At 40.6% G+C, this 288358-nt stretch overlaps 1 protein-coding gene across 1 annotated transcript; it reads right to left on the reverse strand.

Moving 5' to 3' along the window:
* Positions 1-215436: 215436 nt before the first annotated feature.
* Positions 215437-221672, reverse strand: LOC142150806 (uncharacterized). The gene is made up of 4 exons (XM_075205990.1): positions 220832-221672; positions 220398-220481; positions 219571-219920; positions 215437-215445 (listed from the first exon to the last, which is right to left on the reverse strand). Exons 1-4 carry the CDS (start codon positions 221334-221336, stop codon positions 215437-215439), a joined length of 948 nt encoding a protein of 315 aa, XP_075062091.1. The 5' UTR covers positions 221337-221672.
* Between the last annotated feature and the right edge of the window lie 66686 nt (positions 221673-288358).

Genomic DNA, 288358 nt, shown 5'->3' on the forward strand with positions numbered 1-288358 from the left:
GTTGTCCTGCGTTAATGACTGTCTTTCTGTCATTTCATCTTGTATGTCCTGTCGCCAACTCAATCTTTCAAAAATAAAGTTACTAATATTCCCACTCACCAAAAGAAGTTTCCTACCTGACATTTCTATTGCTGTTGACAACATGACAACATAACTATAAATGTCACCCCGCAAGCTTGCTGGCTAGGTGTGATCCTTGACTCAAAACTATCCTTTGTTCCACACATCAACTCTATATTTGAAGCATGTTGCATACATTTACAAAAACATTTTCATAATATGAACATATCTTACACAAGTCGCTGCAAAAATTCATGCATTTTTCATCTCCGGCGTCGACTATTGCAACTACCCCCTTGCTGGTCTTCCCCAAAACAGACTTGCACCCCTACAATCTATTTTGTGCGTAGCAGCTAGATTGATTTTCCTTGCAAACTATTTGTCACACTCCGCTCCCCGGTTATCTCCACCTGTGATTACTTCACCTGTGTTTTTAGTCAGTTCTGCCATTGGTCAGTCCTCCTTTTATAAGGCTCCTCCTTTCACCTATTCATTGCTGGTTCTTTAAGTCTACACCTGGCCTAGTTCAGCTGCCTCTTCCCGTTACTATCCATGCCACTATCTGCTCTCCATGCACCGCTGATTACTGCTGTCTCGTTCTACATCCCCGTGGTAAGCTGTGGCTCATCGTTTGCTCCATATCTGGACTCCGCTGATCTCAGCTCACCTGTTCCCCTTATCCATGGTAATCACTGTGATCAACGCCGGCTAGCTACTCTGCGTGCACCGCTGACTACTGCTGACTCATTTCACATCCCCGTAGTAAGCTGTGGCTCATCGTTGCTGCATATCTGGACTCTGTTGACCTCTGTACTTTGTTCCATTCATTCGTGGTAATCGTTGTGACTAATGTCCGCTACCTACTCTGCATGTACCGCTGACTTCTGCTATTCGTTCTACATCCTTGTGGTAAGCTGTGGCTCATCGTTGCTGCATACCTGGATACCATTGATCTCTGCTGATCTAGCCCATTCGTTACTGGTAGTTGCTGTAATCATCATTTACTATTTACTCTGCCTACATTGCAGTCCTCTGTTAATCTGTTCCACAGCCATGTGGGGAAGTTGTGGCTTATCATCTGCAGTATATTCTGTACTCCATTGAACTTTGCATTAATGTTCCACTCCTTAGCGGTACTTGCAGTTATCAATGTTCACTATGTATTCTGTTGGCGCTGCTGAACTTCGCTGACTATTTCTACTTTCCTGTATACAGCCGTCATCCATTATCTGCAGTCTACTCTATAATCCATTGAACTTTGAATTTATGTTCCACTCCTAAGTGGTAATTGCTATTTCATCATGAGATATCAGAACTGTATGCTGCCTAATTCCATTCTCCCACCTGTCTCACTGGGAACTTCCCTGGAGGGCCGCGACCTACAGAGGGGAAGCCGCCGAAGTCCAAATTCCCTTGCGGAAATCCGTGGTGAATATATTCCATCCTGTTAGACTCCGTGCCTCTGGGGAAGTCTAGCCAATACAAGCTGAGACAGCAGGATCTCACTCATATCTTCTTGTGCAAACCTGACACTATTCTTCCTCTGCTGAACCACTCTGTCAGTCTCTACACTGGCTGCCTGTTTTTTACTGAAAACAATATAAGAAACTTCTACTAACCTACAAGGCCATCAACAAAACTGCACCAACATACATTTTGTCACTCACCGGACCGTGAGTGCCTCTTCCCGGACATTTAGGAACCGTGGCCGTCCTCCATCCTGAGGGTCTGCGCATGCGCAGCCCTCTCCTATACTTCAGGGTATGTCCCTTTAACTCAATTGGCAGATCAGGCAACACTCCCTATATTAAGCACCTGTGGTCAACACCACGTTGCCTGATCTTGGAGTCTCATTCCCCATGAGCCTCTGAAGGTGTTCCTGTGTTTCCTCGTGTATTCAGCGCTGCTGATTCCTGTGGTTTCCAAACCACTTCTACCTCTGTGGTTTCCTAACCACTTCTCCTACTGTGGTTCCCATACCACTTCTACCATCAACTGTATCATCGTCACTGTTTGCTGATTCCTATCCGCTGCCTCCGTGCACTACAGTCTCCTATACCACTTCAACGCTATTATATTCCATAGTGACTGTTTGCTGATTCCTATCCGCTGCCTCCGTGCACTACAGGCTCCTATACCACTTCAACGCTATTATATTCCATAGTGACTGTTTGCTGATTCCTATCCGCTGCCTCCGTGCACTACAGTCTCCTATACCACTTCAACGCTATTATATTCCATAGTGACTGTTTGCTGATTCCTATCCGCTGCCTCCGTGCACTACAGCCTTCTCTCCTTATCCACTCACCTGTTCATCATCAAGTCTGTGAGCTGATTCCTAGCTGCTGCCTCCGTGCACTACAGCCTCCAGCTGGCAACTCGCCTGTGTTCATCATCAAGTCTGTGAGCTGATTCCTAGCTGCTGCCTCCGTGCACTACAGCCTCCAGCTGGCAACTCGCCTGTGTTCATCATCAAGTCTGTGAGCTGATTCCTAGCCGCTGCCTCCGTGCACTACAGCCTCCAGCCGGCAACTCGCCTGTGTTCATCATCGTGACCGTGAGCTGATTCCTATCCGCTGCCTCCGTGCACTACAGCCTCCAGCTGGCAACTCGCCTGTGTTCATCATCGTGACTGCTAGCTGATTTCTATCCGCTGCTCCTGTGCACCTCAGCGTCATCTCATCTCTCCCGTGGGTTCGCAGAGTCCTGCTGCCGCTGCCAGTCCTATCGTCCATCTACTGCTGATCCGCTCTCCACGTCTTCCTGGTTCCCCTGGTCGCTACCCTCCTGTCAGCATTGGATTTGTGTCCCTGTGGGTCTACTTACCTGTGCGCTGCACCTACTAGACTCCTGCTTCTTACATCCAGGGACTTCTCATCCTGTCGGCCTCCTGCCGCCCAGGTATCACTGCACTCCTGTCTGACTGCCTTCTGAACCACGGTATGCATACTTCTCATTGACTGTGCTGGTGTATTGCATATCTTGCTGGACTGTGTTGGTTCTCCTCTGGAGTTTGCAATCCGCTGAGTCTTTTGCCATCATTGACTGTGTTACCTTGTGCTGGATTACTTCAGAGACTTTCTACATTTGCAGACCTGTTCAGTCATTTATATATATTGTGCATATTACTGTGGATCGTGTTTAATGTGCCCGTGTACATCCTGTGTTGCAGTCTCTCCCCGTACACCTCCTCACATATATTTTCAGTGGTACAACTTGCTGAAGGCAGACCACTGATTCCTGTTCCAGTATCACCTGTTCCATTCCTCTCACATAGCAGTGGTACAACTTGCTACCGCAGACCACTGACTTCCCGGATACCTCCACTTGGATTCCATTCCTTCACTCAGACAGCGGTACCACTGGCTATCCGCAGACCGCTGACTCTCATCACCTCCTCGTTTCTGTTGGACATTCCTCCTCACTATAGCAGTGGTACAACTTGCTAACGCAGACCACTGACTACCTCCACTTGCCCTTGTCCATACAGTTCCTCGTGTATTATCACCTCCATATTACCAGTGCTGCTAGTCATAGACTTTCCTGAGCATCTCATCATCTACTATTGCCTGTTCCGTGATCACCCTGCTACCAGAGTACACTATTACCATCTATATTGCTCTGGTAAGCTTACCACCTGGTGATCCCTGGGTAAAGACTCCTAGTGCCCGTGACACATTTCCTCACTTGTCTCAAAATATTTCCCAACTCAACAACTCCAATCTGCACAAGATCTGTGTCTCTCATTCACACTCATTACCTGCTCCCATTCCCATTTACAGGACTTTCTTCGAGCTGCACCCACTCTATGGAATTCCCTCCCTCGCACAATAAGACATTCCTATAGTCTACAAACCTTAAAGCGTTCTCTGAAACCCCACCTCTTCAGGCAAACTTGCTGCAAAATTCCCGAACCACCCTCTTAACCTCACTAGGTAACCCTATTACCTCATTTTGCAAAATTTACTCAAGACAACAACCCTCTGACCCCCTGACCAACAGTGCTGTGTGACTGGATCAAAAAGCATATGAATCACTTTTTAAATGTAATATGTAGAAATAACCTCAAGTATCCAACTCCCATTGTCCCATAGATTGTAAGCTTGCAAGCAATTCTTACCTCTATGTCTGTATTACCAATTATCGTTTATTACTGTGTTTTTCCCAATTGTAAAGTGCTATGGAATTTGCTGGCACTACATAAATAAATGTTGATGATGATAATGATGTTCCAAAGTAGCATCCTTAATTTCTATGTCTAAAACATTATCATTACTACTCATCTTCACATTTCCAAATGGTTGAGAAATTTTGGAAGGAGGCTGCTCTACAATGACAGTGTCAGAATCTAAAATGTCAGTCTCACATATAGCACTCATGGATTCCCGTGGACTCTGCTCAAGATTTTGTGATGCCCAAGTTGTTTTGCAGTTTTTTTTCATGCACTAATGTTGCTGCTTTGAAGGTGACAGATCTATGCTTTGAGAGAGAAGAGTGCATGGCAATTAAGGAAGATGCGTGACCGTGTTGGGTACTTTTGCAATAGGCATTCTAGTATGTTTAATAATAGTATCAGGATCCCTGCTAGCAAAAAGTGGGCATGATCTAAGCCTTGTCTTTCCACCTTGGGTTGTGTATGGAATGTCAGCTATTTTCATCTTTTGGGCAAATCACCACATTCATCAGAAACATTTCCTTTAATCCATACATCAAAAGATTATGTATTTTTTGAGATTGACAAACAGTGTTTGGATTTGAGCATGCTTTATTACACTTACTTCCCACATGACCTTTTTTATTAGCAGAGGTTGAAAAAGAAGTACTACTGACAGTACTGGTACTGGGATCCTCCTGCTCTGAAGACTGATCTATGTTTGACAAGAGGAGTAAAGCTACTTGAAATTGGAGCTAATTATGGCTATCACCGCACCAGGTGAATACCCAATGAGACAGGAGGGAATGTTATCTTACAATTCTTCTGACTCCACAAAATAAATCAAATTTATACAATTTGTTCTTGAAAACAAAAGTTATTTCTTTTTTGTAATGTGCTGCTCCCAGTCAAACACCGCCTTGTTTTTTGGTCACTAGGTAGTAAAGATGTAACTGATACTGCCCCTCACACAATTGCATTCAGGTTGAAAAACTTGGAATTTTAAAAGAAATAAATATATATATATTGGTTGGTGTGCAGTTCAGTCATACAGCACCTGCTTTTTCTCCACTAAATAGTTTAGATGTCACTGATACTGATCCTAGCACTACTGCCTTCCGACTGAAAAAATAAAATTAAAATAATAAAATTTTTATTATTACCAGAAGCCACTGCTTGTCAACTCTCTCACACCCAATTTATCAGCACACTATTCCAGCAGACTGATCTGTAAATAAAGACTTGAGATTTGTGCCTTAACGCTATTTCAATATACATTTCCTCTTTTATCTGGTCCAACGCTCTACAAGCGACATTCTGAGCACAAAATTGCAGAATATGTCCACATGCCATCACTTTTAAAATGGCAGATGAGAACAGGAGGGAGTGCTATATATGGAAGATATCAATCCAAAACTTGCAAGATTCAATATCTTGCAAGAATTTACATTTTGCATCTTTTACATATCCAAATTTGGAGCGAGAAACCAAGTCATGACTCGGTTCGACACTGTACCCCAAACTTAGGATCTTTCCGAATCTGAACCGCTTATCTCTAGTTTTAAGCAGAGTACTATGCAGTATGTGATTACAACTTACTGGGGTGCTGAAGGAAATTGGGGATGACAGTAAGGATTCTTACATGCTCCCATTTAACCACCTGTATCTACCTTCATATATAGAGTTGCAGGGACTTTAGACAATTCATTTTTTTAATGTCTTTGACTTTTTTTAATGGTGTCATTCAAAATTTTATTATTTGCTTTTCATGCATAATCGTGACAGCAAAACATCAGTCATGAACAATATTTTTTCCAATAGTAAAGTATAGATAGAAGTGAGAAGTCCAATTTTATTGCAAAATCTTATATTCTGTAATATCACCTGTGAAAAAACTAAAATGTTTTGTCAGGTTAAAAGTTTAAAAGCATTATCAATTTTCATCAGGAAAGATCACAGAACATATAACAAAGCATCAGATAAGCAACTCATCTATAATATTTTAATATACACTGTATCCAGAATCATATCCAAAATAGCAATAAAGATATTACTACTATTTTTATCAACGCCTTGTTACATTACACTGTATACAAATGCAGCAACTCATCACAAAATAATTTGTATTGCACAAACAACACACAATCTGTATTGTTAAGCCTTGAATGAAAATGTGTATTAGACATGTGTTTCCTCATTTCCCACTATTTTTATAAAAATAGAGCCATTTACTGGCATTGTGTGAATTTTCTGCTGTTTGGAACATAATTGTAGGTTGCTCTGTTTTGTGCAAGATTCATATTGAAAATCATTTTCAAGTTAAAGTAGATCATGTTACCTTCAGGGATCTTTCTCCTGCTGTAACAGATAGCAATGATATTTTTGTTGTAGTAAAATGAACAACCACTATATGGCCTATAAACTGTAACTGAGGGCTGAACTAAACTCGAGAGAAATTAAAAGCTGAGGTGTGTGTTTGTAACTTTATGTGTCTATCTAAGGGGTTAAAGTGAACATGCAAAGTGAGCCTTGGCTATGCCCATTGCTGTGTCACTGGGGTCGGTCACTTGGGCCACACTATAAATTGAACTGGCTGCTGGTGTTCTGCCTCTAGTCTGCAGAACAATTTGTAGAGATAAGTGTGCCTCCTCTCTCCCTACTGTTTCTATAGTAATTTTCTAGCTCTCTGTTTCCCATCTGCTCCTTGTTCCTGTATTATCCTGTCTTATCATTTCTTCCTTTCCCTGTGTCTTTAGTCTGCTTCCTTTCTTTGTGGTGCCCGTTCTTTTCTTCCACCATCTTTCCAGCCAAATTTCGCCTCACCCTTCTCGCACTTACCTGATCCTGCAACGTGCGACTGCATCTCGCAGCTGACTGTGCGTACTGAGATGGAAGGTTACCTTTCTGCCCAGCACACAAGTCGCACTATCACTGATGTCGACACGTCCCAGGAAGACGGGAAATCCCGGCCAGTGCTGTTTTTTCTCTGGTGGGGTAGGTTTCCCCCACCACCATTAGTGCTGAAACTGGTCACTTGGTTCCTCCAGCACTTGCAGCTGGGGGTCATATGGTAGCTCCCACTGCTCCCCCAGTTGTTTTAATGTGGGGATCCAGTGTTGGGTCCCATTGTGTGGCCGGTGGGCATGTTGCTGCCAACTCTGCTTTCCCCACTTGGGCCACTCTCTATAAGGGTTCACGTGTTCAGTGCCGAGCTGTTGTTGGGGGACATATAATGGTCCACTTGACTCCTACCACTCCACAGCTCGCTGCTGCGGGTCATCCAAGGTGGTCTCATAAATGAGCCAAATTGTCCAAGTCTGCCACCTCCTCTCCATCTGGCCCACATAATGTTAGGATGGAACAGGTGGTGCAATCACACCCAGTGACTGGGGACCCTTATGTCATCTCTCCTGTTCACCCTGCTGTGATGGTTGGCCATGCCTCTGTGATCAACACTGGCCGTTGTGCTGGGTCCTCAGTGCCACATGTTCCTGCTGCTCTCCCCCACCTTTTGAATGTGGTTTTTGGGTGGGGCAGTCCTGAGAGGTTCCTACTTGACTCTTCCGGTGGTCCTCTGGTGGAATGGGTCTGACATCTGCTTCCGGTTCCGAAGATGATTCAGTCCAGTTGGGTAAGGATTATGTACTTTCTGTCAAATATGTTTTATCTGCAATCCCTGATTGCCGCAGTTCTAGTGCGGACTTGTCGGGGGCCGGCACATGCCCCAGTAAGTTGGTTAAGAGTTTGCACAATCATTTTGTCACAAGGCAAGGCTCGGGCATGCAGCAGAGGAATTTGGCAGGTTGTATGGGCCACAGGATTGCTGGATGTGAAATGGTAAACTGTGCTATTAGAGCCATTTTAGCAGGGTTGGTCTTAGAACACTGTTCAAAGTAGATTGCTAGTCAGGTTATGCCCCATATTTTAGTGATCTTAGTGATCTATCTTTGGGGAAATTATGTTGACCATGATAAGTCCATCTATTTAATTTTGCAAATACAATTTGACCTGGGGTGGAAACATTCCTCATAGCTTGACTTGCTCCTTCGTTGGTCTGATATAGTCCCCCGGAAAATATGGAGGGTGGTTGTATAAAATGTAATTCTGTTGTGGTCAGGTTCATAGGATTGTTCATCGGGCAGATTTATAGGAGTTTAGCGAGTGTAGTTTTAGTTCGGTGGTAATCGGTATCCCGATGCTTGGGATACCTACACCGAATACACCTACAAAACAAACCCGAAACCTTAAATCAACGACCTCTTAAAATCTACACTTACCTTCTCACCGACGGATGACATTACCGGAACAACTGGTATGTGACTGCTGCAAAATCCGACCATGCTGGTTGCCGGTGCTTCATTGTGACATCACTGAAGACAGCGACCTCTACATTTAAACAGGTATGTTAATATTAAGGTTTAGGGTTAGGGGTTAGGGTTAGGCTGCATGAAACGTTGGTGACGTCATAATGAAGCGCCAGACTCCAGCATCTTCACATTTTCCACCAGTCGCATAGTCGTTGTTTCGCACATTTCTTCGGTCGATGATAAGGCAAGTGTAGATTTTAATAGGTCGCTGATTTAAGGCTTCGGATTTCTTTTGGAGTAGTATTGGGTGTCGGTATCCCAAGCATCGGGGTACCATACCCAATCCATTTTAGTTATGGTGGAGGGCCTTGGTTTTTGAATGAACCAGAAGTGGACGAAAAACATTGAGTAGTCAGCAGCCTATGCTTGGTGGATGCACATTAGTTTTATTTAGGTAATTACTGAACCTGCCTCCCTTCCACAAGTCTGCTTTGGTTTCAGTACAGGCACCACCCTGGGGGATGGGCTCGTAGGTTGCTTTCTGTGAGCCCAGAATGGATGGTGGTTCTCTGATGCTTTGGATAAGGGATAACCAAGTTTAAGGATAAGGGTGCGCCATGTATTAATATCGAGAGGGTAAATTTCCCTCACTGTAATATTAGGTGTATTGGTCCTAGCAGAACTGCTTATTGATTTCTCCTCCACTATATATATATATATATATATATATATATATATATCTATATATATATATATATATATATATATATATATATATAGATATATATATATATATATATATATATTAAATGTGAGTTGTAACAGTGGTCACATTTAGGAAGAGGGTAATGGTGGGAGCACAGAGATGATGTGTGATACAGAGTGTATAGTGAGTGTGATGAGCTGCAAAGTGTTTGAAGAGAGTATAATGAGATGTAATTTGCATGGAGAGAATGTCATATGATGGAGAGTGTATGGAAAGCTCTGTGGTGTGCTGCATAGTGTATGGAGTATGCAGAAGATGGATGATGAGCTGTAAGTGCATGGTGAGTGTAATGTGATTCATGGGAAGCAGTAATTTTTCACTATCAGCATTCAAAAATTCCATACATATGTTTCATCTCTTTCAATGTATAATGATCTGCATATGGTAAGATCTGCATATGGACATAGGTGTATGATTTTTTTTGTAGAGATGCTCGGGTTCGGTTTTCCGAAAACCAAGCCCACCCGAACATCGCTGAACCGAGTATCAAATCGGCCCGGCTCGGTACTTGCACACACCCTTGGAGCTGAAAACGAGGAAAAAAATTATTGTTGCGTCGTTGGATCTAGTGAGTTTTGGATTCTATAAGTAGCGCCCTCCACGGAGATCCGGCACTATTTCAATGACAGACACAGAAGTGGTAGCAGCGTACTTGGCAGTCTCCAGTCCAGTTGACCAGCATCATAGCTAAAATAGAAACAGGAGGGGAGGCAGTGTTCTTGGAAGTCTCCAGTGACATTGCTCTGTCTCATTGCTCATAAAGAAACAGGAGGGGTGGCAGTGTTTTCTTATACGTCTACAGTGACATTGCTGTGGGCTATTGCTCATACAGAAACAGGTGGGGTGTCAGTGTTCTTGTCACTCTCCAGACACATTGTTCTTGTCACTCTCCAGTCTCAGTGTCATTGGTCACACAGAAACAGGGTTAGCAGTAATCTTGTCATTCTCCAGTACCCAGTGACATTGCTCAGTACTATTGCTCAGTGCCATTGCTCACACAGTGTCAGGATCTGCCTGTAGCTTATGCATTACATGCTGCTTTGCCTGGCAGCTCCTGCCTTTTGTCATTATTATTATTGCAGCAGTACCTCTGATTACCAGAGGTGCTGCTATTGTGCCTTTCTTGTTTGCTTTAGGGGTTAACCTGTTCACCTATTATCCAATGCACCTGAGTGTGTTCTCATTTCCCCTATATATACCTGTCTCTCCCAGCATTCATGGCTGATTATTGATATTACACCCTGTGATTTCTTCTTCCTGCTTTGCTCCTGTGTTTATGTTACATTGGGATCTCAACATACATTCTGCTAACCTGTTTCATCTGTGAACCTGGTAATTTCCTGTGCATTTCCCTGTACTTGCTGCCTGGAATCTTTCCACACCTCCCGTTTACCTGCAACTGCTGTATACCTGGTAATTTCTGCAAGACCATTATTACATCATCTGTTCTGACTCTTCAGCAATAAACTTGTATGTTTTTTCACCTAATTCATGGCTCCTTAGCTGTATTTCTACATTGATCGTGACACACAGAAACAGAAGGGATAGCAGTGTTCCTGTCAGTCTCCAGTGCCATAGCTCAGCAGTATTGATATGGCAACCAGCTGCTGGCACCAGTCATGATGATACTAGTCCTTGTACGTCATCTACTAAAGCCTATGCTCGAGGACATAGTGAGTTTAAGTCAGGTAAACTGAAATCTGAAAAAAAAGCTTTTACATTGGTAAAAAAAAACAACCCCTCTCTAATAAAGGGAAGGTTTACTGTACAAAAATATAAAATTGACAACATGCCATTCTACCTAAAATAATAATAAGCATTCCAGCATCAGCTAGCTCCCTTCTGTCAGCTAGATCCCACCACCTGCAATCTACACCGTCATCATCCTCACACAATATTAGTTCATCCCCGCTGGAATCCACCATTACAGACGTCTCTGTACTTTGATAAATTTGCCTGTAAAGGCCTTCCTTGTTGAATTTGTAGTTCATATTAGAGCTGTTCTGATTTTTGGGCAATTCTTTTAGACCAGACCAGAGGTCAAAATGTTGTGTTGACTCATCTGCATCCTCACTGGGTCTCTTGGGAAAGCTAAGTTTTTCCTATCAGAAGTTACCTGAGAAACTGAATGAGGAGATGTCGTCGTGTCATTTGATCTGTCAACTTGCTGGCCAGGAGCTCATTGCATCTCTTGATATCTGGGTCAGTTGGAAAGAAAGAGAAGACATAGCTCTTAAACCTAAGCTCAAGAACAGTCGCAAAAATGTAGTGATCCAATTTCAAGATTTTGATAACTTGGATCTTGGCGAAGTGAATAAAGTACTTGATCTACAAGTCCGACATACTTAGCATAATTTCTTTGTTTCATCTCTTCCTTCAATTTCTCGAGGTGCTTTTCCAAAACTTTAATTAGAGGAATCACTTGACTCAAGCTAGCAGTGTCTGAACTCACTTCACATGTGACTGCTTCAAGTCATTTCAGCACCTTGCACAACACAGAAAGTATTCTCCACTGCGCTGGACTAAAGTACATTCTTCCTAAAATTCTATTCTTCTTGCAGCTACTGCAATCTCCTATATGCTGTTGCAGAATGTCTAAAATAACACTAAATATTTTGAGACACAGACAGCATCTCCTGCATGTCACTGTCATTTTTTAAAAAGCTCTGTACCACCAAGCAAAACAGGGGGAATGTGATGGAATTCTCCCCGCAGTAATGCTCTAACAATATTGGTGGCGTTATTAGAAATCAAATATCCTCAGGAGAGTCTAAGCGGGATAAGCCATGTTGCAATGACATTCCAGTTTGTCAGCGGTATGCCTTTTAGTGAAGTAGGTAAAACACAGAGTAGCCTCTGAAATATCTGGCGTTGTTTGTTAGATGCTGCTGCTGTTCCTGCTGCTGAAGGCGATTCACAAACCCAGTGGGCTGTCACAGTTATATAATCTTTAGTTTGCCCAGTTCCACTTATCCACATATCTGTGGTTAAGTGTACAGTAGGTAGAATGGCATTTTGTAGCCCAATAATTTTATTTTTTGTAACCTCCTGGTAGAGGTGAGGAATTGCCTGTCTAGTAAAATGATGTTGAGATGGAGTTTGGTAACGGGGACATAGGACCTCAATTAACTGTCTAAAACCTGCTGCATTAATGGTGCTTGTGTTTGTGCTACTGCTCTAACCAGCCTCTTGCAGCAGTCTTACAGTTCATTGACAGCACTTTGCTTAGCTGCCTTAAGCCCATTGTTAGCTTGTTTTGTGGGGGCCCAAACAAGCCAAGCACTTCAAACACAAAAGTGGCACTCTTTGTCGCTGAAGTGCTTGCTTTGCTAAACTGTACCTGCTATCCCTCCTGTTTCTGTGTGAGTTTGTAGAACCTTTTTAATATATGGGTGGGTGGGAGGTCCCAAGGACAATTCCATCTTGCACCACTTTTCTTTTTTTTTGCCACTGCTGTGTGGCAATATTTGCTAGATGTGATATGAAATGCCATGTGTTTGCTCTGTCGCTTATCATCCAGCCAGCTCACTGCAGTGTTTGGCCAAAACTGTATGAAAATCAAGTTATGATATGTGAGGTGGTCAATATTGAAATTATTGAAAATTAGTGTTATTCAGGTTAATAATAATGTAGGGATAAACAAAATTATGTGATTTTAGCAATTTTTAAGAAAAATAAATATCCAAAGCCAAAAACAAAGCCAAAACATGAAGTTAATACGGATCCAAAACCAAAACACTGGGGTCAGTGAACATCTCTAGTTTTTTTTGGTGTGTATGAGCATTTAAAATATGCCTACATTACGCTAAGCAAATGGTTATACACCCATATCAGCATCAGCTTGTGTGTGTGTGTGTGTGTGTGTGTGTGTGTGTGTATGTGTCAACCCTGACATATTTAAAGATTCAATCATTTTTAGTATAGATTTGTTTCCTCTCTTTGACAGTAGGCAGGACATTTGGACCAGAGGATGCTTCAAGCAATATTACTGCAGTGCTTAGGAACTTGACAAACACTGTACATAAGTATAGTAACCAGTATCACTTTTACTACCATGAATCTTTTGCATGTCTACTGCTCTTTTTGTATATTCTCCTCATGGCCACCTCTTGGTGTATGTCAATCTCACACCTTTATATTATTAGCTGCATCATTAAACCCATACATGTGTTTCTTTTCTTTGACTGTATGCAGGATACATGGATAAGAGGAAGCTTCATGCACCATCAATGCAGTAAAAACAACCAGTCTTCTAGTGCAAAGATAGATCATTAGTAAATATAGATAACATTTACAATCTGCCTCATTGTCAATACAGCCCTGTCTGTGCTCTAACTAAAGTGTGTGTCAGTATACGGATTGTAAATGTAATAATGAATGTGTGTTGTGCATTTGTATGTTCTTCTCGTGTTTGCGTGGGTTTCCTCCGGGTGCTCCGGTTTCCTCCCACACTCCAAAAACATACTGATAGGTTAATTGGCCGCTATTAAATTGTACTTAGTCTCTCTCGGTCTATGTATGTTAGGGGATTTAGATTGTAAGCTCCAATGGGGCAGGGACTGATGTGAATGAGTTCTCTGTACAGTGCTGCGGATTAGTGGCACTATAGAAATAAATAGATGATGATGATGTCGATGTAGAGTCAGTACGTAATATAAATAGAGAGTGTGCTGAAAACAATCAATAGATCTTATAAAGTATATGCTTTCTGTGTCAGTAAACAGTCAATATATGTTAGAAATAGAGTGTGTGTTGTGTGTCAGTAAATAAAGTATATGTTGTTTGTCAGTAAAGATTCAGGAAGTGTTATAAATAAAATATTTACTGTGTGTCAGTAAACAATAAGTATTGTGTGTCAGTATTAAAAGTAGAGTATTTTATATGTCAGTAAATATTCAGTGAGTCTTTATTTCATTTCAACATACTGTTTAACATAAAGTAGCCAAACCATACAAATTATTGCTATGGCTACAGCTAGCCAACCTTACACTTAATCAACATGTATAACTGTATGTCATTAGCAGAGCTAATGCAATTAGCACTGCATTCAAGCTAATCTTCACAGCTACAGTGAATCTACATTGCATTGCATATGCAAATATGCACTAATAAGCAATTGTGTATTCATTGTGAAATTGCTTATTGGACATTGAATTGATTAGAATATAAAAGTAAATTTTGATTTATTGTGACATTGATTATGAGGGTTGTTAATATGGAGACATTTATATTTATTCATGCATTTATTTTATTATTTACTTTGCTTCCATATTACTGTGTCTTGCACCAAGCTCTGATAATATGAAATATTAAAAGAATGTGGTATTTATTATTCCATAAACTGTTCTAGGGTGACAGTTTTTCATCCTTAAAAATCCACGCTATTCACATTCCCCTGGATCACACTAAAATAGGTGAAAGATGTTCATAGTGAAACTAGACAAAAGGATGGGGCAGTGGAAGAGGCCAGGGGCAGCAATAATTCTGAAGGCAGTATTACACCTAGGGGCTTATGTAGAGTTTGACGCATAGGTACTGAGAATATACTTAAGGAAAAGTTGCACGTATAAAATTAATTAAATACAAACATCTATTGTTTTTCCCTTTAAAAATTCAATGGGAATCTTCTTTTTTGCAGTTGCCCGAATGGAAATGTCAATTCAGTAATACCAATAGACTGCCATGACTTTATATAATATAACTGCTACTGAATTAATGATTATCAGTTGGAGGGATCAATATGCAATCAGCCAATCAGAAGTGGCTAGATAGTTCCTGGCCTACACATGCATGCTCCTACACGCCTTGTTCTGTCTCTCCAGAGGGTAAATATATTAAGCTGCTGGTCTGAAAAAGTAGACATGTTGCCTATAGCAAACAATCACATTCTAGCTATCCTTTATTGAGTACATTCTAAAAATGACAGATAGACCAGATTCCACTGCCATGAACGGTCTGTATGGGTGAAAAAGGCCGACGTTGCTGGCCAGGAGGTAAATGATGTCGATCCTAGTCCTCCAGATTTCCAAGATTTTTCTGGCTTCAAACAATAAGTGATATTCATCATATATTCTGCAAAGGGTAATGGGTCAGTAAAGGGCAAAGGGGCAGCAGAAGGTGGTGGGGTAGGAAAGGGCAGTGGGGCAGCAGGGTAAACTCAGGGCTGAAAATAAGGGTAAACTTTGGGCAGATAAAAAGAAGAAAGCTTGGGGAGTATAAACAGAGAAACATTGGGACTGATAATTGGGAAAACCTTAGAAACATAGAAACAGAATTTGACAGCAGATAAGAACCATATGGCCCATCTAGTCTGCCTATTTTTTAACCTATTGCTCTACTGTAATAGTCTCTATACGTCTGATGTAGGCTATTCCACTTATCTACTAACCTTTCTGTGAAGTAATTTTTCCTCAAATTTCCGCTGCGTCTACTTCCTTCCTTCCAGTTTCAGTGCATGTCCTCGTGTTCTAATATTTCTTTTCTTTTGAAGAATGTTTTTCCTCCTGTACCTTAATAAAACCCTTGATATATTTGAAAATTTCTATCATATCCCCCGTTTCTCTTCTTGGATCCAAACTACACATATTAAGATCTTTTAGTCTTGCAGTGTCATGGGCACTAGGAGTCTTTGCCCAGGATATCACCAGATGATGTTCTAACCAGAGTAATATAGCTGGTACTATGGTCCTCTGGTAGCAGGGTGACAACGGAACAGGAGAATCAGCAGATGGTGAGAGGATGCTCAAGGAAAGTCTATGACTAGCAGCAACTGGTAATGACTTAGATGTATGTACACGAGGAACCAGATGGACAAGTAAACGTGAGGAGAGTCAGTGGTCTGCGTACAGCAAGTTGTACCACTGCTATAGTGAGGAGGAATGTCCAGGAGTAGAGAGGAGGTAGTGAAAGTCAGTGGTCTGCGTATAGCAAGTTGTACCACTGTCTATAGTGAAGGAATGGATTCCAGGTGCAAGTAGGTAACGGGGAAGTCAGTGGTCTGCGTACAGCAAGTTGTACCACTGCTTATGTGAGAGGATACTTGAAACTGGTGCCAATGGGAAATAGGAGTCAGTGGTCTACGTTCAGCAAGTTGTACCACTGCTATATATATGTGAGGAGGGGCACGAGGAGATGAATGGAATACTGAGGATACACGGGGCACACGGAACTTGATCCCACGATGATAACCACAATACAATAATAACTGACAAGCGCTGCTTGAAGTATACAAAGTCACTATAGAGATCCAGGTAATAGGAAACAAAGTCAATAGTCACAATAGCCTCAGTAGATGGAAGACTCCGGAGATGAACACAACACAGTCCAGACGAATATGCGATACAATAGCAAAGTCAATGGAAAGTATGCATACCGCGGTTCAGGAGAGCAGACTGTCAAGGAGACGTGCAGGGATACCTGAACGGCTGAACGCCGGCAGGAGGAGAGACCACTGGAGGATGGAAGCGGCAATCAGGTTGGTGCAGCGCACGGAAGGTAACCGGTAATCAACGGAGCAATACTCAGGAAGCAGTAGTAAGTAAAACTGGAAACATGATGAACACAGGAGAATTTAGACGGTCTGGAATCCGGCAGCAGTAGCAGATAGGAATCAGCTGAGTGCAGACACGATGAACACAGGAGAGTTGAAGTGGTCTGGAAACCACAATCGAAGTAGACAGGAATCAGCTGGAGCTGAATACACGAGGAAACACAGGAACACCTTCAGAGGCTCATCGGGAATGAGACTCCAAGATCAGGCAACTAGGTAATGATCACAGGTGGTTTAAATAGGGAGGGTTGCCTGATCATCCAATCAATTAAAAGCAACAGGTACTGAAGGTTTCATAAGGGCTGCACATGCGCAGACCCTCAGGATGGCGGACGGCCACGGTTCCTGAACACAGGAGAAATGGCACTCACAGTCCGGTGAGTGACAGTACCCCCCCTTTTGTAGGTGGGCACAGAACACATGGAACCGGGTTTGTCCGGAAACTTGGAATAAAACTTCTTAAGAAGAGCTGGAGCGTTGAGATCTTCTGCTTTAATCCATGAACGCTCTTCAGGACCAAAGACCTTCCAATGAACGAGGAAACGAAGCACTCCTCGCGAAATTTTTGCATCCAATATGTGAGTAATCTCAAAGTCCTCCTCTTGATGAGCTTGAACTGGCCGAGGTGCTGAAGGAGGGACCGAGAAACGGTTGAGGATAAGAGGTTTCAGCAAAGACGCATGGAAGGCATTGGAAATATGAAGGTTCTTAGGAAGTAGAAGTTTGAAACAAACTGGATTTATCACTTGAATGAACCTATATGGACCAATAAAACGAGGAGCGAACTTCATAGATGGGACCTTCAAATGAATATCTTTGGTTGATAACCATACACGATCTCCGATTTTAAGTGGTGGAATAGCCCGTATCTTTTTATCTGCAAAAGACTTATATCTGGTAGATGTCTTCTTTAAACAGGTTTTGACCTGAGACCAAATCTTTTTGAAGGTCTGACAAACAGTCTCTACAGCAGGAACTTGGGTGGGCGGGAGGGCAGGAAATTCCGGAAAAGACGGATGGTGACCGTAAACCACAAAGAATGGAGTTTTAGAAGATGATTCATGATACATGTTGTTATGAGCGAATTCAGCCCATGGAAGCAAATCTACCCAGTTGTCTTGGTTGGCTGAAGAGAACATCCTTATAAAAGTCTCAAGATCTTGATTGACCCTTTCGGTTTGTCCGTTTGATTGAGGATGGTAGGAGGATGAGAGTGATAATCGAATACCCAAGGTCTTACAAAGGGCCCGCCAGAATCTGGAAACGAATTGCACTCCTCTATCTGAAACAATCTCGGAAGGACATCCATGAATACGGAAGATTTATTTGATGAAATAATCAGCCAGAGTAGATGATGAAGGTAAACCGGTCAAAGAAACGAAATGTGCCATCTTCGAAAATCTATCCACCACTACCCAAATAGTATTGCACTTTTTACTAGGAGGAAGATCAGTAACAAAGTCCATACTAATATGGGTCCACGGCTTGGAAGGAATGGGTAGTGGTTGAAGCAAACCCGCTGGAGTTCTGCGGGGAGTCTTAAACTGGGAACCCAATTCACAAGCAGCCACAAAATCTTTGACATCTCTCCTCATAGAAGGCCACCAGTAACTTCGAGAAAGAATTTCAAAAGTCTTGCGTTCACCAGAATGTCCAGAAAAACGAGAAGAGTGAAACCACGAAAGGATTTTCTTCCTAAGAGCAGGAGGCACGAGGGTTCTCCCAAATGGTAGCACCTTAGAGGAAGAAGCAGCCAGAGAAACACATTTGGGGTCTAATATAGAGTGGGGACGTCACAAAAGCTTGAGATAGGGCGTCTGCTTTTTTGTTTTTCGCAGCTGGTTTGAAGGTTATGATTAGTTCAAAACGAGAAAAGAAAAGAGACCATCTTGCTTGACAAGGATTCAAACATTGAGCAGACTGTAAATATGACAAATTTTTATGATCAGTAAAAATTGTCACAGGATGACGAGCTCCTTCCAACAAATATCTCCATACCTCTAACGCTACTTTTATAGCTAGCAACTCCTTGTCCCCGATGGTATAATTCTTCTCTGCAGGCAGAAGACCCCGAGAGTAAAAGGCACAAGGATGGAATTTTTGTTGCTCCGATCTTTGGGAGAGAATGGCTCCTCAGCCAACATTAGAGGCATCTACCTCTAGGAAGAAGGGAAACGTCACATCAGGCTGTCGAAGAACAGAAGCGGAGGAGAAGGACTCTTTGAGAAACTGGAAGGCTTGAAGGGCCTCAGAGGACCATTATTTAGTATTGGCCCCTTTACGAGTTAGGGCCACAAAAGGAGATGCAATCGAGGAAAAATCTTGAACGAAGCGTCTATAGTAATTGGCAAAACCCAAAAAACGCTGAATTGCACGAAGAGTAGTTGGCTGAGGCCAATGTAATACAGCATTCACCTTTTCTGGATCCATCTGAAGACCAACTCCGGAGACAATATATCCCAGAAATGGAATCTGGGGCAACTCGAATGAACATTTTTCTAACTTGCAGAATAATGAATTTTTCCGGAGTCTGGAAAGGACCTCTGCCACATGTTGATGATGAGAAGGCAGGTCCTGAGAAAAGATTAATATGTCGTCCAGATAGACGACGACACAAACATATAACAAGTCCCGGAAGATCTCATTAATGAAACCCTGGAAAACAGCGGGGGCGTTACATAACCCAAAGGGCATTACTAAATATTCATAATGCCCCTCTCTGGTGTTGAAAGCTGTCTTCCATTCGTCACCGGACCTGATTCAAATTAAATTATAGGCACCACGAAGATCCAACTTGGTAAAGATCCGGGCTCCCTTGATACGATCAAATAACTCAGTAATTAATGGAATGGGATACCGATTTTTGATAGTTATGGCGTTAAGTCAACGGAAATCTATGCAAGGACGTAATGACCCATCCTTCTTTTTTACGAAGAAAAACCCTGCTCCAGCGGGAGAGGTAGAAGGTCGAATAAATCCTCGCTGGAGATTCTCTTTGATGTACTCAGATGTAGCTTGAGTTTCAGGTAACGAAAGTGGATACACACGACCCCTGGGAGGAGTCTTGCCAGGTTGAAGATCAATCGGACAGTCCCACGAACGATGAGGAGGAAGACGTTCAGACTGAATTTTATCAAATACATCGGCAAAAGAAGCATACTGAGGAGGAAGTCCCGGTGAACAAGGTGAAATGGAGGATTGCTGTATTTTGAGAGGAACGACTTGAGAGAGGCAACGATGATGACATTCAGGCCCCCAAGATGTAACTTGAGGAGTGTGCCAGTCAATCTGGGGAGAATGACGTTAAAGCCATGGAAGGCCTAATACAATCGGACTGGTAGTAACAGGAAGAATTAAAAATGAAATTTCTTCCTGGTGTAATACACCAATTTGAAGGGTTACTGGAGACGTACTCTGGGTGATGAGACCATTAATAATGCGTGATCCATCGATAGCAGTCACGGTAATAGGTATTTTCAAAGTAATCACTGGTAGGGACCATTGATTCACGAGGGATTTAGAAATAAAATTTCCTGCAGCTCCAGAGTCAATAAGTGCTTGGGAAATGAAGGATTTGGTAGCAAAGGAAACCGTAACATCAAAAACACAAACTTTTAATTTCGTAGAACATGGAGAGGACTCCAGGGACCCTAACTTCACCTCTCCAGAACTGGTTAGGGCCTGGCATTTCCCGATTTTTTAGGGCATGAATTGAGCATATGAGTAGAATCAGCACAATAGATACAAAGTCTATTTTTTACTCTTCGGTCCCTCTCCTCTGAAGTTAATTTGGAGCGACCTATCTCCATAGGTATCACCGGAGATGAAACTGGGCAAACTTGAGGACTTGAACGAAGAGGTGCTTTAAATGAAGTTGTTTTTTCAGACTCTCTTTCACGAAATCTCATGTCTACACGATGGCAAAGAGAAATCAAATCTTCTAGAGAAGTAGGTAATTCTTGAGTAGTCAGTGCATCTTTAATTTTATCAGAAAGCCCTGCCAAAAGGCGGCAATTAAAGCTTCAGTATTCCACTGAAGTTCAGAAGCTAATATCCGAAATTGAATGACGTACTGGGCTACAGTACGAGAACCCTGACGTACACGGAGGATGCTGGATGCAGCGGAAATAACACGACCAAGTTCATCAAATACACTTTGAAACGTGGAAATAAATTTGGCACTATCTTGTTATAATGGATCATTTCTTTCCCACAGAGGGGAAGCCCATGCGAGAGCTTGTCCGGAAAACAAGGAAATGAGATAGGCCACTCTGGAACGATGAGTAGAGAAATTGTGAGGTTGAAGCTCAAAATGAACTGAGCATTGATTTAGAAAACCCCTGCATGTTTTGGGGTCTCCATCATATTTTGAAGGAGTAGGCAGGTGAAGCGTGGAAGCAGTAGACACCTGGGATGGCACTGGGGAAACGGAGGAAGGCACAGGAGCATCAACAGTAGCTGTGATATTTTGCGCAGACGTTCTTTGGGAGGCTAACGCCTGGCAACATTGCAGCAATTGTTGTTGGCGAACATCCTGTTGTTCAATACGGGTAACCAGATACTGCAGCATCTCTTTAGCTGTAGGTTCCGCTCCTGGGTCTGTCAGTGCCTGATCTTACTGTCACGGGCACTAGGAGTCTTTGCCCAGGATATCACCAGATGATGTTCTTACCAGAGTAATATAGCTGGTACTATGGTCCTCTGGTAGCAGGGTGACAACGGAACAGGAGAATCAGCAGATGGTGAGAGGATGCTCAAGGAAAGTCTATGACTAGCAGCAACTGGTAATGACTTAGATGTATGTACACGAGGAACCAGATGGACAAGTAAACGTGAGTAGAGTCAGTGGTCTGCGTACAGCAAGTTGTACCACTGCTATAGTGAGGAGGAATGTCCAGGAGTAGAGAGGAGGTAGTGAAAGTCAGTGGTCTGCGTATAGCAAGTTGTACCACTGTCTATAGTGAAGGAATGGATTCCAGGTGCAAGTAGGTAACGGGGAAGTCAGTGGTCTGCGTACAGCAAGTTGTACCACTGCTTATGTGAGAGGATACTTGGAACTGGTGCCAATGGGAAATAGGAGTCAGTGGTCTGCATTCAGCAAGTTGTACCACTGCTATATATATGTGAGGAGGGGCACGAGGAGATGAATGGAATACTGAGGATACACGGGGCACACGGAACTTGATCCCTCGATGATAACCACAATACAATAATAACTGACAAGCGCTGCTTGAAGTATACAAAGTCACTATAGAGATCCAGGTAATAGGAAACAAAGTCAATAGTCACAATAGCCTCAGTAGATGGAAGACTCCGGAGATGAACACAATACAGTCCAGACGGATATGCGATACAATAGCAAAGTCAATGGAAAGTATGCATACCGCGGTTCAGGAGAGCAGGCTGTCAAGGAGACGTGCAGGGATACCTGAACGGCTGAACGCCGGCAGGAGGAGAGACCACTGGAGGATGGAAGCGGCAATCAGGTTGGTGCAGCGCACGGAAGGTAACCGGTAATCAACGGAGCAATACTCAGGAAGCAGTAGTAAGTAAAACTGGAAACATGATGAACACGGGAGAGTTGAGGCTGTCTGGTATCCGGCAGTAGAAGCGGAGGCAGCGGAGGGAAGGCACGCTGAACACGGGAGGGTAGAGGCGGTCTGGAATCCGGCAGTAGTAGCGAAGGCAGCGGAGGGGAGACACGCTGAACACAGGAGAATTGAGACGGTCTGGAATCCGGCAGCAGTAGCAGATAGGAATCAGTTGAGTGCAGACACGATGAACACAGGAGAGTTGAAGTGGTCTGGAAACCACAATCGAAGTAGACAGGAATCAGCTGGAGCTGAATACACGAGGAAACACAGGAACACCTTCAGAGGCTCATCGGGAATGAGACTCCAAGATCAGGCAACTAGGTAATGATCACAGGTGGTTTAAATAGGGAGGGTTGCCTGATCATCCAATCAATTAAAAGCAACAGGTACTGAAGGTTTCATAAGGGCTGCACATGCGCAGACCCTCAGGATGGCGGACGGCCACGGTTCCTGAACACAGGAGAAATGGCACTGAGTGACATGCAGTAAGTTTTGTGATGTAGGCTATGCACAATTTTAATTACTCTTCTTTGTACAGTCTCTAATGTATTTATATCTTCTGGATATATGATCTCCAGAACTGAACAGAGTATTCTAGATGAGACCGTACCAATGACCTATACAGTAGCAATATCACTTATTTCTTTTGCTACTGATTCCTCTCTCTATGCAATCAAGCATCTGACTTGCCTTTCTCATTTCTTTCGTACATTACTTACCTTTCCTCCTCAGTAATTCCCACTAATGTGCCATTAATACTTTATTAATCCAATCCCAAACTCTTGAGTTTATATAACAGTCTACGATGTAGGACAGTGTCAAAAGCCTTACTAAAATCTAGATAAACTACATCTACAGACCCCCTAGAAACCTTTGAGTGGATAATTAGGGTAACCTAATTATCAACTCAAAGGACCTAAGAGGAGAAATGTGGCATAGGGGAAGGAATAGAAACAAGTGGCAGAGGGGAAGGAGTGGAATCATGTAGCAGAAGGGAAGTAGTGGAAACATGTGGCATAGCAGCAGGAGGTGTATTGGGCACATACTGGGCAACAAGGTTGGTGAGGCAGCCGAAGATAGAGTATATGTTTTGGAAAGTGGAAAGATTAAAGGTGGGGGTTCTGTTGGTTTGCTTAATGTTTGTTTCCAATTTTTGATTACTCGCATACATGTGATTCAAAAACTGTCGCAGACTTGAAGACTCCCCACTTCACCCTGCTTCATCATCCTCGGTTTGAGCAGCAGCACCCTTGTGGGTATCCTCCACTGTGGCATCCTTTCCTTTTTCTGTATCTGCATCTTCAGTTAACATAGTAAATGAAAAAAAAAACCATCATAACATATATGTCTGTGACCATAACAACCACGTATCTGCATCATTTTAGTTGATTTCATCACACTTATTTGTCATTTCACCTTTTTTTGTTTGTTTGGTTTTTTTGGATTTATGTGCGTATATGTGGGATGATGTATAACAAATATAACACCAAATGATTGGACATTCTTAAAAACTTAAATCTGCAAATCTTTGGCTTGATGGGAATTTTTGCTAGACATCCAATTAAAATCTGTAAGGGATCTTCACTGAAAATACACAGTAATCTTGAAGAACATGCCTAGATTATTCAATAGTCTGGCAGGTTCCATTATAAAGCAAAAGGTTTTGGGTGTTGTATTTGATTTACAATTGTCAATTTAATTTGTAAGAAAACAAGTGTATTTTTCTTAAAGCCTTCCATATTTAGATTGTTATTGGGTGTGTTTATATTTATTTAGAGAAAACATTAGTCATTTGAATAGTTTATTGATGTATCGTGGTCTGAAAATTACATTTGGGGGATAGTGGTGTGGTTAAGAGAGGGTTCTCAATAGTATCAATGTGGCCCATACCTTGCACAAACTGATCATCAATCCATGCTAATGCTGTGGTCTCCAGGGAACTGAGTTCCAAGGATGTCATTGGAAATCCACCCATTCCCCCAGCCAGGGGCGGATCTAGAAAACTACTGTACCTGGGGCGATTTAGGGGGGAAGGGGCGATTTAGGCCCCGCCCGTTTCTAACAGTTTAGGCTGCCGACAGCTGCACAGTATGTGCAGGTCCGTCCAGCCGTGACAGGCAGGGACAGTGTGTTGCCCGGCTGCTCTGATTGTGTTCACAATCAGAGCAGCAGGGCAGAACACTGTCCCTGCCTGTTACGGCTGGACGGACCTGCACATACTGTGCAGCCATCGGTAGCAAGTGTCTGCTAGGGGGGGGGCGATCGCCCCGATCGCCCCCCCCTGGATCCGCCACTGCCCCCAGCTTGTCTGGTCATGGCTTTCAGTTTTTCCTTGAGGCGATGCTTAAAATCTTGCTACCTGTGTGAAATGATCAAAGTTAAGAATGTTACAATGTATACTATCCAAAATACATGTGCATATTAGAGATCTCGGTTTTCTGAAAACCGAGCCCACCCAAACTTAGGGGATCCGAATAGGCTCGCGAGCCGGGTCAGTACTTTTGGGCGTCCTAAGATCTGAATCAAGGCAAAACGTAATTATTGTGTTGTTGCATCTCGCAGGTTTGGATTCCATAAGTACCTCCCTCCCCAGGAGATCCAGCGCCCATTGCACACACAGATAGAGGGGTAGCAGTGTTCTTGTCACTCTCCATTCTCCAGTGTCATTGCTCAGTGCCATTGCTCACACAGAAACAGGATGGGTAGCAGTGTTCTTGTCACTTGACAAAAAAATGACTGGAAATTAATGTTTTTGAGGTTAATAATAATGTAGGAACAAAAAAAGAGACACATTATATGATTTTAGGAAAAAATACGGATTTTAGAAAAAAAATAGGGATCCAAAACCAAAACACACAAGGGCAGTTTTGTCAAAACCAAAACATGGAGCTAATAGTTAATCCAGAGCCAAAACCAAAGCACAGAGGTCAGTGATCATCTCTAGTGCACAATATATATATATATTTTATATAGAAGTGTATCGGCCCTAAAGGTCACATACTAATAACAGAAAGCTACCCATCCATAAACCTTTTTTTAAGACTTAAAAGAGGTTGCAGTGTTGGATAGATAATGTAAAAGTGTTTACATTTTTGAAGGATGCAGGTCTTCCATGCCTTGGACAGTGTTTCTTAAAAAATTTTTTAGAAGTGTGCTAAGTTTGCAGAGCACATTATAATAATTTACAAAAAAACAAAACTGTGCTTGCCTACTGGTTCTTGACCTCAATTACTGATCTTCAAATTGGAGCCACTGCTTTTACTGCACCATGCTATCCTCCCAAATTTACTGTTTAGCTGGGGTGGAGTGTTCCTGGCTGGTGGTATGTAGCTTCTTCACCACCTGCTCTACCAGCACTCCTAGCTCTCACTAAGAGAAATTGGGTTGCCTACGCTTAGTTGCGGTGGTGCCAGAAGTTTGGTTTGTTCCAGGTGTTTCTTCCTCAACCATACTAGCAATAAATCCTAAACAACACATTGATTATTAAAAGGCCATTCACTGTATATTAATGTTGTACTATATGCTCAACATATGTCTTTGTACTCACTACTTGAAGCAAATCAAGGTCAATAGTGATAAGACACATTACACAAAAAGCTGGAGCTCTAGTATCCAGAATATCCAGTATAAGCCAACAAACTATTTGGACTAGTGGTAGGGCTCAATGATTGCCTCTACAGCTGTTATATAGTGTATGCAGCGGTGGTCTCTCCTGCTATTTCTTGTGGTGAATGCCACAAGTGTAGGCACTGTGCATCAGTGAAATGGATTTCCCTGGATAAATACTTTGAGACAACCGGTTGCTAGTGAGTTAATTAGACCAATAAACTAAATGCTGATGCTGCAGATTATCTAGACAAATGAATTACAATAGACTTTTAGTGCAATTATACCAATTATACTTATAATACAAAAATCAGTAGAGATGCAACAAGGAATAATCCAGCTTGTTCAGGTTAGATGCTTTAGAAGAAATGACAGTGGACTAGGGTCACTTTATCATAGACAAAGCCCAAAGGGGTAAATAGTAATCCACAGATTTAAGGGAAGTTTCAGGTGACACATGAAGCTTACTTACTTGTACAAGATGAAATCAGTAATCAACTTGATGCTTGTGTGACTCCCGAGCTCAGTGTAAACAGCAACTTTGCTCAATAAATGATTTCCAGTGTGAAAAACTGTGTCCACTTAGCAATCCGTCTAATGGACTAAGCAGATCTCTCCCAGCAACCCAGTACAGTTATACAGCTTGCAACTCTCTCTTTAGCAACCATTTTAGGCAGTTTCACATTAGAGTCAAACTTATGGTGCAATATAGGCAATCTCCAGAGCCATAACGAGGCATGTGCGGGTGGTGCCGTCGCCCAGGGTGCAAGGCCAAGGGGGCGCAGCAGCCATCCGCTACCTGCCTCTGTATCTTGGAACACAAACTTGTGTTCCAAATGCCGAACTTCCTGTTAGTGGAACGCACATATATTCCACTGCAGAACTGAAGGGATGAAGAATCAAACTCTCCCGTAAGTTAATCTCTCCTTCTCTCTCTCTCTCTTTCTCATTTTCAGGTTATTCTTTAATATATGATAAAATATTTGGTATCAGCATGGAAACAGTCAGAAGATATTTTAATAGCTCAGTAAGTGTGCTGTTTATTGAAATTCTTCTTGCCCTCACTGAATAGAAGCCATTTTTCTAGCACTCAATGTTAGGTTTAATAGAGACTTTAAGGCTATGAGGGGGAAGGTGTACCATGTAAATAAGTTGTTAAGATACTTTGGAAGTCAAATAGTAAACATTTTTACACTTTTCATAGCTAGAGCCTGAGATTACTTCATCTTATCCATAAGAAGCATTTGTTAATCTTCACTGTTGCACATGGAATATATAGGAACATTTTTCTTCAAGCATTCTTACAAGGTAAAAAATGATTGTTGATGAAGGTCAGTTTGCCCTTCCATACAGTCATCAATACAGTTATTTTATTTGAATCCCACCAATATATATATATATATATATATATATATATATATATATATATATTGTGGCAAGAGCCTGCTACTGCAGAAGCACACGCGAACAACAACTTCCTTTTTATGGTGCTTTATTGTCAGGATGGTAAATGTTTGACACCATATACTTGTACAGCAATCATGGAGACCCTAAACACTAGCTATACATAGTCCAGCTCTCTCTCAGGACCAGCCAGCTCACCCAGCATTGGTCTCCCAGAACAAATGAAACAAACAAGCTTTTATACATGATGCTCCTCCCCCAGCCTTAGCTTGATGGACAGGTGACACACCCACCTTCTCTTTAAAAGAGAACACCCATCACTGCCTCTGTTTGCACAACCAGACACACCCTGTCTGTTTGCTGAGAGGAAGGATTTCAGATCATGTAAGTTTAACCAAATTTAAACTATTGCTTTTCATACATAAGTCTTCACTCTAGGTGCATTACTGCACAAATGTTTTACTCTACTTCCCTGCTTTCTCTGTATATTGCCAGCTAAATGCCTCCTTTTGTTACAATATATATATATATATATATATATATTTACATATATATACATATACATATATATATATACGTATATATACGTATATACGTATATACATATATAAATATATATATATATATATATATATATATATATATACATATACGAGATATATAATCATGCATTTACAAATATGTGTGTTAAAGGACCTGTGGTCGCGCCTTACATGCGCACGCTATCCTCTTATTCTGTTCTTAGATACACTCACTATAAAACTCGCACTTTTATGCACTTTTCCTTACACAGTGTTGCCTTACTCAGTCTTTTGACCACAATAAATAACACAAGCTTTACAGAACTATTTATCCAATAATCACTGTATCTCATCAGTACTTCACAGTATATATTCGTTATAAATAACCAATACTCACAACATATGTATGTATTTAAATCAAAGTATTTTACTGTTAACACAGAAAAGCTTGTATTCACAGTTCACACATATATCATAACGTTGTTCAACATAACATTGTATATCAGTATAAAATTAACCCTAGGTTCACCACCTTTTTCCTTTCCTTACACTATCCTTGATTTACATATGCATATTTTATAAGAATCAGTATTTATAATATTGATTTAACTATTGCAGATATCAGACAATAGCTACACAGTTATATGTATATAAATAGTTAAATCCACATTACAAATACACATATAGCTTTATGGATATATAAATTAATGATTCTTATCAAGTCCTTGTAATCCTATAGAATAGTATAGTGTAATATACATATTTTCTGTAGTGTAGTGTGTCCCTATTAATGTAGTGTTCCTATTAACCCTTTCCTGTAGTGTAGTGTATTTTCTGTAGTGTAGTGTATTTTCTGTAGTGTAGTGTAGTGCTCGTTGTCAAGGGGCAGCAGGCAGCAAGAGAGAGAGGGGAGTCCCCAGCCTGGACTTTTATAGTTCAGACCTGTAAACTCCCAGCCTGCCCAGCATCCGTGTGTGTGCAGTGATTCATCATACACACGTGGAGCTTCCTGTGTGTCCAGGGGTGATGACATCATCTCCCCTGGTGATTCTCCCCACTCTGTATGTGCCGATTTGAGTCGCACACACAGTGGGGATTCTACTATGCAATTGCGCAAGCGCGACCTGCGCATGCGCAGTTGTACTTGGTACGTGCACGCGCACGCCCACACACGTACCCCATACATGCACGTGCACGTAACCCGCGGTTCCCCTTCACAATGTGTAACAGAATACTTTCAGTAAAGCGCTAGCCACACCCCCACATTAGGTTGACCACACCCATTTGTCAAATGTCACTCCTACTTAGATGTGGGGCGCCGGTTACCTGTCTCGCCCAGTGCACTAAAGTGTCTAGTTACAGCACTGGCAAACTCTTGTGGTAAATTATTGCTTTCTAGCTTTTAAATAACTTTAAATACAGCAGATTGGCTTCTCCCTTTTCCCCCAAGAATCTCCCAAAGCCTTCTAGTACATTCTTTGGCTCTAGAGAGCAGACTGGGTGGTAGTTTGAAGTTTGTCCACCCCAAAATGTCAGATGCAATTTGCATTTAACTTCCCAGAGGCACTCTGGGAAACTATAGTTTTCTGAATGAGTGCAAGCAGCAATATACCTGTGATTTGCAGGGTATTACAGAGAAGGCCCAAAAGGAGGAGCCACAGCTTTCCCCAATAAATAGACTGATCCCTTTCCCCAGCCCACCACTAATACCTTTTTCTGGCCCAGGAGGTCATTTCCTCATGCCAAAATGAGTCCTGGGAGGGACCAGTAAATGTCGAGGAGCAGGAGGCAGGGAGTCCACCCCAGGCCCCTGCAGAAGCATGTAAGTATTTTGATACAACAATCTAGTATTCTATTAATAAGTTTGTTATAAATGTAGGCCTCAAAAGCCTTTCTTTTATAAATGTGACTTTGCCTATATCTAGGCAAAGATTGCTATTCTACAGGTGTATGACTCCATGGGCCTAATAAGTTTGTGTTGCTAAGCAACTCAGTCCCCAACATATGTGCATGTGCTTTCAAAATGCAGTCAATAGATTAACCTTGCATAGAATTTCTCTTAATGTAGCACCTCTGAACTCTGCTGAGCTAGAACAATGTGGAAACAAACTACTGTGAGAAAAGAAGCATAAGGTAAAAAAACTAATTCATAGTATTCCCCCGTCCCAAAGATTACTGACCAAAATTGAAAAACAAACCAAAAAAATTAAATATATTGAAAAGTAATAAAGACTTATTTAATTTATTTTTTTATGATTGTGAAAGTTCTCTTTATGTTTGTTATTGATAAAAATCAATTTGTTTAAAAGAAAATATGTGTGTGGTTTATGTGTTATAAACAAATGTTTATTAATCTGATAGAAGGAGATATATGTTCTATATGGGTGTTGGCTGTCATTCAATTCAGGGCCGGACTGGCCATCTGGCACTTCTGGCAAATGCCAGAAGGGCCGGGTGCTAGATGGGCCGGCTGACACTTCCCCTGCTTTCTGATGGCTAGCTCCTCCCCAGGAACCAGCCACCTCCATTGCGCTGGATCACTCTGCACTGTGGCTGTGCCCTGTAATGTGGACACAGTTTTCAGATTTTTATTTTTCTCAATGAGGGAGGAGATCGCGCTGGGTGGGGGGGGTCGCGGGGGTGCCGCGATTTTCACGGGGGGGGGGGTCGCGGGGGTGCCACGATTTTCACGGGGGGGGGGTCGCGGGGGTGCCGCGATTTTCACGGGGGGTCGCGGGGGTGCCCCGATTTTCATGAGGGGGTCGCGGGGGTGCCGCGATTTTCACGGGGGGTCGCAGGGGTGCCGCGATTTTCGGGGGGTTGCGGGGGTGCCGATTTTTGCAAGGGGGGGGGGAGTGTCAGGAGTGTGAGAGAGCCAGGATGGAATGAGTGCAGGTAGAGGACAGAGAGCCAGGGGGAAAAAGGGTGCTGGAAGTGGGGTGACAGAGCCAGGGGGAAAAGGGGGTGCTGGAAGAGGGGTGAGAGCCAGGGGGAAAAAGGGGTGCTGGAAGAGGGGTGAGAGCCAGGGGGAAAAGGGGGTGCTGGAAGAGGGGTGAGAGCCAGGGGGAAAAGGGGGTGCTGGAAGAGGGGTGAGAGCCAGGGGGAAAAGGGGGTGCTGGAAGAGGGGTGAGAGCCAAGGGGAAAAGGGGGTGCTGGAAGAGGGGTGAGAGCCAGGGGGAAAAGGGGGTGCTGGAAGTGGGGTGAGAGAGCCAGGGGGAAAAGGGATGCTGGAAGAGGGGTGAGAGAGCCAGGGGGAAAAGGGATGCTGGAAGAGGGGTGAGAGAGCCAGGGGGAAAAGGGATGCTGGAAGAGGGGTGAGAGAGCCAGGGGGAAAAGGGATGCTAGAAGAGGGGTGAGAGCCAGGGGGAAAACGGGGTGCTGGAAGTGGGGTGAGAGCCAGGGGGAAAAGCGGGTGCTGGAATAGGGGTGAGAGCCAGGGGGAAAAGGGATGCTGGAAGAGGGGTGAGAGAGCCAGGGGGAAAAGGGATGCTGGAAGAGGGGTGAGAGAGCCAGGGGGAAAAGGGATGCTGGAAGAGGGGTGAGAGAGCCAGGGGGAAAAGGGATGCTGGAAGAGGGGTGAGAGAGCCAGGGGGAAAAGGGATGCTGGAAGAGGGGTGAGAGAGCCAGGGGGAAAAGGGATGCTGGATGAGGGGTGACAGCCAGGGAGAAAAGGGGGTGCTGGATGAGGGGTGACAGAGCCAGGGGGAAAAGGGGGTGCTGGATGAGGGGTGACAGCCAGGGGGAAAGGGGTGCAGGAAGAGGGGTGACAGAGCCAGGGGGAAAAGATGGTGCAGGAAGAGGGGTGACAGAGCCAGGGGGAAAAGGTGGTGCAGGAAGAGGGGTGAGAGCAGGGCCTGATCAACCACTAGGCTGACCAGGCTGCAGCCTGGGGCGCTGGGTCCCGGGGGGCGCTGCCCTGTGGGTATTTTTTTTTAAAAAAAAAAAATATATTTTTTTTTTTCTTCATTCATTTTTTTTTTCAGGGTGGGGGAGGGGGGGTCGCCGCGGGGGTGTAGAGGGCTCGACAATCAAAAGCAATGGTGGTCAGTGGTTAGCAACACACAGCCAATCGCCAGACTGCCTGTTGCTGTGCAGCAGACAGGAAGCAGGACGTCTTCACTTCCTATCTGCTGATCTGAGGAGAGGAGCGATGCTGGCACAACTACAGGTAATTGAAGGGGGGAACTGCCCTGCATATCTATAGGGAGGGGGGGAACTGCCCTGCATATCTATAGGGAGGGGGGGAACTGCCCTGCATATCTATAGGGAGGGAGGGGGGAACTGCCCTGCATATCTATAGGGAGGAGGGGGGGAACTGCCCTGCATATCTATTGGGAGGGGGGAACTGCCCTGCATATCTATAGGGAGGGGGGGGAACTGCCCTGCATATCTATAGGGAGGGGGGGTTACTGCCCTGCATATCTATAGGGAGGGGGGGAACTGCCCTGCATATCTATAGGGAGGGGGGGAACTGCCCTGCATATCTATAGGGAGGGGGAGAACTGCCCTGCATATCTATAGGGAGGGGTAACTGCCCTGCATATCTATAGGAAGGGGGGGAACTACCCTGCATATCTATATGGAGGGGGGAACTACCCTGCATATCTATAGGGAGGGGGGGAACTACACTGCATATCTATAGAGAGGGGGGGGAACTACCCTGCATATCTATAGGGAGGGGGGGGACTACCCTGCATATCTATAGGGAGGGAGAGGGGGGACTGTCATGCATATGTATAGGGAGGGAGAGGGGGACTGTCATACAAATCTATAGGGTGGGAGGGGGGGGCTGCCATGAAAATCTATAGGGAGGGAGAGAGGTTGATATGTATGAAGGAGGGCAGAGGAGGGGGGCTGATATATGTGACTGGGGGAGTTTTGATGTGACGGGGGGATAGCTAGCTAGCAGAGTGGAGGTAAGGAAAATAGCTGCAAGGGGGATGGATGCAGGGTGGGAGGTAAAGAAAATGGCTGCAGCAGGGGTTAAGGAAAATGGCTGTGGGGGGGGTTGTGGTTAAGGAAAATGGCTGCAGGGGGCAGAATCTCATGATTGTGTGGTGGTCACATGGGTGGTCTCAGCAATCACTAGAATACTAAATATTAGTGAGATGGGGCTGGTAGAGGTTTGTATTTGATTGACAACAAATATTCCGATATTGCTTATATATGCCTGTCCAATGGGGTACTTTTAACTGGCCATAATGGAGTGTTTTGTTTTAACTAAAGGGCCTAATCATTCAGGGTTTGCATTATAATACATTTTTGCATTTTCAAAACAGGACGCCAACTTTCCAGAAGCCAGCGAGAGGATAACAAAGTTGCAAGAGAGAAGAGCAAGAACAGGTAAGAGACAATGGCACAATCTGTCTAAATTTGAATGCTGGAGAATACACCTGAACATTCATATTCAGGAGTGTTTCTATACACCTATATATTCGGAGGAGGGGGGAGGGGCGCTGCGGCCGTATTAGCCTAGGGCGGCCAGAACCCTTAATCAGGCCCTGGGTGAGAGCCAGGCGGAAGGGGGTGCAGGAATAGGGGTGAGAGGGACAAAGGATAAGATGGTGCAGGGGCATAGCTAAAAGAAAGTGTAAAGGGAGAGACATCTTAAGAATGGGAATGTCAGGGATGCAGCTACCATAAAACACAAGTAGTAATGAAGAATGGGAATGCACAGAGGGGACAAGTGTTAAAAAAAAAAAAAAAAATCAATCCTTCATACTCCATTCAGGTATATTTTCTATACCCCCACTTCTAAATTTCCACTTCGACCACTGCCCTCTGTCCCTGCTCCCGACTTCCTGTGTGAGCTGACAGCTGCTGATCCCTCCTCGTCCAGCGCGCCCAGTAGGAGAACAGAACACAGGATGCCATAATCAGGTAAGTTCATATATTTTCTCGTGTCCAATGTGTTTTTAACCATCCTTTCTTGAACTGCGGGCACTACTGTGTATCCAATGATGTTTAACACTATGTATTGCTCATTATTGCGCTGTAATGTTTCTTGCATATTTATCTGTACAGAGATTTTTAATTAAGAGGAAAAAACATTGCTTGTCATAAATTTTATCTGTGATTGTGTCAATATATCTATTTTTCTTTGCATTGTAAATGGTGTATTAAGCTGCTCCTGTGACTCTCACTCTCAGTATCTGATATGCTGTATCAATTTTTATTTGTGAATGAGTTTTCGTCTGGTCACTACTATTGATTTGGGGCACTACTGTATGGCATACTGTTATTTGGGGGCACTACTGTATGGCATACTGTTATTTGGGGGCACTACTGTATGGCATAATGTAATTTGTGGGCACTATTGTGGCATAATATGATTTGTGGGCACAATTGTGGTATAATATGATTTGGGGTCACTACTGTATAGTATATGATTTGGGGGCACTACTATGCCAGAATATGATTTGTGGGCACTACTGCATGACCAAATATGAATTGAGGGTAATATTATGTGACATAATATGACCTTAGGGCACTGCGATGTGACATATTATGAGCTGGAGGCACTACGGTGTGGCATAATATGAACTTCTGCCAAAGGCAAGTCTCTCATTGTTGAATATGACGGGAGCCCAAAGAAGTTGCTGTACCGGGGCCCAAAATTCCTCTTGTCGGCCCTGCCTGTGAGTCAAGGGGGTAGACGTCTCCAGGTAAATAATCTAAATGTTTCCTATCTAATAAAACTGATGGATCACATCCAATTATCTGTCACCCACCTCCTTTACCCCCCTTAATTTATATACTGTTATTTAAAATGAATAGAAAAGATGCATATCCAGTTACTGTAGTAAAAAAAATATTTTTCTCTGACATTTTGCTGTATATGGAAATACTTTTAATGTGGCCGTGTGGGTTCCAATGATCGTTCAATAGTTATGTTTTTTCTGATATATATTTGTTAGAGTTTTATTTCATGTGGAATGATTCATGAAAATTCTGCCATTACTATTTAATTGAGAGAAAAGGGTACCTGTTAACTATATGTGTGTAAGCATTCTGTTGTTGCTATTTTGTGGGAGATTTGAAAATAGCAAAACATTGGTTTCCTACAGTGGCGTCTGTATAATTGGTGGCATTGCTGTAGTATGGGGTGGCGTGGTGGTGGCAATGTTGTAGTGTGTTTAGGGCTTAGTATTACTAATAAGTAGGAGAGGGTATTGCTATAATGTGGGGGGTGACGACGGTTGCTGTAATGTGGGGGTGATGCTGGTTGCTGTAATGTGGGGGGGATAATGCTGGTTGCTGTAATGTGGGGGTGATGCTGGTTGCTGTAATGTGGGGGTGATGCTGGTTGCTGTAATGTGGGGAATGGGGGGTAATGCTGGTTGCTGTAATGTGGGTGGGTATTGATGTAGTATTAGTGTGTGTGGGGGGCTTTTTACTGCTGTAATTTGGTACAAGTAATGTATTGTCATGGTATTTATTGATGTAATATGGGTGCTAACAATGTAATGTTGAGGGTCATTAGGAGAAATAAATACCCCCCCCCCACACATACACTCATACTACATCATGTTGTACTGCACCAGCAACGCACACTACCCCAGCATCAGTGTGCAACAATATAGTGCATGAAGCCCACAACACGTGGGCCTGTGTGCTTTAAATGCCAGGGCTGATTTTTAGTCCCAGTCCGGCCCTGATTCAATTACACCTTTTATGTGCACAGGTTGTTGTGATAATGCATGATACAATATGCAAGGTTAGTATGACATTGAAAAATACAAGTCATGTAATGTGTGCATAGTAAGGTGATTTAGAATAAGGAAGAAATTGCGTGCTTGTGTGTTCCTCTGTCAATAGGTGATACAAATGCAGTACACAAAGGTACATGTGCTGAAAAATCAGCTAAAGGAGCACATAAAAGCGTACTGCTACACACGCCGGGTTTTATTTTTATTATTATTATCAGTTGTTTATATAGCGCCACTAATTACGCAGCGCTGTGCAGAGAACACATTCACATCAGTCCCTGCCCCATTGGGGGTTACAGTCTAAATTCCATAACAAACACATATACATAGACAGAGAGACTAGGGTCAATTTTGATTGCAGCCAATTACCCTACCAGTATGTTTTTGGAGTGTGGGAGGAAACCGCAGAACCCGGAGGAAACCCACGCACACACAGGGAGAACATACAAACTCCACACAGATAAGGCCATGGTGGGGAATCTAACTCATGACCCCAGTGCTGTGAGGCAGAAGTTTTACATCACGTAAGTGACTTACTCCAATATTTATCAAGGAACATTTTGCCTACATGAGCTCGAACTTGAATACGGACGTGTGTATGTCTGATGTACATTTGTTTTTTTTAAAAAAAAACTCACATTGGGCCTGATTCATTAAGGAAAGTAAAGCTAGAAAATGAGTAACTCTGCACCTTGCCAAAACCATGTTGCTTTGGAGGGGGAGCTAAATTTAAAATGTGGGTAAAGATTTATAGTTGTGTAGGGCACGTCCTAGATCACCTTTACTTTTCAGTGTAAAAATAAAGCTATCATGTATTTATGTGCTACATTAAAAAACAGTCAGTATAACTTCTGTGCAAAATAATAATCTAATTTGCACCCCTTGCATTATAACATGGTTTTGCCCAGGAGAAAATGTATTCATTTGTTTACCTTACTTTCCTTAATGATTCAGGCCCATGTGCCAATTGCATTCTTTCATGAATCAGGCCATTTATCTTTATTTGTGTTAGGAACCCCTCCAACCGGCACAACACAACCCGGAATCTACTCTGCCAGTCAGGTGTTCACTGGAGCCCCTGATGGTGGGGACAGACTGGGCCGCAGACTGGCAGAGGGTCGTTAAGTGCGTACCGGCTGGGGAGAACCCAGGCAAGAAGAGTCAGGTCCACGCAGAGGTCAAGGCCGGCAGCAGACAACAGTATCGATGGAAAGGCTGAGGTCAGGGGTCACAGGCAGATAGCAGAACGGGTAAACAGGTCCGGGATCAGGGTCACAGGAAACACGAGCGAAGTCCAATTCAAGCCAAGGATCATACACGGGGAGTCAAATAGAGATATCAGGATACAGGAACAGGAACTAGCAGGTCAGCAGACTGGAGCACAGAAGCTATAACCGGCAATGAGGCAGCAGACCTCATTGCCCTAAATACAGACAAGGACCAATCAGCAGTGGAAGACACTCCTGCAGAGTAATTACAAGTATCCAGCAGGGCCAATCAGGGCTTGTCCCTGAGCTACCCAGTTGCAGGCTAATGCCTGATAATCAGCCCTATAGACTGACTATTAATGCGCATTCGCCTGGCTACCAGCACCGCCGGGACACAGCGCTAATGAACTAGCGTCCGGCCGTTGCCCTGGTGACGGCCGGACAGGAGGAGGAAATGACGTCCCGGTCGTCAAGGTGACGGCCCGGGACGCAGGGGCGCATGGGAAGCAAGCCACGGCGGCTGTGAGTACCGCCGCGGCTCGTGACAATTTGATAAGAGAGATTATCTCAAGATGTGAATGATTTTTTTCATGAGTGATAAAAAATAACAACACTTAAAAAACTTTGCTGTTATGAAGCTGTTGTTCATTTTTTCAGTTCCTTGATAGAACCCATTTAATGACTTGAGCATGGGAGTATATTAAATAGGGTTTTGTTTGTATTAGTTTTAAACACTGACCTAGCAAAAAGAGACTGTAAAGATTTACAATTGGTAAACATCACAGCAGCGCTGAGGATTGACTTCATACCTAAAACAAGGCTGTTTTTAGGATCTTCTGAACTACCATCTCTGTTCAGCTGTGGAACACACAGAACTCAACTGTCATTGCTGTTTCAACATCTGTTCAGCTGCCCACTGATCTTCATTGTGATTGCTGTTACCATCTCTGTTTGGCTGCTGGACCCTTTGCACCCAACTGTCGAAATACTGGACTTTGCTCTATCAGAGCTACAGAAACTGCCTACTCCATTAACCCCTGTCAGGGGGTGGTAAAGTATCCTTCCATTGCCCTCCACCATTTGGATCAATTGTTCCTTTCCACTCTCTCATTACCTACCCCAGCTAATACACATTCATTCACATCTCTTCATCATGCACCTACGTAATTTACACTCTCCCCTATTTACTATCACTACACTTCTCTTTAAACTCCACTTCTTTCTCCATCATCATATTTCTCCCTCCCCTATTATGATTTCCCCTTAATTACTTCCCGTCTGCACACATGAACTGTTTTGTCTCCTGAACCCACTACACTGGCCAGCCTACATAAACAGAAATAAACTTCACACCCACAAATTCTCATTGCATGTCCTGTTTCTCATCTGGCTCCTTTTCATGGCTGCTAGTAACATCTTGCCTAACCCTGGGGCCCATACAGTCCCCACTATCTGCTCACGCTCCTATTTCCAACCCAAACGTTTCCGTCCACCCCGTACTTGCAATCCTGCCAATCTTATCTACATATCTCCACTACACTCTCTTCGTATCTTCTGTGCACTATGGAAAGCCAGATCTGTTTGTAACAAGCTTGCATCCATTCATGATCTATTCATTTCTAAATCTCTCAACCTTCTGGCCAATGCAGAAAGTTGTCTCTCCTCCTCTGGCACTACATTCCATGCAGCTCTCTCCTATGGGGGACTCTCTCTCAACCATACCCCCAGATCTGAAAACAGACAAGGTGGTGGAGTAGGAGTCTCCAAGTTGCACCTTCTAAGTCATACCCTGTGAACCGTTGCTCTCATTCTCTTCCTTTGAAGTCCACACTATCAAACTATTTTATCCTCCCCTCGTTCATGTTGCTGTCATTTATCGTCCACCATGTCCAGTTTCCCAATTGCTTGACAACTTTACAGCCTGACTCGCTCGTTTATTTTGACCTGCCTACTCTTATACTAGGTGATTTCAACATTCCGATTGATAATCCCACTGTCTCTTCTACCACTAAACTTCTTTAACTTACTTCTTCCTTTGGACTCTCCCAGTGGAACTCATCTCCCACCCATTGAGATGTACACTCCTTTGACCTTGTCTTCTCCCGCTACTGCTCCATATCTAGTTTCACCAATTTAGCATTCCCACTCTTCGACCACAATCTCCTTTCCTTCAGTCTTACCTCATGCCCTCCCCCTGAACCCAAATCCACACGTACACAGCGACATACTCTTAACCCAATCCACTTCTCATTTTCACTAAAACAATTATTTTCTCCTATGTCTGCATTGTCTAGCCCTAACCAGGCCACCTCTTTCTACAAGTCACTCACTTCAGCCCTAGACAATACAGTTCCAGCTAGTACATACAGTCTCCTAGGAAATAAACCTCAAACATGGCACAACAAACAGACCCGCTACCTGCAAAAGTGCTCTGCAGAGCGCCACTGGAGGAAATCTTTCTTATCCTGATTTCCTCCACTATATATTCATTCTTTCTTCTTACAGTACTGCCCTCTGAATTGCCAAACAAACATTCTGCAAATCTCTAATATCCACCCAGTCTTCTAAACCACGTTGCCTCTTTTTCACCTGCAACTCACTTCTCTGCCTACCTGCATATCCTCCCCATTTCTCCCTCACAGCCCATGATTTTTCCACCTACGTCAAAGAAAAAATCGACACCATTTGACAAGATGTATCCTCCTGCCACCACCTTTACCTACATTCCCCAATCCACCCATAATTCATTCTTTCCAGTAAGTGAAAACAAAGTCTCTACACTCATCTCATCATCTCATCCTACAACCTGTCCCCTCAAACCATTCCCTCCCATCTTCTCCACTCCCACTCCTCCACTGCATGCCCATCTCAAACTCACCTGTTCAATCCGTCTCTCTCCACTGGCACATTTCCATTCTTCTTTAAACATGCGTTCATCTGTTCTAAATAAACCATCTCTTGATCCAGCCTTTCTCTCCAACTACCGCCTTATTTCTCTCCTCCCCTTTGCCTCCAATCAGACTACCATCCCCAATATTCTACGGAAACTGTTCTAACAAAAGTGATTGATGATCTATTTCCTGCAAAGTCAAAGGGTCATTTCTCTATTCTCATTCTCTCTGCTGCTTTTGACACTGTTTATCACCCTCTTCTCCTACAAACCCTTCAATCCATTGGCCTTCATGACACAGTTCTTTCCTGTTTCAATTCCCACCTATCAAACACTCCTTTAGTGTTCCTACCTCTGTCATATCATGCCCTTTACTCCCACTATCTGTTGGGGTCCCACAAGGCTCTGTTCTTGGCTCTTTACTTTTTTCATTGTACACCTCTTGGGGCACTAATTCACTCATTCGGCCTCCAGTACCACCTCTACCCTGAAGACACCCAAATCTATATCTCTTACCCTGACCTCTCCCCTTTTGTACTATCTTGTGTAACCAACTGTCTTTCTGCTAGCTCCACATAGATGTCCCAACACTACCTAAAGCTCAACATGTCCAAAACAGAGCTTATTATTTTCCATCCTGCCAGAATCACCAACTGCCCTCAAATTACCCTCACTGCTAATAACACCACAATTTCCTCAGTCTCTCAAGCCCGCTGCCTTGGTGTCACACTTGATTCCACCTTCTGCTTGTCACACTCCGCTCCCCGGGTATCTCCACCCGAGCCTCTGAACACTGACTGCCACTTTAAACTTCTCTTCCTAGTGCAAACTATCAGTCACGATCTGCACCTGTGATTACTTCACCTGTGTGTTGGTCAGTTATGCCATTGGTCAGCCTCCCTTTATAAGGTCCCTCCTTTCACCTTCTCATTGCTGGTTCTTCAAGTCATACCTGATTTGATTGTGATGCCTCTTCTGTGATGCATATCCCGTGGAATCTGTGCTTCATCGCTGCTGTATGATCAAACTCCGCATACCTGTTCCACTGCCTGTGGTAAACGCTATGAGCCACACCTGTTACCTACTCGGTCTACACTGCTGACTATTGCTATCGTGTTCCACAATTCGTGGTAATATGTGTTTCATCATGGCTGTCTGGACTTTGCTGATCTCTGTGCATCAATTCTACTTGTGATAATTGCTGTGATTATCGCTCGCTATCTATGTTATTGCATCGTGCTCAACTGCTGGCTAGTGTTACATCTCAGTGGTGAGTTGGGGGTCATCTTCTGCATATCAAGATTCTGCAGATCTGCTCATCTTCAGTGATCTTCATTGAACTGTGTATTGTGTTCCACTCTTTAGTGGTACTTGTTGTGACTCTGATCATTCCATATGCAGTCTGTACTATTGAACGTTGCTGACTGTTGTAGAAGTCAGCAAATTGGATAAAGTCATTTCAATTAAAGTCGAGCAAACTTGGTTGTCTTTGTCTGAAAAGATGCGTATGGTACGCATCAACGTACAAGGGCACGCTACGGCGTGAAAGGGCGTACGCATCCACTACACGTGGCAGCAACAGTAATAAGTCTTTTACCATACATTCGCACAAACACGCATACTTATAAAATAGTACACATTAATGGTAGTTGCAACACATAGTCAGTTATGTCGAAATATAGTAGTATTTATATGTTCTATTAAAGTTACATGCATATTAGTGAAATATACGGAACAGGTTGAAGGAATCATAATAAACCTCTTTACATTTTCTACTGTTTGGTTAACTCTGCGAAGGAATCGCAGAGTGCATACACAAGTTATGAATGATAGGGAATTATGAACTACTTAAGACTAAGGAATCTTGGCGGGAAGAGCCGAGCATACCCCCTGGAGAGGTGACCCCCTCCTTTGGATTCCTTAGGATGAACTAGCCAATGATTGACAACCCCTTGGACCTTCCTGAGACCTGGACCAATAGATGCAAGCTATACCATCTTCATTGTATTTCTGTGTGTATATAAGCAGCAGCTTCACATCTAGTGTTCAGACATCTTGTCCCCAGACTTCAGGATTGAATGACTGCACACTGGATCCAGAGCGCCTGCGATAAGTAACGGCTGTATTTATTATCAATTTGCTTGAACATATTATTCTACTATTTGCGAATAAATCTTTGTGCGTTGGAAACACAAATCGAGGTTCGACAATCGTTATTGGTTAGCGACAATACGCACATAACAATTTGGGGGCTCGTGAGCTTTGGAGGTTTCGTTGCCAACGATACGCAAGACCAACGGATTTGGGTTCCGCAACAAAGGGTGGAGACGCGTCATATACGGGTAAGAACGTAATGTGTTCAAAACCTGAATTTTACTCTGTGTTGTGAAACCGAATGTCCGTTTTGCATTATCTAGGGCACGCTAACTAGAACCTATGGACAAAAGAGAAAACTGTTTCTTTTTACTGTCATTGTGCGTTTTAACTGTATTGCATTGCTTAGCGTATGTGTATTTCCTGCTGTGCGTACGCAAACTTCTGATAGATTTGCCACGTGGTTAAACAATCGTTTTGATAGTTATTATATGTATATAGTATAATTACTTGTGAAAACCTCTGAGACATTATTACTGTTGTTGGGAACTTTTGATTTTCTGTGCAGAAAAGGTGTACAGTGTGTGATTTTGTAATGTAGATACACTGTTTACTATTCATTGTGCTCAGTTGCTGTCTGCCCAACTGAAGGACGGTATACAGGGCAGGTATACCGAATGCCAAAACCGGGTTTTCGCAAAGTGCTACCAATAGATCACAAGGTTTGCTAATAATTAGTATTGGTAGGCAGTGCGATCTAACCGCACCGTTAGTGCAAATTGATGAAGCAGCTAGGAGGAATTATACTGGAAAGGCAGGCTGATTTTATCAACTTGTGCTCCCAGCAATAATAAACTCAGCAGATTTTGTGGTGAGCCAGGGTATCGAGGAGCTGATAGCCCTTGGGGCCCACAGTGATATTTCTGTGTTAGGAAATTCTTGTTCGGAACAAGAGAAAGCGAGTGGACGCGGCTATCTGGAAATACGTTCACAAGGGCATTAGAGATCTCTAACAGTGATTGTAGCAACAGGGTTGAAATTTTTGGGTTTAAAGAACAGAGCATTGCGGTGTGTCTGTGTTCCGTGTAGATTGGAGTTGTTCAACATGGGCGCTAAGCATACGCTAGAGAAGGTCAGTGTACTGCCTAAGGAAGGTCCTATTGGTTCAGCGAGGTTTCTCATGTGTAAGAAATATGGTGCATACGCAACTGTGTATTGTGACACGTGGGTCAAGATGACCAAAGATTGTGATAGGCCTTTCCCAACAATAGGAAGTTTTAATGCAGAGGTACTAAATACTGTAAAAGATAAAGTATGGTTGATCAACTCAATGAAAAAGAGAAATAGAAATAATGATTGTTTAAAATTGTGGCAAATGGAAGGTAACACGTGGCAGAGCAGCGAATGCACAGCGGAAGTATGCGTGGCTAAAAGCGCGCGCACAACGGACGTGGCCGTTGAGAAGCGTGGTGAACGCAGCGCAAGCGCGCCCCCGCCACCTTCTGTGGCGGGAGCGGTAAGTACAGCCGTTATTAAAACTGAAAAAAGAAAAATTGCTAAGTTGTATCCTGTTTTAAGCCAGTTTAAATCAAGTGTATCTGAAAATGAAGATGAACCCACTGTGATTTCGGCCATTGCCCATGCTGTTAGTGTACTAGAGGCTCAGCGCAAGTATGAGAAAATGGCTGAGATAGGTGAGAGTAGCGAGTTCACTAGGAGTGAAAGCGTTCTAAATCTAGAAACAGCAAATCCTGTAGTGTCCCCTGAAGTCAGTGAACCAGTGGGTGCGTATCCAGTCCGCACAATATCAGTTCCCAATGGGAAACCGGATAAGGATGGTGTAGTTCCTTTAAGAAATGTTGAAATGCATTGTCCCTGGACTAGATCAGAATTGCGTTCCATTATGACTGAATTCCCAGATCCTAGAAAGTTGGCAAAGTGTCAGAAGTTTGTTAAAGACTTAGAAAATGAACACGACCCAACCGATAAGGATTGGCGTGTAGTGTTGAGGGCATGTCTTCCTCCCAATACTGACATACAAAAATTTATTAAAGATTGTTTGTTGGAGGAAGATGACACCTTGACTGATGAGATTAACCAAAAAAATATAGAACAAATTGTCAAACACTTAGCCATCTATTTTCCAGTAGTAGTAAATTGGAGTAAGATTTTCACCATAAAACAAAAGGATAGTGAAACAGCCTCAGATTACTTTGCTAGAGCTATAGCAGCGATAACACGGTTTACTGGGATATCCAACAAAGGGGAGGACCCACATCATAGGGAATTAGCTGTAGGAGTATTAATGGATGGCCTTAGAGAAAATTTAAAAACCAGAGTACAAACCACATTACCTAATTGGAGAGGCATCACAGTAGATTCTCTTAGGGAGTCTGCTGTGGAGCATGACAAAAACCTTTTTAGACAGAAGGAGGAGAAAAGTGATAGGTTAATGACGGTGAGTATACAGGCTCTAGAGGGGATGCATACACGACCACCAGCATACATCCCATATAACAAGAAAAGTAAAGTGATCAGATGTTTCAGGTGTAACGAAGAAGGCCATATTGCAAGAGACTGTAAAAAATCAAGACAGGATACACATATGGATAGGAAATCATATAGGTATCCTCCACGGAGAAACACACATAGGCAAGAGAACACACCGTTACCTGCGCATGTTATAGCAGCAAATGCTGCGCGGGAAATCAATAGTCAGCGCTAGGGGTCAGGTCATACCTCTAGTCTACAGCCAGTGAGGTTAACTGAGAGTCAGAGAGAAGAACCAACAATGATAGTTGACATAGCTGGTAGGAAAGAAATCTTTCTTGTAGATACAGGGGCGGCCCGATCTGTGATAACCTCTCCTTTCAATCTACAGGTGACCAGTAAAACAATTCCAGCCATCGGGGTAACGGGAAAAGTGTTGCATTATTCACTAACTAAACCAGCTGAGGTTACTATCGGGCCCCTGCATACCAAGCATTCGTTTCTCTTAGCTGCGGCGGCTCCTACTAACTTGCTAGGGAGGGACTTGTTATGTAAAATGGGATGTGTCATATACTGAACTTCTGATGGTGTGTTCTTAGAGATACCGGAGAAGGTCGCACATGAGGTACAGGATATATTGGACACCCCTCAAAGGTTAATGTTACACACTCCTGTTATAGAACAAAGTCCATCTCAAGAAAAGGGGATGTTGCTGGAAATACCAGGTTCACTATGGACCAGAGATGGACAGGACACTGGACTAATGGCAAACGTAGACCCTGTCATGGTCAATCTAAAAAGTGGTAGGATAGCTCCAAAAATCCCACAGTATCCATTAAAACCGGAGGTGGAACTATGGGTATATCCTGTTATTGAGAGGCTGTTACAACAAGGGATTTTAATTCGTACAGCCAGTACAGCAAATAGTCCCATTTTCCCTGTGAAGAAGAATAAGGGGAGGGGCTATAGATTAGTCAAGGACTTAAGGGGAATTAATAAAGTTGTTGAGAGCCAATTCCCCGTAGTGCCGAATCCAGCTGTCATCCTCATGCAGATTCCACCGTCTGTCAGTCATTTTACTGTCATTGATCTATGTTCTGCTTTCTTCTCAGTCCCTCTTCACCCTGACTGCCAATACCTTTTTGCATTCTCCTACAGGGGAGTGCAATACACATGGACCAGACTACCCCAGGGGTTCATTAACAGCCCTAGTATTTTCTCCCAAGCCTTACATGACTGTTTGCAATCCTTTCAACCCCACAATGGGTCTGTTCTAATTCAATATGTGGACGATTTGTTGTTGTGCTCTGATTCTTTTATGTCATGTTTACATGATACTTAATTGTTGTTGCTTTATCTTTCACAAACAGGGCACAAGGTGGCAAAGGATAAATTACAGCCATGTCAGACTAAGGTCAAATACTTAGGACACTGCCTCACTAAGGGGCTAAGACACCTGACAACCGACAGGATTGAGGCCATACAACACATGACTCTGCCGCAGAGCCAGAAGCAGATTCGTACTTTCCTGGGGATGTGTGGATACTGTAGATCCTGGATCCCAGGTTTTTCTATTCTGGCATTACCATTACAGGAGCTAGTCTCTTCCTCAAAACCAGAACGTGTTGTACACACAGAAGAGTCAGAGCAAGCGTTCTTTAATCTTAAAGATAGTCTGACTGGAGCACCTGCATTGGGAATACCTGATTATGAAAAGCCATTTGAGCTATTTGGTACAGAAGCTGATGGTTGTGCAGCAGGTGTCCGCGCACAGAAACATGGTGACGCTAGCAGACCAGTAGCATACTACAGTGCACAATAAGACAATGTGGCAAGATCACTCCCAACATGTCTCAGAAGTGTAGCAGCAACGGCTCTTCTGGTAAGTAAGTGCGAGGACGTAGTATTAGGACATAATTCAACTGTCTATACACCCCATGCTGTATCAGCTCTGTTAAATTCAGCCCAAACCAGACATGTTTCTTCAGCTAGATTTACAAAGTGGGAACTAGCCCTGATGGCACCCTCAAACATCACCATCAAACGATGTAGCACCTTAAATCCAGCTACATACTTTCGATATGTGTCTCAAGAGACACAAAGGGTGGGAGGTGAGGAGACCCTGGTTGATGATGAGTTAGGCAAGAATACTGACACGCATGACTGTATGGAACACCTGAATCAGACCTTTACTGCAAGGCCCGACATACGTAACACCGCCTTAGAAAATGTAGATTTTACGTTTTATACAGATGGAAGTTGTCATAGACAGACAGAGACGGGAGAGCTATGTACTGATTACGCTGTTGTAGACGATCAGGACGTGGTAGAAGCTGAACCCCTTTGCCCACCTCACTCAGCCCAGGTGGCGGAACTAGTAGCACTAAGGAGAGCGTGTGAATTGGCAGAGGGTAAATCAGCCAATATATATACTGACTCTAGGTACGCCTTTGGGGTAGTGCATGATTTTGGGGCCCTTTGGCGTCTTAGAAACTTTACGACAGCAGCAGGTACACCAGTGGCACACTCACAACACATAAAAGGACTTCTGACAGTGATACAGTTACCTAGAACAGTAGCCATCATAAAGTGCAAAGCCCATACCTTTGAAGAAGACCCAGTGTCATTGGGCAACAACAGGGCAGACGAAGCTGCTAAATGGGCAGCAGGGCAACCTATGACTGTATCGACCGAGACTATGATGGTTTTTCAGACATTAGACATGCAGAAATTAATTGAAATGCAAGATTTGTGTTCCCTGCAGGAAAAGGCGGTCTGGAAAGCGAAGGGATGTGGTCAAGAGTCCTCAGAACTCTGGAGGGATGGACAAGGTAAGCCTGTAGCTCCCCGAACATACTATCCAAGCCTGGCTGAAGCAGCACACAGTCTGACTCACCTGGGTAAAGAAGGTATGTGCAAACTGGTGAGAGCATACTGGTGTGCTCCCGGATTTTCCTCTCAGGCTGGTAAGAAAGCAATGTCATGTCTTACTTGTTTGAGGAAAAATGTTGGGAAAACTATTTCAACTGAGCCATCCCACATCCCTCCTACAGACGGACCTTTTCAAGTAATAAAAATTGACTATATCCAATTACCACCGTGCAGGAATCTAAAGTATGTGTTAGTGTGTATTGATGTGTTTTCCGGTTGGGTAGAAGCATATCCGGCAGCCACTAATACTGCTGTGTTCACTGCAAAGAAAATTGTACAAGACTTTGTGTGTAGGTTCGGTATCCCTAGAATCATTGAAAGTGATAGGGGTACCCATTTTACTGGTGATATCTTCCAAAATATGTGTAAACTCATTGGAATCGGTAGCAGACTTCACACCCCTTACCGACCACAAGCCAGTGGTAATGTGGAGAGAGTAAACGGTACTATAAAGAACAAGTTTGGTAAGATAATGGCTGAAACTGGGTTGGCATGGCCAGAGGCTTTGCCATTGGTTCTCCATAGCATTCGGACCACTCCTAGACCTCCTCTTAATCTGTCCCCCTTTGAGATACTGTTCGGACGACAGCCTCATTTGATCGTGAGTCCACAAGACGACTTGAAGTGTAATAATGAAGTGACTGTACAATATCTTATAAGAATGAGTAGACAGCTAAAGCAACAACAACAAAAACTAAAAATGCTGTCACCTGGTATGCCAGAAACAAACTGTCATGATGTTGAACCTGGAGACTATGTTATGATCCACAATTTCTTACGTTCAGGTTGTTTAACAGACCGTTGGGAAGGCCCGTACCAAGTGCTGCTGACCAGTACTACATCACTGAAGGTTGCAGCGAGAGACACTTGGGTCCATTCCACCCACTGCAGGAGAGTCCATAATCCGGAGAAAGTGCAAGATAAAACTAAGACCGACGACATAGATCTGTCACTTGTGAGTCTGTTCCGGGAGACCTAAAGCCTGCAGTCGAGACACCTGAACCAGAGACGTTGCCCCAGAACTATCTTTCCAGCGATGGAGTGGCAGTTTTTGTTTTTCTTTTGTTCCAGGATTTTCCTTGTTTTTACTCTTTCTAGGACATTCTATTTTTGTAAAGGAGAATGGAGGACGGAGGAGAGTTCTGGTAGTGATACGGATGAGATGGAGGCAGAGGAAAAGTTATTAGGATACTCAGAGCAGCCCATTATCAAACTTGGTCCGGGGCTTATGAAAAGGTCTGCTAGCTCAGGAACTCGGAGGCAGTGTGAGGGGCTATTGTCTGATGAGTATTGTATCTGCAAGTTCTGCAACTCCCTAGTTGAAGAGAGATGCATCCAACGATGCCAGTACTCTGAATATAGGCGGGCATCCTTTGGAGGATTATCACTCCCTGGTGGGTAAGGTGCTAAAGCAGACCGAGTGTTGGGTGTGCTCTCACGTGCCGCAAGGGCAGCATAATATAGGACTAGTGCCATTCCCTCTTAACATATCCGAAGTACTCGAAATGAGGGGTGGGAGGCCCATAGATGGGAGGTGCAATAACACTAGGTCCCCAAGTCTGACGCTTCGACAATACTCAATAGGCAGATCTTTGCTGTGCCTAAATATATCTCATGCAAAGCGCCTGGAGAATTGGGAGGCTGACCTATCAGATCAGACAATGGCTCGCCACACTTATTTTAGAGGGAGACTCACAAGGTCACTACTAGGCAGGAATGTTGATGGAAGTCACAAGTTAGGGCGTATAACCAAACATAAGAAGGTATCCATTGGAAAAGTCTCTACAGATAAATGTGAAAATGTCATTAATGCCGACACGTGTCTAGAGCAAATGTAGACACTAGGCATGGGTAGTTTTATCAAAACTCTGTGTGATATAATTCATGGGCATACTGTTCCTTATGTTCTCCCTGATGATGTGTATTTTGTTTGTGGAGGGAAAGCTTATTCCTGGGTGACTCCGAGTTCCAAGGGCTTGTGTTCCTTAGCTAAACTGGTTCCTGAAATCATGACTATTACTCATGAAGAAATGGTTGGTATTCACAAGACTACATCACCACCATACATACACACACAGTATGAACACCGTGGCAAGAGAAATATGATTCCTGGTGAGGAACTCATAGCTACAAAATTGATTAGTGAAACTGCTGGTTTCCAAGTTATGGTTGCTCTAGATCTCACCAGGACCGCTCGAAAAACATTAAACTTTAAATATATCCAAGACCTAGCTAAATTAATAGATAATATCACCGAGATGTATGAGGACACTTTCAGGTATACTGGAAGGGAGCTACAAGCGTACAAGAAGGAGTTGGTGCAACATAGACTGGTACTAAATTATCTCACCTCTATTACTGGTGGGTACTGTGTAACACTGGCCACCCAATTCGGTGTCAAATGTTGCACGTACATCACTAATAATACGGATGACCCTAAAAAGGTTATAGACCGGAAAATGGATGAAATTTTGCAGCTGAAATGGGAATTTCGAAAGGGTCACAATTCTTCATTATATGAGGTCGGGGAGAAGGTGGCGGGTTGGTTCTCATGGTTGAATCCTGTGAAATGGTTCTCCGGTCTGGGGGAGTGGGTACAGGAAATGGTTACTAGTGTAGGTACGCTCCTTCTCCTTATACTGGGTGTCATCGTAGCAATTGGTTTAGTTGTCAAATGTGTTCCTACTGTGTTGAAGTGTGTTAAACGGTCTCATAGGAGTAACACTGAGAAAGAGACTGAAAGGGTGGTACCAGATACCGAGATCATGGTCTGTGAAGAAGTATTGTATAATCCTGAACTTGAAACGGTGATTGGGTGATAGTTTATTACACTATCAAAGGGTGGAGCTGTCGAAGTCAGCAAATTGGATAAAGTCATTTCAATTAAAATCGAGCAAACTTGGTTGTCTTTGTCTGAAAAGATGCGTACGGTACGCTACGGCGTGAAAGGGCACGCTACGGCGTGAAAGGGCGTACGCATCCACTACACGTGGCAGCAACAGTAATAAGTCTTTTACCATAAATTCGCACAAACACGCATACTTATAAAATAGTACACATTAATGGTAGTTGCAACACATAGTCAGTTATGTCGAAATATAGTAGTATTTATATGTTATATCAGAGTTACATGCATATTAGTGAAATATACGGAACAGGTTGAAGGAATCATATCATGAGTGGTATCAAAATAAACCTCTGTACATTTCCTACTGTTTGGTTCACTCTGCGAAGGAATCGCAGAGCGCATACACAAGTTATGAATGATAGGGAATTATGAACTACTTAAGACTAAGGAATTTTGGCGGGAATAGTCGAGCATACCCCCTGGAGAGGTGACCCCCTCCTTTGGATTCCTTAGGATGAACTAGCCAATAATTAACAACCCCTTGGACCTTCCTGAGACCTGGACCAATAGATGCAAGCTATACCATCTTCATTGTATTACTGTATTTCTGTGTGTATATAAGCAGTAGCTTCACATCTAGTGTTCAGACATCTTGTCCCCAGACTTCAGGATTGAATGACTGCACACTGGATCCAGAGTGCCTGCGATAAGTAACGGCTGTATTTATTATCAATTCTCTTGAACATATTATTCTACTATTTGCGAATAAATCTTTGTGCGTTGGAAACACAAATCGAGGTTCGACAATCGTTATTGATTAGCAACAATACGCACATAACACTGTTACTACTCTTGCATATCTTCGTGATCATCAGTTGCAATTATTCAAGTCTTCATTGAACTCTTCTATTTATGTTTTATAATAAAATGGTAATCTTCGTTATCACTATTTGATGTCTGAATTGAATCATTCTTCAGCTGTGTAACCTGTTCTCTATCTGTCTCTCTGGGATCTTTCCTGGAGGGCCGCAACCTGCAGGGTAGAAGTCGCGGAAGCCCAAATTCCATTTCGGGAATCCCTGGTGAACACGTTCCATCTTGTTAGACTCCACGCCTTCAGGAAAGTTTAGTCAATACCCATTGAGACCGCACAATCTCACTCAATCATTTGTGAGCTAACCTGACACTGCTTTATACATCATAACCACACACTTTCCCAGTCCAGCCATTTCTACCTTCAAAACATTGCCAAAATACACCCTTTTCTTACTCAACATGCTACCAAAACTCTTATCCTTTCTCTCATTAACTTGACTTCTGCAACCCCTTGCTTTCTGGCATTCCCGACACCCATATACCCACACTTCAATCCATCCTAAATGCTGCTGCAAAAAAATCTCCCTTTCTCACAGCTCCACATCTGCTGCACCACTTTGCAAATCCCTACACTGGCTACTTGTGTCCTCCAGAATCCAAGTCAAATTACTCACCCTTACCTGTAAAGCCCTCAACAATACCACCCCTTCATGCATCTCAAATCATAGATCAAAATATTCTCCCTCCCACCAACGTAGTAGTAGGTTAATTGGCTGCTTTCGAATTGACTCTAGTCTGTCTGTGTGTGTGTGTTAGCGAATTTAGACTGTAAGAAGGGGGCAGGGACTGATATGAGTGCGGTCTCTGTACAGCGCTGTGGAATTAGTGGTGTTATATAAATAGATGATAATAATAATTTTACTTCCTTTTTGTTGAAGCAGTTACTGTGTAATAATCAGTAGGTAACAATGTATAATATTTTTGGCCAGTAATGCATGTAGTGGTTCCTAAAATAGAATAATGTGCTTAATATCTCTTCAGTTTTCTGCTAAATGGGCAACATAGACAACTTGGACAGAGAATTTGGCAGTGAGTGAGGTTTAAACTTACAGGATCTCTTTGGTAGTCAAATAGAATTGACAATGCAGTTTGCAGCTTTTCATTAATTTCTTCTTTCATGATGGTTACAACCTCATAGCCAGCAGCAACAGTTTGTTGAGGAAAGGGTATGCCTTAGTGGAGTGAATATAAATACAGATGGTGGCTAGAAAAACCATAGGAGAACCGTCACACATAACCAAGATGACAAATAAAAATACGAAAAAATATTAGAAAATAGTGTAGCAGTGTTATAACTCTGAGCATAGTAAACATTTTAAAACCACTATGATGACCTAACCTTGTTTCTCCCTTATGGCTTTGTTGAGCTAAAATTTGATGTGATCTAATTCAGTATTTGATATGAAGGAGCCAAGGAGCTTCATTGCCAAAAAATATTTATAGTGCAGTTTTAATCACCCAAACCTAGTGTTGGTTACAGCAATGAAACCTGTCAATTTTTACTAACATTAATATCCTAAATAAGACTATGACAGTTGAAATTGATTATTAGCTCTTGTTTTTATGATCAGGACATCTCATCAATAGAGAAGAAGTATCAAGGAAAATGGAACTGTACAATGCTAGCAGACTATTGCTAGACTGTTACAAGGATGCTCCAGATGAACATTTCTTAAAAAATGTAAGTCAAATAGTATTTGTCTAACAAATATTGTTATAATATACTGTTTTTTTTTTTCTTTTTTCAAAATGTAAATTCTATTATGAAAAGTATGTTTGGATAGACTTTATTTTCTCCTTTTCAGGTTTATGTACCCTAACTTATACAGTATAACATAGAGTGGGTATTATTAGTACTTTAGCGAATCAATTTTTAATGGTTATTTTTTAACACCCCACATGTAGGTCAATAAGAAAAAACAAATTCATCAAGGAAACAGAAAAATAATACTTGAAAAATCAAATTTTTAATTAGTTTAATTTTTATATTAAAAAAATAATACAACTAGACACCAAAAGAAATAATAAAATTAACTAATGGGCCATCATGCTCATTTATTAATTATCAATTATTAAGTTTTCAGTTAATTGGTCACAACTTAATTACTGCAGAGAAGATATTACCTAAATAAAATAACAGGTAAATAGAACATTGCCAGAATACACCCTTTTCTTACTCAACATGCTTCCAAACCTCTCAAACCTCTTATCCATTCTCTCATCATCTCCCGTCTTGACTATTACAACCTCCTGTTATCTGGCTTTCCTGACACCCATATATCCACACTTCAATTCATCTTAAATGCTGCTGCAAGATTGATCTTCCTTTCTCACCACTCCACATCGGCTTCACCATTTTGCAAATCCCTACACTGGCTCCCTGTGTCCTCCAGAATCCAATTCAAATTACTCACCCTTGGCTACAAAGCCCTCAACAACAACACCCCTGCATACATCTCAAATCTCATATAAAAATACTCTCCCTCCCGCCCTCTTAGATCTATCTCTGACCTGCACCTTGTCTCGTCTCTGATAACCACCTCTCACTCCCGCTTACAAGACTTCTCCCGTGCTGGTCCCCACTTATGGAATTCCCTACCATGCTCAATCAGACTTTCCCACAGCCTTCAAATCTTTAGATGCTCTTTGAAAACCCATCTCTTTTTTAGAGGTGACCTTTCCTCGATAACAGTATTCACACTAATGCACCCTCACAACTATCCCAAACTCTGAGCCACTCTCGCTCCTCTTGTTTCAGCTGTGCCCTCTTCCCTTTAGAATGTAAGCTCACTAAAGAGCAGGGCTCTCCATACCCTTTGCATTCAGGTCTCCATTCATTTTGACTGCCTTGTCTGTTCTTGTTTTACGTACGTCCTGTTTTATGTCCTTGTCTTCCCTACTGTACGGCGCTGCGGTGCACTGTGGTGCCTTCCAAATCTATGAAAATAATAATAATTTTAACAGGTGGAGTTTCTCAAAAATGAACCATCATTACAAATAATAAACTTATTCACATGAAATATATTTAAATATATATTATATATTTAATTGTACCATAATTATAATATAATAAGTATTTATAAAAGACAACCATAATAAAATCCACAATTTGGTTAACCTGGTTAACAAAATTTGGCTCAGACATTTTGAGGCTATATTATAGGTGTTACTTTAGAACCATCTCTAGCACACAATTATGATATTATTACTTGATGACTCTGATCATTCTCAATTATAATTATAGCCAAAATACACAACCTTTATTTAGCCCTAACTAACTAAGCTTCCTTCCCTTACCCCCTCACTCCCCGATTATAATTCTAGCTGCTATAATTGATGGTTGGGCTGTTGTATAACTTTCTTTCTCATATAAGTACTTTGAAATTGTTTATTCTGTCTATCTGTCTGTCTCTTCTCTGCTTGTAAAAGAAGATGTTTGTTTGTTGGTGAATATCTTCCACAACTCTCAAGATAAAGCTGCCATATCTTACAGAGTTTTTTAGTATCGAAAGAGTAACCTAATTAGATCACATAGTGACAATGCGAGAAAGCGACAGAGTGACAAATATTGAAAACAACATTTTTTGGTAGTAAACAACTGTTTGACTGCTGGAAGGAAACCTCGCCACAACACGACAAAACGACAATGTGACAAAGCAACAAATCTTTTTTGGTCTACTTACCAAATAATTTGCAAAAATAGCAAAACTGACACACATTACAAATTGGACCTGTGCAACGCCTGGTGACCGCTCAGCCACAACATTGTAACCACTGACAAGTGAAGTGAATAATGTTGATTCTCTTCTCACAATGGTACCTGTCATGTGGTGGGATATATTAGGCAGTAGGTGAACAGTCAATTCTTGAAGTTGATGTGTTGCAAGCAGGAAAAATTTGGCAAGCGATAGGATCTGAGCAACTTTGATAAGGACCAAATTGTGATGGCTAGACAACTGGGTTAGAGCATTTTCAAAACAGCAGGTCTGGTGGAGTGTTGCCGGTATTCAGTGGTTAGTACCTGCCAAAAGTGGTCCAAAGAAGGACAATCAGTAAACCGGGAACAGGGTCATGAGCGCCAAAGGCTCAATGATGCACTCTGGGAGAGAAGGCTAGTCTGGCTGGTCCAATACCACAGTAAAGCTACTGTAGCACAAGTTGCTGAAAAAGTTAATGCTGACTATGATAGAAAGGTGTCAGAACACACAATGCATTGCAACTTGCTGCACATGGGAAAGATCTGTCAGAATTCCCATGCTGACCCCTGTCCACCACCAAAGCAATTTCAAAAGGCACGTGAGTGCCAGTGCTGGACCATGGAAAAATGGAAACAGATGGCCTGGTCTGATGAATCACATTTTTTTTTACTTTGTGTGTGTGTGTGTGTGTGTGTGTGTGTGTGTGTAGTTTACCTGGGGAAGAGATGGCACCAGGATGCACTATGGGAAGAAGGCAAGCCAGTGGTGGCAGTGTGATGCTCCGGGCACTGTTCTGTTTGGAAATCATGGGTTATGGCATTCATGTGGATATTACTTTGACACGTACCACCTACTTAAACATTGCTGCAGACCAAACACACCCCTTCATGACAACGATATAACCTGATGGCATTGGCCTCTTTCAGTCGGAAAATGCGCTCTTCCACACTGCAAAAATTGTTGGAATGGGATGAGGTACAAGACAAAGAGTTCAAGTTGTTGACTTGACCTCCATATTCCCCAGATCTGAATCAAGAGCATCTGCGGGATGTGCGGGAAAAAGAAGTGTGAGTCATGGAACCCCACCTCGCAACTTACAGGACTTAAAGGATCTCAAAGGATCTGCTGCTAATGTCTTCGTGCCAGGTATCATAGGACACCTTCAGAGGTCTTGTGAAGTGCATGCCTTGATGGGTCAGAGCAGTTTTGGTAACACGAGGGTTTTAATGTTGTGTATGTGTGTATGTATATAGTAACAAAGGAAGGCATTTAGCTGGCAATATGCAGAGAAAGCAGGGAAGTAGAGTAAAACATTTGTGCAGTAATGCACCTAGATTGAATGTAAAGACCTATGTATGAAAAGCAATAGTTTAAGTTTGGTTTAACTTACATGACTTGAAATCCTTCCTCTCAGCAAACAGACAGGCTGTGTCTGAATTACAGAGCCAGTGATGGGCGTTTCCTTTTAAAGAGAAGGTGGGTGTGTCACCTGTCCATCAAGCTAAGGCTGGGGGAGGAGTATCAGGTATAAAAGCTTGTTTATATCATTTGTGCACGGAGACCAATGCTGGGTGAGCTGGCTGGTCCTGAGAGAGAGCTGGACTATGTATAGCTAGTGTTTAGGGTCTCCATGATTGCTGTACAAGTATACGGTGTCAAACATTTACCATCCTGACAATAAAGCACCATAAAAAGAAAGTTGTTGTTCGCGTGTGCTTCTGCAGTAGCGGGCTCTTGCCACAATATATATCACAAAAGCACACCAAACAAATGCTGATGACACAGATTTGCTGAACCACTTTGTTGTTTTATTTAGGCTTGTCAGGATGGAATGAACAGCTACTGTAGTAGTTTCAGCAATCACACCAAAAATATTTAGAAAGTCATACAACCTTAATGCTAACTAGACAGATAGGGCCTGATTCATTAAGGAAAGTAAAATGAAAAAAAGAAGAAACTTTGCACCTTAACAAAACCATTTTGCATTGGAAGTAGAATTTTGTAAATTCAAAATGTGATGGCAGATTTATAGTTGGGGTAGGGCATATCCTAGATCAACTTTAAATTTCAGTGTAAACATAAAGCTATTGTCACAAACAGAATTCAATTACTAGTTTTTAATACATACATAAAAAAGCATAATATAGAAGGGGGCAGATGGGTATGGATTCACAGATATGTTGTACAGCTTTTGAACTTTATGTTATAAAATGTCAATCTGTTTTCCATTGCTCAAGTAAAATGGTTTTGTGCTCAAGCATGCACACAAAAATAGACTATATTAATAAAATATCTGCTTAAACAGGTACCATGGTGGACACCTGCAGTTCTCCACTGATGTGAAGGTTTTAAGAAACATATATAATTGTAGTCATTACATGGCTTTAGATGCTTTATGTGAATTTTTTATACAAACATAGGCTATTATTTACTTGGTTTATGGAATGGTTGTGCTTGGTTAAACTGCTTCATTCCAGAACCAAAGGGATATTGTCTTGGATTAAATAATTAATATATGTTCCTGCAGGTTGGCTCTGCAGCAACTACTCTAAAGTTAATCTAATAAAATGAAAATCAGGAACAGTGGATCCGTACTTACACTATAAAAGATGCTTTGCTAAGAAAAATAAAGTTGGGTACCTTTGTTGATATTTATGAATGTCAGTTATGTCTTTCCATAATAACCTTGACATGTCAGCAGTCAACTCCATTGCATGAAATCTCAGCTTTTTACTGTATGTATGTGAGATGGATGGAAAACTATTTTATTTTTTTGCATTCAATATTTAAACATCCAGTTACTCAGTGTACTTCTATTTAGCTTGTCAAATTATTGTAAACCACAAGAATGTTAACGGTCATGAAGGCGTTCCTTCACCATATCAAAGCACAAGGCAACGAGAGAGAGAAAGAAGAAGAGAAATGGAGAGAAATATGAAGAACTTCCCTTCTAATATAATGGAGTTGAACATTAGGAAAAAATATGCTGTAATTTATCATTGATTAATGTGCACACATTTTTAGGATACAGTCATTTAAGTTATACGATTTATTGTAGCACAAAGCGTCAAGAATAGAGGAATGATATAATGTTGTTCCTTCATTCCCTGTGTTTTTCACTTTTAAATCGTATTTTTTTGGCTTGCTTAACCAACCGATAGATTACTGTTTCCTTGAAGCAGTGGGTGTGATAGGGATAATTAATCTGCTGCTCTGTGGCTTGGCTTTCAGTCAAACTGAAGACGTTCGTTGTCACTCAATCCCGGATCTGTAGATTAAGTCACCCAATCACAATTACACATTGGACAACTCCATAGTACTCACAGCTATATCTCCAACAAAAGTTACTGCTTCTAGTTTTAAAGCTTAATTTATAAGTAAATACTATGCACCTGCACATGTATCTTTTTTTTTTAGTCTACCAGTGTTATATTGTTTGTTTGTGTTATCGGAATAGGTAAGGCTTTGTTTCAATAGCACATTTGAATAAATATATTTTTTTAGTTTAGGGCATTATATAAGGAAAAGTGAGCTATAATAGGAAAAAAACCTTTTCATGATTCTTCAAAAAGTTATGTTCACACAATTAGAATAGCCACATATATTTACCCTAAAATATACTCAACTACCTTCCCCCGACCCCCCTCATACCATGCCACGTTCGTTCACTGCAAATTCTCACTTTTGGATGAAGCATAACCTTGACATTCATGCAAACTGAATGTTACATACACTTTGTCACACGGTCAAGATATGATAGGGAAAGTTTACTTTTTTTAAAAAAAAGAAAACCCTTTATTGTGGAATCCATGTAGTTGGGAGAGACACTGACTAGAATCTAGAATAATAGCAGCTTTATATGTAGGCTGCAATTAGATCCTGTTACAATGCATATGATAGTATTCGTGTCAGAGAAGATTTAATGCATTGATGATCTATTGCCTTTTCCCACAACTAAGGTCATTGTGATGCCATTGTGATGACTTTCAACTTTATCCAGATCCTTTTAAATTTAACGCATGGCATTCACTTTGAACACCTCAAGGTGGAATTGGAGGGGCAGGAACCTTAAGTGGGGCAGAAACCTTCAGGAGATTTTTGGGATGTCACTGACAGTTATTACGAGCTACCATTTATATGTGGTGGGGTTTAGTTATATATATATTGTGATTGCTGAGGGGCCTAGCTAAACTCAAACCAGAAACAAAATGTTAGAGCACCACAATTCCCTCAGCTGAAAGAACTTCAAGGGTGCTGCATTTGTGACTCAATTCTCAATTCTGAGATACACCTGTCACCACCCATTTCCTCAACACCTGTTTAAAAGTCAATTCTTCTTTGTAAGAGGTAGTAAACATTTGAAACTAAAGAATTTAGTGTCAGTAGTGCTAATTAGATGTCTTCCCATCCATGCACTCAGCACTCACAAAACAAGGTATAGATGAACATAAATTCAAACCCCCTTGGAGGAATAATGACCACTAATAAGGTACCAGCAGCAAGTACAGATGAAGTGCCATACTCTTGGAAAATTATGCTCCCGAGCTCTTGTGTAAATGATGAGTGGTCTATTCATCAGCAACAGACACCATCCTGCACCAGGTTCCCCAGGGTATTATGCATAATTTTTATTTTACAAATGAAATTTTATTAGCAGACACCAGGGAAGCTAAACTCTGCTAGTGATAAGAAAGAGCTAGTACAAATGTATTTCTGGGGGCTCTTTAATTTTCAACGCTTAACATAGTATTATTTTTCAGGCCATCAAGACCAGCATTTAGAGCACTGGATGCTTACTTCCATATGGCTGCTCCACATTCACGTACACTTGTATGTGACTGAGTGGAGCTAACATGCCACTCTTGGTGCATTCTCCTCATAGTTGCATAAAAGTTGGTTTCAATTAGTCAAAACAAATTAGCTCCATCTGTAATACATAGCACATCTCTAAAGAGAACTGCATTATAACAATTACTATTAGAGATTATGGGCCTGATTCATTAAGGAACTTAGGCAAGAATTTGAGTAAGTTTTCTTGCTTAAGTTTTCTGGACAAAACCTTTTTGCAATGCAAGGGGTGTAAGTTAATTTATTATTTTGCACATAAGTTAAATACTGGCTGTTTTTTTATGTAGCACACAAATATCAACTTTAAATTTCAGGGTACAAATAAACTAGCAAGTACTTGTGTGCTACATTAAAAAACAACCAGTATTTAACTTATGTGCAAAATAATAATTTAACTTACACCCCTTGCATTGCAAAAAGGTTTTGTCCAGAAAACTTAAGCAAGAAAACTTACTCAAATTCTTACCTAAGTTCCTTAATGAATCAGGCCCTATGTCCTTCGCTTACTTTGTTATATTTGCCATATCTTCTCTCATCTGTCCCTTGCTGCCAGAGAAATTAATGTAATTTTTATAACACTGCATAATTTCTACAATCATGTGAATGATTTTTATTAGGGTCATTTTTTATAAAGCATGTTTCAATTTACCACTTGTTATTTACCTTTTGATAATTTTTTACCTTTATATATTTTTTTTTATAATTTTTTATTTTCAGTGGTCAAACAAGAAAATACAGACAGCAAAACGATAACACTGTGTAGCATACACAGTAAAATCACAACAGTTATTGTGGTGTATCGCATATTAGGAAACCTTTAGACAAAAATGACCGGTTACCTTTATATATTTTTATACTTATATACTATACTTGTATATTTATATTTTATACAAGAAACACATTTGCTATTAGGGGCCTACTTTTCATTTGAAATCATACAAACTTCTCTTTTTTGTTGGATTTCCTTCTCTAGGGGAAGCTGTGATCCTTTCCAACCTCATGATAATCAAACTGATGGTCTGTGATGTGTAATATTCTTTGATGTGCTGTGCAGCAGTAGGATTATATTTAGTTCTAATCCTATATCTATTCATTATCAGAGAAACCATGTAGTATACCCGTTCAGAATTTCAAGCAATTTTTTTTATGTAGCATCTTTGCCTTTAAATGAATGCATTATGTACTTTATCTGTTTATAGTTTTAAGAGTAATCAAGCAGACAGCAATAATCTACTATATCTACTATATATAGTAGTAAACTAATTAAAATGTTATTTTCACAATATATATCGGTCAGAAAATAAAAATATATTTTAAATGATTGTTATATAATAATTTTATGCTGTGAATTAAATTTAAATGTATCTACTTTATGCAAGTTGACAAACAAGACATTATGACTATATAGATACATAGTAATTATAGTTAAAAAAGACAATCCAAGTACAAGTTCAACATTTTAAGTATTCTAATTGTGTTGACTAATAACAAGTCCAAACAAAATCATTTTTGAAACAGTTGACAATTTAGCCTCACAGTGTGGAAATAAATATTTCCTAATCTTAAAGATGGCAATAAATAAATTCACTAAATCAATCTCCACCATAGTATGCTCTTCTATTTATAGCTACAGTTACCATTACTTGTAAAAAGGCATGCAATCCATTTTATTAAATTAATTGTTAGTGCATATGCCATAACCACTTTATGTGTTAAATAATTCCACAGCTTCATCATCATCATCATCATCATCATCATTACCATTTATTTATATAGCACCACTAATTCCCTTGCCCTGTACAGAGAACTCACTCACATCAGTACCTACCCCATTGGGGCTTGCAGTCTAAATTCTCTAACACACACACAAACACACACACACACACACACACACACACACACACACACACACACACACAGACTAGAGTCAATTTGTTAGCAGCCAATTAACCTACCTACCTCTGTATGGTCCATGGTTAGAAAAAAAGTTAATTAGGCAAATCTTTGTATTGATCTCTGACATCATATACATAATAATTCTGTCACCTCTAAGGCACCTTAGTAAGCAAACCTAGTTTTTCTGACCTCTCTTTATAATTGAACTCTTCCATTCCCTATATTAATGAGGTTTCCCACTTCTGATCCTTCTGAGTTCTTCTATGCCCTTGTTACAGTGATCTGGTCTAACTAGTGCCTTATACAATACATGTATTCCTCTTTTTATGCATCTCAGGTCTTATCTTCTCTGCTGGTTATAACATTTGTGCTCTGCATTAGCTAACCCTCGCCTTGTGCTATGGAAGTTCTAACTTCCTCTGATTGATTCATGGTGTGACCTTTGGCTTGTTTCTGAACCTTGCTTGCCTGTTGATTGCCCCTGACCTTTTGGTTCGTTCTACTGGATTATCTGTGTTTATTGCCAGCCCCAACCTTTTGGCCTGTTTCTGTCACTCCATGCTTGCTACGGACCCAAACACTCTGGCCTGACCTTGGTTATCCGTGTTCTGAGTTGCCGGAATCCCTGCCTCCTATCACCATGCTAACAGTTCTGGCTCAAAAGCTTTTACTATATTGAGTTAAGTCCTAGGGGCATCCAAGTACCTGTGAGTGCATCAAACTCTACAGCAAAGGTGGCTGCCTAGTTCTAAAAGCTTATGACAGTTACTAGGAAGCCGTAAAATGTAACTGTACAAATGGTTTTGTTTAGCAAAATGTTAAAAAATGAATTAGACTCTCCGCTATCATTGTGGCAGAACAGACACAAGTAAGAATGTCAGAACTTTGGAAATTAATTACACTAGTAATTGGTGTTAAAGCCTGTAGTATACTGGGCATAGCTAAGGTTTTAAAAATGCATTACCTATAAAGTGAATTACATAAAAACTGTTTTCTAAAATATTAGCCTGATTTCATGACTTAGGAAAGTTCTGATGACTGTGTCGTAGAAATAGAGTGAATATCTGATCCATTTATGAATTGAAAATAAATATATTTACTATACACTGACCTACAATATAAGTGTCTGTATGTCATAATTATTATTTTTTATATGCACCTCTGTTAACATATACAGTATATTGTTTTACTTTATACAACTTGTGAGGATATGAGGTTCTTAGATCACACAAGCAAACGACAGATGAAGATACAACACTGTTAATATTAAGTAACAGTGTATGACAATGGAATGACAACAGTCTTTAACAGGCAATGCTCTCTTTGCTAGGGGGTAACAATAGTCCAACAAGTGACAAGACAAAGTCTCAGGATGGTAGCATGATGACAAAGTCCAAATATAATAACAAGATAGCCAAATCCCACCACTGATCCCAGACATTAATATTCCTCAGATTAGAGTATGACTTCTTCAATCCATCACGCCAAACTGAATTTGTAATCTTTGGAGACAAAGCCTCAGACTTTCAATCTCACCAACAGATCACATACACTGACTGACTCACCCTGCACATTTTTATAGGCACATAAATTGCCATCTCCTATCTAAGTAATCCTCCACTCCTTTACATATATCTACTATTTAGATGTGTATTTGGATAAAAGGATTACATTTGTGCAACTATAATTCCTCTTCAATGCACAGCACAATGCGATAGTCTCTTGGCTTTCAATACAGTTTGTTATTCAATCCCTATCAGCACTAGCAGGACCTCCTGTGGTTCTGTACACTTTGCAAACAATAGCCAGACTGCTGACTATACAATAGAATGTTGATTAAGGCTGAATAATCATATTAGGACATAAGGCTGCTGCAAACACAATATAATAATATTATCCTAATTATAACAGTATGCATAACCTCGCTACTAATTATGCACATTTTACCATCTAGGTTATGACATTACCCAACTAATAGCTATATTCAAAGTCTTCCATTTAACTTACACAGAACAGTTTGAATACATTTTGCCAATTAGATACGGATCCACCTGGAAAAATGTAACATATGAAATCTGACAGACACAGGATGCATAATACTAAAGTGTCAACCTTGCAACCGCACCGTCCGCGTACGTTAATGGTTACATATATATTGGTGCACCATAAACAGCATAATGTTCATAGCATATGATCTCCAATGTTGTTTCCTTAGCATCTTGCTTTCCTCATGCTACTTTATGTTGCTAGATGTAAGTTAACATATATAAAATGTGTCAGTATTGTGATACTGACGGCGCTATCTAAGTATAGACAGTGTGGGAAAAAGTAAAAAGAAAATTTACAGTAGTTTATTTATAACCATGAACAGATATGTGAACTGCTGATAGCTCAATACCTTTTATTATATAAACTCATGACAAAACACACCATAGACAATAATACTGCACTTAGCTAACAAATCACATAGATATTTAATCAAATATGCAAAATGTATCTTCAAACTATGTTATACCAATATAGGATTCAGAAGTAAAGACAGGTTTATTGGTGCACAGACTCGCCATCACATTTTCTATCTCACTGATAGGTATATAGTCAATGGATATCCACTTGAAATTCCTATAGTGATCCGAGAGATTATAACTGTGCACTTTGCATATTTGATGAAATATCTATGTGATTTGTTTTTTAATGAATTTATATAATAAAAGTTTTTGAACTATCCTTAGTTCACATTTCTGTTCATGGTTATAAATACACTACTGCAAATTTACTTTTTAATATTTGTTTACTTTTGAGGATTGCAGACCCCCCGCATCTAGTGATTTTTAACTATGACCATATTAAGTGCCAGAAGGTAAATCTTTCTTCTTTCTAATGTGGGAAAAAAGCTGCTGATTACACCACAAGTGTTTCAAATTACGATTTCGCTCATTCTTTGAGTGTTCTTAATATCTCTTTTTTATGTGCATTGCAGTATTTGAAATTTGAAAATCAAAATAAAGTTTCTAAAAAAAAGGTGTTTAGAACAAAATAATAATAATAAATAATGTTCAGGGCGGTGGCCATCTGTGGATGCACCGGTGGTTTTCAGTTGTTAAATCTACAAATAAACATAAAAAGGAGGGGGGCCTAGAAAGATATATATGCTTACCTTAAATAGCGGAACATGATCAGAAGCATTGGAATGTAATTTTTACAGTATATGCTATGTTTATCCTTTCTTTTCTGGGTCCATCTGCTCTGGGGTGTCCAACTACCATGAGTTATAAAAGGCATATAGTGAGATCATAAATGGTTTTTACAGGTAAAATATAAGAAATTTCAATAACAGTAAAAATATGTAAAATATAAATATAAAAAAAATATATACCTGTGCTATTGCTGAAATGAAAGGAACATAAATTAACTAATCTATGGTTCCTTATTTTGTTTGGTACTACTCCTTTAGAGAATTGTGACAATATGGGCTCCCACTGGACTGAGGATTGTTTATTCTTCACACATTTCTCACAGTTTAATGTACTTTTCAATCCTTGGCCCAGTCTAAGTATATACACCAGTTTATTGGTGTATTATGTGTATTGTTATTTCATGTTATTAGGTACATTTTGCCCTTGCTATTACCTGCAATATTGCTTGTAGTGGAAATATAAAGACTGAAAATAGTGTCCACTAATAGACCCTGCTGAATGGGGGAGGATTAGGACATCTCAACCCTACTCCTTGAGTAGACAGTTAGCAATATAAAGAGAGCAGTATGTTAATGGAGTCATTCTATCTTGGAGGATCCTGGTGTACAAGAAATCAGCGCAACGGGCTCCGGGTCAGGCATCGCAGTGTTGCCAGAGGAAACCCTACCAGGGCACGTTCTGTATGAGCCAGGAGCCCAGGCTGGGGGACACAGGCCTGTCTAGCAAACAGTAGCAGAAATATTGCGGGAGGATAAGACTCTAAAGGATACTGAGATTGTTACTTTGGGGTGCTGGAGGGTAGACGTTACTACTTACCTTGTACCTTTTGAACATCTGATGGTGTTGTGCTGTTGTAATTAAGATTATTTTGGATATTTTCTGGTATGCATGAGTGATCCGATGGAAGGTAACCACAACCCCAGCTAAGGGTGGTTTCCTCATAAGAACTTAAAAATATTCAAACAGATTAGCCCTGTTCTCTGTTGTACTTGGTGCACATCTATTAATGCAATTATTTTATTAATTCTGTGTTTAAATGTACTTTCTGCACTAAATGGTGTCTATCATTTTTTATTATTATTATTATTATTATTATTATTATTATTATTATTATTATTATTATTATTATCATAAATTTGTAAGGTACCTCAAGTGTTCCGCAGCGCCGTACAGTAGGGAAAACAGTACATACATAAAACAAGGACATACAAGGCAGACAAAATAAATGCAGACATGTAAGCAAAGGGTATGAAGGACCCTGCTCATTAGAGAGATTACATTCTAAGTGGGAGAGGGCACAGCTCAAACAATAGGAGCAAATGTGGCTTAGAATGGAGATTTGAACCGCTGTGAGGGTGTATTGGTGTAAATATTATTGTCAGGGATATGGAAAGCTTAAAAAAAAGGATGTGTCTTTAGAGAACTTCTAAATATTTGAAGGCTCTGGGAAAGAATGACTGAGTGTGGTAGAAAATGCCAAAAGTGGGAAGCAGCATGGGAAAAGTTTTGTAGTTGCGAGTGAGAAGTGGTTTCCAGTGACGAGACAAGGCGCAGGTCAGAGGTGGATCTAAGAGGGCAGGCAGGAGAGTATTTTGATATGAGATTTGAGATATATAAATGGAATGCATTGTTGAGGACTTTGTAGGTAAGGGTGAGTAATTTGAAATTTATTTTGGAGGATACAGGGAGCCAGTGTAGGGATTTGCAAAGTGGTGAAGCCTATGTGAAGCTGTAAGAGAAGAAGATCAGTCTTGCAGCAGCAATAAGTATGGATTGAAGTGTAGATGATATATGGGTGTCGGGAATGTTAGATAGTAGGAGGTTAAAATAGTTAAGACGGGAGATGATGAGAGAATGGATAAGGGTTTTGGTGGCCTGTTGAGTAAGAAAAGGGTGTATTCTGGCAATGTTTTTAAGTTACAATTGACAGGACTGGGAGAGAATCTGGATGTGAGGAATAAAGCAGAGGGTGGAGTCATGTGTGACACCAAGGCAGCGGACTTGGGAGACTGAGGAAATTGTGATGTTATTGACAGTGTTGGAGATTTGAGGGGAGGTGGTGATTCTGGCAAAAGGCAAGATAATAAGCTCTGTTTTGGATATGGGACATCCATGTGGAGATAGCTGAAAGACAGTTGGTTACTTGAGAAGGGGAGGGAAGAGCTATAGATCTTGGTGTCATCAGCATAGAGGTGGTACTGAAGGCCTAATGAGTGAATTGGTGCTCTAAGTGTACAATGAAAAAAGTAAAGGGCCAAAAACAGAGCTTTGTGGGACCTCAACAGATAGTGGAGGGCAGGATGTACCACAGGTAGAAACACTAAAGGAGTTGTTCGATGGGTAGGAAGAGAACCAAGAAAAAGCAATGTCACAAAGGTCTTTGTGAGGTCTAAGGTCTACTACCCTTAGGTCTTTAAATAATCTTGGGTGTATGCCATCTAGACCCATTAACTTATCTGTTTACCCTCTACAGTAGGTGACCCCTAAGAATGCTCAAGAGTAAATACAGAGCAAAACCATTATTTAAATCTGCATTCTGTTTTCTCCTTCAGCATATCCACCCATTCATTTTTAGCATTCATATTCCTTCATTATTTACCTGCCTAGACTGTATGAATTCTGATCCATAAAAAACTTCAGCTTTAACATGAGATAGAGGAAGCTGAAACTTTTGATTATGATGATTATGACGTTCATGTTAATTAGTAGCTAATAACGGACCAATCATAGCTAAACAGCGGGGTACTAAGTCCTCTTTGTTAGATTAAAACAATATATGCAAGTTCTTAGCAGCAATGACAAAGAAGTTAAATATATAAAGTACAACATTAAGACATTAATTTATGTGCCAAGTAATGCCCAGTGCTTTGTTACAGAGTGTCTAACCTTTCTATACAGATGTCACAGTTGTAAGGGAATTATAATGTTGTAAGAGGAAAGTGGAATTAAATTGCAAATACTAATGAATTATTACCTAAACTGTCGGTTTACTGGGTTTGATGTTGTTCCTGGTTTAAATAATGACACCATAACCGTTTTTCCCCAGCTTTGTGGTTTTGCTTCCATTACATAGGCGTTCATAAATACAATAAAAATAATAAATAAAACAGAATATAGTAAACTAAATGTGCCAGCACATGTGGCTGGATGCTTTTGAAACAGATACTTTATCAATCTTAATGTTGTTTAGATATATCTATACTTTCTACTGTGCTAGACGTTAGACAAGTTTTTAATGATGTGCTTCATTTATTATGATTAAATGTTTTTTCTTCCTTTGTAAACACTGATGAAACAAGCTTATTTTAAAAGGTCATCTTTCTCTTTATCTTCCCAGTACTAATGGATTACTAACCAGAGACAATAATTATTTATAATAGGAGCAACACTTATTTTACAATGGGGACATCATTTATATAACAGACATGTGGCACTATAAGTGCTAGCATATACTTGAGCCCACCACTGAAATATCTTTTACCAGACTCCAAAAGTTCAGCTGAGTGTTTAGACAAATTCATAGCTTTTAGATGAGTGGGCCAGAAGTGGAGAACTGGACTGTGAGAGTTTCACCCATTATTACGTATATTTAAAATAAAGCTCAGACTTCATTTTAAAATGACTTATTCAAAAATGCTAAGAACGGAGCCTAATTTAATGTTATACATTTTTGTTGCGATATGGCTATTATTGTGACACACAGTATGTCAGTGTATCCTTTCATAAATATATATAATGATAGTCTGCAGTAAAGCCACACTAAAATTTTAGGATTTAGTCACAATGTTCACATTCATAATGTCGACAATCAAAATGTTTACACCATAATGTTGACAGTGATAATGTCTACACATGATAATGCCGACCAATAAAATGTCTACCGGTTCATAATATCTACACATTTAAAATAACAATATACATAATGTCTACACATGCAAAATGTCAACATCTAAAATGTTAACACACTGTCATAATTCCATTCAAAATGTCGACATAAACAAATGTACAAAAAAAAATAATAAATGTAAAAATAAAAAATGACCTGTCCCCCCTTAGCAGCTTAAGCAGCTCTGGTGCTGCAAGTCTAGGCTGTAGGCTGGTACTAGCATAGTCAGGGGGACAAAAAGCATGGAGTCCCACTGACTTTACCATTAGAAAAACTAGGCTTTGCCAGCCTGGGCTTGTGGAACTATAGCAGGGAAAGCTGCAGAGTGGGGTCCCCCTTCCATAATAACAAACCAGTCCTAGGACTTGCACGCTGCAGCGTGGAAGGGCATATTTAACCACAACACGTGCGAACACTTCTACCCACATTTACACTTACGCATTCACTTGTAAATAGTTCACCTTAAAATAGTTCCAGCACACAGTTGTTTATAATCAAATTTAATAGAGCTAATAGTTAAATAAAATAATGTTAAAACCACTTTGTTGATATCGAAGGTTTGGGATTTAGGAAACATATCATGTTTAGTGTCAATCTAATCCACTTTTTCCCATCAGGCATCCGCTACTATCAGCTAAGTGTTCGTATCTTGCGTATGCAAGTTATGGATGATAGAAGAATAATGATCAGAATGATATTGAGTGTGTAATGCAAATAGACCAGTTTAAACTAGCTTTTCATCAGGAAGTCAGGTATACAGCTGTTGGAGAGTTTACCCCCACCTTTGCAGGGCATTGTTTGAACCGACCTATGACCTGCATTATACTGGACTGTCCTGATTCCTGAAACTATGGAAACACGGCAAGACTTCACTACTGTTTTTTTATGTATCACAAACTGTATATAAACCAATCTCTGAGTCCACTATACAGTCTACTTGACCACAGACTTCAGGATTGAATGACTGAATGCTGGATTCAGAGCACCTGTGTATGTATTTGCTGTATTTTGTTATTGAATTGTTATCTTTTCCATTTTGCTTTTAAATCACTTTGTGTGTTGGAACCACACCAAATAGCAGCGCACAATTTTCATTGATAGCGTCTAAACGAACATAACAATTTGGGGGTTCTTTGAAGGAGATCACGCTACCGAAAGATTTGGAAAGCCTATGGATTTCGGTTCCTCAACAAAGGGTTGAGACGCATCATAATCGGGTAAAAACACAATGTGTTCAAGGCTTGTTTATCATTCTGTGTTTTGAAACCGAATATCCGTTTTGTGTAATACGCTGGTTAGAACCTAGGAACAAGAAAGAAAAAAAACCTGCTTCTTTTAATTCTCAGTGTGCAATGTAATGTGATTTATTTTGCATAGCGTATGCCTAAATTTCCTGTATTGTTGCCATGTGTTTAATCAGTTGTTTTGATAGATAGTCCTGTTGTATTTACAGTGTAATCAATTGTTAAAGCCTCTGAAAAGTTATTACAATCATTTTGGAAAGTATTTTTCTGTGCAGAAAGCAAAGGTGTATATTTATGTTAATTGTGTGATTGTGATTGTGAGGATTGCCAGGTTACTGTAGAAATAGACAGGATATAAAGATAACCTGAGAGACATAGGTTCTGTTGAAAGAAACAGGATATAAAGAGACTTTTGTGGCGTTCTGTTTGAAAGAAAACAGGATATAAAGAGACGCCGGAGTATACGTGGTATACAGTGAAACGAAAAGGAGGGTTTTTCGTGACAATCCCAATAGTAATTGTAAAGTTTATTGATAGTTAGTATCTGTAAGCGGTGCGATTGGACCGCAAGTGTTGTAAACGCAACTGTGATTGTGACTTGGGAGTTGTCAGATGAAATACGCTGGCAAGGCTGGTATTAGTAAATACTTAGTGCTACCAGTGGTTTAGCACTTAGCAGGAACCTCTCTGAAAAGGCGGGATATTGTTTTATGTTGTAAAGTGTTAATATTTCCGCCTGTTCAGTAGGAAGGGCCTGTGTTAGGGGTCCTCGCTGGGTATGCTGACAATCGCGTGTATTGTTTAGTGGTACACAGTGGAGAAGAAGTGAGTGGACGCAGCATGTGTAATTTGTCCACGGGCAATAAAAAAATTCTTTAACAGGAGTTTTGTGCTGCGAAGCATTGGAAAGTTCCGCTTCCACATGGGTGCTAAGCAAACGTTAGAGATGGTCGTTGAAGTACTGGTTAAGGAAGGGCCGATTGGTTCATCAAGGAATATTATACATGTTAAATATGGTGCGTATGCAAAGCCATACTGTGATAAATGGGTCAACATGACCAATGAGTGTTTGAAACCTTTTCCCAATGTTGGTAGTTTCGATTCAGAGGTATTAAATACTGTTTGAGATAAAATATATATGATTACATCACTAAAAAAATTAATTAAGAACTTTGAATGTTTAAAACTGTGGAAACAGAAAGGGAACACGTGGCAGGGAAGCGTGTGCGTACCGGAAGGAAGCATTGTAAAGCAAGGAGACATGAGCATGACCGCAAGCACGCCCCCGCCATCATATGCGGTTGGGGGGAAAAGTATAGCCGATACCAAAAACGATAAAAATGGAACAAGTAATTTATATCCCGTTATTAAGTAATTTCAAAGGTAATATTTCTGGAGAAGATGATGAACCCACTGTTATTTCAGCCATTGCCCATTCTATTAACATACTAGTAGTACAGCGCAGACTAGGAAATGGAGCGGTCAAACCAGCAGGGGCAGCGGCTGAAATTGGTGAGATTAGTGGAGAAATCAATAAAAGGGGGAACATTCATTGTACTGAAACAATAATTCCAGCAATAAATCCAGAATGTAGCGATTTGGTAGGTTTATATCCTGTCCGCACAATAGCAGTTCCCAATGGGAAAGCGGACAAAGATGGTGTAGTACCTATTAAACATGTAGCAATGCATTGTCCATGGACCAGATCCGAGCTGCATTCAATTATGTCTGATTTTTCAGATTCTAGGAGTTGGCCAAATGTCAGAAATTCATTAAAGACTTTGGACTTGCACATGAGCCAGCTAATAAAGATTGGCGAGTGGTGTTGAAGGACTGTCTTCCTCCCAATATTGATATACAAAAGTTTATTAAGGATTGTATATTGGAGGAACATAATTTCTTAACAGATGATGATAATCAGGAAAATATTAAACATATAATCTCACAGGCCATATACTTTCCAGTGGTAGTGAACTGGAGCAAAATTTTTTAGAATGCTTCAGATTATTTTGCCAGAGCACTGTTAGCAATGACCCAGTACACAGGTATATTAGACATAAAGGATGATGTGCATCACAGGCAGGTGGCTGTTACAGTATTAATGGATGGTCTCAAGGAAAATCTATAGATGCACTTAGGGAGTCTGCTGTGGAGCATGACAAAAACATAGGTAAGAGGAAAGAGGCACAAAGTAACAGACTAATGACGGTAAGTAAAGTATCCGGGCGTTAGAAGGAATATATACACAACCACAGACTCACAAACACATATTATAAGGAAAGAAAGAGACCTACGTCAGTGAAATGTTTTCACTACCATAAAGAGGGACACATAATAAAGTACTGTAGAGAGACAAGATCGGGGGCACCTAGGAGGGAATCACATAGATACCCACTATTAAAGTTATTCTATCGTTTTCCAATAAGCATTGTCTAAGCGATTTGTGTTTCCAAAGCACAAAATGGTTTATTTAGCAGGTGCAAAAATTAGCAGTTCAATACATAATTATAATACAGTACAGCCGATACCAAAGATACATACATACCGCTGTGCTTGCTTGCGCTAGCTGCGCTCCACTGGTACCAGCTTACAGTACTTCACTTCAGAATACTGTGGTCAGAGAATGACTGAAGCCAGTGCCAGCAAAGCTCTATTATATACACTCAGTGTTACAGAGAAAACAATACAGATGATGTGGCTTGCTTCTATTGGTCCAGGCTTCAGGAAGATCTAGTGTACTACAGGTAATAGGCCAGTTCAAACCAAAATATCCAGGGGATGTGCTCCGACTTTCCCGCCAAGAATCCAATTTCAACTAGTCTATTTGCATTTTACAGTCTGTATCACTTTAAACATTTATTCCCTAACATCGCTAACTAGAGTATGCAATGTGCGATTTCTTCGGCGAATGAACCGGACAACTGCTGATGAAAAGGGGATTAAAATGATACTAAACATGACATAGTTCCTGCAACCTGAACCTTAAATATCACTAAAGTGTACATATAACCTTAAAATATATATATATAACTATAACTTAAATACATCTGCTCATAAATCACTGAGGAATGGAACCATTATAATATGAAATATATAAATAACTAAATGTGAGAGTGCGAGTGTGTGCGTGCGTATTTTACCGTGTGATCGCGCCATGCCACATGTTACGTGGCATACTGATCGCAATCACACGGTAAAACAATATTAACCAATATACTTTCGTTCATCCAATTATACGACTTCATCACCACAAAGGAGACATACACAAGTTTCAGGAAAATCCTAAACAGTTACCAGCAGACATCATAACAGCAAATGCTTTGCGGGAGAATGATAGCCAGCGCTGGGGGTCAGGTCATACCTGTATTCACCAGCCAGTTAGGTTAACTGAGAATCTTAGGGTAGAACCTACAATGACAGTTGATATATCACCCCTGTTTCTCAACTTTGCTGCCTCGGCGTCACCCTGGACTCCTCTCTCTCCTTTGCCCCTCATATCCTCTCTCGCTAAATCCTGCCGCTTCCAGCTGCGCAACATAGCACGCATTCGGCCCTTCCTCTTCCAAGATGCCACTAAAGCTCTTGTCCACTCTCTTATTATCTCCCACTTGGACTACTGTAACCTCCTCCTTACTGGCCTTCCCCGCTCTCATCTCGCTCCCCTTCGCTCCGTACTCAATGCTGCCGCTCGGCTCATTTTCCTTTCTCGCCGCTCCTCTTCTGTCTCCCCCTCTACCAATCCCTCCACTGGCTCCCCATCCCCTACAGAATCGTGTTCAAGCTCCTCACTCTTACTTTCAAGGCCCTCTCCAACTCCACTGCTCCCTACATCTCCAACCTAATCTCCATGCACGCTCCATCCCGCCCTCTGCGTTCGGCTAACGACTGCCACTTCTCTTCCCCCCTGGTTACCTCCTCCCATGCTCGCATCTAAGACTTCTCCCGCGCTGCCCCTCTCCACTGGAACCAGCTCCCCCGCTCCATCAGAACTTCCCCGAACTTGTCCAGCTTCAAATGGACCTTAAAAACCCACCTTTTCCTTAAAGCCCTCCAGTCCCCCACCTAATTGAGCTTCTCCCAGTCTCCCCCTACCCCCCTCCCACTCCTGCCCTCTGTCCTGTCCCCCTCTTACCTCCCTCCTTTTCATTCTCCTCTCCCCCCTCTCCGTCTCAGCCTCCGTTCTCCCCATTCCCTCCTCCTACCATTGCGTCTCTGTCCGTCCTACCCTCCCTTTAGATTGTACGCTCCTTGGATCAGGGCCTCCACTCCTTCTGTTCTCCACCACCTTAACTCTGCTCTCCAGCTCCTTCTCTCTTCCTTTAGGTCCTCCTGCCCTTCTACCCCTCTCTCTACCCCGCTGGGGGCTCTCACCTCTCATCTAGCTGTACATTGAGCTTCTGAGTTACTGTGCTTTTTGTTAACTGTACCGTGCTGTCTCACCCTGTATCGTGTTTCTGTCTGTCCCTGTACAGTACTACGGATACCTAGTGGCGCCCTATAAATACAAATTAATAATAATAATTATAATAATAATAATTTCTGATACAAAACAAACTTTTCTTGTAGATACAGGGGCGGCCAGATCAGTGATATCTTCTTCTTTAAATCTACAGGATACTCACAAAACTGTTCCAGCTATGGGAGTAACGGGGAGAGTACTACATTACCCTTTGACTAAACTAAACTAAACTATTGAGTGTGTAATGCAAATATACCAGTTTAAACTAGCTTTTTGGCGGGAAGACACTTATACAGATGTTGGGAGTTTACCCCCACCCTTGGAGGGCATTGTTTGAACCGACCTATGACCTGCATTATACTGGACTTTCCTGAATCCTGAACCTATGGAAACGCGCTAAGACATCACTACTGTTCTTTTATGTATCACAAACTGTATATAAAGCAGGCTCTGGGTCCAATATACAGTGTACTTGCCACAGACTTCAGGATTGAATGACTTTATGCTGGATTCAGAGTGCCTGTATATGTATCAGCTGTAATTTGTTATTGAATTGTTATCTTTTGCATTTTGCTCTTAAATCGCTTTGTGCGTTGGAACCACATCAAATCGTAGTGGACAATTTTCATTGATAGCGTCTAAACTAACAGTTTCAAAATTCTGCAAACAAAATTTTCTGTTTTTTTATACAAATATGTGATTGTCTATATTGATTATATTTTGATTTAATTATTTTCTTGGGTTATATACTTGGGCACAAGGATATGAAATTAATCATGCCAAGATATCTGCAGTTCTGAATTGGATGTAACAAGTGGGCCTCATAATGTCATTTTATTTTTAGTTACATTAAGTCTTAATATTTTAAGACTAAAATTTTCTATCAATGGTACCACAATTACTGCCTTGACTCATCATCATTAATGATGATAAGATAAGGTCATTGCTGATTTCAGTTTTCTTAAAAAAAAGCTTTTTTTTTTCCTGTCTCAATCTTACAAAATCTTGTTCCCTCTTTACCATCTTTTTCCAGGATGTTCAGTATCAATGCAATAATCTTTCAATGAAACAAATTTATCCCATCCATACAGGGTTTTTCTCATTCAGACATGGCTTCTCACAGGAACAAGCCGGATCTGAAAAGTGATAGTGTTTAATCAATTTAAGCAAATCCGAGCTGATGCCCATATCAGGAGTTACCACTATTATTCAAGACCTGGAGATCACCTGTCTGTTCACATTATCTTTAACTAAAATTAAATATCTGGGAATTTACGTTCTGGCCAAATTGCACAATCTCTATGACTTTAACTACCCACCCATTATTAAGAAAGTGACATTGCTTCTCACTAATTGACACAGACTTCCTTTATCCCTGCTAGACTGCAATGCAGCCATTAAAGTGTATTTTTCCCTAAGTTATTCTACCCCCTTCAGATGCTCCCGATTGACCTTACTAAATTTGATTCACATTCTTGCACCACATTATTCTCCCATTTTGTGTTGCAATCCATAAAATCTTGTATTGCTAGAAATAAATTGATTCTTGGAAAATATCAAGGAGGCTTAAGCCTGTCCGCTATACTCTTGTTTACGCGTGCTCCCTTATTCTGCTACATCTCAGATAATACACCAGGAACACTTCACAAACCAGACACTGGAGGCCACATTATTTTACCCATACTCAGCAGCTGCCCTCCTCTATCTACCCAGATCTCTCAAATCCGACACAATAGTTTGTTTAAAGATACTTATAAATCTTGGGGATATAATTACTAAATTGAGGGATTGAAAAAGTGGAGATGTCAGATTTTAGCTGTCATTTTGTAGAATGTACTAAATAAATGCTAACTAGAATCTGATTGGATGCAATAGGCAACATTCTACACTTTTTCAAAAACGCAGTTTAGCAAATATACCCCTTGGACTCAAATGAGCATAGAATATGACAGGGACTTTAGCTATTCTAGATTCCTTCTTATTTGTGGAAAACCTGCATTTCCTCCAACTAGGGCAGCCATCAGGGGGGTACAGGGAGTACAGCAGTATGGGGCCTCACAAACCCCGGGCCCAAACAGATTTATAAGGAGAGGGGACCTCTGCAGTGAATTAAGGGAGGTAGAAGGCTCCTGAATTGTGAGGGGTGGGGTGCGGGGTAGACCTCAGCACTAAATTAAGGGATGCAGCAAAGGACCCTCTTGTAGGCAGTGCATAAGTTTCCACTCCCAAGATGCCCGGCACCTGGACAGAGAGCTACGACAAAACAGAGAAGCTCCCTGCAGTGTCACTGATGTCATGTAATAAATGATGTCACAATGCTGTCAATGGAGAGGAGTCAACAGGAGATAGCAGTGAGAAGCAGAGAGGTCAGCAAACCACAGCAAGGGTTAGATAGAACCAGGGATGGAGGGTTAATGGAGAGAATGGGGGGGAAGGCAAATGTTGGGTAGAGGATAATTTAAAATTGGGGGTGGGGTGAGAGAAGAAAAGATGTGGGTCCTGCCTGTTACATCTGTACAGGGCCCTGCAATTCCTGATGGCAGCCCTGCCTCCAAGCATAAAAATGCAAACTTTTTGTTTGAGATGAATTGTAGCGATTACAGACGTATTTGCCCCAGGAGGCACACTACATCTAACTTTTAACCGCTGCAGGAAAAAAACTGCTGTCCCCAATGCCCAATTTTATATATTACTACAACTCCATCATTACATAACCTCATTGCGGGCAACAGAGATTATACCGGAGGCCCCTAATAGTTTAGATGCTTGAATCACTTTTCTCAAATCAAATACTGTGAGGAATCAGGGTGTTACTGGACTGAGAACTTTTTATTCATCACCCCTGTTTCTCACAGTTTAATGTACTTTTTAATCCTTGGCCCAATCTAAGTATATACACCAGACCATCGGTGTATTATGTGTATTATTATTTCATGTTATTAGGTACATTTTGTCCCTGCTATTACCTGCAGTATTGTATGTATTAGAAATAGAAAAATATTGCCATATTGTGTGAAAATAACAGGACAGCAGAAGTAATTTTGCTTGTGTTAGCTAAGGTAATTGTCTTAAATGTCCATTGTCATGAGGTGTGGCTTAGATCTAGTTTGTAATCAGAACAATGTTTGAGTGATTTGACATAGCTAGCTGGCAACCCACGTTAATTAGATAGGTCAACAGGTAATCTGAGAGGTAATTAGGTTTTAACTGCTAGATGATATGCAGTGTGCCTCCACAATAATATACTGGCTGAAATAGCATTGGGAAATGAATTAATATGTATCAATATAAATTTTATTGTATCAAAATGTATCACAGACTCAGATGTGTAATTTTGCAGATACAATGTGTCAAATGTCTTGTTGTTTTACGCAAGTGTAAAGTGTCATTCCCTGATGTAATATTGTAACTCTTTGTTTAGTGTATCCAGCCACATATCTAATTGAATCAAGCAATTCAATTGTATAATCAAGGTAACAGGCACAGTATGTCTAACAGTTAAGGTATTCACTGATAGACCCCTGCTGTAAGTGGAAAGATTGGGACATTTGACCCTACTCCCTGTGTATACAGCTAAGGATATAGGAAGAGCAGAATGCCAAGAGAGCTATTCTAGCTTGGAGGATCCTGGTGTATAAAACATCAGTGAAAAGGATTTTGGGCAGGCATTGTAGTGCCGCTGGAGGAAACCCTACCAGGACAGGCTCTGTGTGATCCAGTATCTCAAGCTGGGCGACATAGTAACTGTCTATCTAAACGGTAGTGGTAATATTGCTGGAGGATAAGACTCTGAAAGAGACTGAGATTATAACTTTGGAGTGCTGACTGCAAGAGGCTGCTGGAGGAATTTACCCTGTACCTTGTGAACGTCTTGTGGTGTTGTGCTGTCATAATAAAGCTTTATTTTGGATATACTCTGCTCTACCCGAGTGAGTTGAATCCCACAGAGGGTAACTGCCAGCCCAACTAAGGGTTGTATCCTCACAAATACCTATAAGATTAGATATTTATATGCTGACATCATCCATGCTGACCCTGCAATCACCTGGAGAAAAATGCCCTGAAGCCTGGCAAAAAAATATTCCAAGTATGGTTAGTCCAGATTCCCTGCTACAACCTTTTGAATCCACATGGAAATTATTAGCTTCAGAGTGGCTCCAGGGGGTTCTTTTTAAGAGAATTAACAGAGCCTTTATCTCGCAGTCTACGTGCAGACTCATGGTTGAGATGGAGACAAGGATGTACCCAAAAGGTAAAATGCAAAGATCAGATTTGTTAAACAATTTCTGAGAAAAATCAATAATTTCTGGTACAAGGATGTAAACTTTATTAATACCAGCTTTAACACGCATGTGACTAAGACTATGGAACCCCTTCTTCTTGCCAATTTTGATGATTGGAAGGATGTGTTGCCCTCTTCCCCTCTTCTGTGCTATTCTCTGTCTTAATGGTTATAGTTACTGTTGATAACAGCTAATCCTATGACAATGAGCATCCCCACTCCCACTTCTTCTAGGGGAATTAAAAGCTGCCCTATTTGATATTATCTACATAAACAGAAGAGCCATCCCCCTAATACTGAAAACGAGACAATACAATTTCACAAAATAGCGCAAAATAGAATTTTAAAACTCTTTGAGTCCACTGAGTGGTATCTTCTCAGACAACTAGATTGAGATTTGTCATGTCCTTCTCCTTTGTCTGTCAACCCCTTCCCTTTGATCTGCCTTAATACTCCTTCTCTATTGTCCTTTCACCCCCCCTGCCCCCTTCCCCCCTCAAGGAATTCTTATTATTTCAATGCTCTGGCTTATGCCCCCAACACAGAAAAATAAACTACCTCTGCAATTTATTTTTCGCTTGAATCCTTTTGTATTACTATCCTTTGTAATCTTTTTGTATTTGTTCCACCTTCGCCTTTATATTATTCTCGTGTCTTTTCTTGATTTTATAAACAATATAAAGATTTATATAAAAAAAAGTGAGAGTGTTTATTGGCTTAGTTTGCTCTTATAAGAGTTGCTATTTTAAGTGTATTCAGATACATGAAAAGGAGAACCATTAGAACAAAACATTAAGTATAACAAAAAGTATTTAAATTATAATCATCATCATCAGCTAGGATAAGCACATAAATTGCATCATTCAATTATGCTTTCACTTGTACAATCTATTAAATACATTATTTTTATAATACAATGTACAAGTAATATAATTTGACAGTTGCCCTTTAAGCTCATGTAATCGGGGAAGGTCACTTACGATGAACACCAATATGGATGGGTGATGCTTTCACTTGATTCTACCTTGGTGGCTCCCCCAGCATACCTCAAGGTTCCAGACACCTGTATTAGAGAGCTGCCTCTGTAAAGTAAAAGTGTGTCACGATGGGCAGAGAGGTGAATAAAGTTTCTAGAAGTGCCCTGGGAGACAGAGTAAACTTCACATGAAAATTGAACCTTCTATCCCTTTAGTAATACCCCTTTCAATCAAGTAAATATTAACCTTTTCTCCTGAAGTAATGCTTGGACTAGCCTTATATATAATGTATATTAATCATGATAGTGTGGTGATATACGCAATGCCATTACTAAAGGTGTGTGCGTGTGTGTAGTGTTTTCTCACATTGCCCAGACTTAGCTTCTAAATGCACTTCTCCATCAGTGTAATTTGAGGTGCTATTGAAAGTTTCTGACAAGAGCTAATCTCCTCCAGCTCAGAGCAAAGTTCAAGTCTACAGCAAGCAGCGCTCCTGAAAACTCGTTCTCTCTACAACCTTCTGTCATTCCGAAAATCTTGCTCAGTGAACTGAAATCTAATATTTGGAAGGTCCTGTAAAACAAGGAGCACTACTGCAACTGCTCCATAGTTTCATACAGACGCCATCACACTACCCAACTCTTCCCCTCAATATGTGCAAATTGCTGCTCCTCTGCAAACTGTCCCATCTTGCTCTATATACCTATGCTCCCTGGCAGAAAGCTAAGCACATTGGCAAAAACTGTGATGCATAGCAGTAGCTTTTGCGCTCAGAGTTGCCATTTTGCGCTTCATAAAATACCTTCGTCGTCACTAAAATGTGAGTGTGAATTTTCATTATTGGAGACCATTGCAGTTTTGTAAATCAGTACAATCCTGATTGTGTGGGGGAATGAAAGTATTTTATGTAGTTTTCCTGTGCGTTTTCTGATTAGAAGGCACCATGCTACTTATGCAAAATTTACACTGTGAAAATGATTTGCCACTTATCTCTGCTTATTCACTGAGTGTTTGGTTAATCTTGTCTAGGTATTCCATCAAGCCAATCTTAAATTAGACCTATACAGAAATTACAAAAATATTACAGCAATGATTTTGCCAATCAATGAGTTTTCTTCACTGCAATGAATGTCTAAAATATAAGAATAAAAGTGTCTCAGACTTGTTTACACACCTATATCTTTTGTAACGGGAAGAAATTAGCTTCCAGAGACAAGAAAATGTCAGCATTGTTTGAAGTAGTTTTTCACTTTGTTTTTTTTTTTAAATAGATGCTGGAGGAACACGTAATCACAGCAGGATTCAATTACTGCTCCGTACTCATTAGTACCACTATTATATCATCCTATACAAAATGGTTCATTCGGTTGTCATTAGTTGTAAAATTAGATAGTCTGTACAATTTTATTGCAATTTCTAATTATGTATTGGTTCCTTACTGCTATAGAAAGAGACTCACAGGTGACTGCTTTTATGTGCTTGCGGTCACACATTAGAGCTTCCTTTGCAGTGGAGTTCACCATGTAGTCTTAGAAACATTTAATCTGTCTATTGCAGCTTTACAGAGATTCTTAGTTTTACATGAGTGCACCTTTCTCAAGAGCTGAGCAAAGAATCTTCTATTCGTACAGCAGAACTGAAAGATAAGAACAGAGAATGGTGAAAAAAATAAATCTGCTGTCAAGCTATTATCAGTCACTTTACATGGTATGAAACAAATATAGCTGTCACTTTCAAGAAGTCACTATAGATAAATTGAAAATGTATATCATCCTCACTAAAGCATAGAAAGCCTACCTATTACTCAGTGATCCACACTGTTCATGCAATATATATTACCAAAGGACAAATTAATTAGCTTGCTGGATGGCTGAGGGGGCTGCTGAGCTTATCGAGTCCCTAAATCAAAAAAAAGGGAACAAATGCAAAAAGACACAAGAAAGGAAGTGAGCTAATCAGAATGAGAACAGCAAAGGCAATTGTTTCAATCTTGAGCATGGCACACTACACACCGCTAAATCTATTTTGTTGCTTAAATGATGAAAAAATATATATTCACATGAATAACACTGCTCCAGAATATATGTCCTTGTTACAAACATTGCAATTTGGATATCTTTTCTTTGTGAAATTATTTTTCAGTTTATACCTCCTCAACATTTTGCAGTATGCAAAATGTTATTTTCCTCTCTCACAGCTCCACATCTGCTGTACCACGTTACAAATCCCTACACTGACTCCCTGTGTCCTCATGAATCAAATTCAAATTACTCACCCTTACCTACAAAGCCCTCAATAACACTACCCCTGCATACATCTCAAACCTCATATCAAAATTCTCTCCCTCCCGCCCTCTTAAATTAACCCCTGGTCTGCGCCTTGTCTCATCTCTGGTAACCACCTCTCACTCCTGCCTACAAGACTGCTCCAGTGCTGCTTCCCACTTATGGAATTCCCTAACATGCTCAATCAGACTTTCCCACAGCCTTCAAATCTTTAGAAGCTGTTTGAAAACCCATAAACTAATAAACAAACTGGGTAAAACAGACAAAGAGGTGAGAAGGCCCTGCTCGCAAGCTTACAATCTATGGGACAATGGGAGATTGACACATGAGGTTAAGTCTACATTTTGCATTTTGGCCCAGCCAGACTGCAAAGGTAAAAGTGACTCATAAGCTAAATGAACCCGTCACACAACAATGTTGGTCAGGGGGCAGCCGCGTGAAACTGTGTAACAGGCTAACGGTAGCGAGGTTAAGAGAGTGGCAGAGGAATATTATAAGCTTGTCTGAAGAGGTAGGTTTTCAGAGAACGATTGAAAGTTTGTAGACCAGAGGAGAGTCTTACTGTGCGAGGGAGAGAATTCCATAGAGTGGGTGCAGCCCGAAAAAAGTCCTGTAACCGGGAATGGGAGGATGTAATGAGGGTGGATGAGAGACGCAGATCTTGTGCAGAATGGAGTTGCAGAGTTGGGAGATATTTTGAGACAAGAGAGGAGATGTATGTTGGTGCAGCTTTGTTGATGGCCTTGTAGGTTAGTAAAAGTATTTTATATTGGATTCGGTACAAAACAGGCAGCCAGTGTAGAGACTTACAGAGTGATTCAACAGAGGAAGAACGATTTGCAAGGAAAATCAGTCTTGCCGCAGCGTGAAAAATAGATTGTAGAGGTTTAAGTCTGTTTTTGGGAAGACCAGTAAGGAGGGAATTGCAATAGTCAATGCGGGAGATGATGAGTGCATGAATTAAGGTTTTTGCAGTGTCTTGCGTGAGATAAGTGCGAATTCTGGAAATGTTCTTTAGATGCATGTAGCAGGATTTAGATATAGAGTCAATGTGGGGAACAAAGGATAGGTGTGAGTCAAGGATTACACCTAGGCAGCGAGCTTGTGGGGTGGGATTTATGGTCATGTTATCAACAGAGATAGAAATGTCAGGTATGCTCTTGTTGGCGGGTGGGAATATTATTAAAACTGTTTTAGAAAGATTAAGTTTGAGTTGGCGAGAGGACATCCAAGATGAAATGGCAGAAAGACAGTCAGTTACACGGGACAACACAGATGTCAAGAGATCAGGAGAGGATAGATAGATTTGAGTATCATCCGCATAGAGATGATACTGAAAGCCAAAGGAACTTATTAGATTTCCAAGAGAAGCGGTATAGATAGAGAACAGCAGAGGACCTAGCACTGAGCCTTAAGGTACTCCAACTGATAGGGGAAGCGGAGCAGAGGTGGCTCCAGAGAAATTAACAGTGAAAGAGCGATTAGAAAGGTAGGATGAGAACCAGGATAGAACAGTGTCTTAAAGCCCTAGGGATTGCAGCGTTTGCAGGAGAAGAGAGTGGTCAACGGTGTCAAATGCAGCCGAGAGATCCAGGAGAACTAGGAGAGAGTAATGGCGTTCAGTTTTAGCAGTGATCAGATCATTGACAACCTTGGTCGACGCAGTCTCTGTGGAGTGTTGAGAACGAAAGCCAGACTGAAGAGGATCCAACAGGTTGCTAGCGGAAAGAAAACGTGTAAGGCGAGTGTAGGCAAGTCTCTCTAGAAGCTTGGAGGGGCACGGCAGCTGAGAGATGGGACGGTAATTTGATAGAGAGTTTGGGTCGGAATCTTGTTTTTTAAGAATAGGAGTAATCACTGCATGCTTGTATAGTGATGGAAAGATGCCTGTAGAGAGCGAGAGATTACAGATTTGAGTTAGAGGTGAAATGAGCACAGAAGACAGGGATCTACCAATTTGCGAGGGAATAGGATCAAGAGGACAGGAGGTATAGTAGGAAGATGAGAAGAGCGTAGAAATTTCCTCTTCATTTGTAGGGTCAAATGAAGAGAGGGTGTCAGAGGGTAGTGGGAAGGAATTGAGCTGATTGCTTGTCAAGGAAGAGGATACCATTTCTAGTCTGATCTTGTCAATCTTGTCCTTGAAGTAGGAAGCAAGATCCTGAGCACTGATAGTAAATGGAGGGTTCGGGGTGGGAGGATTGAGAAGATATTTAAATGTATTGAAAAGGCGTTTGGGGTTAGAAGCCTGAGCATAGATAAGAGATTGGAAGTATGTTTGTTTTGCCGTGTCCAAAGCATTTCGATAGGAGTGGTAGACAGAAGTATATGTGAAGAAGTCATTAGCAGTGCGAGATTTATGCCAGTGACGTTCTGCTTCACGGGACAGTTTTTGAAGATTTCGTGTTGCTTTAGTGTGCCACGGTTGACATCGAAGTCGACGTGTAGTATGTAGTGTGGCTGGAGCCACTTGATCAAGGGCCGTTTCTAAGGTTTTGGTGAAAATGGAGTACTGCCATCTCAGGGGATGAGAATGTAGAGATAGGGGAGAGAAGGTGTTGGAGAGAGGTGGAAAATTGTTGAAGATTAATAGAATTTAGATTTCTGCGGGTATGAGGAGGCTTGGTAGAGTTAGACAGTAGAGAGGTTAGAGCAGTGGGGGTGAGTGAGTAGCTGATAAGGTGATCATCCGAGAGGGGGAAGGGTGTGTTTAGAAACTGAGCATAGTCTAGAGAAAACAAGATCAAGGCAGTGGCCATCCTTATGAGTAGATGATTCAATCCACTGGGAGAGATCAAGTGAGGAGGTTAGAGAGAGTAGTTTGGAAGCAGCTTTGGAAGGTGGGTTATCAATGGGGATGTTGAAATCACCCATGATGATGGTGGGGATGTCTGAAGATAAGAAGTGAGGGAGCCATGCAGAGAAATCCTCAATAAATTGTTGGTGTGCTCCAGGTGGACGATAGATCACCACAACACGTAGAGAGAGTGGATTAAAAATGTGAATAGCATGTACTTCAAAAGATGTGAACGTGAGTGATGGGACATTTGGTAGAACTGTAAACGTGCACTGTGGGGAGAGAAGAAGTCCAACCCTACCTCCTTGTCTGCCTTCAGGTCTGGAGGTGTGGGTGAGATGGAGGCCACCATGGGAAAGTGCTGCAGGTGAGGCAGTGTCTGATTGCATGAGCCATGTTTCTGTTATTGCCAGAAGGTTTCTTGAGAGGAAGAGATCATGAATGGAGGTAAGTTTGTTACAAACAGATCGTGCATTTCAAAGGGCACATTTAAAGGACTTTGGAAGAGAGGGGAGACAGGTGATGTGTTTGAGGTTTGCTATAGAACGGTAGTGCTCTGATGTATGTGTGTGTGAGGAGTGTGGGGGACCTGGATTAGGTGATATATCACCAGCTAATAGAAGCAGAGTAAGAGAAAGATAGGTAAGGGGATTGTAAGATGTGTGACTTTTTATTTTCTGGCGACAGGTGGAGGTTGTACTTGTTAGAGATAATAAATAGGACAGCAGTTCATGGGTGTTGACTAGAGGTGAGTGGAGTAATGCAGGTGCAATGTGGAAAAATGTTTGTGTTGGTGGAGGGGTGAAAGATGACACAGTTTTAAAGATCATGCCATGAAAAGAGACCAAGAAAAGCAATTTGTTCCACATTGTGATAAAAGGAGTTCAAGCCAAAAAGTTAGGGCATTTTAAAGAATTAACTCTTTGCAGTGTTCCATATAGAAAAACAAGTAATGCAGAAATAGGCTGTGGCAGATGTAGCTTATTGCTGGAAGTAAAATCCAGTCAAATGTAGTCCAATGTTTGTCCAGCTATGTTGTCTAACTGTGCATTTTTGTCCACTTTGTGAGAAAATCTCACTTCGTGAAGAAATCACACACGTCTACCCCCCACATACGTCTCCCCATAGACTGAGGCTAAGATGTAGTCAGGCTAATTTAGCAATACTCTACAGATGTGCTAATTGGTCAGCTAATCAAAGGAACAGAAAACATTTGTTTCATTGGCTAGAGGAGGCCAGATACCTATTATAAATTAGGCATCAATAAAAGACTGGGCCAACCTAAGTTTAAACAGATAACAATTTCCTAGAACATACTTTAAACACAGATTGCAGGGATGAATTTCACAGATTAATGATCAGAGTAGTAGTAGTATGGATGAACATACTTTAAACACAGATTGCAGGGATGAATTTCCCAGATTAATGATCAGAGTAGTAGTAGTATGGATGAACATACCTGGAGATGAAAAGAGAAGAGAAGGATGAGGGTTAGTTGCTGTGTTGTCTAACTGTGCATTTTCGTCCACTTTGTGAGAAAATCCCACTTCGTGAAAAAAATCACACACGTCTACCCCCCACATACGTCTCCCCATAGACCATAATCATGGTCAATGTTTGAAAAGTACATGGTGCAAAATGTGGGGAAACAAACCTTTGGTATTTGATAAACAAACCTCTTACTGTTAGTAATATTGGTGCTGATTTTCTCAGTTGAAGAAGTGAAGGAGTAGGCAGCCAGGCAGAAGACTAGAAAGAGGGATGTCATATCAGAGAACAGAGCTCGGATGAGATAGTTTGCAGACTTGGACATTCTCTTTGGCATCCTTAAAGGTAAATGAATCTCTCCTTGATTATAGTAGAGGTGTGAAGGTAAAAAGAAACAAGTAGTGTTACTGCTTATCACAAAGACAAAATTGAAGAAGAACCAGAGCACTCTCAAGTTTCAATACAAGCTATACTTAGCCTATACTTAGCTGTGTTTATTCATATATAACAGAAGAAGATATAGCTCAGTGTTTCCCAACTCCAGTCCTCATGTACCGCCAACAGCTCATGTTTTGAGGATTTCTGTTGGTTGAAACAGGTGGGATAATTACTAGAGATGGGCGGGTCCGGTTCCCCGAGAACCGAACCCACCCGAAGTTTGGGCTCGGCTCGGTACTCTCCCGCCCGTTCGGAATCCAAATCGAGGCCGAAACGTCATCGTGACGTCGTCGGATCTCGGGGCTCGGTTCTCGCGATACTTGAAGATTATAAATACACGCCTCCACAGCAATCCATCACCATTTGACAAAGGGAGAGAGCAGGGTGTAGTCACAGGCTGATTAGAGCAGGGACAGAGAATACAATATTCTGATTCCAATTGTGCTAACAAAAATCGCTAGAGAAGAGAGGAGGATAGAGGGTTTTTTTATTTTTCCAATATTTGGCACTCAAAGTGCTTTTTGGGTGTTCCCCATTATTTTGCATAAATATTTCTGGCTGTCAAAATTACTATCTGTCAGCAGTATCTACCAACTAATTTTTAGCACCCCCCTGTGCTTTTGGGGTGTCCCCCATAATTGTGCATAAATATTTCTGGCTGTCAAAATTACTATCTGTCAGCAGTATCTTACCAAATAATTTTTAGCACTACAAGTGCTTTAGGCTCAGAATGGATTCAAAGCAGTCCACATATGATCAGAATGAGCAACCAGGTTCTGTCACCAGTTCTGATGTTAGTGTTCCCAGTACATCATCTGGGCAAGGCGATGTCAAACTACACAGTGTTTAGAAATCAGTCCAAAAAACCAAAACAATATTTTTTTTTACTGTGTTGAAGCGAAAAAGAAGTGTTACTGAGCAAAAGTTAAGTGCCGATAAAAAAAAAATTGCCAACATGCCATTCTACACACACACAGTGGCAAAGAGAGAATGAGGCCTTCACCTTTGACTATTAGTGGCAGATCCCAAAAAGATACAGAGCCTACAATTGGTGCACAACTACTGTTACGTGTCAAAGCCGAGCTGCAATATAACAGTAAGGCATTAGAAGATAATGTTTGCTCTGATTCACAATTGACACCAATCCCTGTGGAGAGTCCATCCAACATTGGTATGTCTAATCGTGAGCATTCTGTTAGTGTACCCATAAAGAAGGGCCCTTTCAGAAGTTCTGCTGATGTGTGCCTAAACAGTCCGAGTGTAGCCGGTGATACACAAATTGAGGATGCCACTTTTGAAATAGAAGAGGATGAGGGAGAGATTTGTGGAGGTGACGAGGGCGCTAATGAGGATGTTGATGATTATGATGCAGACAGATACCAAATTGCCTTTCTCAATTTCTATTTATATTCAAGATTATATAACGGCTGAATAGTTTTCTATTTTACTCCTAGTGGAGAGGGGATCTGATGCAGACAGATACCAAACTGCCTTTGTCCATTTCTTTGTATATTCGAATTTCCACAGTCTGTGCAGGCTGCTTTTTTTATATTCAACTACAAGTGGAGGGTGTAATATACACCCAAAGACGCTGGCTACATTGCCAATAATCAAAGATGGAGGAGGTAGACAACCAGGTTTGTCTGTATAATTTGCAGACAAGTGTTCGAATTAAGGACGGCCTACCAGGGATTAAACTGTTTTTTTCATAATTTATTAGCTTTAGAATTACTATCTAAGAAACTGGTGGAGCACTAAATTCGGTTATTTGAGACCAAAAAAATGGTATTTTTTTCAAAAATAGCAAAACAAAACCAAACAAAACCAAAACCAAAACACGCAAGGGCGGTTTTGCAAAACCAAAACCAAAACCAAAACACGAAGGTAATCCAGATCCAAAACTAAAAACAAAAGCAAAACACGGGGGTCAGTGACCATCTCTAATAATTACTGATCCAGCCAAGTAGACTAAGTAACCTGTGCATGATTAACGAAATCCTGAAAACATCAGCTGTTGGGGGTGCATGAGGACTGGAGTTGAGAAACACTGATATAGCTGAAAGTAACAGAGAGGCAGCACCGTTTCGGTGTAACCTTCTATTTCAGGCACAAACACTATGGATTTGCATCTTTGTTCTAGATTAACTTTAAAGAGCACACGAATATTATATGAGTCACCATGTCCTTCCATTTGTACATGTTCTTTCTTACCAGAAATTGGCAATATAGTAGTAGTACACTAACACTAATCAAATATTCAAAGGTACCCTAGAAAACAAGCATCGATTATTTTCATTATTATCATTCTAAAAGGAAAACTTTTAGAATATTTCTTATCCTTTTAATGTGACTACCACTTCACATTTTTATTAGATGGAATTATGATTACTGCTACATAAATTTTTGATTTACTTTGTTATGGGTTCTATCTCCATTTTGTGTAATAAGTAGATTTAGGCATATTCATTTTCAAGTTGGTATGTCAGTAATTTGGGTCAGATAATCATCTCTTAGCACGCTGAGACTTCAGTTTCCTTTAGCTGTTCAGCCAGTCTCATTATTTAATTAAAATGAGCAAGCTTCGCACATATTTCTTAACAATTTTTTTTTAATTTATTCATTCAAACTCACAGTTTAAAACATTTCATTGTCTGCACATTTTGTATTCTTATATTCAGTGTAGTTTAGCAGTAATAAATCAACAAGAGTGCTGCAGGTTCAAACTAATGTAGTCAGTTACAGTATCCTCCATCACAAGGAAAACAATTACTTTAAGGGGGGAAGTCATTTCTCCCCGAAGTAGCGCAGCGTTAAACCTTTTACCCTTAATACGGTAAATTTAACCTGGCTTTCTGCTTGCAGCTCAGGGAGGTGCAAACAAAAAGCCAGCGTTGAATCTACCATAATAACGGTATTTAAGCACACTATTACTGTGATAACAGTAATAGTGCGCAGGCCGCGTTACTTTTTACAGTAACAAATTGAATTCCCCCCTACGTTTTTGGAAAGAAATGTTTGATAGCTACCAATCCTTAGAAATACATTTTTTTTTGCTTTGGATTTAAAGTCACTATGCATTTGTCATAATTTCTATATTGCAGTAATGCAAGACTTCTGAGAGGGGGGATCTAAATGATAAAGATACAACATTTTACAAGATATTTTGCTTTATTGATAATGGGCTTGATTCATTAAGGAAGGCAAAACTAATGTAATATGTGTTTTAAAACCACACTTGAAATGAGTATACCCACGTCCATATTCAACAAGGAATGGATGAGATGATATGTGTGGTGTTGACTACGGTTGTAGGTCTGCTTTATTCTACTAGACAGTACACTGCAGGATACGTCCAATACATATGAGGAATATAAACTCACAAAAGAATGTACAGGAAAAAAAAGATTCACTTATAGCACCTTTGGTCTGCAAGTTACTGCTCACTTGAGTTCTCTATTCATGAAGCCCATGGAACTCTGGAATCCAAACAGTAGCAAACAAATCGTATTACAAGTAGTAAAAAAATGATAGAGACTGCAAACAACAGATGTGGTGAAACATGGTATGAAATCAGAATCTAGTATCATAGAGAGGAACAACCAACTGGCCATTTTGTCAAAGGTTAAGCAAGTAAACAGGTCAGCAGATTAAAAAATGCTTTGTCAGCCACTCCCATTCTAACATTGGTCAGCAGCAATCGTAAAAATTGTGTCAGTATTGGGCCGAATGTTTTAAATTATCATACATTTTTCTAAGTAAAGGAACTGGAGGAGGCGGGCTTTCTTTCAGTTCTTACATTTTTAACTTCACTTTTTTTTAACTAGAGGAAACACTGTCTTCCATTTCAAGACTGTTATATTATGTGAAGTTTGACTGCTTTAAATCAAGACTAAGCTTAGTGAGCCTGATTTTGGTAAGGTCAAGAAAACCCAAAACAGCATGAAGTATTCCAAATGTAGAAGCATATGTACAGTGTTTCTACAATTTTATGAGTTGTACTATGTATCTAATTTTTACTAAAGTTGCTTTGGTTCAATATCTGTCCATTTGTTTATCACATGGAAATTGTAATTGGAGCAATAAAGCAGCACACTTTTGTGTGAGTGCTCAGACATATGTTCTTTCCATTGGACTTCAAAGGCAGGAGGATATTTTTCAACAAACATAAAACTCTTCTACTAACATACAAGGCCATTGACAAAATTGTACCAAAATACATTTCCTCACTTGTCTCAAAATATCTGCCAACTGAACACTTTTCATCACATCCTTCTATTCCCGGTTCCAGGAATTTATTTTGGTCTGCACCCACTTTGTGGAATTTCCTCCCTGGCACAATAAGACTTTACTTTAGTCTACTAATCTTCACGCATTCTCTGAAAATCCATCTCTTAAGACAAACTTATACTGCCAGGCAACCAGAGGCAAGACTTCCGTCCGGACCACCGGTTCATCCTCGCATGCGCGTCCTGTTGCTAGGCAAGGGGACGCTGTTCTAACATCGGCCACCGCCGCCTCTCTTTCTCATTGGCTGTGTCACGGGCACTAGGAGTTGCTACCCGAGTTTCACCAGATGGTACTCTGCTGGAGAGGCGGGGATATAGCACGCACCTCAAAGCAGGCAGGTGAATGATTGGAGCGACACAACAGCAGGAGAGTAGAGATAGTCTGAGGCAATCACCGACTTGGAGCTGTAAAATGGAGACTGAAGATAATGTAGACACGAGGAGTGGACGTGGATAGGTGATGGTAAGTAGAGGAGGAGTCAGTGGTCTGCGTACAGCAAGTTGTACCACTGCTCTGATGGGAAGAATAGGATTGGTGCAGGTAGGTAGCAGGGTAGTCGGTGGTCTGCGTGCAGCAAGTTGTACCACCGCTATGGTGAGAAAACGGATCCAGGTGTAGGTAGCAGGGTAGTCAGTGGTCTGCGAGTAGCAAGTTGTACCACTGCTGTGATAGGAGGACTTGCCCAGGTGCAGGTATGTAGCAGGGAAGTCAGTGGTCTGCGTGCAGCAAGTTGTACCACTGCTGTGGAGGGAGTGAGGACTTGTCCAGGTGCAGGATAGTGGAGTTGAAAGACAAACTGTGGCTGTATGGAAACAGTGCGAGTATAGCAATGTCTTGGAAGGCACAATGAATAGTCTGTATATATAGCTGGTGCCTTGCAGTGAGGAGAAGCTGAACACAGCAGTTTATGCACAATGACGCCAAGTAGTAGCGTGAGTAGGTAACGAGCTTGAGTGACAGCAGTCCTAACTGGAGCAAAGCGGAAACACAGTCTATATGGGTACCTGTACCCTGCGCAATAAACAATAATGGATGCAACTGGTATGTGAGTAGCATAGATAATAGTCAATAGTAGTAACGCATACCCAGTTGTGTAGATCCGGAATCAGCTGGGAGATGAAGCGTTGTAGCGGTATGGGAACCGCCGCTGAGTTGAGCAGCGTGGAAGCTGTAACACGATCAGCAGGATGTCAGCATTGGAACGTTCAGAGGACCGCTGCTGAATGGAGCCAGGAGCAGCGTGGAAGCTGTGACATGATCAGCGGGATGATAGTGTTGTAGCGTGTGGGAACCGCCGCCGAGTTGAACCAGGGAGCAGCATGGAAGCTGTAGTAAGAACAATCTGCACACAGTTTGAAAACTGTATAACGAGTAAAGCTGGAAGCAGTTTGGGATCTGCACACACCTATAGAAGTTCACTGGGAATGAGACTTCAAGAGCAGCCCCCTACCTAGAGTTGCAGATGCCTCAAATAGGGTGAGGTGATTGATCTGTCAATCACCTCCATGGACAGGTGAAGCTACTAGCGAGACCTGCGCATGCGCAGATGGCAGGATAGCGAGCGGCCATGATTCCCCACAGGTGTAGCGAGAAAAGATGGAGGACCTCGCACCAGAGTAGAGGCACTCACGGTCCGGTGAGTGACAGGCTGTCTGCACTATTTAAGGCAGTCCCTGTCCCCTTACCTGTGCCAAAGTATCAGGTCTTTTACTGCTCCAGCTTTCAAGTGTGATTTTGGCTTGTCTGTCTACCCTCTGATTTCCAGTGCTCTTACTACTCAGATTATTTGACTTCTCCTTTGGATTTTCCCTGTGCATTGTTCGCTCCCGATAGTTACCAACCCGGCATTGTTTGACCTCTCTCCTGGATTCTCCTTTGTACCTCGTTGCCAGCATGTTAGCAGATCGGCTCACTTGACTACTCTCATTCTGTGCCTCGCTATACGACTCAGTGAAGGACCTCGACCTGTGTGTCTCCTGCATCAGAGCCCATACCTCCCTGCAGGGGTTCTTGGTGAAAACCAGGGTCACGTTAGATTCCGCAATTGAGTTGCGTCAATGTTAGCAGGTACTCTACGCCTAAGTTGTGACAGGTTTATATGGCCCACACAATACTTTTTACCTTTACATTCTAGCTGAACTAATATACAAAATGATATAGCACTTAACCTCATGTATCAAACTCCCATTGTCAAATAGATTGTAAGCTTGTGGGCAGGGTCCTCTTACTTCTCTGTCAGTGTGTATTACTGTCACAAACCTCCCTACTCACACACCTGTGCTTCTGATTCCTTCTGTCTCTGTGTTAGATCAGCACTTCCTGGTTTAGGTGGTCACATGATTGTGGCTGGAAGGTGGCATATTCTGCAGTGTATTTAAAGCTCACACTGACACTCTAACAGTGTCAGAGCAACAGGTTTCTATACCCAGACTGACTCCCTGTTATGCTGTATTGCTGCTGTCCTTGGATTTCCTTGTGAATCCTTCTTGGAAAGTTTGTCTGCCTGTTAACCACTCGTGTACTAGTCCTTGCTTGTTTTGACCCCTCTTCCTCTGATCTTGATTCTGTACTGCGCTATTGCCAGATTCCGGTCTGTTGCTAGACTTTCCTTCTGCATACTGATTTTGTACCTCGCTACCGCCAGTGTACCAGTCCTCGGCTAGCAGACCTGTATTCAAATTTTCAATTCTCTCCACTGTGTTAAGCCTAGTTCAGAGGGCCGCGTCCTGTGTGTTCCCGACCGCTAAAGTCCATCCTGCCTGGCGGCGGTTCTTTACGAAGACCAGGCACTCCATTAGACTCCGCGCCTCTGTTCGGCCAGTGCTAAACCAGACTGGCTAAAACGTGTATCCATCTCCCCAGGGATCTCTGCGTTCAGACAATGAGACAATCATCATAATCATCACCATTTATTTATATAGCGCCACTAATTCCGCAGTGCTGTACAGAGAACTCACATCAGTCCCTGCCAATTGGGGCTTACAGTCTAAATTCCCTAACACCCACACACATACACATACACACACACACACACACACACAGACAAACAGACACAGACTAGGGTCAATTTGTTATCAGTCAGTTAACCTACCAGTATGTTTTTGGAGTGTGAGAGGGAACCGGAGCACCCGGAGGAAACCCACGCAAACACGGGGAGAACATACAAACTCCTCACAGATAAGGCCATGGACTTTTAGTAGCGCACTGTGTTCCAATGCATGCAATACAATGCATGCCCACTATTAACTCACCACTTTCCCTTCTGACTTCAAACATGAACTAGTCTTTTCTATCCTCAAGAAACCAACAATTGCCCTCTCTCTCCAACTACTGACCTGTTAGTCTCCTCCCCTTAGCTTCCAAACTATTTGAGCAGCTTGTGTACAATTGCCTAACCAACTTTCTCTCCTCTTAGTCTCTCCTTGACCCTTTACAATCTGGCTTCCTTCTAATTTTCTGACCAGTGATCTGCTAATTCAACAGGTCACTTTTCCCTACTCATCTTCCTTAACCTCTCTGCCAATTTTAAAACAGTTGACCATTCTCTTCTCCTGCGCTCATTTACTCCCTTGACCTTTGCAGCTGCCAGGCTGGTCTTCCTCTCTCTCACTGCACCACATCCTCTGCATCTTGCTGCAGATCTCTACACTGACTCTTGTTATCTCCAGAACTCAATCCACTGTCAAAGCTCTGACCAACACCTAATATTTGTCAACCCTTGGCAAAGCAGATGGCAAAACACACGTTTGGGACATTTTGACGTCAGGAATGACGTCTCAGACCCGGAAGTAACAGCCACGGCTATTGACACTGTCTGTTTATAGCTGCATATGACTGATAACTATCATCAGTGTATGTGATAATCTAAGAATATTCTAACCGCTTTGAGTGGAATACGATATGGCTATTAAGGAATTTTGTATGAATTAGATTGGTACTATATAACATCTTGGAGACATTAAAATCCAATTTAGATAACGGGGTTTACCAGTGTGTATGAATGCCATTCAAGTGAATGAATGTATGAAATCTTTTTAGAGGCAACAACGCATCATTCTTCTTTGAGAGATTGAGAATCTCAGAGACTATATAAAAATATGGATAGGTTACAAATTAAACCATCCTTATCATGTCAGTAATGGGACTAAGCCACAGTAAGATGATGCTGTATCTCTAAGTTGTAACATATGCTCAAACATACCAACCTTCGTTATGAATACAATCCTATTTACAATTATTCTATTTTTTAAGAGCCTCCCAATAAGTCTGATATTAGATTGATGATATGACAACCCACTTACATTTGATTCAATACACTATAATAAGGGAGTTTTCCGCACACATTTGTGGTATTAGATAATAGTCATCAGATGATGTCAAGATTCATAGTATATGATAATCATAATTGGTAACAAGGGAGGTGAACAGCTTTCTTTATTAGCCATTGCAGTTTACATTAAGCAGTATAAGCACTTTTCAGACAGTTAATGTATCAATGGGCAATGATTTTGCACAGGAATTATATGAAATTATGAAAGTGCTGTAATACTCGGGTTCCTAACACCACCTAATGTGTAGGATGGCAGAGACGGATTAATCTTGATATCTACTAAACAGGATGATACAATCTGATACTGTGTACTGTGTACTGTGCGGCACTTACTGAAGAGTTCTGTTGTTTTTATTTCACACTTTTCTATGCTATTTTGGTTACATCTTTCTTCTCCTATTTTTTTATATTTCGCCAACATTGGTTTCCAAATAAATGCTTCGGCCAATCTTTGACTAAATAAAACTTGATTTTAGCTAATTAAATGTGAATATATATTATCATGTACTAGTGGAGTGGAGTGCCTCTTTTTGTTGTTTTCCAACTCTGGTCTTTTAGATATAAAACTTTTGTTTTACACTAATATCCTGGTATCCACCAACCATGGGTGCTAGGCGGGACTCAGTGCTACATATCATTGGTTCATGCATCTCTAGATGTGGGAGTCCAGACAGTTAAAAAAAAATCTATGTATAATTATTTATTTTTTAATGTACTGAAAGTCATCTGTACATGAACAAAATTCATCTGGAGGTGTTGCAATAAATGACAATATAAACCACCTGCCATTGTAACTACTTAAAAAAGAACCTAAAGATGTAACTGATCCAGAGAATTTGATTATCAATATTTATTTTTGCTCACTTTCCGAATTAGTCTTTAGTTTCATGTCCCATTGAAACATTATTTTAGTACAATATTTCTACCTTGATGATACAGTATATGCATTGTTTTCAATTGTTTGATGAAAGTTTTCATATACATTTCTTTAATGATTTAATAAATTATATATTTCCAAGGTTATATATGATATCAATGATTTACATAGATGGGTTGAATTTAAAAATGTTTAAAGTTTTTCAATGAATTTAGAACAGACTGAATTTCATGCTTTGAAAATGTTGATTTAGAGGAAATAGTTTTTAATAAAACGAGCAGATAAGGGGAATGCCATAGTCGTTATGGATAAATCTTTTTTCATTAGTGAGATTCATTCTCAATTCATGAATATTAATATATACCATCCTCTAACCATGTACCTCCTTCCTGCCATACAAAATCAAGTCTTGACTGTTCTAAAAAGAGCAGTAAAATAAGATTCTGTAAAGCCTGGTAAATTCTGTATGTTGCAATTCGGACGAATTTCAGCTTGTAATTTGAATATTGCAGCAAAATTCCTTTCTTTTCCAGTTATTCTGGCAAATAGCTATTCATTACAATTCACTCTGATTCGTAAGATCCAATCTCTAATTTATCCCAACCACTTTCTATCAGCATCTATAATCTATGTTGGAGTAGCAGACTGCACAACACAGCGAGTAATAGATGTTTAAAAGTTTAGTGGACTTATTTTTTAAGGATGTATTTTTACTTAGACTTCAGCTGTGTTTGTAGTGTGTTTTGTATTTGAATAAGTTATTAAATCAATTTGTTGCTTTCCCTTAAATTTATTTAAATTTCATGTAGTTTTATATTTTTATTTTGTTTATTTATTAATAGTAATGAAGAGAAGGCTGGATAGGTACCACTATTGCATTTGGTGTGATGCTCCCCCATCCCTTTAATGGTGACTGATTAGAAGCAGATTAGGTAACTGAAGAGCCAGCACTTTCTGCTAACACCTTCAGCAGCAGCTCTAGTACATCATCTGCTATTCTGCCTCACATCAGTAAATGGGTTTACGATGTGGGGATCAATGTTTGCTTTCCAGATCTCGCAGGTTGTACCAGTTTAGAGGATGCTGGTTTCTTCCACTGTTTTCCATAGACTGCCAATATTTCACACTACTAAGAGGAGGCCCATGCAAGCGATTCCTGATTAGGGTCATCTCATCCATCCACACTGCCTCAAACAACATCTTGCCAGCAGTATATAATTGTGGGCGCAGGATAAATTAACAGACAGATTAGGTCCCTGTTCTAGTGACATGGCAGCCACAGATCAATGTACCTGACTATGTGCCATGTCTGTTATAAAAGGGTCTTTTCTGATAAGCAGAATTCAAATATACTACTTCACACTCAGGCAGAACACATGCACATCACTCACCCTGAATGTTTCAGGCTGTGGTACATGAGACTGAGCAGTGAAGTGTCCTGAATTGTTATTATTATTATTTTTTTTTATTATTATTATCATAGATTTTTATGGTGTCACTGTACTGCCAAGGACACACATAAAACGTGTTGGGTACGATTTGCCGATGTTGAATCTGTCAACAGTCATACGAAAATGCAGACAGTCAAACTGTGGACAGACTCAGCGTGTCAACATGGTTAAAATGTCGACATTCGGACTGTCAAAATGTAGTAATGCTGATACTTAAACAGCAATGATAAAACAAAGCAAAATCAGGGGGACAAAGGGCATGGGGTCCGCCAGATTCTACTATTACCAGGACTAGGCTTTGCCAGCCTGTGTGGTTGGCACTATAGCAGGGTAACTTTACTTTGTTCTAGGGAAATAGGGAATTGCCGGCCAGCAAAAGTGGTCCTCCCTATCTCCCATTATAGTTCTAAGAGCTGTTTGCATCTATAGAGATTTCTTCTAACACTGATTCTGTGTTCTTGGATTTTCAAAGGTTCCTAAAAAAAGTTGTGATATTGACTAAATGATCTACTGGCATATTTTGCAGGAAGATCTACTTCTTCATGCTCTTTAAGTTTCAGCAATCATCCCCAAGTTTTAAAAAGTGTCCATGAGCATGTTAATAAATTCAATTAATGTTTATTTACTAGTTTTGACTGTTCTATGATCATTTATTGCACAGTAACCAACAGCAAAAATTCCAGATCTACCCTTGTTTACTCTTGGGTTGGTTGCGTCCTCATTTTCCACATACTGGAGCAGAATGGCAGGTGAACAAGCTTTCTGAGAAAATGTGAAGTAGTTGGGTGCATGCGCCCCATTATGAGAGCCAGCAACTATTTAACATTAGGTGAGAAGAAATAGGAGAAAAGCATTTTTTCCTTCTCAGCCCCAAGGTGCTGATTTGAGAGGCTTCCCACCTGCCCACTAGTTATTGCTGCAAATTTTTAATATGCCATGTTAATCTGGCATCATCAACATGATTAAGACAGTGTGGGTGTATGTATTATAATACCCACTAATAATTACATTCCAAAGAAGAATCACAGAATGCAGGTCAGCGTACAAGTGATCATGTGATCATAAGGAATGAAATGCAGTGCCCCATGAAAAATAAAAGAGGAAATCACATGACTGCAAGCTCTTTCATAGTGATTAACAAGATAATAACCACAGATAAATATGGGAAAGGATCATAAATGATTGAAGCACAATAGTAAGCTCATGGAGAACCAGTAATTCAAGATATACGGTATATATAAATGATAATGTTACCAAACACAATATAAGCCTCAAAAATTTGAAAAAATATGTAAATAATCAATTAAATACGGGGGCCCATAAAGTGGCAAAATTCCAAACAAGAGATGGGGCTGATTCAACTCAATATATTAAAGACTACACAGTGCAAGTAAGAAAGCAAAACAGTCATGCTTCCCCCCAGAAAACTAGGTAACAACAACCCTGTGTTTAACATAAACCAGGGTAACACTATTAAGTTTGTAAATTCATCTAGATACCTACCACAGAAGTCTTTAACTGATGTCACTATCAAATAAATGCAAATTGACCTTAAGAAGTACAACCAGTCATAGATTATCTTGGTAACAATAATGGAAATGTAAAAAATGAGTTACAGTGGTCAAGGATTTATTGGTTAAATAGAGCATAGGAGCAAAAATGATCATAGAAATATGTTTTGTATCTCTTTATTCCATTCTGAATATTTTTTGGGGAAGGACATATAATTACATAGATCACCCCTTGAGATTCTCAATAAATTTACATTGTTTAAGAAACTGTTCATCATTCAGGGGGTTTATAAGACATAACGTATTGACAATTAACATATCTAGCTGCCTTTCATCTTAAAATCAGTGCCGGACTTAGTTGTTTGAGTGTAGAGCCTTCTTATTAAGAAATCCTTGAGGGTCCATTCAAGACTGACCTCGAGTGAGGGTTTAAGTGGCAAATATTTTTGAAGAGCTATGTAGAATTTGCAAATGTTTGAAAAGAATATTTTAAATATCTGACCACTAATTTTTAAATATTGTAATCATATGAATTTTACTACCCCCCAATCTGTTTTGTGGATTGAGCAATGCCCCTTGAAAATACTGGGTTTATCTGGCCTAATTAAACCCACTTTGCGCTGGCCAGCCATCCAGGGATGCCTTACTATACCAGGGAAGTATGCCCAAAACCTTCTAGCAGTTCAATCATTTTGGCAAAACAGTTATCAAGTACAGTGGTACTTTTATTATTATGCAAACACCAGCATAAAAATACACTGTAAAAAAATTCCAGGCAGATTTAATCACACCCTGTTCCTTACCTCTCATGACTGCAGTCATCTTTGCTCCTGGATCCTTGAGTCCTGGCTATTTGGCCCAATTTTTTACCCCTCTACTAGTGTGGTAGGAATTTGATACAAAGTTCTCTGCTCCAGCAGGCACACCCAGCTATAGGATTCATGGAGTAATCCTCTGAGAAAGCATGAGTGAGCACTAGTCCAGCAGAAGCTAAAAACTCTGTACAAAGAAGGGCAACTAAAATGGTGCATCGCCTACAGCACAAAACTTACCTGGAAAGACTAAAAGATCTTAATATGTATAGTTTGGAGCAGAGAAGGGAATGGGGGACATGATAGAAACTTTTAAATATATCAAGGGTTTTAACAAGGTATAGGAGGGAAAGATTCTTCAACGGAAGGGAAATATTAGAACACAAGGACATGCACTGAAACTGGAAGGAAGTTCAGAGGAATTTTGAGGAAAAACTACTTCACAGAAAGGGTAGTGGATAATTGGAATAGCCTACATCAGAGGTGGTAGAGGCTAATACAGTACAGCAATTTAAACATGCTTGGGATAGACATAAGGATATCCTTACAAAGATTAAAGGACTAAATAGGATTTGGTTTGAGGTTGCCATAGTTTAATAAAAAAAAAAAGGGACAGACTAGATGGGCTAAGCGGTTCTTTTCTGCCATCAAATTCTATGTTTCTATGTTTCTACGTAACTCCAACACATGGGCTCTCCAACACAACAGCTTCTGCACTCTATTTCTCCTATTCACCTACTATTTTAGAATACGACAAAGCTGCAAGAACAAGCAAGAAAGAACAGCAGGTAGTCAATGGTGCAGCAACTGGTAAGAGAGAATGGCACAATCTGTCTAAATTTGAATTCTCCTGAATATTCCTTTAATAAGTTGTTGTTGGTGGTGGTGGGAGTTATTGGTGTATTAGCCTGGGGCAGGTGGAAGTCTAAATCAGATGCTGACTGAATTCCAGGTCACATAGTGCAAAAATAAGTACATTTATAAATAAATATAAAGGGACATTTTGCTAATCAAAATGACATTGCCAAGAAGTGCATCTGCCAAAAAAGGGAGCCTAAAACAGAAAGGGTCTATATTCTAAAAAACGCAAAAGTAGTTGGGTACCGTCAAATATACTATCTGAGGTGCACAAAAGAGCCAAAGCTAAGAAAAGGAACATAAGAAGAAAATGTACTGTTTTTCTATACATTACTTACTTTTAATTGTTTTATGTGTTTCTTGATGTAATTTCTGCAATTTAAAACAGTTCAATACATTTGGTATTTTCTAATAACTTAGTGATATTAATATCTTGTTTGGGTGCACACTACATATTCAACACTATTCTCCTTTTGTTCTAAGTCTACACTATATATAATATTTATATATATATATATATATATATATATATTCACACACAGTATGTGTGCTCTTTTAGTGTGTGTGTATATAAGTACAGATGCTCTTTTAGTGTGTATATATATATATATATATATCTATATATATATATATATATATATATATATATATATATATATATATATATAGATATATATATAGATATATATATATATATATATAGATATCTATATATATATATATATATATATATATATATATATATATATATATATATACACACACAGTGTGTTCGTATGTATTTACGTTTTACTAGAGGTCCAGGGAGAGGGCTTTTAAGTGCACCAGCCATTGTGGCCGTCTCCTGGAGCTGTCAATCTGTAAAAGCATGTAAACCTATTTGTTCCAATGACCCTATATCCACTTGCACTTGCTTGCGGTTGGTATCAGTGGCAATGCAACATTTTTGGAAACTACCTTCTGTATATACTTATGTTCAAGTGCATACATTGTGGTCAATGGAGTGTCCTCCACTGAATCCCTCTGACCGCAAGTGTAAGCGCTGGTTATAGCCAATTGTCAAACATGAACATGTTTGACAAGCAGTGTCGCTGGTGCTTTCTGCCAGTTAGTATCAGAAACAAATGGAAATTTAACCTGTTTCTTGTTATTTACTGAAAGTGTAAAAAAAAAAAAAAAAGAAAATAATATATCCTTAAATAAAGCGTTCAAGAGATTGTCAGGTGTATGCTTGGTTTGGAATATATTGCAAAACAACTAAGCAAAAGAGAAATAAAACTGAAAAAAAATCAGACATAAAAAATGGTGAAAATAAATTGTATTGCACATATTCACAAGGGGCAATATAAATAAAGTGTTTAAAGACAATGTTTGATACGGTGGCTAAGTGGTCAGCACTTCTGCCTCACAGCACTGGGGTCATGAGTTCAATTACCGACCATGCCCTTATCTGTGTGGAGTTTGTATGTTCTCCCCGTGTTTGCGTGGGTTTCCTCCAGGTGCTCCGGTTTCCTCCCACACTCCAAAAACATACTGGTAGGTTAATTTGCTGCTATCAAAATTGACCCTAGTCTGTGTGTCTCTCTGTCTGTCTGTCTGTGTGTGTATGTTAGGGAATTAAGACTGTAAGCTCCAATGGGGCAGGGACTGATGTGAGTGAGTTTTCTATACAGCGCTGTGGAATCAGTGGCGCTATATAAATAAATGGTGATGATGATGATGATACTAAACCTGAGTGAATGGTAACTGGGTTTCTCTGTGCTGTCAACTTCAGAAAATAATAAAGCCTGCATCAACATGATAAAGAAGAACATGTATTAACACTTGTTGAAGCCCTGCTTCTATATTACATATGCAGAGCATGTGAATTTATTTTCGTCTGTATTGCCCAAAAACAGGGTGCTCATGTTTATTTTCTGCCCCGAGCCCTTTATTTTTCATAAGTCTGACTTTTCAACTTGCAGGTCCTTCAATGTTGGTAATAAATTGGTCTATTAGAAATATTACTTTTTTTTTTAATGTTCTTATAACACCTCAGCATTCACTTAAAAAATAAAAGTGCTTGTAAATTCATATGAGCTGTTTTTTTGCTTTGTATTTGTGTTTCTTTGTGTTTGCTAGATAATAGCAGCTACTGGCGTGGAGTGTCTCGCTTTCCACACTCATGATTGTGGCAACATAAAAAGACTAAAAGAAAAAAACACCCATCGTCATATAGCCTTAACAATTTCTTTTATAGTCTCCTTGGTATTTTCTTTAGTAGCTTCGTGATTTTCAGAAGGAAACTAAGAATTACAATAACATTTCCATGGGAAATGTGAAAAAGCAGCAAATTGTGTCCAATCTGAAGTGGGGGATGTTGGACTTTTTTTCTACATTTGGTACTTTTGTTTTTAAGTTTGTATAACCTGCAGGTAAGTTACTCTTTATACAGCTTTAGATAAGATGGCTTAACCTATGGCTAAAAGCTCTGCTCAACACAGCAAAAACTGTATTTTGTTTTAATCAGAACAAAACAATAAATATAAACAGATCTATTTTAGATATTTTATTTATTGTGTTTAATTGTCTTTACTGTAACAAACAATCAGCCTCATGCTGAGCAATTTATGCTCAAAAATGCCGGTGGTAAAAATACCATATTTACACCTGCATGCTTAGTCGGAGGCATCTCAAGATGCATCTAGCTCTGCACCTACATTGTATACTTTCAGGCATACATACTCCAACATACAAATACACACAACCAGATTATAAGCACATCAAATGTTTCTTAACTTTTGTTTTCATAACAAAAAAAACATCTGTGCTATTAGGCTTGATATAATACAGCTGATATAACACACCTGGTGACCATCATCATTAGGGTACATTTGCAATTGTCCTCTAGCAGATGCAAAAGATACATCTACTGACAGGCATAAATGCATCTCCATGCTGATCTGTCTCAGCTAAATTTGCAGGATACACACTGATGCAATTAATGTGCAGATCACACCTTAAACCACTGTTTGGTCAGATTTTGCAAGAGTGTGTACGCTCCCACGATCATGTTTTATCTTACCTTGCAGAGTCACGGTCTTTCAGCAGATGATTATCACAGATGAAGAGCACAGATCTGAAGGTAAATCATGTAGGTGTGTACACATGAATCTGCATGCTCATCAGGACTTTTAGTCGTTAAAATCATTGCAGAAATCGCATCTGGAGATAATTGTGTGTACCTAGCTTTACTGTACTCTGCCTATGTTAGATATGTTTTGTAATTTACCCTACGCAAACAGGAATAAGTTTAACTCACCATCAGGCCCATGGTGTATAAATACTACTTTTCCTTTAACAGGAATAATATATTAAGTATAAATAATTTTTATGACTTAACTGAATTGCATAAAAAAAACAGTTGTACAAGTGTACAGGGACATAGTGGCACATTAAAATTAGGCGCTGGCTTTAGACATAAGCGCGTATTGTTATTCTGGAATTATTCTTTTTCTCAGTAGTGCACTACAATATTTGTTTCCCCAGAAGTGTGGAATTAATTTAATTAGTAAGTCTGTTGTACAATATTATATAACAATACATGTAATAAACATAAATATAGAGACATCCAATAATAGGTTGTAAGCTTGCGAGCAGGGCCTTCTCACCTCTTTGTCTGTTTTACCCAGTTTGTTTATTAGTTTATTATGTTTGTCCCCAATTGTAAAGCGCTACGGAATATGTTGGCGCTATATAAATAAATGATGATGATGATGATGATGATGATGATAATAATAATGGAATGCATACAATCAGGTTTAAACTAGCAGATCAAAGACCCAAAATATTTAGCTAGTGGGAACTCAACAGATATACACTAAAAGCCAGCTTCAGGCTCTGCAGTAGTCATTCTATTACCCGTGCTGCTCTGGCTTTTTTAACGCGTAATTACATTTTAATAGACAGAAACCTTTGAAGAAAAGGTTAGAGGTTTGTACAAAATTAAAAATGTATTGGCTTATGTATATTGCAGAGTTTTGCAGCAAGCAGCTTCTGTGTTCTGTCTCAATACTGGAAGAGTCAACAGCAGATCTAAGCTTTGTCCTAACAGCAAATGCTATATCTCAAAGATGATCATTTCAGGCGCTTCCAATACATTTAATCACTTGTACTTCGTCAAGGGACCGACCTTATGTGTAAGATGTATAGTTTCTGTAATCAACTGCCCAGAGCAAGGAACTAGTGTTGTATCGGTAATTAGCAACTGCCTACAGTAGAGCCAGGAGCTACCAAGTGCCTGTGGTCAATAACTCTACAGACCTAGGAACTAGCACTGTGCTGGTTGTTACCAACCAGAGAGAGAAACCAGTGCAATGTCTGTAGTCACCAGCTGCCCAGAGCCAGCAATTAGTTATGTGCCTGAGGTTATTGGCTGCTTGGATCAGGAAACTGGTGCTGTAGCTGTAATTATCAACTGCCTTTTGCTAGAAACTGAGGCAGTGGCTATGTCCATGAACATGTATCCCCACCAACAGCTTCAATTGCTATTCCACTACCGTATGTATCAAGTTATCCCATGACTCTTAGATTGTAAGCTTGTTTGGGCAGGGCCATTTTTACCTTTTACTTCTCATGATTGTATATCATTTGTTTGTATCATTGTTCTCTCAAGAGCGGCATAATATGTTGGTGCTTTATAAATTAAAGAATATAATAATAATTCCTATAGCCCGGAATCACCAATCACAACTCTCCAGTTCAAGTGATTGGTGTCCATGGCCACAATTCAAATCTATAAGACAAATGAAGTTTCCTTTTTGGCAACACACATCAGTTTGCAATTCTAGTATATTGTTTATAATCATAATCACATATGTATATTCACATATATTGAATAAATTAAAATAAAAGACTAAATACTTTACAAAAGCAGTGCAAGTTATGTTACAATAAATTACACTAGGTGATGTACCCAGCGTTGCCCGGGTTTAAATCTTCAAGTTAACTGTCAATGAGTTGAATGTAACTGTCAACATTTTAAAAATAATTAGTAGCTTATCAGCTCTTCCAACACACTCATGAGGTGGCTGCCCAGTGTCGTTTTTGTTTTTATATTCAATATTTTTATACATAATATTATCATATCATGTATTCTGGGATTTAATGTTACCAGTCTGTGAAGTTTTGTCCAAATCCATCCAGTGGATAGCTCAGAACAGGCTCCCTGGGTCAAAGTTTAGCCAAGTGTACATCAATGGGAGGTCTGACCGAGTTCCTAACTCCCCCTAAAACCTGTCCAGGATCCAACTGAATCAACTAGCGTTGGTTTCATCCCAATCGATGTAGGGGTGTCGAAGATATTCACCTACAAACAAACAAACGTCTTCTTTTATTTATATACAAGATAAAACATATTTTGTATGCCTTCTGACCCTATATTGTACATATGCTTGTGCGTATACTGCTTGCTGTTCTGTCTACGTAAGGCAAGAATCATTTAGGCAGAGCATATTAACACCCAGATTCAAATCAAAATGCATCATGAGATCAGATGTCTTAACTGGACAAATCCAATTTATTATCATGCCTCATTTGTACATGCAAGGGTTTCAGTTGAGGCATAATGCACCTATATGATGTGTATTGCATATCTGTCAGCTTTAAAAGAGCAACTTCACTTTGGCGATAAATTAAATATTCTCACCCACACATAAAACAAATAGGGCGGGTCCACCTGGACTCATCTCCCTGTTAAGAGAAGCTTAAAGACAGCTCACCCATCAGTTCTCAGCACTGGAGCACAATCCATAGCTCTGTAACTTCTGCAGGGAACAGACTGTAGCACACAAAGTTCCTACCTTGTCCATGAGTGGTCCACCTAGCATTCTTCTGGACCCCGCAGTATGGCTCCCCAAAACAGTTCGATCTAGGGGAAAAACCAGGCAGATTAACAACTGGCAGGAATACAGGATGGCATGAGAGGGGGTGTCCGAAATGACGGCCAGGAGCAGAGACACACTTCACTCTACTCCTATTGCTGACTCTTCATTTTGATTTAGCCCGGGGGAATATTCAAAGTATCCCGCCAGACTATCCTACTCGCCAATGTACTGGTGAGGGTCCCTACCAAAGGTAAGAAATGAAATGGATAATTGCCACCTCCACTTGATGGTCATCTGCACTCCCGGAATCTACGTCTAGAAATGGAGGGTGACACAAGACAGCCCACCTACAATGCTGTCTTCTGGACTGCTATGTACCTTCCATGTTAGTACTAGCTGCAATAATAAGAAAACAGCGCCCTGGTCCTAATCAACAAACTATGTGACCAGATGCTGTGCAACTATAAACTCCTAACACTAGGTGTCTCGTGTACTACTATAACAGACCCCACAGTTCACATACACAAATCACAAAAATGCAACAGGAGATACAGATACCAAATGCCTACTTTAATGGAGGCCTGACTTCTGTATCCTGGAAGTAACACACAATACAGTACAATGCAACACCATAAAGTAGAATGAAAGGTACACCTCACAATGTAAACCTAAATATACTACAGTGCGGACAGACCGGGCACAGTCTTATTATGGAAGAGTACCTCCTACTTGTACTCACAGGCTACTCCTGACAGCGACTGGGGTCCACAGGCTAATCCTGTAATGTGTCTACAGGCTAAACATAACTTTAATTGCTCCACATGCTAATTCTGACATTTGCTTAGTGGCACAGGCTAATTCAGACATTTAATTGATGGCACAGGCTAATCCTGAAATCTAATAATTGCACTCACAAGAACAGTTACAGTGTTCCTAACATTCCTAATTGCCCAGGGCCTTCTACCCACTGTTGCCGAATGGACCTGGTGCCCATTATTTGCCCAGAGCCTTAGGGGCTTATGTCCAATTTGTGAGAGGGTGAAAGAGATAGAGTGCAAGCGTCGGCCTGAAAGAGGTTTGCCTGAAGGCCTTAGATGTTTTCAGCAACCTCTACTGTTCTCCTCACAGCCTGAATACTGACTCAGTCCTTCCTAATCTGCTGCTGTATTCTGGCTTGACCCTGCAGTCTTCTTTTCTTATGTCAGCCTTCCTTCTTCTTTCTTCTGTCTGTTTACTTTCTCTTCTCACCTAAGCTCTTATCAGCTTACCTTGCAAAACTCAATTGTGTACGGGACGGCTATATAATGATGATATTTTCTTTATATGGGACGGACCACAATGCCAATTGATGCAATTTTTTGAGTATCTTAATTCCAATACATCTAATGTTGAATTAACATTTCATCACAGTGATCAGACCGTGAATTTTCTAGATATTTCAGTTTATATAAAGGATAATGTTATACATACCAAAACTTACAAAAAGCCCACAGATAGATCGAGCTATGTCCATTTTGATAGCCATCACAAAAATTGGCTCTCTAATATTCCAGTAGGACAGATGAAACGCTTGAGAAGGAACTGTACCGAGGAGGAGGTACTGAATGATCAACTTAATGACCTTAAAAACAATTTTAGAAAGAGAGGCTATAAAGAAGAATTATTTGTCAAATCTGAAAGTACAGTTTGTAAATGGGACAAGAAAGTGATGAAAACTCAAGAAAAAGGGACATCACAAAAGAATAGATATGAATGGTATTTTATTTCTCAGTATAATGCAGCATATAAACAGGTGGAACATATATTTCACAAACATTGGTCTATTTTGAAAAAAGATCCTGTTATAGGCGGGAATCTTCCTGATGCACCATCCTTTGTATACAGAAAGGCACCAAATATTAAGGATAAGATCGTTAGAAGCGTTACCTTTGATGTGGGCCAATCGAATGTTAAAAGTGTTGGTTTTTATAGGTGTGGTATGTGTAGCATGTGTAAAAATACACCTTCCAACTGTATGAAACTAGACACCTTTTCAAGAAATAACCATACTTACCGTCCATCAGTTCATAACATGCAATATGATCAATGTTGTATATGTCATTGAATGTACCTGCAATCTTGTGTATGTGGGTAGAACCACGAGACCCTTAAAAATTCGATTAAGGGAGCATGTGAATAACATCAAGAAGGGTCTAGAAACCCACACTTTATCTGAACATTTTAAAATGGTGCATCAATGCAACCCCAAATATATAGTCATCTTTTGGGGGATAGAACGTATCTTACCACATTGGAGATATAAGAACACACTCCTAAGACTAGCAAAGGCAGAAATGAGGTGGATCTTCCAATTGAAGACTCTGACACCTAGGGGACTTACAAACACAAGAAATGTCACCGCACTAGATAGTAGGATAATCTCCTCCAAAAAATAGATAAATATTATAAACCCGGGATAAATTACCCAGGGGGTGCACCCTACACTAATTGCATAATGAACAAGAAGAAAAAATGCTGTGTGGATGGGGCACTCCAATAAGAGGATAAAAAGTAATAAATTTTATTGGTATGCATTAAAAAAGGGTAGAACTTGCAAGCGAAATTTAAAATCAAACATATAACACACAGTGATACAAAATATAAAATGCAATCTGTATTGCAAGGACTCCGAAACTTAACTGTTTGCACTCGTATAGACGGCAGTGAGCTATAATATGCTATGGCTGTCTAAAGGGATAAGCATGCTAATATATGCCCATTTAATTCACATTGTGCGGCCGCGTAGGACTGGCTGTAGAGGGCGCACAGTGGATTGCTGGAGGCTGCTGAGGTAAGTGTATTTTTTACTTTGTCATGGAAAATGGTGCTGTGGGGGAGAGGAAGAGGCCCCAAAACTGTGTTGGGGGGGAGGGGGGAAAGAAGTTGACCCAAAACTGTGTGCAGGGGGGGGAGAAGAGGACCCAAAACTGTGTGCGGGCGGGGGGGGGGGGAGAAGAGGACCCAAAACCGTGTGCAGTGGGGGGGGGGAAGAAGAGGACCCAAAACTGTGTGCAGGGGGGGAGGAAGAGGACCCAAAACTGTGTTCAGGGGGGGAGGAGAAGACCCAAAACTGTGTTCAGGGGGGGAGGAGAGGACCCAAAACTGTGTGCAGGGGGGGAGAAGAGGACCCAAAACTGTGTGCAGGGGGGGGAGAAAAGGACCCAAAACTGTGTGCAGGGGGGGGAGAAGAGGACCCAAAACTGTGTGCAGGGGTCGGGGGAGAAAAGGACCCAAAACTGTGTGCAGGAAGGGGGGGAGAAAAGGACCCAAAACTGTGTGCAGGGGGGGGAGAAGAGGACCCAAAACTGTGTGCAGGGGAGGGGGGAGAAGAGGACCCAAAACTGTGTGCAGGGGAGGGGGGAGAAGAGGCCCCAAAACTGTGTTGGGGGGGAGGGGGGAAAGAAGTTGACCCAAAACTGTGTGCAGGGGGGGGGGAGAGGACCCAAAACTGTGTCCGGGCGGGAGGGGGGAGTAGAGGACCCAAAACCGTATGCAGTGGGGGGGGGGGGAGGGGACCCAAAACTGTGTGCAGGGGGGAGGAAGAGGACCCAAAACTGTGTTCAGGGGGGAGAAGAGGACCCAAAACTATGTGCAGGGGGGGGGGAGAAAAGGACCCAAAACTGTGTGCGGGGGAGGAGAAAAGGACCCAAAACTGTGTGCAGGGGGGGGAGAAGAGGACCCAAAACTGTGTGCAGGGGAGGGGGGGAGAAGAGGACCCAAAACTGTGTGCAGGGGAGGGGGGGAGAAGAGGACCCAAAACTGTGTGCAGGGGAGGGGGGGAGAAGAGGACCCAAAAATGTGTGCAGGTGTGGGGAAAAGGACCCAAAAATGAGTGCAGGTGTGTGGAAAAGGACCCACAAATGAGTGCATGTGTGTGGGAAAAGGACCCAAAAATGAGTGCATGTGTGTGGGAAAAGGACCCAAAAATGAGTGCAGGTGTGTGGGAAAAGGACCCAAAAATGAGTGCAGATGTGTGGAAAAGGACCCAAAAATGTGTGCAGGTGTGGGGAAAAGGACCCAAATATGAGTGCAGGTGTGTGGAAAAGGACCCAAAATGAGTGCTGGAGGACCCAAAAATGTGTGCAGGTGTGGGGAAAAGTACCCAAAAATGTGTGCAGGGGGGAAAGAGGAACCAAAAATGTGTGCGGGGGGGGGGGGGAAGGGACCCAAAAATGTGTGCATGGGTTGTTATGTGCGTTTTATCGCTAACCAATAACGATTGTCGAACCTCGATTTGTGTTTCCAAAGCACAAAGATTTATTCGCAATAAGTAGAATAAAATGCTCAAGCAAAGTAATAGTAAATACAGCCGTTACTTATCGCAGGCGCTCTGGATCCAGTGCAGTCATTCAATCCTGAAGTCTGGGGACAAGATGTCTGCACTCTGGATCACAAGCTGCTGCTTATATACACAATCAAATACAGTAATACAATGAAGATGGTATAGCTTGCATCTATTGGTCCGGGTCTAAGGAATGTGCAAGGGGTTGTCAATCATTGGCTGGTTCATCCAAAGGAATCCAAAGGAGGGGGTCATCTCTGCAGGGGGTATGCTCTGCTCTTCCCGCCAGGATTCCTTAGTCTTAAGTAGATCTTAATTCCCTATCATTCATAACTTGCGTATGCACTCTACGATTCCCTCGCAGAGGGAACCAAACAGTAGGATATGTAACAAGGTTCATTATGATACCACTCATGATGTTATTCCTTCAACCCGTTCCGTGTATTTCACTAATATGCATGTAACTCTGATATAACATATAAATACTACTATATTTCGACATAACTGACTATGTGTTGCAAATACCATTAATGTGTACTATTTTATAAGTATGCGTGTTTGTGCGAATGTATGGTAAAAGACCAATTACTGTTGCTGCCACGTGTAGTGGATGCGTACGCCCTTTCACGCCGTAGCGTGCCCTTGTACGTCGATGCGTACCGTACGCATCTTTTCAGACAAAGACAACCAAGTTTGCTAGACTTTAATTGAAATGACTTTATCCAATTTGCTGACTTCGACAGGGTGTGGGAAAAGGACCCAAAAATGTGTGCATGTGTGGGGAAAAGGACCCAAATATGAGTGCAGATGTATGGAAAAGGACCCAAAAATGTGTGCAGGTGTGGGGAAAAGGACCCAAAAATGAGTGCAGGTGTGTGGAAAAGGACCCACAAATGAGTGCATGTGTGTGGGAAAAGGACCCAAAAATGAGTGCAGGTGTGTGGGAAAAGGACCCAAAAATGAGTACAGGTGTGTGGGAAAAGGACCCAAAAATGTGTGCAGGTGTGGGGAAAAGGACCCAAATATGAGTGCAGATCAGTGGAAAAGGACCCAAAAATGTGTGCAGGTGTGGGGAAAAGGACCCAAATATGAGTGCAGGTGTGTGGAAAAGGACCCAAAATGAGTGCTGGAGGACCCAAAAATGTGTGCAGGTGTGGGGAAAAGTACCCAAAAATGTGTGCAGGGGGGAAAGAGGAACCAAAAATGTGTGCGAGGGGGGGGGAAAGGGACCCAAAAATGTGTGCATGGGTTGTTATGTGCGTTTTATCGCTAACCAATAACGATTGTCGAACCTCGATTTGTGTTTCCAAAGCACAAAGATTTATTCGCAATAAGTAGAATAAAATGCTCAAGCGAAGTAATAGTAAATACAGCCGTTACTTATCGCAGGCGCTCTGGATCCAGTGCAGTCATTCAATCCTGAAGTCTGGGGACAAGATGTCTGCACTCTGGATCACAAGCTGCTGCTTATATACACAATCAAATACAGTAATACAATGAAGATGGTATAGCTTGCATCTATTGGTCCGGGTCTAAGGAATGTGCAAGGGGTTGTCAATCATTGGCTGGTTCATCCAAAGGAATCCAAAGGAGGGGGTCATCTCTGCAGGGGGTATGCTCTGCTCTTCCCGCCAGGATTCCTTAGTCTTAAATAGTTCATAATTCCCTATCATTCATAACTTGCGTATGCACTCTGCGATTCCCTCGCAGAGTGAACCAAACAGTAGGATATGTAACAAGGTTCATTATGATACCACTCATGATGTTATTCCTTCAACCCGTTCCGTGTATTTCACTAATATGCATGTAACTCTGATATAACATATAAATACTACTATATTTCGACATAACTGACTATGTGTTGCAAATACTATTAATGTGTACTATTTTATAAGTATGCGTGTTTGTGCGAATGTATGGTAAAAGACCAATTACTGTTGCTGCCACGTGTAGTGGATGCGTACGCCCTTTCACGCCGTAGCGTGCCCTTGTACGTCGATGCGTACCGTACGCATCTTTTCAGACAAAGACAACCAAGTTTGCTAGACTTTAATTGAAATGACTTTATCCAATTTGCTGACTTCGACAGGGTGTGGGAAAAGGACCCAAAAATGTGTGCAGGTGTGGGGAAAAGGACCCAAATATGAGTGCAGATGTATGGAAAAGGACCCAAAAATGTGTGCAGGTGTGGGGAAAAGGACCCAAAAATGAGTGCAGGTGTGTGGAAAAGGACCCACAAATGAGTGCATGTGTGTTGGAAAAGGACCCAAAAATGAGTGCAGGTGTGTGGGAAAAGGACCCAAAAATGAGTACAGGTGTGTGGGAAAAGGACCCAAAAATGTGTGCAGGTGTGGGGAAAAGGACCCAAATATGAGTGCAGATCAGTGGAAAAGGACCCAAAAATGTGTGCAGGTGTGGGGAAAAGGACCCAAATATGAGTGCAGGTGTGTGGAAAAGGACCCAAAATGAGTGCTGGAGGACCCAAAAATGTGTGCAGGTGTGGGGAAAAGTACCCAAAAATGTGTGCAGGGGGGAAAGAGGAACCAAAAATGTGTGCGAGGGGGGGGAAAGGGACCCAAAAATGTGTGCATGGGTTGTTATGTGCGTTTTATCGCTAACCAATAACGATTGTCGAACCTCGATTTGTGTTTCCAAAGCACAAAGATTTATTCGCAATAAGTAGAATAAAATGCTCAAGCGAAGTAATAGTAAATACAGCCGTTACTTATCGCAGGCGCTCTGGATCCAGTGCAGTCATTCAATCCTGAAGTCTGGGGACAAGATGTCTGCACTCTGGATCACAAGCTGCTGCTTATATACACAATCAAATACAGTAATACAATGAAGATGGTATAGCTTGCATCTATTGGTCCGGGTCTAAGGAATGTGCAAGGGGTTGTCAATCATTGGCTGGTTCATCCAAAGGAATCCAAAGGAGGGGGTCATCTCTGCAGGGGGTATGCTCTGCTCTTCCCGCCAGGATTCCTTAGTCTTAAATAGTTCATAATTCCCTATCATTCATAACTTGCGTATGCACTCTGCGATTCCCTCGCAGAGTGAACCAAACAGTAGGATATGTAACAAGGTTCATTATGATACCACTCATGATGTTATTCCTTCAACCCGTTCCGTGTATTTCACTAATATGCATGTAACTCTGATATAACATATAAATACTACTATATTTCGACATAACTGACTATGTGTTGCAAATACCATTAATGTGTACTGTTTTATAAGTATGCTTGTTTGTGCGAATGTATGATAAAAGACCAATTACTGTTGCTGCCACGTGTAGTGGATGCATACGCCCTTTCACGCCGTAACGTGCCCTTGTACGTCGATGCGTACCGTACGCATCTTTTCAGACAAAGACAACCAAGTTTGCTAGACTTTAATTGAAATGACTTTATCCAATTTGCTGACTTCGACAGGGTGTGGGAAAAGGACCCAAAAATGAGTGCAGGTGTTTGGGAAAAGGACCCAAAAATGAGTGCAGGTGTGTGGGAAAAGGACCCAAAAATGTGTGCTGGTGTGGGAAAAAGGACCCAAATATGAGTGCAGATGTATGGAAAAGGACCCAAAAATGTGTGCAGGTGTGGGGAAAAGGACCCAAATATGAGTGCAGGTGTGTGGAAAAGGACCCAAACTAAGAGCTGGAGGACCCAAAAATGTGTGCAGGTGTGGGGAAAAGTACCCAAAAATGTGTGCAGGGGGGGAAGAGGAACCAAAAATGTGTGCAGGGGGTAGGGAAAAGGACCCAAAAATGTGTGCATGGGGGAAGAGGACCCGATAATGTCTGCAGGGGGGGAAGAGGGACTGAAAATGTCTGCAGGGGGTGAAGAGGGGCTGAAAATGTCTGCAGGGGGGGGAAAGAGGGGCTGAATATGTCTGCAGGGGGGGGAAAGAGGGGCTGAAAATGCCTACAGGGTTAATGAAATGTCTTGCGTGGTATTTAACAAATAGAGCAGCTTTGGGGGGCATGATATCTTTTTTGTGTGTCAGTTACATGGCTGCTCTCTGGTCTTAGCTATCACTAGAATATTAAATACCAGTGAGATGGGGCTGGTAGAGGTAAATATTTTATTGACTACAAATGTTCAGATATTACTTATATATGCCTGTACAATGGGGTAGTGTTATCTGTCCATAATGGAGTGTGTTTTTTTTAACTAAAGAGCCTAATCATTCAGGGTTTGTTAACATTTTGCAATATAGTAACATTTTTGCATTTTTAATACAGGACTCCAAATTTCCAGAAGCCAGCGAGAAGACAACAAAGCAGCAAGAGAGAAGAGCAAGATCAGGTAAGAGACAAATCTAAATTTGAATGTTGGAGAATATTTCAAAGTATTCCTATACATTTATACATAAGGGTGGTGGGGGTAGGGAGGCGCTGTTGGTGTATTTGCCTACGGTGACCGAAACCCTTAATCAGGCCCTGGGTTTTCTGTAGTCGTTTTATGTTTTCGCACACAGTAGGAACAGTATGCTTTTGTAATTCAAGCAAACTGATTTGCACAACAAGGGAATTGATCAGGGTGGGCAGAAGACAAAGTGTGATACACAAGTTTGTGCTGCTGCTTAACATGTTAGACTGCACCAGCAACGCCACTTCAGCGTGCAACAATATCGCGTATGGAGCCCACAGTAGGTGGGCCTGTGTGTTTTAAATGCCAGGGCTGATTTTTAGTCCCAGTCCGGCCCTGCATCAATGTGTGTGTTTTTTACATGCTATCAATGTGATTTATGTATATGTTTGAATATGCATTGGTATGGTCCCCTGTGTTCTTTTCAGTCCGTTTATAGAACTTTATTGAATTTCTTCTCTTTATTTTGATTGAAAGAGTTGATATACGATTTCTCAATACTTATGCACAAATGTTGATTTTATCCATTTTTTATTATTATCTATGTACCAGGAGCATGAAAGAATTATGACATGTATAAACTCTGATGAGATGGTTCAGGCGCTTGTGCGGTATAGAGAGAATCCTTACCTGCGCATGTGCGATACTAAAATAAATCCAAGCCTCGTTATGGTACATTTATTTGTTTCCGGAGAACTTTCACGTGACTGCCATCTGTCAGCAGAACAGGCGTGATTTGCAGAGCACATCACGCGACCGGATTATAAGAGTTTATAAGGACAGTTTATTGCCATGCCTGTTACCTTGAAAAATAATCTGCCGGATTCGAAACGCGTTAGTTGAATGGAGAGGCATCTTCTTAGGACTACCTGGGGATCCATTCCAGCCGTTTGGGAGTTTACTGTCATCGGGTAACCCACTCTGCCTCCCACTCGTTATGCTGTTTGAATCTTTTATTGCGGTACGCTCCTAGAAGCAGATCAACCTTTGTTTCTAATTTTATTTGTTTTAATAAATGATATTATGCTATGATCTTTATCTTTGTGCATATGTCTTCATCGCTGGAGTGTTTTGTGGAGGATGTATCATCTTCACCACCAGGAGGTAAATGTATGAATCTCCGGATTCTTCATCTCCGGCGAGTTCAGCCTCTTCAGCGCTTAAATTTAAAGCGGCGCTGCCTTGTAAAGGGAAGTTTCCCTTTACAAGGCAGCGCCGCTTTAAATTTAAGCGCTGAAGAGGCTGAACTCGCCGGAGATGAAGAATCCGGAGATTCATACATTTACCCCCAGATGTGATTTGATGTGCTGTTTTTCAAGAATTCATCTTGTAAGCTCATTCCCTATGGGGACCCCCTCACATGGTTATATTCATCAGCTGGCCACTTAGAACACACTTGGAAGAGGGATTAAGCACTCAAGGATATTTTAGATATCCTTTATCACTCTGTTGGGACAATATTGCTCTATGTGTATTTTTTATGTGTTACAGCTATTCTATCTCATGATGCTGGCATTCTTGTATATGTGATCCATCTAGCGCCGTGAGTAACACTTTTATATGGCTATATAATAGCGTTGCGTAGGTGTCGATTGGTGACGCGGAAATAACTTATTGGATCACCGCGGTGCCAAGAATTCAAATGGCCGGGGGGAGGCCCTGATTGGCTCACTGTCCCAACCCCTGATTTGTTGACAGCAAATCACCTCCGATTTGCTGTCACCAGTGCTGGGGGGAACCTGGGAAGAAAAGAAGAGGACTTACTTGTCTCTCACCACTCAGGTAAGTCCCTCGCCGAGGCTCTCCTCACTGCTCTCCAATAGAACTCTATGGACCCTGTTGAGAGTTTTATATGACTTTGCAGTGTGCTCATTTAGCCTGTAAAGTCACTGTAGGTCAACTATCATGATTTCAAGTGATCCGCCTCTTAGTTTCAGGTAAAGAGGGTTAGTAACCCCTTATTTCTGCATGTGGGGGGCATATTTAATTAAGATACTTCCACTAACGGTGTTGTTGTCCTTTACATAGCTGACCTAACAACTCTTGATGTCATATGTAAATTTTCCAGGTATTACATTTTACAGTTAAAAGAAGAAACTGATTTCTTATGGAAGGATTTCTGCTTCCAAACTTCTGCTGCAGATTGATTATCCTGTTTCAATTTGGGGAGTAGCTACTTTCCACTTCAGATCTTCCAAGTGCAGCTGCTGCTGCTTATCACAAACTCTGCAGCATTTAACTGTTATCTCTTAGTGTCTACACTGAGCTCAATAAATCTAAACTGCTTTTCTACAACAACTGAGCATTTTATTTAGTACTTAAAGAAACAAGTACATATTTTTTTCTGAATTAGAAAAGAATGAAAACCAGTTACCTCAGCTCCATTTTAACAACTTTACTACTGTTACTTGAGTTTAGCGATCATAATTTTTTCGTACCAAGCCATAGATTCTATGCTCATAGCCATAGAACATTTTACAACCGATCATTAACTTTACTAGAAGCACCAATAATAGTGAGTGCAAGCAGATGTGACCATTGTGGGTCCCATAAAAATTTATGTGAAACACTAACAAAATTTATAAGTGAAAACTAAAGAGCAAAAACAACTACTTATGTGTCATATCGATGCAAAAATTCACCGTTGCAATAGCGTTTATTACTAGTATAAGTTATTGATATAGCACCAACATATTACATTGTGCTGTGCTACCAGAGAGAAAAAATATCTATGGGTGTAAAAGAAAACACAATGTTAGAGGGCCTTGTTCAGTAGAATTAACAGTGGTGGGGAAATGCAGAAACTGAAACACAAGGCTCAATATTTCTGTATAGACAAGCTACTTTCTTAGCAAATTCAGATACAAAATGTGTTGCGTAAATTGCTGAAGTATATAAAAAGGACATAATGGTGTAATATAGTAGAGAGCACAGGTGATAAAAAGTGCATGTTTTAAACTGAAGTCGAGGAACTAATACTGTGGTAATTACGGTAATTTTCCTAAATGAAAGATGTCACATCCTGTATGCATCTGAACCTACATGACATGTGTGACAAAGGGCAATCATGGCAAAACCACCTGGTCTGTCTAAAATGATTAAAATCCTCCCCTTAATTAAGGAAACCAAACAAAGTATTCAGTCGCTAAACAATGTGATTGTACCACAAATAAAAAACAGTTGGTAATCACAATCTTTAAGCAGCTTTAGGATTTTGCTTACTAAGCATAAAACGTTATAAAATCAATTAGAAAAAGAGAGCGCTGGATATAGATATACTATACTGACTATATTACAAAAAAGGCTTTATGTAAAAAAAATGATACATTTTTAATACACTATATAAAAATTAAATATTTAAAAGACATAAAAACAATTAAACATAAGAGTACTCAAACATATGGAAGCAGGGTGGTGTAGTACAATTAATATAGAGAGTTTAAAATAGCATTCTGAGCATAACACTGAGACCTGTATCTACCATTGCTTTGCATTACCAAAGATTTTCTATTTGCACTTATCACAGCGATAGTACAGTTATATATATAATATGGGGATTTCCTATGTCCTGAACTAATTTCCATTGTGGCCCCCAATTCTGCAAATGAGCACATAGGCTGTTTGGATGGAGGCACTGGGTGGACAATGGCTTATTTTCTGCAAAACTAGATGCATTTAGGCATTTTTTGTGCTCAATTACTAACCTTTTCTGTGTAACAGATCAGTTCTCCCACAGTGTCCCTAATTGTAGAGCCTGTGTGACCATAGCTTAGATGTCAAGTAATATTAGATGTGAGTAAATTTAACAAAAACATTGTTTATTCATTACTTTATAATATAAAGTGCTTCATTTTGTTGTTATTTTAGAAACTAACATTTTAGCAATTCCACTTATCAGATAATGTATATATATATATATATATATATATATATATATATATATATATATATATATATATATATATATGTTGATTCCAGACCCACAAATGAAACTAAATCAATTTTAATTAAATTTCATTTTAATGTCCAATTGTTTATGTGAACCTTGATTTACCATTTGCCTTCAGGGCTGAAATAAATTATTTTAGCAATTTTTGCTATTGGTGCTTTTAAAGGGAAAAAGTAGACCTTAGTTTTGTGAAAGGTTTAATTAGAATTTATTTTTAACACAAGTAGTCAAGATAAAATTATATATCTATAAAGAAATTCAAAGCAAAAGTGTTCATAGTGGTCACTTTATCATGGATATCTAATAATATTTGCTTGCATTTATCTAGACGTAGAGATGGTCAGGCTCGGTTCCCCAAGAACCGAACATACCCGAACTTAGCAGAATTGAGATCCGGCTCAGTACTTTCACGCTTTTTCGTATTTGAAAACGAGGCAAAACTTCATTGTTACGTCGTCGGATCTTGGATCTCACTAGTTTTTGATTCTATAAGTACTGCCCTCCACGGCGATCCAGCGCCATTTCACAGAGGGAAACAGAAGGGTAGCACAATACAAGCACGCAGCACTAGGGTTATTAAGGCTGGGGAAGGGGGCACGTTTTTTAATTTACATATTTATTATTAAAACTGTTTATTGCTAAAGTCTCCAGCAGCTATATAGCCGCTGGACCAGCAAGAATTGCTGTTTTAATGTCGGCATTGTTACTGTCGGCAATCACAAGGCCGGTATTTTATCAATGTCGGGCAAATTGAAATATCAGTATTTAGCCTGTCGGCACTTTCATGTTAGCAGGATATGGGTCAGTATTTCTTCCATTGCAGATATTACTACCACCTCTCTCTAACTACCCTCACAAGTACAGAGTTATTTGATTTTTGTCAAACATAATGTTTGGGTGTCTCATATATTCTCTTATATTTACATGGGATGGATTCACTTTATCAACTGATCTTCTGCCACAGCTTTGCAAACGATTGCGGAAAAACATATCTGCTATCCTGAAGTTGAAAACAGACCCAGATAAATATGAAAATGATTGGCTCATCAATGTTTTATATAAAGAGTTCCATACTAGAGTGAGTTATATTTTATCCACTCTAGTGATTACAGAACAAGCTGGCTTCATGAAGATAGACAAGCGGCACATAACTTTAATAAATGCTTAAATTGACATGTGCAAATCATCATTGCAAACCTGCATCAATTTTATTAACCCTACACATAGGTATATCTTCAAAAGTCAGTTTTGTTTGAAGTTTCACAAGTATTTGGTGCTGAATGTTTTTTCCCCTCTATACACAATGTCTGTCAAGCACCCCAACTCCATGTTTAAAATTAGGGACCCTGATTTATTCACCTTTCTATTTGTTATCAGCTTTTGTCGAGGATGCTTATTATCTACATTATACCTTTATATATGTATAGAATTATTTTTTGCCACGGTCTACACATTTTCCTTTATCCATTGCATTCTTGCTAATTGTAGGAAATAAAACATATCACCGTATGCATACATTGAGCTTTTGAGTTTATTGCTGTATCTAGCTTCACTATTCTAAACACTGTGACAGCCCAGTTTTCTACTTTTCCTAACATATCACTTAATATTATCTTAATAATATCAAGTTTAAAGGAGAATATGGCTAACAGTGAGGCAATCAATGTTTCTGTAACAAAACATACAAAAATGTTCCTCTAACTTCCATATTATCCCTTCTGTGATGTAGAAGTGTGTGATATGGAGATTGTGAACAATGACCTTTTTAAAAGGAGGAAGGCACGGAGACTGGAGTGTGTCCTATGTTTTGAGTTAGGAAAGTTCCGAGTTCGATTTTAATTTCGGATCTGTGTCAGGTTGTGTTGGGAGTTCTGAGTAGAGTGTAATACTCTAAAATACGGACCATCCAGTAAAGCAGAGTTCTGTAATTCGAGTTATGGGGAAACAGAGATCAGTGCCTAAAAGATACAGTACATAATGAGAGAAGCAAAGTAGAGAATGACAAACCCACCATGAGTGAGTGTTAGCTTTTGTATCTAATTGTTATTGTGGAATTGTTATCATCTGATAAAACCAATGATGTTTGGGATGATAAAGCACTATACTGCAACATACAGACTGAACAATTCATTTATGCCACTGTAAATAAATAAATACATATACTCAGTGGTAGAAGTTGGCTGGTATACGGTATATGCATACTGCCACTTCTAGTATTGCCTTCATTGCAATACTATAAATATTCATTCACTCACATTTTTCAAACCGCCACTTCTAAATTTTCACTTCAACCACTGCATATATGTAATTTTTCCAAGATGATATCCCGGCACCCATTATTTTAATCAGATATTTCAATTGCACGCATGTGAGGGAACCTCTGTTTGCACTCACTGACTTATACACCCTGGGATGGAAGCTAGAAAGAGACTGAACTACCACTATATGGTTTGTTGATAGAAATTATGTTTATTTGGGGGGGGGGGAATACAGTCTGCTGCATTAAAACCTGTGCTGCTAACAATTTGTCAGCTGAGTAATGTATAAAGATCTTAAAATCAAATTCAAAACAATTGACTACATTTGTAAAGATAATTAAATGTACTTAAAGGATAGTTCCATGATTAAATTCTGTATGTGATAAAGATAATATTTGCACAAAACAAATGTGTTTATGTTTTTGTTTTAGTAGCATGACTCCCAGTGGTTGAAGTGGACGTTTAGAAGTGGCAGTATGGAAATCTAGAAGCGACAGTATGAAAAATATAATGGGAATGCAAGTGAATGGAATTCGATAGTTTTACAATCAGGGCAGTAGTAGAAGTGGCGGTAAGGCATACCACCTGTATACACTCCCACTTTGACTACTGATGACTCCAGAAATAACTTTTGTTCTCTAATTGGCTTTCTAACTTTCCAATATGCTGTCCTTGTGAAGAAAGGCGACCCTGCAGTTACACCCCAGATCTTTGTCCACCTCCCATTATGCATTGGAAATTTGCAAGCATTGTAAAAGTACTAAACAGCATATGTCTCTCCTGTGTGATATCATGAGGATGCTGTCTGTAGCATGGTTGGAAAAAACTAGTGTTTGAATCCTTTGCTAAGAGATGAAAGTTGAGGAGAAGATAATACGAAATGGAATTTGACATTGGAGGCTGTAGACTAGACTGTCCTAAGGCTCCATAGCAGTGTCTGTTACTCAGAGTAGCCCAACTAAACAATAGTATGTCACAGGAGGCTTAAAGGTTGTGTTGGCCGATATGTATGTTTTATGCCTCATTGATTTAATGGAAACAACTTGCTTGAAAGTGGAAATGCCATTTAAACCCAATCCCTGAAGTTGTAATGAATTTTAGTGCAAATTGAGTTTCGAAGTCAAGCAGTTTTCACAGATGTGTCTAGTTCCAGCAAAACAATCTTCAAATTCCACTTTTTCTTTTCCATTTCACACTGCATTTATAGATTCACATTTCACTGAATTTAGAGTTTATGAATATAGCTGGGATGACTATAGTCAATTCATTTTGCTGGTTGGGGTAGGTCTGTGAACATTTAATTCTGCCTGCAAAACTGGAAAAATTTGACTAATTTCTACCCTGGGCTTATTTACTCTTGTTATCCAATCTCGTACTCTAATTATATTGGTAATAAATACTAATTACTTTCATAGTATCATCATCATCACCATTTATTTATAACGCGCCACTGATTCCGTAGCGCTGTACAGAGAACTCATTCACATCAGTCACTGCCCCATTGGGGCTTACAGTCTAAATTTCCTAACATGTACACACAGACAGAGAGAGAGCCTCTAGGGTCAATTTTGATAGCAGCCAATTAACCTACTATAATGTTTTTGGACTGTGGGAGGAAACCGGAGCACCCGGAGGAAACCCACGCAAACACAAAAACTCCACACAGATAAGGCCATGGTTGGGAATTGAACCCATGACCCCAGCGTTGTAAGGCAGAAGTGCTAACCACTTCGCCACCGTGCTGCCCTTGTCTTCTATCTCTCCATCTCCACTCAGTATATAATGTGTAAAATTACTAAATGAGATATTAAGAAAAATTGTAACTGGAAAGTGAAGAGGAAACACATATTTAAATAATAATGAAAATGAAACATTCAATAAAAATATTTAAGTATAATGTCATTTAAAGGACCGTTGAAGTCAAAGCTGCCACAGTTCACTGAACATGCCAATCAGGTAACTAAGGTTCAGTTTTCACTTCAGTTTACACTAAACAGAAAGTTCTCTTGAGTTACTGCATTGACCATTGCCTGGTATTTTCCTAGTAACCTGGCTGTACACAATGTTTTTTCTGTGCTTCCCAAATAACAAAAGTTCAATCGCAAATTGCAAAGTTTCTGCCACTCATTCATGATTTGCTCTTCAAAGGCAACAGCTCAACATCCCAAATTTATCTCAAATGAAACAGTATGTGCTCCAAGATATTTTGAGTAAAACTGGTTCAATTAGAGAATGGGATAATTAGTCATGGGGAAAATATGTAAATATTTTTTTTAGCATTTTTACAAAGCTGCTGTATACGTGTGATGTTCTTGATGTTGCATTTGCCTAGTTACTTAACCTTTAAAGGAAAAGTGCAAAAGTAAAGTAATACTTTTTTACAGTTATATAGATAAAATAGAATAGGAGGATAAAGGGGAGCATGTTATTCACAGTGCAGTAAACATTTATTCATAAGACACAATCTAAAATCATAACAAATAAAATTAAAGACATCACTAACGTCTCTGCTTTACAGTACGTGGTGTAAACTGCTGGTATTACCGTGCAGGGACTGGAATAAACAGTCCACAAATAGTGTGAGGATCCGCCACAATGCCAGCTATGAACAGAAGGCAGTGTACCATTAACACTGGCAACTACAACACTGTTATATAACACTGCAGACGGCACTACTGCTAGAGGTCAAGATAATCAGGACTAAGAGAAACCTACAGCGTTACACAAAATAATCATACTGGATGATGCAATATACTTTTGTAACACTTACTTTGCTCAGCCCTTCTGCTAAAGACCATGTTAATCAAGACTAGAGACACCACCTGCATGCAGCTCTTATAAGGCCCTTAGTCCTACCATTTGTGTCTCTCTGTTGCAGCTTCAAAGAATCTTCTTTTGTATGCCTGTTCATCAACTTCAGCATTGTCCCTCCTTATTCTACCTTTTCCAGCCCACTGACTTAAGCTTCCTACCTCACGAATATAACTTCTCCAACCTGTCAACTTTAGGTTTGTCCCTCACAACCTCTCAGAACTTGGCCAGACGTGGGGTGCATCTCTGATAGCTATCCCAGGCCAGGTGATTCTCTCCTAGGTCCGTGACACTAAGCCGTGATCCAACACATTTCTCACAGAAGGACTTTGGGTTTTATTATATAAAATTAAAAAAACACTTTTTTTTCTGCAGATTTCCTTTTAAAGTTGTTTTTCTTAAATGTTTGAAAATATTTTTAATAGTGAAAGTGGATTAGTACAATATATGAATTCTCTCAGACACAAAAAGATTTTTTGTCCTTTTGTATCTACCTGTCTGTTGTATTTTGTTATTTGATGTTCCTGAATATTAAAGTTATTAAGTTTCAATATATAAAATAAACGAAAAACACTGTCGCAAAGTATGACCTGGATAGTGGCAGAAGATAGGGTTGGGATTGTGTGGAAGGAGATATGACAAGAAAAAGAATGATAATAAAGGTAGATAAAAATTGTAATTTATATGACAAATAAAAAATACAACAACCAGTGCACTGGTATAATCACATAATATAACAAAATGACCAGACATATGTCATAACATGATCATATAGGTTGACTGACTGAACAGCTGCAGCCGTAATGTGACATGCAGTCCTATATAATCGGAGTGCATGCAAATATAAGACAATATCTCAATGTAAAATGTGAATCATATAAATGGTAGATTAGAGGACAAAACCTCTATCAACATATAAAATCTGGCTGCAACCGGGAAAGTCACTCATTGGATATGTGCAAAAAGTTCCAGAGGGTTACTTGTGTAGACCAAGTAAAGATGAAGAATAAACACTCCTTTCAAATAGGCTTTTCATCATAAGTAGCGCATCAGCGCAGTAGTTTCTTGATTGATTGTAACCGGGCTAACATGAGACAAATCAGATCCAGAAATATATGGATGTGGAACGGAATATCACTCACCCACGCGATCTGTAGATAGTATGTTGCAAGAGGGTCTTACCAGTGCTGTGCTGGCGTCCGATGGCGATTTTCCGCCTAGCTAGTAGCTGTCCGGTATAGTGTAGCCTCTCTCTGGGCTCCCCAGCGAGTGGATAGACGTCACGCTCATCTGAGTAATCGCGCATGCGCGGATGGTTCCTGTTCCATATGAGTGTAGAAAAACAAACTCGTTGATGCAATGCTGGTATGATTGAAATCGATATAAATGTTGAATTGAAGTAGGGGCCTATAGCCAACGCGTTTCACCCGTCATGCGGGCTTCCTCAGGGCAGTATAGTAATGTTCACTGATAGAGTTCCGTTATAAACCCTCTTAAATTTGGAGGCGTGGTTTAGAGTCATATGAACTTAACAGCTGAATTGAGTTGTTTGATAACAGCTGATTCTTGTTCTATGGAAGAACTAAGAAGCTAGTAAAAAATAGTGAATTGCTAATAAGGTCATGATTGGTCATATAAGTGAAACCAGAAATAAAATTGAAAATAAAATAAAATAAAATAAAAAACATAAAACTAAAAATAAATATAAATAATGATAAAAATAAAAATAAAACTAAAAAGAAAGTTATTTATGGTAGAATTGTAAATAGAAATGAAAGTAAAATGGGAATACATATGAAGCAAAGAAAAAGAAGATATGAAAATGTGTATTATTCAAATATGTAAAAATGAACCTAAATCTAGATCTAAATTCAAGCCTTATGGAGTCAGTGTGTTCAAATTATATATCCAACGGGTTTCTTCTTTTGCTATTTCCGCTATAAAGTTTCCTCCCCTCCAGGATTTTTCCACCTTTTTTATTCCAATGAATCTCAGTCCTGTGGGGTCTTTATCATGTACATTAAGGAAGTGATCTGGTACGCTGTGAGTGGTTAATCCTTTTTTTACATTTCTGATGTGTTCTGCTATCCTACATTTTAAATTTCGAATAGTCCTTTAAACGTACTGAGCGCCACAAGGGCATTCGAGTAGATATATCACTCCTTTACTATTGCACGTAATTTTTTCTTTAATTGCATATACTTTGTTATTATAGTTTGATTTAAATTGTGTTACCGGTTTCGTACATGCAGATTTGCTCAGTCTGCATGCTTGACAGTTCATACAGTAGTAAAGCCCAGAATTGTTTTCACCCATCCAAGTTCCTGTTGTGATGTCTTTTTCTGTTGATTGGAGGGCACTTTTTACTAGTTTATTCTTCAGATTGTTTGCTTTTTTGAAAATAATTTTAGGTTTCTTCGTCAGACATATTGCTAATTTTTCATCTTGCAATAATATGGGCCAGAATATAAAATAGTGTTTGTTCTTAAAAACTCTTATGGTCATTTATGCTACTTTTTGAGTGGTGCTTGGTAGACAATTAGTTTGATATTTTCAGAACAAACTTCTGACCCTTTAAAATATTGTGATTAGTTTTGAGAAAGCTTGTTTTACCTTTTTGCTTCTTATTGTGGTGGTAACAGACCAGGTAGGGCTAATTGGCCACCTGTTTAGGCCTTGGAGATTAGGATCCTCTCGTAGAGGATTGCAAAGGTGTGCGACCACACCTATCTTCAGTCTAGTACAAACATGCTGGTGGCAGGAAATAAGGAAGGACAGTCAGTCATACATTTAGTAGTGACAGAGCAAGATTTAGGCCTCCTGGGCCTCCCTAGGCAAGATACTGGTGCAGGGCCCCCGTCCCTGAAACAATGAATAGCACTGTATAATTTTAGCATAGCATATATCTCTATAGTCAAACAGCGGGTTATGCTATGTTTCACTGCACAACATCAAAGGGGACATGACTATATAATTGGGGGTGTGGCTTGCCTAGTGCCTAGCAGGTGAAAAAAAACCCTGCATTGCTGCATACACCATTGGAAGCGCCCTTTTGCTGGAGTGTGACATATGTCCCAGTAGTTCTGATTTTCAGGACAGTGGAACAGTGACCTAAAAGCAGCATTTTTAGTGGAAGAGTGTAATTTCAATTATTTTATGATTTTGCTAATATTTGTTTTGTGCTGTAACTGAATCTTTTAGAATAGCCTGTTGTTTTATTACTATTATCTGTATTTGTGAGTAAATTATATTTCCAAGTTAAATTATAATACTACTGTCTTGGATCTTGCATAAATTATCTAAAGGAGAGCTCCACACCCCCCGAAAGAAGTTCCTACCCAGACCATATGTTTCAAATAACGTATATCACGCTATTTCCCCTTCATCACTGCGGCCCCTGCATCACTTTGTGCCCTCCTTTATCATTATATTGTACTCCTTCATAATCATACTGTGCTCTCCTTCATCATTACACTGTGACTTTTCATAATCACACTGTGCCCTCCATAATTCTGTTCCCTTTCTATTGTTTGTTACCCCTTATACTGTGTGTGTAGGCGAGTAGGCGATTGAGCTCTATACCTTTGTAGGAATAAATTCAGATTATAAGATAATATCTGAATTACATGTCCGTCTCATGACACGGAAACTGACTTAATCCTGAGTATAATCCAAATAAGGAGGATATAGCTATTTCCCCTCGTCTTTCTATTCATATCTTATTGATATTTGGAGACCATATTAAGGACAAGCAGATTGTATAAGTATATAGATAATAATGGGATTACTTCATGGTAACAGCAAGGCTATGCAATTTATGTTGCATTTTTAATTTCACAGCACACTTGTTTTTTATTTATTTTTTTCACTTTTGGTTTTAGTTATTTCACTTTCAATCCAACCAATTGTAGATTTTTAATGCATACCCAATACAATTTATATATATGTATTGGCTACCCTGGAGTGCCCCTGAAAAGCTACATGGAATAAATATCTTTCCTTCCAGGGCCTTGGGATCCTTGTTGAGTGTTGCTTTTGCAATCTGGATCCTGTCCAGCAATTATGAAGAAATGGGCACTGCCAGAAGTAAGCCTGGAGAGCTAATGGTTAAATCATCCATGATCGATCATTCGGAGAGAATTGCCGGGAGAGTGCATCAGCCTTAATTTTGCTGTACCCAGACCAGTATGTAATAATGAAGTCAAAGTGGTTTAGGAATAGCTGTCGCCATGCCTGTCTAGAGTTCAACTTCTTGGCCCTATGAATATGCTGCAGCTTCATGTGATCGCTGAGCTTCTGCCTCTGTGGACTGCTGCTCTATTGACTGAGCTATTTTGGCTGCTGGACAGTTCTTTCCCTTTATCCTGTGCTCCAGATCAGTCCCAGTGATCTCCTGATGTTCTAGCATGCCTTAGCTCTACCCCCTGACTTCCTATACAAGCCTGGCCAGTTCCTGTCTCCAGTGCCTGATTATTGTGCTCCTTGTCTGTAATCTAGCTCCTGTTCCTGTTGCTGTTGCTTTTCCTACTTGCAGACATCTACTACTCATGTACCGACCTCGGTTTGCCCTCGACTTCGCTTCTTCCTTAATGATTGGACCTCATTGCATCTCTGTGTACCATATCCAGCTACGTTTGACCATTCTTTTCATCTAATCTCCTTATGGCCAGTCTTCCTCCCTGCCACAGGGCTCCTATCCAGTCTCTGGACCATGACATTCACACTCCACTCTGAGATAGAGATACCAGAGGATAGCTGTTCAGGTGAAAAGGATTTTTAAGGTGTAAAAAGCCTGTTGTGTCTGGGGAGCCAATGTTTGGCAGGGGAAAATGTAATGGTGCTGCCAGCTCTCAGTAAAGAACCACTTGGCTTGGGTACATATCAGAGACACACCACCTTCTGGCCAAGCTGCTTAGTCTTGAGATGATTGGTCGCGAGGTACAAGCTGAAGACAAAGGATTGTAGTAGATTAGATAGTGATAGATGAAGCCAAAGTCAAGGGATTGAAGTAAATAGAATTGTATGTGGGGGGGGAGTTAAAGTTTAAAGTCAACGTTGTAGGATAGAAGAAGGTTGAATCATAATTTACAGTCAAACAAAATAAGTCTTCTTCAAAGCACAAGCAGAGATATCCAAAAGAAAAGTTTGCACCTGCAGAGGTTTGGTAAAATTAAAAGACTTTATAAGGCTATAAACAGGTGAAGTAAATTGTTCTGATGTACTTGCATTTTCATTGAAGGGCTGATTGCAGAGTAAAGACATCTGTGCCATAGTCCAGATAAAGTGACTATATTGTTGTTCTTAGCAGAGTGCTGATTACAGGAATTGAGAGAAGGTGTGTGTTTGTGGCTTTCATTGTGAAAAGTTTTCTTAGAGCTGTCAAATGGAGCTAGTGTTGTGAATCCTCCCAATGTACTGACATATTATGAGAAAGTGTTGCTACTGGAATTATGTCAATTTATACAGTCGATTTTAGCAGTTCACTAACTAACTCATTTGGAAATCCATGCTATTAATCCTACGCAAACTGGAGGATGCAATTTAAAGGCATAGTCCTTTTTTGTGGAGATACATTTTACGGCACATAACTTTTATAGTTTGACTTTTATGGAAACTTGATATTAAAGACTTTATCCATCTAAAACTCACCATTTACTAAGGATTATTTCAATCAGAGGTGGAACTAGCAAGGGAAGCCTGGAGGAGTGGACTGAGGACCACAGCTTGCTAGTTTCCCATGCAGTGGGCCCCATTATCTCCATGGGCCCAAGTGTACTGCACCAATGATAGTTACACCACTGAATGCAATTGTGATTATCATCTGAATTTCATGAATTGAAGTTTTATTTTCCACAATAAAGGGTATTTCTGTTGCATCCATCTTTTTTTATTATATTAATTTATATGAAGTGTCTGGGACTTGGACAGTTTAGATATGTATTTTATAAACATTGGTGTATGTTTCTTTTTTGTATACAAAAGACATTTTTTTTGGTGTGTATTTAGTAAAATGTGTTCATTTTACATATTTCACAAGGATTTTAGACCATTATTGTTTTTAGAACACTCATTGTTCATTGATTATGTTTCTGAAATCATATTATTACATTTACAGTTGATTCATTTTACTGACAGCTTCTTAATGACAGATTTGTGCTTTCAGACCCTCCCATTGAGTACAGCGTAACACAAAGAAATATATGAAACACATATGCATATAGACTTATACATAATAATGTATTTACATTATTTATATATTTTAAAATAAAAACACAATTTTTATTACATTAATACTATATATTAAGGTCCTTATACAATAAATATACATACTTTTCACTCACTGCAACCAGCTCAGGAATGCTTGCAGCCTGCCAAAAATTCAACTGACACTAGTCTGTGTCCCCTTGTTATGTTTTTTCTGTTTCTGCTCTCTGATCCCAGCAACTCCCCAAGTGGTTGCTTATCCGGACACCAAGAAAATGTTTTAATAAAAAATAACATGACCGTAGCTTAACACTCATTCTTCATATCAAAGGAGAAATATCTTGACTCATACACAGCTCTGCCTACTAAATTGCAAAAATATATTGATAGTAGACAAGAACTAAACAATACTGATGATTTGTTTTCAAGTTTGCCCAAGCTTTAAAATTTCTTTGTTCACTCAAATAAATAGCAAAGGTGTACAGATGTTCAAATGATCAAAACACAGTTTATAACAAATACCCCCTAAAAAAGCATATCATAACAACCTTTTGTATATTAAAATGAATACAGTTGTTGATGTGCTTCAAAATCTTTAAACATACAGGACTTGAAGTAGAGTTGGAATCAATTCGAAGTTGGAAACGCCAAAAACATAGGTGTGAAAATATGCAATTTGCATAGTATGCAGAGTGGCATGTAGCTTAAGATTAGAGATGCTCAGGCTCGGTTCCCCGAGAACCGAACACATCCGAACTTAGCAGATCCGAGTACCGAGCCCGCTCGGCTCTGTACTTTCGCGCACCCTCGGAATTTAAAGTGAGGCAAAACGTCATTGTTACATTGTCGGATCACGTGAGTTTTGGATTCTATAAGTACCGCTCACCATTGCGATCCAACCTTATTTCACAGAGGGACACAGAATGGGTAGCACAGTTTTTGGTAGTCTCTAGAGAAGTTGGACAGCGTCATATGTAGAAAAGAAAGAGGAGGGGTAGCAGTGTTCTTCAAAGTCTCCAGCAACATTCAGGAGAGCTCCATTGCTAATTGTCATTGCTAAAATAGATTTAATAGGTCTGCAGTCATATAATGTACTGTGTTATATAGGTAACACAGAAAGAGGAGAGCTCCATTGCTCCATTGCTAATGGTCATTGCTGAAATGCAAATAATAGGGCTGGCAGTCTTGGTGTAAATCTGCAGTCACATATTACTGTGTTATATAGGTAACACACAAGAAGAGAGCTCCATTACTCCATTGCTAATTGTCATTGCTGAAATAGAATACTAGAAATGCTAGGGCTGTACCACCTTTATGCTGATGACACTCAACTCTACCTTTCCTCTCCTGATCTCTCTCCCTCCCTTCTTTCCAGGGTATCCGCATGCCTCTCTGCCATCTCCTCCTGGATGTCCTCTAGATTTCTTAAACTCAATCTTGCTAAAACTGAACTCATTGTCTTTCCTCCCTCTCGTACCTCCTTCCCCTCTGACCTCTCCATCACTGTTGACAACTCATCTATCTTCCCTGTTCCCCAACTCCGCTGCCTAGGTGTCATCCTCGACTCCTCTCTCTCCTTTGCCCCTCACATTCACTCTCTCGCCAAATCCTGCCGTTTCCAGCTGTTGCAACATTGCCCGCATTCGGCCCTTCCTCTCCCAGGATGCCACCAAATCTCTCGTCCACTCTCTGATTATCTCCCGCTTGGACTACTGCAACCTTCTCCTTATTGGCCTCCCCTCTCTCATCTCGCTCCCCTTAGATCTGTACTTAACGCCGCTGCTAGGCTTATTTTCCTCTCTCGCCGTTCCACCTCTGTATCCCCACTCTACCGAGCCCTTCACTGGCTCCCCTTCCCCTACAGAATCCTTTTCAAGCTCCTCACTCTGACTTACAAGGCCCTCGCCAACTCCACTGCTCCCTACATCTCTAACCTTATCTCTATTCACACTCCCTCCCGCTCACTGCGATTGTCCAACGATCGTCGCCTCTCTTCCCCTCTGATTACCTCCTCTCATGCACGTATCCAAGACTTCTCCCGCGCCGCTCCCCTCCATTGGAACAAGCTCCCCCGCTCCATCAGAACTTCCCCTAATCTGTCCTCTTTCAAACGAACATTAAAAACCCACCTTTTCCTTAAAGCCTTCCAGTCTCATGCCTAAACTCCCACCGGTCGGCTACCTCTCTTTCTCATCCCTTCTTCCCTTCTCCCCATTCCTCGACTCCATCTCCGTTTCTCCCTTCTCTCCATCTCATCCATGTGTCTGTCTGTCTTCCCCTCTCTTTAGATTGTTCGCTCCTTTGAGCAGGGCTCTCCTACCTTCTGTTTCCATCACTTTTAACTGCGCTCTCCAGCTACTCAGCTCACCTCCTCTCAGTCCCTCTGCCCTCTGTCTCCTCTCGTTTCTCTCCGCTCCCCTCAGTGACTCTCAACCTGTCTTCCGTGCCCACCCTCTTGGGCCATAGTTACCTGCCTGTACTCACTTTTCCCCTCCCTCCCTCTCTTTCATGCTGTGCCTGAGCCCCCAGAGTTATAGTGCTTACTGTTACTTGTACTGTGCTGTTTCACCTTGTACTGTGCCATTGTTTGTCCTTGTACGGCGCTACGGATACTTTGTGGCGCCCTATAAATAAAAATGAATAATAATAATAATAAAAAAAAGGCACCCTTCAAATCTGGGAGGACTGGAGCAGTTTGCACAAGAAGTTCAAATTGCCAGTAAGCTCATCCATAGCTACAGGAAGCAGTTTATTGTAGTTGTTTTGACCAAAGGTTGCCACCAAGTATTAAGTCTAGAGTGTCAATAATTTTGTCACTGACATTTCTTTGGACTTTCCCATTTAAAAGGATATAGTATTAAATTCAGGATAAAAAAAACAAAGGCTTTATATATTAACAGAGAAAAGGGCACAACATCTAAGAGATGTTACATCAAGCAATTTGTGCAGGGGGGGGAATACATCATAAAGATAAGCTAAAGTAATAAAAAATTTAATTTTAGCTGGGATGTTTTGAATTGGTTGCAAATCAAATTTCATGGCTAAACTAGAGTAGGAATTCTTATCAACTTTCACAATGAAACCTCTAGCATACTTCCATTATATTGATGATTAGCTACTAATCTGGACTGACTCTGAATATGAGCTGCTGACTTTCCATAAAAACTTTAACAAGTTTCACCCAACCACTAGACTTACTCTTAACTACTCACGATCTCAGATACATATATATAAAAACAATACTATACAAACATCAGTCTATCATAAACCTACAGGCCGCCCAGCATATCTGAGATGGAACAGCTTTTAACCAGGACACATAAAAAAGTCCATCATTTACAGTCAAACTCTGAGATACATTCGGATTTGTTCAGACAGTGAACACAGAAAACAACACCTGCTATCACTGAGGAGTACATTCCTACAACAAGGATACCATCCAATAGTTATAGATGAACAGATCCACAGAGCCACAAGAATACCAAGGAGTAGCCTCCTGGATTACAAACAGAAGGAGGATAACAGCAGGGTGCCCCTAGTGGTCACTTACAATCCCTACATGAACATCTTGGGGAAAATTGCTGCTGATCCTCAGCTCATATTTCAGAAGGACAATAGACTGAAGGAAATATTCCCAGATTTACCTCTCCTTTCATACAACCTCGAACCTAAGAAATATCTTTGTTAGAAGTGCCCTCTCATCACCATCAGAGACTGGCACCTTCCCAGTATCCCATATGGGTAAAAAAGAGGTGGAGTGGAGGTAATAGTGTAGGTGCAAGTAGGTTTAAGTAGAACCAGTTATGGGACTTACACCTGCCTTGGAGCTGGTGCAAATGATACACTAAGGAACATACACTTCAGAGACACCCAGGACTTGAATCGGCATGGCCTGAAAATGCTCTTACTGTACTTGGCCTACATTCATCCATGCTTCCCTACTCCGTTTCCCCCTTCTAGACTTAGGCAGACATAAGTGTCATTTGCGTTCAGACTTGATTTGCATGCAATTGCTTTCTTTGGCATCGTCGCTTTCTGAGCATATGCAGAGCTATTTCATTCAGGATACGGCACACAAAGGGACTTACGGCCAAGGATAAATCAGACTCTCGTTGTCTAACAAGTGCAAGTGGTCATTTAACATTAAACAAAACATATAACTTGAATTTGTTCACTCCATGATTAGCAGCCATAGCAAGTTCATTCCAAGCCAAACATGTATAGCTTGCCTAATCGATACTGTACCTTGCAAGGACAGCATTCTCATTCCGTGTACATAACTGTGCTGCATGATCTTTCCATATCAAGCACATGCATTACATAGTTATTTGATGTTTAAAACAAATAACATGTTCATTCTATATTTAAAAGATATGTATTCCTTGTTAATGACAAGTGAGGCTTCATAGGACGAACGCACTTAAAGGGTGACAGGGTTTGTAATAAGCTGAACACTAACCTGAAGGAGTTAACATTGAGTTGGGCCCGACCAATGGGAGATCCAGGGGGAGGGACCTTGATTGATATAGTAGGCTGCACTTCCTGGGCTGTCTCATTCCACAGCACGAGATCCCACCCACCCACTCCTCAATGTGTCCATTTCTGGGTTAATGTTGCGGTAGGAAGGCACTGCGTTCAGCGGCTGATTTGTGGGCGCACAGGTAGTTGGTCGTAGGTCACTGTCCCCTAGGTGGCACCAGTAACTCCTTTTTTGGTCCTTCGGTGAGGAGGGTCCCTGTCCGGCTCGGTGAGGGAGGGCAGCGTGAGTTTTAAAGGGGCAGTCACTCTGACGCCAACTCAGTGCAAGTTATGACGGGATTTGTGCCCCTGTAGTTGTGGACGTACGGCGGTTTGCGCCAGTCCACTTGTGATATAGTGTTACCAGCTTGAGAGCTGTTTTGCAGTGCCCTTTCTCCGCCACCATAGGTTTAGTTAAATTTAAACTCATAATAAAGATTCTGGCATTTTTTAATAACTTATCCAAGTCTCCGTGTGTTTATTTGCATGCAAATTTTAAAGGGTGATGTGAGGTTTATGGGGACATACACCGTGAGCCCTTTATTTCATGTGAGGTATGTGCAAAACATTAATTTCATGTTAGGCAATACTTATAGTATTTGTATCTTATGTTTAAGAACACATGCAGTTTGTTAAGTCAACATATAACATATATAATATGTTCATTCTGTGTCTTGCAATACTAATAGTATGTTCATTCAATGTTTACCAAATTTGTGCAATCAGTGTGAGAATGTTCTATTATAAGAAAATATTATTTTATTATAGTATTATATTACACCATTGGAAACATTTTCAGTATAGGTATTATGTGCATTTCTTTGTGTAATGTGTATTGCTTTTTGTACTCTCCACCAATTTTTTTACACTATATATGTGTGTACACTGTGGGGTAAATTTATCAAGCTGCGGGTTTTGAAAAATGGAGATGTTGGCTATAGCAACCAATCAGATTTTAGTTATCATTTATTTAGTACATTCTAAAGAATGATAGCTAGAATCTGCTATAGGCAACATCTTTTCAACCCCGACGGAAACTCGCTGCTTGATAAATTTACCCCCATGTTTTATTTACAAATGGTGGAAATTGTCAATAGAATGTGCACGTAATTGATATTTGAATTTTTTTTTATTTATTTTCTTAGAATTAATAAGTTGGATCTTTGATAGTGCCGCAATGCCATTTTTTTTATTTTGCACTGAAGACACAAATCATGGGCAATTTTTTTCTATAGAATTCATTGTGTGTGAAGCAAAGTAACTGCTGTGCAGCTAGCTGACAATGTAATTCTCTATATTATTGTCAAACAACAGCCCACTGACTGAATTTAACAAGACACGTCACTAGACAACATCTTACTGTGGATATAAATTGATAGGAAGGCAGAAAGTTGACTCTTCTAGAAACAAAATGAAACCCTACAGGCAGAAATTTCAGATCAATAATATGCTTAAAAATAATAAGCCCTACTTCTTTTATTTTCTGTAACTACAAATTGTTGTTCCCGTTACTGGTACAACCTTAATCCTCTCCTCCATCCACCCCCAAATAAAAACAGCAAAAAAACAAAACATACACTTTTTTCTTTACAGACTCACTTCAACTTTTACAATTTCAGAATTTGTCCAGTTATAACTAATTCTAAGTCTATTTTTCTTTTCTACTTTTCTACAAATAATAGTTGTTTTTTTAGAACAATATATTGAGCATTGCAAAGCCTTAAGACCCTGGAGAGTTTTCTTCATTCAGATATACATCTTATATTAAAAAAAGAAAAATCTATTTTTGTGTAGGTTTTGGTTTGAATCTTAGTAAAACAAATCTCATTAAAGTACATAACTAGTGCTCTCCAAGGCACATGGGAAATAGCAGAGGTGACCAGAGCTATTGTTATAGCACTGGGAATAAAGAAAAGGTAAATAACATTACAGTAAACAAATTTACTGTGAACCGTCTGCCAAACTCCAAAGCCAAAGTAAATGGTTTCAGAAATGAAATTTTTCTTTGTGTTATTTATTGCGTATATGTGCTATTCTCTGTATAGCACTACATAATATATTGCCTTTATATATAAATGAAGAGCAATAACAATAGTTGTATGCCACAAATGCTGCTGGTCCCTTATCATGTAGAATCAATAAGCATAATGCATGGCTAGGACACAAGATCAGAGGTCACTAGTCATTTCAGGCTGCAAGTTAGTGAAGGTTGCAAGAGATTCCCATAGAAAGTACAGTAACAGAAATTTTGATATAAAAGAATGTTCTAGCATTAATAAAATTATATTTACTATTCAGGGGCAGGCTGGTCTGGGGGCAGGGGGGCATCTGCCCAATGGGCTGGTACCATAGTGGGTTACTTTGGGCTGGGTCACCTGATTTTTTTTTCCTTTAATAATAAAATACATGTATGTATGCACACTTAGGGGTTGATGTACGTCAGTTTACATAGCATTTCTTATGTAAAATTGCTCTGTGCATGCCCACATGGTGGGCACATGCATATGCTCCTATGCAGATTTGTGTGATCCTGCCAATTACGTCCGCCTGTACCTGGAGAGGCGGAATGAGGAGGGAAGGGGCGCGCAAATGCAGGCCGAATACACTAAAGACGTGTTCATGCATATGAGGCTAATTCAGACCTGCAGAAACAAGCATATACGCCAAGAACCACCACCAGGGGGGTATAGGCAGTACTGATGTATGAGGCCTGGACTCATCAGGGGGCTTCCCTTCATCCTGGTTAAGGGGAGCCACATGACCCAGGCCCCCCTCTCCAGTGGGCCCCCGGCACAGGGCCATACCGAAGGCGGCACCTGTCTCCAGCTCCCACCTTATTCCATCTGTCCTGAAGTGTTGCGTGTGCCATAATACCGTCACAATGAACAGCAGAGGAGCCAACAGGTACTGCCAAGACAAGAAGAGAAGATGAAGAATTCGTAGAGAAGCAGGGGAAAGAATCAGCAGTAAGGAGAGGAGCCTGTAAGTAAAGTACTAAGGGAGGGGTCTTAGAAAGCAGAGTGCCAGATCTATAAAAAAAATGTAAGGGCGGGCCGATTGACACTTATGCATCTAAAGCAAGCGTGCAGTTTCTGAAGCAGCCATCATATTTTAATCAAGGGTCATGCTGGTTATACCATTAATCAGATAAAAGAGGTTAGTTTTCAAGGAACTATTCAAAAGAAAAAATCACAGAGGGATTATTGTTGGGAGAATGATCTGTGAGACTGTCTTTTTATTGACTAGCATTATAAATATGTCTTGCCTATGGCCTAGCAGAACTTTCACTGCACATAAGACAAGCCAAAAACTTATCAGTTTCACAAATAAGAATTTGTCATTCAAATACTGAAGATTCTATTATGCTTAGAAAGTAAATTTCCTCTTACTGATATTGCTTAAGTGCCTAATCTGTAAAAAGTATGGGGCTGGTTGGAGGAAATATGCTGTGGAAGGAATTTCCAGCATTTTGTCATCAAACAATGTTTAGAGTCAATTTCCACCCCGCATGCTCGCTGCCTAGGTGTAATCCTTGACTCACAACTATTGTTTATTCCCCACATCGGCTCTATATCTAAATCATGTTACATACATCTAAAGAACATTTCCAGAATACACACATATCTCACACAAGACACTGCAAAAACCTTAATTCAAGCACTCATCATCTCCCGCATCAACTATTGCAATTCCCTTAAGTTATAGAAGGCTTTATGGTTTCAAGCAGCTAATCAAATATAAATGAGACTGCAGCCAAGTTTCAGGTTATTTTTTAGGCTATTGGCACTGGGGTGCTCTGAGCCCCAAATGTTAAACTAGCACACTCTATTTGCCTGTATATAGCAGGCAGTGTGGACTCTGAGTTTGATTTATTTTTTTAATTTGCTTTGCTAGATTGGTTTGAGCTTTAATAAAGATATTAGGACATGCATGACTTCTAGTCTGTTTAGAGACTATAGTTTATTACTTCAGGCTTTTAGCTTTAGGTAGTAAATGAATGTGTATTTTCCTTTTGCAAGCTTTTAAGTATTTATTTATTTATTTATTTATTTATTTATTTTCCCTTTCCCATTTAAAGAGAAGCTAAGCATTACCTCTCTGTAGAAGTTTAGCCTTGCTTTTGAAAGATATTTATATCAGAGCTTTGATAGGTAAGAGGGCGTTCATTGCTCTCAAATGATTGGTATTGTTTTAGTGTTTATAAAAACATTTCAGGATTATTTTCATCACTCTTTCAGATGTAATGTTGGCATTCTTAAAGGCACAAATACTTTAAAAAATATTTTTAGAGGAGATGGTGAAGACAGAATCGTTTGCCATGAAAATGTAAACAGGGCATATTAAAGTAAATTGTGGAGAAGTGAGGGTTGGGTTTAGAATAGGTAATAAGGTACTTAAAATGAAAAATGGAAGAAATAACATAACATATATTGCATATATACTATAAGCAAGGGTGTTGTAACAGATAGGTATGAAACATCATAATAATAATTCCTAAAATCATAATTACTACTAAATGGGATACTGAGTGGGATTCATCCTTACCACTTTAGAGGATCATATAGAAGACATGTCCCACTTGTCCTTAGCATTCAAGTATGACTCAATACTGTATCTGTACATTCTAGAGACTCTAATATAGAAACTCACAGTAACAGTGCAGATACATATGTATAAAATAATAACATTGGGCCCGATTCATTAAGGAGAGCAAAGCAAAAAGAAGGAGTAGCTTTGCACTTTGGCAAAACCATGTTTCATTGGAGGGGAGGTAAATTTAAAATGTGGGGCCAGATTTATAGCTGGGGTAGGGCATGTCCTAGATCAACTTTAAATTTCAGTGCAAAAATAAAGTTATCAAGCATTTGTGTGCTACATGACAAAATAGGCAATATTTTCTTTGTGTGCAAAATAATAATAAACTAATTTGTACCCCTTGCATTGTAACATGGTTTGTCCAGGATCAAATTTACTCCTTTTTATACCTTGCCCTCCTTAATGACTCAGGCCCTCTGACTTTTACAATAATGCTTCCGCAGACATATTCAATAACATAAACTTACACATAGCATATATATATATATATATATATATATATATATATATATATATACATAATGTAACACAATTAAAAGTAAATGATACAATAGTATACTAGTTTATTAGTTCCCATTATTTTAATTTCTGCCTGTGATATATAAATATATGGTCATCTGTGTATAGGTAGTTTTGCCTTCTTTACTAACTCTGCTCTCTATGGGCCTGATCCAAGTATGACCGTTTGCATGGCGTATAGCGTGATTTCTTACTGTGCCTGCCCAGAAACTAGACTTATGCATCTGGAGATAAGTGCACATTGGACGTAATTTATATCCGCACGCATCTGACACTTACAACCCCTTCTGACTTGAGAGGCAGAACAGGGGAGGGATGGCGTGAACTGGCACAGGCCACGTACAGTAAGGTCGTGTTCAGGCAGATGCATGTAATTAAACCCTGTATTTATTGTAATTATGCTTCTTGTCAGCTGCATCTTCTACACTTACTACAGGACAGTTGTAAATGTAGGATGATAGTGATGACTGTGCACAAAATTCTCCTACTTATGTATATGCTGACACATAGTGATTTATATATTATTTGTCGAACTATATTTTCGTTCATTACATTAATATATTGTGTACAAATAGGTTTATGCGTCTTTCACTTTTACAACTAACACTGTTAAACCACATCTCTGCGCTATCTCTACACTTTCTCTACACTTTCTCTACACTTTCTCTGTGCTATCATGAGTTCTACGAATATACACTCGTTGCTTCTGCTGCACACTTGTTGAGAATGTTAGTGTTGTAGAGCTGGAAGCATCTTGAGATACCTCTGACTGATAATATTCATGTTAATGTGCCTTTTCTTTCAAGTGTGCATGTTTTCATGTGTATCTTTGGGCTAAAATGCGTCCATCTCCAGGATACAAGAATATTAGTAGACAGCTGAGTATCAACACTTAGCACCAATCTAGAAGTAAGAAAATTCTGCAATGCATAAAAAGGTATGTATCTGCACAGTCTAAGTCAATAGTTAGATGAAATCTTGAATACGAGACACAGTTTTGGGCAACTGTCTACAAGGATACAGGAAAACATGAACATTTTTAGAGGAAGGCTACGTTATTACTTAAGGTATTTTGGAAGTAACGGGTTGAGTCCGACTAGAGTCCTATCTATGTGGAGTTTGTATGTTCTCCCTGTGTTTGCATGTTTTTTCTCTAGGTGCTCCAGTTTCCTCCCACACTCCAAAGACATACAAGAAGGTTAATTGGCTCCCGACAAAATTATCCCTAGTGTGTATGAGTCCATGTGATAGGGGATATAGATTGTCAGCTCAACGGGGCGTGGACCGATATGCATCTATGTGCTTCTTAAAAAAAAAACAAGTTTCATTAAACAATCACATATACATAAACATTACAGAAGCTTGTTTGTATTTGAAAAAGGGTACCATAGAAGTGACCTAATTAGTATGTTTAAATAGTTCCAAGGCTAATACAAATTATTGTGTAATGGTTTGTTCATATCCAGGAATATGAAGTTGACAAGAGAACTATTTACTCTCAGGTAGCTATTCAGACTTTGGAGAGGTAATGGTAATTTTTTTAAACAGGACTTAAAAGTAAATTTGATGCCATTCAGGGCATGGAATTAATCCAATTACTATTTATTGGGTCAAAAAGTATATTGTTCCCATTGAAAGGATAAACATATGTAGCTATGTAGATTAGGGAAATCTTATGGTAGACTATATATGTTGTCTTTCTAGAATCTCTGAGCAAACTTGAAGCACTAAATGGAGTGTAGCTGCCCTTTGCATGCTTGCTGTCACACATCTTCAGAAATGGGAATAGTTCCAGTTATGCCATACCGCAGCCACAGTGCTGTCACATGTTGACCTTGCTACATTACCAAGAGGTTGCATGATATTCTATGATGATCACACAACAAGAGTGAAGACATAGGAGATAACGGAAAAAGGAGATTAGTTAAAATCTGCAAAATGGATTATATATTGATACACACATTCACCTACTATAATGTTACATTTTTATATGTTTAATAAAAGTGCTAAACATACAGTGAGTGTGTATATATTACAACATACATATAACAGCACACAGGGGGAGGTTTAACAGGTTCAAAGCACACTGAGCGAGAAGGTAATAGTTGCACACAGAGGGTATGAAATAGCCATCCATCATCTGTATCAATAACCAAAATCTTACATTTCAGATTAAATAGCTAAAATAATAACATTGTATTAGGTTAGTTAATGTATTCTTATTTGTTTACTACACACATTTGTTTCTTCATTCCATTTGGACTTAGATGGTACGAAGTGTTTTTTTATGCCACATTCTATACAAAATTTCAAAACAAGCAAAGTAATTATTTCTTTATCCAATGTTCAGGTGACATTAAATGCATTCATTCTTTGTTCTGTCTCTGGTTCTTTGCAAGTTATGTGAATTTCCTTGAATTTACATTACAAGAGCCTTCAATGAGGGTAATTGGAAATCAAGCTAGGACTATTTTATTATAAAGCATTAAACATGTATTTAATCTATGTATGTAGTTATTTAAAATAATAGGATTGCCTTGATATATTTTGTGATGACTTATTATTAATCATCATCATTTAAAATACATCAAGCATGCCTATTTAAGAGGCACACAATCAACTGATTGCATATAACATATTCCCTTGGATTTTCAGAATTTTTCTCATTCAGTATATTCAAACCTTATTGTATTTATTGCTTGATTTATTGTGCATCCATATACAAACTACACAAGCATACAAGATTTAGTTAGAAATCAAGAAACCAGATAGCAGACAAATTAGCATAGAAATACAGTATACAAAACAGAACATTTCAACACATTTAGAACAGAAAATAAAAAATGAAAACATTAATTATGAATGGTTGATTAAAGATGTTCTAATCATACATTTTTGTAGCATTGGAACCTAGCTTTGGTTATCTGCACTTAGTGACCATAAAAGTTTGTATTCATTATTTCACACTATTTTTTTCTCCCTCTAACTCCTTTTATTGTTTTTTTTTAGTTCATAGATATAATTCTGAAAAAAACCTTAAACATGAACTTTCGCCTCTGTCAAAATGATGAGTTGTCTCTTTTCAGGTACGATGATATGTTAATATTATGCAATATGTGTTTTTCTTTTTCTTTTGATTTAACTTATTTGATTTTTATTTCCTTCAAAATAAAAAAGAAGAAAGAAATGCATGTCTTTTAGTATTTGTTTATATGGTAATTACTTTTCCAGTTTTTTGAAGGGTGAAGTTCAGTTGACTGATGAGGACCTTCCATAAATTAGTATTTTTATTCCTTAAAACACCAGGGAGGAGAGGAGAGGGACTAGTCTAATTTAATGATTCCTCTTCTATCAATGCATCAGTGGTGACTAGGTAATAAAATATATGGGCATAAAAGGGAGCTATTTCTATTATTTCAACATCACCCAATACAAAGACAGGGAAAGGCAAGAAAGGACGTCCCCACACGTGGGACACCCAGCCATTAAAGGGGTCTCCGGATGATGATGCACAGATTGGCATGGAGTGGGATATTCGCTATGCATGAAAATATATAACCAAATCACATGTAGGAGATTTTCTTAAGGGGTTGAGATATTTAAATGAGATACAGGGGGTTTTCCCAACTAACATGTTTTTTGCAGTGCACAAAGGGTTTAGTTTTAAGAGCTTCCAATTCACTGGGGTGCAGCTAGCACATTTTAGACACAAAAAAGTAATCTGCGTGCAAAATTTAGTGGAAATGAAAAAAAATTATGGGATGTAAAATGCAAAATCCACAAACATTGTATATTAAATCTACATAAAGCTAGTCTCAATGTTTCCTTACTTTCCCAAGACAAATAATATTATAATCTTAGTTGAGGAGCAGTTCACTGGGAAATCAACAAAAGTTTAATTTCATAAATGGAAAACTAAACAGGCAAGTAAATGGAGTTTTTTTAACCTTACACTTTTACCTTTGCAACCCGTGAGCAAGGAAGCAGCAGCATGTCAGGCATAATGGGCACTCAAAGTCATCTGAGTAGATATTGCACACTGATGTGTGAAGATATGTACAGACAGCAATACCATGTGCATTGGTGCTTACTAAGATGTATAACTGAACTGCTCTGCTTGGTTGTAAGTGACACACTCCTTGTACTTTATGTCATACAATACTCAGCATTTATTTATCTGATTTTATAGACACATTATGATGCACCAATTTCAGGAAACATTGTGCTACACTTTTATACAATATATCTCCCTTAAGTACTTTAAACATAGTTTTCTTCTGGTCAATATGTCTGCAAATTACCAGGCCATCAACAGCCTTTGTCCTGTGTTATGTTACGGAGTTACAGTTCTTTCTATGATTTGTACCGTATAGAACCAATTAAGTAGAATGATGGTTCTCCATTTATTATTTGTCATGCCTATCTATTTCTGTTCTACCTCAAAAGACCTACTATACATTTCCTTGTAGACAAAGCTGCACATCCAAATTACTTTCGACACAGTGATGAAAAGTACTGTTGCACAGCTTGCCAGACAGTGCAAGAGAATTCTTTGGAGAGTTCATTACCATTGCAGCTTCCCTGGAGCAGTTTTCGATTATTTCTTCCAGTTCTGACAGGACTCTGATCCTACCCCTCCTGACCCAGAGTTTAAGCTGCCTATAATATCCAGCATTTCCTATGTCTTGCAGCTCTTATGCTGGCCTATATTCCCTATAGATTTGTAATCAAGATTTCAAATGCTCTGACATTAATGAATGTAATGCCTTTTCCAAATGTAGTATGTCAGCAGTAAGTACTATACTTTTAGCATTTAGCAGAATAGTTTTTCTTTTTATTGATTTACAGATACCATGAGGTAATGTACACAGGCAACCTGGTCTAAGTGACCTTTAATTAACAGTAATTTAATGGACTCTACTAAAATGGCTCCTAAGTGTAATGTCTATGATGGTAAGTTGATTCCAATGGCTCTTTTTATTATTGGATTGTGAACAGATGAGAGTCAAAATTGATCTACTAATGATTTACAGTATTAAAGCTAAAGAATCTTAAAAAAATCAGTATTTGAAAATGCACATAGTGCAAACAGTAAAAATCTCACTTAAACTGTAGGACTATGTCTTTCATTAATTTAACATATTCAGTTTTTCTCCTAAAAATACAGTTTGGTTCTGCATCAGTAATGTATTAATAAAGTCATGAGGGTGAGTGGACAACGGTTTTTTCTTTATTAAATGTGTCAATATTTGTATGTTTTTATTAAGTTGATAGAAATGTATCTAGATATGTGCTTTTTGGTCTAAAGGTGTACAATTGTCCAATTCATAGTATAGCATACGCAAAGCTTAGTTTTCACCACTTCCGAGAGATGTAAATAACAATTCCTTGAGCGGAAATAATGACTATTACGACCTCTGCTGCTTATACACCAATTATTTTGAGAGGTGATGCTCCTCTTTTTGCACAGTTGCAAATACACTCAGTGATCATTTTATTAGGTTCATCTTTTTTGTACTTGGTAGGACTCCCCGTTGTCCCAGAACAGCTTGGATTCTAGTGCCATGGATTCAACAAGGTGCTGGAATTTTCCTTTTTAATTCTGGTTTATGCTGACATATAGCATCATGCAGTTGCTGAAGATATGTTGGCTGCACATTCATGCTGCGAATCTCCAGTTCCGCCACATTATAAAGTTTTTATATTTCATTGATATTTGGTGGCTGTGGAGGCTATTTGACTATATTGAGTACAATGAACTCATTGTCATGTTTGTGGAACCAAAGTCATCATCATCAGCAGCTAATTATAGTGCTACTAATTCCGCAGCCCTGTACAGAGAACTCACTAACATCAGTCCCTGCCCCATTGGACCTTACAGACTATATTCCCTAACACACACACACACACACACACACATAGACAGACTAGAGTCAATTTGATAGCAGCCATTTAACCTACTGGTACGTTTTTAGAATGTGGGAGGAAACCGGAAAAACCACTCAAACACAGAGAGAACATATAAACTCCCCACAGATAAGGCTATAGTCGGGAATAGAACTCACAACCCCAGTGTTGTGAGGCAGAAGTGCTAGCCACTACGCCAACATCCGCCAATTTGCACACCACTGTGTCGGCATCATACTTCTGTGTACTTGAGCTTGCACCTGAGGCTTAAACTATTTATCAGTTGTCGGATCCAAAGTAGGCTTCCAATGGACTGATGCTTGATCCATACACAAACATATCTTTTTTTACACCAGGAAAACGAGAATTACACAATGCAGTCAGGGGTTGTCTGAATATTCTGCTCTGTTTAATGCATGCCATGTTACACATTTTTATAGTACTTCTGAAGAATATGTTGATGTGCAAAAACAGTTGATGAGTCACAGGATCAGTTTCCTGACAAGCCTGTCGGTTGTACTTGTTCTAGCCTTATGGTGGAGTTTTCCAAGAAGCTTAAAGGTAGCACGTTATTTGTACTCACCTACTTCTGCAAGTGCCTCACAGCACTGGGGTCATGAGTTCGATTCCTGACCATGGCCTTATCTGTGTGGAGTTTGTATGTTCTCCCTGTGTTTGCGTGGGTTTCCTCCGGGTGCTCCGGTTTCCTCCCACACTCCAAAAACATACTGGTAGGTTAATTTGCTGCAATCAAAAATTGACCCTAGTCTCTCCCTCTCTGTCTGTCTGTGTGTGTGTGTGTGTGTGTGTGTGTGTGTGTGTGTGTGTGTTAGGGAATTTAGACTGTAGGCTCCAATGGGGCAGGGACTGATGTGAATGAGTTCTCTGTACAGCGCTGCGGAATTAGTGGCGCTATATAAATAAATGATGATGATGAAATGCCATCTTTACTTCTGCTCCTAACATCGTCTGCAAAACTTCTTTCAAATTCCATACTATATATACATATATACAATGTGAAGCATTTTTAAAGGTACACTACATTTCATATAAACTAAATTGTCATTCCCTTTTTTTGATTCACCTTTTAATGTAGCACCTCTAAACTATACCCTGCCTGAAGTCCTATTTGACTCCTGTGTAGACCCTACTTCACAATGTAATTCCTTAAAAGTTTTATTCAATGGAATCTTATAGATTCATTCAAGCCTAGTGGCTGTACCAAATAGAATCTCACCCTCAATAGATTTCATGGGAAAGGAAAAAGGAAAGGGATGAAGAAAATACACAGTTTTTGGTCAGTTCCATTATCAAACGACTTGGAAAATCTGTCTATGTTATGGGCATTTTGAACTGATCCTCCAAATATTGACACGAATATTCCCATTTGATTGTAGAAAGATTGAAGGTTGAAATATTAGGTCATGTGCTCACTCTTTATTTACTTTTACTGACCGTCTGACTCTAGTGTGGGTTGGGCTATAAGTAAGATCTATGGTATTTTGCACCCATGTAGCTGTTGTAAGTCTGGCCAGTGTACAGGTGCTACATGCCATTGTAATTCCCGGCAAAAAGTCAGTTCATCAGTGAACTTTGAATCAGCCCTAATTCCCACAAAATTATAATCTAGGTACCTTTGTTGTAAAGTGTAGATTACAAACACTTGATGAAACAGCAGCAAAGTGGAAGGTTTACATTTACACGTCTATTTAGACATCCATGCTTACATTACTGTGGCTTAACAAACGCTACAAATGGCTAGACAACTGCTGTCAGGATTTGGGTAAAAATAATTCCACACATAAGAAGTGGATTTTTTGGTCTTATGTTCAGGCATGACAATGGCCTTCTTCTTGTCACGTGCCAGAACTGCTTCCGCCGGTGCAGGACATACGCAAACAACATCATCCTCATCAACATCCTCATTAGCGCCCTTGTCGGCTACACAAATATCCCCCTCACCCTGTTTCAATTCCAAAGTGGCATCCTCATTTGGTGTATCACCTGCTACACTCAGGCTGTTCAGCACACATCTGCAGACTGGGTACACTATCTGAATGGTCACGATTACACATAGCACTCATGGATGGACTCTCCTCAGGGATTGGTGTCATTTCTGAATCTGAACATACATTTTCCTCTAATGCCTTACTGTTTTCTTCCAGCTCGGCTTTTACACGTAAAAATATTTGGGCACCACTTTTGGAGTCAATGACAAGGACTTGCTTGGTCACGACTGACCTTACAAGAAGATGCCTCAGCAACAGTTTCAGATCTCGCACTCATAGAGAAAGGCAAAGGCCTCATTCTTTCTTTGCCACTGCCGTGTAGAATGACATGTTGGCAATTTTAGTTTTTTAGGCAGATAACTTTGCCTGGCTTACAACTCTTTTTTTCTTGACCAAGGTAATAGGTGTTTTTTTACATTTTTGTTTCCCTGACTTAAATACATTATATACTTTTACAAAGGCTTTACCAGATGACGTACAGGGATTACTATCATCATGACTGGTGGCAGCAGCTGCTTGGTGCTCTTGTTCTTCTGTGTACTGCTGTGAATCCATTTTGATTACACCGTACACTTTTTGGTGAAAATTCAGAAGAAAAGCCTGTAAGGATTAGTATTTGTATTTCAGCAATGACAATTAGCAATGCAGTTCTCCTTTCTGTTTTAAATATATAACACTAGAATTTTTATCTCACGAGAAGAATTATGGAATTGGTGACAAAGAGTTACTAGCAATCAAAGCTGCCCTAGAGGAGTGGCGACACCTACTTGAAGGCTCACGTCATGGAGTAACAGTTCTTACCGATCATAAGAACCTGCTCTATATCAGCGAGGCTCGATGACTCAATCCACGTCAAGCTCGATGGGCATCGTTCTTCGCACGCTTTAACATCATCCTGACTTACCATCCAGGATCCAAGAACATCCGAGCAGATGCTCTATCTCGATCCTTTGACAACACGGATCTCTGTACTCCCCTGGAACCTCTACCCATTCTAACTCTGACCAGGGTTATCGCCCTTACCAAAACCACGGCCAAAACACCCCCTAGGGGTTGTTCCTTCTTGAAGCCTAATTTACGAATCAAAGCTCTCCGGTGGGCACATTCCTCCAAATTGGCAGGACACGCCGGTGTTAAGAAAACTTACGAATTCCTTCATCAAAGATATTGGTGGCCGGCTCTACATTCGGATGTACGAAGTTTTGTGGCTTCCTGTGATACACGTGCCCGTTGTAAGAACCCCAGGTTGGCCCCTTCTGGGCTCCTTCAACCACTTCCCATTCCAGATTTTCTTTGGCAAAGCATATCCATGGATTTCATCACTGATCTTCCCTCCAGCAATGGATGCATCACTATTTGGGTTGTTGTGAACAGATTTTCTAAAATGGCCCACTTTCTACCATTGTCCGCTCTACCATCTGCTTCTCAGTTGGCTCCTATCTTCATTAAAGAAATATTTAGACTCCATGGATGCCCTCGTGAAATCATCTCAGACCGTGGAGTGCAATTCGTTTCCAAATTCTGGAGGGCCTTTTGTAAAATACTTGGTTATGACCTCAAGTACTCATCCGGTTATCATCCGCAAACCAATGGCCAAACGGAGTGGGTTAACCAAAATCTCGAAGTCTTTTTACGATGTTTTTCTTCAGACAACCAAGCAGAATGGGCTAATCTCTTACCTTGGGCAGAGTTTTCTCACAATGTCCATCATCACGAGTCTACTGGTGCCTCTCCATTTTTTATTGCTTATGGATCCCAACACACCCTCCCAGATTTCTCCAGTCAAGGTTCCTCGCCAGTTCCCGCAGTGGAGGATTTCATGCGGAACCTTTCCCAGATTTGGTCTAATACTAAAACTAAACTCCAAGAGACTTCTCAACGCTATAAGCAAGCAGCAGATCGCCATCGGAGACTGGTCCCTCTTTTACAGGTTCACGACAAAGTATGGTTAGCCACACGTAACCTCAAGTTAAGAGTACCTTCTCAAAAATTGGCTCCCCGTTATATTGGCCCCTTTTCCATAACACATGTGATCAATGCAGTAACCTACAGACTCCGGTTACCTCCTTCCCTAAAGATCCACAATGTCTTTCATGTCTCTCTTCTCAAACCACTTGTACTCAATAAGTTTCATCAGTCGCCTCATCGTCCAGCTCCTGTACGTACCACGGAAGGTGAAGAATTTGAAGTGAGTCGCATCCTGGATTCCCGTATCCTCCATGGACGACACCAATTCTTAGTACATTGGAAGGGATTTGGGCCAGAAGAGAGATCCTGGGTGCAAAAAGAAGATCTCCACGCCCCACGGCTATTAAAACAGTTCCTCGAACAAAGATCTATCCAACAAAGTAGGGGAGGAGGTATTGTCAGACGCCGTCCCTGTGCTATGTCTGCCGCACAGAGACGGACGTCTGCTTCTGTTGCAGAGCGCCCGGTTGCCAGGCAACCGGGCGTACTTTCGGGTCGGCGGTCACGTGTTCTGTTACTAGGCAACGGAACGCTTCCCAGTAATTCCGGCGGTGGTGTTTAGCGTTACAGGTGTATAAAAGCCTCACTCTGGCACATGGTGAGTGCCAGAGTATTAGGTCCCATCCTAGCTCCAGCGTTCCTGTGTACCGTTCTCCAGCGCTTCCTGTGTATTACCCGGCTTGTTACTGACTACTCCTGTTCTGTGCTCCCTGTGAACTTGACCTTGGCTTGATTGAATACTTCCTCCTGTGCTTCTGACCCCGACCCGGCTACCCTGACTACGGCTTTGGATTTCCCCTGTGGCATCTCCTGATTTCTCGGTTTGGACCCGGCCTGTACGACACCGCTTTCATCTACTGCTTCACTGGTTACTCCCTCTGAGGACCGCAACCTGCGTGTCCCCCGCAGCTAAGACCACACTCCCTTGCGGGGGTCCCTGGTGAAGACCAGGAACACGTTAGACTCCGCGCCTCTTTGGTGAGTAGTGCAAAAACCAGTAAGCAAATACCCTAATCTGTGACATTAATGCATGCCAGGTTACACATTTTTATAGTACTTCTGAAGTACTTGTTGATGTGCAAAAACAGTTGATGAGTCACAAGATCAGTTTCTTGACAAACCTGGTTGCACTTGTTCTAGCCTTATGTTGCAATTTCTCAAGAAACTTAAAGGTGGCACGTTATTTGTACTCAGCTACTTCTGCAAATGCCATCTTTACTTCTGCTTCTAACAACCTCTGTAGAACTTCTTACAAATTCTAGAAAATATACATATATCCCTGAGCATATTAAAATGTGAAGCATTCTTAAAGGTACACTACATTTCATATAAATGACATTGTCACAATGGAATAAAAGTACACTGCCAAACTATTTCTTATCAAGACACCATTGATGGAATGCCGGTTTTCTGTACTATGCTGTATCCTTTCCACTTTGTGTATTCAACTGGGATCACTGCTGACTGCTGAATAGGCGGCTACAAAACTGAATTTACGTACTACTCTGTTCCTGCATTTACTCCTGCTGAGTTCATTGTCTGCAGATCATTGTCTGCAGAACTTTGGGATCAATGACTTTTATGAGATGTGAGTGCCTGGACCTGCATCTACTGCACATTTTTGGTTGTGCACTTTTGTTGTTGGCACTATAGTTTTTCTCTGACCTTTCACATTAATATGGCATTTTTTAGCCACAGAACTGCTGCTCACTGGATGGTTTTTGCCTTGCATACTATTCTCTGTACCTTTAGAGACTATTGTTCCAGGAGATCAGCAGTTTCTAAGAAACTCAAACCAACCCATCTGGCACCAACAATCATTTCATGGTCAAAGTTCCTTAGTTCACATTTCTTCCCCATTCTGGTGTTTGGTCTGAACAACAACTGAACTTAGAAACATAGAAACATAGATTTTGGCAGCAGATAAGAATCATTTGGCCCATCTAGTCTGCCCATTCTTTAGCCTATGGTAAATTCCAACCTTATTTAATCCTTTTTTTTAAGGTAACCTCTTGGCCATTACTGTATGCTTGTATGCATTGAAGACCACACCAGGCTCCACTCCAGTCAGTTAAAATCTTTTATACATGAAGTGCTTTTTTATATACATAAAAGGATTATCTGAAATTATTTTTTATGCATCAGCCCCAGTATAGTGAGATATAGTATTCTGTTGGAGTTGCTTGCTATGGCTACAGCAGCCACATACATAACTACCATTGGATTTAGGTGGTATCTAGGTTATTAGAGACAATAAAGGTCATTTGCAAAGCTGAAAATTTGCAGACCCATAGAACAAATGTCATTTGATGATATCATGCAATTTTTATGCAGCTGCATCTGTTTACATTGGTGCATCAAGATAGCGACAACAGTAGAGGTGAACACTTTTCTCCTGCTGATGGGAGGAGCTGGTTGGATTATTGTGTTCCTTGCTGATTGTGACCTCATATTGTGCCCACTTTTCAAAAATCGATTTTGTGCTGCAAGATGAGATATTTAAATGAGCTTCAAACGATGCATATTGTTTATTTAGGGGGGTATGCCTCAGAGGTAAATCAAGTATTGGTCTATAGTGTCAATGGGACACCATTTGCATAATGCTGGAGCAGATTATACTGGAAAATATATTCATTCACAAAACTATCAATCTAAAAAAAACATTACAATGTTCAACTATGGTGTGAGATAGCGATTGTTATGATATCCCCTTACTGTCATTGGCTGTATGTAATTTCCAGGTCTCTGATCTACGTGTTTTGAACTCCAGGGAGAATTGTTGGTGTTGAAAAGATAGTTTTCCAAAAGGTTCTTGAATTAGTTAACAGAGCATTTCATTGGTCTATATTAAGAGAGGAAAAATAAAAATCAAGATAAATTGACCTTATTTTGATGGATAAAGACATAGGGGTATATTTACTAAGCTGCGGGTTTGAAAAAGTGGAGATGTTGCCTATGGCAACCAGTCAGATTCTAGCTATCATTTTGTAGACTGCACTAAATAAATGACAGCTAGAATCTGATTGGTTGCCATAGGCAACATCTCCACTTTTTCAAACCCGCAGTTTAGTAAATCTAGCCCATAGTTTCTCGTGACCTCCCCAAATTGCCAGGCACCATCAAAATATCTTGTGTAAAGCTTGTTGCATATTTGTTGATGATGATATTTTTTTTTTATAAATGGTAGATCTATTCAGCAACCATTTAAATACGTTTAAAAAAGTCATTGATAGAATCCCGGAAGGACCCTTGTATTGTATCTACTTATATAGTGTAATCACTTAGTAATCAGTTTAAAATATGTTTACTTATGGTCACAATAAATGTCTTAATATAAAATAGATCTGAATATGCTAGCAAAAAAGATAATATAACTGTAAAATAATCTAAAAGTATAGGTGGCACAGTTACTTAAATGTTAAATTAATGAAAATCAATAGCATGGGAGCATACATATCCCACCATTCACATTCATTTCAGTCAATATAATTCTGCATTCTCTCCATGAATCTCAGGGTTACTATTCTCAGATTAAACAACAGGAATGTGTACTGTATATGTATAAATCCTGTTACAGCCTTTGCTAAGATCTTGATAAGTTCAATGACATCTGCTTGTTTTGAATGCATCTGCTGTTATTTCTATGGACATGTGCCACATGGAATCCATTACACACTACCTAAATTACTGTCTGCCATTAATTAAATGCAGCCCTATTAAAACATGATTTTCCAACTACCACATACTGTTCTGGCAATTATGGAATATTATTTAAATCAATTTTTCATTACAAATTTGTAAATTAAAAATTGGATGTACTTTTTGTAAAATTTGAGCATTTTACTGGATTTGTTTTGTATTGTTTGCATGATTTACATTTTATTAGAATTAATATTAATATTGACTCTTGTTAAATAAATTACTTTTAAACCTATTTGTTTTCCAAGAAGATCTCACACTTTCAGTCATTAACAAGTATAGCATCTTTTATTCAGTAAATAAGAAGCATTAAAGCTGCCTGAACTTTTGGATAAGGAGTAAGGAGCTTTACACACAGGCTAACATTGATTAAGTAGGTTTATTACAGACATAAAATAAATTTTAATTTTCAAAACATAACCCTTTAAGCATAACTTGCCATTTTCATGAACAAGCATTCCAAGACATGGATTGAATCTCAAACAGTGTGGCATTTGCCTTGGAAACCCTTGAAATAAATTGCATCCACTAATCTGCAATATTTTCTGAATGACATCAAGCATTTTGAACCCTTTAGGCTTACTTTTCATCTCACAAATTGGTCATGACAAAGGCCTTTGAAACCAAGCATTGCTTTGACTATAGTCTTCTATACATTAACCTATCCAAATAAAATCCTGATGGCTGTATATATTCGTTCATATGGAAAAACCACAGGTTTTTAAAAGCTCAATAATAATGAGTTATTGTTAACAATGTGAGGTCATATTGGTAATTTAGACCAAAGTATCCTTTCATCCATTACTAAAGATATTCAAATTGCTCTCCCTGATTGCATATTGCTTTGGAAAATGTTGGTGGTATATAACAGATAATAAAAATAATAATTATTGTACTTCAGCTGCTACTACTACTGAAGCCATGCAGGTGATTATGTAGGTGACCACGTAGGTGAGATGTAGGTGACTATTTAGGTGAGATAATTATGGAAGAGAGGATATTTTAAACCATATTATAACAGATAGATGTTACGATCTTGATGCCTTAGTCAGTATTAGCACAGGCTTACCTAGGGCGCGGAGTCTAACGGCCTTCCGGTCTTCACCAAGAACCACCGCAAGGTAGTGTGGGCTTAGCTGCCGAAGAACCGCAGGTCGCGGCCCCCAGATTAGCCTACTGACGTAAGGGAGAAAGTTCTAAGTGATGGCAGGCAGACAAGAAAATAGACAATGCGGTGCAAGTACAGGCACTAACCGTGAATTCCAGGCGTAGTAGGTCTGGAACAGTAACCGGTAGATGCACGGAGGCAATGGGTGCGTGGCAGGATCCAGAGAATAGTCGATAACACAGCCGGGTCGGTACACAGAAGGTATCAGGTATACGGTGCCAGAGGGAGATCCAGAGAATAGTCGGTAACACAGCCGGGTCGGTACACAGAAGGTATCAGGTATACGGTGCCAGAGGGAGATCCAGAGAATAGTCGATAACACAGCCGGGTCGGTACACAGAAGGTATCAGGTATACGGTGCCAGAGGGAGATCCAGATAATAGTCGGTCACAGCCAGGTAGGTACACAGGAGTAGGAGGAATAGAGGGGTAAACAGGGAGCAGGATCACAGGTGTCAGGACACAGGAACTGTAGCCAGGAACAGGAAACACATTGCTCTGACACAGGCAGCGTGTCAGAGCAGGGAAGATATAGTAGTTTGAATTCCCCGCCCAGGAGTCACATGATCAGCAGCAGAGAGAAGCAGGAAGTGCGGCAGCGCTAACAGAAGCAGCGCTGAAGATATGGACACCGCTGTCAGCTCCCGCTGACAGCGCAGCGGAACGGGGACAAGGTAAGTTCCTAACAGTACCCCCCCCTTCAGGGGTGGCCTCCGGACAACCTATAAGGCTTTAGAGGGAACTTGGTATGGAATTTCTTCAACAAACTCGGAGCATGAAGGTCTCGTGCAGGAATCCAAGAACGCTCTTCAGGACCGTAACCTTTCCAGTCAACCAGGAACTGCAAGGAACCTCTGGAAATCCGAGAATCTAGAATCTCCTTCACCTCAAATTCCTGATCTGGTGCAGAAATAGCAGCAGGAGGTCTTTTTGAAGAGAAGAATTTGTTAACAACAAGTGGTTTGAGAAGGGAAATGTGGAAGACATTGGGAACCCTCAAGGTAGGGGGTAATTTTAATCTAAAGGCCACCGGATTAATGACCTCAATGATCTTGAAGGGACCGATAAATCGGGGAGCGAATTTCCTAGAAGGAACCAACAGGCGAAGATTCTTTGTAGACAACCACACTTTGTCACCAGGAGTGAGTAGTGGAGACGGTCTTCTTCTTTTGTCAAATGCTTTTTTACTGATGGCAGAGGTGTGAAGTAGTTTGCGTTTGATAAGATCCCACCTAGACGAGAAGTCCGATAGAAGGGAATCCACTGCAGGAACCCCAGAAGCGGTTAACTCTTTGAAGGGTGGAACTTTAGGATGAAATCCCTGAAGGGCAAAAAAGGGAGAAATGGAGGTAGAGTCATGTGAATTATTATTGTGGGCGAATTCTGCCCAAGGTAATAAATCAACCCAATCATCATGTTTAGCTGAAATGAAACATCTGAGGAATTTCTCCAATTCTTGATTCGTCCTTTCCGTGAGACCATTACTTTGCGGATGATATGCAGAAGAGAAATTTAACTTAATTCCACAAAGACGAGAAAAGGCCCTCCAAAATCTTGCCACAAACTGAGTTCCTCGATCAGAAACGATAATATCTGGACAGCCGTGTAGGCGGAAAATTTCTTTAATGAAGAGTTGAGCCAGAACAGGAGCAGAAGGGAGACCTTTTAATGCCACAAAATGAGCGGCTCGGGAAAGGCGATCGGTGAACACCCACACTACTGAGAACCCTCTGGAGGAGGGTAAATCTGTGATAAAATCCATGGAGAGATGACTCCAAGGTCGATCCGGAATTGGCAGAGGCTGCAGCAGACCGTATGGAGCTTGACGAGGAACTTTATTCTGAGCGCAAGTGGAACACGCCGTCACAAACTGTCGAACGTCCGAACGGATAGCCGGCCACCAATAACTACGGGAGATAAATTCCAAGGTCTTCTTTATACCGGCATGACCAGAAAAACGGGAGGCATGAGCCCATTTAAGGAGTTTAGTTTGGAGATGTGGAGGAACCAAAGTCTTCCCGTGAGGAATGATCACCCGAGTAGGAGTAGTAGCCAAAATACATTCTAGATCTAGAATAGACCTAACACTCTCTTCTTCGGTATCCATAGAATCAAAGGAACGAGAGAGGGCATCAACCTTCTTGTTCTTGGACCCTGGTCTGAAGGTAATGATCATATTGAATCGTGAAAAAAATAACGACCATCTGGCCTGACGGGGATTGAGGCAGGATGCAGTTTGTAGATAAAGCAGGTTCTTGTGATCCGTAAAAATAGTAACAGGAAATCTGGCTCCCTCCAAATGATGTCTCCAGGCCTCCAAGGCTAATTTGATAGCAAGTAGTTCTCTGTCTCCAATGCCGTAGTTTTTTTCGGTGGATGAGAATTTACGAGAAAAGAAGCCACAGGGAGAAAACTTTCCAGTAGAATTCTTCTGAGACAAAATAGCTCCTACTCCAGTGGAGGATGCGTCAACTTCGAGAAAAAAGGGGAAGGAAGAATCTGGCTGTTGAAGAATAGGTGCCGATATGAAGGCTTCTTTAAGATACTTGAAGGCCTCTATCGCCTCTGGTGGCCAGGTCTTAGCGTTGGCAGATTTCTTGGTCAGGGAAGTGATGGGTGCAATAACAGACGAAAACCCTTTGATAAAGTGGCGGTAATAATTAGAGAACCCAATAAAACGCTGGATGGCCTTAAGTCCAACCGGTTGGGGCCAATCAGAAATCGCCTTTAATTTCTCAGGGTCCATACGTAATCCGGAGCCAGAAACCACGTGACCAAGAAAAGGAAGATGCGTTTTTTCAAAGACACACTTGTCCACATTACAGTACAGATGATGCGACCGAAGGCGTTGAAGAATCAAGGAGACATGATGGCGATGAGTAATAATATCAGGTGAAAAAATAAGAATATCGTCAAGGTAGATGACAACAAATTGATACAGGAAATCCTGAAAGACTTCGTTAATAAAATTTTGAAAAACCGCAGGAGCGTTACAAAGTCCAAATGGCATGACAAGATACTCAAAATGCCCATCGTGCGTATTGAACGCCGTCTTCCATTCATCCCCTTGTTTAATACGGATAAGGTTGTAGGCCCCTTTCAAATCCAGTTTAGAAAAAATTGAAGCTCCCTTGATCCTATCAAAGAGTTCAGAGATTAATGGTAAGGGGTACCTATTCTTTTTCGTTATGGCGTTGAGGCCACGGTAGTCTATGCAAGGACGCAATCCGCCGTCCTTCTTTTTTACGAAAAAGAAACCTGCTCCTGCTGGTGACGAGGATTTCCGAATAAAACCCCTGTTTAAATTCTCCTTAATATATAGGGACATGGCCTCTGATTCGGGTAGAGATAATGGAAATACCCGTCCTCTAGGTGGTATCTTATCCGGCAACAATTCAATGGAGCAATCCCAAGGTCTATGAGGGGGTAACTTGGAAGCCTCCTTTTCAGAAAAGACATCAGAAAACGAATGATATTGAGGAGGAATACCGGAGGGTGTTGGGAGACAGCCCATAGCGGGTCTATGAATCCTGGGAAGACATCGGGAATGACACTCTGAACCCCATGCAAGAACTTCCGGTTTCTGCCAATCTAAAATGGGGGAGTGAAGTCTGAGCCAAGGTAGGCCTAAGATCAACGGGTTGATAGCCTTTGGAATGACTAAGAAGGAGATTTCCTCAGTGTGCAAGGCTCCAATGCGTAGAGACATGTTAACAGTTCTGTTCTTAATGGATCCTCCAATGATACGACTGCCATCTATAGCTGTAATGGCAATAGGTGGATCTAAGGGTTGCCTAGGCAATGATAACCGCTCTACAATGTCAGCTCGTAAAAAGTTCCCCGCTGCACCGGAGTCAATAAGCGCTGGAAGAGACAATTGTTTATCAGTATATTGCAGAATAACTTGGATAGAAAAACTAGAATCCATAGGAGAGAGAATGTTCATACCTAACTTAGTCTCTCCGTCATCAGTTAGGACCGATCGTTTCCCGGGCGCTTCCCACATTGACTCAGGACATGACCGGGTTCCCCGCAATAAAGGCATAAACGATTCTTGAACCGCCTCTCTCTTTCCTCCTGGGATAAACGTGCTCTTCCCAACTGCATAGGCTCTTCCTCCGGTGTAATAGGACTTTGGAAGCGAGGAGCCAAACGGAAAGTAGATCGACGGGAACTCTCTCTCTCCTGAGTGCGTTCACGGAAACGTATATCAATCTGGTTACAGAGAGAGATCAAAGCATCCAGGGTAGTGGGTAACTCTCGGGCTGCTAGCTCGTCCTTAATACGATCGGACAAGCCTTGCCAAAATGTGGCCACTAAAGCTTCATTGTTCCAACGAAGTTCGGCCGCCATAGTGCGAAATTGAAGGGCATACTGGCCCAGAGTAAGGGTACCCTGGCGCAGACGGAGGAGTCCAGAAGCTGCACTGGAGACTCGTCCGGGTTCATCAAAGATGCGTCTGAAGGTTTCCAAGAAAGTGGCACAATTATGGAGAATGGGGTCATCATGTTCCCAGAGAGGAGAAGCCCAGGCAAGCGCTTGACCAGACAATAAAGAAATAATATAGGCGACTTTAGTTTTCTGTGTGGGAAAGTTCCCGGGCAAAAGTTCGAATTGAATAGCACACTGGTTCAAGAAGCCTCGGCATTCCTTAGGATCCCCATTGAACTTGGGTGGGTTAGGTATGCGGAGTTGAGAGGTGGTGGGAGCAGATACAGCTGAACCGCTTGGAGCGGGGGCAGGCTGTGGGGCCGGAGCAGGTGGAGGATTAGGAGCTGCCACCTGAGCTGCTTGGAGCGTATCCAACCTGTTAGACAGAGTCTGCAAAATCTGTAATAACTGTTCTTGATTTTTCCCCTGTTCCTCAACCTGAGCCGCTAAGTTATCCAGTAGTACTCTCGCAGTGGGATTCCCTGTCGCTTCCATCAGTTAGATAAGGGGTCAGAGCAAACTGTTACGATCTTGATGCCTTAGTCAGTATTAGCACAGGCTTACCTAGGGCGCGGAGTCTAACGGCCTTCCGGTCTTCACCAAGAACCACCGCAAGGTAGTGTGGGCTTAGCTGCCGAAGAACCGCAGGTCGCGGCCCCCAGATTAGCCTACTGACGTAAGGGAGAAAGTTCTAAGTGATGGCAGGCAGACAAGAAAATAGACAATGCGGTGCAAGTACAGGCACTAACCGTGAATTCCAGGCGTAGTAGGTCTGGAACAGTAACCGGTAGATGCACGGAGGCAATGGGTGCGTGGCAGGATCCAGAGAATAGTCGATAACACAGCCGGGTCGGTACACAGAAGGTATCAGGTATACGGTGCCAGAGGGAGATCCAGAGAATAGTCGGTAACACAGCCGGGTCGGTACACAGAAGGTATCAGGTATACGGTGCCAGAGGGAGATCCAGAGAATAGTCGATAACACAGCCGGGTCGGTACACAGAAGGTATCAGGTATACGGTGCCAGAGGGAGATCCAGATAATAGTCGGTCACAGCCAGGTAGGTACACAGGAGTAGGAGGAATAGAGGGGTAAACAGGGAGCAGGATCACAGGTGTCAGGACACAGGAACTGTAGCCAGGAACAGGAAACACATTGCTCTGACACAGGCAGCGTGTCAGAGCAGGGAAGATATAGTAGTTTGAATTCCCCGCCCAGGAGTCACATGATCAGCAGCAGAGAGAAGCAGGAAGTGCGGCAGCGCTAACAGAAGCAGCGCTGAAGATATGGACACCGCTGTCAGCTCCCGCTGACAGCGCAGCGGAACGGGGACAAGGTAAGTTCCTAACAATAGAATAGCAAGATAGAGTTGATTTCTTAATAATGAAGACACTTTTGTCATGTTCATAAGCTCATTTCATTAAGTCCATTGAAATACAGTGCCAATTTCTGTACAGTTCTCTAGATTCTGATCTCAGCTATGCTCCAGAAACTATCGTTAATTGTGCCTGTATTTTTCCTCCTACTTCAGCTTCTATCAATAAGCTGTTGGCGAGATAGGGGGTGAACCATGTAAGGACAGTTTCAGTAGAGAAGCCAATGGTGTGTTGGGTGTGCAGTAGGAGAGAATGACGTCAAAGGCCACAGAGAGGTCTAGCAGGATAAGCAGGGAGAAGTGGCTCCTTGATTTGACTGAGAGAAGATCATTGGTGACTTTGGTCAGAGTAGTTTCTGTGTAGTGGTGGTGGGGGTAGAAGCCAGATTGGAGAGGATCCAGGAGGGATTAGCCAGAGAGGTAGCAGGTGAGGCGGCTGTAGACAAGCCGCTCAAGTATTTTGAAGGCTAAGTGGCGAAAATAAATGGGGCGGTTGTTAGAGAGTGAGGTGGGGTCAAAAGTAGGTTTTTAAAAATGGATGACCATTGTTGTTTTTTAAGTGCTTTTGTCTAAAAAAAAATGTGTTAAATATATTTATTGGGCAGAGATTTTGCAGGTCTAAATTGTAAAGCATTTTACACATTTGTGTAGGCTGCTGTACAAGTGCAGATGCAGGAATAGCATAGAGTGTTAGTGTTAATTGTTTATAATTAAACAGTGGAAAACCCTGGTTTTAAAAGTTGGATAAAGAGAAAACAACAAGACAAGATCAAGTGTAAGACTACTTTGATGAGTGAGAGTTGTAGATAATTTTATGAGGCCAAAGGAGGATCAGACCCTTAATAATGGTAGGGATATTAGCATAGAGGACTAAAAGAATTGAGAGCCAGGTCCAGGAGGACAGTAGCTTACTCCATTTTGCAAAGGAGTAGAAGAATAATTCTGAACACAATGAAACTGATTAATAGCAAAGGACAATAAGTAGACAGGAAAGTGCATACCCTACTTTGTTTGTTGACAGGTATTGGAATATGGCTGAAATTAAGGAGAATGCAGCAGAAAAGGTAATGTCAGTTGAAGTGAGAAATTGATCCATGATCCATGAAATTGATCCATGATCCATGAAATTGAAGGCATTAGATTAAGCAGACGATGGATAGGGTTCAGTTTATTACTCACTAAGGGCCTCATTTGGAAATATGTCAGTTTCTGTGGTCTGAATATACACATTTCCATACTACCCATGATCTCCAAAATGTGTTTGTATCTAGATTTGTGCGTGTTGTAGACTTACGTACCCTTATGCTTGGAGAAAAAGGAACAAGGGCATGCAATTGTAAGTTGAGTAGAGTGAGTACAGTGAGAGCATGTGCACATACGTGCAGTCCAGGAGTTAATAAGATGTGAATGCAAATACGCCTCTTTGGAGTTGTATCTCTTCAAGGTACTAGAGGGCTGGGGCCAAGATTAGTGATGATGCTCATCAGCAGCTCTATTTGTGTATTGAACTCTTCAGCTGATTACTTTGAGGCTATAATATAGTCACAGACATCTATTCACATTTTTTATTTGTCAAGTCCATTTGGACTACTGCAGGAAAGACAATTATGAATAAGGTTTTAAAGGGGTAAAACAATGGAAGCAGAGATGTTTGCATTTAATTTCATTTTATTTGGAAAATACAACTTTCACATTTATTAAAAACACACACAGTGAAGTTACTATTTCTTCGCTTTCTGTATATGACAATACATTACATTATTATATTGTGTACAAATAGGCTAATGTGTCTTTAGCACTTACTGTTAAAAATGTCAAGCCACATCTCCACATTATCATTATGTATACATATATACCTGACATATTTCCAACTCAACACATAAACATATATTTGTTGCCTATATCTTTTTCTACACACGTACCGGGAGCAAATGTGTCTGACTCTAAATGAGACCCATACTGCATACTGACTAAGGCAGTTAGAAATGTTCTACAATAGCACTGTAACATTATACTTTGAAATATGCACTTATAAATAGGTTTAAACTGATCTAGGTGATTTACTGATCAGCTACTCTAAAGTACTCTAATCTACTCTAAAGATATAGGACCCAATTTAGGGTTAAATGTAAAAATGCACCGTTTCTGTTGCATCTAAATATGGACACAAGTTGTAAACATACATCACTTTTACATCAAGAAGCATCTTTACATTACTTAGTGCAACTCTAAATGATGCCCATTGTGCATGAAATCTCTCCACTCTTTGTTCCAGTTCTTTTGTTTTGCCACTGGTAGAATAATCTATTTGTTGTTTGGTTTGATTACAAATCTCACACATCACATCTCTCATTCTGTTCTAGGACACTGAAAAATAACACATTTCCAATGACTGGTTATATAATAATAAGGAGAGACGGTTCCACATGTTTCTCTTTTGTGAAAGGATAACTATTCTGAAGGAAAACATTTTTTATTAAACCAGGATACATCAATATGCCTTCTAGAGTTTGGGTACTACACACAATATTATACATGATCTCAAACATGGCCTAACAAAAAACACTCTTGAAGTTTGACGTTCTCACATTGTACAGAAATCTTGGTTAAAGGTTAATCTAGTTCTAGGTATTTGCTAGAGTTTGTGAAAATACATGGGGCAACAGCACAATTTGGTTTGTACAAGCCATTGTCCTTGGGCGAATTGAAAAAGTTGATCACCATCATCATAGATATGAAAACCTCCTTCTTGAAAAGGGGGCCTCAGCTGTAGAAACCTTACGCTAAATATAGGGATATACCATAGCTATCATGGCACTGTAAAAGGTTTGGAGTTGTAGGCATATAGTGTGAATTAAATGAGCACCAGTTACTTTAACTTATTTATATACTTTATTGAAGTTCATTACTGATAAATAGGTTAGATAATGGAACAATTCTCTTTATGTTCCACTAGGCAGTCATGGAACAACTTGAAATGAAGATGAAGACAGATGCTAACTGTGTAGCAACTTGGTTTTAGGAATCTGTTCTTTCTAACATGTAGGTGTGGATGAAATTAGACACTCACATAATTCTTCAACACTAACAACCCTTGAAATGTTTCTGTCAATTTAACACTAGCAACCACGAAATGTGCTCCTTAAAATAAAAATATAGTACACATTAATCAGACCTCCATCTTATATATACAGAAAAAGGCAATAATTTGCATAATAAATATAATTTCTTGATTATCTGCAGATTGTAATTTTGTTGCCATGGCTTTTTTTTAATTTCTCAACATGATTTACAGCTGATAAAATATATCCAGTTTTCATATCGCAGTTGCACTTCAAATATGCACACAATTTTGGCAACCAGGTGTTTCAAACATTCCCGCTGTGCCCCGTGAATATTTTTATCTATTTGTTCTGCTAAAATAAACTGAAATTCATTATATCTTCTGCTTACAAATTGCCCTATAAAATTTCTAGATTGAAAATTTTCATTTATATATCCATTTTTTTCCTAAGTTACTATAAACCTATTAAGAAATTTAAATTCCCTTACAGTATCTGTTATTTAATGTTTGAATTGAAAAAGATAAATTAAATGGAAACATGAGTTAAAGTTACTGTGAAAAGTGCAGTCCCGCAGTGCAAATTATATTATATGGAGTCATGTGCCTTCTTTTGTTGAAATACATCAGTTTCTATGAGTAAATGCATTTATATGCATGTCAAGATGGTCACATATGCTGAAGTGCAATCATTTTTACTAACCAATGGTAGAGGCTTTGCTGTTAGAGTACAGATTAAGTGCAGATAGATTTTACAGCATACTTACCAACTTTTGCAGCCAGCTGTCCGGGAGAGGGCTCCATCATGGGAGCGTGGCCGCAAGTATTGCATTATTAGGCCATGCCCTCTGCTAATCTTTGACAATCAGTGGGTGGAGGCAGGCCAGGATGATGTGTTTAGCCCCAATCCACCCACTTCATCAATGAGGTGAGCTGGACCCAGGAGGTTGCCCTGCTCTCGTGGGAGTCTGGGAAAAATCTAAAAAATTCTTTGGTCCTGGTGACCTCTAACTTTCATGATCCATCTAAGACATAAATATGCAGCATGTACTAAACTAAAATTTAACACGACATGAGTTCATTCATGCATCAAACTCTGCCTTCTTAAAGAACCATCTCACAACATGTTAGTGAGGTTTCAATTACCTTTCTAAATGCTTTATCCCTTTTCAACTACAACTCAAAATGTTCATGCATGAACATTTTTATCTATTGGCATATGTGACAGTATGGACCGCCTATGCCACCCTGTCTGCTGTTGCTGGCAATCGGCTGGGCTTACTTTGCCATTGTTCCCTATTGTTATCCGAATTGCGCCCTCTTGCCGCAGTAGGAGGGGTTTACAAAGGCTGCCACCACTGGACTCCAGACCAGGTTTCTTCTGGGTAACCAATGCTGCTAGCGTACCTCGTTGCTAGTGTATTTGGGCTGGTACTCCTGACCTCTCACTATAGATCAGGGTTGCTGTGGATGGATCTCCCCCTGGCCTATCACACTGACCAGGGCTGCATGGGTAGCAGATAGAGTGGTGATACTGGAAAGCTTGGGTTCAAACCTCAGAAACAGCCGGAGAACGGATTAGAGTTTGGGTCTAATCTATAGATCACAGGAATACAGCAAAATTTAAGAGGTTTTCAAGCAGGTCTTGAAGCAAGATGTTTATTTGCTCTAACACTGGTGGAAGGTACCAGTGTGATCAAGTCAGATGAAAATCAGAAGAACAAATTTTAAATATAAGCTAGTGCCTTTTATACATTTCAGACACAGGCTATTTTTAGCATCCGAATGTACCCTATTTACACAAACATGGATCTACATGCATTGCAAAGTTAATAAAATTTGTGCTTATCTATGAAATTCACTCTGGACAAAAGGCCACACAGTAACAACTCCCTGCTGGGCCTTTGGCCAGAGCAGGCATGACACTTCATCACAAAACTTTGTTAGCAATTCCTGCTATCAGACTCCGTTCCACATATGCCTAATTGGAGGTTTCCACTAGCAACTTTACAAATCCCACACAATGACACTTCCATACAAAATACATTCCAATACACACAAGACCTCCATCTACAAAGGCCTATTGTATCAGATATATGCACCAGAAATAAGGCATATCCTTTAGTAAGGTGGAAACAGGAAAAAAACAGTCTCTACCCTGGTCTCAGAAATAACGATTTCCTATTTTAGAATATATACAATACAAAAAATAAGTGCATATGCAATTATATAAATGTGCGTCCTGCGCAAGTTCCTTTAAATAAATTCATACATAAGTTATTTATCAGCAATCCAGTCACAGCATATATTGACAATGTTTTGTAAAGTTGAACATGTATCACCCATAAAAAAAAAAAAAACACAATTGGCTTTAACAAGAGGGTGGATCACCCCCAGCTCTGAGCCCCATAGCAGCTGTTCCTCCGCTACTATGGTAGCAGGCAGGGCCTGATCAACCAATAGGCAGATCAGACTGAAGCCTGGGGCACTGGGACATGGGGGGGGGGGGGGCGCAATGCCGGCACTATTTAACCATTTAAGATTTCTTTTTAAAAAATTTTTTTGCTATTATGTGTACATGGAGCCACCCCTCCTCCACACTGTCGCTCCCTCCTCCCCTCTCCTCCTACCTACTTCTTCCCTCTCCTCCCCCCTCTCCCCCGCTCCTTTCACTGACTGTCAGATGTGATGTCATCACGTCTGACAGCTGTCGGGTGACGTTATGCCATCATGTCTTACAGCTGGCTGTCGGGTGACATCATCATGATGTCACCCGACAGCAAGTGAGGAGAGAGGTAAGTAGATGTGTGTTATGCAGGGGGAAAGAGTGTGTGTGTGTGTGTGTGTGTTTTGAAGGGAGACAGAGTGTGTGTGTGTGTGTGTGTGTGTGTGTGTGTGTTTTGAAGGGGGGCAGAGTGTGTGTGTGTGTGTGTGTGTGTGTGTGTTTTGAAGGGGGACAGAGTGTGTGTGTTTTGAAGGGGGACAGAGTGTGTGTGTTTTGAAGAGGGACAGAGTGTGTGTGTGTTTCGGAGGGGAACAGAATGTGTTTCTATGTGTGTTTTGAAGGGGGAGAGAGTACGTTTGTTGAAGGGGACAGAGTGCAGAAGGGGGGCAGAGTGTGTTCTGAGTGGGGCAGTGTGCAGGGAAGTCATGAATTGGTGTGATGAATTGGCTGGAGGGTCATGAATTGGTCGCTTGTGGGAGGTACGATCTCTGTATTGTGTGGCGTTTATGAGGATGCTCTCTAAAGCGCCTAATCATCAAGGGTTTGTAATGTTTGCACATTTTCAAAACAGGACCACAATTTTCCAGAAGACAACAAAGCTGCAACAACAAGCAACAAGCAAGAAAGAACAGCAAGAAGAGGAAAGAGAATCTGTCTAAAAAAAAATTCTGGAAAATACTCCTGTATTTTCCTTTAATTATTTGGGGGGGGGCGCTATGGTTGTATTAGTCTAGGGCGGCCAGAACCCTTCATCAGGCCCTGATAGCAGGGTGTGTTGTACATGTCCATGCTATTTTTGTTTAGTTGCTGAAAAACAGTATTTACTCATTTTACTAATCTGTTTATCTTTCACACATTTCCACTGTCTGCAGAAATTGTAATCTTGAATAATATAATGTCCATTTAGATGATTTAATATGTAACACAATTCAGCAATTTCACAGCTACAGTACATGACAAAATAAAAGATGTATGCAATATACTTCTATAAAGGAAAGTTTAAAGTTTTCATTTAGGAGAAAGAACAGTTGGCAACTAGTAAAACTTAAAATGGCTACTATTAAAAATTCTAGCTAAAAATTAAATTAAAATGTTTTCTCAATCCACCATGAGCACTTTCTGCCATGAGTATGTAAGTTGTATAATGTACAGTACATTTAACACAAAAATTTGACAAAGGAAATGGCAAAAGAGGGCCATCCTGTACAAGTCATTCATAAATGGCTACAAAACTCAGGTGTTAACATGGACAGACTATGGGGGGAATTTAATTGGCCGCGTTTCTGTTAAAAGTTACGGTAATAGTGAGCATAATTACCATTATCTTGGTAGTTTTAACGCAGGCTTTTTGCTTGCAGCTCCCTGAGCTACGAGCTACTTCATACATAAAAATTCTGTTTGTTACTACATACGTATATATAGTAGAATACATAGGCAAGACTTTTAAAAACTTACGCAAAAACTTAAAACACACAATGCAAGCAGGGGATAAACTATAAAACAGGCACATAACATTTTAAAACAGAAAAGCATTGGTAATGTGGCACATTACTATTGTATAAATGTATGAACACATATTTTACAACAATTACAATTTAAACAATATGCATTCATATGCAGTGCATTAAAAAAAAAAAACATACCTCTTTAGAAGAATCTCTTTTTCAACTAACAATCTCAAATATCCAACGTACAGATGAAATGGCACCATAGTAATCTCCCTGCATGGGTCTTATATAGCGGTGTATAATGAGATAAGTGTATGCAGGTGTGTGCAGGAGAATAGTTCAAACTTCCATTAGATAACACAGATGTGAAGCTATGTTTGTTCATGGTTGTCACCGGTGACTAGACCCCGAGGAGGCGCAGTCTTTTTGTCTGAAAAACAGCGTACTCCACTGCATGTGCCAGAGTTTGAATCGGAATTATGTGCAAGGGAACGCCTTTACTGTACATTGCCTATGTGCATCCACCCCTTACCCACCTCATTCTTCCCCTCAAAAATGTAAGCTGACCTAAGTGTCATTTGCACTTGAAGATAAATCGGACTTTGCTGTGTTCTCTGGCGTATGGCCTGTTTCTGGTCATGTGCAGACTGACTTTGCATACGAAATCAGATTTTGCACGAAATCGTCAGATAGGTGCCTTGATGAGTCAGCACTCTGAGTGTATATTTCGCTGTGGAATTTACTTCAATTATGCCAAATGCACTACTGTATAGTATACAGTTGATAATTGTATACTATATTGCAACATTGTAATTTACACATATTGTGAAAAATCACGCATCTGTAGCAGCCTTTGTTTCTTTTGTGTTCATGTACAAACAGGTAAGGAACCTGGTGGTGAAAATGATTTGGCTGGTCAAAATATAAAAGTTTTTTGAAGTTTAGCATTGTTTTACAAAGCAAACTATTAAATGTTTGCTGCATGTTACAATATGCTTATGCAAGGAGAAATTGTAGCCTATTTATGACTTGATATGATTAAACCACTTTGCATTAAGTCTTAGTTTAATGCTTGCTTCATCTGTAAGTGATGTTTATATTAGCAGTATTTTAGGAGACAGAGGAGTTTGAATGGATGAAGGGATTGGTCCTAACATGGTAGTATGATTGATTTTGAAGAGATGGTTTTACTCTTTCCACCATGAGCATTTCCAGACGGCCCTGCTAACCCACAAAAGGTTGTTTGTAAGTTTTACTGATACTTAGGTGCTTTTGCACAAAATGAAATAAGCTGCACACCCATTATATTACAATTTATAAATGATCCTTAGATCAGAATCCATTATTAAGAGCCATTGAAATCAGTTTACAGTCAAGAGTTATTTTAGTGGATTCCATTTAAATAATGTTAATTAAACTGTGTACATGACCTCAGGGTGGCTGTAGGTCAATACAAATTATAAATACAAGACTTCAACAAGCATATTTTAAGTGTGTTACACAAAAATAGTCTTTTAACACAAACTGTATGAGAGTGTACTCAATAAGTAAATTCTCAAATAAATTACATGTGCACTTATAGTAAGAGTTATGGTGTAGCCTTGCAAGGCTTGTCAAAATAGGTCACTTACTTGTGCTTGTCCTGTGGCTACAACTTAAACCTCTCCACTGGACAATACTTATATTATCAGCTGTGGTCCTGGCAACAGTACAGGTTACATGTCATCTTTTCATAAGCACAGTTAGATAACTCATCTACTCAGCAATTAAACCAGGTAAGTACAGTTATACCCCATTCATACTGCACCAAAATCCTGGGTTTTTCCCGGGGCGAGCTCAAACGACCCGGGTCTTGGTGCAGTATGAATGGTACAAGTGAAAAATCCCGGGTCTAAAAATCCGGGTCTTCAACCCGGGATTTATCAAGGGGTAATTCCCGGGTCGGACCCGGGTCGCTTGCACTATGAATGGTGCAACCCGGGTTTTTCAACCCGGGTTGCACAGAAAACATGCTGATTGGCTGTCTGCCTGTCTCTGGAGGATGATGTCATCGTTGGAAGCCCGTGGAACATTGTAGAAGCTTTTTAGGAGAGATGGTGGATGGTGTTCTCAACATAAAGCTGAAGCAGAAGCGTTTTTTTAGGGAGAAAATTGCTTTTAATAGTTTACAAAAACAGTGTTTATTTACAGCAATTATGACACACTGGATGGAGGAAGAGGTGCGTGAGCTGCTGAATGTCAGAGGGGAGTAAGAAATTAGCAGGCAAGTGACTGGGACTGTGAAGGATGCCACAGTGTACTACAACATCGCCAAAATACTCACATAACGTGGCATAAAGAGGACACAGCAACAAGTCCTGAACAAATTGAAGTCCCTGAAGAAGCAGTACACTAAAGTCCAACAGGCGCAAAAGTGGCGCTGAAAGAATGGACTGGCCCTTTTATGACCAGTGCAATATGGTCTTTGAACATTCTCCTCTGACAAATCCAATTGCACTGTCATCTTCTAGCAATGTGGATGCGGCTATACCAACACCACCAGAGAGCACACAGACAAGCGAGACCGCAACGATAATAATAGAAGATTCTATTGAAGACACCCCAGAACTGGAGTGCTCTGCCACAACAGATGACACCAACATGTCTTGGGAGGAATTGAACGATTCACAGCCATTCCCTGCTGCGCAAGTCGTTACAGAGACTTCGCAAGAAACGCAGCCAGAACCAGTGCCGGTGTCAAAGTCTACGCCAGGTCCCAGTTTACGCTCCAACAGTAAGTATCTTTAATAATCTCACATAATAACCAACTATATATACATACATATATATCTACATAATTGAAAAAAAAAAAATGAACTGTATAAACAAAAGTCCCAAAAACAGAGAACTATATCAACCGAAATGCAAGCCAAATACCAATAAATATATCTACATAACTTTAAAAATAAAAAAAATGTTTGAACATAACTGTCAAAAAAAGAGAAGTATATCAACATAAATGCAAACCAAACACCAATGTTTCTACATAACTTAAAAAAGAGAACTATATCAACAAAAAGCCCAAAAGACAAATATAATACACTCTAAAGTATTAAAACATTAACACGCATATGTTGCAGTGCAAAACTACTGAGCAAGAGGGAGGAGGCCTCAAGCACATATCAGCTTACAACACTGCTTTTTTGTTCTGCCACATTATATATTCTAATGTATGTTTTACTGTGTTTTTTCTACGTACAGTTTACAACGTTCCAAAAAAACGCAAAACGCCCAACAAAATGGCGCAAGCAATTAAAACAATGACAACTGTCATGATGGATCAACTGCGGGAGGGAACACGAGAATACACAACTGCAGCGTTTCATGGACAATGAGCAGGAACTGCAGGACTCTTTCCTCATGCAAATCATGAACATGCAGGAACGCGTGTTACGCGGAAATCGTGAGTGTATTATGGGATTCATGGACAGACTCCTCTCACGGATGCAGGCACCTCCTCCAAGTCCTTACTATTATGACGGACATTATCCTATGTACCAGCGGGGGCAACCCATGTTAGGCAACAATAACCCTCCAAACCTGGTACAGAATACACAACATGCTCAACCTATGGGTAACCCCAACATAGAATACCCACCGGGTTTTCCACTCCAAACCACTCCACCACCAGAAATGCCACAATATAGGCAATTGTAATAATCATGTTTTATGGTCAAATGTTTCACAGTTAATTGTTATCATGTATGTTAAGTGTGATCTGGAATCACACCGTTAGCTTCACATATAACGTGAAAAGCAAATTTGCACTTACTGTTTGGGCACATTTGTGTCTTCGGTTTACTACTTATGTATATATTTTATTTTTTTCTACATGCAAGTAAGCACTTTTATATTGTGTCATTTTATATTTTTTTGTGAAGAGACACATGAGGAAATATGTACAAAACAAAATACAATATGTGAAATAAACATATATTTTTTACTTTTACATTTGTGTGGTACATTCAAACAAGTGAGGTCAAATTGGCAGTGAGGGTGGTCCTAATAAGTTCAGCAGAGGTATTGGTGCGCTCTCCTTCAAAAGTACTGGAGTCCACTGACAGCACTGGCATTTCAGATTCCTGCACATTCCACTCAGGTAGAAATTGCTCTTTTTGAATTTCACAAATGTTATGTAAAATACAGCAAGCAGCAACCACGTGGGGCACAAGCTTGGTGTCAATGTCAATGCGCTTCAATAGACAGCGCCAACGTCCTTTCAAGCGCCCAAAAGCATTTTCCACCACCATCCGAGCCGAGCTGAGGGTATGTGTAAACCGGATCTGTTCCTGAGACAGGTGATGTTGCTGAGTGAACCCCTTCATCAGCCAGCGCCTCAAAGGGTAAGCAGCATCCCCAATGATGTGTACCGGTATCTCCACACCATAACAAACGTAGATTTCTGTAAATAAAAACATGCAGTTTCATGTCACCATGTTAAAAATATTGGTCAAATAACGCAGTACACTTGGTACTATATGGTGAAAATGCATTTTGCAAGTGGTACATCTATATATAAAAAGGGGCAGTAAATACATACAATATTGATAGCAAACAATAGTATATAAGCTTCAATTACAAAAACATCATACAACATTACACCTATATTTACCTCTCTAGGGAACAGCCAGCCATCTTGTCTTTCCTCAGCAATTTGGTAAATGTCTGAATTTGCTAGAACTCTGGCGTCATGGGAACGTCCAGGCCACCCGATGAAAACATCTGTGAAACTGACATAAAAAAATACATATAGCAATGTTTTACAATACGCATTACACATGGCACAGTCACATAAAAAAACCCATAAAAAATGCTTACCAATAGTTGTGGTCAACCACAGCCTGCAGAATGATGGAATGCCAGCCTTTGCGGTTGTAGTAATCCGCATGGTTGTCTGTGGGGGCAATGATGGGGATGTGTGTCCCGTCTATGGCTCCAGCACACTGTGGAAACCCACGCTTCAGGAATCCTGCAATTGTATCATCCAGGCGCTGACCTTGCGGTAAGAAGATGAAGTGATGATACAGGGCTTCCAGCAATGCCGTGGTGACTTCATGCACTAGAGTGCACACCGTGGATATCCCCACTCCAAACAAGCAGGAGATTGTCCGGTATTCTCCACAGGTAGCATACCACCACAACACAATAGAAAGGCGCCTACATGGTGGAATAGGTTTCCCAAAGTTAGTGGCCTTCCTGGAAAGTGCTGGGGTAATAAGGTCCAGCACATAGTTAAATGTCCCACGTGACATTCTAAAGTGTTGCATCCACTGCTGTTCCTCAAAAGCTTCCACAGTAGACCAGAAAGCTTCTCCGTGGCTACGCTCTCTGGCACGCATCGTTCAGTTACTGGCAGCACTGAATCTCAAAATTGAGGCAATGCTGGCCCTGAGAAACACTCTCCTCCTGCGCATATACAGACACCGAGTTTTCTTCTGTTGTGCCATAAACTTCGCCTTCCTCCTCCTGAACTGGGACTGTGCAAGAGTACATAGTGTCAGCAGCTACAGCAAACTCTCATTTGCTGCATAAAACAGCAAAAAATTACTAGTAAACATGAACTCTGGGCTACACAAAAGTGAGTCGTCGGCCATAATGAAAAGTAATGTGCTAAACAATCACCACCCACTTTTGCATCATCTTTCTGCATCAACAAACCAGTCACCTTTCAATGACATCACCTTTTTTCAGCCAATGAAAAGTGCTCTGGTGATGACTCCCACAAATTGCCAGGGCACAGACTTGTGCAGTATGAATGGGGTCAACCCGGGAAATTCCCGGGTCGGAGGTGCAGTATGAATGGTGTTTCTGAGCTGGGACGCTCCGAGACCCTGCAAAAACCCGGCTTCAAAAACCCGGGATATTGCAGGGGCGGCAGTATGAAAGTGGTATAAGTTTGCTTATTCATGGCTAGGATTCCCAGAGTAGTGAACTTGTTAAAATATGTTCTAATAGAATAGAGTAAAAAGGGATCTGATTTAACTGCACGAATCTTAACCGTTTATTTACAGTGTGAGGACTCATATTCTGATACCGATAGTGGCAAGTAAACTTTTGGTACGCAAGTTAACTTTTCGTACGCATAATTAAATATCACCTTGTTGTTTATAGGTCTTTGGTTCCTATAATACTACACTATGAGGTGCCCTGCCTTTCTATCTTGATAATAATAATATATTAGTAAATTATGACAAGAGAGGCTCTAAATCGAAATCGAACGTGCTTAAACTCATGCAGTGTGTGCCCACATACATAAACATTTACCTTACAAGGGTTAAAAATTCTCCGTAGGCCCATTATAGCCAATGGTATCCATTTGGGGCAGGTTCTGGGATTTTTAGATAAAAACCCTATCTGGCTGCAGATCTACCGCATTCTTTGCACAAAACCCTGATGATCTTTAATGAAAATCAGGCTCAGTATCAGTCTCTTGACTTTTATCTCTTTACGTTCAGTTTGTCTTCTCTTATAACTTACCTATCCCTCTCTTTTTCAGTTCCTTTAGTGTCCATCCTTCTCATCTTCATTCCTGCTCTCTTCTCTTTATTCATCCAGTTTCTCTCCTCTTCTTTTCTTCTTATGCTTTGCAGCTGGCCAGATCCCCCGAAATCTGTTCTGAAGATTCATTAATTTAGTTCAATGCTGCCATGTGTACTTCTGTTATGGTCTGATGCTTTTGCTTTTGTCTTTACAGGTGCAGTTTTGCATTTTCCCCACCAGTGGCCGCTATGGGAATTATGTGTCCTGGAAGCAGCTGAGCGAGGCAGCTCAGCTGTTATTTATTATTATTATTATTATTATCTTTGACTTATAAGGCGCCACAAAGGGTCCGCAGCGCCGTACATTACATATACAGAAAACAGAACCAAGACACAACATGATACACAAATATATACAAACACAGGTGACAGGGTAAAGCAAGCTGTAAATTGATATGCTGATTACTAGACTATAAATACTCACCCTTGGCCATAAAACCTTGCTGCATCATTGTGTTTTGCAGCTCTGGATCATTGTGTTTTCAGCTCATGTTTGCAGCTCTGGATTATTGCTATTCCTGGTTCCTGCTTTACCTGGCTTTTTGACTTTGACTATTCCTGACCTCACTCCTGATTTTCTGGTACCCTGACTCAACAGCTAGTTTGACTTTGCTACATTTCTGGAACCCTGATTCTGCCAAGTTTAAAGGACTATGTTTATGAATATTATTTCTGGACTTTTGTTTCATGCCTTGTCTGGCCCTTGAGCCAATGAGACCCTAACCTGCTTGTAGTAACAATAAACATTTCTTAAGTTCATCATCACCATTGTTTTAGTGTGATAATATTGTGTGATATTCAAGAGAGCTGTGACAACATCCTTTTGCCCCCCACCTGTCTTGAAAGTTGTGTCTGATGCCCAAGCACTAATGGGCACTTTTAACAACTAGCGGTGGAATGGCCAATGCTGTCTGCCGGGCTGGTTTGCCTCCCCCTCATGCACTTACACCGGGCCAAGAATATCAGATCCCCTATGGTGAGTAGGATGCACCCACTACATATTCTCACTGGTCAGATTTTACTACTATTTAATAACACCTCTGATTCTGCTGGAATCCTAGTACACGGGGTAGGTTATGACACACTCAGATGTTAGGCTGCATAACAGCAAGCCTGACTAATGCGCTCAGCCATAAAGCTGTAAGTACAGGGTGGGGATGGGGTTTAAATAGGCTCTGATGTCCCTAAGAGAGATATCGGTGTGGTGGTTTTTGAGTCCTGCCAGGGTGGCTGCCAATTTTTAAAACTTTTCATAGCAGCCTCCATAAAACTAGGACCCAAGAAAGGCTAGAACATGTATCGTTATCTCCATAGGAAGAGCAGTGTTTTATCAATGAGGAGGAATTAGTAGGGTATCCATATGATGGCCGATTTTTAGTAAGCTTGGTGGCCAACCCAACTTATCGCCATGTTTGACGGATATAGAAATAAGGTTAGCATTGGTGAGTCCGAACAGAGTCATCGTGCTTACTGGCATTGGGACAGTGTATCCCACACAGGGGGGACTTGGAATGCCTCGCCATGGGCTAAATGGGATTTCACTCTTAATACATCTAAATATAGCCTTATACCTTTATCACATCATCACCAAAGGGTTTGATTTTGTAGCTTAATATTTTCATATACAGACAAATGGCATTTAATTTTTTGATCTGTTGTCAGTTAATATATTCTTCCTTTCTGCATATTTTATAGCTGACACGTACATAGATATGTACATTCAGACAATTTTATATGTGCACTTAAATATCATTCTAGTGCAAGGAATGGAAATTCTAGGAATACCAGGGTCAGGCACAAATTTAGACAGGGCACAATTATCAATTTAGCTGTTGATTGGTTGATACAAGTTTATTTGTCCTGCTCTGTCAGCATTCAGTTTGCCCTGACAAAGTATATAACACAATCCACGAGTCACTGTGTCTGCTGGGCATTTAGGGTCCTCTAGTTATGTCTCCTTATGGATTGTGTGCTTAATTATGGGTTACAATTGTCTGAATTTAGATATTAATGAGTTGGGTTTACAACGCAGAGGCAGTTCTTGAATGATGGTGAGGAGCTACCCTTGTAATACTTGGAGATCAGATCTCCATGTCCAAAGGTTCATCCATGGTACATTTGCAGTGTTTCTGTCATTGTATGTGACTACTCTGATAGAGTTATATAATTTTAAGATTGCGTTGATATACGGCACGGCATGCGAAGGATGGCTGGTTTATCATGACTATCCGCAGCTCCTTGTCTCGCCTTTTACAGGGCAAATCTAGTTTACAAGGCTGAGACTATTCTGGGTGCTGTTATAAGTAGCCTCAGATTTATCATTAACTCTAAAAGCCAGTGAGCATAATATATAGCTCCGTTATTGGGCTCTACATTTCATGTCCCTTATTGGCTCAGTCTAATTTAACTTAGTTTGTCCAGTTTTAAATTTGTGTCACTCAATCTCAGTACTCACGGTTCCAATGGTTTTGTGCATTATGTCTGTTCTTTATTCAGTAAATACTGAGGGACTTATCTCAGCTATAAGTAGGCTATAGTCATTTCTAGTCTGAGGGCATATTATGCCGTACTATTTAGACAAAGCTATAACAACGTGATCATGCTCAAGTACAGTTCTTAACTTAGTACACTTTAACATTGTTAATAATTTAGCTGAAACACTAGCTTCAGGGGGATGCCATGTGTCCATATTTTACTGAGCGGAATAACTGATGCTTTCAATTGATCTAAATAACATCTCTCAGACGCTTTTGTGTTTCTGCACCATTATATACCACTAGTTGCTGACACTAATTTCTACTAATTTTTTTCCCCCTGATTAAAGTGCAAGTGGGAGCAACTTTTTCCCCATCCATCGACTTATCAGCTTAGCTCAAAGGAATTCAGCACCAATTTAATTTGGATAGGGACAGTTAGCACTGCAACTTTAGGTGGGCCTGCCATTGAGGCTATAATGCATTTTGGTGAAGGGAAGTCCGATAGCTACAAGGCCTCACAGCTGAAGCACATTGTTAGGCACAGGTTGATCGCTAGGCTCATGTTACTCGAAGGCACACATATGATCCGTAACATTTTGTAGTTCCTAACACACCATGTAGGTAAAGGACTTTGGGACTACATCCATCCTTCAGCTGATCTGACCATATTGTCTGCACCCTTCTGTACTGTGGGTAGCTAGCAGTCTGCAGGGGGCTGACACATGTTTTTTCCATGGAGATTAATCACCTTGCATGAAGCATCACCTTTCATTTTTCCTTGGACAAAGACCTGATTAGCTATATGCCTCTGAGTTTTTTTTACCTTCATATGGGTTACTGCATTCTACCCATTTCCACCCCTGCTTTGTTTCTTTTTCCATTGACTTTTTGCTGGTGTATGTTGTTTATTTGTCCATCCAGGTAACACTTAAAATGAATTTTGTTTGCAAGTGTGTTCATGGACGACACAGATAAGGCTGTTTGGTCATTCATTTGTGTGATAGGCATCCAGGCACTATACAACCTATGTGCGGTCATCCTTTCCCCGCCCTGTAGGGATTCTTTGTTTGGTTTACAAAGGGTGTGCTGGCGGATCTATGACCATGTTAGTCTCAAAGCTTTTATCTCAAGGTTCTCCTGACATACTTGTGGTATTTCTTGGACGGAATGATTTGATTCCCTGTAGGCTCCTTCTAGAGAAATAGTATTCAATGGGGGGTAGTTCTGAGCTTTCTTTAGATAAAAACCCTCTCCGGCTGTTTTTCTGCCTCATTCTCTGCATTAAATCTCTCCCTCCCACCGTTTTGATCATGTATTATAATCTGATTGTTTTCTTTTTATTTTCTGTGTCATTAACCTTTTCCCTCCCTCATACAGAGCAGGCACAGTTGGCAGGAAAGCACTGCGATCTGCGAGTGATAATACAATGCTTTTGCTGATTGGTCTCGGGTTACTGTCCCATTCGAGGTAAAGGTAGCTTTTGGTCCTTTTGTGTGAAGGACTCCTTGATATGTTATGTGAGGGCACGTCATTGTGTGTCTTGAAGGGGTGTAGTCATTCTGGTGCCAGATTTAGTGCCAGCCATACAGTAAGGAGTTTTTATTTGGTTTAGTGGATTCAGGCCAATTTGGCCATCCACTCATTTGATTCTGTTTTCAGTTGTGATGAAACGAGTTTGATATCTCCTAAACCTGCCTGTTCCTTGCTTCTCACAAAATGTAGAGCTGCAAGTATCTGTGTTGCTCATAAGATGCCCGTAGACAGGCCTTTCCTGGCACCTGTGTGTGGATCAAATTGTCAAATTATTGGACAGTGTGAGATATCATTAACATAATCAAATGATGACTACACAGACAACCATCCAACTGGATGGACGTTGGGTACTGCCAGTATTTTTAGACCTATACACTCTCTGATTTTGAACAAGTAAGTCCACAATGGGTCAGTGGCTATAAAAATCACAGTATTTAAGGGCACCATTACTCCCATCCTGCCAACACTAAATCTAATGGGGGAGAGGGTTTAGGTAGATGTATTAAGCTTCCTTGCAACATTCCAGAGAAAATAAAATGTTAATTGAAAGACCAAATACGTTTTTTTTTTAAAAAACAGTGCACAAAGTGCTGTCACTGAAACATGAAGTAGTGTTGTATGCTCCTTGGGTGAAACCAAAGCACATTGATTGCTAGTAGAATATAAGCTGTGGGTTCACAATTAACTGAAAATTGAAGTTTCCGGTTGGCATGCCAAAGAGTTCTGTAAAATTAACTAGAGAAGAGTCACACAATAATATAATAAAACAATAATAATATACAACTATAAGTCTACATTTTAAATAAAACAAGAGAATATAATTTAAAAATTGGTAACCAAATAAATAAAAGTTTAGTATGGCAGGTTATTATGAAGATCACAGCAGCATTGGAGGTTCACAAATTAACTTAGATTGTTCCATGTACCTCTAATATAACATGTCTGGTTTAGAGTGTGACTGTAATATTGCATATTAAATGGTAGTAATTATTGCCACTGTATTCGGAACTTGAAAGTTAGGCCATGGAAGAACTATTGTCACTCACCGGAGTGTGAGTGCCTCCACTCTGGTACGTGGTTCTCCATCTTTCCCGCTTACACCTGTGTTGAACCGCGGCCGTCCGCCATCCTGTCGCACTGCGCATGCGCAGGTCCCTTTAACAACTACACCTGACCACTAATGTGATTGATGGATCAATCACCTTACCCTACTTAAGGCACCTGCAGCCTTAGGTAGTTGCCTGATCTTGGAGTCTCATTCCCAGTGATTCTCTATAGGTGTTCCTGTGAGCTACTCGTGTCTGCAGTTTCCAAGCTGCTTCCAGCTCTACTCGTGTCTGCAGTTTCCAAGCTGCTTCCAGCTCTACTCGTGTCTGCAGTTTCCAAGCTGCTTCCAGATCTACTCATCGGCGGTTCCCATACCCGCTACAGCATTACTACTCAGCTGATCGTCTGCAGTTTCCAAGCTGCTTCCTGCTCTACTCACCGGCGGTTCCCATACCCACTACAGCGTGTCTACTCCGCTGATCGCTTCTTCAGCTTCCCAGCTGATTCCTGCTCTACTTGGTATGCATAACCACTATTGACTATTATTGTTTACTTGCATACCTATTGAACTATATGTGACTACTGCACTAAGGTACAGTTACCTATGATAGACTGTCTATGCTACATTGCCTGTTTACCCGGACAAGCTTCTCACTCAGCTGCGGTATGCTCTCATCATATTGACTTTGTTGTTACTTGCATATCCGCGCTGACCCGCTTCTCCACGCTGCAGAGCCAGCTACTATATTGACAGACTATTCATTGTACTTACCTACTTGTGTTGTACAAAACTCCTTTCTACTCGCGCTGTTTCCACACAGCTACAGTTTGCCATTTCCACACCACTCTCCTGCACCTGGACAAGTCCTCATTCCTCCTCACAGCAGTGGTACAACTTGCTACACGCAGACCACTGACTTCCCTGCTACCTACCAGCACCTGGACAAGTCCTCCTATCACAGCGGTGGTACAACTTGCTATACGCAGACCACTGACTCTCCTGCTACCTACCTACACCTGGACATTCCTCATCACAGCGGTGGTACAACTTGCTATACACAGACCACCGACTACCCTACCTACCTGCACCAGGACAACCTCCTCACCACTACAGTGGTACAACTTGCTGTACGCAGACCACTGACTCCTCCACGAGCTACCTTCACCTACTCACGTCCTCTCATCTAGTCTAAAGCTATATCACTTCTTCTCTACAGTTCCAAGTCGCTGACCTTCCACCATTAACAGCTGCAAGTCATTGACTTCATAAGACATTCTCTACTTTCCTGTTGTTATCTTCATTCCAATCATTCACCTAACTGCCCTGAGGTCAGTGGTCAACACCGCCCCTCTGTCAGTTATAACATCAGGTGAAACTCGGGTATAAACTCCTAGTTGCCGTGACAACTATACAGTAATTATGTGCTTCTTAAGTTATGATTGATCCTATTAAAGCCACCTTTGCTTTGAAGGCTTAAAGCAATGTCTATTATAGTATTATAAACATACATTTTTTGCTGTTTATTACTGAAAGCTAGCATAATATTAAAGATTGGTCACCTCTATGTGTGATAAAGAACAACAATATGAATTTTCATTTTTCTGAATTCCTTTATCTTAGGTGGATTTTTTTTCCCTCAGGCACCATATTATGTGAATCGATTCAATTTATCTTTGCGTTAGATTATATAGGGATTGTATAGACACCATGGAATAAAAAAGAATAAGTAAGGTAGATGTGAGAAAGATCTCAACACAAGATTCATGTATTAATGTTAATGACAACACAAATCCTTCTGAAACACTCATAAACTCACAAGCGATTCAACAAAACAGACAAAAAACCACATATAACAAACATTTTTTTATAAAAGCAAAAAGCAAAAAAGCAGATAAAATGTTTATAAATTGTACAAAACTGCCAAAGCAACATATGTAACAAAGGTTTTAATTTATTATTATTATTATTATTATTATTATTATTATTATTATTATTATTATTATTATTATCATAGATTTGTAAGGTGCCATAGTCAGGGGCGGATTGGGAACTTTAACTGGCTCTGGAATAAATTCCTGACATGGCCTCATGTGGGCGGGACCAAATCAATTGTAGGTGGGTTCAACACAAAAGTAGGCGGGGTTTAGAACTACTGGAATTTGGCTGTAGTAACATTTAGAAAAACCTAGATGTGATGACTTAAGACACAGTGGGTTATTTCTAAAGAATGCAGGGAAAAAGCTGCCAGTCCTGTGTTAGAAAAATACATGAATCCTTTTGCATTACCTGCGCCTGGTTTATGCCTCTGTGCTCAAACTTGTTTAGTTGTCTATTAACACATCTTTCCAACATTCCCTTAATAGAAACATATCTGAATTTGTTTAATAAATTTAACTATTATGAAACATGTTGGCACAATCGTATTTGATCAGTCTGCCACAGAGCAGCATATGAGCACCTCACCCCACTGTTGTATCTTTTGCTGACATCATGGGATGTACACAAACAGCCAAATCTCTCTCTTTAATATATAAAAATGTGTACTGTGTTTTTCAAAATATGCATTAAAAATATACCTTATAATAAATGGCTATCCAGTGCGATCACCACAAAGGTGAAATGCTTCAAGCATCTGCAAGAAAACACTTCTTTTGTAACAATTTTGTATGAGCCCTAAATGTGCCCAGTGATTGGCAGCGGTTTGAATTAATAACAGTGTAGGGAGAGTTGGCAGACAATAGCATAAGTGAAGGGGAGAGCTATTTCAAGGGTTTGCTCTAGACATAGTAAGTGCAAAAATTGAAGGATTAATTATATTGTCAGTGCAATGGGGGCTGGCCACATGTTTAACAAAGTGATCTGAGAATGGGACCAGTGCAAGGTAGAAGACAGGTAATTGAATCAATGCAAGAACCACTAAAGTATTAACAAAGCTGGAATAAGGCTCCGGGGGTCTTGGGGCACTTAAGACAGAGGGCTTATCATTTTAGTTACATTTTAGACAAATAAACAAGTTAAACAGTAACCCAAACTCCCCCCGCCACAGATTCAGGACAGGTGACAGACTGTCCTGTTCTCTCCTACCTGTTCTTCTCGCTTCTATCACCTGTGGTTGCTGGTTTCCTTAGATCAGTTGCAGCTTGTCTGGATCCTGGAACGTTGAGGGGCCTATTTGTAAACAAATGCGTAAGTGAAATTTAGAAAACACCAAACGTCACTGACATTAAATCAATAGCACCCACATTTAATAATTAGGCCTCCCTCCAGCCCCAAAATTCAAATAATAGTACTCACATTTGATAAATAGATCTATTTCCCTCTAACCAGCACTAACATTAAATTAATAGTATTCCCATTTAATAAATAAACCTATTTCACTCCCTTCAAACAGCCCCAGCAATAAATTAATAGCATTTACATTTAATATAACCATTTCCCACAACCATCCCTGGCATTAAATAATTAATATTCACATTTAATAACCCCACATTCAATTAATAGCCCTGAACCACCCCACCATCCCAGCATTAAATTAAATGTCCCATCAACCCATCTTAATTTAATAGGCCCCAGTACTAAATTAAATAGCCTCAACTATAAATTAAATTGCCCCATCACCCCACAAATAAAATAGCACCCATTAAATAATTACCCCCCACCTAAACTGCAACATTAAATTAATAGCTTACCTCTCAACCATGTACTATTAAGACGAACCCTCTCCCTGTCCTCATATTACACAATATATTAAGATTCCCCCATTCCCTCACACACTATAACAACATACCCCCTCTTTCCTCACACATTACAGCAGCATATCCCCCATTCCTCACACATTACAGCAGCATACAACCCACTTTCCTCACAGATTAGAGCAGCATACACCTATATTTCCTCACACATTATAGCAACATACATCCACCCTTCCTCACACATTATAGCAGCTCCCCTCCCATCTGTTACACATTTTAGCTGCCCCTCTCCTTCATGCACTTTAGCATAACACACTTTAGCACCCTCCTCCTTCACACACTTTAGCATAACACACTTTAGCACCGCCCCCTCCTTCATACACTTTAGCATAACACACTTTAGCAGCCCACCCACTTATCCCTGCTGGAGACTCCTCCCTCTGCACACATGGTCAGCACCTGTCATGTGGTGCAGGTCCCATGTGACCTCTTACTGGATGGAGACTGCAGGCAGCCGCAAGGTAAGTATTGTCTTTTTTTTTCTCCAGGTTTTTGTTTTTTTGTGCTGCCTCCGATGGGCCCCCCTGGGCTGCAGGGCCCCCGGGCACCTGCCCATTGTGTCCAATGGCCCTGCTCCTCCCTCCTGGCAGGGCACTCGGGCTGGGGAAGGGGGGTGGCACTACACACAAGTATTTTTTTTACATTTATTCTTTTAAAAAACTCAAAAAGTACAGGTGGACTCTTGAGTCCACCAGCCTACTGGGAAAGGTAGGTTTTATGAATCTGCATTTGGCCACAGTGCTCCGCAGTGACATACAGTAGGGAAAACAGGACATACTTAACAAGGACATACAAAAAACAATGATATACAAGCAGACAAAGTAAATGCAGACATGAAAACAAAGGGTATGGAGGACCCTGCTCATTAGAAATAAGAGGAGTGAGTGTGGCTTAGAGTGGAGATTAGGACAGCTGTGAGGGTGTATTAGTGTAAATAGTATCATTAGGTATAAGGTAAGCTTTACAAATGATACAGGTTTTTGGAATACGTATAAAAATTTGAAGGCTGTGGGTAAAACTGATTGGGCGTCAGGGGAGGGCTGGCAAACTTTAGCCCGGGGGGCAAAGCTCGACTCAGTAGCCTAATAGGAACATTTTAAAAGAAAAAAAAGCAGTTGGCCCAGTGGCCAAGCCCTTGGTAGAACACAATGGGATTGGCCCAGGGGGCATACTCAGGGCAGGATTTACCGCTAGGCAACCTAGGCACCTGCCTAGGGCCCAGCTGGGGGGGACAAGAAGAAATAAAAAAAAAAGAAAGGGGCACGAGTCGGGGGAGTGGGGGTCGGGTGCCGCGAGATGGGGAAGTGGCTAGTGTGTTGGCTGGTCATCTCCCTCCCTCCTGTATGTGGCCTGCTCAGTGTCACATGGGACGTGCACCACGTGACAGGTGCCGTCCCATGTGTGAAGGTGATGAAGACTGCACAGCTCCTAGGTGGAAAAAGGTAAGTTGGGGGAGGTGTTGGGTAGTATATTAAGTGTGTGTGTGTGTGTGTGTGTGTGGGTGGCCATTGTGTGTGTGTGGATATTGTATGTGTATATTATGTGTGTGTGTGAGGGGCCACTGTCTGTGCGTATTATGTGTGTGTGAGGGGCCACTGTCTGTGTGTATTATGTGTGTGAGGGGCCACTGTCTGTGTGTATTATGTGTGTGTGAGGGGCCACTGTCTGTGTGTATTATGTGTGTGTGAGGGGCCACTGTCTGTGTGTATTATGTGTGTGTGAGGGGACACTGTCTGTGTGTATTATGTGTGTGTGTGAGGGGACACTGTCTGTGTGTATTATGTGTATGTGTGTGTGTTTGAGGGGCCAATGTCTGTGTATTATGTGTGTGTGTGTGTGTGTGTGTGTGTGAGGGGCCAATGTCTGTGTGTATTATGTGTGTGTGTGTGTGTGTGTGTGTGTGAGGGGCCAATGTCTGTGTGTATTGTGTGTGTGTGTGAGGGGCCACTGTCTGTGTGTATTATGTGTGTGTGAGGGGCCACTGTCTGTGTGTACTATGTGTGTGTGTGTGTGAGGGGCCACTGTCTGTGTGTATTATGTGTGTGAGGGGCCACTGTCTGTGTGTATTATGTGTGTGTGAGGGGCCACTGTCTGTGTGTATTATGTGTGTGTGAGGGGTCACTGTCTATGTGTATTATGTGTGTGTGTGAGAGGTCACTGTCTGTGTGTATTATGTGTGTGTGTGAGGGGTCAATGTCTATGTGTATTATGTGTGTGTGTGTGTGAGGGGCCACTGTCTGTGTGTATTATGTGTGTGTGTGTGTGTGTGAGGCGCCACTGTGTGTGTGTATTGTGTGTGTGTGTGTGTGTCTGTGTGAGGGGCCAGTGTATTTATATTATGTGTGTGTGAGGGGCTGTTTGTGGGAGGGAAATAGGTCTATTTTTTAAATGGTAACACTATTAATTTAATGTTTTGGTTGGAGGGAGGCTTACTTATAAAATGTGGGTGCTATATTGATTTAACACTGGGGCTGGTTGGAGTTCACTAAATTTCATGTCCCCATTTTTTTTCCAAATAGGGTCTCCAACATTCCAGGATCCAGACAAGCAGCAACTGATCTAAAGACACAGCAGCCACAAGTGATGAAAGTGACGAGAACAGGTAGGAGAGAGCAGCACAGTCTGCCAACTATCCTGCATCTGGTGGGATTTATATTATGAGGAGGTCTGACTTGTTTAAATGTTGCACTATGGGATTCATGCAGAAGGCTGACATATTAACATGATTATTACATTCCAGCACTTTTTCATGTTTCTGTAGGTAGAGGGCTGCAGTCAGTAATGTAGTAGCGGACTGTCTGTGACGTGGTAGTGATAGGAGATTGCTGTTTTTTTTATTACTGGGCTTGCTAACCATGAACTGCAGTTTCTTGGCATGTCAATTATGATTAATACCTAAGTTTAGTTAAAGATAAAGCACAATTTGTGTGAATTGAAAGGTAAGCTGTAGTGGAAGTGAGGTGTATATGGTAGTAGGCCATACCGTTAATTCTCATACTGCCTTCATTGTAACATATTACATTTCCATTCACTTGTTTACATTCCCATTACATTTTTCATACCGCCACTTCTAAATTTTCACTTCGACCACTGAGCTTAATATTCATCGTATGGAGTATATGATTAGTATAATTCAAAATTCTGCTAGATCCTTTGACAAAATATGGGGTCCATGGACATTTTTCTTTAACTGCTGGGACCACAGTGTGATGTAGTGTAATGATAAAGGAAGGAGGGCACAGTGTGATGAGAGGGACAGCAATGAGGGGCCACAGTGTGATGCAGGAGGAGCAGCGTGATGTGCGGCGGACATAGCTTACCTTCTACTTAACTATAGGGGTATATGCTATGCTAAAAAAATATAGTGGTATGGATTGTTTCAGGGAACCAATATCTTGCCTAGGGCCCCATGAGGTCTAAATCCGGCTCTGGGCATACTCCCACCTGTTGGGCATGGTAGAATATTTCATAAGCTGTGAACAGCACGGGAGAAGTCTTGTAGACGTGAGTGAGTGGTGGTTACCAGAGACAAGACAAGGTACAGGTCAAAGGTAGATCTAAGAGAGCGAGAGAGAGAGTATTTTGATGTGAGATTTGAGATGTATGAAGGTGTGGTGTTGTTAAGGACTTTGTAGCTAAGGGTGAATAATTGAATTGTATTCTGGAGGACACACAGAGCCAGTGTAGGGATTTCCAAAGTATTAAAGCAGCTGTGGAGTGGTGAGAGAAAAAGATCTTGCATCAGTATTTAGGATGGATTGAAGTGTGGATATATGGGTGTCGGGAATGCCAGATATCAGGAGGTTGCAGTAGTCAAAACAGGAGATGAGAGAATGGATAAAAGTTTTGGACTGGGAGAGAGTCTGGATGTGAGGAATAAAGCAGAGAGCAGAGTCAAGTGGGACACTAAGGGAGCGGGCTTGGGAGACTGAGGAAATTGTTGCGTTATTAACAGTAAAGGAGATTTGAGTGGAAGTGGTGATTCTGGCAGGAGGGAAGATAATAAGCTCTGTACTAGATATGTTGAGTTGGGACATCTATGTTGAGATAACTGAAAGGCCATTGGTTACACAAGATAGTACAGAAGGGTAGAGGTCAGGGAAGAGATATCGATTTTGGTGTTCTCAGCGAAGAATTGGCACTGGAGGCTAAATGAGCAAATTAGTGCCCCAAGAGCAGAGGAGTGCAAACAAAAACAGAGCCTTGTGGGACCCCAACAGATAGTGGAAATGGGTGGAGAATATGCCAGAGGTAGAAACACTAAAGGAGCAGTTTGATAGGTAGAAAGTGAAGCAAGAAAGAACTGTGTTACAATGGCCAGTACAGTGAAGGGTACATAGGAGAAGAGGGTGATCAACAGTGTCAAAAGCAGCAGAGAGGTCAAGGAGAATGAGTATGGAAAAATGACCCGTAGACTTTAAAATTACTAGATCACTTTTTTGAGAGCAGTTTCAGTGAAATGTTTGGGATGGAAGCCAGATTGCAGAGAGTCAGGAATGGAGTGAGTGGTGAGAAAGTGAGACATGCTTTTGTACACTAATCACTAAAGTAATTTGGAGGCAAAGAGGAGGAGAGAAATAGGGCAGTAGTTGGAGAGAGAGGCTGGATCAAGAGATGATTTCTTTAGAATTGATGAGATGAGTGCATGTTTAAAGGAGGATGGTGATGTGCCAGTGGACAAAGACAGGTTGAAGAGCTGAGTTAGAGGTGGGTATGCAGAGGAGGAGAGGGAGTGGAGTAGTTGGGAGATAATAGGGTTGAGGGGACAGGTTGTAGGGTGAGATGCTGGGATGAGTGTAGAGACTTTATCTTCAGTTACCGGAGAGAATGAATTAAGGGTGGATTGGGAAGTGTAGGTGAAGGTGGGTGGAGTGTGTGGAATTTGGCACGAGGAAATATCTTGTTGAATGTTGTCAATTTTTTCTTTGAAGTAGGTGACAAATCCATGGGCTATGAGGGAGGAAGGGGGAGGCGGTGCAAGTGGGCAGAGAAGTAAGTTGAAGGTGGCAAAAAGGCCATGTGGGCTAGAAGACTGGGTGGACATTAAAGAATTGAAGAATGTTTGTTTGGCAATTGAAAGGGCAGTGCTGTAAGATGAAAGAAATAATTTATAGTGAAGGAAAACAGGATAGAAACAAGATTTCCTCTAGTGGCACCCTGCAGTGCAGGAGAACTTTTGCATGTAACTAGTTTGTTTGATATGCCATGGTTGAGGTTTGGATTGTCAGAGACTGTATGTGGTAGCTGGAGCTTCATTGTCTAGGGCAGAAGTGAGTGTTTTGTTGTAAAAAGAGGAGGCCTGATTAATAAAGAAGAGAAGTTGATTGGGATAAGGGTACCTAGGTGTCATTGTGTATATGTGGACTTGGGTGCAGGTAGGAGGATATGAGGTAAGGGGAGGCTGAAGGAAAGGAGGATGTGGGCAGAGAGTGGAATGATAAGTTGGTGAAACCAGAGATGGAGCAGTAGTGGGAGAAGGCAAGGTCAAGGGAGTGCCCATCACAGTGGTGGGAGATGAGGTCCACTAGCAGAGACCAAAGGAGGAAGTAAGTGAAAGACATTTAGTGGACCCATAGGAGAGAGCTGCAGGGGATGTAATGTCAGAGGAGGAGAGACAAGTTTCTGTAATTGTCAGGAGGTTTTAGGAATTTAGAAATTGATAGATCATGAAAATGTGTTACAAACAGATATGGCATTCCATAATGCACAGCAGAATAAAGAGAGGGTAGTGGAGATATGTGGATAAGGTTGGCAGGATTGCAAGTACATGGTGGAGGAAAATGTTTGGGATGGAAAGAGGAGAGTCAGCAGAGAGTGGGTATTGTATGGGGTCCATGGTTAAGGGAGATGTCACCAGCATACATAAGAAGAAGGGTGAGGAAGAGAACATGAAAGGAGAATTTGTGGGTGTGAGGTTAATTTATATTTATTTAGATATTTATATCTCAAAATACAAGTGTAAGACAGAACACATGTTTATTTTACAATGCTTCTTCTTTATGCCACCATCTTTGAATGTAGGATAACATTGGTGCAATGGTGCTTAAGACTTTATATGGAGAGTGACATTAAAATTATGTTGTTTATATCATAGCAAAATTAACTATAGCATACATATGTGCCTGGCTGGCTGTATTCCTGCTCTGTTTTCCTTCTCCTGTAAAAATGTTTTTTTTAGCCATATTTACATTAATGCTTTTCCCAATTCATCAAAAGCATAACAATAGGTCTACCATGGGAAAATAGGAAGATATCTGTGATATCTTCCTATGTATTCCCCAGTCCCCATCCGCCATGGCTACAGCAAGGGCGGTACAGTCTCTCGGTGACTTTTTATACTTTTTTTTAACATATTAACATATTTAACCCTCTTTCTTTCTCTTTCGTTTTCTTTCTTTTTTTTTTTTTTAAAGAAAAAATGGATAGAGAACTTGTCATATAACTTTTTCTAACTAATAATAAATTAGAATGTATTATCATAAAAAAGAGTTATACATTTTGGAATAAACGGCTTTCAAGAGCTGTCACTATTTAAGACTATTATATCTATCTGTTATAACCGTGAACATTTTGTGTGCTACGATATTAGGCGCCGTCAGTTGTGGCACTATACTATATATATTGTATCCATTTTTACTCCTTTGTGGATAGGAGTAGCCACATACGGGCTGCCATATATCTTTATCAGCGCTGTTGTTTCTATCTATTTTGACTACACATAATAATAAATAAAGAAATAATATTCATGCGTATGGGCTATAAAAGTTTGCCATCCTGAATGTCAATATTTGGATATCTTAAGGACTGTACAGTTGCAGATTGGTTAGTATTGCTGCCTCTGCACTGGGATCATGGTTTCAATACTAACCAGGGTACTACCTGTGTGGCGATTATATGTACTCCCTATGTGGATTTCCTCCAGGTGCACCCACACTCCTCCCACACTCCAAAGACATACGTGTAGGCCAATTGTCTTCTGACAAAATTAACCCTAGTGTGTGTGTGGTAGGGAATATAGATTGTAAGCTCCAATGGGGCAAGAACTGAATGTTTAAATGTTCTCTGTAAAGCGCTGTGTGATATGTCAGCGCTATATATAAATGTCAGGAAATAAACTAGTTCTTGTTGCTGTTCTGGCCAACTTGTACTGTTGTTTCTTTCTTGCTGCTAGTCGTCTATAGCCTTCTCTAACATGTGCCTTGATAACTTCTGAAAGTTCTCTGCCAATGAATTCCTAGTTTTTCTATGGTTTTGTGCCAGTTACTAAAAAATCAGCCACAGGTTAAGGATGTAAAAATGCATTTGGAAATGTTTGTTTCGAGGATTTTTGGTTGTAATGATGCTTTAGTATCACTGGTTTCACCTATGTCCTATAAGCAGACTGATAAACTTTTAGATGATGTCATATATCAGATATGTGTTATATGGGCAAAAATATTTCTGTAGAGAAAATGGTAAAGTAAAGAGGGGTGAATTTTATGTAAGTTTAGTAAAATAATATATCAATGTGATTAGATCATGGTCAGTTTGGTTAAAAAGTTAAAAAGAAATGGAGAAGTAGGAAGGGGTGGGTAAATATGAATATAAAATTCTTTAAAGTTTGGGAACGCAGTGGGAAATTACAAAGTGATACAGAGGAGTGTCATTACATCAAGAACAAGGTTGTTTAGAAGATCAAATACCTTTCAGCTGCAGACCCAATGCATGCCAGTAATTGTATAAAATAAAAAAATTAACCCAGGGCGCACAATTGTCACTGATGTCAAATGTCATTGCTATTGCCATCTCAGTTCTTCTTTTGGTGATCTCCACTACCTGCTTGGTGACAGCAGCAAGTGTAAATAAGTCTTGGCTCTATTTCCAGCAGCGAGAATGATAATACAGTAAGACACCAGTCTACTAAAAGCGTCTCCAAGTTGGCAGCTAATCATAAGATAAGAGTGCCTGTGTAGCACAAAAGCAACAGCCTTTTCCACAACCAGAAGAGGATGACGGTTCATTTATTATAAATGATAAAAAGTGATACTGCTGCTGCCCTATAATAACAACTCACACTTTCCCATCCAGCTGCTACATTTGTTATACCACTTAATTATGTATCAGGTGTTTCCCCCAACATCATAGAGTTGTGCGCTGATTTAGGCAGGACCGTCTTTACCTTTTGTTTCATGTGATTGTCTTTTATATGTGCTTGCCATTATCCCCTTAGTGTACATTGCTGAGAAGTATGCCAGTGCTTTAGAAATAACCTATTTTAGTTTGCAGATAGAAGTGGAGCTTAAAAGTGTACAAAATATAGATATGATAAAGCCCATGGGCATATCACCTCAAAGTTTCCAATAGACAATGCCGTGTTGAGCTTCTTTGGTGCCATATCTCATGAATAGACAAACAATATGGCATTCTGTAGGCAGTCAGACTTCACACATGACTTAATTTAGAGAAGTCTCTACACCATCTCCCAAATCAGGATTTTGCAATGGAAGATGAGAATGCAAGGACCAACCATCCACCGCAGAATAATTCCTATTTTTCACTTAAATGTATGTGGCATCAATATTTTATTTAAATGACATGCCAAAAGCAATTTAGATATATAACCGTACCACAACATTGTAATTTGTAGTGGACAGCTGGATTAAAATAACAGGATCCAATTTACAGATAAAATAAACATTAATTGCATCATTTAACAGCATTATAGGCCCCCAAGCGAAGCAATGCAGCTGGGCCTTTCCTACACAACCATTCAGAGGAATAAAAATGCAAATAATCAATACAATGAAGATTATATTTAATGGTAGCTGCAAAAAAATCCAGTGTTTAAGCATAAAAAAAAAAGCTGTACAGAAGAGATTAATACACATAAACGTTTGTACAATACAATATGAGCCTTGAAGTTGAAAAACAATAAATTCAAATAAAAATTGTACTTAGTTGGTAAATCATAAAGATGGAGGTGGAAAAGTATGAAATTACTATGAATTAAATGCCCCTTGTATGTTCATCAGTCCTCCCCACAAGCCCCTTACATCCACATCAGACCTCCCCACATGCCCCTTACATCCACATCAGACCTCCCCACATGCCCCTTACATCCACATCAGACCTCCCCACATGCCCCTTACATCCACATCAGACCTCCTCACATGCCCCTTACATCCACATCAGACCTCCCCACATGCCCCTTACATCCACATCAGACCTCCCACGTGCCCCTTACATCCACATCAGACCTCCTCACATGCCCCTTACATCCACATCAGACCTCCCCACATGCCCCTTACATCCACATCAGACCTCCCCACGTGCCCCTTACATCCACATCAGACCTCCTCACATGCCCCTTACATCCACATCAGACCTCCCCACATGCCCCTCACATCCACATCAGACCTCCCCACGTGCCCCTTACATCCACATCAGACCTCCTCACATGCCCCTTACATCCACATCAGACCTCCCCACGTGCCCCTTACATCCACATCAGACCTCCCCACGTGCCCCTTACATCCACATCAGACCTCCTCACATGCCCCTTACATCCACATCAGACCTCCCCACATGCCCCTCACATCCACATCAGACCTCCCCACATGCCCCTTACATCCACATCAGACCTCCCCACATGCCCCTCACATCCACATCAGACCTCCCCACGTGCCCCTTACATCCACATCAGACCTCCCCACATGCCCCTCACATCCACATCAGACCTCCCCACATGCCCCTCACATCCACATCAGACCTCCTCACATGCCCCTTACAACCACATCAGACCTCCCCACATGCCCCTCACATCCACATCAGACCTCCCCACATGCCCCTTACATCCACATCAGACCTCCCCACATGCCCCTCACATCCACATCAGACCTCCCCACGTGCCCCTTACATCCACATCAGAATCCACACATTACATCAGATCTCCCCAACTGCCATCAGATTTCCTTACATGCCAATCAGTGTCTTTGCATGTCACAATGTCGACATTTAGCTGCTGTGTATGGGCAGGGTGGGTGAAAAGTGTAAAACTGTGGTTTTTTTATGCAAATATGTCATTGAAAATGTATAAACATAGCTTAAGACAATACACATTGTACTCCATCATTTGTTTTTATTTCTGAAAACTGCATATTCTGTACTCAGATCACAGTTAGATTTCCAGGACAAAGGTAGGAAGTGGTGAATGGAAACGTAGTTAAGCAAAATGTTACATTAGGAGCTCACAAAGAAAATCTGACTAATTCTTTTATAAAGTGAACTAGCAGAGTACTTTGTTTGTTTGAAATGACTTATAAAAATAGGACACAGAGGTGTATGTGTCATTATGGGTCAGTTACAAACTGCAAAGTGGACTACTGCTACACAATCTTAAAGAGAGACAAGAATTCATTATTACCCACTGCTCACATGCTTCTGTTGAAGGTTAATAATTGGATGAAGATGGTAATCAATATTTTCTGTATCCTAATATCTGTTGTGATGCGATTAGTACACAATCAAATAATTATTATTACAAATAACAAAATGAAAATAAGATGAATCTATTTATTTTAGTTAATATAAAATATCAATTGGTAAAGAGGCTAAATAATGTTTGTGTCACTCACCGGACCGTGAGTGCCTCTTCCCGGACATTTAGGAACCGTGGCCGTCCTCCATCCTGAGGGTCTGCGCATGCGCAGCCCTTTCCTACCCTTCAGTGTATGTCCCTTTAACTTAATTGGCAGATCAGGCAACACTCCCTATATTAAGCACCTGTGGTCAACACCACGTTGCCTGATCTTGGAGTCTCATTCCCCATGAGTCTCTGAAGGTGTTCCTATGTTTCCTCGTGTATTCAGCGCTGCTGATTCCTGTGGTTTCCAAACCACTTCTACCTCTGTGGTTTCCAAACCACTTCTACTACTGTGGTTCCCATACCACTTCTACCATCAAGTGTATCATCGTGACTGTTAGCTGATTCCTATCCGCTGCCTCCGTGCACTACAGTCTTCTAAGTCACTTCAACTCTATCTCATGTCGTCAAGACTGTGAGCTGATTCCTATCCGCTGCCTCCGTGCACTTCAGCCACTCTCCACATCTACTCACCCGTTCATCATCAAGACTGTGAGCTGATTCCTATCCGCTGCCTCCGTGCACTTCAGCCACTCTCCACATCTACTCACCTGTTCATCATCAAGACTGTGAGCTGATTCCTTTCCGCTGCCTCCGTGCACTACAGTCTCCAGCTGGTAACTCGTCTATGTTCATCATCGTGACTGTTAGCTGATTCCTATCCGCTGCCTCCGTGCACTACAGTCTCCAGCTTGCAACTCGCCTGTGTTCACCATCGTGACTGTTAGCTGATTTCTATCCGCTGCCTCTGTGCACTACAGTCTCCAGCGTACAACTCGTCTGTGTTTCAACATCGTGACTGTTAGCTGATTCCTACCCGCTGCCTCCGTGCACTACAGACTCCAGCTTGCAACTCGTCTGTGTTTCAACATCGTGACTGTGAGCTGATTCCTATCCGCTACCTCTGTGCGCTGCAGTCTTCATCTCATCTCTCCCGTGTTTCCTCGAGACTGCTGCTATTATTGCCATTTGCTACTCCCGTGATCAACAGCTCCTGGTCTACTCTGCTCACCCGTGTTCCATCGCTATTTGCACCTGCTGGTTGCTACTGGTTACCTCCGTGTGTCCGCAGAGTCCTGCTCCTGCTGCCAGCGCTAATCGTCCATCTGTTGCTGATCCGCTCTCCACACCTTCCTGTGTCCCGCTGGTCTCTACCCGCCTGTCAACATTGGATTCGTGTCTCATCTGCTATCCTGCTGCTAGATCATCACCATTCTCCTGGGTCCGCCAAGAGTCCAGTTCCGTGTTCTACCGATTCCTGTGGATTCGTGTCCCTGTTGGTTTACTTACCTGTGCGCTGCACCTACTAGACCTCTGCTTCATCCATCCAGGGACTTCTCATCCTGCCGGCCTCCTGCCACTCAGGTATCGCTGCACTCCTGTCTGACTGCCTGCTTCTGAACCACGGTATGCATACTTCTCATTGACTGTGCTGGTGTATTGCATATCTTGCTGGACTGTGTTGGTTCTCCTCTGGAGTCTGCTATCCGCTGAGTCTGTTGCCATCTTTGACTGTACTATCTTGTTCCGGATTACTTCAAGAGACTTTCCATATTTGCAGTGCTGTTCAGTCATTCATATATCTATATTGTGCATATTACTGTGGATCGTGTTAAGGTGCCGTGTTTACCCTGTGTTGCAGTCTCTCCCCGTGCACCTCCTCACATATATATTCAGTGGTACAACTTGCTAGTAGCAGACCACTGATCCCTGTTTCCAGTTTCTCCTGTTCCAGTATCCTCTCACATAGCAGTGGTACAACTTGCTATCGCAGACCACTGACTCCCCGGATACCTCCACTTGGATTCCATTCCTTCACTCAGACAGCGGTACAACTTGCTATCCGCAGACCGCTGACTCTCATCACCTCCTCGTTTCTGTTGGACATTCCTCCTCACTATAGCAGTGGTACAACTTGCTATCGCAGACCACTGACTACCTTCACGTGTCCTTGTCCATACAGTTCCTCGTGTACTATTACCTCCATATTACCAGTGTTGCTAGTCATAGACTTTCCTGAGCATCTCATCATCTGCTATTTACTGTTCCGTGATCACCCTGCTACCAGAGTACCCTATTACCACCTACATTGCTCTGGTAAGCCTACCACCTGGTGATCCCTGGGTAAAGACTCCTAGTGCCCGTGACAGTTTGCAACATAAAAATTACATCGACTTTGGTATATTCTGTTTGCAGTTGCATGGGAACTTTTCCGGTGTTATTTATATAGCTTTCACACCTTGCAAACGCTAGTTATAAATAATATCACTTTTTCATACACCAAATAGCCAGTACACAGTGATCATAAAAATGAGTTTTTACCGGTCTAGAGGTAGGTAGCCTGAGGAAAGTACACCTGGCAATCTCAAAAAACAATGACCAGAGGAATCCACCAATGCCACGTTGAGTCCTTGGGAGGTCAAGAAACTTCCACCTATGAATGAAGACCTTAATACTGTAACTGTGTGTCTTTGTGATGTCAATGCATTTGACAACTGTGCTGTGTATAAACTGTTCATCTCTGGCTTTGAAAACCAGAGCCCTCTGATAGAAGCTTGTGTTAGTGCTAACAAGTGCATGCATATACATAGCAAATTTTTTAATACTTTGCAAATAAAACCTATGCGCTTTGGAACCACAGTGTCACAACTGCCACTCTTAGCCATTGGAGCCGTGCAGAAAAAAGAAGGAGAGGATGCTATACTCCTCCTTCTCTGATTGGCTAATCAGTGACACTGTGACCTCCTTGCATTGTGCAGAGGAGGTCACATGACTCCCTCCCAAAGGTCATTCAAGCAGCTGACTGGTTTACAATATGACCCTACCTGCGTCTGGAGCTGCAATCATGCTCCTGGCCAGAAGCCAATTTTTATTGCCCAAAGAGCTGATTAGTCCACTTAAACGTATTACATTAGCAAGCCTACGAGGCGCCTATGCTCATGCAGCTCCTGGGCACTGCCCAGCTTGCCTATGTGGTAAGACGACCCTGGGTGTAATATTAGACAATGTACCCAATCCCCCAAAAAATATTAAGAATTTCTACAAGTTCCGAATTTCTTGTATATGTCAAGTACCGTTTTGCTGATCCTCGCTCACTCCTGCTGACAATATGTTGCCAGTGGACAATAGATAGACATTCTATTTGATAAAAGACTATGTCACCAGGAGAGAAGAAAGTGTTGAAAACATCATTACAGGACTGCTCTTCTCACTCATGCCATCCAGATCTTCTCAGTTTTGGGTGTAATTATCCTTTAAGTGCTGTATTCTTTAATATATTTTATGTAGGATAATGAAAATAATGCAATTAAGATGACTCTGAATTTTGTTCTCTCTTTTCAAAATAGACAATTGTAGAAAACTGTATTACAATGTATCACATAAGCTTTTTTTGAAGTGTCATATTGAAGCTTGCTTTCTGACATTTCAAATGCTTTTTAATGCTCTATTTTAAGAAGAGCAACTATAGCACATATGATTGACAGAATGAATGACCTTGTAAATTATAGGGTTAGAGTAATACTCAAGTGAATTATTCTTTTTAGTGATGCATTACTGTATATTTAAGTTTGGTGTCATTAGGTATGAGTGATTTATAAAAGGGGCTACTATAAAGCTTCCTGGCTTATTTTTTTAAACAAGCAGAATTAGACATGGCTAGGAGAGACGCAATTTATCTGGCTATATGAATCAGTGACAGTTGAAAATATCATTCCTGAGACACTTTGCTCTGAAGTCCATGAATCTAAGCAGGTCACACAAAATAATGTCTCGGCAATCCATGGAGCACTAAAATTCCCATAATGCAATGTATACAGAACTTGATTATTTTAACTACATTTCTACAATATTTTGCAACTTGTATGACCTAGAGAATAAGAACAGTTGGTAAGAATTGCATCTAACCTTCATAAACAAATTCATTTTATAATACAGATTGAAAAGCAGGGGACGTTACCATGGACAATAACATCTCAGGGGCAAATCTTCAAAACCTGGGAGTATCCCAGGAAAATATGGAAGGTTGGCATTTAAGTGGTGATTCTCCGATGTACCCTAAGGCCTCACTAATGCTGTTTATTCTCTCATTTAGTAGCGCTAATCGATCATCAATCAATTATATAATCCAGTACAGTTGTCAACAATATATTTAACTAGGAATAGGTACTAGGTCTAAGGGACCAAACCATTTGTAGATGCTATAATGGTAATTTATAAAAATGCAAAGTGATGGCTTGCAACAATACTGCTTATTGAGAGTGAAATTTGAATAGGCATTTTCACTGTTTTCTCATCCTACAGTTGCAAAAATCGGCATATATTTCTTTTAGGTTCCTGAAACTGAAATGTGGAAGTCGGACAAATAGTTGTGTAACACCATGCAAATCACAGGTATATTACTCTATGCACTCATTCAGAAAACTACAGTTCCCCAGAGTGCTTCTGGGAAGTTCAATGCAAATTGCATGGGCCATTTTGGGGTGAACATAATGTAAACTACAACCCCAGGCTGCTCATTAGAGCCCCTGGCTGCCTAGAAGCATGCAGATACAGTTAAACACTATAACAAGTTGCAAAAATTCAGGAAAAAACAGGCATTCTGTCACTAAAATGTACTAGAAGGCTACAGCAGATTATTGGTGTAAAAACAGAAGTGCCAAAAATAGACTGTTGGAAGCTAGTGGGTTGTGGCTGCTGGCTATGAGTTATGCTGTGTGACTGCTGCTTGGGATAATGGAGGAACTGTCAGCAGGACTCATATGAAGACATATACGTTAATGGTTTATTTTGCTTTTCTATGCTGATGGGACACCAATATTGTTATTGAAAGGTTTTATAGTGCTGTCCGTATCAAGAGTTTATTCCAGCCAAATCTGCTGTATTTAAAGTTTATCTGCAAGCTGATGCAGTGTGCAAGGGACATAAAGAGACATCATTTGTCATAAGAGTTTGTCTATATTCCATCAGAAGTTTGATTCTATTGTAAAACTGACTAAAATGGCTGCCGAGGAAAGAACTGCAAGATGTTTAACTCTACAGTTGCTTAGAGAGATCGATTACTGATTTAATCTTGTACAAGTAAAACTTTAACCTATGGATTACAATTTACCCCTGTGTATTCTGTCTATTGTAAAGTGACCCTAACAAGCTGGGTTGATCCTTGTTGCATCTCTACTAATATTGCGTCATAAGTGTTGTATAATTGCACTAAAACTGTATTGTTATTGATTTGTCTACATAATCTGCTGTAGCAGCATTTAGTTTAATGGTCTAATTAGCTCATTAGCACCCAGTTGTCTCTCAAAACTATTTCTTCAGTGAAACTCATTTCACTGAAGCACAGTACTTAACTTTAATGTGAGATATATTTATTCAGTGACCTATGTGTTGTAATAGTAAATCTTTGCATATTACTGATATTGTTGAAACAAGATTTCTAAATTGCTGTTTATTTTGTGACTTGTTGAATAACCTTGCATATTGAAGGTCTTGTGGTAATACTTTCCCACACTACTGCTACTTATCTGCAGCGGTGGTAAAACCTTACTCCACAAGAAAAGAGAGCAAACCATGAGCTTATGATGTTTTTACCCAGTGTCCTTTGTTTCATTCCATCACTACTAGGGTGACCTTTGCCTCTCTACAATATCACCGGGCCTGTAGAATCCTTCCTTACACTACTTCTGGGGTGCCAACCTTCAGCCCTGTTACAGGTACATTTACACAAAATGAAAATCTCTGCATGCCCTCATTTGCTAGACATTTGTAAATGCCCTGCTATCAGGGGCGCACAGAGGATTCAGCACCGCCGCGGACGCTTCTTAGACAGCGCCACGGCTGCTGTATACTACAGTGCCGATATGTAGGGCACTTTTTAGCGGAGGGGGGGTTTCTGGAGACCCAGAACCCCCCCTGCGTGTGCCACTGGCTAGGAAAGTATACATTACAACAATGAGGTTTTGTAATTTGCATTTTAACCAAAGCATTCAGCAGTCACTTTTGATTTCATTGAGGTAAGCACTAGCACCATATAAAATTAAAAAAATAAAAGTAATGATTAAACTATAATAAAATAATAATAATAATAATAATAATCTACATGGAAATGTGTAGCCGTTAAATTAATTAGTTGCTGTTCCTTGAATTGTGCTGCCCTATGACTTTTCTTTTGTAAGACTCTGCGGGAAGATGATGCTGTAAGCCTTGGCTTAACAGCCAAGGTTTTTCTTCATACTTCACACCAATACAACAATTAAAAATATAGTCCAGAAGTTCAGCTTTATTTGTTTTACTTTTTTGGAAGCGTATTAGACAATTATGGAATTTAGCTTTGTATAATATAATTTTGCAGTATTTTTGTGCATAAGGAAGCTGGAAACATCATGTGGAAGAGAGTGAGGTTGATGTTTAGAATCAACTTGATGACTCATAAGACATTTAATTTAACAAAATGTATCTATTTCTGGATTGATCTACACTAATATAAACTTTGAAACAGTCATAGGTCTTGCAGTGAGTCACATAAATTTATATTTACTGTATGTCTTCTATGTAGTGATATATAATTAATAATTCAACATTATACCTGTTTTTTTATTTACCTGAATTGATTTTAGTTAATAAAACACAGATCCTGCAACATATATAATACATGAAGTTTTGCCTTAGGTCTGACATGAAAGATATGGTTATATGCCTCTGCTAGCAAATGCTACTAGTCACACAGTGTGAGACATAAACCATTTCATGGTAGGTCTGACTTTAGAGATGTACGTGTTTGAGCCTGACCTGACCTTCTGTATTATATCAACAGAATTGATGACAGCAGCAAATATTGACTAAGATATATGTAATACAAATCTGCACAGAAACGCTGGCTTAAGAATTATTGCTACTGAATTCTATTTATCTGCTTACAAGAATTATGCAGCCTACTGCTCGATTGAGCACATAACCCAAGCTGCATCTAGCATTATTGCTTATTTCCATTATTTACTAGAATAAGGCAAACCACATACTTTTTTATCTAAATATTGGCAGCTTTTTGTAAAAAAAATAGCTTGAAGCAATATTTAATTTCTATATTTATATGTTAAAAAATATCCATTGCCAAGCATCATATTTTCTGTAAAAGTTCTTAGACCATTTGCAGTTGATTCCAAAGGATTTTTTTTATGACAGTGACAGTTTTACTAGGATGGTCCAACCTAGATGTGAAAGGTTTAATGGTTCCTAGCACAGTTGTAAAATGCTCATTGAAAGCATTCTAAAAAATCATCTGCACTTGACTAAGCATATACAGTACAATATACAGTACATGCTGCCTGGAAAAATAGATATTTCAGTTTTCTTATTGACAACATGTTTATGGGCTTCTCAAGAAACGCACAATGGAATGTGATGTGGAAGGTGACATAAAAAAAATGAAAACATATGAATATATAATTTTATTGCATCTCTCATACACAACACATGTATTTAATGAAATAATGAAATTTTGTCATGGGATGCAAATCATCTATATATAAAATATATGTTTTTTGGAGATGTCAAAGTCATGGAATTGAATGACTAGGCAGTTTATGTTTAGCAAATATTTGTTATAAAAGAGCAAGGAATGATGGAAAGAAAATATTACCATAGCTGTATGTGGGGAAAATTATGTTAAATTTAATATCTGCCTAAAAGGTATTTTTTTTTTTTTTTTTTTAAATCTATGAACACTATTTAATACACCTTCTACCCAGTGCTTACTTTGTACATAAAAAAAGATTGGAGTTGCTATACATGTTAAACCATTGCTTTGTGCTGCCTTGTATTGCAGAGAAGCACAAGGGGGGGGTAAATATCTCCCAACTGTCCCCTCAACTGAGACAAAAGTCTGAATATCAGCAAGAGTGAGTCACAAAATCCCTCCCACCCTGTAATTATTTTCCCACCCTTCCTTTCCCCAATGCAATGTAATTTTACTTCCTACCTCTGCGTCCCGCTGCCTCGTGGAATTTATTACTCACCTTTGCTCTCTTCCCATGCTCTTCATTTTGCCCCTCTCCTTCACATCTTTTAAATTCACTCCCCTCCTCTGTAGCTCAACAAATCCCCTGTTCTGCTTCCCCATTTACTTTTCTGGTACATGGCTGCACTCACACAAGTGGGATGTCATCAAGAGGTAGATAGATTTCATGGTCACCATGGAGCCCCATGTAAGATAATGCTGTTTATTTTTCTAAGTAGTATACATATTATTATCCAGGAGAGCACATATGGCCAGGTGAATGTAAAAGCATACAGTAAGTTACATTTAAATGATATATTGATTATTGACCCTTATCTAAGAGGGACTAATTTCATAAAGACCATTCTACACATTGCAGAGAGTCATTATAAAGTAGATTCATACTCTATCTCTTCTCTGAAGTGCAAGGGAGAATATAGAATCCGCCTATCTCCTATGGGACGGTGCAGAGCTGCGGCTGCCTGGAAAAAAACCAGCACTCTGAAAGTTTCACAATGCACCTATATATATGTCTGCCTCACTCATTAACATTCTTTGAAACAGCCCTTAGAAATTCAACATGCACCTACTTTTCCTGGAATTTGAATCCAACAAAAAAGTCACATGGTGGAAAGAGTGAAGACTTGAATTAAAAGTCTGTCAACATTTTATGAACACCTACTAAATTAATTTTACACTTTTCATATATTCCTCATGAAATACTACTCAACTTAACTTTATTTATGTCTTAAATTAATCATGATTTATTTGAGTGTCACAAACACGCTCCCAGCTGTCGTGACTTTGGGGTGATTGCTGTATGAGGTCACACACGATTCCAGCCCGCAGTCTCTCTCTTCACCTATCACACCAGTTATAGACCTACTGAATCGCCCCCAAACAGCGCTCAAACCCCCACACACTTCAGGTTTGTTACCACCTATTGAATATGGGCAATAGGACCCCAATATACTGTCCAACACTGGCACACAAGCTTCTAGCTGCTCACAGACTAGCAAGACCCACACCAGCAAACAAAGGGTTAACTCTTCACATCTCCAGACTGTTACACAAATGTAAATGTAAGCACAGACTAAGCTTGTTAATCAATTGTATCAACAAATCACACACTGGCATTCAAAGGGTTAACTTGGTCGAGCTATATTCTACTTAACAGGCTAATGGATTTGTTAGAGTATCAAGGACTCCACATATTAAATTATAGATTTAATATACAAAAGTACAGGGCATTCAGATATAAAGAGAAATAATGAATAAACAATTAATAGATTGACATACACAAACAAAACAGTTTAAAATTAACGGGTTTTATTCAGATTGTCACTTACATGAATGGCATACTCTGTGCCTGTCACGGATATCTAGGAATCAGGGACCCTGATTCTGCCAAATAACTGTTACTCACCAAAGGCGCGGAGTCTAATGCAGCGGCTGGTCTTTTCCAGGAACCCCTGCAAGAGGGTATGGTTTTAGCGAATTCCGCAACACAGGTCGCGGCCCTCTGGAGAGTATGGCGGGATCATCTGAATTCAGCAACACTGGAATGGTGGAGTGATGATCTGCGGACAGCAGGACTGAACACTAGGAGTATGAAGCGATGGTCTGCGGACAGCAGACTATTACCACTGGAATGGTGGAGTGATAATACGCGGACAGTAGGAGAGAACACTAGGAGTATAAAGCTATGGTCTGCGGACAGCAGACTATTACCACTGGAATCGTGGAGTGATGATCTGCCGACAGTAGGACAGAACACTAGGAGAATGAAGATCCACAGCTTGTTTCTAGGAGAATGATGACCAAGAACAGGCACTGAAGATGGGAGGATGGTGCCTTAAATAGTGGGAGGCAAACTGAGGACCAATGAGAGGAGAGAAGAGGTTTTAAGAAGATGGATCCGGCTGCAGCGAAGCGAGGATGCTGGCGGAGGGGTAAGTTAGCGGGGTCTCGATTTAGATGAACCCAAGACCCGGCGTTTCACAGTGCCATGGGAAATCAGCAAGGACAATGGACAGCTTTTCAATGTGAATTGATTTCCCAAAAAGTCTGACAATTTGTTGTAACTGGTCTCAGTTTTTTAAACACACTTCCACACCTGTCTCTGCCTCCAGGGTTTGTGTCTATTATACTTTTATCAATCATCATTTGCATGTTGCCTGATTTAATACCTAATTCTACTATGTGGTCTAACTTTTCTGTGGAGCATCAAAGAGACAGAAATTTATTATTAATAGATCACTTATGACTTTGTCCATCTTTTAACAAACATGATGACATTTTGACAATGTGACATATCTTTTCCAAAGATATGTGATTTTAGCTGTTCCTGGATACCACCCATCCCTGTCATTCACAACCCTGGTGTGATTTCTCCTCCTTAGTATGTTGTGACACCCGGATTTCCCAAAATATGAACTATTCTATATACCTGTATAGGCCTTCAAAATGCTGCCTTGGACTGCAAGGCTGTCCAACTCTGACCAGCCCCACAAAGTTTATTCAGGAGTCCAAAAATAACTTGTGTCAGGATATATCGCACAGCAAGAGCCCTTTCAAGCTGCTACAAGTAACACTGCTATCTTTTCACACTGGGATGTGCAAATACGCATACAACAGACTTTGGCCTAGATTTACTAAGCTGCGGGTTTGAAAAAGTGGAGATGTTGCTGTCAGAATCTGCCTACAAGCTTATGCATTACATGCTGCTTTGCTTGGCAGCTCCTGCCTTTGTCCTTATTATTGTATTGCAGCTGATTACCAGAGGTGCTGCTATTGTGCCTTTCTTGTTTGCTTTAGGGGTTAACTTGTTCACTAATTATTCCATGCACCTGGGTGTGTTCTCATTTCCCTTTATATACCTGTCACTCCCAGCACACATTGCTGGTTATTGATGTTATATCCTGTGTTGCACCCTGTGATTTGTTCCTCCTGCCTTGCTCCTGTGATCATGCTGCATTGGGATCCCAACATACATTCTGCTGCCCTGTTTTCATCTGTGAACCTGGTACTTTCCTGTGCATCTCCCTGTACTTGCTGCCTGGAATCTTTCCACACCTCCTGTTTACCTGCAACTGTGTATACCTGGTAATTTCTACAAGACCATTATTATATCATCTGTTCAGTCTCTCCAGCAATAAACATTGTTTGTTTTTTCACCTATCTATGGCTCCTTAGCTGTATTTCTACATTGATCCGTGACAGTATAACCAGCCCAAAAAACAGCTTAGGAGTCAGGTGAAAGTTTTTTATTCTGGGACCTTTTTTGTTCTGCAATTCATTTTTTCGTTTACCTTTGGAACATGTCTGCTTTACCAGCTTTTGAATTGCCACAGCTACAGGCTTTACAAATGGACATAATCCTGTTACGCTCCCAGCTGGCTAAATTTTCCACTTTGCTTATGGACCCACTCAGGAGACTGTCAGATTCTGTCTCTCCTAATTCAGAAGCTGCTGATCTGTCTCAATCCACCTTCTCTACTGATGAACCTGTGCAAATAGCACCTCTTAAAAGTGCTTCTACAAATTTGCTGTTTTCTAAGAACTATGGGGTAACTAATTCCCAGTTCACAGGTGGTCCACGCCCCCATCTGACCAAAGAGGAGCGACAATGCAGAATAACAAACAAGTTGTGTCTCTACTGTGCCAGCAATGCACATTTCTTGCAGGACTGTCCTATCCGTAGACCACGTCAGCTTACTGAACCATCTCCTGTTGTTTCCTCTCTGCATTCCAAATCTGTTTATGCTCCAGCATTCCTGTTCTCTGGGAGGAGACCCAATCTGCCAGCTCCAGCCGCCTGTCCTGAGGCGCCAGCTCCAGCCGCCTGTCCTGAGGCGCCAGCTCCAGCCGCATGTCCTGAGGCGCCAGCTCCAGCTGCCTGTCCTGAGGCGCCAACTCCCTCTGTCTCCTGTTGCGAGGTCCCAGCCTCTATCTCCTGTTGCGAGGTCCCAGCCTCTATCTCCTGTTGCGAGGTCCCAGCCTCTGTCTCCTGTTGCGAGGTGCCAGCCTCTGTCTCCTGTGCCGAGGTGCCAGCCTCTGTCTCCTTTTGCGAGGTGCCGACCTCTGTCTCCTGTTGCGAGGTGCCAGCCTTTGTGTCCTGTTGTGAGGTGCCAGCCTCTGTCTCCTGTTGCGAGGTGCCAGCCTCTGTCTCCTGTTGCGAGGTGCCAGCCTCTGTCTTCTGTGCTGAGGTGCCATCATCTGCCTCTTGCTCCGAGGTGCCATCATCTGCCTCTTGCTCAGAGTCTCCTGCCACTGTGTCCGGTCCTGAGTCTCCTGCCACTGTGTCCGGTCCTGAGTCTCCTGCCACTGTGTCCGGTCCTGAGTCTCCTGCCACTGTGTCCGGTCCTGAGTCTCCTGCCACTGTGTCCGGTCCTGAGTCTCCTGCCACTGTGTCCAGTCCTGAGTCTCCTGCTGAGTCTCCTGCCACTGTGTCCAGTCCTGCCACTGTGTCCGGTCGTGAGCCTGCTGCCACTGTGTCCGGTCATGAGCCTGCTGCCACTGTGTCCGGTCGTGAGCCTGCTGCCACTGTGTCCGGTCGTGAGCCTGCTGCCATTGTGTCCGGTCGTGAGCCTGCTGCCACTGTGTCCGGTCCCGAGTCTGCTGCCACTGTGACTGGTCCCGAGTCTGCTGCCACTGTTTGCGGTTCCGAGTATTCAGCCACTGTCTCCGGTTCCGAGTCTTCAGCCGCTGTCTCCAGTTCCGAGTCTTCAGCCGCTGTCTCTCTTCCTGAGCTACAGTCTGCTCCAGAGGGGGCGCTGCCCTTAAAGCCTGCTCCAGAGGGGGCACTGCCCTTAAAGCCTGCTCCAGAGGGGGTCCTGTCCCTCCAGTCTGCTCCAGAAGAGTTACCTGTCCATGCGGTTCAGCCCGAGTTGCCTGTCTATGCGGTTCAGCACGAGTTGCCTGTCTATGCGGTTCAGCCCGAGTTGCCTGTCCATGCAGTTCAGCCCGAGTTGCCTGTCCATGCGGTTCAGCCCGAGTTGCCTGTCCATGCGGTTCAGCCCGAGTTGCCTGTCCATGCCGTTCAGCCCGAGTTGCCTGTCCATGCCGTTCAGCCCGAGTTACCACTTTATGCAGTTCAGCCCGACTCACCACTCTATGCGGTTCAGCCCGAGTTACCACTTGGTGCTGTCTGCTTTAAAGGCTTCTCACAGCGCTGTCTGCTCTGTGGCTTCTCAGAGTGCTGTCTGCCCCGAGGCTTCTCACAGTGCTGTCTGCCCCGAGGCTTCTCACAGTGCTGTCTGCCCCGAGGCTTCTCACAGTGCTGTCTGCCCCGAGGCTTCTCACAGTGCTGTCTGCCCCAAGGCTTCTCACAGTGCTATCTGCCCCGAGGCTTCTCACAGTGTTGTCTGCCCCGAGGCTTCTCTCAGTGCTGTCCCTGCCAAGCCTGCCGCCCAGTCCGGGCCTGCTGCCAAGCCTGCCGCCCAGTCTGGGCCTGCTGCCAAGCTTGCTGCCCAGCCCGGGCCTGCTGCCAAGCCTGCCGCCCAGTCCGGGCCTGCTGCCAAGCCTGCAGCCCAATCCGGGCCTGCTGCAAGGCCTGCCGCCCAGTCCGAACCATCTGTTACCGAGTGTGCCAAGTCTGAACCATCACCTTTCTTTGAGGGGCATCCTTCCCAATTTAATGCCCTTCTGAGATATTTTGCTTCACAGATCCCCTCCGTACCAAGCCTTGTTAGTAGCCCTAAGAGACAGGTGCTATTCCTAATATCCCATTTTAGGGAAGAGGCTTTGGAATGGGCAAACCCATTTATTGAGGCGGATCATCCCATCTTATCGGACTTACAATCCTTTTCTGAGGCAGTAATCATAAAGTTTGTAACTCCTCCCGCTATGCCATCTTGCGGGGCCTCTGCATTGTCAGCAATATCACCTATCTCTTCTGGCCAAGAGATATCATTGTGCACCTCCCAGTTGGCTCAGGTCTAAATCCCGAGGAAGTCCCGTAAAAGAGGAGGGCGTAAAAAGAAAGGAGGTTCTGCAGTGCTTCAGCTTCCATCTGGCATGGTCTCCTTTGCCTTTCCGCCCATGGACGAGGACTTTTCTGCCAGGCCCCCTATTGTGGACTATGATTCCGACGAATTTAGACATTTTTGGTAATCGGGCGTCTGGAATCCGCCCTAAGGGGGGGGGGGTACTATCAGGATCTGCCTGCAAGCTTATGCATTACATGCTGCTTTGCTTGGCAGCTCCTGCCTTTGTCCTTATTATTGTATTGCAGCAGTACCTCTGATTACCAGAGGTGCTGCTATTGTGCCTTTCTTGTTTGCTTTAGGGGTTAACTTGTTCACTAATTATTCCATGCACCTGGGTGTGTCCTCATTTCCCTTTATATACCTGTCACTCCCAGCACACATTGCTGGTTATTGATGTTATATCCTGTGTTGCACCCTGTGATTTGTTCCTCCTGCCTTGCTCCTGTGATCATGCTGCATTGGGATCCCAACATACATTCTGCTGCCCTGTTTTCATCTGTGAACCTGGTACTTTCCTGTGCATCTCCCTGTACTTGCTGCCTGGAATCTTTCCACACCTCCTGTTTACCTGTAACTGTGTATACCTGGTAATTTCTACAAGACCATTATTATATCATCTGTTCAGTCTCTCCAGCAATAAACATTGTTTGTTTTTTCACCTATCTATGGCTCCTTAGCTGTATTTCTACATTGATCCGTGACAGTTGCCTATAGCAATCAATCAGATTCTAGCTGTCATTATGTAGAAGGTACTAAGTAAATAAAAGCTAGAATCTGATTGGTTGCTATAGGCAACGTCCTTACTTTTTCAAACCCGCAGCTTAGTAAATCTAGCCCTTTGTCTTTATATTTTACACTTTAGTAGCTGAACTTATCATTGGATTCATTTGATATAACATATTTACACTGCAGTTATGATTGATCCCTTATTCCCCACAATTATGTGATGGGTTAACCCTTATAAATAACTGTAAGTTCTCTATGTTAATGACAAAGAGGAACTTATAATACAGGGAATTTTAAGTTGTGTTTGGTAAAAGTTTCTTGGGCTACAATTCAAGAAAGGGTCTTTAAGTTGTCATTATTAACTCATTTTAAGGAGAACTCTTACAAAATATACTACAGAGCCTAGTTTCTACTAGATTACATACAATGTATAACCCCACCCCTCCATGTTGCAGAGTCTGTGGGGCATAGGTTCCATTATCCACATATGATAAACATGCCATAAAATCACAACTTGGGATGAAATTATATCTCTTTAGCAAGATGATTAATTCCTCAATTATTAAGAACCAATAGTCCATCCTCTTGTATCTCCCAACATCCAGATAAGACAAACTGATAAATTAGGTGTACAAATTATGAATGAGCCAGATGCCTGATTGCATCACATTTGAAGTGCTCGGGTGCCAATTTCTTGCTCCTGGTTGATAGTAAAATATGGCACTTGGCTGCAATGGAAAAAAATGACATCTTCTCTTAATAATAAGTCACTCAATTGTTCAAAAACATGCCTTTGGTATTATTGCAATAGATCTTCCTATAAGGATTTCTCTTCCAACAAATTATATGTCCTGTTATGCTCTCTCCAGATACATTATTCTTTAGGACATCTCACATTCTCTGTTTAAACTACACCTCTGACCACCAGTGGCACCGGCCCCAGATTCTCCTTCCCTTTCTTTTAATTACCCCACACATCTTCCTTCTTATTCCCCTCATCTCTCACTTTCATAACTTTTTTTATACTTATCTCACAACACCAATCTGTAAGTTAAATATCACTTTCAGTATTGACATTGTGTTATATACCTATTATTTTGTATTGTGCTATGTTTCAATGACCACTGCATGAGTTTTCTTTTTAAGTGTTTATTACTTAAAACTGAACAAAAATTGTGTGTGTGTGTGTGTGTGTGTGGGGGGGGGGGGGAGGGGGGGGCTAACGCTGGAGCTGTTAGCTGCCACATTTGGGACAGAACCAGAGACTCCCTGCATGGTGAATTGCTGCCGCCCGGCTGAAGTGTGAGGGGCCGCCCATTCTGCCTCCCTGATCATCTGGTCCTGTGGCTTCCTGTGCTGTGGCCTCTCCGCCTGCTGCTAGCCGGTATTTATTAAGGCTTTGACTGTGTGAGGGGACCACGAGCAGCTACTTCCGGTCAGCACATGTGCACTTCCGGTCTGTGGCTGTGCACTTCTGGTCCGCGAGTGTGGAGGCCGGATCCCGGCCTAAGTTGGAGACTCACTGAACACCACCAGCACGGGAGAGTTCTCCCTTCTATATGACCTAGAGATGGCACAGAGATTCCATACCAGAGCTGGATTGCTGTTTTAGATTTCAGTTCTTTACTGAGACTGCTGATATTACTGCAATATGCTGCTGCCATTTATATCCTGACCTGCACACTGCCTCACCATATCTCACACCACTAAGTCAATAAGCAATGATGCTCTACCTCCTGAGGTAAATTCAATACAGGTATGTGAAAACACTTCAGCTCAGAAACCAGAAACCAGGATATTGTCGGAGATTGACACTAAATGTAATTTTAAATGGTCACTATCCTGCGGGGAATTCTGTTTTTGACCCCAGCCATACTGGAAAGGGTGTTGCCTTGACAGCTGAATATCTGATATATTAGCCTATAGACCCAACCCTTATCATACTACAGGCCTCCATAGTGTGCATCCATATTGTACACCCCTAGGGGCAACCAACACCCTAATGGAAATCTTTAAAAGTAACATGTAAGTTAACCTCTCGCATGGCACCCTAAGCAACAGATCGCCAGTCAGAGTTCATCTTCAGACCTTACAGGTCCAACCCACTGGGAAGTTGGACATGGCTCCTAAAAAGATCAAGCCGACTGGCACCAGTATCTCCACTCCTTGATTCCCTCCTTTAAAGCCCCAGCTTTGCTTTGCTGGGAAGGTGACGTGGGGTTATCCATTACCAGAGCCGGATTTAGACCTCATGGGGCCCTAGGCAAGATATTGGATTGGGCCCCCCCTTCCTCCCTGAAACAATCCATAGCACTATATTTTTTTTTAACACAGCATATACTCCTATAGTTGAGTAGAAGGGTAGGCTACATCATGCTGCTCCTCCTGCATCACCATGTGGCCCCTCATTACTGTCCCTCTCATTACACTGTGGCCCCTCATTACTGTCCCTCTCATCACACTGAGCCCTCCTTTATCATTACACTGCATCACATTGTGGCCCCTCATTACTGTCCCTCTCATCACACTGTACTCTCCTTTATCATTACACTGCATCACACTGTGGCCTCTCATTACTGTCCCTCTCATCACACTGTGCTCTCCTTTATCATTACACTGCATCACACTGTGGTCCAGGCAGTTAAAGAATAATGTCCATGGACCCCATATTTTGTTAAAGGATCTAGCAGAATTTTGAATTATGCTGGTCATATACTCCATAGGATGAATATTAAGCTCAGTGGTCGAAGTGGATGTTTAGAAGTGGCGGTGTGAAAAATGTAATGAGAATGTAAACAAGTAAATGGAATTTTATTATTTTACAATGAAGGCAGTTTGAGAAGTAGCGGTATGGCATACTACCATATACACCCCACTTCCACCGCTGCTTACCTTTCAATTCACACAAATTGTACTTTATCTTTAACTAAACTTAGGTATTAATCCTAATTAACATGTCAATAAAGTGCAGTTCAGGGTTAGCAAGCCCAGTAATAAAAAAACAGCAATCTCCTATCACTACCACGTCACAGACCGTCCAAGACTACAGTTACTGACTGCAGCCCTCTATCTACAGAAACATGAAAAAGTGCTGGAATGCAATAATCATCTTAATATGTCAGTCTTCTGCATGAATCCCATAGTGCAACATTTAAACAAGTCAGACCTCCTAATAATATAAATCCCACCAGATTTAGGATAGTTGGCAGACTGCCCTGCTCTCTCCTACCTGTTCTCGACACTTTCATGGCTTGTGGCTGCTGGTGTCTTTAGATCAGTTGCTGATTATCTGGATCCTGGAATGTTGGAGACCCTATTTGGAAAAAAAATGGGTACACAAAATTTAGTAAACTCCAACCAACCCCAGTGTTAAATCAATATAGCACCCACATTTTATAAGTAGCCCTCCCTCCCAGGGCCGGTGCTAGGGTCCACGACGCCCTAGGCATTTTTAAAAAAGCGGCGCCCCCCTCCCGCAAAAATCGCCGCCCCTCCTCCCTCCTCCCTCCTCCCTCCTCTCCTTACCTTGTCTCACTACCGCCGCCTCTCTGCTCCGTCTCCTCCCTTCCACTCACTGACACTAGTAAGTGGAGGGGAGGAGACGGAGCAGAGAGGGCCGGGGTGGTGACAAAATAGCCTCTTCCCCCCCCCTCCCCGTCCAACTGATGCTGTGCGACGGCCGTGACAGGTATGGTCAGCGGTTGCCGCACAGTTTTAAAGTATTTTAGAATACTGTGGCGCCCTCTAAGTGCCCTCCAGAGCCCGGCGCCCTAGGCAAGTGCCTAACCTTGCCTAATGGGAGCGCCGGGCCTGCTCCCTCCAACCAAAACATTAAATTAATAGCATACACATTTAATAAATAGACCTATTTCCCTCCCACAAATAGCCTCTCATACACACACATAATATAAATACACTGGCCCCTCACACACACATAATATACATACACTGGCCCCTCACACACACATAATATACATACACTGGCCCCTCACACACACATAATATACATACACTGGCCCCTCACACACACATATTATATTAATATAAATGGTGCCTCTTCATTTTGAGGTAAGAGAGGTGTCAGGATTGAGGCAGGATTGAGGGAATAGTTAATGAGCACATTTCATGGGGAATGTCAAAGAAAATCTGGGGAGAGTTGTAAGGGTATTGTTGGCTGAGGAGGGGCCGTGTGAGGAACAGACTTCTAACTCACATGCCCCCCCTGTGCCCTGCAGCTTTCATCACACATGCCCCCCTGTGCCCTGCAGCTTCCATCACACATGTCCCCCCCCCTGCAGCTTCCATCACACATGTATCCCCCCTGCAGCTTCCATCAAACATGCCCCCCCTGCAGCTTCCATCAAACATGCCCCCCCCCTGCAGCTTCCATCAAACATGCCCCCCCTGGAGCTTCCATCAAACATGTTCCCCCTGCAGCTTCCATCAAACATGTCCCCCCTGCAGCTTCCATCAAACATATCCTCCCCCCTGCAGCTTCCATCAAACATGTCCCCCCCCTGCAGCTTCCATCAAACATGTCCCCCCCTACAGCTTCCATCAAACATGTCCCCCCTGCAGCTTCCATCAAACATGTCCCCCCCTGCAGCTTCCATCAAACATGTCCCCCCCTGCAGCTTCCATCAAACATGTCCCCCCCTGCAGCTTCCATCAAACATGTCCCCCCCTGCAGCTTCCATCAAACATGTCCCCCTCAGCAGCTTCCATCAAACATGTCTCCCCCCTGAAGCTTCCATCAAACATGTCCCCCACTGCAGCTTCCATCAAACATGTCCCCCTCAGCAGCTTCCATCAAACATGTTCCCCCTGCAGCTTCCATCAAACATGTCCCCCCTGCAGCTTCCATCAAACATATCCTCCCCCCTGCAGCTTCCATCAAACATGTCCCCCCCCCTGCAGCTTCCATCAAACATGTCCCCCCCTACAGCTTCCATCAAACATGTCCCCCCTGCAGCTTCCATCAAACATGTCCCCCCCTGCAGCTTCCATCAAACATGTCCCCCCCTGCAGCTTCCATCAAACATGTCCCCCCCTGCAGCTTCCATCAAACATGTCCCCCCCTGCAGCTTCCATCAAACATGTCCCCCTCAGCAGCTTCCATCAAACATGTCCCCCCCCTGCAGCTTCCATCAAACATGTCCCCCACTGCAGCTTCCATCAAACATGTCCCCCTCAGCAGCTTCCATCAAACATGTCCCCCTCAGCAGCTTCCATCAAACATGTCCACCCCTGCAGCTTCCATCAAACATATCCTCCCCCCTGCAGCTTCCATCAAACATGTCCCCCCCTGCAGCTTCCATCAAACATGTCCCCCCCTGCAGCTTCCATCAAACATGTCCCCCCCCTGCAGCTTCCATCAAACATGTCCCCCCCTGCAGCTTCCATCAAACATGTCCCCCCCTGCAGCTTCCATCAAACATGTCCCCCCCTGCAGCTTCCATCAAACATGTCCCCCCTGCAGCTTCCATCAAACATGTCCCCCTCAGCAGCTTACATCAAACATGTCCCCCCTATGCCAAGTACCCTACTTCTTACCTTGAATGATGCCAGGAACAGAAGATGTGATGGAGTTCCTGCACCGACTACCTTAAACTCCAGCTGCCTTCCTTCACTGCCTACCATGTGACCGCTGCGATCACATTACCCCATACCGAGTGCAAGGTACCAATCCTGAAGGGGATTTAGGCTCTACCCCTAGCTTTAACACCAGCCCCTCACCTGATTCGCGGCAACCCCCCCCCCCCCCCGCCTTCCGCCGCGGGTCACGAGTCGGGGGAGGGCCGAATTTTTTTTTTCTCCTCTCTCTTGTCCCCCCATCTGGGCCCCATGAGAGTCGCTAGACCCTGGGCAGGTGCCTAGGTTGCCTAGCGGTAAATCCGGCCCTGTCCCTTACTCAGCACCACTGGAAAATTATCTGTTCAATCTCCCACCGCATGTCAAAGTGCATTAACCACACAGAAATGCAGGTTAAGCTCCTCAACCGGCTATACCTCACCCCGGACCGGCTTCACAAGATCTGGCCAAATCAGTCAAAATTCTGTTGGCGCCACTGTGCCCAGATAGTCTATGTCTTTCACGTGTTTTGGACATGTCTGGTGCTATAGCCACTCTGGGGTGAGTTTTTTTTACCTTGATCTCCACGGTGTTGAAAACCACCATTGCTCCAGACCCTGCCTGGCATTACTTCATATATACCCGACCTCTGTACCTAAACTGAACCGCTACCTCTTTGGACATATGCTTATAGCTGCTAGGGTAGCGATAGCTCAAAATTGGAAGTCTCCTACCCCCCCCCCCCTCCTCCCCACCATCACCCGCATTGTCTCAAAAATCCAATATAGCTTTGGGATGGAGACAATAGACATGCCCTATTCCTCATCTGCATCAGCACCTATTATAAAATGGTGTAGTTGGCATACCTCTGTTTCCACTCTACCCACATCTCCAGTAGCTCTGATAGAATCCCTTCATCCCAACGACCAGGTGACTGCCCCTCACAATTCCGCATTACCATGAGTATTTCCAGAATACCAAACTATAAGATTACATGTTTTGTTGTATATCCATTTTTCTCTATATGCACAATGTTGAAATTATGAGCCAATGGCTCAACTGAGTGATCCCCCCCTGCGTGGGGACCCCCTTGTGTCCTCCCTTGTTTTGATTCTCCCTTTTGCTTACCATTTTTTTCTGTACCCCATTCATTTTTGAAAAGTTGCAATAAAAATTATTGATGCAAAAAACTGAACAAAAATTGAAGTGCTTTAAAATAATTTAACCACATAAACTGTGATGTTTTTTTTTTTTTTTTTATATATATTTGAGTCAAATGCAGTCCATTTTCTGTTGCTAATATGAAATATATTTTCTCTACACTGCCTGTCAAATAAACATTTTAAAAGTGTAAATATTATATTAGGTTGAACTTATTACAATAACTCTTTAAAAACGATAGCGTATAACTTGTCACAAAATTCCTCTATTCAAAAAGCGAAATACAGAACAAATAAAAGCAAAATGCAAAACATTTAAGAAGAAAAAAATATAACAAAACCACGAAATAGACAATAATATATAAGACATAATTGGCATGATGCAGAACAAACATAAAACATACTACAGGACATGCAATAGGCACAAGTAAGAGAGGTGAAAGCAGACAAGAAGAATATATGAAGAACAGAAATTAACACTAATATTGTAAATTAAATAAATTGTTTGGTCAATATTAAAGAAGATAGCAAAGATAGCTAAAAGAAAAAAAATATTAAAATAGAAATTTAATACATTATAAACCATGAAAGAGAGGTGTAAATATAAGCTAATAAAAAAATAATAATCTCAAATGGAAATTTTATATTAACATAAATTATAAACATAAAAAAAACGTAAATTATAACACAGCTAATCAAGTCTAATATGGATGTGTTTCTGTTCTATCTACTTTTAATATATCATTTCATTTTAATGTCTTATATACTAATGTGTTAAAAATATACTAGCAATCTTAATTTGATTTCATGAATATATTTAGAATCTTTCATTGATAGCACAGGGAATATATCGATGGAACATGTTTATTTGATACAAATGGCACACACAAACAGCACATATGACACGAGGTTTGACAAACTCAGTCACACCACGTTCACACTATGGGCCTGATTCATCAAGGCACGCATACTGAGCGCAATGTGCGTTTGTTTTAAAATGCACAGAAATCAGGTATATGTACCTCTGAATTCAGCAAAAAACGAATGTGAAGATACGTGCAGTGATGAATACGGATGTAGGTCTGCTCTACTATACCAGACAAGACACTGCAGGATACATCCAATACCTATTTGGGGCATTCTGAACCCATTTTCCTTCAAAGAGTCTGCTATAGTTTCGGCACAATTACCATCCTTAGGGGCCAGCTTGTTGGTTGCGCTCCTTTCAACCCAGAGGGTATGCAGGTTCTGGGATGCCTGGGATAATTGTTCCCACGTGAAGGTAATGAATAATATGTGCTGCTGTGTGAAAAATGTTACCCAAGATTGATTTCCAGAGGTAATTGACCTGCGTTGGGATATCAGCTTTTGGGCCTTGTCATACTGCCTACTGTTTTCTCCTACATCATACAGTTTTTTGGTTCTAATACAACTCCTTTATTTTGCCACAATTATGTTTAGTGTAAATTAATTAAGGTAAAGGTTAAGAGAGTAAGAGAAATTATTTAGGATAAGAGCATCAACAGTTAAGCAGTTTTAACATTAAAAGATTTTAAAAAAAGTGGGGTATTTTTTTTTTCTCCATGAAATTTTAATTATTAGCTTATTAGTATGCTATTGTACATAAAATACATTTTTACAGTTGCTCCTGATTGCAAACAAATGTAATAGTATGCATACACAGCCGTCATGACTAGTAATCAACACTTAGGGCTAGATTTACTATCAGGCGTGTTTGTAAACCCGCCGACCTTCGGCGGATTTGGCGGCGGTTTAGCCATCGCCGGATTTACTAAGGCTAAACCCGCCGTCCAAACGGCCAAAAATGATGTTTCCAAACCCGCCTCTGTATACATCGCCATGACGGTTTCAACAATGTTCAACATACAAACAGCCGGATTTACTATTAGGGGGTTTATAAAGCCGCCGGAAAACCGCCATTCAAAAGACCAAAATGCAAGCGCTGCTTGTGAGCGGCGTGATGGTTCAAACAGTGTGCTGTTTCAGGTATTTTGCCAATCAGACCATAAGAGAAAGGCCTATTTCATGTCCAATGACCCATTAGGACTGTGTATAGAAAATGGGCAAAGTGTCATGAAATTTCAGGCTACTGTTTTTTTTTTTTTCCATTATTTTTTCACCCAGTATGATTGCATAGTAAAATCTCATTTCACCTTTCCTTTTCTAGTTGTTTTGTACTTTCCAAAAAACCACTAGAATACTGGTGCCTCAAAGAAACTAGGATGGGAATTGTTGCATTACATAGTTAACCCTTATTTTAATGCTAATGCAATCCACATGTGAAAAATGGTTTTTCTGCCTGAAGCAATCACAGACAATCACCGTCTATTGCCCAGCAGTTAATCATGATGCTTACAAAAAGGAGCCCCTCATTATTTGGCAGGTGTGGGGTTGTTGGAGAATGGCTTTTGCAGGTAATGTGGTGCATTCTTGCCAGTGTATGTTTGCAGCTTTTTATCTGATGGAGGCAGAAAGGCGCCAGGAGGAGGAGGATGAACAGCAGTTGGCATCTGTTCCGCGGAGCCTGCAAAGACCCCGCACTCCACGTGCATTTCCAGTGCGTTTGAATCTGGAGTCTTTGGCTGATGTGGAGGTAGTACAAATGTTTCGCCTCAATCGTACTAACCTCATGGCACTGTATGAGCAAGTGAAGGATGATTTGGAGCCTACAACCAGCCGCTCTAATGCAGTGTCAGGACTACACAAACTACTGTGTGCAGTTCACTTTTTGGCAACAGGTTCCTTTCAATCTGTGTCCTCCAGAGTGATTGGCATAACGCAGCCGACATTTTCAAGGCATTTTGGACAGGTTTTAGGTGCCCTTAAAAGAGTGTGCCCTAGATATATCAGCTTCCCCAGCCAGGAGTCACAGTGGCATGAGCTCAAGGGAGCTTTCTATAGGGTCGCAGGTATCCCTAATGTAATGGGTGCAATAGATTGCACTCATATTGCCCTGAGACCACCTCACCACAGGGCAGAGGTTTTTGTTAATCGCCATTATTACCACTCCCTGAATGTGCGGGTTGTCTGCGATGCTAACCAGCGTATATTGAGTGTTGTTGCAGGCTATCCTGGGTCATGTCATGATGCCTTTATCCTGAGACAGTCTACCCTTTATGCCAAATTTGAAAGTGGTGAAATGCCGGAGGGATGGCTTTTGGGTATGTACTTTGCATGTTTTATATATCCCTTATCCTTGCTCAAATGGATTCACATATGCTAACTGCTGTACAACATGCTCAAAGTAAATGGTAGCTAACATTTTACTTTTATTGCAGGAGATTCAGGATATGGGTGTCGCTCCTGGCTCATGACTCCTCTGCTGCATCCTCAGACTCCTGCACAGCACCAATACAATGAGGCACACATAACCACTAGAGGTGTCATAGAATGTACGTTTGGACTCTTGAAAACCAGGTTCAGGTGCCTTGATAAATCTGGTGGGGTGCTTATGTATGCACCTGAAAAGGTATCTGAGATTGTCCTGGCTTGCTGTCTGCTGCATAACCTGGCTTTACATCAACTTACCCCACCGATTATTGCAGTAGACAGTGAAGAAGAAGGGGTACGTGTCACATCTGGTGATGTGCAGAGCACAGAGGGCGGAAGGGAGATTAGAGACCGTCTAATTGCAAACTACTTTACGTGTAAGTACATAGTATGAAAAACATTTTTTGCTACAAAATGTGTTTTATGTGAGTGCAATTTTAGTATTTTATTTTAAATGTTTTGTAAATTGGAACCTTTAAAAACAGGATAGTGTGTACTCCTCATGTGGTAAATATGAACATCCCTGGAATGTGACAGTCAGAGGTCAATGTTTAAGTGAAATTAGTGCATAGTTGTTAAAAAATCAGTATACTCTTGTTTAATGTGCAGAAAAGAAAGACTGACACAATAGAAATTTAACTGCATTTATTGCAGAACACAATAAATAATAACGTATAATGGTTATAGAAACTTGACAAAACATTAATCAATAAGAAACATTGTGCTAGCGTTGCCTTTTTGCAGGCATATCACTATGCTTGGTGCCACTCTCTCCCCTCCCTCGCCCACCCCTGGTGCGAGCACCTCTCCTTGGAGGAGTACTCTGTAGAGATGTGGTAGGCGTACTAGCGGCACTGGTGGTGGCTGAAGACATAGGTGCCGGTAAACGGGCTACAATTTCTGAATGTAGTTGCCCTGCCAGCCGGGTCACGTTGGCATTCCCCTCACGTACTGTGGAATGTAAGGCCTCCACAGCCCCAGTCATTTGGGCCAGCTGCACATTGGTCTGTTCTAAAGCTGTTGCCAGACGGTTGATTCCAGCAGGGAGTTGACTATTGGATCGGTGTATCCGCCTCAACTGGGCCGCAATTTGTGACATGTGGCGAGTTTGCCTGTCCATGAACAATGTCTGTTGCTGCTGGAATGCGCCAATAGACAGCGCCATTTCTCTGGCTGGGTCCATACTTTCAGGTGCAGGTTGGTGGTGTGATGGTTCAGCAGGGCCAGGTGAAACTTCCTGGAGGCCAGACACAGGGGCATCCACTGTTACCAGGGTGATGGTCGTTTGATCCTCTGGCTCAGGGGACATTTCCAGGGACTCCGCCTGAGGTGGCTGGTATGAAGAGGGCCCTGTGTATGAAAAATGACGGTAAGTATATAGTATATAATAAGTTTGTATATTGCATTCTGAACACTGGATAGGAAAGAATATTCTTTAGCAACTACAGATTCTTTCACAATGTTTGCATTCCTGATTTCTAGTCCTATGCTACCTGCTTACGGATGCACTTATTATCCTTTTAATACCCATTATCATTTGGACTGTGTAGTACATGCTGGGTTATTTTGACTAAACTACATGCTATAAAAAGTGGAGATGTTGCCTATAGCAACCAATCAGATTTTAGCTGTCATTTTGTTGAATGCAATAAATAAAGTAAAGGTATATTCTGATGGGTTACTATAGGCAACATATCAGTTTAGTAAAATGTAGCCCAAACTTCTCATTGCAAACAATTAAAAAAAAAATAAAAAAAAATTGACAGCAACATTTGCACAGAAAATCAATTAACTCCATTATTTCTCTCCTAAACAGAAATCACGCACCTGCTTGCTCGTCTGTGCCCGAATCTCTCGCTGAAGGTGGAGGTGTAGGTCTGGCACTGGGACTGAACTGCGGTCCTGGCGAATCTGGATGTATTAGAAAAAGCATACAATGTATTTCCATAAAAAACAATTTCCAAATATACTGTTTATTGCACAAATGTGTTTGCAATTTTTTTTTTTTTTTTGCTATGAGAAAAAAAAAACCTTTACAAACTATTAGAGTCAAAAATACACTTTGAAAAACAACCAAAAAAAAAATAACAAATAAGAAAAAACGTTTGCACAGAGATAAGAGGTTTTAAAAAGAGAAAAGCAGTTTTAAAAAGAAAAAAGCAGTTTTAAAAAGAGAAAAGCAGTTTTAAAAAGAAAAAAGGAGTTTTAAAAAGAAAAAAACATTTAAAATACTGTTAGGGTAAAAAAAACAAATAACTCACCAACTACTTGGCCAAAAGAGGGCGAATCGGTGTCCTGCACATTTATGCCCTCTACAATTTCAGCCGGCATTATCTGGCGCAGCTCCTCCTCGTACGTGGTGTACTCCATACGAAGTGGGGGGCCACCACCCGTGCGCCTTGTCAACCTCCTTTCCTGGGCCATCTTCTCTTTAAGCCTCCTCTTAATATCAGAGAAGCGCTTGCGGCAGTGCGCCACTGTCCGCTTCAGTGGGCCCACCGCGTTCACGGCATCACAGACACGCCCCCACAATTGGTGACGCCGCCTTAGAGGAGTCCGGGCTGCCAGGTTCCCTAGGATGACCTCGTAGCAGGGAATGATGTTGTGCACCAACACACAATTCTCATCATGTGAGAAGCGCACATTCCTCCCTGTCTTGGTCTTCCTGCCCTGTCCTGTCTCCTCAACCTCTCCCTCTCCCTCCTCTGACCCCTCAACCTCCATCTCCCTCTCCTCAGCCTGTTCTCCCCTCCTATCTCTGGACATTTTTACTCAGAAGACAGAAAAACACAAAACACTGAAGGACTTACAAACACAAAGAACAAACTACACTACCTACAGACACACTCTCCACACAGTCACACACAAGTAACACAGACAAAGGACAAGTCAAATACAAAAAATACAAGACAGAAAATAAATGAGAAAATAAATGTACAAAACAGGAAAAAACCACAGGACTACTCACACTTCAATCAGATATCGCTCCACCAATCCACCAAACTCCAACTCTCACCAACTCTCAGCAAACCACTATCCTCCAAACTCCTCTCACAAAACTCATCTAAACCCTATCAGAGAAAAAAGTGTCAGGCCAGTGGTTTATATAGGGCTTGTGATGTCAAATCTCCTGAGTTTGAAAATAGCCAATAGTAACAGGCCAGGAGACAGGTGTAATTTTCAAAAAAACCGCCTTTACACAAAAGCGCCGTCATTTAAAGCAAAAGCGCCATGTTCTATTCAAAGACGCCGGCGGCTTTGAGCATTACATCCCGCCGTTACATCGCCGGCGGCTTCAAATTGAAGCTGAAATGCGCCCATTAGTAAATCCGGCTGTTTGCAATGCAAACACGCCGGAAAACCGCCGCGATGCATGACGGTTTGAAGCCGCCATGCATCACGCCTGATAGTAAATCTAGCCCTTTGACTAGACCTGTAGCTGGAGCAAAAGATACAGCTGAGAAACAATTACTTTTGAGATGACCAGATCTTGTATTGGACACTGCTGCATGTGCTCGATATGACATGCCCTTGCTGTACCTCGACTATTGGCAAACGTCCCTTCCCAGATCTATTCCCTCTATGATATCGTAGGGTTTAGTAAGTGTCCTTTAAGCTTGATGGTGTATGAGCCGATTCTGGGCATGCGCAGAGTCATTTTGTGGATTGTATGCACAAACTCACATAGCTTGATGATTCAGGCCCTATATTGGGTGGATGAGGTTAACAAAATGTGTTCTGACCCATTTTCTTCCACCACCTTGTGGGTATTGTCCTGTTTATAACAAATTTAAGCTTATATTTAATAAAATTTCTCATTTATTGTAAGGTATAATTGGCTTCCTATATTTTCCTGCAACACAATTCATCTCTTTCCTCAGCTGCTCGGCAGATCTCACTACTCTGTTTGATTAAAACATTTTCAGTTGCTCTTAGTATAAAGTAGAACACAGTATTCTGTAGTGATAACAAACAGTGGTACTTATATGAGAAAAAAGGTTTAAAGTCTTTTAAATTGTGTGATGTATACTAGGAGCAAAAAGCTATTCACAAAAATATATCTATTAAAGACAGCGATTATTAAAATGTGTAACACCTGATGTAAACTGACAAATCTGGACAGCATAGAGACTGAGCAGTGTAGACAGCAATGTATTCAATAAAAGTAGTAAATAAATTATTTATTAGGCAGAACTTTGTAGGAGTCAAGAAGATTTGCTAAACAGAGTAAGGTTTCTTGATTGATATAACCAGGAAAACGAGTGTGAAAATGACATGCTACTTTTATAAGGTTGTCTGTCATGCTGTAATTGACTCATTTTCATTTGCATGACACAGTGATTGGGAACATTTTCTATTTGATGCATCTCATCTGAATCATTAGGATGATTTTTAAATGTATTGTTTGGCCCTGAATTTGAAGAAATTTGTATGAATTTCAGCATGGGATGGATTGATTCACTATATGTGACTCATGCACAACACTATTAATGTTGTTTACCACAGAGCAATGCAAAAAGAGATGAATACCTAAAATGGAAATATATACCTGTATAAATCCAGACTCATTCACTTTGTGAAATCTGAATATTAATAAAGGTGCTTAGTATTGTTCTTTTGAGTGTCCCAGTAAATGAATAATACATCAATAATTCGTTGCACTGTTTTTCTTGCAGCTACTTTCATGCTGTCATTACAGTGCTTTGTATTTTGATCTGACTACATCTGCAGATAACAGGGTTATAGAATAACACATGTTCAACACTTGTGTAATTTAGCTGAATATTTACAATTACAATTTAGAAGCTAATAGGTTTAAATGTCATGTATGGTCCCACACTCTGTTAATCAAACACCAGTAATCAGGTTAGCGTTCTTTTCACCTACAGCAGCCCACTTTCACTTATGGGTGATGAAGACCTGAATAGGGATGAGGATATTTAAACGCTGGACTTTTGTACACACAAGACCCTTATGGTTAAGTTGATGAATTCTAGATTAGCCAATGAGAAGAAAGGGGGCGGCTTATTCATAGAGTTGTTTAGCACAATGTCACAGGAAGTGGTTATATTCTCTCTCAGGAACACCCTCCCTCCCTTGTTGTTTATAGTATATTTTTTTGTTGTTGATATTGTGTGTTACTAACGTTCTTTTCTTCCTTGCATTCAGAAGAGGCACAGTAGGCGGAAAAGCAGTGCAGGCAGCAGTTAATACAGGGCGAAAAATGTTTATTGTTGGCTGCAGGAGTTTTCCTCCCTTTGAACTTGTCTCTTTAAGGGTTCATCTCTGCAGGTGCCCTGGGTATCGTTTTAGTAAGTGTACCCGTGATGCCAGTGGGGTTGGAGTCTTTCTGACGACGTACGGTTGCACAATAAACGGATTGGCCGGCTGGGCATTCCTTTAGGCTTTGTATCAGGTACTTGAGTGTTGACTGGAGCTTGCCTGCATCCGCTTTCGTTGTCAACATTCTTGATTCTTGATTCAATTAAATAAACTGTGACCCTAGTTCACCAAAATTAATTCTGTTGTCCATGTCGTTATTTTAGTTTAATATATTTAGAAGAAAAAATGTTAAGACATTTTAAGGTTGGGGTTGTGTGTTGGAGTTAACCCATTGCAGTTTAAAGCTAAGTTGTGCTTACCAGTACTCAGTTGCCGAAGGAGTATTGCATTAGTCTGAGGTATTTATCTGCAAAGAATACAGGGCACCAGAAACCACAAGGATAAAACAGGATTGAAATCCAGAGGCCCAAAAAGAAATTGCTAGCCTTGCGCTATAATCATACTCAGTTCTGAAAAGATTTTTTGGTTGGGTAAAATATATGGCTGAGAAAAGCATACTTTTGATAAACACAGGATTTTAATTGGTCGCATCTGCATTATTATGTCATTTCTGTATATGGCCTTAATAAAAAAAAACTGAATAATCCAGCACTGAAAATGGCTCAAGAGAATAATAATAATAATAATAATAAATATCAACATAGTGAGCAACCATTAATAATAACAACACAATTTATTAGAATATTAATAAAAACATAGATAAAAAGCCTAAAATCTTTTTGAAATCACAGCTTGTAAATCAATAATAACAACTGTTTAATGGGGATTTGCACATAAAACTGTTTTGCGACTTCCATACGTTTATTTTTCTACTGATAATTTCCTAATTGGATCTGATTAGCAAATATAGATGTAAAGTGTTCTTGTTTTGGATCAGCGTGTGCCTTGTAGAGCCCTAGCAAAAACAGTGTTGGATTGTGAAATTATTGACCATCATTGCAGCTAAACAGTAGTCGGTGAACCTTTTTCACTGTCTTTCAGAATTCCTATTTCTTCTCACAAACTGTTCATCAGTAGATACAGCATACACAGTTCTTTCTGCAAACATCACTGATCATAATCAGTTATTCCCCCCACACTATATACAGCTCTGCCATTTCTTCTCTTCTTCCACCGATCACTTTGAGCTCTACTCTCATCAGATATTCTCGTATCGCTTTTTTGGGTAAAATAGTTTTAAAATTAGAAACTTTGTCGAAAATGTCTGAAATTTTAGTACTCGTTAAAAATATCAAGTCAAACATCTTTCAACAAGATTTAGCCGGTCTGACTATGTTAAATCTGATTGAGAGTGTTTCAGCCAATTCACACTTGTGCAAGTCAGTTCACAAAGGTTCAAGCCACGAATTGTCTTGAATGCGATAATTATGGCAGCCTCCAATGTAAGCCTCCAATGTGAACAGTGCACCTTGAACACTGCAGTATTCACAGTTTGGATAAAAATATGTTAAATTAATTTTATATTTATTAAAATTACTATTTTGATACTGTTTTAAAAAATTTGAAAAAAAATAATTTGAATGCAAACAAGAGTACTTGAACAGTAAACACGAAATTTGGAGCATTGTGTGATCTATGCCTGTGTTCTGTCCTCATCTGGTATTAGTCCCTGACATATCTATTGAAGGATTGTTTTTATTATTTGTTTTATACAAGATCATTTGTTTTTAATGTTCATACAAGAAGTAAAACAGTGTTGCACTAGATTCTTCTTGTTTTTACTTTATTTACACGCATAACGGAGAATGCAGTGACCTCCAAGTGAAGGAAAGGGGGAGGAAACAGAGTGTTAAGGATCTCTGAAGGCCCTTTTAAAGTGGAAACATTGTAAGCATATGTCCATTGGGGTCAAGGTGTCACAGAAGATTCACAGACCTGCTGTTCATTTGGGTGTTTCTTAACGATTAATCACATGGTGTTGGAATTGATCATTTGTGATTAGAAAGTGTATTTTTTACATGTTACACTATGTCATGCTCTTTTGAGTTCTAGCTAAATGAATAAGCTGGCAGACTATCGGTATATTAAAGAAAGAGTGCCTCATCTCTGCTGTGGTTAAAGATTGGTGCCTTATGTATGTCTACTTTTGATGTATTTTTGTTGCTATATATAGAAAGGAGGGAACCCTTTCAAGTGTGTACATATTGGGTGACAGAGCGCTGTCAGTACTCAATCTAACAACATCACAATCAAAAACCCAAACTGCAATTGGTGACAACAAATGGAGCCACAAATTTTGAACTGCAAATTCATATCGGGGTCCATAACATATTGTACTGTGACAATGTTCTGGGTCGACTGGAATTCTGTCCATATTGAAATTTTCGAGCACTTTTGGCCAGTGCTTTTTTGCAAGAAAAAAGGTCCTGGAACTCCCATTTTTTTTAGGATACACAAAACTTTCATTAATCCATCTGGAAGACCAATAATTTTGGGTTTAAGATTATTATCTGTCGATTTATTTGTCTTTTGTTCAAAAACCATTGGTGCTTAATTTGAGATATTTTGCACTGATGTTATACGAGTTATTGAGCCACTCTACAATGTATTACACCATGATTAGTGTATACACACTGTACCATGGTTCCTTACAAACACCCCTGTGCTAGATAATCAAATACTTTTCACTAAGCACCGCGCCTGCAGGGCCAGTGCAAGCTTGCTTGGAAAACTAGGCAAATCTTCAGCCTTCCGCCCCTCCACCCCCCAATACTCCCTTCCTTGCCCCTCACAGACTTGACAATTGTAAAATAAAAATAATAACTCTTACCTCCTCCTGGCTGACTGGCAAGGCTGCAGTCCAGATGTACTGATGTCTAAAGCAGAATGTTGTACAGTCTTCACTGCTGTCCAGAAGCAAACGCAGGATATCTTGAGGTGAGGCCCCAAATGTTAGATTTAATAATACAAAACAAAAACAACTGGACAACACTCACCTGTTACACACTGACATGTCCCCTGCTGCCTACCAACTTTTCTCACATATGCCCACTAGCTATTCTCAACCCTATTCTTCCCCCCTCGCTTTTTTGTAGCCCTCTCTATCTGCCCCCTCATTTTCCTGTAGCCCTCTTTCTGCCCCCCTCACTTTTCTGTATCCCTCTCTTTCTGCCCCCTCATCTTTCTGTAGCCCTCTCTTTCTGCACCCCTCATTTTTCTGTAGCCCTCTCTTTCTGCCCCCTCAGTTTTCTGTAGCCCTCTTTCTACCCCCTCGTTTTTCTGTAGCCCTCTCTTTCTGCCCCACCTCGTTTTTCTGTAGCCCTCTCTTTCTGCGCCACCTCCACCCGCTTTCTGTAGTCTGTACTTACCTTCTATGCTTCTTTTTTCGCTTCTCTGCTTGTTCGCGGCTCCTCTCACTGGCAACGTTGTGACGTCACGACACTGCCAGACCCGGAAGCAACACACACACTAAGATGTGGTGCTGCACTGTAGCAGCACGGCAGAGAATTTTTTTTTTTAAAAAAATGTAATTAAGCTTTGAAAACCTGTGGAAAAAAAGGTTCCGGAACGCCGTTAGGAGCGTTCTGTGACAAAAAAAGCACTGATTTTGCCTATTCTCTCACTAATAAATGAGCTGTTAAAATAACAGAATGAGATTTCTGTCACAGCAAAGTCCACTGGAAAATGTAGTGTTATGTAGAAAAGTTGATCTCGGCTCCTATTGCCATCATACCACATTGTATTCCTCATTGGGGGTTGGGTACTGAAACAGGAATATGAACCAGAAACTATTACAGAATGAATTGAAGTATTTTTAAAAAAAAATTAAAATAATCTTAAAGGACAAAGAGTGCATAACTCATGGAATAGGTAAACAGGGAGGGGGTTGGTCAGAGTATTCAGGAGGTATTGCAGAGGGTGATGGTTGATGGGCTACATGTATAGCCAGGAGGCCCAAATCTGGTGAATTTATCTTCCCTATCATACAGGTAGTAGGTGATTTTTTCCACACAAGCAATAAACCAAATGTGAGATTTCAGCCAAGAGACATGGGGAGGGTCAATCTGCTTCCACGCCTTGGCACTCCTTAACAGCCTACTACCATTAAAGTGTGAGACATGAATTGCCATGATATTCTATCAAAGGCCTTTTCTTCGATCTAAAGATAAAATGATTGAACTAGTTGAGGACGTATGGAGGTCTGGAGGATCGATGGGTTCTGCACCTCACCACCCAAAACAGAGACTTACCTGGGATGCCAATCGCAGAAGGGAGAAGCAATATAACATGGAGGGATCCTCGTGTGTAACCATGATACACCTACCTTGCCCCTCGTACTGCAGAGTAACGTAAGTACAGACTTTTAATATATTATTTTAGAGATAGACAACATTTTCAAAATGTTCTGAAGAATATTTGCCACATTCTGCATTTTGGGCATGGAATTTCACACATTTCTCTTGTTCCACCCGAAATTCCCCTATAATAATTGTTAAGGCTAGACTTTTCCCTTAATCCCTTGAGTGCTCAATTCAGACCTCCTGACTTGGCCATGCCACCAAAGGCATCAGACCAAATTATTCAAGCCAGTTCAAACACGTGATCATACTGGCTTGGTTTAATGATCTCAAACTATTGGCTGAACCAATATCAAAACTATTGAAATTTGTTTTTGATTCAACTACCATGTGTATATTATATAACTGCTAAGCTGTTAACTCGAGTTTGAAGTTCGGGGTTGTGAGACTTGTGTCTCACTGTTTTTAAAGCGGCAATGCTGCTTCTCATCCCACCTAACTATTAGACTAAGACTTAAGTGTATTAGGTGGGATGACAAACGGCATTGCCACTTTAAAAATAGTCAGACACAAGTTGCAATTGAAAATGACATAATAACAACATGCCATTGTTACTGGGGATCGTCATTTCTTATCAGACTGCCACCCACTTGATCTGTCATTCTTAAGGTCAGTCCTCCTTTCTTGTATGTCGCCTAAGTCATTTTCATTTTGGTACCATCGTAGTAGTCACTGTCGGTGACACCACCACCTAAGTTTCGTACCCCACCCTTAATGACAGGTGGGTCCGTCCATCGCCGCTTTAACACAAGTCGCGGTTTCTGATGATGTCATTTTGTAGAGTCAGCAACAGAGCGAGTCGTCTCATCAAGTCATCTGCCTCCTGGTAAGTCGTTTTTTTTTTCAGGTCGCTGTAGTATGGAATTGGAGTCCTCATGTCGTCTTCTTTAGTGTCGGTGGTAGTCAGTACCGTTAAACTGACTACCACTGACTTTAATAGTTATTATATTAACTGAAGGTATGCAATGAATGTATACACTCTGCTTTGACACTCATGACAACTAACTTTCCACAGCGGCAGCTTCAGCATGAAGTTCCTTTCCTAGCAGTTATTTGCTGTGCAGACTAGAACTATGAGGTAAACAAAGCAACAATTTGTCCTCCATGTTGCTGTGATACAAATAGTTTTGACATGAGGTAGAAATTTCAGCCGCCCTAATTGATAGCCAGTAGTAGAAGCAAACATGTTTAGTAAGAGCAGGTTACAAATGGCACTTGTACTGTGTAAATATACAGCTTCAGAGTGAAATCAGCTAATTTTGCTATAACGGGCATAGAGTTTTCAATTTCCGACCATGGCCTTATCTGTGTGGAGTTTGTATGTTCTCCCCGTGTTTGTGTGGGTTTCCTCCAGGTGCTCCGGTTTCCTCCCACACTCCAAAAATATACTGCTAGGTTAATTAGCTGCTATCAAAATTGACCCTAGTCTCTCTCTCTGTCTGAGTGTGTGTGTATCTATGTTAGGGAATTTAGACTGTAAGCCCCAATGGGGCAGGGACTGATACGAATGAGTTCTCTGTACAGCGCTGCGGAATCAGTGGCGCTATATAAATAAATGATGATGATAGTTTTAGCCCCTGTGCGACAACATTTCTTCTTGCAAAATATACGCAAGTAAGACTTTTACTAATTAATGATTGGGCAGATTGACTCTTCAGGGTCATGCCCGCAAGGGAAACAGCTTCTCTGAGGTGGCATGGTGAATTTTTAAAAACTGACACTTGGAGGCTGTCACTACAATGATGGGGCTGGCTGTGAAATTATCTTTTGAAAGTCCAGACTGACGGCATGTGAACAGCTGTCACTGAAGCACAAATAATGCAAACAGCCAGTTTGGGGAAACATCAGAATGAAGACTCAGACAGCACATTCCTTGGGACCACCACTGTGATAGCAATCATAATAGTACGTAGTATTTCCTCTTTATTTTATTTGTGAAAAGAAAGACACAGCCCCATACTGAAATTGAAAAAAACACCAGCACGTATAGTTTAGTTATATGTATTTAACATTTAAGATTAAGATATGTTTTGTACTTAATTAACTAGCTAACTTCATTAAAAAGGACCCAAAAGAAATATAGGAAACTGACAACTCAATCCCAAAAATCACCTTTCACCTCACTTTTTCTTTTCTGAAATTAAAATGCATTGTTCTGGTTTAGCCTTACATGTCACTAATATGTCACACTGCCTCCATTACATATATCTTTAGCCATATCCACAGCTCTATGACACTGCCTAAAGTGGTGCTGATATAAGACCAAAAAGATCAAATGTTAAGGCACAGCGTGTCAGTTACAATTATAGTGATATTAATTGCAATGCTCTTGTTTGTGAATCAACCGATTTGTAGCGGGTACAGAGGATTTCTGTTACCTAGGAGACTAACTGATCAATTGCACAAGCTGTGGCTTCTGAACTATACCAGTGTGATGCAAATTAGAGAAGCACTACCCTTATAAGCAATGCCTGCTTTCTCTAAAATGTCAAAACAGAGAGATAACATGCTGCACAGATGTATTTAAAAATAAACACATTAGCTCCAAAATGGTTTTACTTGTACGTTAAATACAAGAATTATTTAATCAACATGTAATTTTAATTTGTGTAGATTGAAATTAAGAATGTGAGATTTGCATTTACACTTACAAGTGAACATATGCTTGTGATTATATTTATGTAGAATATTTTCTACAAGAGCTACAGTATTCTTCAAGTACACACATCACTGTCACAAACCAATTTTACCATTAATGTTCATTGTACAGCTTAAATCTTGTGTTTTAGAGATTAGTGTATCTGCCAGCAACTGCAAATCCAGATTGTGAGGAATTTGACAGCTATCAAAGTATTAAAAACCCCAGGAGATATATTATCCTTTTATTGATACAAGATACAATACATTTTGTGTTTGTTGCAGTAAACTCTGGCCTTCTAACATTTATAGCTGGTCTCTTAGGCTGACACCTAACTACAACAGAACATGTATTTATGTGTTCAAAATGTGGGACAGCCATGCATATTGCCATAACATCCAACTGCAGAAGAGATATGTTGCAAAAACTATATATATATATGTGAAATTAAAGTGTAAGTTTTTGTGGGTAGAGTCCTCACCACTAAGTACACTCTCATGTACGTAATTGTTATGCATAGTGTTGTGGAGTATACAAAAGCTTTGTAAAAACAATAATATCATTTTAAATACATCATCTATTGGATATTACAGTCTCAATTGTTAATACTGGTAGACATTCTCGTAAAGTATACTATGTTCCAATTCAGGTCATACACAAATCAGCTTCAGAAATTAAATTGTGGAGAGTTTAGTGTATTATTCATGGAATAAAATATTTGAGGCAAACATATAATTTATGCGTTTAATTGGGCTATTATTCAATTAAACTGGGAGATCTAAAGAACCAATTAATTTTCAATTGATAGAAATGTTTCTGTTTTAATCTAAATGCAGGAACAATCCAAGGTTCAGCATGAATGGAGTTCTTGAAGTATGTCAGTTTGTTAAAGACTTTTTACCACTAACTTATACCCCATTCAAAAACCCGGGTTTTTGCAGAGGCACGCTGAAAAACCCGGGTCTTGGTGCAGTATGAATAGTCCAACCACAAAATCCCGGGTCTTAAATCCCGGGACTTAGACCCGGGATTTTGCGAGGGGTAATTCCCGTGTTGGACCCCGCTCGCCTGCAGTATGAATGGTGCAACCCGTGTAATTCCCGGGTCTCACCATTCATACTGTGAAAAGAAAAAATTGGGAAGTAAAAAAAAAATATTTTAATTAATAAAAAATACATAACAAATGTTTACTTAACTTATTTTCAGCCAGCGGTGTCTCCGGTGCGTTGTCGGCTGTCAGGGGGACCTCTGGGTACTAAAATGACGTAATTTCTAATGGACTAGAAATGACGTCATTTTAGTACCCAGAGGTCCCCTTGACAGCCGACAACGCACCGGAGACACCGCTGGCTGAAAATAAGTTAAGTAAACATTTGTTATGTATTTTTTTTTTAATTAAAATCTTTTTTTACACTTTTTTTTTTCTAAAACTCGGGTCAGGCAGGTGCAGTATGAACCCGCCCGACCCGGGAATCTTCTTATCTATACTGCCCTGTGCCCCGGCAATATCCCGGGTTAACAACCCGGGATATTGCTGGGGCGGCAGTATGGAAGTGGTACAGAACCTGGGACATAAGCAGTAATGTTTCTGACACAAGACCTTTAGAAATATCGTTTCCTGTTGTACCTGTTATCCATTGGAGGAAGAAAAAAGAATGATTCAGAATATAAATCATTAATTAGCATGAATTCCAATCTATCTTTATTGAAGACACAAAAGCATTATTTTCCAAAGTCAAAGTAAAGTGACAGTGGTTTCCATGTTGTTAAGCAGTTTCTTAGATTCTCATGAAGTGATTACTTATCACCTATATAGAAAGAAACTCAGAACAGCACACCACCAATGATTTTGTGTTGGTTTTAAAAATTATTACTGTAATATATATATTTTTTTAACCTCATATTATTGTATTATCCTTTGACAAAAGCAAACAATAGCACAGATATATTTTAGTTGCAACTAAGCTTGCAGGGAAACTTACTGCAGACTCTGTCATCATGTGTGGTACCAGAGGACAAAATATTATTTACTTCCCAACATCACTGTTTCTTCTTATGGCATCATTGCATTATTTCTTGTATATAACATTTTGCTGGTACTCATTAAAAAGCCTCAAACAATGTCCACCATATGTATTTCAAGGTGTACGTCCACCTTACAGTCTTTGGAAATACCCCCATAAGCTATTACTGACTTCTAATATAGGAACACCCTCTCAATTAATTACAACTTTTCATTTATTCACTTTTTTTAAATAGTGCTTGTATTAGCCTTTTTTGTTGAAGCTTTTTATTAACCTGTTTGTAGTTCACAAAGAAATGTACTCCTCCCCCAACTGTATGGTGCAGAATGCAACCGTATAAAAATATTGAACATTGTTTGTACTAACTTAGAGCAAGGTGTATCTCCATACATGCACCTTCTGCAATCCCGCTAGCTCATTGAATTAATCTCATGTCATAAAAATAAATCTTTTACATTTCAGTGCAAAACTAGGCCCACGTGTGCACTGAATCTGTACTCAGCAAGACCTGCTCTGATCTGCTCAAATCCTCTTGTTGGAAACTGCAAGCTTGTGCACTCCTGAAGATGCTGCCATTCTGATCCACATATCCATAGAGGTTTCCATATAAATGTAGGCATGTGACATTACAACAGAACATTGACTCTGCGGATCTGGGGCCTGATTCATCAAGGTACGCAAACGCATATGCATCTGCTAAATGGGACTTGAGCTACATAAAACACCACATACGCAGCGCAAACAGAGCAGATACGGTACTCAAAGTCAACTCCAATGCAAATATAACGGTTTGCGTCACTCAAAGTATGAAACACAGATGCGTATGCGTTTGCGTACCTTGATGAATCAGGCCCCTGCTCTTTAGCATGGTCGTAAATGAGCTCTTCTATATTTACTCCTACAGCATGACATTTCGCACTATTAGCAATTTGTAACCATCAAACACATCAAAATCGGATGATTTAGTGAGAAAGAAGCATGCCTCTTTTAACCCTCAAATACATAAATGTACATTGATCTGGAATCTCATCTGCAGATTCCAAATTAATTCCCCAATTCTGAATAAATCCCTTATGAATTCATACTGTGATTTTACTTGAAATTTTGTGTTGTATGTGTAAATGGACACATCTCTTTAACTACACACATCAATATAAAAATGCAAATGCTTTATAAAGATAGGCGAACATATGGGGACTTCATATCTATACATTTTATCATATAAAATGTTTCTATCAAACTACAGGCATTTCTCTATCCCTAAGGATCCCGTGTCCATCCCTTTCCTACAGCTATTTGAACCAGCTGTGATACACATCCTATGTAGTATGCAGTTTGCCAGAGTAATACAACTTTTAAGACAATTTCTCAGTTTTTATTTGTTTGCATTGTGTTATTCTTCTGTTGTTCTTCCTGGCATTGAGATAGAAAAACAGCATGATTGAGATCAAAGTTTTTACATGAAAATCATATTGTGAGTGTATAGCCCTTCTTAAGGGATCTCTGAGACTGAATAATAAACATGTAAGACAGACACAGCTGTTTTAAACCCTTTAGTGCACTAGTCCAATGGGATTGTTCAAGTTAACAAAACAACATCAGTTGTGGAGTAGTGCAATTTCTTGTGTGCAGGAATATGTGCGGAATATATGCAATTAATATTAGGGAAACAAATATCTCCCATCTTATAGCAACAAGAAATGTTTATTTTGGTTTTTTTTTATAATATATATGCACTTGTTGTTGCCAGTGAGTTGCTGATTAAATCAAAATAAACGGGCTCACACTTTCTACCTATATCTTTAGCGCTTATTCTTGTAGCCTTAAATTTGAATCCAGATGATACAGCGAATGTACAGCGCTGCAGAATTAGTGGCACTATACAAATTGATGGTGATGATGATGAGAAGAGACAAAATAGTATTGTTAATCCAATAATCATAGCATTGCAGTAAGAAGGAGTTATTTCCACCATATATATGCCTTTTGCATTTGGCCATGAAATTCTTCACTTTTCATCCTTGAAATTTGTCCTTAAGTGTACCCCACTTCCCCCAATCGAACCACACTGCAGAAATAAAACATTTGCCACAATATAATATGGGACTAATTTAGATTTTTTTCCAGTTTACAAATACTATTAAGTTAGCTAACTGAGGACTTGTAATTGTCCCAAAGGCATATAAGTGTCCAGGTTGTTGTTGATCCTGCATTGGTGCCTTGCAATAGTTAATCTGATAATCTGTAGGTATACGCCAGTTTATGGCCAATCAGAACGGTGGTAGTCTTATTCACGATGCTGTAAAACCCGACAAGACTCAACACGACACCTTGAGTGCGAATCCTCATGAGCACGACATATTGTTAATCACGACTGTTTACCAAAGTGACTTAGTGTAAATGCTATGAATGAACAGGGCAGCAGCACAGAATGATGTGGATGTGCACGCTGACACTAATCTTTCTATACTTAAGGGGGCAGTTATAGAATAGTTTAAGGCTACATTATGTAAGCCTTACTAAAAAGCATTATAGAGGCGGCACCTCTTTCAGTTGCCCCCTTTGCTATAGAAAGTTTAGTGTCAGCATGCACATCAACATCATTCTGTGCTGCCGCCCTATTCATTCATCGAAGGAGACTATGTGCAGGAGGTATGACAAGTTTGACTGGAGGTAACAAAGCCTAAGTCCGTTTTACCAGATGTCTGGAAGTCAAGGAACAAGGGAGGGGAGGCCTAATTTGCCCTTTACTTCCAAGGGAAAATGTTTCTCATTCAACAGCAGGAATAGTGATAGAGGTGCAGACTGCAGATTCAGACATGCTTGTGCCGGGTGGAGGGGGCACCCTAGGAAGGACTACAATAGATGGGCAGGGTAGGCTTCATCCGAGTGCACAGTGTCTGGTGGTTCCCCTCGGTAAAGCTTATTTTCCTGTGATGCTTGAAGTGATTGGCTGGAGTGGTACACTTTTATACATTAAATGATGTGATTAACAACAAGAATGCCATGTAGTATATCAGTCATTTGAGGATGCCTTGGAGATCATTAAAAGCTAGATGGAGGGACATAGAATCGTATTTTTGTCTCTTGCTGTTGCATTCCTATTATTCCCCTATGTTGTGCAGTGTCATGTGCATTCTTTGAACCTTACGGCTCTTTTCTACACTAGTGCATTGTTGCGGGTACAGGCCACCATGATGTGAAGCACTACTTAGATCATATTTTGTTGGTAGGTAAAAGGGTTCAGACACTTGTGGTGAGATTATGTTTTTAACACAGACCTTGTTCACAGTGCTTGGGGTATCCATAGCAGTTTAAAAAACTGAATGTCTGATATAAAAATAATCATATTTAGGATCGATACAAAGGCAGGTTGTTGCAGGTTCCATCCACAAAGGATATTAAATTAAAGGGTTTGTTGCATATGTTTTGAGGGTGCTATTAAGGTTACCATGAAGCATAATCAGTCGTTCTTGGGTAGATTTTTCTTTAGAAAGCTTCAGCATGGGTTTTGAAAGTGCACCATTACATTAGACTATCTGGTGAAGTAAATGAGGATTTGAAGGTTTGTCGTGTTTTTATTCAACATTTCAATGGGATTCACTTATGGGTTCTTCCTATCATGTATAACAGTGACCTCCAGCTATTTAATAATCAACGTGCCTCATCTGTTTCAGCGATTAGGTTAATTAGATACCTGGTTTTAAAAAGCCTGTGTTTTAATATTAATTTCAAAGCCTGCTATGTTACTGGTGTGTATTACATTATAGCTGATACCTTATTTGGATAGATTTAGGGAAGTTGCGCATAAAAAGAAGTGAGTTTGTCTTACCCTTCTTATGTTAGGCAGATCATCAAGCCATCATAGAAAGTCTGGCTGGGGAGAAGTTGGCCCTGCCACTTTGAAGAGATATTGGGAGGCCTGGTGCAAATGGGAGTTTTTCAGTAATGCGTGTTGCCACCAAAGTAAGACACAGAAGCAATGCATTTTGGCTTTTGCATGGGTTCATTTTCCTTATGGAGATCCAAAGTCTCTATGGCATTGGCAATGGTATTTTGTTATCTTTATCACTGACGGGCAGAACAGATATCACAAAAATATTTTCTGGACAGCAAGGCCTTAAAAGATTTGGCCACAGTTAGCCCAGTAACAGAGGATAGCAGACAGCAGTTGGTTGAGAATCTTTTATCAAAACTTATAGTGTTGGCGGTGGAGGTTACACCTGATCCATTTGAGACCTGCTTGTTTAGTTTGGCTTTTTCTGTGGCTTTTTCTGAGCTTTCAGAGTTATAGAATTGGTTGCATCATCTAAGTTTTCTTCCAGTACTGGATTGCTGAGTAAAAACGTGGTTCTTAATGAACACAGTTTAGTTTGGAAAATCACAGATCTAAAAAATTTGAAAGTGATGTCTTACACTGTTCTTAACTGGTTGAGGCATAAGAATGGGGATCCTTTTTCCAAATATCAGTTCCGAGCAGTTTTTAAAAAGTGTGTACAAAAGATGGGAAGTGTGTACAAAAGATCAGAAGGATTATGGTCCTCCTTCCTTCAGAACAGGTGCTGTTATGGCAGCTGCTGAGAAGGGTTGTTCTGTGAAAATTATTATGAAACTAGGCAGATGAAAGTCCAGTTGCTATAAAACAAAATTTTACAAAGCACTGTACAGATAATATTTATCATTCATGTCAGTCCCTACACAACTTCAGTATACAGTCTAAATTCCTGAACACAAACACACAGTCAGCAGCCAGTTAACCAATCAGCATGTTTTTCCACTGTTGAAGGAAACAGCATCACCTGTAGAAAACCCACACAAACATGGAGGAAAATGCAAACTCCACACAAATAGGACCCTGGACCGAATCTAACTCATGACCCCAGTGCTATGAGTCAGGAATGCTAAACACTGTGCTGAACAACTTACTTCAACGAAAGTAGATACCCAGCACTAGCATTACTGGGGGCATACAGATAGAGCATATTTAATGTTGACATATGGAACCATTTGATGTTCCTTTTAACTGCAGAGGACATGCAGAAACATGACTCCAATTGCAGAGTGGCGTGGTTAGATGCACCAAGTGTCAAGGGCTGTAACATAGTGTTGTCTACCTGTATTCCATTGTGCTTTATCTTTATTTATAAAGATACAAATGAATAAAGAAGTCTAAATAAAACAAAACAAGTAAGAATGTTAGGTGAGCATTGGGAATGCAGAGACCACTAGTTCTACAAGCTCAGGAGAAAATGTTACATATAGTACACATGTTGAATATGTTGAGCACATTGTGGCATATTAACAAAAATTAGGGATGCTCAGACTCGGTTATTTGAAAACCGAGCCCCTACTAACTTAGACAATCCGAGCACCGAGCCGAGCCAGCTATGTACTTTTGCGCATCCTCAGAACTAAAATCGAGGCAGAGAGTCACTGGTGCATCGTCAGATCTTGCGAGTTTTGAATTCTATAATTATCGCCATCCACAGAAATCCGGTGCCATTTCACAGACAGACACAAAAGGGGTAGCAGTGCCATTGCTCAGCTTCATTGCTCACACAGAAACAGGAGGGGTGGCAGTGTTCTTATCAATCTCCAGTCATATTGCTGAATGCCATTGCTCACACAGAAAACAAGAGGGGTGGCAGTGTTCTTATTAATCTCCAGTGACATAGCTGTGTGCCATTGCTCATACAGAAACAGGAGGTGTGGCAGTTTCCGTGCCGTAACTGATCCTACAATCAACATCCATGGAATGGTGAAGGATTATTTTAAAGACAGCATAAATATAGACACGTCAGACAGTCCCTTTACATACTGGAAGGAAAAAAAGACAATTTGGAGACCCATGTACAAACTCGCTTTGCAATATCTAAGCTGCCCACCCTCCAGTGTGTACTCAGAAAGAGTTTTCAGTACAGTCGGGAACCTTGTCAGCGATCGATGTAGGAGACTACTTCCTAAAAATCTGGACAAGCTGATGTTCATCAAAATTAACTACAAATTCCACCAGGAAGGCCTTTACCGGCAATTACATCAAAGTACAGAGACTTCTGTAATAGTGGATTCCCGCGGAGATGAATTAATATTGTTTGAGGATGATGTACATACTGATAAGGGTGAGGATGAGGCTGAAGTTGGTGACAACAACATCTTGCCACTATAGAGTTCATTGACAGCACTGTTAGCGTATCTGCCTTAAGCCCATTGTTAGCTAGTTAATTGCCCAAACAAACCAGAACTTCAGCAGTCCTTGTCGCTGAAGTGATTGGTTTGTTAACTGTACATGTCAATTTTAACATATTACCAAGGAAAATGCCAACTTGCTCTGTTTGACATTTATGCCTTGGTCTATCAGCTTGTGTAACAGTCGACAATTCCGGTGTCAACAGTATTATTAGGTCGCCAATTCACATGTGGTCTGTATAATTAGGTAGACAGTTCAAATGTGGGCAATATTATTATAGGGCTAGGGATATGGATAAGGCCAGGTATAGGGACAGGGATATGGATAGGGACATGTCTAGGGCCAGGGATAGGGACATGTCTATGGATAGGAATAGGGAAAGGTCTAGGAACAGAAACAGGATTAGGGACAGGGTTAGAGTTAGGGATAATACTGTCTACATTTGATTTGTCAACCTAATAAATATTGTCTACCTTTCTAATATTGTCTTAATAATCCTTTTTATATAATTTTATTGTCAACTTTATAACCTTCTCTAGTCTGCTGCACATCAATCATCTTATGTCAATCTGACATAAGGGTAGGTGGGAGCCCCAAGGACAATTCCATCTTGCACCACTTTTCTTTCCTGACACTGCTATGTGGCACTGACAATGTTTCATATATATATATATATATATATATATATATATATATATATATGATATAAACTGTTGTGATATGATATAAACTGCTGTGTGTTTGTACCATTGCTCTAACCAGCCTCTTGTTGCAGTCTTAGGGGTAAATGTATCAAGCTGAGAGTTTTCAGGCGGGTTTGACAAGCCAATCAGATTCTATCTATCATTTATTTTGTACATTCTGCAGAATGATAGCTAGAATCTGATTGGTTGCTATAGGCAACATCTCCTCTTTTCAAACCCGCCGGAAAAACTCTCAGCTTGATACATTTACCCCTTAGAGTTCATTAACAGCTTAGCTGCCTTAAGCTTGCTTTGTGGGGTGGCCAAACAAACAAAGCACTTCAGCCACAAAAGTAGTACTCCTTGACGTGAAGTGCTTGGTTTGTTAAACTGTGCATGTCCTTATTAAGATCCAAGTGGGTGGGAGGGCCCAAGCAAAATTACATCTTGCACCACTTTTCTTTCCTGACACTGCTGTGTGGCACTGGCAATGTATCCTAGATGTAATATAAACTGCTGTGTGCTTGTGCCATTACTCTAACCAGCCTTTTGCTGCAGTCTTACAGTACATTGACAGTACTGTTAAGCTAACAATGTGCTTAAGACAACTAAGCTGTTTTGTGGGGGCCCAAGCACTTCAGCCACAAAAAGTGACACTCCTTGTTGCTGAAGTGCTTGGTTTGTTTAACTGTGCCTGCTATTACTGTGTGAGTTTGTTAACACTTTTCAACATATGGGTGGGAGGTCCTAAGGACAATTCCATCTTGCACTACTTTTCTTTTCTGCCACTGCTGTGTGGCAATGTGTCCTAGATGTGCTATGAACTGCCATGTGTTTGTGTCGTTGCTCTGTCGCTTAGCATTCAGCCAGCTCACTGCAGTCTTTGGCTGAAAGTGTATGAAAATAATATTGTGACTTGTGAAGTGGTCAAAATTGACTGGAAATGACTGGAAATTAGTGTTATTGGGGTTAATAATAATAATGTAGGATCAAAAATAGAGCAAAATGATGTGATTTTAGCATATTTTAGCAATTTTTTAAAAAAAAATACAGATCCAAAACCAAAATCAGATCCAAAACCAAAATCAAATCCAAAACATGTGAGGGCTGTTTTGCCAAAACCAAAACGAAAACACAAAGTTAGTACAGATTCAAAACCCAAAACAAAACAAAAACACGGAGGTCAGTGAACATATCTAATAAAAATAAAGAATAAAAAAAAAATGAGCACAGTTCTTTCCCTTTCAACATAAATGTATAGATGAATGAATCAATTGGACTCAATCTGAAATTGTAACAATTGCTTTGATTTACATGGTTGAATTAATTTGAAAACTGGTCCTGATCTGCTCTGGATCTAGCATACAACCATGCCAGAATATGGTTAATAAGACAAAAAATGACCCAATCACCACATGGCCATAATCTTATGAATATACGGTACAGAAATTTAGAAGTGGTGGTATGGAAAATGTAAGTGAATGGAGTTTGATAGTATAACAATGAAGACAGAAGTGGCAGTATGGCATTCCATCATATACCAGCCAACTTTAACCACATAATATATAGTGATGCTATTTTGACATTCATTATTTCTAGTTTGCATGAAAGGGGAAACCTCTCTCTATGCTCTTTGAGTCTCTTAGAAGTCTTTTTGAGATTTTACACATCTCTACTCACTACATTGAATTATCTATTTACACATTATTTAACACCTTCTATAGTGCAATACCCTAGATGGATATCTAATAGGAATACTAAAGTGCAATAACTTTGTAGGTTGAAATTGAGACAGATTTTACTATTCATACAGAATTAAAATCCATAAAGGTATTTTAGTAAAAAAAAAACATTCACAGGATTTATCTATCTTTTTGACAGACGTTTCTTTTTCTTCACTTGGCCTTCCAATGTTTTTTTGTTTTTTTTCCAGTCCAATGTATTGCTCATTTAGTGGTGCTACTATTTAGTTCAACCATTTGCAGTATAAATGTGTCTGTTCTATACGGACATATTTTACAAAAGATATTCTAAATCGAATTGATGAATTTTGTTAGCACATTTCTTACAGACTTAGGGGTATACTTATTAAACTGTGGGTTTGAAAAGGTGGAGATATTGCTTATAGCAACCAATCAGATTCTAGCTATTATTTTGTAGAATGCACTAGATAAATGAAAGCTAGAATCTGATTGGCTGCTATAGGCAACATCTCCACTTTTTCAAACCCACAGTTTAATAAATATATAAAACCTCAGTACCGCTTTGTAGCAAGTTTTTACCTACATATTACCATATAATATTTAATGGTTCCTATATTTTAAAATTTGAGATTTACTGCTCTAATATAGGCATTCTTTATGTGAAATAGCATCTTTGCTATAGTAATTGATGATCACGACTAAGCCATGAAAAGATTAAAACTGCAGTTTGTAATTTCTATATATTGTGACTGGTTGACTTGGCAACCAAAGCATTGTTTCATAACTACTCGTACCCAAGTTAGCCCGAAATAATATCTATATTTTTTAATGTAAACTATTGGTTATTGCTTTTAGGAAGATTGTATATTCAGTTTTGACTTTTGATTGACCTTTTAAAGGAGAAAAAACATAATTAGCCATGATTCAATAGTAATTTGGTAGTAATCTTTTTAAACTCTAAATCACCTAACCTTTTTCAAGTTATATGATCTAATATATGTATAATCAATTAATGGAGATCATATGTTCACTTATGTTTTCTTATCTATCTACTCAGCTCACCAAAATTGTGTATTGAGTACATTTTCTATACATTTTATACTTTATTATTTATTTTTTATTAATACTTATCACCAAGAGAATATTGTTTATTTTAACAAACATTTTGACATCTATCTATATCAATTTTATCTGAGAGACTAGCTCTTTTTAAAGACAGTATCAGCTTGTGCAGTCACTTTGAATGCCAATGAGACTCAAACATCTCTTATAAATACTGGACACTCCTTATTCCCTCCACACTTACCTGAGAAAGCAAACAAAGGTATGGGAAATGCATTGTATCCAACGAGTGGAGGAGAAGTATTTTATCTTTATATTTTAAACTTTGTTTATTAGATTTTATGTACTATGTCTAAATTTTTGATTATTCTCTATTAATAATAAATCTAAAGATGCATTCGGTATAACCTCCCCCTTATTAGACTATTATACAACGGCCCAGAATATCTATTTGCCATTATTCGGCCAAGTATATGATCAAAGTTTGCGAATGATGACAATAGTTTTAAAAATTCTGCTTGCAGATCACTATCGGCTGGGACTTATGCCAATTCAATCCAATTCACATGAACACAGCTCTGATTTGATGCACTTTATACCTATGAGGCATTTACAATCTTTGTGGAAGTAACAGACAGTAGAACACATCAACTATAATGTATATATAAGGTGCTTCAGAGTTGCATTTAAAACATTGGTTACTTAGTAGCATCTTGGTTCAGCCCAAGCCATTAGTTCCCAAAACGAAGCATATTCAGCAAACATGAAAGGCTTAATTTCTAAATTTATCATTTTTGCTAAGTGCACCTTTAGGGAGAGTATTCTAGGACGCATGCTGCTCTAATTTTTTCTTCTGTCTAAAATGTCCAGCAGTGATGATTGGCAGTGATGTCTGTGACTGGTTTAGAATTTTACAATGGAACAGATACTATTGTCATCAGATGCATCTTCAGTCTTAGAATGATCAACATGTCCATCAAAATCACCATCACAGCCATCAGCAAGGACAAAAACATAATTGAATGTACATTTAGCATGTTATTATTTTTTTTTCGGAACTGCCATCTGGTTTGTTATGTCTTATGTGCTTCTTCCAACAGAGTGTGATGTCTTTCCATATATGGGATAAGAGCTGACATTCTGACTTTCTTGTTCCCTGGTCCTACTGAGCCTTTGTGCACATACTATGCAATTGCCCATTGTCATGTTATTCATGTCACTGGGAATCAAAAACAGCCAATGAGTTTCCACTTGCAATGAAATAAGGCATTTAACATAATGAATAGCTATTACTTCTTGATTTAGGTACTTTCTTGACAAATGTTTTGTAAGGTTGCAGGTGATGCAGAACTGTATCAATGGGAATGCGTATTATCGCATTCAGTCATTCCCATGATGAATAACACTTTCCTTCACAGTCTTATATTTGAGGGTGGAGGGAGTTGTGCTTTTCAGATGCTGTTATTGGGGCAAAAACAAGGTTGAACTGTTTCAAACATGGCTAAACTAGCTCAAATGTGGTCAAACCTCATCACCTTTTTTAAATTTAGAGCACATTTTTTAGTTAATCTGTGGGTCGAGAAATTCTAGTGGATCTTTTAGATCCGACACAACTAAAATTCAGCCAAATGCACTTTTACAAAATGAAAACATTCCTTTTCAATAAATATGAACTATAAAGTGAATAGTAACAGATTATAACATGCATAAATATATTAATGGTATTGTATAATTTGGTCAATAGTAGAAAATAAGAACATTTCCATAAACAAACCTTTAAAATCTGGAACTGTCACTGAAAATGAGGTAACTATGCAACTAATAAAAGTAGTAAATCTAATTGCCAAACTATTGAACCAAATCTCTGAAATTTAAAGCAAACATAACAAAAAAACAATGCTAACAATGCTACGAACACTCTTTACCACCTATACAAATTAGTAACACCAAACAGATATCAATATGGTTCTGGGTGTGGAGTAACCTAGCTACTTAGAAACGTCATGTAGGAAACAAAATGTTAATTAACAAATTAATTAGTCTTAATAGTTATGATAATTGTTGCAAATTAATTTTCCCTCAATTGCCTATCTCTGCAGTAATGGTGCTTTACATTTTTACTGTTCTCTTGCACATGTTTTCTACCGATATTTATTTTCACGCCTCTTTTGTAATGTTGTCATTTAATGACAATATTTTGTAAAAAAAAAAAAGTGTATCTCCAATTGCCTATGCTAGACTACATACTTCCTGACCATTAGACTCAGAGAACAAACACGAGAGTCATAGATGACAAAAAAAGACAAATGCAAGTACATATATGTCATTATAAGTCAAAGATAATAATAATAATGTATGATAGTTTTTAGACTATTTTACTGATGCACTTTCTTAGCTCTGGTAGTTACAATTGTACGCCATTGTGAACACGTTTGTCTTGGTTTTTTTGCCATTGGAAATCTTTAATTCAATGGTGCATTTATGCACAAAGCCGGCTTCTTGTGCGGTAAAGCGAGTGTTTATCTATAGTCTGCTTACTACAACATGGGTATATCCATATATGGAAAAGAAGACTTAAAATAGTTTTTAGCGTTATAATTCAAACTTATTGCATAATAAATTGTATGTTATTGTTATAACTGTTTAACTATATTTGGCATTCAAGGGGAAGCAATTGTTGTTTTTCTGCCATGTTAACAAACTTCATATATTTTTCAAAATATATATAATTTCTAATTTTGTCATTTAAAATATACAGTCATTTGTTTAGCCTTATATTATGCACATTTACAGACAAATAAGAAAAGATGTTAAAAATTAACTATAGTATAATCATTAAATAACTACATTCTTAAACAGAACCAATTAATAATGTAAAACTATAAAGCTTACATTTTATTATACCACTTAGTAGTGTAAATTATATAAAAGATATGTATTGCCTGGATTGACTGTACTGAAAGTTGTTTTCCAACATAATGAAGGCCAAACATCCTTGGCAATGGTAAATGTCTTGTTTACCATTTATGTAGTGTACTTTATTTGTTTGCTTTATGTATGACATGGTTTCTGTTTATAGTATAACTGTAAAACACCATACATTAAGTATGATGATATCAATGGCTGACCTTCCTAGAGTGCATGCCTTATTTTATTGGGAAACTTAAATATCTTATATACTGTAGAATGCATACCAATTTCATTTCATTGTTGGACATACATGTTGCATCATACAGCAATGTATGTAAAAGGCTAATATTAATAATATACTAAGATTAGTGCACAATATTTTCATCAACTTTCACAACATTTTCTTATGTCAGCATGTCCATGGGATACTGAAAGAGGAACAAATTGGCTTCCATAAAAAAAAACAATACAAGAAAAAGCATAGCACAATCTTATTGAACCATAAACCTGGAACAATGGTTTAGGCCATTGCTGATATGACTAATTACTTCTCCCAAACAGATGAAGCAACATACAAAATACCATAAGAGCATTGAAATTCAGGTTATAGCATTTCAGGCAATTATTTGTATGTATGAGTTTATAACCCTTATTAGTCCTAAAATACTGTTGACTACTGACAAATAACTAATATTAACCTTTACACTGCATTACATATTTTCACCAACACTATTCAATGCTAACAATTACCCCTTTATAATAGCCTTTACTGTCAATTATGTCTCATTATTACAATTATTTTAACAATAACATAATGTAAGCAAATAAAGTACAATTTTTCTATTTAATTATTATCATTTTGTATTTTATTTGTTTTTGATTAATTTCATGCATTTTTTTTTTAAATTAAAGGCAGGGGGATACTCTCCTCCACCTCTCCATGATGTTGTACAGCATGAAAAAAAATATATATTAATTGCTATATTTAAGCATACTACATCACTACAACCCCATGCTGTAAGGCTGGCTGAAGAGTTCCTGGGGTTTTGAGACAGAAACTGTTGAAAGGAATGCATGAGTCTGTGTTTTCAATTGATTGCATATTTTTTAGAAGAAAAAAATGAATTGATATGACTTTGAATTTAAAGGATTATTTACTGTACATGACCAACAAATTCATTTTATAGAGTAATTTTACTACCTCCCAACTTACAATTTAGAGATTTTATACTTATGTTCACTTAAATGAAAACATACTGTAAAATGATAACAATTTAGTACTCTAAATGCTACATGTTCAGTTTTCAGTTAACTAAAGAATTTGATTCCATTGTATTGTAAAACCATTTTTTAAGGAAATAAGAGTCTCTAACTGCTCCCTTTACGGTATATGTAAAAGGGTGCATACAACTGTGCTAATTCCCTGAGAGTCTGCTACTGCTCTCTGTTACCATGAGGGTCCAATAGTGAGGCATATATACTATTAATGCTAATGACCATTTACTATCTACCTTCATATATTACTCACAAAGGGTAGGTTCTAGTTTAAACCCTGTTCTATTTCGATTTCTGCTTAATTTACTCTGATACATACAGGGATTAATTTTATCAATAAAGATAGATTTTCCACAATGTCTCATGTAAGATGATATGTATTCATATTATTAATAGGTATTTTCATTAACATTCTTTACACATATCACAACACAGTGTAAAAAGCATAATATATTTTACATGGAATACAACGCATTGCCAACATCAGCTGTTTTATCTATGTATAAATATGCCTTTCCTATCTGTGTATGAATATATGTATCTCAGATTTCACCCAGGCGCACACCTTTGCTGTGCAGTTCATACTGCGCATGTGCAGTCCATGTCTGAAGACACAGCAGTCATTACAAGGATGGACATGAATTTGTAGCCAAGATAAAAACATTATTGTGTTCATGGTTAAAGTAAAGCACACAAGTTATATGATATTTTATATAGTAAATATTGATGTTAGCTGCATATTGTGTGCCTACAGGAAGTCTGTGTGTTAAACCCTGTGTAGAGCAAATAATAAACACACAAACAAGATATACAAGAGGGCCTGATTACTAAGGGCTACAATTCATTGCAAGTAAAATGCATTAAATCCACTAGATAAGACAACATGTTTGCAATGGGATTTTCTGTTCTGAATTTTAAAAAAGGATGACATATTATTTTATGGGAAAACATAGAAAATCAATAGAAAGTCATCCAGTTTTACTAACAGGTGAATAAACAAGCAAATAACGCTTATATTTTTGTGAAATATAGTCACTTGGAGATTTAATGGCGCATACACATGACCATGAATGCAGCATCACTAAAGTCTAGTATTCACATCTCCTTTGTTTATTATCTTAATATTAATATCCAGTACTCCTGATTCACATAATCCTTATTAAAGACTACTTTATAAACAATGGACTGTGGTTAGGGCGATGGTCATAATTATAGAATTAAGTATGGGCCTGAAAATTGGATTCAGAAAATGATTAATATAGGACTCACTCTAGTTTAGTGGTGGGGAATTTCCACACTCTCTATTGTGCCATTCATTCACCAGATTGCATTTATACATATATGGATTACTTGGGTATCCAGACCACAAGCAAGAGGGGTTGTAAACATTTTGGAACTGATTGAAATCGGAATACAAATTGTGCTTATTCTACGTATGTTTAATAGAGCAAGCAACTGTTGTATAGTTCTAATCATATTTAAATCCACATGTTTCTTAAGGTACTGTATGTTATGATGTCAATACAGTAGTGAATACGTTATATTACGTAATTCCGCCGTAAAAATAGATACGTATACAATGTTTTTTTTATTTATTTTTTAAGCAATTGCACTATTTTTACTACATTCGTATTTACAATGAATTCACATCAAAATTCAGGTACGTGGATTTCTTTAATTACCCTTATGAGTCCTAAAACACTGCCGAAAATATTGAAATCTAAAATCCGTCTATACAAATAATACATAAAATAAGTTTAAAAATAATTTTGTAGAGAAAAAAATATATTAATAAAACACATACATAAATGCAATGCAATGCAGAAATATAACTAATAAAACCACATAGACTCTTGGAGAAATTCTGAAGGGGCGCCCCCCCTGCAGAAAAAAACTAAAAAAAAAATCTGTATTCCTTGATTTCAATTCCGAAACAGTCATATGGAAGTAAACAGGCAAGCACCAAAATGAGCTACAAAAAAATCCCTCCAAATAGTTATCTTCAGCGCTATTTATTTAGAGCAGGGGTGGGCAAACCTGTCCTCAAGGGCCATATCCAGTTCATGTTTTTAGGATTTCTGTCTGTAGAAACAGGTGGGATAATTACTGACCCAGCCAAATAGATTAACTCAGCTGTACATGATTAAAGAAATCCTAAAAACATGAACTGGATATGGCCCTTGAGGACAGGTTTGCCCACCCCTGATTTAGAGTCTTCTCATCTATGTTATTTAAAAAAATTGGGATAATCAGCCTCAAATGCGTTTCAAACACAATGCCTTTATAGGAAACGGTACCGGTACCTTAGAAGAGCATGCGTAACTAACTAATGTCTCTTCTTACCACACTGTTCTCCTCTGGACTTTAAAAAGCAGTTCAGCACTCCGTAGTAAAAGGACTCCTTGTGCAATCTCTCACTTCTCTCTTCAGTAGCGTGAGGTCAGGTCACATGAGCGGCTAAATGCCGCTAATAACTGTCCAACTACTCACGGTGCTGGGATTAATTCTCCTCCTAATAACACACTATTCACCACTGTCAGCTCAAAAGGTGCCAAAGCCAGAAAACACCATTAAGAGTCCTGCACAATCTTATTCCTTGGAGCAATAAAAATGGTGAACACAATCTCCTGTCATTCATCAAATTTTTCTCCACTAAGCTGACATATTTCTTCCCTATAACAGGGACTTTCTAAAACTTTGCTGACTTCTGACAATTAACTAATATTAACCCTTTCACTACATTACCTATTTTCACCTACATTATTCAATGCTAACAATTACCACTTTATAACAGCCTTTACGGTCAAATATGTCTCATTATTATTTATTAGAACCATATCATGATGAAAGTAAAGAAATTACAGTTTTTCTACTTAATTAATATAATTTTGCATTTAATTTTTTTTATTCATTTCATGCATTTTTGTAATTAAAGGAAGGGGGTACTCTCCTCTACCTCTCCATGATGTTGTACAGCTGTAAAAAATGAAATATTAATTACTATATTTAAGCATATTACATCACTATATGTTGCAAACATAATTTTGACAATTAGTTGTTAGCAGGTATATGCTTTGGATGCTACTCTTAAATTAAAGTATTTATGTGCTAATGCAGTTTGGTACCACTTTTTTCAAGCTCAAAATTGTAGACAGATGATACATTATCTTAAATGATCTTTACCTCAGTTTATTGTTATCCAGAGGACTGCACATGCACATGTAGTAGTGTGATACTCGGAACCTGTGAGGCACTGGGATCCTTTGAAACAGGACAGCGTCAGAGCATGATACAGGAGAGACAGTAGGACCAGGGGAAACCTCATGCTGTGACGCTGGCTGAAAAGTTCCCAGGTTTTTGAAACAGAAACTGTTGAAAGGAGTGTTATGGTTGACAGTACTGACATAAACTCCCAGAACAGATGGTAGAGGTCTTTGCCTTTAGCAGCCACCTTTCCTGTAGTGTTTGTTACACTCGCAGGTACTCGGATGTCCCCAGGACTTAAACTTAGTGCAGTGGGAGCTTATGCACAACAACTGGAGCGCAGGAAATAGGAGGGGAAAGTGGAATACAAGCGACTAAACCAGGGACAGTCCAAGGGTCGTGGGTCTGAAGCAATTAGAATAATCAGGGACAGGCCAAAGGCCAGGGCAGGATGCAAGCAAGGAAAATCCAATAAACAGGCAGAGGTCAAGGGCAATCAACAAACAGCAGGGTCCAGAAAAAGTCAATGTCACAACAGATATCAGTCAGATTACAGGCAGAGTATCCACAGGGATATGAAGCAGGTCAGCGAGTGTGTGAATAGAAGCTTTAAATGGCAGGGAGGCTAAGCCCTCCTTACCTTATATACCCACACTGACTAGTGAGGGACCAGAGCTCAAACTAGCCTAATTACCTCCTCAGGAGGTTACTAATTAATGTGCATAGAATGCACACTCCTCCGGCTCACAGTTGCCGAGATGTGGCGCTGATTAGAGAAGTGTCCAGACTGTTGTCCTGGTGAATGCAGGGATGGAGAAGAGGGAAGTAACGTCCTGGTCATCATAGCGATGGCTAGGATGTGGCCAGGCAGAACATAATGAGCCATGGTGACACGGACACCACCACGACTCGTGACATGGAGGAGACTCAGAGAATGAGTGAATGCTGAGGAGAAATTGTGAAAGGAGACACATTTTTTTGGATGCTGTTGTGAGGAAAACAGAGGCTAGTGTTGCTGCTAAGAGTCAGACTGTTGCAGAGAGCTGAAGTGTGTTGCCAGCCAGAGCACTGTAGGTGACTTAATTAGAGTGGCTTCAGAGAGGCTGTCTCTGAAGACAAGAGCTGACATTAGTAAGTCAGATTGGAGCTGAAAACTATCTACCCAACAGGAAACAGGTCTGTGTAATCAAACTGACTGTGTATTCTCACTTACTTCATACATTTGAAAAACTGTGACCTAGATTTACAGAGACATTTGCTTAACAAGTGTGACCTAGATTGACAGAGACATTTGCTTAACAAGTGGGGTACATTACCCAATTTTCCAGTACGTACATGCAGCATGACCCCAGTTATAACTGAATAACAGACTGAATCACCAGTACCTATTCTGAAGGTAACCCCTGGTGTGGGAAGCATCCTTTAACCCATCATAACCTGCATATGCTTCTAAAAGAACTTCAGAATTAGTGATGCAATTAGAAATAGCTGCTGCTGCTGCTGCTGATGATGATGGTGAAAATAACTAGAGATGAGCGCACTCGGATTTATGAAATCCGAGCCCACCCGAACGTTGCCGATCCGAGTCGGATCCGAGACAGATCCGGGTATTGGCACCAAATTCAAATCTGAAACTGAGGCTCTGACTCATAATCCCGTTGTAGGCGGTCCTCTGTCCTGCTATATCTCGTGCTGTTCAGTTCAGTGCTGTGCTGTGCTCAGTCCAGTGGTGCTGTGTCCTGTGCTCTGTCCTTCTGAGGTCAGTGGTGCTGCTGGGTCCTGTGCTGTGTCCTGTTCAGTCCAGTGGTGCTGTGTCCTGTGCTCTGTGCTTCTAAGGGCATAGTTATTTCCCCAATATTCCCCTGTGTTTAAAAAAATAAAAAAAAGTTATTTAAAAAAATACCAAAAACTAATTTAATTTTTTTTTAATTACCACAAAATTTGCACAACCAATCCTGCAGTATAAGCCCATTGGTACTGCAATATTACCAAGTTCACACATTCAGCAGTAAAAGTCCAGTGGTACTGCAATATTACAAAGTTCACACATTCTGCAGTATCAGTCCAGTGGTGCTGTGTCCTGTGCTCTGTCCTGCTGAGTTCCGTAGTGCTGCTGGGTCCTGTGCTGTGTCCTGTTCAGTCCAGTGGTGCTGTGTCCTGTGCTCTGTGCTTCTAAGGGCATAGTTATTTCCCCATTATTCCCAAGTTTTTAAAAAATAAAAAAAAAGTAAAAAAAAAAATAAAATAAAAAATTAAAAAACAAAGTAATTATAACCAAATTTGCAAAACCAATCCAGCAGTATAAGTCCAGTGGTACTGCTATATTACAAAGTTCACTGATTCAGCAGTATAAGTCCAGTGGTACTGCTATTACAAAGTTCACTGATTCAGAAAAAATGGTGGAGGATTATTTTGCTGACACCATCCAAATAGACATGTCAGACAGTCCATATTGTTACTGGCAGGAAAAAAAGGCAGTTTGGAAGCCCCAGTACAAACTGGCTCTATTTTACCTGAGTTGTCCCCCCTCCAGTGTGTACTCGGAAAGAGTTTTTAGTGCAGCGGGGAATCTGGTCAGTGAGCGGTGAAGGAGGTTGCTTCCTCATAACGTTGAAAAAATGATGTTTATAAAAATGAATAATCAATTCCTCAATGAAGTACAGCACTGCCCTCCAGATAGTACAGAGGGACCTGTGGTTGTGGAGTCCAGCGGGGACGAATTGATAATGTGTGATGAGGAGGAAGTACACACTGTAGGGGGAGAGGAATCAGAGGTTGAGGATGAGGACGACATCTTGCCTCAGTAGAGCCTGTTTAGTCTGTACAAGGAGAGATGAATAGCTTTTTTGGTGTGGGGGCCCAAACAAACCAATCATTTCAGCCAAAGTTGTTTGGTTGGCCCTGTCGCTGAAATGATTGGTTTGTTAAAGTGTGCATGTCCTATTTCAACAACATAAGGGTGGGTGTGAGGGCCCAAGGACAATTCCATCTTGGAACTTTTTTTTTTGCATTATATGACCAATCAACAGTCGTTTGCCATGTTCAAAAAGTAAAACCAAATTTAAACAAATTCAAGAAATTAAACCAAAAGTAAAATGCCCTGTCATAATTTAAAACAAGAGGTATTGACGTGCTCTAAAACTACTGTATTGATGTTTATATTTTATAAACACTACACTTGAATGCTTGAGTCTTTCAATGAAAAAGTAACTGTCCATTGCAGGAATATTTGCAACAGGGACAATTTTAGGGTTAAGAAAGTCAACTAATAACACTTCGACGCTGTCTGTCTTTATAAACACTACACTTGGAAGTTGGAGGAGGTATTGTGGCCCCGACACCAAATTTACTACCGGGGCCACTCCACTGTGCAGTCCATATTTAGGTGTATCAGATATTAAACAACAGTGACAGTTGATGCCCAATTTTTTAATTATATTGTTGGCGCTGTAAAAAATTGTGTTCCGGGCACACCACACTACGCAGTCCATACCCTTTTTGGTGGAATTCTGACCCGTGGAGGGTTTTTTAATTATATTGTGGCCTCGGTACCAAATTGTGTACCGGGGCCACCACACTACGCAGTCAAGATAGATAGATGCGTATCATAGATAAAGTACATTCAGTGTTGTGGGGCAAATTGAAAAATATTCAAAATGCACTGACATTATAAAAAACAAGAGGTTTTCACACGCTGAAACTCCAACATGTATATGATGGAGAGGATGGAGGAGCAGCCGTATGTGCAGTGTAATGCAGACCTGTTGAAGGTTTTTTATATATTTTATTGTGGTGCCCAGTGCCCACTACTCTACGCAGTCCAGATACTACTTTTAGGTGTAATTCAGACCTGTTGAAGGTTTTCTATATATTTTTTATAGCAGTGCCCAGTGCCCACTACTCTACGCAGTCCAGATACTACTTTTGGGTGTAATTCTGACCTGTTGAAGGTTTTCTATATATTATATTGTGGTGGCCAGTGGCCAGTCCTCTACGCAGTCCAGATACTATTTTTGGGTGTAATTCTGACCTGTGGAAGGTTTTCTATATATTATATTGTGGTGGCCAGTGGCCAGTCCTCTACGCAGTCCAGATACTATTTTTGGGTGTAATGCAGACCTGTTGAAGGTTTTCTATATATTATATTGTGGTGGCCAGTGGCCAGTCCTCTACGCAGTCCAGATACTATTTTTGGGTGTACTTCAGACCTGTTGAAGGTTTTCTATATATTTTTTATTGTGGTGCCCAGTGCCCACTACTCTACGCAGTCCAGATACTATTTTTGGGTGTAATTCAGACCTGTTGAAGGTTTTCTATATATTATATTGTGGTGGCCAGTGGCCAGTCCTCTACGCAGTCCAGATACTATTTTTGGGTGTAATTCAGACCAGTTGATGGGTTTTTAATTGTATTGTGGGGAACACTCCTCTACACAGTCCAGAAAGATACCTCGTTGCAACGTTTTGTACTAAAAAAAAAAAATTATTGTGAGGTGTTAGGTGTTCAGAATAGCCTTTAAATTAGTGGAAATTATTGTTATTGAATGTTATTGAGGTTAATAATAGCGTAGGAGTGAAAATAAGCCCAAAAACTTGATTTTTACACTTTTTAGTTTTTTTTCAAAAAAAATCTGAATCCAAAACCTTAAATCCAAACCAAAACCTTTTGGCAGGTGTTTTGCAAAACAAATCCGAACCCAAAACATCGAGAAAATCCGGATCCAAAACACAAAACACGAGACCTCAAAAGTCGCCGGTGCAGATCCCTAAAAATAACAGCATCACTCCTGACTTTCTCCTGCAAGGTCAGATTAAAGCACAGTGATAATAGCCCTGGCAGCCCACTATTATACCTGGGACAGTAAACTTTTGCTTTTGATAACTGTACTAAAGTTACTGACATTATAATTGTTCATAGCCCTCACTCAGCCAAAACTCATAATAATTCTCATAATTGCAAGTGCCTCCTGTCCAATTCTAAAGGGGTTGGGTCGCATTTTAATTGGAGGAGTCCTCTGTGTCATTATGGCGGTAATCGTAAAAACGACTACCACCGTTCTAAAGAATATGCTTACCAAAGTCTGGCAAATAAATACATTTATGCTAATTAGCTCTGCTGAGGATGGACTTTTTAAAGAAGATTCATTGACTGTGATATAATTTGCTTGTGGAGTATTGTTTGAAATGAATGTTCTTTATGGTATTAAGGACTAAAACTGTATGACTGTATTCTTAGACAGTATATGTGACCTTATATTCCACGGTTAGAGTATTACGTACGTAGTGCAGAACGCTGTTGATTCTCTGGCCACATCACGGTTATCAAATAGTACTCAGAGTACTGTGAAGCATAGTTGTAACCAACCTATTTAAACTATAGAAGTATTGACATACTGTATAAGAATATTGTTATTTCCTTTGTATTCTGGAAATAAGGGCCAATAAGTTAAATGTACTATAAAGTATAGTAACTGATACCTCTATTAGCTCAGGCCTGTGAACACCATATTCAGATTGTACTTCATGCTAATAATTCTATGTCCAGACAGATTCTTAGTGATTTATTATTCCTGCATAATAAATCTGACATCACTTCATTCATTTGGTGTCCTACTTGTGTTGGGGACTCTGGGGTTCTCTGCCCCACTGCCATGCTGTGACCGAAAGAAGAGCATCCAGGGACCAGGTACGATCCTCTTAACACCCATCTCTAGTGGTGTTACAGTTGTGGTAAGGGCAAAAAGTTATTATGTCTATTAATGAATACATTTGTATAGTTGCAGCATTTGCCTGTGAAATGTGAATATATAATAATATTAACTGATTGCTAATATTGGATATAATTATTTCTTATTTATTATTTAGTTAAATCATTGATAGTGATTTTTAGTCAGTTTCTAAAATCAAATCAAACGATATGATGTTCTTTGGTGCAGTAAGATATGATTGTGGAATCGTGCACCTAACAGTCATTGTGTGATTGGGTGATAAACCTGTAGTGTGTACCCAGATTTAGCCTTATTATATGTATTAATATTCTTTTACCTCGTCACATGACTTGTGTTTAGAGGTAAATATAGGTGAAATTTTCAAAACTGTTACTTAGAAATATAGGCATTTGGCCGCATACTCTCCGTCATTTCTCTGTGGAAGACAATAGGGGACTTCAGGAATCCTATAATTTCTGCCTCATCTGGACTTTTCCCTTATTATACCCTAACCACACGACAGAGCAGAATGAATTGACAGCATCACTTCAGCTCTATTTGTAAACTACAAATTCTGCAAAATGGTAAAGCAAAAGTGGAAATGGAAGATTGTATCACTGTAACTTCACACCTCTGTGAAACAGCCGGCTCTGCCACAAAACGAATTGATTTACGTGACATTTAGCAGCAACTTCACTTATCTCTAGTTGGAGGGTCTTTACCTTTAGATTTGTAATGAACGGCCTATTGTTTCAGTTAGCTGATATGCAAGGTATTTTACTAGGATAAAACATAAAACAAGATTATGTTTCTAAAGCACTGTAAGCCTGCTGTATTTTATTATCTTGCAGCTTTGATACTTTGGTCTTCAGACTCCCAAATGCAATAAGGGAATTACTAAACACATGTAGCTCTTGTACGAATAAACAAGTCAGCTTGTTACCAATATGGAGAAATCTTGTGTTCTCCTCTCTGATTTATACACCTCTGTGTGCGCTTAATCAGCTCCAGCACTGCTTTGCACCTGTGCTAGGCTCCAGCAACTCTGCTGATTTATAAACTCCCCGATGGCTTTGTCTGCCAAATAAATCTTTACAGTTACTGAAAAGCAAATCTGATCAATACCTTTCAAACTGGTGATGAGTTTGTCAGTCTGATCCTGTTGCTGTATAAATTATATGTACATCATTAATGGGGGAAAAAACATTTGTAATTTGGACTTGTTGGTCAGACCTTCAATGTCAGACATTAGTTAAATGCAGATTATAGGCCTGCAATGTCATTTCACTGACACTTCTCAGAATAAATGCTTGAGCTATTAATTTTTCATGTATTAACAAGTTTATATTAATTTTGTGTCTTATGTTTGTCAATCAAAGCTGAATAATGTTGAATTTTATCCTTGAATATAATAGAAATGATATGACCATATGACATTACCCATTTAATCAGGAACACAATGATTTGCTCCTAATTTTTTATTTGTTTATTATATAGAGTAACCTAGTTTGACTTAAATAATTAATTCAGATTTTTTTTTAACAGCAATTATTTAATTATTTGGTAAAAATGTACAGGAAAGGGGAAAATAGAATAAATGTCATAGATGTGATAACTTGTGTGTGCAACCCTCAACAAGGGCAAGTGATGTTTGCCCTCATGCTAGAGAATGCAAAGACAATTTGACAGATCTTTCAACTTGACTCTTTTTCACATTGTAATAATCAAATGCTTTGCTTTATCTCTAAATTCCTAATTGCAACAGCGTTGGCTACATGTACATAGTGAAAAAGGTCTATTAAAGATTTGCAAAGTAATAAGCATTCTTTTTAATTTATGGTGTGGCTAGTGGATAAAGTGTAAAGGGCTGTGTACCTACAGGTTTTAGTTATCAGTTTTGGCTGTTGGTAATTACTTAGAAAAAGCAGACTCCTATTACATTGTGAACATGAGGCAGGTATGAAATAAACATGGATTTTAATTTTATTTTTGCGCTCTTGTTTCGTGCTTCCTTTTAATTTATAAGGATTTTATTTTCATTATCTTAACAGAAGGTGTATCAGATATTGTTGAAATTTGTTTATGGTTCAACCTCAGTGGTGTGATTTTTATAAATGCTAAGGTGGTAATTTGAATTTGAAGTGTTCACATCTCAGTTGAAAGACATTACCAAATTGGTTTAAACATTTTGAGTATTTTATAGTATTTCTGACTTTTGCTAATTTGGTCAGCATATGTTACTGTGTTCAAGTTCAAAGTTTGAGTTTGAAGTTCAAATTTGCCACTTGCAAGGAAAAACATTAAAAATACTATACCATATAGCCATTAAATCTCAATGGTTAAACTGCTAGCCTTGCATAAATTTTACAAGAATTTGAAACAATTTAAAATTTTGAGCTTTTATACTCTATAGATTCATTAAAGCATCCATGCATAACTCTCTTTCCTTTTCTATTTTGCTTATTTCACTATAGATCAAGATAACTTATCTTAGAAAAGTAACATTTATTGGTGTCTATATGTTACTATTACAAAACTTATTTCCTGGCATGTTTTTCTCCTTTGTGAATGCACCTTCAAAAAAATAAACAAAATTATTAAAGCTGTCTTTTACGCTTATTTTCCACAGTTTGTATCTGTTTTATTTTTCTTACTCTGTGAAACATTTTGTTTTGGGATTCATCCATTTTTTAAGCTTCAGTGTTTGCTAACCAGATTTCCTTTATACTTATTTTGTCACAATGCTTGTATTTCCATGATTAGTTTTGAGTCCATTCTAGTTTTAACAATTATCAAACAATAACAAATTCTCTCTTTTTTTTTGCTTGCTCTTCTTTATGTAACCACATTAGTTGCCTTTTATTCCTAAAATTGTTTTTTGCCAAACAGCACATACTTGCAAAAGTGTTTATTCAAATATTTCTTTCAGTTCCCATTTGGTCTCCATGCTTTTATACAGGAATACATTTGCCCAGTCTATAAGCTTAAATGCTTCCACTGATGTACTGATTTAAATTTATTCCTTCAGTAAGTCAGTCTGTGTAGCTGTCTTACAAAACTTCTTATTGAATCTCAAGTGAAATGCCATCATGCTGTATACACTTTTCCCAAAATGACCCATTACCTGTGAATTACATATACAGTATAATATCTGCTTTGTTTTAGTCTACTGTGCCAAGTTCGGTTGAGCTCCCTCTCTATTTGATTTTTCTACCCCTTGCAAAAATCTTTTGAAATAAATAATAATTTACTTTCTTTGGAGAATGATTGGTTTCATTATCCTAGTTTAAATCTGGACTGTCAAAATCATGATGTGGAACACCTTTCAATTTGCGATAATAATTGAATTTCAGTGCAATCATTTATGCTAGACCCCAATCAGTCCTGTATGACGTCTTTATCTACTCATAAGGACTACATTGTCATTCACAAATATCCTCCTGGTAATTTTTACATATACTGAAACCATTCATATACTTGCTGTTCTTCCTTAAAATGCTAAATCCTTCCAAATCCACTGCCCAGTTATGACTGTTATCCAGCCGAGTCTATTTTATACCCTCTATCATATATTTTGTTTCAAAGTCCTTAATTCAAGTTCATCTATTTTGTTTGGAAGACTTCTAGAAGCTGTTAACATATATTTGATATTTTTAATACCACTTTTAATTTTGAACATTCCTTTTTTCCAGTCCATTCCAATTTCCATTGACTAATCACCGTTTCCTATCCAAACTATATTGCACACTGTTTTTATCTTCTCTAGATTTCTATCATCCCCTCCTCCTCAACACAACTGCACTCTACACATTAAGGTACAGACCAGTCCTACTGTAGAGCCTGGAGCTGAAAGAGAAATAAGTCCAGTTCTACAATATAACTAAACCCTTTTACCTAGACAAGCGTCTCAGAAACTTATTTACCATTCTAAACATTCTCTGTGTTTCATAGAATATGCAAGTATAGCATCTCAGAAAAGACTAACTTAGTGGTCCTTGTTTAGATTTACAACTTAATTCCATGGAATAATTTTTGATGACCATCCATCTGCTTCATCCCCTCCATACAATGTACCGACCAGATGAACTATATGCCAAACCCAAGAACTTGGGATGCAGCAAACTGTCCGACAAAGGATTATTCTTTTTGTCCTTCTAATGATTAATCCTCTACCACCAGCTCTATGTCTTTACCCCTTCTGTGACCCAGCTACCTTCCTAACATTCCTGGACTCTCAGCAAGGAGTGTCTTGATTTTCCCACTTCTTAGAAAATGCAAAATTAGCACCCCTGTAGATACCACCCTAAGGGACAGTGAATCAATCTTCCCCTCAAACATGGCATGTTACATTATAAAATTATATTTGATTCCACTGGAATGCATTACATTACTGTATTTTGCAGTTTTGTAAATGTTCCCTATGGTCTGTATAGAAAAGCTATGACAAGTCTTTCAACTTGTGTACCAACTGTTAAATACATAATAGTTGTTATCCTGTGATCAGGAAATAAGGAATAAAAGAATATGCATATATAAGTGATACTTTCTCTTACATGCCATCAATATTGACCCTCCTGCCATCACTATACCGCCACATGCCATTGCCAATTGCCATCATAGGCTCTGTGCCCCCACATTCCACACTGTGCTTCAATATTCGGTACTGTGTCCTCTCTTGCCATTGTTATGAATCAACATACTACTGTGTACACACATGCCAACAGTAACTCTGTGTCATCAACATGCCATCAGTCCCCCCTCATACACTGTGCCCCATGCATGCCACAGGGTAACCAACATGTTATCCATCTGTCACACAACATGTCATTACTGACACTATGCTCACTGTCAATCATATATCATTACTGTGATCCTAAGATACTTACTGGTGATGTGCTTGCTTTGGGAAACATTTGGAAACATATGGTAAGTGTACATATTCAATCTTGATTAACTATTATTGGATATGACACTTTGATTCCCAAAGAGGTTAATGGTAGCTTTGTCTTTAATGTCTTCCTAGAAGAGTGATACATTTGTGGTTTAACTGACTTACATTGTTGAATTTTACCATTCTTTGTATTATCTTTATAGTATTTTATGTATTAGCAACAGACTGATTAGATTTTATACGCCTTAATATTTTATGGTATTAATTTTAACACAAGTGTTTTTTTATAAAATGTGCCCTTGACATTGAAGTATTATGGAGTGTTCTCTGAATGATCTTGTGTGAAACATGTACTCGGGGGACACCAAGATTTAACCAATTATCTGACTACAAGTTAACCCGTGCATGATACTCATGCATTCTAGTCAAATCAAGCTACTTAAGGTGTTAAAAAGGTTATTGTCATGCATTTGGGCCATAGCCCAGGCCTCAATCACCAACCACTCCCCACTGTCACCCCTGGCAACCACCAACCACTCCCAACTGTCACTTCTCCTTCAAGAAATATATATATATTTTTTAAAAATCTTTATAAACACTTTTAACAATTAACAAATTAAAAACATCTTAGTATACCAAATTTCAGCCCTTTCTGAATTTTTTTTCCACACACACTAAGAATTTAGTAGGTCAGTGTATAACTCCGCCCAGCAGGTGGCACTGCAGCTTGGTTTTATTTTTTCCACACACACACACACAGACAGACTGACACACGCCACTAGACATTTATATTATAGATATTGCTGATGGTTTTGTAAGGGCAATTCTTATGTTTATTGTTGAATACATTTTAGACACACTCTGTAAATTGGAGATTTCTCTTTTCCAGTACTCTGCTTTCCATATACAACATAAAAAAAATAACAACAGCTCCCCCTAAAATATAAAAAATAATTAAGCACCATAGGCACCAAAGCCTGGGCTGCTTGCAGCTGATGTGGGGGAACTAACAGCATCAGTTCAATCCACAAAGCTGAATTCAGCAATAGGCTATGACAGGCTGGGTAACAGGGAACAAATAAAAATAGATTTGGGTTATCATTCATAGTTCTGCTAACCGCTACTGACTGCCAAACTATGATGAACTTCATTTTCTGCATGCCTTTGAATGTATACTTGGTATAATATTCAATTTTTTTTAGTATTTAGCATGAGATATACTTTTATTTATTTTTCATTGTTTACAGAGTTTACTACCCTATTGCATGGTTCTTGACACTCTTTAACGGATTTTATAAATGCTCATGGATAGTTTTATCTCTCAGCAAATGGTGGTTTCATCTCTTTGTGCAAATTGAAGGAGATTTATTTTAAGCCACTGTAATATCTGCACAGAACCAAATGGTTATAATTAAGACAAACATGGAGCCTTTGTAAAACAGATCAACACAGCACTACTATCTACATGAACTGTACATACAAATAAAATGCTGAGGGATTTATTTATACTCCAACTGATCAGTAATACAATAATACAACACTTTCAGCAAGCATATTTTAGACAAATACAAGCAAGCATAGGCAACTTGCTGTCTACACAGTGCCAACAGTTTACTAAAACACAATGATATTTATTATACTGCCAGACAGATCAGTATCAGCCTAACACTGCTAACTATAGTTCAGTTCTGTAGCTATTATTCAGGGGACATGTATTCACTACCAGTCTGATGAAATAGGATTGCTTGGAGTCTAAAGTTTAGCAACATCGAGTGATGTATTTATAGGTACTTGGGTCACTGCATGTAGTTAAGACAGATGGATAAATCCAAGAAAATGTATTTCTTGCAATTCAATAACTATTTCTGTATTCTAAAAGTCATTCGCAAGAAGAAGATAGTTTCAGTAAGAATGCTATTGATGCTGAAACAATGGACCGTAATGGAAATGAGTATGTAATTGCTTATTTTGGCATCATATCAGATGCAAAATATATTGCTGGAATCTCCCTTCAAGGGATAGAAATACAAATATGTGCTAAAAAATATAAATAAAAGTGATGCTGTCCAATATGAAATGCAAGAGTACGTTTGTTAAAATGAACATATCAGCATGTTATCTTTTAACTAGAAATACAAAAAATGTATATAATTAATAATAATTAGTTATATACATAATTTGTGAATGGTGATAATAGCATACATTCAGGCATTATCACAGAATGACAGTCACTGTAAGAAACACTGCTAAACAATTTAATGAGGAGATAGTGAGGCGATTAGTGCCTGGGGCAGTGTAAGAAATCCCATGGTTCATTTTTAAATGTAGCTCAGTGTATTTTAAGCATTGTGTTGCAAATTGCCAAAAAATACTTATCCAAAACAAAACACAATCTCCAACTAATATAATAGATAGCATACTCGTGTATATTATAATGTTATGTTTTCTAACAACATACAGTGGCAGAAATACAGCCACTGCAGGGAATGTAGCTGCTATGGTTGAAGAGTAGAGTGCTGGAAACCTATAGTTCGTGTATCAGCATAGGTCGCTGGATGGTTTCTTTGATCGATCAAAAAAGAGTGGGTGATGAGCAGTAAGGGGTCACAGTGCAGGTGCAAATATCGAACCGGTTTCGTCCATGTGGGCTTCCTCAGGGATAGTCAAAGGCAAAGTAGGTGTGCAGAGAAAACTAAGGGAAAAACTTACTAAGGAGTGATTCTTGCTCAGTTATTGATAGCCAACCAGGCAGTGTAAGTATCTTTAAATAATATATTTTGTGATTATCATGGCTGGTGCATCAGTCTTGGAAAGATGAAGTAGTGCAGTCGGAGCATATGGGGAGAGCACTCTTCCTCCAAGACCCTATTTGTAAAATACTCAAGATGTAATAACTAATCAGAGATGTACCTAAACATTGCTGCCACAATGTCAGAAAAGCCTACCCCTCCGTTTTGGCAATAAAGGTCTGTATCTCGCTATTTTAGGTTTCTTCTGTTGCCATGCGAATTTACTAAAAAGGGCTGTACTTTTAGAAGCATGTCTTTTATTACTGCTAATGTATAACACTTGCATAGGATATGTTAGCTTCGGTAAAATGATGCTTTTAATAATCCCCCTCTACCCAAAAGAGACACCTTCAGTTGGTTCTAATTATTTAATTGCGTTTGAATCTTGTTAATAATAGGACCTAAATATTTAAGTGTGGGTTTCACTATTCGTAAGATATCAAGACATTGCGGCAATAGTTTCTCAATCGTAGATTTACAGAAAAATAACACCTCTGATTTCTGGAGATTGATTTTATAACCCGCAATGGAACTGAAGTTGTCTATAGTCTCAAGTATCACCGGAATAGATGTAGATGGCTTTGATATGAAAAGCAGCATGTCATCTGCGAATAGGGAAAGTTTTACCTCTGTCTTCTGTACCTTGATTCCTGAAAATAAATGATTCTGCCTAAGTGCCTCCACCAATGATTCCAGTACCACTGCAAATAAAAGCGGTGACAGAGGGCAACCCTGACGAGTCCCTCTATGGATGGGAAAAGGTGTTGATAGATGACCGTTGTCTACAATTTGAGTTAATGGGTTTCTATGTATAGTTTTAATAAATTGCGCGTGTAAGCCAAATCTGGAGAGGATCTTGTAGAGATGGTTCCAATTCACAATATCAATAGCCTTTTCGGCATCTAAAGAAAGTAATAATGTGGGACCATCTCCACTTAACCCCCACTCAGACTGAGTTACAGCTATCATCTTCTGGATATTTGGGACCCAGTTCCTACCCCATATAAATCATGTTTGGTCTTTATGTATGTTGCTAGGTAGTATACCTTTCAAACGTTCCACCAGTATTTTTGTCAAAAGTTTGTAATCTGTATTTATGAGTGATATCGGTCTGTAAGAACCCAATGAGCTATTGGTAATAACTGTATTATAGAAATGTTGCAAGGTTTTAGAAATACGAGGTAGTAATAATCTATAAAAGTCCTCAGATAGGCAATCTGGTCCTGCTGACTTATTAGGTTTAAAATGCTTAATGGCCACAATCACTTCCTCCTCAGATATTGGGTCAATCAGACAAACTACCTGTTGGGCAGATACTTTGGGTAACTGAACTTGGGACCAATAATTATTTTAGATCTCTACGTCGGGCGTTACTTGTGAGTAAAGTGTCTCGTAAAAAGTTTTAAATATTATTAGTATGTCCACCAGTGTCTATTAGATCACCAGAGGCATCACGCAAAGATGTAATCAATATAGGAGATCTTGAACCATGTAATAGATTGGAAAGTAGTCTACTGATTTTGTTACCATACTTATAAAATTGAAGACACCATTGTTTTAATACCCTAAAGGTCCTACTGTCTTGTGGCATTTGAAGTATACTATATTGAGGACTTTACTGGTAAAATATTTTGGGGCATTGGTAATAAAAATAGACATTAGGCGGTTTATTTGGGGACATTGACTGAATGGTGCTGCTTTGTGCACAGCCTAGTTGTGGACACTTATTTAATGTGTATTAAACTTTATTAACATAGTAATAGTAGGAAAAACATACTAAAACTTGGATTGGACAACAATACACCCAAGTCTGCATAAACATAAACTCAGATTACCCATTACCACTATTACTCTGCACAGATTCAGTCAACTAGCAGTTGTTGGTGATGCATTATAGTGTTGAAAGTTTTCACATAATGGTACAATGAGTCAATTAAAATGCTTCCCCTAATTAAAAACAGACTAGTGTTTGCTGTGTAGATTTTAATCACCTCTAAATTTACCCTATTCCAGTTCAATGTGTTTTTGAACCAACATTAATAAGATGGTACATTTACTTTAATTATTTGTTTTTGTTATTTAATAACCCACTTCTCTTCTCTCTTGACAGCTACAAGATTTAGAATGCAGGAATGTGTCCAATTGTTTATATATTCCATCAAATCGCTAAGTCTGTTATGCTACTGTAGTTTGTTGCTGAGTTAGCTGTTTGTAAATGAAACATTATTTGGAAGAGTGCCTCTGAGCCCTTCTGAATGATAGATGAATCTGAGATTTGAAGTTTAAATGTCAGAACACTATATTTTATTTGTATAATCATTGCTTTCCTGCAGGGTACGATTCTAAAACAGAGTTAAAAGGTGAGGGGCTTGGCAGTTGGCATAGGCTACAAAGATGGGTATAATGTATATATTGAAACACATAGTAAAAAAAAAGTGTGCATTTTCATTTACAGTATCTACTGTGTAAAGCTGCTTAAAGGTTAGCATCACATTTTTAATTTTAAAACAATATGTTAATTTCTGAGTCAGTCAATACAGTGTAGACCTATGTTTGAAACAGATCTGCTAGAAATAGAAGGTCTAATCAATACTAAGGGGCCGTTGCTTGGTGTTAATATAAAATTAAGTTTGGAAAAAGTATATAGTGGACAGAATATCCTGTGGTATAAATATAGTCTATCTAGCACAGGATATGTTATCCAATGTAATTTTAATGTTGCATTTTTTTACAGAAAATGTAAACTAATAAATCAAGGAAATACTGAATATTTGCTACACAGATAAAGCTGGATAGTTTTAAACAACTCGAGCAGTCAGTCTATCATGTTGAGTGATGCCAGCTGTGCCTTATTCATGTACAAGATTATGGGCCTGATGCAGAGTTGAACATACACCCATTTGCATAGCATAAATTAAACCCACAAATACCTATGCATATGCAGAGTTGCATGCATCACACTTGTGTTTTTGTTTGAAGAGGTGTGACAAGTGAGGTTAGTGGTTGAGTACAGTAATTTTATGTTCACAGAATTGCGAGTTGATGCAGCCTAGTGACTCTGTGGTCTCATTCTGTGAGCTTGGATGGCCTTCTACTTCATGGTTGAGCTGTTATTACTTCTAGACATTTCCACTTCACAATAACAACACTTATAGTTGACCATTGCTCTAGCAGGGCAGAATGGGTGGGGAAGCTGGGGGTGTGGAATACGGGAGGGGGAGAGTGGCAGATGGGGAGTCTGACAACATGTTGAGAGAGTATGATAGATGAGGTGTATGACATGCCAGACAACCATAGGCCTGTGGAAAATCTTCTCTTACTTTTTTGCCTGGCTACTGGCTTCTATTGGCTCCTCAAAATTGCAACATCATATATCCAACAATTAAGGGTATAAGGAGTTATGCAACTCTGAGCATTGTCATGAAGAATGGGCCCCACCACTTACAGTAAAGGGTGGAGCACCAAGGTGGGATATGCCCCTGTTCCCCTTACATCCTGCCTATAATACATTATATAAATGGGAACTTGCCACAGGGCAGATGGCTGGCAGACCAGAGTAGTGTAAGATAGGTTTCTACAGAACCGGTGGTATGGTAGAGAGAAAAAGGTCACCGCCGTAGTGTTGGAAATATACAAGGGATAAAAGGCTAAAACTGTAAAAACTTGTGGTTTTATTATTTTTGCTTGTGGCATAAGGTTTTACCACAGCAGCAGTTAAGTAGCAGTAGTGTAGGGATGCAATACCACAAGACTTTCAATATGCAGTATTATTCAACATGTCACAAAACAAATAACATTTAAGGAATATTATTTCAACAATATCAGCAATAGGTCACTGAATAAATATATCTTACTTTAAAATTAGGCACTAGTGCCTAAGGATAATTAGACAATTACACTAAGTACTGCTGCAGCAGACTATCTAGGCAAATTAATCACAATAGACTTTTAGTACAATTACAAATATCAACTTTAAATTTCGGTGTACAATAAGCTATCAAGCATTTGTGTGCTACATGAAAAAACAGTCAGTATTTAAGTGCAAAATATAATACTAATTTGCACCCCTTGCATTGTAACATGGTTTTGTCCAGGAGACTGAAATAAGAAGTTTCTTAAGTTAAGATCCTTAATGAATCAGGCTCTTAATTATTGCAAAGAAAAATAAACCATAAACGTATCTGTCTTCAAGTGAGTCTTGCTGACATCTATTGGGCAGTGGCAAGCTGGGTCTTTCCTTTAGTCCAAAGATTCTTCCTTCAGGGCTGACTTTTAAATCTAGAACTATAGCTGCAAACATCTTTTAGGGCAACAGTTCAGAAACGGCATTCAATGGCTCCTTGTGGCTAGATCCTCCATGAACCCAGACAGCAGTCACAGTACACCTCACAGCAACTTACAACCATTCACTATCCTATAGCAGTCCACTTTGACTCCTCCCCTTTTCTCCAAAGAATCTCCTGGAGACTTCCCGTACATTCTACCTCCAAAATGTCAGATTTTTTTTTGTAGCGTGTTGCAGTGTCTAACTCTGCATGTTTATAGTGCAACCTGGGGCTACAATGTGCAGCCTGGGGCTTTAGTTTGCAGTTTGACCACCCCAAAATGTCAGAAGCAATTTGCAATGAAATTCTCCATAGGCTTTCTGGGAGATGTAGTTTTCTGATCAGTGCATGCAGTAACATAACTGTGATTTGCAGGGATTACAATTGTACCAGTGGAATGTCTCACAGGAAATGTTGTGCAAACATGGTGATTTCATTGAATTCAGTCTTTAATAATAAAGTTTGCCAAATTCAGTTTAATAAATTGCTGACACATTGTCTCACATTCTAAGTAGCTGCATAATCTTATTATATAACATGTGCATTTCTAAAAATGGAGATGTGATTAAGGAATAATGTACTGCCAATAATTTAGTCTAAAACTGAAGCCTTCTTAAGCAATGATAACATTTGGAAACATTTTGAGAATGCGGTTCAATAGAGCCAATAATATGCATTCATTTTGTAGTTCTTTAAAACAAGAGTAGCAGAGTACATTTTGGACACATATCTAATATTTTCTGTTAGGCTAGGTACACACTGAAGAATTTTCCGACCGACGTGTAATCTACAACATCATTACCTTCGTCTGAAGGTACGATTGCTCGAATGATTAATGCGTACATACTAGTAACATTTTAGATGGTTAATGAAAGACTGACCGTCCAGGCAGCGACTTTTGACAGTGATATTATCGTGAGTAAAGATTTGATTTTCGTACACACTGAAATGACATATGAGGTCCATCTAACGAGATCATCAAGAAATTTATATAAAGTACAGAGCATATCCCTATGTCATATGCCCCTGATACAGGAGTTCCGGGACAACAACCCTGATGACTTCAGAAATTACCTGAGAATGAATGAACTTACATTCCAGTAACAGGCATCACAAATTTACATGCACACCTCCCAAAAGAATTTGCAGCTGGGGGAAGTATCTGGAGTTGCTTGTGGAATTATAGACACTACATGATCATTAGGTGATTGTGAGGAAAATAATAAACAGTATTACCAACCAAATGAGCCGACAAGACTTTCTGACCACCACACTTTGGGACGACTTTCGACCATTGTGTCATTATAACCCGACTTCCGACCGAACAATCATATGTTGCTTGATTGGCTCAATTATTTGACAAAAAAGCTCCAGTGTGTACCTAACCTTACTTTACAAAGCTCCTTTATCACTATTTGTGTAGTTAATGCACTTACAAGGTACAGATTTGTCATGCCACTTTGCTGGTCTACAAACACAAATAAAATGGCTGAAAAGAGAATGGAGTTACAAAAGGACTTGATCTTCGTTAATTACTATGCATCCTGTGCATAAAGTATAAAGGTATAAAGTACAAAATAGTTTCAAAAATAAAATCAAGAATGTATTTTCCTTTTAACTTTATTGTTTTAAACTGATGTATACTGGGAGCATAGCAGGAGATATTTTGAACTCAAGTAGGATTAGACCCCAGTTCCTGATAACCTCTACCCTTTACACCACATAGCACACTACAAAGACAACACAGGTTTAAAATGCTAAAAGTTTCATCTTTATTCTAAATAGCAAGTCATCTCCAATACTCCTGTCATAATATACAGCAGAAAAGCAGTTAGGCTTGAAGTGTAGTTGAATCTCAGTGCATAGATTATAACTTGACATTTACTAATAAGTAAATAAATATATATATATATATATATATATATATATATATATACATATATATATATATATATATATATATATATATATATATATATATATATATTATATATGCATAGTTCAGAATCTTGAGAGGCAGGAGATATTTCAAAGAACATCAGTGTTTGGATTTCATGTAAGTAGCAGGACATAGGAAATGCGAGTTTATGCTCATATGTGCCAATGCAGATTGAAGCATTAGAATATATCCATCACCTGAATAAAAAATCACTGTCCATGAAATGGACAAGTTGCAACAAAAGTATTGGTACCGGTATTGCTTGTAGCAAGATGTACTCATAATTGGTTCAGTAATTACCGGCAATGAAGTAGACAAACTGAAAAAAGCACACATTGACATCCATAGTGAACTAAACTCAAGAAACTGGAACAGCAAACAAAAAGGAAGAAGTTGATGAGCAGTAATGCAGTACAGCACAGACACTGTAGTAGGATGCACAGTGACAATCATGGCATGAAGACAGGTCAGGTTGTCCTCAATACCATTGATCCTTAAGGGGCATAAATAACACAGGTCTGCAAAAAAATATTTTTGGACAGCTGTTTTGGTTTAGTTGACTGATTCTTACGTTTTTTGGTGCGCTGAACTTAAAAATGACAGCCGTTTTGTCCTGGGACATCAGGTTTTCGAACAAACGGGTGGTCATTGTTTAAAAAAATCTCTTAACGCAAATATTTTATTTACATGAAAAATATTAACTCATTTGCACAGGTGACGACAAAATTAACACCACACTCAAGTAGATTGCTTGTGAAATCTTCTCTTTTAAAACTCTAAACTTTTTTTTGAGCTTTTCCTCTCGTAGGTGGTTTCCGGAAGATCCCTGTACAACATCCAGCAGTAGTCAGCCATCATCGTAACACTCCATTTCCCTTGATACCTTCTTTCCATTTCTTTTATATCTTGGTGGAAACGTTCTCCCTGGTCTTCACTCACTGCTCCCAAATTTTCAAGAAAATAGTCAAGGTGTGAGTTGAGAAAATGGACTTTTAAGCTCATGGAGCAACCAAGCTTGTGGAACGTTTTTAACATTGTTTCCACCATTTCCTTGTAATTTGGGTCCTTTTGGTTTCCCAAAAAGTTTTTTATAGCCACAGTAAAGGCAACCCACCTTTCTTTTTGGGTTGGAGTCATTGAACTGATGAAGTCTTTGTCGGATATGAGTTTTCTAATATCCGGGCCCCACAAAAACCCCCTCTTTCAGTTTTGCCTCCGTTAAACCTGGAAACTTGGATCCCAAGTACTTGAAGCATTCGCTATCTTTGGGAAGTGCCTTAACAAATAAAATAAAACCTTCTCAGGGGGTACCAATGTATCTCTGAGAACATACTTTTAACCAACAACTAGACTTCTTGGTGGCCAATTTTTTTGCTTCCAGTGATTTTGTCGGTCTCTACTGTCCCATAAACATAGAAAACAAAGACCGGCGGTCTCATTAGGCAACCTTAGGCAGCTGCCTAGGGCGCCAGGACATGCAGGGCGCCGCTGACTAGATTTTCTAATCTAGTCAGCGGTGTTTGGGACAGCGGCGGAATCGCGCCTGCTGTGTCTGATTTTTTTTTCAAAGGATGCGCCCGGGTCGCGCCGCTCTCCGCACTCACACATGATCACTGACGTCAGGAGAAGGTAAGGGTTGTTCTTTTTTTTTTACACTCTTTCTTGAACCAAAGTGATCACTGATTGACTGTAGGCTGAGACCCTCACCAATCAGAATATTGTTTGTGTGCTGTCGGTGGTTACTGAGACACCTTGAGTGTGTGACAATACGGGCCCATTGCGGTCCACAACGTGTTCACACATACTTGTTTATATATTGTTTTGCTTTTCAAAATGTAAAAAATTTGTGTGTGCCAACCTCGCGGGGGGGCGGTAGGCTGAAACCTTGCCTAGGGCGCCTACAGACCTTGCACCGGCCCTGGGTGTACCCAGCCTGTTGTCCCAGCAGCATACACAATACTTTTAAATCCCCACATACCAACCAGTTTTGCTTTTGATAACCCACTTTCTTGAGGACCAACTCCAAGTTCTCATAAGTCTCCTTCAAGTACACCGAATGAGCAACAGGAATGGACGCATAACGGCCACCATTGTGAAGTAAAACTGCTTTTAAACTTTTTTTGGAAGAGTCAATGAAAAGCCTCCATTAATGCATGAAAAAATAAGTCCGGGCAGGCCCTAGCAAGCACACTCAACAATGCAGTGATCACCATCAGGACCAATAAACATGTATTTTCATCTTTTTGGGAGCACTGGCAGTGAAAATAAATTTGTTTTTCCATGTTCAGTTTTTTTTTCCCAAGTATGATGAATTTGAAATTTAGCGATTTCCAGCTACCTGTTTGACCAAGGCACATTTCGATTGTGAAAAAACCTGACGTCCCCGGAAAAAACAGTGGTAATTCGAATTCAGCGCACCAAAAAAACCTAAGAATCAGATAAAATTATGAAAACAGCTTTTTGGTTGCAGACCTGTGTAATCAGACACAGCAGATATATGAACACACAGTACAGAGTACACTCCAAATAGCAGCACATGGAACTGAATACAGTCATTGCAGGAACGGACAACAGAAATAGTCCAGTTCTAGATAGCAGCACATGGAACTGAACATAGCCAATGCAGAAACAGAACAAAGCAATAATTGAATGGTAGATAGCAGCAGGTGGAACTGAAAATATTCAATTCAGGAACAGAACACAACAATAATTCAGTGCTATATAGCAGCACATGGAACTGAACACAGCCAATGCAGGAACAGCGTACAGCAATAGCAGGAACAGCGTACAGCAATAGTTCAGTGTCAACACTGCAGTAGCTCAATAAATATCGACTCCACCCTCAGGTAGTACACAGGTATAAAACTGACACAACTGTGTGTAGTAGCTAGATGTTCAAATTCTTGGTGGCATTCAGGGAGAGGAAAGTATGAAACTTTGCAATATGAAGATGGGGGCTGTAGAAATGGGCAAGGGACTGGATATTGAGAGAGAAATTCAGGACAGAGATGATCCACAGGCAGAATGTGTGGATATCTGCTCTTGTCAAAATGACTTGCCACATATATATGAATTAGAGATGCTCAGGCTCGGTTCCCGAGAACAGCAGTGCTCTGTACTTCCGCGCGCCCTCGGAATTGATAATGAGGCAAAACGTCATTGTTACATCGTCGGATCTCAGATCATGCCAGTTTTGGATTCTATAAGTACTGCCCTCCACGGCGATCCAGCGCCATTTCACAGAGGGACACAGAAGAGGTAGCACAGTTCTTGGCAGTCTCTAGTGCAGTTGGGCTGCATCATAGGTAGAAAAGAAAAAGGAGGGGTAGCAGTGTTCTTCAAAGTCTCCAGTGACATTCAGGAGAGCTCCATTGCTAATTGTCATTTGTAAAATAGAAATAATAGGGATGGCAGTCTTGGTCTAAATCTCCAGTTACATTTTACTGTACCATAGCTTACTCAGAAACAGGAGAGGTGGCAGGGTTTAGTGCTGAAACAGAAATTGTAATAAGAGGGCTGTCAGTGTTCTTAAAAGTCTCCACTGACATTCTACTGTACCATAGCTCATACAGAAACAGGATGGCTGGCATTGTTCTTGTCACTCTCCAGTCTCAGTCATGACGATACCAATTCATCTACCTCATGTGCTAAAGTCTATGTTCAAGTGCATACTGGTTTTAAGTCGGGAAACAAAAATGTAAATAAAAAGCTTGTACCTTTTTTAACTCAAAATTTTATTGCATACAAAAAGAACATGAGTGACATAAACAGAGAACAAAAAGAAACTTGAGCAGAACATTCAAAATACAAGTATCCAGCAATGTCACTCTCTCAACAGAAATATGTAACAGTGTAACAAGTTAGTGATGGGCAAGGGAGGGGAGGGTAAGGTAATGGACATTAAGGGGTGTAGGGAGGGGGGAAAGGGCATGGTTGTCAAAAGAGAAACTAAGAGATGCGTGCTTTCTCTCAAGAGGGAGCGCTGTCAGGTCTGTATGGTGGTATTTCTAGAAAAGCGATAGGGACAATGTTATATGGGATTGTGCAGAGGGGAGATTATTTAGAGGAAGACCAACTGCAAGACCCTAGGCATAGAGCCAGGGGGCCCAAACCTGATGGAATTTGTCTTCCTTGTCTCATAGTAACGAGGTGATCTTTTCCATGTTGGCGATATACCATATGTATGATCTTAAAGAAGAGACGCAAGGGGGTTCTGCGCGCTTCCATGATTTAGCTATCAGGCATTTGGTGGTGGCCAGCACGTGTGAAGCTAGCTTCACAGAGTGAGTATCAAGATCCTGTATATGATAACAGAGTAGGAAGGACCACGGTTTCTTCCTAATGGGGCATTGGAGAAGGGAGGAAAGAAGCCTCGCTACCCTGTCCCAGAAGGAGGAGATGACAGGGCACGACCACCAGATATGTACGAGGGTGCCTCGGTGACCACAATTTCTCCAGCAGTCGGGAGAAGCCGACGGAAACATCTTTGCGAGCCTATCAGGTGTAAGATACCACCTATAGTAAACTTTATACGCATTTTCCTTAATTAATGTGGAGATGGAACTAGAGGCCACATTCAGTCTAATGGTCTCCCAGCAGTACTCCTCCAGGGGTGGGCCCAGATCCCTCTCCCACTCCCTCTCATGTATGTTCCCGGCCTTCACCAGTTTTTCTAGTAGAAGACTATACAGGGAGGAGATCATACCTCTTCGCAGGGGAAAAGAGAGACAAAGAGATTCAAATTGGGAGGGGAGGTAGGGCGAACTGTCCGACAGGAGAGATAGGAGGAAATGTCGAACCTGCAAGTATTGGTAGAAAGGCGGATGAAAGTTAGGAACTTTAGAGCAGAGAGCGTCATAGGGTATAGGCCTTCCTCGCTGAAGGAGGCTTCCTGTAAATCGGAATCCCGCCCTGGTACACAACCGGGAAAACGATCGGAACATACCCGGAGGGAAGGTGGGGTTATGCCAAAGGGGTATAATGTGCAGGGGGTTAGGAAAGGCAGAGAGATGGCTCTTGCAGGTCTCCCAGATCCGGGCAGCAAATTCCAGAGTTGGAAAACGTTTGGTTAGAGCCTTCCGAATATCAGAAGGAATTCCCCAAAGGCCAGATAGACCGGGTATGGAGAGATAGGCAGCCTCCAAGTCTGCCCATGCGTGAGATGCAGGGGGAGCAAATGAGGAGACAATTGAGCTAAGCTGGGCTGCCCAGTAATAGGCCTTGAGGTCGGGAAAGCCCCTGCCTCCACAGCCCTTAGGTTTTTTGAGTAGTGCAAATCGGAGCCTGGGAGACCTGCCCCGCCACACAAATTTAGAGAAGTGTTGCTGCATAGAGTATATTTCAGCTAAGGGTATTCTCACAGGCAATGTCTGAAAAAGGTAAAGGAGTTGAGGAAGAATAGGCATTTTTACCGCAATGATCCTGCCCAGCCACGAAATGATTAGGGTCCGCCAGGAGAAAATGTCTGATTTGAGTTTACGAAAAAGAGCTGGATAGTTCTCCTGATATAGGGATTCGTAAGAGGTGGTGATCTAGACCCCCAGATATTTTAATTTTTTCTTCTGCCATCTAAAGTGGAAATGGGAGGTGAGATCACAGCAGTCCTGTGAAGGCATATTAAGAAATAGGGCCTCAGATTTTGTTATGTTGATTTTATACCCGGACAGGCCACCGTAAGGATGTTCTTGGCTGCTGGAGCGTGAGGAAGATATCGTCAGCAAATAAAGAGAGTTTACTCTCCAGAGACCCCGTCTCCAGCCCTCTTCTATCCAGGGAGGCTCGGATAGTAGCTGCCAAAGGCTCAATGACCAAGGCGAAAATTAAAGGGGAGAGTGGGCATCCCTGGCGGGTGCCATTACTGATTGGAACTAGATCGGAAGGAGAGCCATTAACCATGACCTTAGCAGAGGGATGGGAGTATAGGGCCTGGACCCCCGACAAGAAATCCCCGGACAGACCAAAGTGCTTAAGGGTATGGGTCATGAACTGCCAGGAAATCCTGTCAAAGGCCTTTTCGGCGTCTAAGGAAAAAATAATGGAGGGAGTTTTCCTGGTGTTGAGTATGTGGATAAGGTCAATAGTTCTCCTTGTGTTATCCCTGGCCTGCATACCGAGGACAAACCCCACCTGATCATAGTGAACTAACCCGGGGAGTACAGTGTTTAAGTGATTGGCCTGGCATATAGTTTCAGGTCATTGTTAAGCAGGGATATTGGACGGTAGCTAGCACAATTATGTACATCTTTACCCTCCTTGTGGATCAGGGATAGCCGAGCCTCCAGAGATTCCTTGGGCCAAGGGTTGCCCTTCAGAATAGAATTAAAAAGAGTGGAGAGGCGAGGGGCCAGGAGAGCTGCATACTTTTTATAGTAAGCTACCGAGAACACATCAGGGCCAGGAGCCTTACCCATTTTCTGAGCCTTAATAACCTGCTCCACCTCCTCTAAGGAGATGGGTTCACTAAGACGATCTGCAGCCTGGGGAGTAAGCTTCGGAAGACGGGCGTCTTCCAGGAATTTGTCTATGCGCTCCGCCTGTTCCCGATGGGCCGAGACGCTGGGGGGTTGAGGAAGATTATACAATTTTAGGTAATAGTTTTGGAATTCCGAGCGAATTAATTTTGGATCATAGACCAGGACTCCTGAAGAATCCCTAATAGCCATAAGATTGCGGGCCGAAATTTTAGTCCGCAACCGAGTGGCCAAGAGCTTATTCGCCTTGTCACCTTTTTCATAAAAGCGTTGATTCAACCATTTCAGCTTGTTGGCCACTCGGTGGGAGAGAAGCAGGTTAAGCTCACCCCTCACAGAGAGCATCTGTTCAAGTACGGCAGGGTCAGGGTTGGATTTATGTTGTTCCTCGAGCTGCTGAAGGGATGTGGAGAGGCGCACAGTTTCAGCTAATCTCGTTTTTTTGGCATTTGCTGCCAAGGCCATTAGGTGGCCTCTAATGACCGCCTTATGGTTATTCCACAGGGTAGAGGGTGAGATATCAGTGGACTCATTTGTTTCAAAATATTTGGATATTAGAGATTTAAGATGAGCTAATGTGTTATGGAGGAGGGATTCGTTGAGTCTCCAGGAAAAGGAAGAGGGGCGAGAAACTAGGGAGGAGATGTCTGCCGAAACTGGGGCATGATCAGACCATGTAATTGAGTGAATATTAGAGTTAGTGAGTTTAAGGGTCAGATCGTGGCTGAGCAGGACCATATCGATTCGGGAATAGGTATTATGGACTGAGGAGTAAAAAGAATAATCTCGGGCCAAAGGGTCAGAAATTCTCCATGTATTGTATAGATTATGCAACCTCATAAAATCTTGCAAAGCCCTGGAGTTCCTCCCATCCCTCCCATCGGAAAGAGCAGTTGAGGGGGCGGACCTGTCCAGATGGGGGGTAAGAACCGCGTTGAAGTCTCCACCCACTATCCGTTCTCCTCTACGGACCTGAGAGAGTATAGTTCCTAGACATTTAAAAAATTTGTGCTGGTCTTGATTCGGGGCGTAGATATTCACTAATGTGCACGGAAGGTTATTCAGTTTACCCACTAGAATGAGATATCTATCTTCTTTGTCTCTATATGTGTCTGTAAGATCAAAAACAAGATTACGAGAGAAAAGGATTGCCACCCCGCATCTCTTCTTAGCAGAGTCACAGGCATGGTAAGTGAGGGGGAATCTTTTGGACTTAAGTTCCGGGTGCAGGTGTTTAATAAAATGGGTTTCCTGAAGGAAAACTATATCACCTTTAAGGGCCTGTAACGAAGCATAAAGTTTGCCCCTTTTTTGAGGGGAATTGAGACCTTTAACATTAAAAGATATCAGGCGGAGGGTCATGAGAAAGTCAGGGGAGAAGAGTCAGGAGGAGAAAATATGTATAGTAAGTTGTAATTCTGACTTGCTGGGGGAGTAGATACCAAGGACGACCAGGTCTGGGGATACATTGTAGGAGTGTCGGAGAGGTATGGACATAGGGACGGGTGTGGTGCAAAACACTCGTCCAGGGTGCTGGTGGGACAGATGGAGCGGTACTCAAGGTACCCGGGGACCAGCTGAGAGCAAGTAAGCTCTATGAGGGAGATGGCTAGGGGTTACCAATCAAGAGGACGACCGGTAGACAGCTGACAGGGGGGGGGGGGTGGGGGAGGTGGGTACCCACCTACCAGTGGGCCCGTGTGTGTGAAAAAAGGAGGGGGGAGGGGGTGGCGGGCTAGAGCACGTCGGTAGCATAGGTCCACATGTTGAAAACAAATACAATAATTGCGATACATTGTCTAGCTAGAGGGTACAATGACAGCAGACGAATTTTTACATATGCAAGTAAGTACCAGTATAAACATGAAAAGAAATCCCAGGAGAGGGAATACAAAAACAAACAAAAAAACAAAAAGCAAAACAAGCAGATGCAAAAAAGAAGAAAAACAAAAAAAACAATCACAGAGTAACTCCGAATAGACCATAAAATCAGAAACAAACAGGCCTGCTAGTGGTCGGAGGAGAGATACGGCTGTCCAAGGGAGGTCCAAACAGGCATTACGCTGTGGAACTGAGAAGGCAACAGATGTGGAGACCATCCTGCAAGCAAAGAGAGCAGAGACAAAAAGACAAACAGAAACAGCTGGCCTAGAGCATGCAAGAATTACACTAGGCAACATATGAACGTCACAGAGGACAAGTCTCCGAATAGGCTCAATTCCTTGGATAGCTACCAGCTGAGATGACCAGTAAGCGAACAGGTGCAGCTCCCATAAGCCCTGCTCTCGATGTACCCTCAACCCTAGAAGACAGTCAGGGAGTCAAGTTACGAAGTCTTGTGAGGAGTGGAAGATTTCTGGACTGTGGACCATTCGCCTCGTGGTGCTCTTTGAGGCCGCGGATTCGTGTCCTGATTACCTGAAGTAGATTGTTGAGAAGCCCCCGGGGGGGCCCGGGAGCAAGACCCAGTCGTTGGAGAAGAGCCTGAGCCTCCGGGAGTGTGCGGGCGGAAATCTGACACTCCTGATGCCAGAGAAAGAGGTGGAAGGGGAAGCCCCACCGATAACGCACATTATGATCTTGCAAAACTTGCGTTACTGGGGCGAATTCCCGTCGTCTGGCCAGGGTGGTCGGTGACAAGTCCTGGAAAATCTGTAAGTTGTGACCTTCGTATGTCAGGGTATGTAATTTTCTGGCCCCCCGCAAGACCATCTCCTTGTTAGTATAGAAATGGAGCCGTAGAATGACATCCCTAGGCTGGTTCTGGTCGGTCGATCTGGGCTTTAAGGCTCTATGGGCTCTATCCAATAGCAAGAGGTCCTCCGGGACCTCGGGGGCTAATTGGGAGAAAAGCTTCTTCAGATACTGGTCCAGGTGGGCAGATTCGACCGTTTCCGGAATGCCCTTTAGGCGTAGATTATTCCGCCTAGCCCGATTATCCATATCTTCCTGATGTTCCTGGACAGATGTCAGGTCACTACGAAGGCGTACAATATCCTCCTTCATTCCTGTCTGAGAGGACACCACCGTTTCCAGTCTTTGTTCAACTTGGTCAGTGCGAGCACCAATTGAAGCCGCCTCCGCGCGTAGTTAGTGAAGGGCGGTTTGCACCTCTGAATAGACGGAAGATTTAAGCTCTTTCATTTCTTTAAATAAACGTTAGAAAGTCCCGTCTGGTTATCGGTAATGTGTCATCCTCATCTGATTCAGATGCAGCAGAAGTGTGAGGGGAATCTGTCCTCTCCTGATGCGGGGTTGAAGTCGATTGCTTAGAGAAATATTGAGGAAGTGCTTTAGGGTGAGATTTCTTACCTCCCTTAGGCATCGTGGAGGAACACCAAGGACTGGAGTTTTAAACAGGAGTGGCGGTATGTCCAGGCAGGTTAATAGAGTAAATTACAATGGGAGGACCCACTTAGGGAGGAGGGCTCACATGGATCTGGAGTTGAAAAGCAGTGAAGAAGAGACTTCCCCCACCCCCCTGTCAACATTTAGGGGGTTAAAGGGTCATTGAGCATCCCAGGATGCCCAAGCCGGAATCCGATAATAGGTAGAATATGGAATAGATGAATGAATCAACACCCCAGAGCAGCCTTTGTAGGGAAGGACTGAGAATCTGGTGTTTATGACAGTGTGGAACCTATGTGCTTAGGAATCCAGGAATGGTAGTATAAGCAACTGACCACTAAAGGGCAGCAGTCTCTGTGAAGCCTGTAGTTGCTGTAATGTATTATAGATGCAGCTAAGGCACTGTACACTTTGAAACACCAGTGTAAGCCCTGCGTCTGTCTCCCACAGAACCAAAGAGCAGTTTTGGTGGCTAGTTGTTCTCCACTCAGCGCTTGGAGGAGGAGGAGGCAGGCTGGGTGAGCAGATAGAATCTAGCCTCCGTATGTAGTGGCCCTCCCACACTGACCTGCTTCCTATTTGTGACACACGGTTCTTCCAGTGCCTGCTTAGAACGTCAGCTGCTGCAGGGGGATCCTGTGGATGGCAGAGGTGTACTCTGGCTGCAAGACTGTGCCGGAAGTCGTGGCCCCTGTAACCAGACGTGTGGCCGGCGGGGTACGGGCGGCACTACAGGCCGCGACTCTTGCGCAGATGACAGGCCCCAAACGGCCAGAGTGGAGCGCTGGGCGTCTACAACTCCAGGTAAGGCAGTGGGCTCACTCGATTCAGCCCAGGGGTTCCCGACGGGGAGGGGAGCTGTGCGGTGCCGGGTGGGGACCAGCCTCAGGTGCGGGAATGGAGGCAGTCCACGTGTGCTCCGCTTCGAGTGCGGCTGTCCCAGCGGGGAACCACTTCGAGTGCCGAGGGGCTCCACAGGTGCCTACTTCTACGGGCTACAGCTGAGGGTGAACTTTGTGGGGATAAAAGGAGATTTAAAGGCCAAATATCGCTCTTCTATCCCGGAGCTCACTGAGCTGGTGACCTCTCGATATGGCATCCAAGCCACGCCCCCTTGTACCTTTTTTAAAGGAAAAGCATCTCTCTAATAAAGGTGAAAGTTTACTGTAGAAAAACATACAATTGCCAACATGCCACTCTACCCAAAATATTACCAAGCATACCAGCATCAGCTAGCTCCCTTCTCTCAGCTAGATCTCAGCACCTGCAATCTATACTGTCATCATATTCACCTTCATCAGTGTGTACATCATCCTCAAACAATACTAATTCATCCCCGCTGGAATCCACAATCACAAAATTCTGTGTACTTTGATGTAATTGCTGGTAATGGCCTTCCTCATGGAATTTGTAGTTCATTTTATGGAAGAGCTGTCACGATTTTTGTGTAATTCTTTTGGACCAGACCAAAAGTCAAAATGTTGTACAGACTCATTTGCATCATTTGTGTCTTGGAAAAGCTAAGTTTTTTCCTAGCAGCAATTTCCAGAGAAACTAAAGGAGGAGACGTCATTGTGTTATTTACCACTTGAGCTGTCAGCTTGCTGACCAGGAGCTCATTGCATCTCTTGAGATCTGGGTCAGTTGAAAAGAAAGAAAAGACATAGCTCTTAAACCTAGGATCAAGCACAGTTATTATTATTATTATCATTTATTTGTTAGGCGCCACAAGGTATCCGCAGCGCCGCACACAGTACTAACAGTGTAAGGCAAGGCAGAGAGGGGAGGCAGAGGATGAGCGGTGTGAGAGGAAGATGAGTCTTGCGGCCGCATTGAGTATAGAGCGAAGGGGGGAGAGACGGGAGTGGGGGAGGCCAGTGAGGAGGAGGTTACAATAATCAAGGCGGGAGATGATGAGTGCGTGGATGATAATTTTGGTGGCATCCTGAGAGAGAAAAGGACGGATGCGGGTGATGTTGCGTAGTTGGAAGTGACAGGCTTGGGCAAGGAAATGAATGTGGGGGGCAAAAGAGAGAGAGGAGTCAAGGGTGACACCCAGGCAGCGAAGTTGGGTGACAGAGGAGATGGTGGTGTTGTTGACGACAATAGAGAGGTCATGGTGGGATGGGAGTCTGGGCGAAGGAAAGACAATGAGTTCAGTTTTAGAGATATTGATTTTGAGAAAGCGCTTGGACATCCAGGAGGAGATGGCGGAGAGGCAGTCGGATACCCGAGCGAGGAGGGTGGAGGAAGGATCAGGAGAGGAGATATAGAGTTGAATGTCGTCAGCATAAAGGTGATACTGAAGACCGAAGGAGGAGATGAGAGCACCAAGGGAGGAAGTGTAGAGTGAAAAGAGTAGAGGGCCAAGAACAGAGCCCTGCGGGACTCCTACGGGGAGAGGGTAGGGGGAGGAGGAAGAACCAGACGTGGATACAGAGAAGGAGCGATTAGCGAGGTATGAGGCGAACCAGGCATGGACAGAACCAGAGAGGCAGAGAGAAAGAAGAGTTTGCAGCAAGAGGGGGTGGTCCACTCTGTCAAATGCTGCAGAGAGGTCAAGGAGGATGAGTACGGAGAAGTGACCCTTGGATTTGGCTGATAGGAGATCATTAGTAACCTTGGCCAGGGCAGTTTCGGTAGAATGGAGGGGGCGGTAGCCAGATTGGAGAGGGTCAAGGAGGGAATTGTCCGCGAGGTGCCTGGTTAGGCGGCTGCAGATAATCCGCTCAAGTAATTTGGAGGCATAGGGGAGAAGAGAGATAGGGCGATAATTAGCAAGAGAGGTGGGGTCAAGATTGGGTTTTTTGAAGATAGGAGAGATAAGAGCGTGTTTAAAAGAGGAGGGTACTACACCAGAGGAGAGTGATAGGTTGAAAAGGTGTGCTAGGTAAGAGCAGGCCGTTGGAGAGAGAGAGCGAAGGAGGTGGGAGGGGATGGGATCGAGAGGGCAGGTAGAGGGTGGAGAGGAAATAATAAGGGAGCAAATTTCTTTACCGTTTGTAAGGCTGAAGGAGCACCAGAGTTGGTTGAGGGGGGGGGGCAGCGATGAGGGTGGCGGGAGAAGGGCAGGAGGAGATGTTCAGTCTGATGGCCTCAATTTTGGAAGAGAAGAAAGTGGCGAAGTCAGAAGCGGAGAGGGAAGTCGGGACAGAGGGAGAGGGGGGGAGAGGAGGGAGCTAGAGGTGGCAAAGAGGCGGTGGGGATTGGAGGACTGAGAAGAAATGAGGGACTTAAAGAAGGATTTTTTAGCAAGGGAGAGGGCAGAGGAGAAAGAAGAGAGTATGAATTTAAAGTGGAGGAAGTCAGCCAGGGAGCGAGATTTCCTCCAGAGGCGTTCAGCAGTGTAAGAGCATCTTTGGAGGAAGCGAGTGAGTTTTGAGTGCCAGGGTTGGGGAATAATGCGGCGTCGGCGGATAGAAGAAGCTGGGGCAACAGCGTCCAGGCAGTGGTGAGGGAGTGATTGTAGAGAGAGGAGGCCTGGTCGGGACAGGCCAGGGAGTGAAGGTGTGAAAGGAGAGTTTCGAGAGAGGAGGAGAAAGAGGTGGGGTCAATAGCATCCAGGTTACATCTAGTGAGGGTGGCTTTGGGTGAGGCAGGAGCAGGGGAGGAGGACAGAGTGAAGGAGAGAAGGTGGTGGTCAGATAGTGGGAAGGGAGAGTTGGAGAAGTCAGAGAGATCACAGAGATGAGAGAAGACAAGGTCAAGGGAGTGACCAAGACAGTGGGTGGGGGAAGAGGTCCACTGAGTAAGGCCTAGGGAGGAGGAAAGGGCGAAAAGTTTAATGGTGGCGGCGTCAGAACAGTTGTCATGTCACTCACCGGTCTGTGAGTGCCATTTCTCCTGTGTTCAGGAACCGTGGCCGTCTGCCATCCTGAGGGTCTGCGCATGTGCAGCCCTTAGTAAACCTTCAGTACCTGTTGCTTTTGATTGATTGGATGATCAGGCAACCCTCCCTATTTAAACCACCTGTGATCATTACCTGGTTGCCTGATCTTGGAGTCTCATTCCCCATGAGCCTCTGAAGGTATTCCTGTGTTTCCTCGTGTATTCAGCTCCAGCTGATTCCCGTCTACTACGTTTGTGGTTTCCAGACCACTTCAACTCTCCTGTGTTCATTGTGCCTGCACTCAGCTGATTCCTATCTGCTACTGCTGCCGGATTCCAGTCCGCCTCAACTCTCCTGTGTTCATCGTGTCTGCACTCAGCTGATTCCTATCTGCTACTGCTGCCGGATTCCTGTCCGCCTCAACTCTCCTGTGTTCATCGTGTCAGCTCTCCACTGATTCCTATCTGCTTCTACTACCGGATTCCAGACCGCCTCTACTCTCCCGTGTTCAGCGTGTCTTCCCTCCGCTGCCTCCGCTACTACTGCCGGATACCAGACAGCCTCAACTCTCCCGTGTTCATCATGTTTCCAGTTTTACTTACTACTGCTTCCTGAGTATTGATCCGTTGATACTGGTTACCTGCCGTGCGCTGCACCAACCTGATTACCGCTTCCATTCTCCGGTGGTCTCTCCTCCTGCCGGCGTTCAGCCGTTCAGGTATCCCTGCACGTCTCACTGACAGCCTGCTCTCCTGAACCGCGGTATGAATACCTTCCATTGACTTTGCTTTTGTATTGCATATCCGTCTGGACTGTGTTGTGTTCATCTCCGGAGTCTTCTATCTACTGAAGCTATTGTGACTATTGACTTTGTGTCCTATTACCTGGATCGCTCTAGTGACTTTGTATACTTCAAGCAGCGCTTGTCAGTTATTATTGTATTGTGGATATCATCGTGGGATCAAGTTCCGTGTGCCCCGTGTATCCTCTGCATTACATTCATCTCCTCGTGCCCCTCCTCACATATATATAGCAGTGGTATACAACTTGCTGACGCAGACCACTGACTCTTGTTTCCCTGTGACACCAGTTTCTAGTATCCTCTCACATAAGCAGTGGTACAACTTTCTATACGCAGACCACTGACTTCCCCGTTACCTACTTGCACCTGGAATCCATTCCTTCACTATAGACAGTGGTACAACTTGCTATACGCAGACCACTGACTCTCCCTACCTCCTCACTACTCCTGGACATTCCTCCTCACTATAGCAGTGGTACAACTTGCTGTACGCAGACCACAGACTCTCTTCACGTTTACTTGTCCATCTGGTTCCTCGTGTACATTCATCTACTCATTACCAGTTGCTGCTAGTCATAGACTTTCTTTGAGCATTCTCTCACCATCTGCTGATTCTCCTGTTCCGTTGTCACCCTGCTACCAGAGAACCATAGTACCAGCTATATTACTCTGGTAAGTTCATCATCTGGTGATATCCTGGGCAAAGACTCCTAGTGCCCGTGACATGTCAATAGGGATATTAAAGTCGACAAGTAAGAGGAAGGGAAGGTCAGAGGAAAGGTAGTGGGGAAGCTAGGCAGCGAAGTTGTCAAGGAAAAGGGAGGAGGGGCCTGGGGGACGGTAGTTGCCAAAATGTAATGATTCGATTTCAAGATGTTGATAACTCTTGGATCTTGACGAAGCGAATAAAGTACCTAATTTTCAGTCCAACATAATTAGCAGAATTGCTTTGTTTAATTTCCTCCTTCAATTTCTCTTGCTACTTTTCAAAAAGTCTAAATAGGGGAATCACTTGACTCAAGCTAACAATGTTTGCACTGTCTTCACAGGTGACTAATATTATTATTTTTATTATTACCATTTATTTATATAGCGCCATTAATTCCGCAGCGCTGTACAGAGAACTCACTCACATCAGTCCCTGCCCCATTAGGGCTTACAGTCTAATGTCCCTAACACACCCATACATAGACAGACACAGACTAAGGTCAATTTGATAGCAGCCAATTAAGCTACCAGTATGTTTTTGGAGTTGGGAGGAAACCGGAGCACCTGGAGGAAACCCACGCAAACACTGGGAGAACATACAAACTCCTCTAAGATAAGGCCATGGTCTGGATTTGAACTCATGACCCCAGTGCTGTAAGGCAGAAGTGCTAACCACTTAGCCACCGTGCTAAGTGGTTTCAGCACTTTGCACAACACGGAAAGTATTCTCCACTGTGCTGGACTAAAATGCATTCCCCCTAAATTTTATTCTTCTTGCAGCTGCTGAATTCTCCTACATGCTGTTGCAGAATCCTGAAAATGACCCTAAATATTTTGGGACCCAGACAGCATCTCCTACATGTCATTGTCGTTTTTAAAAAAGTTCTGTACAACCAAGTTGATTGTGTGAGCAAAACGGGGAATGTGATGGAATTCCCCCTGCTGTAATGCTCTAACAATATTGGTGGCATTATCAGAAATCACATAACCTTAGGAGAGTCCAAGCCGGACAAGCCATGCTGCAATGACAGCCCTTAGTTTTTCAAACAGGTTTTCATCGTTATTACCTCTGACCTGCGCCTTGTCTCGTCTCTGATAACCACCCCTCACTCCCGCCTTCAAGACTTCTTCTGTGCTGCTCCCCACTTATGGAATTCCCTAACACGCTCAATCAGACTTTCCCACAGCCTTCAAGTCTTTATATGGTCTTTGAAAACCCATCTCTTTTTTAGAGCCGACCTTTATCCTCGATAACACTATTCACCAGGGGCGGACTGGCTATCTGGCACCTCTAGCAAATGCCAGAAGGGCCAATGGCTAGACCGGGACCTGAAAGCTAATGGGGCTGGCCTTAGCTTATTAGAGACCGATTGTTTTAATGTGAGGGGTAAGGCTGGTCGCTGTAATGTGGGGGTAAGGGTGATCGCTGTAATGTGGGGGGTAATGCTGGTCACTGTAATGTGGGGCTAATGCTGGTCGCTGGAATGTGGGGGTAATGCTGGTCACTGCAATGTGGGCATAATGCTGGTCGCTGTAATGTTGAAATAATGCTGATCACTGCAATGTTGAGATAATGCTGGTCGCTGCAATGTGGGGCTCATGCTGGTCGCTGTAATGTGGGGGTACACATTACATTGTGTGCTAGCTTGTCCACATATCCATAGTTAAGTGGATAGTCAGTACAATGGCATTTTCTAGGGACTGAATGACTTTTTGTTTAGCCTCCTGTTACAGCTGAGGAATCGCTGTTTTGGAAAAAATGGAATTGAGATGGCCTTATTCATTAAGGAAAGGTAAGCAAAAAATTGAGTAAGTTTTCTGGACAAAACCATGTTGCAATGCAAGGGGTGCATATTAATTTATTATTTGCACATAAGGAAAATACTGACTGTTTTTCATGAAGCACACAAATATTTGATAGCTTATTTGTACACTGAAATTTAAAGTTGATCTAGGACATGTCCTACCCCAAATATAAATCTGCAATCACATTTTAAATTTACTTCCCCCTCCAATGCAACATGGTTTTGCCTTACTTGCTTACTTTTTCTTAACTTTCCTAAATGAATCAGGTGCTATATTATTAACAGTTGACTTTAATACAGTAGTTATTTTTCTGTGCATTCATTTGTGAATATATATTCCTTAATATATTAGATGAATTACACATGTTGCACTGCTGTGCCACCATGTTTCACAGGGATTGTATTAAACTGCCATTTATTTGTGCCGCTGCTCTGTCACTAAATTTAGCCAGATAGCTCACTGCAGCATTTGGCCAAAAGTTGTGAAAATTTTGACAGTTGTGAAGAGATCGTTAGAAAATAGACTATAAATGACTGTAAATGACTGTTAATGCTATAAATAGTAATGTAGCAGGAATAATAGCACAAAATCACATAATTTAAACAATTTGCAATTAAATCTAGATCCAAAACTATACACTAAACACAAGATAATTTTTGGACAAAAACCCAAAGATGGTTTTAGAACCAAAACCAAAGCCAAAACATGGGGTTCTGCGATGATCTCTAAATATAATATGATTTCAAGTAAGAATAATGTTATGTAAATATATTGTATTGTATACTATAGAAATAAGGTAAGCATTATATTTCCTCTTCAATCTCCAATGACTGAGAGTGTGATACTTTGGCAGAAAACTGAGCAGGGACTCAGTTTCTGTCACTTCCAAATATCCAACATTGTTTAGCCAGCCATGTGAGATTATATCCCAAACCGTGAGACATGAAGCCGTACCCCACTGCCTTAGAACACTGAAAGTCATACTGCCTGAGATTGTCTATTGTATGACTGCCAACACCAGGTGCTAATCTCTGCTTTCCATTACCTGTTCTGATGCCTGCCCAGTGGCGGATCCAGGGGGGGGGCGATCGGGGCATTCGCCCCCCCTAGCAGCAAAAAGCTAGGTCCCAGCCGCCGATTAAAACGGGAGGGGCGGGGCTAAGCGCGAGCGGGGGGCGGGGCTAAATGTGGGCCAGCCAATCAGAGTGGTCCCTGCCGGCGACCACAATGGGAGGGGGCGGGGCCAATTGCAGGCAGAAGGCGGGGTTAATGCAGGTCAGCCAATCAGAGCAAAGGAGAGGCGTGATTATGCAAAATCGCCCCCCCTAAACATAAAGTCTGGATCCGCCCCTGTGCCTGCCACATGGATATTCTATGTGGGTATTTCCAGTACTTCATGTGCAAGTTATTGGGGCAAAACTTTGACTGTATATCCATACTGTTGTATGCATAGTGTTAATTGACAAATAATATAACCTAATTTTGCATCCAGATAGTGTTGTGCCTGAGTAAAATTGTAAAAAGTACCAACCCTGGTATTTTCACAAATATAGTGCAGCCCCTCCTCTTCCCTGGTGTATTTTACATGTTTCTAGCTGAGGATAGAGATGACAGTGCATTGTTTTTGTCTGTGTGTAGGGACTTACCTGCATACAGAGTACTGGCAACTCATTGTTGGTGCAAATATCAGGGTTGGCTACATGAGGACAGCTAGTTGCTGCCTTCAGTAGCAAAGTAGTAAAAGTTGGTGTTGGAATTTTAAACTTGAAAGTGTCGTACACACCAATGCTGGTGTTTGTGCATGTAACCACACCATGTATGGGTTTAAGTACACAAACATGGAGATG

Source organism: Mixophyes fleayi, chromosome 4 (genome assembly GCF_038048845.1).
Source record: "Mixophyes fleayi isolate aMixFle1 chromosome 4, aMixFle1.hap1, whole genome shotgun sequence".
NCBI classification, from domain to species: Eukaryota; Metazoa; Chordata; class Amphibia; order Anura; family Limnodynastidae; genus Mixophyes; species Mixophyes fleayi.

What these genes read in the sequence shown, in the direction of transcription:
- LOC142150806 (XM_075205990.1), bottom strand. Translation starts at nt 221,336, where the DNA reads ATGTCCAGAGATAGGAGGGGAGAACAGGCTGAGGAGAGGGAGATGGAG. An exon ending in CTCTTTTGGCCAAGTAGTTG is followed by an intron (nt 220,482 to 220,831) that starts GTGAGTTATTTG and finishes TAATACATCCAG; the next exon opens with ATTCGCCAGGACCGCAGTTC. An exon ending in GGGCACAGACGAGCAAGCAG is followed by an intron (nt 219,921 to 220,397) that starts GTGCGTGATTTC and finishes TTTCATACACAG; the next exon opens with GGCCCTCTTCATACCAGCCA.